Source organism: Pleurodeles waltl, chromosome 11 (assembly GCF_031143425.1).
Source record: "Pleurodeles waltl isolate 20211129_DDA chromosome 11, aPleWal1.hap1.20221129, whole genome shotgun sequence".
NCBI classification, from domain to species: domain Eukaryota; kingdom Metazoa; phylum Chordata; class Amphibia; order Caudata; family Salamandridae; genus Pleurodeles; species Pleurodeles waltl.
The window spans coordinates 561037878-561326235 of NC_090450.1; positions in this window are offsets into that span (position 1 = coordinate 561037878).

Consider the following 288358-nt stretch of genomic DNA (forward strand, 5'->3'; position numbering starts at 1 on the left):
ACGTGCGTCGAAGTTCCGGTCGCCCTGAAGGCATCGCGTCGATCAGCGTCGGTGTGCAGTGATTTTCTCGCTGCAGAGCAATCTCTGTGTCGAAACTTTCAGCGCACGAAGAGTCCAAATGAAAAGGAGAAGTCTTTTTGGTCCTGAGACTTCAGGGAACAGGAGGCAAGCTCTATCCAAGCCCTTGGAGAGCACTTCAGCAGCAAGGCAAGAGCTCAGCAAGGCAGCAGGGCAACAGCAAGGCAGCAGTCCTTTGTAGAAAGCAGACAGGTGAGTCCTTTAGGCAGCCAGGCAGTTCTTCTTGGCAGGATGCAGGTTCTGGTTCAGGTTTCTTCTCCAGCAAGTGTCTGATGAGGTAGGGCAGAGGCCCTGTTTTATACTAAATTGTGCCTTTGAAGTGGGGGTGACTTCAAAGAGTGGCTAAGAAATGTACCAGGTCCCCTTTCAGTTCAATCCTGTCTGCCAGGGTCCCAGTAGGGGTGTGGCAGTCCTTTGTGTGAGGGCAGGCCCTCCACCCTCCCAGCCCAGGAAGACCCATTCAAAATGCAGATGTATGCAAGTGAGGCTGAGTACCCTGTGTTTGGGGTGTGTCTGAGTGAATGCACAAGGAGCTGTCAACTAAACCTAGCCAGACGTGGATTGAAAGACACAGAAAGATTTAAGTGTAAAGAAATGTTCACTTTCTAAAAGTGGCATTTCTAGAATAGTAATATTAAATCCAACTTCAATAGTCAGCAGGATTTTGTATTACCATTCTGGCCATACTAAATATGACCTTCCTGCTTCTTTCAGATCAGCAGCTGCCACTTAAATAATGTATGAGGGCAGCCCCATTGTTAGCCTATGAAGAGAGCAGGCCTCACAGTAGTGGAAAAACGAATTTAGGAGTTTTATACTACCAGGACATATAAACTACACAGGTACATGTCCTGCCTTTTACCCACTCAGCACCCTGCTCTAGGGGTTACACATTAGGGGTGACTTATATGTAGAAAAATTGGAGTTTTAGGCTTGGCAAGTATTTTTAAATGCCAAGTCGAAGTGGCTGTGAAACTGCACACACAGGCCTTGCATTGGCAGGCCTGAGAGAAGGTTAAGGGGCTACTTAAGTGGGTGGCACAACCAGTGCTGCAGGCCCACTAGTATCATTTAATCTACAGGCCCTAGGCACATATAGTGCACTCTACTAGGGTCTTACAAGTAAATCAAATAGCCAATCATGGATAAGCCAATCAACAGTACAATTTACACAGAGAGAATATGCACTTTAGCACTGGTTAGCAGTGGTAAATTGCCCAGAGTTCAAAAGCCAACAACAACAGGTCAGAAAAAATAGGAGGAAGGAGGCAAAAATGTTGGGGATGACCCTGTCAAAAAGCCAGGTTCAACACTGCATTTACCACATAATTCATCATCTACAGCCTAATATGCAGATTTTACCAAAAAATGTTTCTAACTCGAAGCGGACTAAAGGTGCTAAAAAATGGCAACATGTGTTCTGGTGCGCTAGAATGCCCTCTGCAAAGGTTGACAGGTCATCTTTCAGTTGCTAATTGCTGTATTTTGGTGCTCAATTAGTATGAACAAGGTGAAATCTTTTCCCAGTGTCACCACTTGGAAAAATAAAATAATGAAGCAATCCTACCACAAAACCTGCTGTGTTACACTGCATAATTGGCCTTTTCTAGTCACATAATTTAGTCTACCCTGTTGCATAATTTAGTCCTCCTCTGCCACATAATTCCACTGGCCTTACTTGAATAAAAGTAGAGTCCCTCATTTGCATGAGGAAGGCCACCTGAAAATTAATAAACTCCATTTAATTTAGTGGGGGGCGCAACTCATGTAATTTGCTGTAGTGTAATTACGCAACAATACAGCAAAATTACATGACGTTACATGGAATTACGCTAGGAGCGTAATTTTGCATTTAACGGACCAGATAATTAATTATGCACTAAGAAAATAGTACTGAATTCTATAAATCACAAACAACTGTAGCCGCTCGCAAAGTTTGTGATTTCTGCGACCCTGTGGTAGGATTTTTATGCCAGATAACTCATAATAAAGCAAACAAAAGGACGACATTGCATAATTTTGAGCAATTTTGTATCAAAAGAGCAACACGAAATTATTCCAATACCCCTGCCTAATTTCGTCCAGGCCTGTCTTAAAAACAACGATGAAGGATGTGGGCCAGTTTATCCTGTGATACAGACCAGCTAGCAAGCCTGCTGCGGTGCAAACCAAATGTTTTGGGCTAATATGTTGTGCGTACACCTATGTGCTATTCCAGTACCTGTGGCCTGTAAGATTAAAAGTCACTAGGTCAACATTGGTGTTTATGTCGTATGTTGCATCTCTAGACAGCTCTCGCAATATCGCAAACGCACGGGAGCACCAATTGTGGATTTTGGTGGAACTGTAGTTAACTGACAGGACAGGTTTCTTGCTGACATCCCAACTGAAGTAGATCCAAGGCGTCTGAAAAGAGATTCACGGGCCCAATGTCCCATCACTGAAGCTTATTCCCTACCCAAGAGCTCTGTGTGCAGTCACTTCGGGTTTTAAGTTTACCGCCGGTTCACGTCTTGAAAAAGACCCTGAAAATTCTCTGGAGGCCCCAACGGGTTGCGTTCGTGACGTTGGTCCCGCACCTGTTCCCAGTGTTGATAGGCAAACATCTGTAAATAGATAACGAGTTCTCATATAATATTCGTTTATAAGAGCAAATATAATTCAGCGTGGACCTGGCGGTTGATAGACCAGTCATGGACGGAAATGTAAGGGCGTTTTGTGGTCACAATCCTGAGCCTTTCAGCACGCGCAGAAATATATTTTTCCCTTATTAAATAAAACTGGCCTGCCAGGCATGACTTCATTATTAACCTCGCTGAGTGGATATTAGTCACAGCTGCTTAAATGCAGCAGGCCACAGAATGCGCAAAGGAGCTAGCCATGGTTCTGAACAGCTGTCCACTCATGGAGGGACGTTTACAAGTATAATGTGCAGTCTCTTGTGAACTGCCCATGGTGCTGAAAGTTGGCAAGGGACGTTTGCAAAATTCTGTCGCACTTGATGTAAGGATGCGGTCAAGCCTTGTTATTGATAGACAAATTAAAACAAATGTAGAAAGAACCATGCAAATACAAAAGATAAGGCACACCAGGGCACACAAAATTGTTAATGGTAGCTGTTGGTGCCACCTGGGTCTTCCGATATGAAGTCCGTGGGAGAGAAAACAAAAAGGGCAGTTTGAAATGGTTGGTAGAATCAAACGTGGACTACCATTTACAATGTAATTGGTAAATACATAGATGCAATTTTACTGTAACAGTGCGGTCATTTTTATCCGATACTGTGCAATGGCAAGTAGAATGAGTGAGAATATCAGAATTCTGTGTGACTGATTTTTTCCAGTTGTAAATCCACGTGAAATTCACCTTTTCGTGGGCTTTTACTGCAAACACTCATAAACTGCTCTAAGCAGAGTTTAAATGAATGTAAGGGCCCGTGGTAGAGGTGGGAAATCAGGGGGTGATTGAGCAGGAAAGGGAAGGAAAATGTTTTCTGGAAGGGAGTCTCCCTGTCAGAAAAATAAACAGAAATACGACTTGACAGTGGGTGCAGCCAAAGTCTTAAGCAATTTGTTCGTACTGTTTTACAGACTGGAAAGATCTAGGCAGGTAAAGTGGAATTCCATGTGTTAATTCCTCTCTGCCTGACTCATATTCAGGTTCTTATTGGCTTACAGTAATAAAGGGCAAGATGGGTGTGAAAGAGAGTTAGCTCTATTTTATGCATGGGTCCGAGTAACCGAGATTATACGAGAAAATAGAGGGGAAGAGAATTCAAGAACTTGCAAAATTCCAGTCATAAATGCTCTACAGCTTGGTGGTAAAAATTGACTCTATATAGGGGAGAGTCTCACAAAAAACACTCAAACTTGTGTGCAATTCTCTGACTAGTATCTTGGTTGATAAGTAAATTCACGCAATACACTAACAGAAGACTGGTTTGAGGCTACAATCAACCTCTCTCTCTCTCTCTCACACACACACCCACACAGACAGTGTTACTGTTCCCTCAAGACATTTTCTGCTTGAATAAGTCTCATACAAGCCACAATAATGCAACATTTATCTCCTGCAACACATCACAAACGTTTCACTGGGTCAGGTTCTTTGCGGTGTTCTCATAAATGGAGCTCATACTCCAAAAGTGCCTCAGGACAACAAAATGATAGACGAAATGCATAATCCAAATGTCCAAAACATAACATACTCTGATAACACGTCATAACACAGAATGTGTGGGGGTACGTCCTACCCTGAAGGGATAGCAGGAACAAACGTCATAAAAAGAAGCGGAGGAAGGATCTCTTTGGAGGGTTTGCCAAAAGACAAGCAATAAAGGCACAGGCATGAGTGATAGCTCTTTATACACTTTAAATCAACACGGCCATGCAGGCACACGTGTGTTCGAGCTCTTTACAGACTTTAAATGAACACAAGCCATAGAGGCGCAGGAGTGAGCCAGAGCTCCTTGCAAAACTTAAGTTAATAAAAGTCATCAGGCATCCAAGTGGAGAGGTAGCTTCCTTGCCATAGAGCAAGCCACCCAGGCACAGAATCGACTCGTGAGTGTCTCTTAGCAGGAGCAGCTTCATTGTGCTTACATAAATATCAGTGAAAGATGCAGCCATAGGATGTTTCTGAAGAGCATCCCTGCATCCGTCGGCCCTCGGTCTGCCCTGGCAAGCATCAGAATGTGTTCCTGGGCCTCTGTGTATTTCCACGCAGCACTTGATGATAATTCTGCCAGCACGCCCGTGAGTGGCTTCCCGCTGTCACCATTATTACCGCCGCGGGCGCGAGACCGTTCTTCCGACGCTCCCGCCGACCTCCATCCACGCTGGCATTGCTTTTTGCGCCATTAAAGTGACCGCTCAAACAATCAGTTATTACTCTCCGCGCAAGGGGGCGGATCTGACTGCGCGCTTCCGCGCCAACATGCCGCAAAAGGCTTGTCCATGCCTCATCCTGTTCACCTATTTTTCTATAAAATAACCTCTTTTTGCAGAGCATTTCAGTATAACTCATAAAATATAGGAAAACGACAATACAGGGAAATGGGGATGAAATCCCTGTAGCAAATTAAATAAATAAGCAAAAGCCCTGCATAGAGTATATATGATATGTGCTCTGTAATGTTCTTGATTATGCTGCATATTCTCCGACAATAGACCTTTAGCTTGCATGAGTCGACTACAATGGATTGCTACCACTGCAGTATCAGGGCATTACGACAGTCGCTAGATCCTTGGTGGCATGGCCATGGTGAGTACACATAGGGATGAGTGGAGATGGGGTTAGGAGGTGTTGGGGAGAGACAAGTGAATACATGCGGACACCAGTCCAAAACACAATACATAATGACATTTCTACATAATGCAGAAGGGTAGTGTTCGGAAGGTCGTTTCTGTTGTGTACTTATTGTCTATAGTCAGATAAGAAGTGACCTTGTAACCCCTATTAGTAGTGGAAATGCACTGACAATGACAGTTTAAAAAACAGGGCAATGTGGAAATTGGCATGACAACGGTAGTTAACTACTTGTAGGGTTTGTAGGTCAATAGTGATTTTCATACTGCACAGGGTAAAAGTTGGCTTGACAAACATGGTTTTCATGCTGGTCATGGTCAGGTGATGAAAACAGCACCAAAATTCTGCTTTACATGGGTGTTGAGTAGCAAATATCCTTTAAATGGAAGTAAGTATTGGCTTGAGACTCATGATTTATCTTCTGAGTAGAAGTAGAACCCAAGGGCCTGCTTTAGAGATAGGAAGGTGCCCCATCATTTGTCAAAGGAGAGGAGAGCAGATTATCACCTACCATATTTAGAGATCTCCATTAGCCTGACCTAGATATTTATGCCTTTAGCAGAGTCGCTGCAATGAATATTTTCTCAGAGGCTGCCATGTTTCATTCGGCCGTCAACACAATTTTTTGATTTACAAAACAATCTTCCAAAGAGGGAGTTTTCTCCCAGAACATGGGCAGCCTGTTTTTCACTCGTGGCTCGAAAGAGAACAAAAGTATGGCAGCCCGTATAATCTATATAGTGTGGACAGTCTGATGTAATTACACTAAAGGCCCTAATCCATTGGGCCATCGGTGTAAAGTTTCCAGCAGTGGTGCTAACAAGACATCACCAGAAGAAACACGACCATCTGCTCAACTTATATAGAGTGGGCAAACTTTTGCCTAGATTTAGGAAGCTCTAGCACTATATGTCTTTTTTTTATGCTAATGTGTCATTAGGCTCCAAAAAATCGCGGCGCCAGATTTACAAAGTGGCGCAATGCATGCATTGCGCCACTTTGTAACCCCTTGCGCCACATTATGCCTGCACCAGGCATAAGGTATGCAAGGGGGGTGTTCCCCCATAAAGGGACCACAAAATGGCACAAAGAAATCTAAAAGATCTCTTTGTGCCATTTTTTGTGGCGTTTCTTAATGCCTGCTCTGAGCAGGCATTAAGAGCAAGTATTAAAAGGAGGCACAACATTTATTAAAATGAGGCTCTATGTACTTTGCAGGACTAGCGTCAACATTTTTGACGCTAATCCTGGAAAGCGCCAAAATAGCATCACAAATTTTTATCTTAGTTACCTAACTACTGCCATTGTGCGCCATATCTTAAATATGGCACACACATGGTGGCGTTAAGGGGGGCCCTGTTTTTCACTCGTGGCTCGAAAGAGAACAAAAGTATGGCAGCCCGTATAATCTATATAGTGTGGACAGTCTGATGTAATTACACTAAAGGCCCTAATCCATTGGGCCATCGGTGTAAAGTTTCCAGCAGTGGTGCTAACAAGACATCACCAGAAGAAACACGACCATCTGCTCAACTTATATAGAGTGGGCAAACTTTTGCCTAGATTTAGGAAGCTCTAGCACTATATGTCTTTTTTTTATGCTAATGTGTCACTAGGCTCCAAAAAATCGCGGCGCCAGATTTACAAAGTGGCGCAATGCATGCATTGCGCCACTTTGTAACCCCTTGCGCCACATTATGCCTGCACCAGGCATAAGGTATGCAAGGGGGGTGTTCCCCCATAAAGGGGCCACAAAATGGCACAAAGAAATCTAAAAGATCTCTTTGTGCCATTTTTTGTGGCGTTTCTTAATGCTTGCTCTGAGCAGGCATTAAGAGCAAGTATTAAAAGGAGGCACAACATTTATTAAAATGAGGCTCTATGTACTTTGCAGGACTAGCGTCAACATTTTTGACGCTAATCCTGGAAAGCGCCAAAATAGCATCACAAATTTTTATCTTAGTTACCTAACTACTGCCATTGTGCGCCATATCTTAAATATGGCACACACATGGTGGCGTTAAGGGGGGCTCACTTGTGCAGGAAAAGTGGCACAGCATTGGATGCAGTGCCACTTTTCTTAAATCTGCCCCTATTTTTTGTAGGCAGGATACTCTGATATGTTTGGGGTGAAGTACTCTTCACCAAGTGCTACTTTGGCCCCCAATATATTATTGATACCTTCTATACTAGTGGAGGATTGTGTGGAAATTGGTATGAGTGTGGAGGTACTTTACATAACAGGGAAGGTGGAAAATGGCATGAGAATGGTACCACTACTATTTTGTACTATTTAATGTCAAGGATATTGTGATACAAGAATGTCATGGTGTTAGACCTGACAGCCTTAGGGTGGTCACCCCTAACTTTTTGCCAGTCTCCCTCCACTTTTTGGACACTGTTTTTGCTGGTTTTTAGACTCTGCACAATTTACCACTGCTAACCAGTGCTAAAGTGCATATGCTCTCTCCCTTTAAACATGGTAACCTTGGATCACACCAAATTGGAGTATTTAATTTACTTGTAAGTCCCTAGTAGAGTACACTATGGGGCATATTTATACTCTCTTTGCGCCGAATGTGCGTCAAAATTTTTGACGCACAATCGGCGCAAACCCTGCGCTATATTTATACTTTGACGTCCGACCCCGCGGGCGTCAAAGTTCCAGCATGTGCCTCATTTTTTGGAAGGGGAAACCAGCCTTGCGTTAATTATATGCAAGGTAGGCGTTCCCTTCCAAAAAATGACTTTAAGGCCTGTGCGCCTTATTTATACTGTGACGTCATTTTGACGCACAGGAGGGGGCAGGCCTTAAAAAACGGCGCCAAGCCTGATGGGTGCCGTTTTTTAACGCCTGGGTCAGGGCAGGCGTTAAGGGACCTGTGGGCTCAGAAGGAGCCCATAGGTGCCCTCCCATGCCCCCAGGGACACCCCCTGCCACCCTTGCCCACCCCAGGAGGACACCCAAGGATGGAGGGACCCATCCCAGGGAAGAAAAGTTAAGTTCAGGTAAGAATTTTTTTTCCGTATTTTTTTGTGGCATAGGGGGGCCTGATTTGTGCCCCCCTACATGCCACTATGCCCAATGACCATGCCCAGGGGACATAAGTCCCCTGGGCATGGCCATTGGGCAAGGGGGCATGACTCCTGTCTTTGCTAAGACAGGAGTCATTTCAATGTGGGTTGGGCGTCAAAAAAAATGGCGCAAATCGGGTTGAGGCCTGAATTTTGCCTCAGACCTGACTTGCCCCATTTTTTGATGCCCAAGCTCCATTTTCCCCTACGCCGGCGCAGCCTGGTGTGAGTAATTTTTTTTGACGCACACCAGTCCGCTGCGCCGGCTAACGTCATTCAATAAATAAGGCGCCCGCATGGCGCTTTGGAATGGCGTTAGCCGGCGGTAATATTTTTGACGCACGACTGCGTTGGCGCAGTTGTGCGTCAAAAAGTATAAATATGGGCCTATATGTGCCCAGGGCCTGTAGATTAAATGCTACTACTGGGCCTGCAGCACTGGTTATGCCACCCACCTAAGTAGCCCCTCAACCTTGCCTCAGGACTGCCATTGCAAGGCCTGTGTGTGCAGTTTCACTGTCACTTCGACTTGGCATTTAAAAGCACTTGCCAAGCCTAAAACTCCCCTTTTTCTAAATATAAGTCACCCCTAAGGTGTGCCCTATGTAACATCTAGAGCAGGGTGCTGTGTGGGTAAAAGGCAGGACATGTACCTGTGTAGTTTACATGTCCTGGTAGTGTAAAACTCCTAAATTCGTTTTAACACTACTGTGAGGCCTGCTCTTTTCATAGGCTAGCATTGGGGCTGCCCTCATACATTGTTGAAGTGGTAGCTGCTGATCTGAAAGGAGTAGGAAGGTCAAATTTAGTATGGCCAGAATTGTAATACAAAATCCTGCTGACTGGTGAAGTTGGATTTAATATTACTATTTTAGAAATGCCACTTTTAGAAAGTATGCATTTCTCTGCACTTAAATCTTTCTGTGCCTTACAATCCACGTCTGGCTGGGTTTAGTTGATAGCTCCTTGTGCATTCACTCAGACACACCCCAAACACAGGGTACTCAGCCTTGCTTGCATACATCTGCATTTTTGAATGGGTCTTCCTGGGCTGGGAGGGTGGAGAGCCTGCTCTCACACAAAGGACTGCCACAGCCCCTACTGGGACCCTGGCAGACAGGATTGAACTGAAAGGGGACCTGGGGCACTTTTAAGCCACTCTTTGAAGTCTCCCCCACTTGAAAGGCACATTTGGGTATAAAAATAGGGCCTCTGCCCTACCACCTTAGACAATTCCTGGAGAAGAAACTTGAAACCAGAACCTGCATCCTGCCAAGAAGAACTGTCTGGCTGCCCAAAGGACTCACCTGACTGCTTTCTGTGAAGGACTGCTGCCTTGCTCTTGCCCTGCTGCCTTGAGGTTCCCTGGCTGAGGTGAAGAAGTGATCTGTAAGGGCTTGGATAGAGCTTGCTTCCTGTTCCCTGAAGTCTCAGGACCAAAAAGACTTCTCTCTTGCAACTGGACTCCTTGTGCAGTGAAAATTCGACGCACAGCTTACTAAAAACAACGCAAAGCCTGTTCCGCGGCGAAAAATTCACTGCACGCCGAACCGGGATGACGCTGCTCGACTTCGCAAGGAAAAGATCAACGCGGCGCCTGCGGTGCGACTGGAACTTCGATGCACGGCCCACCAGATCGACGCACAACCAACCTAGGACGACGACGCCCGACTTCCAGAGGGGAAATCGACGCAGTGCCTGCTGTGAGGGAGAAATTTCCCTGCATCGCCCACTGGAACGACGCAGAGCTGGTCACCAAGCCCAGGATTCCACGCACAGACCCCGGGGCATCTGAAAACCCCACAACCCGAAGAGGATCTATGACCGAGCTGTAAATCAACACCCAGCCATCCCTGCGTGGAAACTAAATGACGCATCGACTGTGTGCGGCCTGAGAAATCGACGCACACCCCTTTGTTTCCACACTTCTCCTCCTCTGTGGCCCTTTGCAGAGATTTTTCACTCAAACCAGGTACTTTGTGCTTGAAAGAGACTTTGTTTGCTTTTAAAAGACTTAAGACACTTTATATCACTTTCCAGTGATATCTTTACATTTTCTTATTGCATCTTTTATCATTTTGACCTGTAAATATCCAGATAAATATTATATATTTTTCTAAACACTGTGTGGTGTATTTTCGTGGTGCTATATTGTGTTACTGTATAATTTATTGCACAAATAGTTTACACATTGCCTTCTAAGTTAAGCCTGACTGTTCAGTGCCAAGCTACCAGAGGGTGGGCACTAGATAATGTGGATTGTGTGTGACTTACCCTGACTAGAGTGAGGGTCCTTGCTTGGACAGGGGGTATCCTGACTGCCAACCAAAGACCCCATTTCTAACATTGGTGATCAGCAGTGAGGATAGGACTTGTATTTGTGCAGTGGCATACAGTAGCTAAGTATTTCATTACCTACCCACAGTTGAAGGTCAACTTGATTTTTATCTCTTTTTGCAAATTCGTTTTTAATGACAATTTTCTAAACCTAAATCCTCACTCAACATGTCTCAGGCTGGGTCTCAAGCAGGAGATTTTAACCTAGCCCTGTTGGAGACATATACTGTCAAACAGCTAAAGGGGTTCTGCAAAGAGATGAGTGTACCCACCCAAGGGGCCTCCAGAAAGGAGGACTTTCAAGTGGCGCTGAGGGCCTGGGCAGAAGCCCATTTAGAGGAGGATGCTGAGGAGGAGGAGCCAGAAGATGGTCCCCCAGAGGATTTTTTGCCATCAGTTTGTGATGTTACCACTGCAATTGTGCCCCCTTCCAGACCAGGGAGCAGTGTCTCTGATCAAGGCCTGACCACAGAGGAAAGGAGAAAGGAGAGGGAGTTGCAATTGCAAATGGCAAGACTGAAAATTGAGGCTCAACAGGAAGAAAGAAGGGCAGAGAGAGTAGCACATGCAGCTGAGAGAGCCTTGGCTGAAAATAAACTTTTGTTGGCTCATGAACTGAGTCTCAAGGAGCTGGATCTTAAGGCAAAACAGTCTGAATCCAGCAGTAATGGTGGCAGCATACAGACAGGACCTGCTGGAGAAAAGAAGGTTTGTATACCCAAAAATGTGGTGCCCAGTTTTGTGGTGGGAGATGACATAGATAAATGGCTAGCTGCTTATGAAGTTGCACTGAGGGCTCCTGAGGTTCCTGAAGGGAAATGGTGTACAGCTATGTGGAGTTATGTGCCAACATTGGGGAGGGACACACTTCTCACATTAGACACAAAGGATCAAAACACCTACCCACTTCAGAAAGCCATTTTACTTGCCAAGTTTGGGCTGACCCCTGAGAAATACTGTCAGAGGTTCAGGGACAGCACCAAACTTTCCACACAAACATGGGTAGATTTCTTTGACTTTTCCAGTAAGGCACTAAATGGATGGGTGCGGGGCTGCAAAGTAGATTATTACACAGGATTGTATAATTTGATTCTGAGAGAGCATATGCTCAGTATTTGTTTTACTTTAGTTGCTCCAGCACCTAGTAGACAGTAAGCTGACTGATCCCAGGAAGCTTGCTGAGGAGGCGGACCTCTGGACTAGTACCAGAGTGTCCAGAAAGGTATCTGTGGGACACACCCATAAAGGTGGTCAGGGTTCCCATCAAAAGAAAGAGGGGGAGAAAAACTTAAAAACAAGGAGTTCTCAAAAGGCCCCCAAAAATAGTTCCCAAGGGAGTAGTGGTAACCAGTCCCAGTCTGATTCCAAAAGGAGGGGTTTTACTTACCATAAGTCAGGGAGGTTTGTACCCCAATGTGCAGAGTGCAATAAGTATGGGCACTCTGAGGGCGACTCCAAGTGTCCCAAGAGGGCACAGCCCCCCAGAGGAGGGCAGACACCTGGGTTGGCTAGCGTAGCGCTCGGAGAGGAGATGGTCCCAGTCAGTTTTGGGGAGCAGACAGAGGTAACCCTAGTGTCCCTGGGAGATGCAGAGATGGTGCTAAAAACCCACATGCCTGCCAATACTTCCAAGTATAGGCAGTGGGTCACCATCAATGGGCAAAGGGTGGAGGCTCTGCGTGACACAGGAGCCAGAATGACTACGGTCAACGGTCAGCTAGTGTCAGCAGAGCAGGTCATCCCAAATACATTCCACCAAGTCATAGTCGCCGACAATTGTGAGAGCCACCTACCGGTAGCTCTGGTTCCCTTTGAGTAGGGGGGGTCTCTGGTACTCTAAAAGTAGCTGTGAGTCCTGCCATGCCTGTAGATTGTCTGTTAAGCAATGACATTGAGCACACTACCTGGAAGGAGGTAGAGCTACGGTCTCACTTGGAGATGTTAGGATTGCCTGAGTGGGTCTGCATGACCACACGGTCCATGGCTGCCCGAGAGGGAAGTCAAGGGTGTCTGGAGCCTGAAACAATGGCCCAGACAACTGCCAAGAGGAGGGGCAAGGGGCACGGGAAACAGGTCCCAGAAGTTCCTTCAGTGGTTGACGGGGTTCCTGAGGAGGAGGCCCCCGAGCCAACTGGGGCAGACATTGCCGCCCTAGGTGACCTACCTGAGGTTGCTGGCTGGCAAGTTGAGGGTGGTCCCACCAGGGAGGAATTCTGCAAGGCGCAGAAGGAATGTCCCACTCAGGAGGGCATGAGGAAGCAAGCCTCAGCCCAGGCAGCAGGTGAAGCCGCTGGCGATCACCACATATATTGGGAGAATTATCTCCTCTACAGTGAGCCTAAGGTTCCGGCCATTGGGGCAGCGCATGCGCTGGTGGTCCCCCAGTGTTACTGGACCTTCCTACAGAGACTGGCTCACGACATTCCCCTGGCAGGACATTTGGGGCAAGACAAGAACTTTGCCAGGCTTGTCACCCACTTCTATTGGCCCAGAATGAGGACAAACTCAGATACGTTCTGTAGGTCCTGTCCTACCTGCCAGGCCAGTGGTAAAACAGGAAAAAGGGTTAAGGCCCCCCTGATTCCACTTCCTGTCGTTGGCACCCCCTTTGAAAGGGCGTGCATCGACATTGTTGGTCCATTGGACCACAAAACTGCCCTAGGCAACAGGTTCATCCTGGTTTTGGTGGACCATGCCACCCGTTACCCAGAGGCAATCCCTCTGAGGACCGTAACTGCACCGGTGGTGACCAGAACTCTGATGGGGATATTTACCCATGTGGGATTCCCAAAGGAGATAGTGTCTGACAGAGGCACTAACTTCATGTCTGCATACATGAAGTCTATGTGGGATGCGTGTGGTGTAACCTACAAGTTCACCACACCTTATCACCCCCAATCTAATGGTCTTGTGGTGAGATTCAACAAGACCTTGAAAGGCATGATCACAGACCTCCCTGAGGCCCTGAGGCGTAAGTGGGACGTCCTCCTAACATGCCTTCTCTTTGCTTACAGAGAGGTACCCTAGAAGGGGGTAGGGTTCAGTCCCTTTGAGCTCCTCTATGGGTACCCTGTCAGGGGACCCTTAAGCATTGTCAAGGAGGGGTTGGAGAAAGCTCCAAAGGCACCCCCTCAGGATGTGGTCAGCTACATGCTGGCCCTCCGCAACCAGATGCACCGCTTCTGGAAAGTGGCCAAAAGTAACCTTGAGGCCAGTCAAGAGATAATGAAACGCTGATATGACCAGATTGCCACCCTGGTAGAGTTTCAACCTGGAGACAAAGTGTGGGTAATGGAGCCAGTAGAGCCTAGAGCTCTCCAGGATCGCTGGTCTGGCCCATTTGAAGTGAAAGAGCGGAAAGGGGAGGCCACTTACCTAGTGGACCTCCAATCCCCTAGGAACCCCTTATGGGTGCTCTATGTCAACCGACTGAAGCCTCATTTTGAGAGGTATGAATTCAACATGCTTCTGGTGACAGATGAGGGGGCGTAGGAGGAGAGTGAACCTCTCCCCGACTTCCTCGCTGCCAAGGAAGGTGATGGGTCAGTGGAGGGTGTCATTCTCTCTGACTCCCTGACCCTAGACCAAAGAGGGGGCTGCTACCAGTTACTGGAACAGTACTCCTCCCTGTTTTCTCTCATCCCTGGACGCACACACTTGTGTGTCCATGATATTGACACAGGAGACAGTCCCCCTGTAAAGAACAAACATTTACAGGTTGTCAGACAAGGTGAAGGCCAGCATCAAAGAGGAAGTCTCCAAGATGTTGGCTCTTGGGGTTATTGAGAAGTCTAGCAGTCCCTGGGCCAGCCCTGTGGTGCTGGTACCCAAGGCTGCTGGCCCCGGTGCCAAGCCAGAACTTAGGTTCTGCGTGGACTACCAGGGTCTCAATTCAGTCACACGGATTGACGCTCACCCCATCCCCGAGCTGATGAGCTCGTAGACAGGCTAGGCACTGCCAAATTCCTCAGTACTTTTGATCTCACATCAGGGTACTGGCAGATCGCCTTGACTGAGGGGGCTAAAGAGAGATCTGCATTTTCCACACCTGAGGGCCATTACCAATTCCGGGTGATGCCCTTTGGGTTGAAAAATGCCCCCGCTACCTTCCAACAGTTGGTTAACAGGATCCTAGCTGGCAAGGATGCCTTCTGTGCAGCCTACCTGGATGACATTGTCGTCTACATTGACTGCTGGGAGGAACACCTGCTCCATCTCAAGGAGGTGCTTCAGGCCTTGCACCAGGCAGGCCTGACCATCAAGGTCAGTAAGTGCCAGATTGGGCAGGGTTCCGTGGTGTACTTGGGACACCTAGTAGGTGGTGGCAAGGTGCAGCCACTCCAGGCCAAGATTGAAACTATCAAGGCCTGGCAACCACCTAGAACACAAACAGAGGTGAGAGCCTTGTTAGGCCTCACCGGGTATTACCGCAGATTTGTCAAGGGCTATGGAACCATGGTGACACCCTTGAAAGAACTCACATCCAAAAAACAACCTAGGTTGGAGATTTGGACAGAGGCTTGTCAGAAAGCCTTTGACTCCCTGATGGAAGCCATGTGCACGGCCCCGTGCTCAAGGCCCCTGAATACTCCAAGGAATTTATTGTGCAGACAGACACTTCAGAGCATGGCATAGGGGCGGTCCTAGCACAGCTAAATGAGGAGTAGTCTTTATTAGCAAAAGACTATTACCATGGGAACAGAGGTGGAGTGCTATTGAAAGAGAAGCATTTGCTGTGGTCTGGGCACTGAAGAAGCTGAGACCATACCTGTTTGGGTCTCACTCCCGGGTTCAGACAGACCACAGGCCCCTCAGATGGCTCATGCAGATGAGGGGTGAGAATCCAAAGCTCTTGAGGTGGTCCATTTCTCTACAGGGGATGGACTTTACGGTGGAGCATCGCCCCGGTGGTTGACCACGCCAATGCTGATGGTCTCTCCAGATACTTCCGCCTTAGCGATGAGAGCTCCCAGGAGGTTGGGTAGCTCTCCCCATTTTCAGCTGGGGGGGACCCATGTTAGACCTGACAGCCTTACGGTGATCACCCATAACTTTTTGCCTGCCTCTCTCCACTTTTTGGACACTGTTTTTGGTGGTTTTTAGACTCTGCGCACTTTACCACTGCAAACCAGAGCTAAAGTGCATATGTTTTCTCCCTTTAAACATGGTAACCTTGGATCACACCAAATTGGACTATTTAATTTACTTATAAGTCCCTAGTAGAGTGCACTATATGTGCCCAGGGCCTGCAGATTAAATGCTACTAGTGGGCCTGCAGCAATGGTTGTGCCACCCACTTAAGTAGCCCCTCAACCTTGTCTCAGGCCTGCCTTTGCAAGGCCTGTGTGTGCAGTTTCACTGTCACTTCGACTTGGCATTTAAAAGTACTTGCCAAGCCTAAAACTCCCCTTTTTCTACATATAAGTCACCCCTAAGGTGTGCCCAAGGTAACCCCTAGAGCAGGGTGCTGTGTAGGTAAAAGGCAGGACATGTACCTGTGTAGTTTACATGTCCTGGTAGTGTAAAACTCCTAAATTCGTTTTTACACTACTGTGAGGCCTGCTCACTTCATAGGCTAACATTGGGGCTGCCCTCATACATTGTTTTGAGTGGTAGCTGCTGATCTGAAAGGAGTAGGAAGGTCATATTTAGTATGGCCAGAATGGTAATACAAAATCCTGCTGACTGGTGAAGTTGGATTTAATATTACTATTTTAGGAACGCCACTTTTAGAAAGTAAGCATTTCTCTGCACTTAAATCTTTCTGTGCCTTACAATCCACGTCTGGCAGGGTTAAGTTGACAGCTCCTTGTGCATTCACTCAGACACACCCCAAACAGAGGGTACTCAGCCTCACTTGCATACATCTGCATGTTTGAATGGGTCTTCCTGGGCTGGGAGGGTGGAGAGCCTGCTCTCACACAAAGGACTGCCACACACCCTACTGGGACCCGGGCAGACAGGATTGAACTGAAAGGGGACCCGGTGCACTTCTAAGCCACTCTTTGAAGTCTCCCCCACTTCAAAGGCAGATTTGGGTATAAAAATAGGGCCTCTGCCCTACCACCTCAGACACTTCCTGGAGAAGAAACTTGTAACCAGAACCTGCATCCTGCCAAGAAGAACTGCCTGGCTGCCCAAAGGACTCACCTGACTGCTTTCTGTGAAGTACTGCTGCGTTGCTGTTGCCCTGCTGCCTTGCTGTTCCCTGGCTGAGGTGAAGAAGTGCTCTACAAGGGCTTGGATAGAGCTTGCCTCCTGTTCCCTGAAGTCTCAGGACCAAAAAGACTTCTCTCTTGCAACTGGACTCCTTGTGCTGTGAAATTTCGAAGCACAGCATGCTAAAAACGACGCGCAGCCTGTTCCGCAGTGAAAAATTCACTGCATGCCAAACCGGGACGCCGCTCGACTTCGCAAGGAAAAGATCGACGCGGCGCCTGCGATGCGACCGGAACTTCGGCGCACGGCCCACCAGATCGACGCACAGCCAACCTAGGACGACGACGCCCAACTTCTAGAGGGGAAATCGACGCAGCGCCTGCCGCGAGTGAGAAATTTCCCAGCATCGCCCACCTGAATGACGCAGAGCTGGTCAACAAGCCCAGGATTCCACCACAGACCCCGGGGCGTCTGAAAACCCTGCAACCCGAAGGGGATCCACGACCGAGTGCCGGAAATCGACACCCAGCCATCCCAGCATGGAAACTAAATGACGCATCGACTGTGTGCGGCCTGAGAAATCGACGCACACCCCTTTGTTGCCACACTTCTCCTCCTCTGCAGCCCTTTGCGGAATTTTTTCACTCAAACCAGGTACCTTGTGCTTGAAAGAGACTTTGGGGGTCATTCTGACCCCGGCCGGCGGCGTAAGCCGCCGGCCTGGCTGGAACCGCCAGAATACCGCTGCGCGGTCAAAAGACCGCCGCGGGTATTCTGGGTTTCCCGCTGGGCTGGCGGGCGACCGCCAGAAGGCCGCCCGCCAGCCCAGCGGGAAACACCCTTCCATGAGGATGCCGGCTCCGAATGGAGCCGGCGGAGTGGAAGGGGTGCGACGGGTGCAGTTGCACCCTTCGCGATTTTCAGTGTCTGCATGGCAGACACTGAAAATCTTTGTGGGGCCCTGTTACGGGGGCCCCACGACACCCCATACTGCCATTCTGTTCCTGGCGGCCAAAACCGCAAGGAACAGGATGGCGGTATGGGGGTCGGAATCCCCATGGCGGCGCAGCCCCAGGGCAGCGGGAAACCGGCGGTACACCGCAGGTTTTCCGTTTCTGACCGCGGCTGTACCGCTGCGGTCATAATGCCCATGGGAGCACCGCCAGCCTGTTGGCGGTGCTTCCGCGGTCGTTGGCCCTGGCGGATTTTACCGCCAGGGTCAGAATGACCCCCTTTGTTTGCTTTTAAAAGACTTAAGACACTTCATATAACTTTCCAGTGATATCTTTACAATTTCTTACTGCGTCTTTTATCGTTTTGACCTGCAAATATCCAGATAAATAATATATATTTTTCTAAACACTGTGTGGTGTATTTTTGTGGTGCTATATTGTGTTATTGTATGATTTATTGCACAAATACTTTACACATTGCCTTCTAAGTTAAGCCTGACTGCTCAGTGCCAAGCTACCAGAGCGTGGGCACAGGATAATTTGGATTGTGTGTGACTTACCCTGACTAGAGTGAGGGTCCTTGCTTGGACAGGGGGTAACCTGACTGCCAACCAAAGACCCCTTTTCTAACACATGGACAATATATAAAAAACTAAAATATCAAAAGGTAAGTGCATATAAAGGAAGTATACTTTTCTAACTTCCTACTCCATATATATATATATATATATTGTCAAGGCACATATATTTGGAATTAGAGATGGAAAGTCTATACCTATTTAGCTTTCAAGTAACCACGATATTCTACCATCAGTATTAAGGGGGGAACACACCTCTTTATGCACTAGAAGAAACATTTCAGGGCAGCAACCTGCACAATCCTTAGCACCTTGATCAACTGCCCCAGCAACCTGAAGGGCCTCCTGACACAATATAGCACCCTCTCCAGGCTAGATAGCCCCGTCCTATTTATAAATAAGTGACCACTCCTCCTTGCCTGCTATTTTATTTAATGCAAAGTTCTGACAACGCTCAAGAGCACATTTGCAGGCTGACACATTGAGCATGACATCATGTAACCACAGAATTCACTCTGCGCACAGATTTCCTCACCTTTTTCCATCATCCTCACCACTTTTCCTTCTGTAGATTTTACCTGCTTTTCACTGACAAAATATGTCTGAGGAAAATCCGTGAAGTGCGTTTTTCCTGTAATACACATAATCCTCCTGCGCCTGGTAAACTCCGCAGCAACATAATGGAGATTTAGACAAGGCTCCTAATGAGGGCCTATATAAATATGTTTACTTCCTCATCCACTCTTTAAAATCTGCCCAGATCAAACGACAGTCTGTGATCACCATTTGTAAGTTTTTTACGAATGAAAATCAACTCCTCATGTTCATTTTAAGCTCCCAGAAATGCAATAAAATCTGTTTTGTTTCTTCAAAACCACAGACGATGGGCCGGGAGCCAAGAACTATAGCTAATTAATAGCTGCCACTGTTCTGATGAAATCCTACAGATCCGAGCCAAGGGCTCGCTACTGTGAAGTGAAAGAGCATGGCACTGCTCGGCTCTCAGGCGAGACCTGTCCTAGGCAATCAAGGAGCTAAGTCAAATGAAAGAAAGGAGCCGCTTTGAGATATTAGGACATTACCTTTAAAGTACGTCGAGGCTACAAACCAGTGTCTCTATACACCCAATTATATTGAGGTGAGCAACCAAGTCTTCGGGAGCTTCTGAAAATGATACTCGTACCTGATGGAACAAACAAGGAGTTCATTCCAAGCTTTAGCTACTAGGTAGGAAAATGTGACTCAAAAATCAATCAGGCCTATGACCCAATATATTTACGAGCTCTAAGTCATCTATCAGTACATCCACCAGATGCTGAAAAATGCCCAAATGCATTCACTAGACCATGAAGGGTGTGCATTACGGCCGCACAGCACTAAAGAAGCACCAATGCATCCAATAGACCCTGATAAACACCACAGTACATGCACCAGGATGTGAAGCATACCCCAATGCATCTATACAGCCAGGAAGAATGGATCAATCAGGCCTCAAAAAATGCATCAGCGTATCCACAGGTCCTGAAATATGCCCCAATGCATTCACTAGGCCATGAAGCATGTGCCTCTACATCCTCACAGCCCTAAACAAGCACTAATGCTTCCACTAGGTGCTGAAACATGTCCAAATGTATTCACTGGACTATGAAGAAAGTGGCATTACATCTTCAGTGTCCTAAACAAGCACCAGACAGTTCATGCACCAGGATGTAAAGCATACCCCCGATGCACCTGCACAGCCATTAAGAATGGATCAATCAGGTCTTAAAAAATGCATCAGCACATCCACAGTTCCTGAAAAATGCCCAAATGCATTCACTAGGCTATGAAGCCTGTGCCACTACATCCTCGCAGCCCTAAACAAGCACTAATGAGCCCACCAGGTGCTGAAACATGCCCAAATACTTTCACTGGACAATGAAGAAAGTGACATTACATCTGCACCAGACAGTACATGCACCAAGATGTAAGGCATGCCTCTATGTATCTACACAGCCATGAAAATGCATCAATCGGGCCCTTGGAATGCATCACTGCATCCACCAGGACCTGAAACATGCCCAAATGCATTCACTAGACCATGAAGTATGTGGCAGTACATCCGCAGAGCCCTGAACAAGCACAAATGCACTAATGCATCCAACAGACACTTAACACACCACAGTACATTCAACCAGGGTGTAAAACATTCAGCACTGCATCTACAGAACCATGAAGAATGCATCAATCAGGCCTTGAATAATTCATAAGTGCATTCAGAGGTCCTGAAACATGCCCAAATGCATTCACTAGACCGTGAAGCATGTTGTTGGACTTTTTTGCTTATGCAGGGTCATCCCCAATCTTTTTGCCTCCTGCCTCCTATTTTGTCTGACCTGTTGCTCTTGGCTTTTGAACTCTGAGCACTTTACCACTGCTAACCAGTGCTAAAGTGCATATGCTCTCTGTGTAAATTGTATGTAATTGGTTTATCCATGATTGGCATATTTGATTTACTAGTAAGTCCCTAATAAAGTGCACTAGAGGTGCCAGGGCCTGTAAATCAAATGCTACTAGTGGGCCTGCAGCACTGGTTGTGCCACCTACATAAGTAGCTCTGTAATCATGTCTCAGACCTGCTACTACAGTGTCTGTGTGTGCAGTTTTGACTGTAAATTCGACTTGGCAAGTGCACCCACTTGCCAGGCCTAAACCTTCCCTTTTCTTACATGTAAGGCACCCCTAAGGTAGGCCCTAGGTAGCCCCAAAGGCAGAGTGCAGTGTATGGTTAAGGTAGGACATATAGTAATGTATTTTATACAGTATGTCCTGACAGTGAAATATTGCTAAAATCGTTTTTCACTGTTGCAAGGCCTGTCCCTCTCGTAGGTTAACATGGGGGCTACCTCTAAATCTGATTATAGTGTAGATTCCCTTTGGGAGTGGATGGACATGTGGAGTTTTGGGTCTCTGAGCTCACAATTTAAAAATACATCTTTTAGTAAAGTTGATTTTAAGATTGTGTGTTTGAAAATGCCACTTTTAGAAAGCAAGCATTTTCTTGCTTACACCATTTCTGTGACTCTGCCTGTTTGTGGATTCCCTGTCTGGGTCAGTATGACAGTTGGGCTGGTTGCACCTCACACTAGACAGTGACACAAAGGGAGCTGGGGTGTAGTCTGCATTTCCTGATGAGCCATATGTGCTAGGAGGGAGAGGAGGAGTGGCCACTTACACCTGAAAGGGCTGTGCCTATCCTCACACAATGGCGTCTTTGACCCCCTGGTGAGTGTCTGGGGCCTAGCCTGGGAAAGGCAGGATCTCACATTCAAAAGAGACTTTACTTTGAAGTAGGCCTACTTCAAAGGAGAAATTGGGTATAAGAAGGGCACCCAAAACCACAGACTTTAGAACACTTCTGGAAACTAGAGTTTACCTCTGCCTGGAGAATAGCTGAAGAGCTGAGGAGAAGTGTTGCACTGCCTGTGACTGTGCTTTGTGGAGCTATCCTGCAGTTGCTGCTTCTGCCAGAGTAAGAGGGCAAAGACTGGATGTTGTGTGCCTTCCATCTTGTGAAGAAATCTCCAGGGGTTTGATTTAGATCTTGCCTCCTGTTGTTTAAGGTCTCAGGGACAGCAACAACTTCTCTCTGCCAGCACCTGGAGTCTCTGGAGAGACTCTTGCTCTGACAAGTGGTGCCCTACCCAGTCCCTGGGCCCTTGAAAGGAAATCTGGTGGAAATCCAAGGAAATCGACTTCGGACAACTTTGGACCGACGCCGCTGCTGAATCCAGAGCCGCCGCCTGCAACCGACTCCGTGATCTTCGCTGGAACGCGACGACCTTCGCAGGCCCGACGCCGCTGCAGCCCGGCTGAAGTCCGCGACTCCGTGGAAGTCGCCGCACCACATCGTGAACAACGCCGCTCGAAGTGCGCGGATTAAACGTTTCACACAGATGCCGCGATCCCTGACTTCGCGCTTCGACTTGTTTTCACTCTTCACCAAAGGTACTGTACTTGGGGGTCTACGCAACTCCGTGTCCGGTGCCGCTGGTGTCGGCTTGTTGGGAACAACTCTGTCACGACGCCGTGTTAACACCTCATCGAAGCATTTTGTGTTTCAATGCGCTATTTTTTAGTTTAATCTTTAATAAATTCATAACTTGAATTGTGTATGTCGGATTTTTGTCATTTTGGTCTTGTTTTGTTTAGATCAATATTTCCTATTTTCCTAAACGGGTGTTGTGCCATTTTTTAGTGTTTTCATTAAGTTACTGTGTGTGTTGGTACAAATACTTTACACCTAGCACTCTGAAGTTAAGCCTACTGCTCTGCCAAGCTACCAAGGGGGTAAGCAGGGGTTAGCTGAGGGTGATTCTCTTTTACCCTGACTAGAGTGAGGGTCCTTGCTTGAACAGTAGGTAACCTGACTGTCAACCAAAGACCCCATTTCTAACATTGGTGATAAGCGGTTGGGATTTGGACTTGTATTTGTACTTGACATACAGTGATTAAGTGTACACTACTGTTTTGATCTCAGACCACTACGTGACCACATACTACTTGTTTGGTGACCTTTCATTTTTCTCTTTGGGACTCCTTTTTGCTCTACTTCCATGATTTTGCTGATCCCCTGACTGATTCTTTTTACTCCATTGGGAACTTGTTTTCTGCTGTTGGAAATTTGCACTTGTTGCCATCATGTCTCAATCTGGAGATGCAACAACTGGAGCTGTGTTTGAATGAGGGAAACTGAAGAGGTACTCAGTTGCTCAATTGAAACAGTTCTGTGAAGATCTTGCCTGTCCCGTTAAGAGCTCCGCCAGGAAGGGGGAGCTGCAAGAGGTGTTGAGGGCCTGGGTGACAGCCAAGGAAGCTGGGGGGCAAACAGAAGATATGGATGGGAAAGTGCAGAATCTACACAGTGGTGTATTAGAGATACCTGTTACACCTGGGGGCAGGGTCTCCAGGAGTGGTAGCAGTAGGTCCTCTAAGGGTCTGACTCCTAAAGATGTGCAGGACAGACAGGCAGAAAGGGCTCGCCGGTTGGAGACAGAAAAGTTGAGGATGCAAAGGGAGTTCGACGAGTGGGAAAGGGACTTAGAGATAGAAACTATGATTTTGGCTTATGAACTAAAACTGGAAGAGCTGGCAGTCAGGAGGGATGAGTCCAGCTGGAATGGTGGCAGCAACAATTTTATATCCAGTACTGCTGAAGAAGTGCACATGCCCAGAGATGTGGTGCCCTACTTGAAGGAGGTAGTTAACACACGCCAGGAGGTTCAGGGGTATGAGGTAGCTCCAGTGATGCGCAGGGTCCCTGAGGTGGATTGGGGAACTGGCATGGGGAGTCATATTCCTACTGGTGGGAGGGACACTCTACTGACTCTAGGTGAGAGTGACAGGGAGAGGGGTTCTCCCGAGGTATAAGTCCTGGTTATGGAGTGTGAAGACATCCCAGAAGAGTTTGGGTTGAGTGTCAGGGACAGTCAGGTACTGTCTCACCAGTTTCAGGAGGGTGATGTGGGGTGCTTTTTCAAAGCAGAGTCACTGGATGGTTGGGTGAAGGGTACTTTGGTTAATTCATGTGAGGGGCTGATTGATTTAATTGCTGGAGAGCATATGTCTAGTCCTTATTTTCCAGAGCTACGCCAACACCAGGTGGAGTGTGAGTTCTCTGACCCCAGGGAACGTACACTGGAGGCAGACCTTTGGGTGAGTACCAGAGATTCTGAAGAGGCATTTGGGGGTGCTCCTGAGGGGAGTGGTCTAGGTATTTCCCAACCAGGTGAGGTAGGGAAGGATTGCAGTGTCCCAGGTAGGTCCCAGTGTAGTGGGATGGGTGAGGGACCCCATGTCCAGTCTCAAAGGAGAGGGAATGAGGATGGGCTAAGGCCCAAGGTGCCCGAGATCTGGTCCCAGGTCCTGGAGGGTTCCATGAGGGAACACCAGGAAGGGAGACTTGCCTGTACCGTGGGACTATCTGTAGAGGGAGATCCCACAGTGTCAGGAAAACTTTGGGGGGGCGGCTGTAGCCAGCGTCCCACCAGTTCTGGTGTTCGGCAGTACCACTCCTAGTGAGGGGGTGCAGAAGTCCAGACAAAGGGTTGAGAGGGGGTTGCGGACCCCAGTGTAGAATCTGGAGGGTCAGGTGTCGGCTCTGAGAGCAGAGCTCCCCAGGAATGACCTTGGTGAGATCATTTCTGGGTTGGGGGAATCCAGACTCTGTCAGATGGGCAGAGGTGAGGAGACCTGCGCTAGCCAGGCTCTTGTGTGGCTCTTGGGCTCGGTCTGTCCCTTCAGGGGGGTAAGTGTGCCCCCTGGAAGTCCTGGTGTGCCAGGCAATGGTTCAACCGCAAGGTGGTGACTCTGGGTTGAATGATCAGGTTCAGGTGGTAAACCCTGACCTGATGGGGGGTAGGTGTGCTCCCAAGGAAGTCCTGGTGCGCCAGGCAGTGGTTCAACCGCAGGGTGGTGACTCTGGGTTGGATGACCAGGTTCAGAGGGTAAACTCTGACCTGGTGGAGGGTAGGTATGCCCCCCAGGAAGTCCTGGGTTGCCAGGCAGTGGTCCAGTCTGTGGGTACGGACCCTGGACTGGAGGATCAGGTGCAGGGGGTAAACCCTGACCTGAAAGGGTGGGCGGTTTGCCCAATCAGCCCCCTGGTGTGATTTCAAGGGGTACTCCCTGAGGGCGGGGGTGCAGAACCCTGAGAGTAGGGGCAGGGGAGAGAGAGCGCCTCACCCCTGGCCCCAGTGCAATCTAACGGTACAGACCCTGGATTGGAAGGCCAGGTTCAGAGTGTCCCCCCTGACCTGGAGGAAGGGGCTGCTGCTAACATTGCCCCTACCATATTGTCTTCTGGGGGGGGGCACGCCTTGTTGGGGGGTTCAGGACCCCAGCAGGGAGGGCAGGGGGAGGGCAGGGGGAGAGAAGCCTCACCCCTAGCCCTGGTCCAACCTGAAGGTACAGACCCCAGGTTGGAGGACCAGTTGCAGGTTAACAGTCCTGCACTGGTGGTAGCATTGTGCAGGACTGCTTCTACAAGCATCCTGACAATTTTGGACTCTGGGGGTGCCACTCCTGCAGGGAGGGTACAGAGCCCTAGAGGGGAGGACCAGGGTCAAGTTGTCATCCCTGACCTGGTGGAAGAGAGAGTGGTCAAAGGGTGCCAGGCACCTGGGGCTACCGCCCCCCACTCTCCGCAGTCACAGTGGTTGGAGAGGCCTGAGGTCGGGCTCTCATCCCTGACAGTTGTCCGGGGCCACTGTGGCTTGCTGTCCTCGTGGACAGATTTGCCCCTGGGGGGGGGGGGAGACGAGAGTCACACCCCGGGGGTGGAGTGGGCAACACCACTGTGTTGGCCCTGGTGGTGCTATCTGCCCATTGGGATACATCTGTGAGCAAAGTAAAGTTAGGTGCTGCACAGATGGTATCTGCAGATGTGGAGAAGAGTTCCCCATGGGTTAGCTTGGGGGCCCTAAGAGTGTGGACAGAGGGATCTGACTGGAGTCAGGAGGCGTAGAACTGGAACATGCCCCTGTTGTTGTGGGCCTGGGTCCTTGTTCTATCGCCCTAATCAGGGAAGTACATCAAGGTATTGATTGTTCTCCCCTGGCTTTAGGCTGGTAGGGGGTTGTGTTGGACTTTTTTGCTTATGCAGGGTCATCCCCAATCTTTTTGCCCCCTGCCTCCTATTTTTTCTGACCTGTTGCTGTTGGCTTTTCAACTCTGAGAACTTTACCACCCACTGCTGACCAGTTCTAAAGTGCATATGCTCTCTATGTAAATTGTATGTAATTGGTTTATCCATGATTGGCATATTTGATTTACTAGTAAGTCCCTAGTAAAGTGCACTAGAGGTGTCAGTGTTGTAGTTTAGCAACGATTAGATTAAGCATTAGCAGAAGACATCTTGTATTTAGTAACTATTCTGAACATTTCGCGGAATCCATTTTGTATTCATGGCAGACATTTTCTCTGCCACATGCTGCCATGTGCTCACCATGTGCTCTGTCCTACCTTTCTGTTAACTACTCTTGAAAATCTGCCTAGTGACAAGTTATATTTAGCATCTCCCACTTTCGCACATGCTCAGTAAGGTCTGCAGCTGTTAGTCCTTGAAAACTGTTAGCCCCTCCTACCTGTCGACTGTGCGTTTATACATGACCTTATATGTATAGAAGTCTTGCTTCTATAATGGTACCACCTCCTTTTAGCCCCTGCGTGGGTATAAAAGGACCATGCTCTCGCAGTTCAGTGTGCTACTTCAAACATTACCGAAGGGTGCTGTTTGAACTGTAGTATCACCTCATGAGGTTTAATAAACTTTGGCTTTTATTTCAGTTTCTGTGCCAACTTCTTCCAATGTGGTCTGAGGACTTTGTGCAGAGAAGGATGAACCCCTTACACTAGTAGGCCGTGCTGAGGATTACTTCAACACCAGGGCCTGTAAATCAAATGCTACTAGTGGGCCTGCAGCACTGGTTGTGCCACCCACATAAGTAGCTCTGTAATCATGTATCAGCCCTGCCACTGCAGTGTCTGTGTGTGCAGTTTTGACTGTAAATTCGACTTGGCAAGTGTACCCACTTGCCAAGTCTAAACCTTCCCTTTTCTTACATGTAAAGCACCCCTAAGGTAGGCCCTAGGTAGCCTCATGGGCAGGGCGCAGTGTATTGTTAAGGTAAGACATATAATAATGTGTTGTATATGTCCTGACAGTGAAATATTGCTAAATTTGTTTTTCACTGTTGCAAGGCCTGTCCCTCTCATAGGTTAACATGGGGGCTACCTTTAAATCTGACTAAAGTGTAGATTCCCTTTGGGAGTGGATGGACATGTGGAGTTTAGGGTCTCTGAGCTCACAATTTAAAAATACATCTTTTAGTAAAGTTGATTTTAAGATTGTGTGTTTGAAAATGCCACTTTTAGAAAGTGAGCCTTTTCTTGCTTATACCATTTCTGTGACTCTGCCTGTTTGTGGATTCCCTGTCTGGGTCAGTTTGACAGTTGGACTGGTTGCACCTCACAGTAGACAGTGACACAAAGGGAGCTGGGGTGTAGTCTGCATTTCCTGATGAGCCATCTGTGCTAGGAGGGAGGGGAGGAGTGGTCAATTACACCTGAAAGGGCTGTGCCTATCCTCACACAATGCCGTCTTTGACCCACTGGTGAGTGTCTGGGGCCTGGCCTGGGAAAAGCAGGATTTCACATTCAAAAGAGACTTTACTTTGAAGTAGGCCTACTTCAAAGGAGAAATTGGGTATAAGAAGGGCACCCAAAACCACAGACTTTAGAACACTTCTGGAAACAAGAGGAACCTCTGCCTGGAGAAGAGCTGAAGAGCTGAGGAGAAGTGCTGCCCTGCCTGTGACTGTGCTTTGTGGAGCTATCCTGCAGTTGCTGCTTCTCCCAGAGTAAGAGGGCAAAGACTGGACTTTGTGTGCCTTCCAACTTGTGAAGAAATCTCTAGGGGCCTGACGTAGAGCTTGCCTCCTGTTGTTTGAAGACTCAGGGACAGCAAAGACTTCTTTCTGCCAGCACCTGGAGTCTCTGGAGAGACTCTTGCTCTTACAAGTGGTGCCCTATCCAGTCCCTGGGCCCTTGAAAGGAAAGCTAGTGGAAATCCAAGGAAATCGACTTCGGACGACTTCGGACCAACGGCGCTGCTGAATCTGGAGACGCCGCCTGCAACCGACTCCGTGATCTTCGCTGGAACACGACGACCTTCGCAGGCCTGACACTACTGCAGCCCGCTGAAGTCCGTGACTCCGTGGAAGTCGCCGCACCACGTCGTGACCGACGCTGCTCGAAGTGCGCAGATTCAAGGTTTCACACAGACACCGCGATCCCCGAGTTCACGCATCGACTTGTTTTCACTCTTCCCCAAAGGTACTGTACTTGGGGGTTTACGCAGCTCCATGCCTGGCGCCGCTAGTGTCGGCTTGTTGGGAACGACTCCGTCACAACGCCGTGTTAACACCTCATCGAAGCATTTTGTGTTTCTAAGCGCTATTTTTGAGTTTAATCTTTAAAAATTCATAACTTGACTTGTGTATGTCGGATTTTTGTCGTTTTGGTCTTGTTTTGTTTAGATAAATATTTCCTATTTTTCTAAACTGGTGTTGTGTCATTTTGTAGGGTTTTCATTAAGTTACTGTGTGTGTTCGTACAAATACTTTACACCTAGCACTCTGAGGTTAAGCCTACTGTTCTGCCAGCTACCAAGGGGGTAAGCAGGGGTTAGCTGAGGGTGATTCTCTTTTACCCTGACTAAATTGAGGGTCCTTGCTTGAACAGGGGGTAACCTGACTGTCAACCAAAGACCCCATTTCTAACACATGTGTTAGTACATCCACAAAGCCCCAAACAAGCATCCAATAGACCCTGAAAAATACCACAGTACTTACATCAGGGTTTAAATCATTCCTCAATGTATCGTCACACCCACGAGGAAAACAAAGAATCAGAAGCTGAAAAATGCATCACTGTATCCACCAGGTCCTGAGACATGCCCAGATTTATTCACCAGATCATGAAGCACGTGTCAGTACATTCGCAGAGTCCTAAACAAGCACTAATGCAATCAATAAACATGAAGAACACCACACTACATACACAAGGGTGTAAAGCATGCCATAAAGGATTTACACAGCCATGAAGAATGCATCAATCAGGCCCGGAGGAATGCATCAGTGCATCCACAGGGTCCTAAAACATACCCTGCATTCATTAGACCATGAAGCATGGGCCTGTACATCCGCAGAGCCCTATACAAGCACCAGCCAGTACATGCACCAGGGTGTAAAGCATGCCCCAGTGCATCTACAACCATGAAGAATGGATCAATCAGGCTTTTAAGAATGTTTCAATGCATTCACAGGTCCTGAAACATACCCTAATGCATTCACCGGCTCCTGAATTATTCATCGGTACAGGCACCAGATCTTTAAAAAAATGCCGCCCTGCCTCCACCAGGCCCTGAAGTAAGATCCTGAGGCACCTAGCATGCCATGAAACACGTGCCAATGCATGCAGCAGGGCCCTCAGCATGTTCTATGGCATCCAAAAGGACCTAATGGGAAAAATCTATGTGTTAGAATGAAGGTTATATACATGTTGGCAAAAAGGGGCCCTACCTTTCGTCCTTCTCAGCTGCCTTTGTCTCCTTAACCATGCACCTACCAGGAAGCGGGGAGATCAAATCCAGAATGTCCAACAGGGCTTAGGCAGAAAGAGTTATAAGCCAACCACGTTAATTCTGACTAATAGCGAACATTCTGGGCAAACATGCTCAATTCGCAAATAAACACCACGTTATCTAAAAGTGAAAACACGTCGTTAACCAAAGCAAGTGACGATTCAAAACGGACCCCACTGGATTCCGCCTTTCGTTTTCCCTCATGTCAAAATTGCTGATTCTAAACATACCTAAGCAGATTGCTGGTGGAGAGGACGGGGCTCAAGCTGTCGTGCCCTCTTACTGGAAATGCAAAGCCCTGCATTGTTCCTGTCGTATAGCGTCGAGCACGCCAGTGACGTATCGATTTGTGAAGCAAGGCTTGTTAGGGTCAAGTATGGAGCCCGCATGGTGACCATGTGCACCAGCAATCAACGTCGCTGTTTCTTGAGAAAGAGGTTACAGTATTTCGCCAAGACAGCAACGGGAAATGCCGACTGCAGGACTGCACGATCAGCATGGCTTGCAGCAGTGGCGTAACGAATCTTCAGCAACACCCCACCCCCCACCCCTGCAAAGTACCCGGAGGGGGTCCCTTTCCCGTGGACGCAGACAGGGACCTCTCCCTGTCGCCCTTGCACAGTGTACTGTGCCGAGGGAACCCCTTGGAGCCCACCCCGCAAAGGCTGTGAGGACGTTTGTTACGCCACTGGTTTGATGTAAAGAAGGAACAAATAAAGAAATGTCCTCTATAAGGCCAGCAGACGGGGAGGGGGGCGGAGAGCCAATCACAACGTGACTTAGAGCTTCCAACTTCATAACGAACAGAAAAGTGAGTCCCATGTCTGGCGAGCCTGCGTTATAAGGGTCATTAGGAGAGAGCAGTTCGGGCTGGACTGTTCCCATGGGGAACAGGGTCAAGACTGATTTGCATATGGCTGGGTCCAAACTGGAATGGCATGGGCAGCAAAAAAACGATGGATTAAACCCAGATCTGTGACTGGGGGTGAATGTTTGACAATGTTCAGCATTCCGTCCATCACTTGTTGTTTTTGCAGTGAGTTACGTGCTCCATCTTTAAAGGTGGGGGCTCCAGTTTCATCTAGCCACTGCAACACCATAAGCCCCCTCAACAGGATATCATTCACCTTTGTGCCCAAGGGCTTAAGATACTGTTTAACTGCAAGCAAATAACCAAGGTATCGCAGTTTGCCTTCAAATTTCCCTTGTCAAGTGTTTTAAACCTTATGGCCTCGGATATTGCTACAGTCTAAGCTAATGAATACATGTTTTGTTGCCTGCTGCTTTTGGTTACCCTTTACCTGCAAGACTATTTATGAATTTCTCAACCGCAATATTCCAATTCACATGTGCAATGCTGTGCCTTAATTTAAATAGACCACGCCTCTTTAGGACGTTTCCAAGACAATTCCTAGAGCACACCCCATCTGGATCTAATTCAAAACACAGGGAGTTAGTTGTACTGGTAATTAACAAGAGTGACAGGTGAGCTCAACTGTTTAAAACAGGCAGGATTGGGTTAAACGCCTCAGATGTCAGTGAACCAGCCTCTGAAGAACCAGTAGTGTGTGTCTGAGTCAGACATGTCACATCAACCTACACTGAAAGGCTGATGGGGTAGGAGGACCAGAGTGGTGAGTCTTCCTTTGAAATGTTAGTACTGTAGCTGTGTTAATGCCATGCCAGATTAGATTGCTTTTCAAAGGTATTGTAGATGGCATAATAAGCAACCTGTCTGGTTGTCATACTACTTAAATATCAGTAGGCCAGAGTGAGTAACATGTCAGATAAACCTTTCTTTGTCACAGATTCGGGCGGGTCTGATCAGGACTCTGGTTGGGACACCCCCTTTGAGGTCACAGGATATCGTAAAGAGGCAGTGTACTGGGGCAGAAGAGCAGCTAAAGGCATACACAGAAAGGACAGCTATGGACAGGCACAGGAAACAGGAAAGTAAAAGCAGAGCAACCCTCGTGTGAACAAACAGGAAACAGATTACTAATGGACAAACATGCTAGGGTTGTACACAGAGTAAGGCGCAGAACCTCCCAAAGTGACGGGCATGTCAATGCCTCTGTGCAGTTTGCTCTTACAGATAGTCACCCTGCCAGCCCCATAGAAAGGAGGCAGCAGAAGTGATTCTGTCTCTGGACCCTAGAGCACAAACAAGGATAGTACTTACATACACAAGACACGCTCTTGTGGGTCCAGCTGGAAACACAGTGGCGATTCCTGAGAATACAGCAATAGCCCACTGTCACTGTTAGGCACGAAAGACAACGTATAACACTAGACAAGGATGGGGGCTGGATTTGCCTCCTGGAAAGCAGGAGCCAACCCCAGTACAAAGGAGGACACTTATACACTGGTGAAGACTGATAGAACACTTACCAGAGACAAATAACCAAGAAGAAACGGAAACTGAAGGGAACAAACTAAGAGGCAGAGGCAGGAAATGGGAACAGGATCAGGCTGAAGCAAAGGCTGGACTAGGACTTGAAAACAGGGCGCAAACTTCTGGCTTGAACAAACAGAGATAGGACTGGGAAACTGAGAGCAGGCTCTGGCTAGAATTGAAAAGGACAGGGCTCGAATACAGGATGTAGAAATAAGTAGTAAACAGGACTGGGAAACAGAGAACAGGTTCAGGCTGAAACAAGGCAGGAGCAGGACTGAGAAACAGGGAGCAGGCTCTGGAAGAAACATACAGGTACAAGGCTAAGAGATAGGGAACAGACTCTGGCTGGAACAATCAGGAACAGGGCAGAGAAATAGGAAACAGGATCAAGCTGGAACAGAACAGGAACAAAACTGGAACACCATCCGATAAGGGGTATGTAATAGAAAGGAGCCAAACTCCAATGCACAACGGGGATCTTGAGGAAATGGCTGCTTATAAGCAGTTCCAAGCTGCAGAAAACCCCAGGTGGAATCACATGACTGGGCTGCACAGGAGAGGTCTCAGGTGTGAGTAGTTCCAGACACTTGCAAGTCCTGGAGGAGAGGATCCGTTGAAAAGGAGCAACTGGACTTCTCCCATAGAAAACAATGGGAAACAGAATCCAGGATTTCCTGACTACCAGGATGTGCATTATGGGATTTGTAGTCCCAGGAAGCAAATGTAGTACTTCACAAGTATACCATGGCGAAAAGAGAAACAAACAGGAGTAAGCAAGTGACTCTAGATAAGTGTTCAAGGTGATTCCCAGGCTACCGAGAGTCCCCTTATAGCGCCCCCTAGGAATGGGACGACAGAGTCGTAATAGTATACTCCCTCCCACCGGTCTGCTCAAGAAGAGAAGGCAATCCTTTGGCTGAAAAAAGTTGAAGAGGAAAAGCCACAGCTAGAAAATCCAACACCAACCTTGGTTGATAAGTTTACAGTCCTGCCATAGGTGAATCTTCCAATGAGCAAAGCATGTATTAACACCCATTTGGGCTCCAATGTCTTTCCTCTTTATTGTTCGATTGATATGGGAGGAGTCCATGGAGGTGGTTTCTGGTGAAGTGGATTCAGGAGCAAGGAGATCTGGAATGGCATTATGGGCGGTATTCTTTAAGACATTAGATTCCTTTTCAGTACTTTCTTCTTTGAAGGAGATAATTGGCGTATTAGTAATTGTCAGGTCTGTAACACCTTCAGACAAGCAGGATATGTCTGTTTCTGCAGCAGTATTTACATTGATTGTGGTCGTAGGCTTGCAAAGCATAGAGACTTGGGAGACATAGGTAACTGGTGTTCTCAAGGTAAACATGAAAAAGTCAGAATTTTCTTCAGATTTGGGTGACTTTGGAGTATCAAATTCAAGAGCAACATGAGTTTTCAAGTCTTTAGAAACTGGATTAACATCTGAGAATGTAAAAGTTCCACAAGCTAATTCTTTAGAGTGATTCTCAGACAAGACTGAGATTTCTTCATTGCAAGTGCTCTGTGGTGTATTCGTGGTGTCAGAGATGGTTTCTTTGCAAAGCGTTTCTACTACAGGTAGTTGATCTTCAACTCTGTTGACACTGAAAGATTGTTCTGTGGAAAGAAATGGAACTGGAATCTCTTCAGAAATCGCCTTTACATTGTTATCTACATTTTCAGCTCTAGCTTTTGAATTGATGATGGTGTCTTGCAATAAAACACTAAGGACAGTACTTATCAGATCTTCGAGTACAAGATTCAAGTTCATGTCTTTAATTTTGGTGGGAGACATTACTTTCTTCAATACTTCTGTTTCAGAGTTCTGGTTTTCAGGAGTCTTACATTTCAGAGACACAGCAGGTAGCATAGGTGTGGCTGGTTTTACATCAAGATCAGATATCAGTAGTTCAAAGATCTGTTCTTCACTAACCGTTGAGCTGGAAACAGGATACATAGTGGCAGGGTACAGCAAGTCAGGATCAGTGGTTGAGGCTGCAACTGTGTCCAGTTCTAGGAGAAGGCTATCATTTCTTATGACACGCTGTTTATTTTCAGATTGCTGGTTTTCTTCCTTGTCTGAAATCTCCACGGATTGCTTGGACACAGAAGAGATTTTTTGAGGCTTTCTGAGAAGTCCATTATATTCTTAGTAAGTGCGGGTATTTCTTCACGGTCAGAAAAATCCATTAATTCACTTGAAGCAGGAACTGTCTTTTCATTATCTGAAAATTCTATGATAGCGTTTGAAAAGGGAGGAGTAGCCCCACAATCTGAAAGTTCTGGTGTGTGCATCATTTGAACAGCACTATCTGCAGTTTTGTTCACCGCAGGGCAGGAACTACTGTCATCACTAGATTCAGATTATTCAACACTGTTGCACAACTTGCCCTTAATCTCAGTAAAGTCATATCTTGGTTTCTTATGGTGCAGCTATTGGAGTCTGCATCAGAACTCTCTTCTTCCTTTGGCTTTATTTGTTCTGATAGAGGGGCTGAGACACTTCCTTTTGAAGACTCTGATCCATCCTTTGAATCAAGAGGTGTCAAATCTCTCAGAGATGTCAGAGATTCAGTCAACTGTACAGGGATATTCTCTGGAGAACTACAAGCTGACAGAGAGTCTGAAGAAGAGGCTAATATATTTAGAACTGGAGCAGTCTTTTGACATTCATTAATAGAAGGGACAATCTGCTTTATAGTAGTCTTTGGAAAGGCACATGAAGTAGCATACTGTTCTTTAAGCCAAAGCTGGTGATCATTTTCTTTTTTCAGGTTTTCAAATTGCCTTGCAGTAGTTTCCATCAGCTGCTCTGTTCCTTCTTCTAACTTATAGATAGATAGAATGTCTTGTTCTGGCAACAGTGAAATATGCATCGATGAAAAGAGCCCACGTGTAAGATTTCTAGTGTATGTTACAACATATTCATCATAGAAGTCCAATATGTGCCTTTTAATCTGTCAGATCTGCTCTTTTAGTGTATGTCTGTATCATTATCAAACCCACTCAGAATAGAAAAGGGTTTAGCAGAGCTTTTAGGGATTGAGACTAGTGTATTATCATCCAGTCTGGGAAGAGCGCAAGCCTTTTGAGTTGAACTAAGGAATCCCACAGTGTTTACTGATCCCTTTGATACAGAGTCTATCCTGCTGACTTGAAAGCTCTGAGCGACTGGTAGGTCTTTATAAGAGTCAGCACTGCAATTTGAATTCTGAGAAACTTACCTAGATGGGCTATAGCACGCATCAGAAAACAAGGCCCTTCAGAAAACAAGACCCTTGACCCAAGGGTAGGTCGCTCCCCCTGCCGCTGCAGCTCCTCCAAGTTCCCGAGTTCCTGTGTTCCTGAGACCCACCTAACTGTAAGTACCCCCCTCCTCCCAGCCCCTCGCCCTGCCCCGCGCCACTCACCTTCTCTCCTGCTCCTGCTTCTTTTCCTCCTCTCTGTCTCTTCCTCCTCGCTCCCCATCTGCAATCTTCTTCTGTGTTCTTCTGTTCTTCTCTTCTGTTCTTCTGTTCTTCCCTTCTGTTCTTCTGTGTTCTTCCGGTCTTCTGTGTTCTTCTTCTCTGTTCTTCTCGGTGCTTCTGTGTTCTTCTTCTCGGTTCTTCTGTGTTCTTCTGTGTTCTTCTGTGTTCTTCTCCGTTCTTCTCTGTTCTTCTGTCTTCTGTTCTTCTGTTCTTCTGTTCTTCTGCTCTTCCGGTCTTCTGTTCTTCTGTCTTCTGTTCTTCTGTCTTCTGTTCTTCTGTCTTCTGTTCTCCTGTCTTCGGCTCTTCTACCTCCTCCGTCTTCTTCCCCCGAGCCTGCCCTCCTGCTCCTCCCTCATCCCCCTCCCTCACTCGCCTCCCCCTCTCTCACCCCTAGCTAACCCGTTCGCTATCTACCTCCCTCACTCCTCCTATCTTCCTATCTCTCTAGCTCCCTATCTCACTATCTAACTCCCCCACTCTCCACCTCCTCCTACCTACCTATCTGTCTATCTATCTATTTCCCTATCTATCGACTTCTCTATCTATTTTCTCTATCTATTTCTCTATCTCTCCCCCCCTCCCGCCACCCCCTCTACTACCTATCTCCCTATCCTCTCACTCTACCTCTCTCCCTCACCCACCTCTACAACCCCCCCTCCCCTATCTTCACAACCCTACTCCTATCTCTCTCCCTAATCTCCAAACCTCCTAACACTCACCCTCCTCCACCCTAAACCCCCTCCCCCAGCTCCTCTCACTCTACTTGTCCCCCCCCTCCCTCGCGCTTTCCCGCCGCGACCTCCTGCACGCCCCGCCCCCCAGCTTCCATTCGCCCCCAGCTGACCCCTCCCCCCCCCTCCTACCTCTTATGGCGGCCGCTGCGCGACAGTGGTAGCGACCCTTGACCCAAGGGTAGGTCGCTCCCCCTGCCGCTGCAGCTCCTCCAAGTTCCCGAGTTCCTGTGTTCCTGAGACCCACCTAACTGTAAGTACCCCCCTCCTCCCAGCCCCTCGCCCTGCCCCGCGCCACTCACCTTCTCTCCTGCTCCTGCTTCTTTTCCTCCTCTCTGTCTCTTCCTCCTCGCTCCCCCTCTGCAATCTTCTTCTGTGTTCTTCTGTTCTTCTCTTCTGTTCTTCTGTTCTTCCCTTCTGTTCTTCTGTGTTCTTCCGGTCTTCTGTGTTCTTCTTCTCTGTTCTTCTCGGTGCTTCTGTGTTCTTCTTCTCGGTTCTTCTGTGTTCTTCTGTGTTCTTCTGTGTTCTTCTCCGTTCTTCTCTGTTCTTCTGTCTTCTGTTCTTCTGTTCTTCTGTTCTTCTGCTCTTCCGGTCTTCTGTTCTTCTGTCTTCTGTTCTTCTGTCTTCTGTTCTTCTGTCTTCTGTTCTCCTGTCTTCGGCTCTTCTACCTCCTCCGTCTTCTTCCCCCGAGCCTGCCCTCCTGCTCCTTCCTCATCCCCCTCCCTCACTCGCCTCCCCCTCTCTCACCCCTAGCTAACCCGTTCGCTATCTACCTCCCTCACTCCTCCTATCGTCCTATCTCTCTAGCTCCCTATCTCACTATCTAACTCCCCCACTCTCCACCTCCTCCTACCTACCTATCTGTCTATCTATCTATTTCCCTATCTATCGACTTCTCTATCTATTTTCTCTATCTATTTCTCTATCTCTCCCCCCTCCCGCCACCCCCTCTACTACCTATCTCCCTATCCTCTCACTCTACCTCTCTCCCTCACCCACCTCTACAACCACCCCTCCCCTATCTTCACAACCCTACTCCTATCTCTCTCCCTAATCTCCAAACCTCCTAACACTCACCCTCCTCCACCCTAAACCCCCTCCCCCAGCTCCTCTCACTCTACCTGTCCCCCCCTCCCTCGCGCTTTCCCGCCGCGACCTCCTGCACGCCCCGCCCCCCAGCTTCCATTCGCCCCCAGCTGACCCCTCCCCCCCCCTCCTACCTCTTATGGCGGCCGCTGCGCGACAGTGGTAGCGACCCTTGACCCAAGGGTAGGTCGCTCCCCCTGCCGCTGCAGCTCCTCCAAGTTCCCGAGTTCCTGTGTTCCTGAGACCCACCTAACTGTAAGTACCCCCCTCCTCCCAGCCCCTCGCCCTGCCCCGCGCCACTCACCTTCTCTCCTGCTCCTGCTTCTTTTCCTCCTCTCTGTCTCTTCCTCCTCGCTCCCCCTCTGCAATCTTCTTCTGTGTTCTTCTGTTCTTCTCTTCTGTTCTTCTGTTCTTCCCTTCTGTTCTTCTGTGTTCTTCCGGTCTTCTGTGTTCTTCTTCTCTGTTCTTCTCGGTGCTTCTGTGTTCTTCTTCTCGGTTCTTCTGTGTTCTTCTGTGTTCTTCTCCGTTCTTCTCTGTTCTTCTGTCTTCTGTTCTTCTGTTCTTCTGTTCTTCTGCTCTTCCGGTCTTCTGTTCTTCTGTCTTCTGTTCTTCTGTCTTCTGTTCTTCTGTCTTCTGTTCTCCTGTCTTCGGCTCTTCTACCTCCTCCGTCTTCTTCCCCCGAGCCTGCCCTCCTGCTCCTTCCTCATCCCCCTCCCTCACTCGCCTCCCCCTCTCTCACCCCTAGCTAACCCGTTCGCTATCTACCTCCCTCACTCCTCCTATCTTCCTATCTCTATAGCTCCCTATCTCACTATCTAACTCCCCCACTCTCCACCTCCTCCTACCTACCTATCTGTCTATCTATCTATTTCCCTATCTATCGACTTCTCTATCTATTTTCTCTATCTATTTCTCTATCTCTCCCCCCCTCCCGCCACCCCCTCTACTACCTATCTCCCTATCCTCTCACTCTACCTCTCTCCCTCACCCACCTCTACAACCCCCCCTCCCCTATCTTCACAACCCTACTCCTATCTCTCTCCCTAATCTCCAAACCTCCTAACACTCACCCTCCTCCACCCTAAACCCCCTCCCCCAGCTCCTCTCACTCTACCTGTCCCCCCCCCTCCCTCGCGCTTTCCCGCCGCGACCTCCTGCACGCCCCCGCCCCCCAGCTCCCATTCGCCCCCAGCTGACCCCTCCCCCCCCTCCTACCTCTTATGGCGGCCGCTGCGCGACAGTGGTAGCGACCCTTGACCCAAGGGTAGGTCGCTCCCCCTGCCGCTGCAGCTCCTCCAAGTTCCCGAGTTCCTGTGTTCCTGAGACCCACCTAACTGTAAGTACCCCCCTCCTCCCAGCCCCTCGCCCTGCCCCGCGCCACTCACCTTCTCTCCTGCTCCTGCTTCTTTTCCTCCTCTCTGTCTCTTCCTCCTCGCTCCCCCTCTGCAATCTTCTTCTGTGTTCTTCTGTTCTTCTGTTCTTCCCTTCTGTTCTTCCCTTCTGTTCTTCTGTGTTCTTCCGGTCTTCTGTGTTCTTCTTCTCTGTTCTTCTCGGTGCTTCTGTGTTCTTCTTCTCGGTTCTTCTGTGTTCTTCTGTGTTCTTCTGTGTTCTTCTGTGTTCTTCTCTGTTCTTCTGTCTTCTGTTCTTCTGTTCTTCTGTTCTTCTGCTCTTCCGGTCTTCTGTTCTTCTGTCTTCTGTTCTTCTGTCTTCTGTTCTTCTGTCTTCTGTTCTCCTGTCTTCGGCTCTTCTACCTCCTCCGTCTTCTTCCCCCGAGCCTGCCCTCCTGCTCCTTCCTCATCCCCCTCCCTCACTCGCCTCCCCCTCTCTCACCCCTAGCTAACCCGTTCGCTATCTACCTCCCTCACTCCTCCTATCTTCCTATCTCTCTAGCTCCCTATCTCACTATCTAACTCCCCCACTCTCCACCTCCTCCTACCTACCTATCTGTCTATCTATCTATTTCCCTATCTATCGACTTCTCTATCTATTTTCTCTATCTATTTCTCTATCTCTCCCCCCCTCCCGCCACCCCCTCTACTACCTATCTCCCTATCCTCTCACTCTACCTCTCTCCCTCCCCCACCTCTACAACCCCCCCTCCCCTATCTTCACAACCCTACTCCTATCTCTCTCCCTAATCTCCAAACCTCCTAACACTCACCCTCCTCCACCCTAAACCCCCTCCCCCAGCTCCTCTCACTCTACCTGTCCCCCCCCCTCCCTCGCGCTTTCCCGCCGCGACCTCCTGCACGCCCCCGCCCCCCAGCTCCCATTCGCCCCCAGCTGACCCCTCCCCCCCCCTCCTACCTCTTATGGCGGCCGCTGCGCGACAGTGGTAGCGACCCTTGACCCAAGGGTAGGTCGCTCCCCCTGCCGCTGCAGCTCCTCCAAGTTCCCGAGTTCCTGTGTTCCTGAGACCCACCTAACTGTAAGTACCCCCCTCCTCCCAGCCCCTCGCCCTGCCCCGCGCCACTCACCTTCTCTCCTGCTCCTGCTTCTTTTCCTCCTCTCTGTCTCTTCCTCCTCGCTCCCCCTCTGCAATCTTCTTCTGTGTTCTTCTGTTCTTCTGTTCTTCCCTTCTGTTCTTCTGTGTTCTTCCGGTCTTCTGTGTTCTCCTTCTCTGTTCTTCTCGGTGCTTCTGTGTTCTTCTTCTCGGTTCTTCTGTGTTCTTCTGTGTTCTTCTGTGTTCTTCTCCGTTCTTCTCTGTTCTTCTGTCTTCTGTTCTTCTGTTCTTCTGTTCTTCTGCTCTTCCGGTCTTCTGTTCTTCTGTCTTCTGTTCTTCTGTCTTCTGTTCTTCTGTCTTCTGTTCTCCTGTCTTCGGCTCTTCTACCTCCTCCGTCTTCTTCCCCCGAGCCTGCCCTCCTGCTCCTTCCTCATCCCCCTCCCTCACTCGCCTCCCCCTCTCTCACCCCTAGCTAACCCGTTCGCTATCTACCTCCCTCACTCCTCCTATCTTCCTATCTCTCTAGCTCCCTATCTCACTATCTAACTCCCCCACTCTCCACCTCCTCCTACCTACCTATCTGTCTATCTATCTATTTCCCTATCTATCGACTTCTCTATCTATTTTCTCTATCTATTTCTCTATCTCTCCCCCCCTCCCGCCACCCCCTCTACTACCTATCTCCCTATCCTCTCACTCTACCTCTCTCCCTCACCCACCTCTACAACCCCCCCTCCCCTATCTTCACAACCCTACTCCTATCTCTCTCCCTAATCTCCAAACCTCCTAACACTCACCCTCCTCCACCCTAAACCCCCTCCCCCAGCTCCTCTCACTCTACCTGTCCCCCCCCCTCCCTCGCGCTTTCCCGCCGCGACCTCCTGCACGCCCCCGCCCCCCAGCTCCCATTCGCCCCCAGCTGACCCCTCCCCCCCCCTCCTACCTCTTATGGCGGCCGCTGGCGCGCCGGAGGCGCGCCAGAGGCAAGCCCGTCTGCGCCCGTCCGCGCCTGGCCCGCGCCCAGCGCCACGACCCCTGGTCCCCAGCTCCCCCAAGCCCCGCTGATCCGCTACGACCCCACCACCCTCCACGCCCTCAACCCAGGGCGCTCCAAAACCTGCTTCCTAGCTCACCCCAAACGCACCCATGGACCCTTCGCCTGCAACTCCTGCAAACGCATCTTCCACCACGCAACTACCACGACCACAAGCCCACGCGCCATCAACCACCTCAAGTGCATCCTGATCAACGCTCGTTCCGTCCACAAGCACGCCGTTGAACTTTGGGACCTCCTGGACTCCACAGCCCCGGACGTCGCCTTCATCACGGAGACATGGATGAACGCCTCCTCTGCTCCAGACATCGCTACCCGCCATCCCCGAAGGCTACAAGATCTCCAGAAAAGACCGCACCAACCAAGTAGGAGGAGGTGTCGCCATCATCTTCAAAGACTCCATCAGCGTCACCACCTCCACCGAAGACCCCCCCCTCGCCGCTGAACACCTGCATTTTCAGATTCGCACCGACCCAAGGACCACCCTCAGAGGATCCCTCATCTACCGTCCTCCCGGACCTCGCGCCTCTTTCAGCGACGCCATCGCCGACTTCATCTCCCCGCACGCCCTCGCCTCACCGGACTACATCCTCCTAGGCGACCTCAACTTCCATCTGGAACAAAACAACGACTCCAACACCACCACCCTGCTCGACAACCTCGCCAACCTCGGCCTCAAACAACTGGTGAACACCGCCACCCACATCGCCGGACACACGCTCAACCCTATCTTCTCCGCCAGCAAACACGTCTTCTTCAGCCACACCTCTGCCCTACACTGGACCGACCACAGCTGCGTCCACTTCACATTCCGACGCGAGACCTCCCACCTCCGCACTCAACCCATCCCTCGTCGACAGTGGAACAAGATCCCTGAAGAGCAACTCTTCTCCGCTCTCGCCACCAACCAACCCACCCTCACCACCGACCCCAACGACGCAGCTCTCAACCTCACAAACTGGATCTCCAACTGCGCTGACAACCTTGCTCCCCTCAAACGCACGCATCGACAGACCAACACCAAAAAACCTCTCTGGTTCTCTGACACCCTCAAAGAATCAAAGAAAACTTGTCATGCCCTTGAGAAGGCCTGGCGCAAGGACCACACCGCTGACAACATGACCGCCCTCAAGAACGCTACACGCGAACACCACCACCTGATCCGCACTGCCAAAAGGAACTTTTTCACCGACAGACAAGACAAAAACAGCCACAACAGCAGAGAACTCTTCAGCATCGTCAAAGAGTTCTCCAACCCCAGCGCCAGCGCCAACGCCGTCACGCCCTCACAGGATTTGTGCGAATCCCTCGCCACTTTCTTCCATCGCAAGATCAGCGACCTCCACGACAGCTTCGGACACCAGACCCAACCATACACCACTGATCCCGCTTCCCCGGACATCACCCTCAACAACTGGACCCACATCAACACGGAAGAAACCAAATCCATCATGAACTCTATCCACTCCGGCGCCCCTTCGGACCCCTGCCCGCACTTCATCTTTAACAAAGCCGACGACATCATCGCCCCGCACCTCCAGACCGTCATCAACTCTTCTTTTTCTTCTGCTACCTTCCCCGAATGCTGGAAGCACGCTGAAGTCAACGCCCTACTAAAGAAACCTACGGCTGACCCAAGCGACCTGAAAAACGTCCGCCCCATCTCTCTTCTACCTTTCCCAGCCAAGGTAATAGAAAAGACCGTCAACAAACAGCTGACCACCTTCCTGGAAGACAACAACCTGCTCGACCCTTCACAAACCGGATTCCGAACCAACCACAGCACGGAAACCGCCCTCATCTCAGTCACAGACGACATCAGAACCCTGATGGACAACGGTGAAACAGTCGCCCTCATTCTCCTCGACCTCTCGGCTGCCTTTGACACCGTCTGTCACCGCACCCTAATCACCCGCCTACGCTCCACCGGGATCCAAGGCCAGGCCCTGGACTGGATCGCCTCCTTCCTCGCTAACCGCTCCCAAAGAGTTTACCTCCCTCCGTTTCGCTCAGAACCCACCAAGATCATCTGCGGCGTACCTCAAGGCTCATCGCTCAGCCCGACACTCTTCAATGTCTACATGAGCCCCCTCGCCGACATCGTACGCAAGCACGACATCATCATCACCTCCTACGCCGACGACACCCAACTTGTACTCTCCATCACCAAGGACCCCGCCAGCGCCAAGACCAACCTACAAGAGGGTATGAAGGACGTCGCAGATTGGATGAGGCTCAGCCGCCTAAAGCTGAACTCTGAAAAAACGGAAGTCCTCATCCTCGGCAACACCCCGTCCGCCTGGGACGACTCCTGGTGGCCCACGGCCCTCGGCACCGCACCGACCCCCGCAGACCACGCCCGCAACCTCGGCTTCATCTTGGACCCTCTTCTCACCATGACCAAGCAAGTCAACGCCGTGTCCTCCGCCTGCTTCCTCACTCTCCGCATGCTCCGCAAGATCTTCCGCTGGATCCCCGCCGACACCAGAAAAACCGTGACCCACGCCCTTGTCACGAGTCGCCTGGACTACGGCAACACCCTCTACGCCGGGACCACCGCCAAACTCCAAAACCGCCTGCAACGCATCCAAAACGCCTCGGCCCGCCTCATCCTCGACGTACCCCGCAACAGCCACATCTCCGCACACCTGAGACACCTGCATTGGCTCCCAGTCAGCAAAAGGATCACCTTCCGTCTTCTCACCCACGCACACAAAGCCCTCCACAACAAGGGACCGGAATACCTCAACAGACGCCTCAGCTTCTACGTCCCCACCCGCCCCCTCCGCTCCGCTGGCCTCGCACTTGCTGCCGTCCCTCGCACCCGCCGATCCACGGCGGGTGGGAGATCTTTCTCCTTCCTGGCGGCCAAGACCTGGAACTCCCTCCCCACCAGCCTCAGGACCACCCAGGACCACTCCGCTTTCCAGAGACTCCTAAAGACTTGGCTGTTCGAGCAGCGATAACCCCCCCTTTCCCCCCTAGCGCCTTGAGACCCGCACGGGTGAGTAGCGCGCTTTATAAATGTTAATGATTTGATTTGATTTGATTTGAAGGGGATCCCTAGGGTGGCTTCTTGGACAGTGTCATGGTTCCTTGTTATAGCAGAGTCCTGGAAATGAACTTGAGATGCACTAGTCCGAGGTAAAGAATTAACCAGATGTTCTTGAGAGTAAGTGTCTTGTGCAGAGGTAGCAAAAGCACTTTCATTGTTAGGAACATTCTCCCCTGTTTGAGGTAATAAAATCTAAAAAAACTCATTATTTCTTTGTAATTCTTCTACAGACAGGGATTGAGGGTCATAATCACATATATGATAATAGTTGAACATTGATGGATCAGCAAGCCACGCAATGTAGTACTGAATGTGCAATCTTTGATTTTCTTTAACAAGTCTATCCTTTAAACTAAGGCATTTTTAGAGGACTTCAGCGAATGTATAGGTTTAGAATGGGGTGTCTTAACATAACAGGAAAGCATTTTAGGTCTGTGTGTGCCTTTGCTGCCTGGGGAACTTGACATTTTTGGGTCGTGCATTCTGTCACTGATTCGGGTGGGTCTGATCAGGACTCTGGTTGGGACACCCCTTGAGGTCACCGAATATCCTAAAGAGGTAATGTACTGGGGCAAAAGAGCAGCTAAAGGCATACACGGAAAGGACAGCTATGGACAGGCATAGGAGACAGAAAAGTAAAAGCAGAGCAACCCTTGTGTGAACAAACAGGAAACAGATTACTAATGGACAAACATGCTGGGGTTGTACACAGATTAAGGTTCAGAACCTCCCACAGTGACGGGGAATGTCAAAGCCTCTGTGCAGTTTGTTCTTACAGATAGTCACCCTGCCAGCCCCACAGAAAGGAGGCAGCAGAAGTGATTCCATCTCTGGACCCTAGAGCACAAACAAGGATAGTACTTACATACACAAGACACGCTCTTGTGGGTCCAGCTGGAAACACAGTGGCGATTCCTGACAAAACAGCAATAGCACACTGTCACTGTTAGGCACGAAAGACAAGGATGGGGGCTGGAATTGCCTCCTGGAAACCAGGAGCCAACCCCAGTACAAAGGAGGACACTTATACACTGGAGACTGATAGAACACTTACCAGACACAAATAACCAAGAAGAAACTGAAACAGAAGGGAACAAACTAAGAGGCAGAGGCAAGAACTGGGAACAGGATCAGGCTGAAGCAAAGGCAGGATTAGGACTTGAAAACAGGACGCAAACATCTGGCTGGAACAAACAGAGATAGGACTGGGAAACTGAGAGCAGGCTCTGGCTGGAATTGGAAAGGACAGGGCTGGAATACACGATGTAGAAATAAGCAGTAAACAGGACTGGGAAACAGAGAGCAGGTTCAGGCTAAAACAAGGCAGGAGCAGGACAGAGAAACAGGGAGCAGGCTCTGGAAGAAACAGACAGGTACAAGGCTAAGAGATAGGGAGCAGACTCTGGCTGGAACAATCAGGAACAGGGCAGAGAAACAGGAAACAGGATCAAGCTGGAACAGAACAGGAACAAAACTGGAAAACCATCCGATAAGGGGTCTGTAACACAAAGGAACCAAACTCCAATGCACAATGGGGATCTTGAGGAAATGGCTGCTTATAAGCAGTTCCAAGCTGCAGAGAACCCCAGGTGGAATCACATGACTGGGCTCCACAGGAGAGGTCTCAGGTGTGAGTAGTTCCAGACACTTGCAAGTCCTGAAGGAGAGGAACCGGTGAAAAGGAGCAACTGGACTTCTCCCATCAAAAACAATGGGAAACAGAATCCAGGCTTTCCTGACTACCAGGCTGTACATTATGGGATTTGCAGTCCCAGGAAGCAAATGTAGTACTACACAAGTATACCATGGTGAAAAGAGAAACAAACAGGAGTAATCAAGGGACTCTAGATAAGTGTTCAAGGTGATTCACAGGCTACCAAGAGTCCCCTTACAGCGCCCCCTACAAATGGGATGACAGAGTCATAACATCCTTTGATAGACCCGCAGGGCTGTGACAGAATCAATACCATGTTATATAATCCTGCTTTTGCAGGGCCGGTAGAGCTGACAAGTGGTGAGAGTTGACCATGTGAAGATAGTAGGGGTAAAGTCAATAGCTTTTCAGATAAACCAACTTTTGAAAGACAACTTCATCTGAATGATTTGAGTTAATAACAAGATCAACAAAATTGACAACATGAAAGTGAAACAGTCAGCAGAAATGAGGGAGACATAACTGTATTGTTAGAAATAGGGTTTTTTGTTGGCAGTCAGGTTACCCCCTGTCCAAGCAAGGACCCTCACTATAGTCAGGGTAAGTCACACACAATCCAAATTATCCTGTGACCACCCTCTGGTAGCTTGGCACTGAGCAGTCAGGCTTAACTTAGAAGGCAATGTGTAAAGTATATGTGCAATAAATCATACAATAACACAATATAGCACCACAAAAATACACCACACAGTGTTTAGAAAAATATATAATATTCATCTGGTTATTTGCAGGTCAAAACGCAGAGGAGGAGATGCATGGAAAAATGGTGTGTGCGTCGGTTTGGCCCATTCACACACGGACTTGCGTCGTTATTTTTCATGCGGGGAACGCGTGCGTCATTTTCCGGGAAAATGCTGTGTGTCGGTTTTGCCCCTTCACACACGGACTTGCATCATTATTTTTCACGCGGGGAAGACGTGTGTCGTTTTCCGGCGCGCGGGCAGGTCTCCTCTGTGGTTCGTGGAATTCCCAGAAGTCCCGGGGTCTGTGCGTGGAATCCTAGGCTTGTTATCTGGCTGCACGTTGTTCCGGTGGGCTGTGTGTGGAATTTTCTCCCTCACGGCAGGCATTGCGTCGATTTCCTCTCTGGAAGTCGGGCGGCGTTGTCCAGGCGGGCTGAGCGTCGAAGTTCCTGTCGCATCACAGGCGTCGTGTCAATCTTTTCCTTGCGGGGTCGAGCGGCGTCTTTCCAGATCGACGTGCAGTGAATTTTTCACCACGGAGCAAGCTGTGCGTCAAATTTTTCGGCGCACAAGGAGTCCAGTTGAAAAAGAGAAGTCTTTTTGGTCCTGAGACTTCAGGGAACAGGAGGCAAGCTCTATCCAAGCCTTTGGAGAGCACTTCTGCAGCAAGACAAGAGTTCAGCAAGGCAGCAGGCCAACAGCAAGGCAGCAGTCCTTTGTAGAAAGCAATCAGGTGAGTCCTTTGAGCAGCCAGGCAGTTCTTCTTGGCAGGATGCAGGTTCTGGTTCAGGTTTCTTCTCCAGCAAGTGTCTGAGGTGGTACGGCAGAGGCCCTGTTTTATACTAAAATGTGTCTTTGAAGTGGGGGAGACTTCAAAGAGGGGCCTAGAAGTGCACCAGGTCCCCTATCAGTTCAATCCTGTCTGCCAGGGGTCCCAGTGGTGTGGCAGTCCTTTGTGTGAGGGCAGGCCCTCCACCCTCCCAGCCCAGGAAGACCCATTCAAAATGCAGCCAGTGAGGCTGAGTACCCTGTGTTTAGGGTGTGTCTGAGTGAATGCACAAGGAGCTGTCAACTAAACCCAGCCAGACTTGGATTGTAAGGCACAGAAAGATTAAAGTGCAGAGAAATGCCCACTTTCTAAAAGTGGCATTTCTAAAATAGTAATATTAAATCCAACTTCACCAGTCAGCAGTATTTTGTATTCCTATTCTGGCCATACTAAATATGACCTTCCTACTCCTTTCAGATCAGCAGCTACCACTTCAACAATGTATGAGATCAGCCCCAATGTTAGCCTATGAAGGGAGCAGGCCTCACAGTAGTGTAAAAATGAATTTAGGAGTTTTACACTACCAGGACATATAAACAACACAGGTACATGTCCTGCCTTTTACCCACACAGCACCCTGCTCTAGGGGTTACCTAGGGTACACATTAGGGGTGACATATGTAGAAAAAGGGAAGTTTTAGGCTTGGCAAGTACTTTTAAATGCCAAGTCGAAGTGGCAGTGAAACTGCACACACAGGCAGGCCTGAGACAAGTTGAAGGGGCTACATAAGTGGGTGGCACAACCAGTGCTGCAGGCCCACTAGTAGCATTTAAGACACACTCAGCTTTCACCAAGACATTCTCATGTTCTGTCCCATCTTTCTGGAATCAATTTGGTCTTCGCCTATAACAACGTCTGGTATACATCTGTCTCTGCCTTCTGCTTAAAGCTCAAAATCTGCTGTTTACTCTGTCTCACTTCCTGTCACTGGCTTCCCCAGTTCACTGGGTACATCTTACTTTCTCGGGACACCTCAGTGTTTCTCCTCTTCTTTTGATGCTCCAGGTCATTGTTGCTCGTTAATTTTATTTTAATAAGTCCAGGTCACTACATGTGATCGGAGATATAGGAACAGATGTATAAAATATTTTTATGGTCGCAAACCATCCGATTCACAGAATCAGGCCATTTGTGACCACTAAAAAGCATTTCTGTACATACTAGACCTATTTGCGATTTGGTAACCTTTTATCGAATCACAAATAGGGATTGAGATTCGGTATTAGGAAGGGAAGTGTTAACGGTGTCCATTCCTAAGAGTGACTCGCAGTGAGATGTATGGATGTTTTGTGACCTAAATGTGGCTGCAACTTCAGGTTGGTAGTAACCCATTCACAAATGGGAAATGGTCCCCAGAGACCCGTTCCCCTTTGTGAATGTTGGGAAAAACATTTATGAAGAGCAGGCAGTGGTCCCTGGGACCACTGCCTACTCTTAAAAAATGAAGAAAAAACGTTTCATTTTTATTTTTGAAACATTCTGGTTTCCTTTAAGGAAAACGAGCTGCATTAAAATAAAAAATAAACTTTATTTAAAAAGCAATCACAGACATGGTGGTCTGCTGAGCCCAGGAGGCCACCATCCAAATTATATTTGGCCATTTCCAATGGGTCACCAATTCCAACCTACCTCATGAACATTGATGAGGTGGGTCCATTTGTGACTGACTGGGAATTACTAAATGTGCCAACGACACATTAGTACATCACTGTTTGCGATTTCCTAATTGCAAATCTCAAAAATTCACAATTAGGAAATCACAAACACATTTCTTCATACATCTGGCCCTAGATCTTTACGAGTTGGTCCATCTATAAAACTCACTAAACTGCCATTAGTAGAGTGTCACTGTATAAAAGTGTGAACTACATAAATAAATTACAATTAGAGAACAGTATATTCACTGTAAAGGAGACCCAGAATATTACCATTAACCCCTTCACTGCCAGGCCTTTTCCCCTCCTGTGCTGAGCCTTTTTATGGCTATTTGGGGCAGTTCGCTTAGGCCCTCATAACTTTTTCTCCACATAAGCTACCCACGCCAAATTTGTGTCCTTTTTTTCCAACATCCTAGGGATTCTAGAGGTACCCAGACTTTGTGGGTTCCCCTGAAGGAGACCAAGAAATTAGCCAAAATACAGTGAAAATATAGTTTTTTTTAAAAAAAATGGGAAAAAAAGGCTGCAGAAGAAGGTTTGTTTTTTTTTGGTCCTGAAAATGGCATCAACAAAGGGATTGCGGTGATAAAATCAGCATCTTCCCAGCTTTCAGGAACAGGCAGACAGACTTGAATTAGAAAACCCAATTTTCAACACAATTTTGACATTTTAGTGGGACATACCCCATTTTTACTATTTTTTATGCTTTCAGCCTCCTTCCAGTTAGTGACAGAAATGGGTGAGAAACCAATGCTAGATCCCAGAAAGCTAAACATTTCTGAAAAGTAGACAAAATTCTGAATTCAGCAAGGGATCATTTGTGTAGATCCTACAGGTGTTTCCTACAGAAAGTAACAGCTGAAATAAAAGAATATTGAAATTGAGGTAAAAAAACAGCCATTTTTCTCCACGTTTTACTCTGTAACTTTTTCCTACGATGTCAGATTTTTGAAAGTAATATACTGTTACGTCTGCTGGACTCTTCTGGTTGCAGGGATATATAGGGCTTGTAGGTTCATCAAGAACCCTAGGTAAAAGAGCCAATAAATGAGCTGCACCTTGCAATGGGTTTTCATTCTATACCGGGTATACAGCAATTAATTTGCTAAAATATTAAAAGTGAAAACCTTTGTATTTCCAAAATGGCCACAGGATAAGGTGTTGAGAAGCTGTTTTCATTTGCACATCTCTGAATTCTGGGGTGACCATACTAGCATGTGAATTACAGGGCATTCCTCAAATAGATGTCTTTTTTACACACTATCTTACATTTGGAAGAAAAAAATGTAGAGATAGACAAGGGGCAATAACACTTGTTTTATTATTTTGTGTTCCCCCAAGTCTCACGATAAAAATGGTACCTCACTTACGTGGGTAGGCCTAATGCTTGCGACAGGAAACACAAAATGGACACATCACATTTTTATATTGAAATCCGACATGTTCTTTGCAAAGTGCATAGCTGTAGATTTTGGCCTCTAGCTCAGCCGGCACCTAGTGAAACCTAGCAAACCTGTGCAGTTTAAAAAACTACAATTAATTTCTCTATGCGTTTTTCTCATGAGTAAACACACACAGACGTCATTAGAAATTTCATAATTAACATATCTGCTCCATCAAGCAGTTTTGAAAAAAACATTTTTAGTGCAGCAGAATTTTTATCGGTATAGATGAGACAATGGTGGATGGTAGGAATTTTGTGGATTCCTGCAGATTCCGGAAGGTTCCATCACAAAAATGTGGGAGAAATGTGTGATTTCCAGCAAAGTTGGAGGTTTGCAGGACATTGTGGGTGAGAAAATTGTGCGGGCTGCAAGTGAAACACACCACCCTGGAATCACCCAGATGTTTAGTTTTCAGATGTGTCTAGGTCTTGTGGATTTTTCTACATAGCAGCATCCCAAAGTCCATAAAGTGCAGCCCTCACCATTCCAAGTTAGATGATTTTGAGAGTTAGCCAAGCTCTCATGGCCCAAATGTAAAACCAAAACCCAAAATAATCAAATTTCCTTTTGCATGCCGTGAGATAAGATGTTTTAGTGTGCGGGGGAGAGCTGAAAGACTGTAAGCCCCTTCAGTTGGGGTGGGGGCAAAACCAGGCCCACACTGTTTGGTAGCCACGACCCCACTATTTTTTGTTTTTATTTTAATTCCCTGGCATTTAGTAGACTTTCTGACCCCCGGGGTGTGGATCAGGGGTAATTGCCCCATCTGCCCACTGGTGGGCAGAACAACTTTGGCCCCATTTAGTTGGGGTGGGGGTATGTCCATACCCCCACCCTCCTATTTTAGAAAAAAAAAACTTCCCTGGTCCCTGGTGGGCTTTCTGCCCCCCCCCCCCAAGGGGGGCAGATATGGCCAACAATAATGTGACCCCATGGGGGCTGCCCCCTAAAGAAAACACACACATCACACACACACACACACACCAATCCCTGGTGCCTAAGTGGTTTCTGCCCCCTCCCCCTGGGGCAGATCGGCCTAATAGAAATACGCTGATCTGCCCCCAAAGGGAGCAGAAATGGCCTAAAATAAATTTGCCCCCCCAAGGAAGGGAACCTTGCCTAAGGGGTCGCTCCCCTTGCGTGAATTCACCTTAAAAATAAAAACTCCCTGGTGTCTAGTGGTTACTGCCCCCCATTGGGGGCAGATCGGCCTCATAAAAATAGGCTGATCAGCCCCCAAGGGGGCAGAAATGGCCTAAATATAAATTGCCCCCTACGGGAGCGACCCTTGCCTAAGGGATCACTCCCCACCTCTAAAAAACAACAACACAAAAAAAAAGATCCCTGGCACTTAGAGGTTTCTGTCCCCCGGGGGCAGATCGGCCTAATAACAATAAGCCAATCTGCTCCCGGGGGAGGGGGCAAAAAAGGCCTTGAAAAAAATTGCCCCCCTGGGGAGCGACCCTTGCCAAAGGGTTCTCTCCCCTTATGCCAATTTTTCCAAAAGAAATCCCTGGTGTCTAGTGGGCATTCAAGAAGACGGATCGCTTCACGATCCGGCTTCTGAAATGCTATGAGAGACTTCAAAGGGAAGGAAATTCCTTTCCTTCCCTTTGAATCCTCTCAGGCCCCCATCACATGATCGGAAGAAAAATGCTTTGCATTTCTCTTCGGATCGCGCTGGAAGCTGAGCTTCCATCCCAATGGGGAAGTTGCCTCTGATGAGGTCAGCGCGAGAATGCGTGCTGATGTCATCAGACATCACTAGGGGGGGTCGGAGTGGAAGAGGAAGGGCTTCCCCGTCCATCCCTGCCTTGGGGGGGTGGGAGGGAAGCCCACGGAGGGAGTGCTAGCGCTCCCTCCGAACTCCAGGCCAAGGACGTAATGGTTACGTCCTCGGCACAGGAGCGCTGTGCCGGTGAAAGTAACCATTATGTCCCCGGCACAGAAGGGGTTAATAAGCAAAACAAATCCAAATGCCATCGCAATAAATTACATTAGAATGAAGGAGACAATGGGCCTGATTTAGATGTTGGCGGTTGGGATAGTCCTTCACAATGGTGAGGAATATCCCATCAGCTGAGATCGAAATCCCACAGGAAATAATGGGATTTAGATTTCAGTGGATGGGATATCCGTCACTGTTGTGATGGAGTAACTCATCCGCCAACATCTAAATCAGGCCCAATATCATCAGAGTGAAAAAGACAATGTTATAAAAATGTGCAAATGTCTAACAACAGCAGAGTCAATGTCTTTTCATATATTTTCCTTGGGTTTGTAAATACAAAAAAGAAAATATTTTGATTCACAAAGAGAGGCTTTCATAACATATAATAAAACAAAACAAAAAAAATAGAAGGATCAAATTCATACCGATTATTTCACAGAAATAGTGAATGTAGTACAAAGGAATTGGAATTTCCTATTCCCTTCCTGAAATTTACCAATACTGAGGTCCGATGGAAAAAAAAAACAAAAAAAAACTCTCAGGTTTCTTTCTACTAATCTGAAAAGTCTGGGATAATGTAGACTTCAAGTTCCTGACCACAATATATCTGCCAGTAATCGTCGAATATAGCACGAACATAGCGCTAACTTAGATGATGTTTGACCAAAAATAGGACGGGGTTCGACATAATACTTAGACCAAGCAACATATTGAGCTGATTAAAAATATTGCCCAAGTAGCTTTTAAGTGCACCTTGCAAATGAGATTGCCGCTCGGACATCTAGTCAATTTTTTATACCATTTAGATGTTTTGGCTGGAGTTATATATAAGTCATATATAGTTTTGTAATGGTATATAGTCTGTACTTAACTGGGGTGACAGAGGACAAGAGATATCGAAAACATGTAAATTAAGTATGTCTGTAGGTTTTTAAGACCACAATGTTTATTTTCCTTCCCATCGTTGCGGGTTGCCAGTTTTAAGGGAAATTAAAAATCATAGAAAAGTGCAAATAAGGGGAAGAATTTGGTGTAGACAAAGCTACGGATTTTTTTTTTTTTAATTAAGAAGTCCTTTATCTGACTACATTTATGAAAAATGTTTTGGTGCAGATTAGATTTTGCACAAATTTGATGAAATCCTTTCATGGTGGTACCCAAAACCAAGCATAGAACCAGTCAGTCAATATATGTTGTTCATTAAGAGATTAAGCCCATTAAACAGTTCATATGCAAAACGTATAACACCCTTACAAGTACAATTTTCATATTACCATAATACAAAGTTCGTATTATACAAGAATATATGTATATGTACAATCAACAAGGTAAAAATGACATAATTGTTTTTAAAAAACATTAATTAGAGCAAAATGTCCTCCTTTTGTGCTATGCAGATGTTAAGACCTAGCTACACTAAAATCAATTGGTCATCCTCTTTGTGTACTTACAATTCTGAGGGCAGTCCTATATTTTGTCACTTCAAGTTGCCAACAGATTGGAATGAATGGAATGATCCGTCTGCACAGCAAAAAATAACAGGTTAGTCATAGTCTCAGATTTGCACGCCAGGTATTTATCACTAATTACCGGAGCATTTGACCAATTGCTACACAAGTTTTTAACTGGCAAAATTCCCAACCTAAATGTAAAATAAAGCATACTGGTAATTACTTGAGGCCGCATTCTAGTCCATATTCTGCATGTAAATTTAAAATAAAGCTGTCTGGTAGTCGATTGAGATATAGGGCCTGATTACAACTTTGGAGGACGGTGTTAAACCGTCCCAAAAGTGGAGGATATACCACCTACCGTATTACAAGTCCATTATATCCTATGGAACTCGTAATACGGTAGGTGGTATATCCGCCACTTTTGGGACGGTTTAACACCGTCCTCCAAAGTTGTAATCAGGCCCATAATGTCTAATGCAAATGTTCAAAACTAATTGTGCATGTGACGTCTAAAAAAGCATTAGAGATCTATGTTTAGAATAAATGATGCCGTTAGTTCTTGCTCAATGAAATAAAACACATACTTTTCTCTTATGTGACCTTTAGAGACATGTATGGCCTCACTCGAATTATTCCACAAGTTTCTAATCATGAGGTACACAGCTGAGTTTGAAAATAATTCAGCCTTGGTATTCAGGAATGCGCATTATGACTCAAAACAACTTTGTTAGAGCTTGGGTTTCTGGTAAGCAGAGGTTTGCACCCTGTCCAAGCAGGAACCTCAATTCCTAGTCAGGGTAACTCAGATACACACTATTAATTAACTTGTGCTCACTCTCTGATAGCTTGGCACAGCGCATCAGGCTTAACTTAAGAGGCAATGTGTAAAGTGTTTGTGAAAACCTGGTTAGAAAAATAGAGCTTAATTTCATGAACAAAACAAGACTAAACCACTAAGAATCCTATAAGTAAAACTTGAGAAATGACATTTTAAAGAATAAACTGAAGGGTGTGTGTGTGACTATGCCTATGACCAAGATTGGTGCACAGCGTTAGAGCTCCGTCGGATTGGCCCCTTGAGCCTGCTGAACGAGGTGTTCCCAATCCACCTACCACAGCTGGGGATGTGTGACAAACATTAAAAACAACCTGACGGGCAGGGCAGTGTTTGAGAGTGGGCGGAGGCATTAAGACATTGCATGGAAAAGCAGCCTCACCCATTCAATCTACATGCCTTGGAGGCCTGCAGTGACAGGGGCTGCTGGTGAGCCTGAGGTACTTGGCAAGCGGGCCTTGTGGTGCGGCCAGACTTAGTCATAGATTCTGTGCCCTCCTTGCCTTTGGAATGGGACACAGCTTGCCATACCATTCCATGGAGGTAGTACATTCCGGCAGGGTCTCCTACTGGTGCGGGCAGTGCTTCAACCAGCTCATGGCCTCGGGCTTTCCAGGCCCTAAAAAATTTGCACAACCTCTCAGCTGGTGGAGGAACCCGTTCATGTTGTTTCCCAGAGCACACTTGGCAGAAATACGTTGATACCGCTCCCAATGCGGCCTGCACACACCCATGATCCTCCCTCTTAAAGCTACATGTATTAAACCTCTGGAATTCATGGGCCTGTTCCTGTACATCTACCAACTGGTCTGGGCCTAGCGGGCATAAGGCTGCTGTGTTAGTGCTTCATATGACAGCATAATTGCAAGTTGCATACCCTACTGCATGGAGACTCTCCCTTTCAGGGCCTCCACCACAAGTCACTTCTAGGCTCTGCTTAAAGCACTGTCCGGTTAACTACAGCTTCAGACTGCCCTATCACACACGGCAAACCCCAGCACTTTATCGTACTGTTGTGGGACTGCCCCCCTGCCTGAGAGGGGGGTGTTTCTTCTTGTCTCAATGGGTATTCTACATGGAGTAGGAGGTCCCCCTCCTCGAAGCACCCTCTTACTGCAGCCAATGCTCCTTGTTATTTAAGTGCCTCCACAACATCCACTAGATGCCTTCCCCCCTTTTTATCAACGATGGTACGAAGTGACCCCAAGCAATGTAAACTGCCATTTGAAAAGCCGAAGCAATCACCTGAACAGGAGACACCCTTGACCCTGGACCTGGGAGCCACCAGAGGCAACAAGATGGACCAGGGTACAAATGCCTCTACCATCATGTCTGAGCTCCATGTGGGATTTAGGGCAATAAATTCCCGTTTCAACACTATCGCCAGTTGCCTTGACCATATGAGGGAGAGTCTGGACAGACATGATACCAGGCTAGAATCTGCAACAGAATGAATATTGAACATTGAAGATCATGCTGCCAAAATGGATTAGAAGCTCAAAAAGCTGGAGTCAAGAATACGCACTGTTGCAATTAAAAATGAGGACCTTGAGGTCAGAGGATGGTGCAATCACATATGCATAACAGGCATTGCGGAGTCAACAGCCACAGGCCACACAGATCCTCTTTGTGGAGCTCTTTCTCTCAGAGCTATTTGACCGGTGTAACTTTAGTTCCACGTTTGTGGTGGTCACCCATAGATCATTTGGCCCACGTCCAGTCCTGGTAGCCCCACCAAGCCTGATTATTGTCCACCTCCTAAATTGTAGAGCATGACACAGCGCCTCAGCTGGCCAAGGAGAAGAGCCCACTTCAGTGTAAGGGCGAGGTGATTCCTTCTACCCTGACTTCACCATAGCGGTCCAGGAGGCAAAGCATAAATTCCAGGATCGATCTTTTCTCTCCAGACTGAGACACAATGCATGTGATTGTCACACTGAAAGATTAACCTTCGCTAGGTCCGGCTACATTTTCTGTTTACTTTTTTAACTGGACCCCCAGATCGCTCTTAGGAGAGTCTGGGCAGCCTGGTTCATAAATGACCAACATGCATACCTTGTTTATGTAATGCTTGCTATGATGTATTCATCAATAATGGGGACTAACCACCGTTGCATTGTCAGCCCTCCATGGTTGACACCACATTGCATATGGTTGGGGTTTTGTTATTATTTTGTTGCAAATCTTGTGATTCGCCAGTTGTGTTTTTGCTCAGTGTGGGTGGGTAGGTGGGGAAAGATCATCAATAGTATGATAATTTATTGTTTGCTGCACCTATTTGCTCATGTTCATGTGTGCCCACACAAGACACAAATTGCAGTTTATTTTGTGCACAGATGACTGAATCTGTTGACAGGAAGAGGTCGATACTGGATGCTGCATGCATTATTGTCCTGGAATATCAGGGGACTCAACAATCTCAGTAAAGGGAAGCAGGTCCTGCAATTCTTAAACAGATATTGCGCCCAAATAGTGTTTCTCCAGGAGACCCACCTTTCACCAGCACCCAAATACGCCTTTGCCAACCATTGGGACCAACTTCGCTCTTTCTCAAGCTACAGCTCATACTCGCATGGTGTCTGCACACTGATACATAAGAATGTACCATTTCACCCTCACCTCACCGTAGCTGGTGATCAGGGCAGGTATATGCTGGTAGCGGGCACTTTAGCAGGTCACAAACTATTATTGCTCAACATCTATCCCCCAAACATAGACAAACCAGAATATTTTCGAGCACTCTAGACCCACATTGATAGGGAGGATGCAGACCTTTGCCTTGATACCACTGCTTCTCACCCGATGCTTAAAACCTGCTCACTGCATGTGCTGTGTGACCTTTGTGACACCTACTCACTGCGGGACTCCTGGCGCATTCACCGTATTTCTACACTGGCATACACATTTTATTCCACTCCTCACAATACATGGTCCCGTATAGACTTCTGGCTTGCTTCTACATCTGCACTGCCATGGCTTGATTCTATTTCCCATCTGTCACGTACTCTATCCGACCATTCTCTGATTAAACTTACATTGCATATTCCATGTTCGGGGATCTTGGAGCACCCATGGCTCTTTCCCACTATGGTGCTCCTCGACAAGGTGTTTGTTCTGAGCTCCGCTCTGTGATAACAGAATCTTGTGATACAACAAAGACTCAATTAACTCACAGGCTATGCTGTGGGGGGCTTTTCAGTGGAATTAGCCCAGCCAAACACTCTGGGGTCCTTAGAGATGTCCGTTGGAACATCACTCAGGTTGAGGCAGCATTGACCAACCTTAACCAAGAGGATGTGCCACACCCCTCTGGGCCACACCTTCACGAAAGGGCCTCCCTCATGAAGAAGTTTTGGGATCTGGAGGAATACGCAGTGCATTTCCTCTACAAGTACGCCAAGGCATGTTGTTTTGGAGAATGCGACAGACCAGGTTATACATTAGCCTGCCTACACAGGCCATCTTGATTATCCTTCTTAAATTCCTGAATTGCAAAAACTAGATGGGACCATAGTCTCCACTACTTGGGAGATTCAAGCAAAACTCCTCCATTTTTACATGCAGCTTTATTCCACCTGGATGGATGGCTGCTCTCCTGAGCAGGCAAAGTACCTCAAAGATGTGGCCATGGTTTGGCTCAGTGGTACACAGCAGCAATATCTTAATGAATCTTTCACCACAGAGGAGATCATATTGGCTATTGATTCCCTAGCTTGACCCAAGGCATCCAGATCTCACATCTTTACCAGGATATTCTGTAAGACCTGTAAGCATATTCTGGCCCCCCACCTCTTAGATGTGTACAAGGAGGCTCTTGATCAGGGCATGCTTCCCCCTACATTGCGTGAAGCCGTTATCACTCTGCTACCAAAGCCGGGTAAAGATGCCTACCTATGTGGATTATATTGTCCACTGTCAATATTTAACTTTGATAACAAAAACCTGGCTAAACCTTTGGCCAACCGTTTTTCCATTTTAATGGACCAGATTATTTCCCCCACCCAGTCCGGCTTCGCTCCCCCACTGGTCCATATCTCTGAATCAGTGCACAGTTTTCACAGCCTTGCACAAGGTTGCTCCCTCTGCCCCTGCTGCAGTGGTCCACTTAGATTCTGAGAAGGTCTTTGACTCTCTAGAGTGGCCTTTCCTGGAAGTGACCCCCCACAAACTTGGTATGCAGCGTGGAACCACCTAACTGATCATACCACTTTATTCCCTAACAACTGCACAGATCAGAATCAATGGCACCTTAACATCTACATTCTCCATAACTAGAGGTACTAGGCCCAGCTGCCCCCTAGCACCTTTACTTTTTATTATTGCAATGGATCCCCTTGTGCATCATTTGCAGGAGAAACACATATATAGGGACCTGAAGTTCTGATCCAACCCGCTATTATTCTCCCTCAATGCAGATAATGTTCTGGTTTTTCTGTGACACCCGGTTGATAACTTGGCCCCGGTTCTGCAAGATATAAACCGCTTCAGTGGTTTCTTTGGGTTACATATCAACTGGGCTAAGTTGGAACTATTCCCCCTCATGGACACTACTACTCCATTGAACTATGAATTTCCCATTACTTGGTGAAATGACCAAGTTAAATACGTGGGAATAGATATCCATCAAGACACAGAACAAGTAATCAGATTGAACTAAGAACCCTTCATTGACAAATTGAACACTCAGATCGCCCGATGGACACGATCTCTATTTACATCACTGGCTGCAATGCCATTCTCAAAATGGTGGTCCTGTCGCATTTTTTATACTTATTTGTTCTCAACCCTTTAGAGTTTGCTGATGTGACTGGTATGGGTGGAGAGGCACTCAAGTATCAGCTGGGAAATGTTGATGCTCCTGTATGAGCATGGTGGGGCTCCTCATTTTCAACTCTTCTATTTGGCCCTCAGTGCCATTATGCATATCATTGGTAGCTTGCTGATGTCCACTTGTCATACCCTCCTTCGGGAGAAGGACTTAGCTACATTAACACTTCTTTGTGCGCTGCTCCTGTCTGGGCAGCCTATGGACCCAACAGACATACATACACTTTCCACAACTAGCTAGATCTGGTGCAGGCTAGCCTGCCTGCTGGTATGCAATCTGCTGTACTCTCCAGCAATCCCCCTGGCGACTCACCCTTGGCTTCCAATTAACCATGAGAAACTGGTTAAACTCACTCTTTACACTTTGAATCTCTACACTATAGGTGATCTTTTTCCTGATGACCATGTGTTTTCAAAGACAGAGGGTGAACGTTTCACCTCCTCCACTTACATAGACCATTTTATACTACGACATCTCCAGAATGCATTGTGTGTCCTGCTAGCCTCTTCCCCTCTTCCCCTCTAGCACCAGAAGAATTCCAACCCCTCACATTGATCATTCTAGAAACTAGTGGAGTTGGATTGATATCCAAACTATATCGCACATGTCTCGACCTCCTCCCGATCCATGATCAAAGATTGTGGGGGGCTTGGGAGATGGATTTGGGATATCCAATATCAGATAAGGTGTGGTGTGCGTGCTGTGCCTAAACACACTCAGTTTCCCTCAATCACTACCATAAATTAATACATTACTGTTAGAAATGGGGTCTCTGTTTGGCAGTCAGGTTACCCTCTGTCCAAGCAAGGAACCTCACTCTAGTCAGGGCAAAGGAGAAACACACCTGGTTAACCCCCACTCACCTCCTTGGTAGCTTGGCACGAGCAGGCAGGCTTAACTCAGAAGCAATGTGTAAAGTATTTGTATCAACACACACAGTAATACAGTGAAAACACTACAAAATAGACACCATACCAGTTTAGAAAAATAGGCATTATCTAAATCAAACAAAACCAAAACAACAAAAATCTAACATACACAAGTCAAAATATGAATTTTCAAAAGATTAAGTGGGTCATTTTGACCTAGGCTGTCGGTGACAATGTGGCAGTAGTACCGCCAACAGGCTGGCGGTACATACCGCCACATTATGAAACTTGCGAATATACCACACCGACCGCCGTGGTGGTAGCAGCTGCCGGGCTGGAGATAACAATCTCCAACCCAGCGGCTGCTACTGTACCGCGTGTGGCATTTTAACCCTGTCTACTTCCATGGTTTTTGTGGGTTCGTAATGCCATGAAAACCATGGCGGTAGGCCCTACCAGTGACAGGCAATTCCTTCCCTGTCACTGTTAGGAGGATTCACTCCTCAGATGTCCCCCACCCCCTTCCATTCACGCTCCCCCTTCTAATTCCACCCATACACGCACACTCGCTGGCACACACAATGCATTCACACACTCACTCACACAGGCATATACGGCATACACGCATCCATACACGCATACATCCATTCATTCACGCACACATCCATACACACATTTATACTGACACGCAGACACACATTCACATTTCCATTCATACACTCAGTCTCACACATGCACACACACAAACAAACAACACTACACACACATTTGCATTCACGCACTCACTCACACATTCATGCACACACACCCCCACACACACACAACACCCCCCACCCCTCTCCTCTGTCAGAAACCCAACTTACCTGCATCCAGGGGGTCTTCTAGCAGAGGATGGGATGGGGCGCTGCTACCTCCAGCAGCGCCGGCCAGCAGTACACCACCAGGCCATATTATTTGACATAATACGGCTGGCGGCTGTCTACTGGCATGAAGCTGCTGGTGGTAGCAGCGCCACCTTAACACCATGCGCCAGTATGGCCACAGCCGGATTTCCACCCTTCTAGTGCCAGAGATCCGGCTGTGGTCATATTTTGGCAGACGGATGTTAGCCACGGCAACGGTCTTTTGGTGGCTGTCACCGCGGCGGCAGGCGGCACTTACCACCAATGTTGAAATGAGAAAACAATGGAAATGTTGATTTTGCACAAAATACCTGGTTAGCATCAAATATAAAGCCACACGGGCGAGCGTGAGTCGGAAAAGGCAGCCATGCGTCGATTCCTTCCTCACAAGGGAGGCCGTGCATCATTTCTTCTCTGGTCGGGTTGGCGATGCGTCGTTTTTCTCCCTCGCAAGAGAGCGATGTGTCGATTTCTGAACGGGCACCTCGAATATGTGCACAGTTGGGTTGACTTTGACACCCAGGGAGGATGCGTGGAAAATCCTGTTGCATGGTGTTAGAAAACCGCGCTGCATGCGGTTTGCGTCAACAGAAGCAGCAAGCAGGCGTTACACATTATTTCTCCAGCCGTGATGTGTTGATCTCCCAGCCACAATGCAGGTGGAGCATCGATTTTAGCCGCAAAGCCACTGGAGCGTCGTTTATCAGGCGCATTGCAGATGGTGCATCGAAAATTTGCGTGGATTTTCAGCTCTTGTTCTGCCAACTTCACCTTTCAAGGGCCCAGGGACTGGATAGGACACCACTTGGCAGGGCAGGGGTCTCAGCAGAGAGTCCAGATGTTCTTTTTAATTTGGCCATCACCCTTTTTTGTCCATTAAAATTTGGTGTCCTATTGGTAGCCATTTCTTCTCTCTCCTTGCTTGTGTGGTGCCCGGAATTGGGCGTCAACCACTTCACCTTCTTTTTCGGCACAGTGCTACTGAGAAAAGATCTCCGGCAAAGAGCCCCCATTTAGAGGTGCCCGTCAGATATTGCAGCGCCGGTCTGACGAGGAGCTTGCCCGATGATGAAGCATGACATCCGATAGGATGTGTGAGGGCACCAGCTTCTAACCTAAGGGTTGCCCTGTGTTTTCTTTTCATCTTTCTCTATTAGGAACAGTGTATTCCTGTTTTGTGTCAGTAATTTTGGGAGAACATACACTGGACCTTTAACCTCCCTGTCCCTCCTTTTTGTTTATCTACTTTGGAAATACACTTAGACCTGCCCTTGAACAGTCAAGGGCCTTTCATAGGGGTGACATATGTATTAAAAAGGAAGGTTTGGGCCTGGCAAGAAGGTCAAATTGTCAGGTTGACATAATAGTTTAAAACTGCTCAATAGGCTCTGCAATGGCAGGCCTGAGACAATTTAAAGGGCTAATTAAGTGGGTGGTACAATCAGTGCGGCAGTAGCATTTAATTTATAGGCCCTGGTACCAGGCAGTGCACTTTAATAAGAATGTATAAATAAATTAAATATGCCAATTGTGGTAAGCCAAGTTACCAAGTTTTAAGCAGAGACCACATGTACCTTAGACAAGTTAGCAGTGATATAATGCTTAGAGTCCTAAATCCAATAAAAATAAATTCAGCAGAAAGGAAAGGATGAGGCAAAATGTTTGAGGATGACCCTGGAGAAAAGGCCAGGTCCAACACACTTCTAGAGCCATTTTAAATGTGGACAGTTCCTCTGTATGCCAGATTCATCTCCAATATAAGAATGCCCTTAGGTTAGCTCTGTGTGCAATGGGTTACTACTGATATTAAGGTAAAGGAGTAAAATTGGACTGCTCTGCACTAAATGTACCAATGACCCAGTGACCTCAAAGACTGCCTTTCACTTCTAGCCAATCTGGAGATATTTGAATAGCCCCACACCTCTCCATCATTTAAAGCTGTCCCCAGTGCCTCAACAGTAAGGCCCATATTTATACTTCAATTGCACTGAATTTGCGTCATTTTTTTAATGCATTTTTTGTGCAAACCTAACTCCATATTTATATTTTGGCATAAGACATATCTAGCGTCAACATGTAGGGTTTTGCACCATTTTTTGGATGTGTGCACCTACCTTGCGTCAATGAGATGCAAGGTAGGCTTTCCCATTTAAAAAATGGTGCTATCCCCATAGCCCCATATTTATCCCCACATGCTAAAATGGTGCATGGGTGGGAAGATGGGCTAAATGATGGTCCAAAGCTTGCTTTGCACCATTATTTAACGCCTGGATCAGACTTGGCGTTAAGGGTCTGTGAACCCATTTCCATGGTTAAACACAATGGAATGGGTCCACGGGTGCCCTCACCGAGCCCCAGGAACAGCCCCACACACCAGAGGGACACCAGATGACGAGAGACCCTATTCCAGGTGAGTAGAGTAACTATAGGTAAGTTTAAAAAAAATTAATAATTCAATGCCATCGGGGGCCCTAACTTGGCATGGCACAGGGTGCAATGGCCATGCCCAGGGGACACTTGTCCCCTGTGCTGGCCATTGAGGTGGTGGGCATGACTCCTGCCTTTACTAAGACAGGAGTCATGTTTTTTTAGTGGTTGTGCACCAGGAAATGGCGCTAGTCTGGTTAGAGGCATTTTGTTTTGCTTCTAACCAGGGTAGCGTCATTTTTTGATGCACAACCCCCTCCTTCTCTACCACCACCCCCACCCAACTAGCGTAAAAAAGACGCTATCCCAAGTTTAGTGCTGGCTTGAGCCATTCCTTTAACATGGCGCCCGGCTGGCACTGTGGAATGACACAAGCCGGTGCTATACCTTTTGCCGCAAAACTGTTTTTGCGCAGTTTTGCCGTAAAAAGTATAAATCTGGACCTAAATCTGTAGCACTGGAATAACCAATATAGACATAGTAAACTTTTCTGCTTCTCTAGTTTCTCTAGCTGCCTACCTCTTGACATGCTTTCTGTCAATTTCACACCTAGATATTCAAATGTCTTTACCCTCTCGAGCTTCATCCCTTCCAATTTTAATACAGCAATGTAAAACACTGGGTTATTTTGTGAGGGGGAGGAAGCCCTACTTAGGCAACAAATATAATCCTTGTCAGGGTGAACCACAAAAGTAACTAAATTAACTTGTGCTTAACCCTTAGACAGCTTGGCGCAAAGCACTCTGACTTAAATTAGAGGCAATGTGTAAATTATGTATGCAGCACACAAACAATAATAAAGTGAAAACAAAAGACAAGAAAAATCCCAAACCAATTTAGAAAAATGTAGTATATTCTAATAAAAAATTATGTCAGAACAACAAACATCAAATCACTAGAACTAGAAATAGGTCTAACAATAATGAAAAATTAGTTTAGGAGTTTTTCACTACCAAGACATGTAAAACCTAATAACACATGTTATACATTTTTAAATACAATGTCCCCTGCCCTATGATCCTTCAGTTCATTTAGGGTCTTCCTTAGGGGTGACCTATATGCAGCTAAAAGGAAGGTTTGGCCTGGCAAAACTTTTATTTCCTGAGTCAAAATTGTTTAAAACTGCAGGCTGCAATGGAAGCACCGAGACATGTTTTAAAAAGCTACCTTAGTGGGTGGCACAATGGGTGCTGCAGGCCCACTAAAGGCTTTCAGTTTACAGGTCATGGGTGCAAGTAGTACCATTTACTAGGGACCTAAAAGTATATTAAATGTGCCAATTAGGTGTGGGCTAATTTTACTATGTTTGAAAGAGAGAGCTCAATGACTTTAGCACTGGTTATCAACGGTAAAATGCACAGAGTCCAAAAGCCAAAAAAAACGAATTCAGTAAAACAGGAGGGGTGAAGGCAGAAGGATTAGGAGAATACCACTCCAAGGATGTCAGGTCTAAGAGCCACAATACCTCTTATGTGGATTGAGGGACATGAATTTTGTCTTATCCGGGTGACTTCTACCCCTGTTGCTCCCCCTTCTTTAAAAGAATGTGTTCTGTTAATTCGCCTAAAGGGACCCACCCCATTTGTGCAAAGGTATTTGCATGTAATCTTATTAAATTGGGGAAGATATTATCCATGACTTCATTTGCCTTAAGGACCAATCATAATTTGCTATGCAGAATTAAATCAAAGGAAAACTTAAAGTCCACAAATAGAACATAACATATAGATGTCCTTTTTCAATTATAACAGTTTTCATCAAATAAGGAAAAATCTAAAAGCCTGGCCAATTGTATTGACCCTTTTTAACCCACCTTGTATGTGGGAAAGAGCATTATATTAATTAATTCAATCGTGTAGTTTATCTGAAACCTGGTGACAGAATATATTTTGAAAACTATCAATAAGACTTATGGGCCGATAATTGCTAGAATTTTCATGCAAAACTTTTTAAAAAAAATATTAGAACTATCTCAGCTTTGGCTCAGTTGAAGGTAATTTGAATCCCATCAACATGGTATTAGTGATTTTATTAATATAAGAACCCCATATTTGAAGCTTTGAGCACAAAAGTCACTTGCCAACTTATCAAGACTTGGGGCCTTATTCAAGATTATGCCAGTAATAGCGTGTACAGTTTCAAATAATTATATTTCTAATGGTTCACTAGCAGCTGATATGTAAGCCATTTCCAGGGATCCATCATTATTGCTCAAATCATCAGTTGGACACATATTAGCAAAGTCGTCTAATCACACTTTTGGTTTGACAAAGTAATCCACACAGGCCTGCTTGTGGTGCCTATCATGAGCTATTATCTGCCAGAACAATTTAATGTCCTTTACTTTGGCTGCTTTAGTTAAGTCTGACCAATTGTTGTAATTCCTCTCTTTTGGTACAGCAATAAGTGACTTTGTTAGACTTTTCATCCTTGGCGTGGTCTCCCTTAACTTTTTGCCTCTGTTCCCCCGGTTGTTGATGTGTGCTGGACTCTGATTTTGTGAAGAAACCAGACTGCCCGCTTCAGGAGTCTCGCTCAGGAGAACCTAGAAGCAAGCCAGAAGGATATGAAACAGTGGTCCGACCGGAACGCCACTCTGGTAGAGTTCCAACCTGGTCAGAAAGTGTGGGTGATGGCGCCAGTGGAACTTAGGGCGCTCCAAGATAAGTGGACTGGGCCATTTGAGGTGGTGGAGCGCAAGAGCAAAGTCACCTACCTGGTGGACTTGCGGTCTCCAAGGAACCCTTTAAGGGTCCTGCATGTCAACCGCCTCAAGCCACACTTTGAGCGGACTGAGCTGTCAATGCTCCTTGCGACAGATGATGGGGTGGAGGAAGAGAGTGAGCCTCTTCCTGACCTCCTGTCTGCAGGAGAAAAAGATGGGCCAGTGGAGGGAGTGATCCTCTCCCCCTCCCTGACTGAGGAGCAGCAAGGTGACTGTCGCCACGTGTTGGGGCAGTTTTCCTCACTGTTTTCCCTGATCCCCGGAGTCACCTACTTGTGCACACATGATGTGACATGGGGACATTACACCTATTAAACAGAAAGTTTACAGGGTGACTGACAGGGTCAGGGCATGCATTAAGGATGAGGTGTCCAAAATGCTTACCCTAGGGGTTATTGAGCACTCCAGCAGTCCTTGGGCCAGCCAAGTGGTATTGGTCCCCAAAGCTGCACCTGGTGCCACTCCAGAACTCAGGTTCTGTGTGGACTACCGGGGACTCAATGCGGTCAGCAAGACTGACGCACACCCCATTCCCTGAGCTGATGAGCTCGTTGATCGGTTGGGAGCTGCCAAGTACCTCAGTACGTTTGATTTAACATCTGGGTACTGGCAGATTGCCTTGAATGAGGGGGGCAAGGAGAGGTCAGCATTCTCTACACCAGATGGACACTTTCAATTTAAAGTGATGCCATTTGGGATGAAGAATGCCCCTGCCACCCTTCAGAGGTTGGTCAACCAGGTGCTGGCAGGACTGGATGGGTTCAGTGCCGCCTACCTGGATGACATTGCTGTGTTTAGTTCTACATGAGAGGAACACCTGCAACACCTCTGGAGAGTGTTAGAGGCCCTGCAGAAGGCAGGCCTCACTATTAAGGCAGGGTTCGGTGGTGCACTTAGGACAGTTTGATACAATTCTGGCTTGGGAGCCTCCCAAGACTCAGACTGAAGTGGGCCCTCAGATGGTTAATGCAGATGAGGGGGGAGAATGCAAAACTGTTAAGGTGGTCCATTTCCCTACAGGGGATGGACTTTACGTGGAACACCGTCCTGGTACAGAGCACGCCGATGCTGATGGTCTGTCCAGGTTCTTCCGCCATAGCGATGAGAACTCCCATGAGGTTGGGTAGTGGCTCCCCACTTTCAGCTGGGGGGACACGTGTTAGACTTTTCATCCTTGGCGTGGTCTCCCTTAACTTTTTGCCTCTGTTCCCCAGGTTGTTGATGTGTGCTGGACTCTGATTTTGCTGTTTTTGTTACTCTGGGCACTTTACCACTGCTAAAGTGCAAGTGCTCCTTTACAAAATGTGTATGTAATTGGCTTATCCATCATTGACATATTTAGTTTACTAGTAAGTCCCTAGTAAAGTGCTCTGTAGGTGCCAGGGCCTGTAAATCAAATGCTACCAGTGGGCCTTCAGCACTGGTTGTGCCACCCACATGAGTAGCTCTGTAATCATGTCTCAGACCTGCCACTGCAGTGTCTGTGTGTGCAGTTTTAACTGTAAATTCGACTTGGCAAGTGTACCCACTTGCCAGGCCCAAACTTTCCGTTTTCTTACATGTAAGGCACCCCTAAGGTAGGCTCTATGTAGCCCCAACGGCAGGGTGCAGTGTATGGTTAAGGTAGGACATATAGGCCCTCATTCTGACCCTGGCGGTCGGCGGAGAGACGGCGGTCGGACCGCGAACAGACCGGCGGTATTAAAAATGGCATTCTGACCGCGGCGGTCCCCGCCGCGACCGACCGCTACTTCTCCACTCCGACCGCCGCGGCGGTCATGACCGCGGGGCTGGAGTTTGCGCACTCCGGCCCGGCGGTCGTCCCAAGACCGCCAAGGGTATTATGACCCTGCCTACCGCCGCGGTTTCTTGCGGGCGGGAACCGCCGTGCGAACCATGGCGGTAAGCACTATCGGGGCCAGGGAATTCCTTCCCTGGCACTGATAGGGGTCTCCCCCACCCCCCACTACCCACCCGAGTCCTCCCCCCACACCCTCCACCCCCCTGCCACCCCCCAGAGGTGGTACGAACCCCCTCCCCACCCCCACCCCGACATGCACATACATGTACCCCGACATGCACACACCCCCAACATGCACATATACACACCCCCTACACACACATACACAACGGGGACACATACCCGCACACATACATGCCGACATGCGCACCTGCCGAACAGCACACATTACCCATAGACACAGCAGCACCCCCCGCCCGCATACACGCACTCACACACCCCCTCTACACACTCACACGCACACCCCCATGCACGCCCACATCACACAACACCCCCCCACCCCCTCCCCTCACGGACGATCAACTTACCTTGTGCGTTGGTCCTCCGGGAGGCGACGGGAGCCATAGGGACGTGACCGCCAACAGAAGACCGCCAACAGAAGACCGCCACACAGAAATGTGGGTCGTAATTCTTTGGGCGGTGTTCTGCTGGCGTGGCGGTGGAGGTTGACCAGTCTCCACTTTCCCGCCGACCGCCAGTGTGGCTGCTGGCGGTTTTCCGGCGGAACGCTCCCAGCGGTCAGAATGCGCACAGCGGCACACCGCCGCGGTCGGCGGTCTTCACCGCGCCGGTAACTCAGCGGTCTTGCGAAAAGACCGCCAAGGTCAGAATGAGGGCCATAGTAATGTGTTTTATATGTCCTGACAGTGAAATATTGCTAAATTCGTTTTTCACTGTTGCAAGGCCTGTCCCTCTCATAGGTTAACATGGGGGCTACCTTTAAATCTGATTAAATGTAGATTCCCTTTGGGAGCAGATGGACATGTGGAGTTTGGAGTTTCTGAGCTCACAATTTTAAAATAAATCTTTCAGTAAAGTTGATTTTAAGATTGTGTGTTTGAAAATGCCACTTTTAGAAAGTGAGCATTTTCTTGCTTATACCATTTCTGTGACTCTGCCTGTTTGTGGATTCCCTGTCTGGGTCAGTTTGACAGTTGGGCTGGTTGCACCTCACACTAGACAGTGACACAAAGGAATCTGGGGTGTAGTCTGCATTTCCTGATGAGCCATCTGTGCTAGGAGGGAGGGGCGGAGTGGTCACTTACACCTGAAAGGGCTGTGCCTGTCCTCACACAATGCCATCTCCGACCCCCTGGTGAGTGTCTGGGTGCTGGCCTGGGAAAGGCAGGATTTCACATTCAATAGAGACTTTACTTTGAAGTAGGCCTACTTCAAAGGAGAAATTGGGTATAAGAAGGGCACCCAAAACCACAGACTTTAGATCACTTCTGGACATCAAGAGGAACCTCTGCCTGGAGAGGAGCTGAAGAGCTGAGGAGAAGTTCTGCCCTGCCTATGACTGTGCTTTGTGGAGCTATCCTGCAGATGCTGCTTCTGCCAGAGTAAGAAGGCAACGGCTGGACTTTGTGTGCCTTCCATCTTGTGAAGAAATCTCCAAGGGCTTGATTGAGAGCTTGCCTCCTGTTGTTTGAAGTCTCAGGGACAGCAAAGACTTCTTTCTGCAAGCACCTGGAGTCTCTGGAGAGACTCCTGCTCTGACAAGTGGTGCCCTATCCAGTCCCTAGGCCCTTGAAAGGAAAGCTGGTGGAAATCCAAGGAAATCGACTTCAGACAACTTCGGACCGACGCTGCTGCCAAATCCGGTGACACCGCCTGCAACCGACTCCGTGATCTTCGCTGGAATGGACGACCTTCTCAGGCCAGAGGCCGCTGCAGCCCCTCTGAAGTCCGCGACTCCATCTGCAGCACACATAGAAGTGCCAAATCGCCATTGTTGATTGTTAATGTGCAGGAAGGGATAACTTACTGCACATAAACAATCAATGCCCTCAATGCAGACAGCCTTGCACTGTGGTGCAAGGATGCCTGCGTTGGAGCAGGCTGCTTAATATAGCACCAGCGCTAGGGGAAACACAGGGGTGCACTGTATTCTTGTAAATATGGCGCATCCCTGCATTTCAAAACTGGCTCTGTTATTTTTTGGCGCAGCACCACGTTGCACCAGTTTCTTGTAGATCTGGCCCATAATCTTTAGTTATTACCCAAACCATAATCCTAAATGAATCGTAACTCTAACCCTTACCCAGACCCTCTCCATTACCCTAACTTCCAGCCACCCCAACATTATAACACTTAACATTTAGGCTGTACTGTTTGCGAGCCTCTCTCTCTTCTCGCAATTTGTTTTCTTCCTCATTGTTTTGTCAAACTTGTTCAAACTACATGCCATTTGAACCAAAAAAAAACCAATCTAGTTGCTGATCATCATTGGTAACTTCTGGTTTGCACTGTCGTTTCTAGCTTTTGCACCTCTCTCAAGCTCACTCTGTCTTAAAAACATGTTAATCACGACACTAATACTTTGACTATAAATTGAACTTTACTAAATATGAAAATAAACTAAGAGTGGGCTGTTCTGAGAAGAAAAAAAGTATTTTTCACCAAACTCATTAAGTATGAGACTGATAGAAGAAGCTCATTGTGGTCCTCTGGAATCAAAGAGCAAATCCACATTCAAGAGGGGACTACTGGTGAGCTAGTGCAGATTTAAATGTTGAAAGAAAGGTTTGAGAATGCCAGGAGTGTGAACACAGTGATACAAGTGTGACTGTGTGGAACTCCATTGTGACCGTATATGTTTTACAGCATGGATCACTGGAGAGAGTAGGGCTGGGGATCTTGGGGCTTTAATATGCAACTAAGGACAATCTCAAAATACGGTGAAGTTTTGGAATGTAATATGTTTAGAGATTGTTGAAAAGGAAGAAGGAGCAATTGCAATAGAAGCTGAAAGTAGAGGAGTCTTGCTTTACTAAAGGTTTAAAAAAATCTTATTTTGTCCCCATGTGGTGGGTGGACTTTGTGTATATTACAAAGTATCATTACACAATTCTGAATTCATCCGGACTCAAATGGAAATGTTCACTGTACACTTCTATCTCAAATTCATATTTTTTTTTAACTATGGCAGATTTGTCTACATTGAAAAAACATGGGTGAATGGGAAAACCAGGATCCAAACCCAGTTGTTGGAGACTCCCTAATCTACAGTGACTTTACATAGATGTCACCCTGGATTTAGAAGACTTAGAGTGACTGAAGCCACTTTCGTGAACGTAAGCAAGCAATCCCATTTGTCTGATCCCTATTGAGCAATCTGCAATCCTTTGAGTTCAATTCTTCATCGCCATGAGCCTTCCTTCTAAGCGACAAATGTTGACAGGTTGCCATGTGGAGAACAGCCCATGGACTTATATTCCTTCTAGAGACTTTAACTCAAGGATTGGTTTCCTTATAAATTCTAGTCTTATGGCCTTGCCATGTGTGCTTACTCAGCGTTCTCAACGATATCTTACCTCACTCTGTGCCCTAAAGACTACGACTTTCCAAAACGTAAAGGAAGTAACAGCTTGTAATCATGTTCTTACCTGTTCACATGGCGAAGGGTCATACGTGGCAACTATTTCTTGCCAAAACAGGCAAAAAGGGATTTGACTAATTCACTGATTCTTTGTACCAGGCGATAAAGAGTAGGCCTAATTACAATAAAGAAAAACTTTTTTTTATTTTTTAATGAAGTAGTAAAGGGAACACCTACTTTGGCGGGACAAAAAGCCAGCCTGCTCCTGTGTTGAATGCTGACTTCAGGTCGTTAGGACTGTGAGGAGGATGCAGCACGAGGTGGTACTGACTGCCAACATGGGAATTAAATACAGTTTTTAGTGATGCTTGATCAATCACCCACATGTGATGTGGGGGACCTCAGGGTCTGGTTTAGTTGATAAAAATAAGGTAGAGAGAATGTTAGAAAACACTCTCTGCTGATTCGGAGCTTCTGGGCCATAATTATAGATTCTTACTTTTAATAAGCAGCCAATTTAACTTCATTATCTGGTGGCTAAGAACGGTGAGTAGTTTGAGGCGTGCACAAAAAGCAGCCAGTTGCTTCAACCTAGAAAAGCTCTAAAATGCAGACTGGATTTAACAAAATGAACATTTTAAGGCCATACACTGGACAGACTACACCTGAGGATGAATCAGAGCTTATGTGAACATACCACATACAAGTCATACTAAACCCAGTGTATGCTTGTCTTAGAGCTGAAATCCACATATTACTTACTGCACCCGAAAATATAAGCAGTCGAATTATATGTCTTAAGAGTCTCTTAAGGGTAGGCAACTTTGATACCGTCTGTTGGTGAAGTAGATGGTAGCAGCTGTATAACAAACGTTCATCATTAGGACTGAGCATCATCGGTGCTTAACTCAGCTCTTCAAAGAAGCAGCTGGGAAGACTACTGAGTTCAAATTGCAACAAGTGGCAGTGGGAACGTCAGGAATGACCTACTCGTCACTGGCATTTTAGAGATTAATGTGACATCCATTATCATTCCGGTTAAAATGCAGACAATAGTTCAAGGTCCATATGTACAAAGGATAAATTCAGAAAAAGACTTCACAAATTGCGCACTGAAATTTTGTGACTCAATACTTTTTTTACAAACTGACCTATCTACTAATAGATTGATTTGCAAAATCACCATTTGTAGTGGGTCGCAGTTCGGCCTATCTTATCAATATTCATGTGGTAGGATACAAATTGTGACTCACTCTGAGTGTATGCTATCACAGGGAGGGTGGCCTGTTGCAGTGAGCAGACCACCATGTCTATGATCGTTTTTAAGTAAAGTACTTAAAAAAAATCCAATCCATTTTCTTTAAAGGAAAGATGTCTGCTTTTGAGAAAAAAGATGTAGGAGTCAGCTCACTGCCACTCCCCCAAAACCTTTTTTTTAATTCGAAGCAGTTCCCCTTGGTGAATGGTTTGCTACCTCCTTTGAGAAGTCAATAACCAATCAATGTTTTACAACCCAAACTTGCCACAATCCATTAATACATATTTGTTGGACCTGGCTTTTTGACAGGGACATCCCCAAACTTTTTGCCTCCTTCCTCCTATTTTTTCTGACCTGCTGTTGTTGGCTTTTGACCTCTGAGCACTTTACCACTGCTAACCAGTGCTAAAGTGCATATGCTCTCTGTGTAAATTGTACTATTGATTGGTTTATCCATGATTGACTATTTAATCTACCTGTAAGTCCCTATTAGAGTGCACTACATGTGCCTAGGGCCTGTAGATTAAATGCTACTAGTGGGCCTGCAGCACTGGTTGTGCCACCCACCTCAGTAGCCCCTTAACCTTGTCTCAGGCCTGCCATTGCAAGGCCTGTGTGTGCAGTTTCACTGCCACTTCGACTTGGCATTTAAAAGTACTTGCCAAGCCTAGAAATCCCCTTTTTCTACATATAAGTCATCCCTAATGTGTGCCCTAGGTAACCCCTAGAGCAGGGTGCTGTGTAGGTAAAAGGCAGGACATGTACCTGTGTAGTTATATGTCCGGGTAGTGTAAAACTCCTAAATTCGTTTTTACACTACTGTGAGGCCTGCTCCCTTCATAGGCTAACATTGGGGCTGCCCTCATACACTGTTGAAGTGGCAGCTGCTGATCTGAAAGGAGCAGGAAGGTCATATTTGGTATGGCCAGAATGGTAATATAAAATCCTGCTGACTGGTGAAGTCGGATTTAATATTACTATTCTAGAAATGCCACTTTTAGAAAGTGAGCATTTCTTTGCACTAAAAACTTGTTGTGCCCTTCAATCCACGTCTGGCTAGGTTTAGTTGACAGCTCCTTGTGCATTCACTCAGACACACCCCAAACACAGGGTACTCAGCCTCACTTGCATACATCTGCATTTTGAATGGGTCTTCCTGGGCTGGGAGGGTGGAGGGCCTGCCCTCACACAAAGGACTGCCACACCCCCTACTGGGACTCTGGCAGACAGGATTGAACTGAAAGGGAACTTGGTGCATTTCTTAGAGACTCTTTGAAGTCACCCCCACTTCAAAGGCACAACTTAGTATAAAACAGGGCCTCTGCCCTACCTCATCAGACACTTGCTGGAGAAGAAACCTGAACCAGAAACTACATCCTGCCAAGAAGAACTGCCTGGCTGCTCAAAGGACTCACCTGTCTGCTTTCTCCAAAGGACTGCTGTCTTGCTGTTGCCCTGCTGCCTTGCTGAACTCTTGTCTGGCTGTGAAAGTGCTCTCCAAGGGCTTGGATAGAGCTTGCCTCCTGTTCCTTGAAGTCTCAGGACCAAAAAGACTTCTTCCTTTCACGTGGACGCTCCGTGCGCCGAAAATTTCGACGCACAGCTTGTTTCGCGGCGAGAAAAACGCCGCACACCGACGCTGATCAACGCGACGCCCTCGGGACGATCGAGACTTCGACGCACAACCTCGCAAGGACAAAGCCGCCCGACTTCCAAGGAGAAATCGACGCGACGCCTACCGTGAGTGCGAAATTTTGACGCACGGCCTCGCAAGGACAACGCCGCCCGACTTCCAAGGAGAAATCGACGCGACGCCTGCCGTGAGACCAAAATTTCGACGCACGGCCTCGCAAGGACAACGCCGCCCGACTTCCAAGGAGAAATCGACGCGACGCCTACCGTGAGATCGAAACTTCGACGCGCAGCCCCGCAGAACGACGCGCAGCCGGAAAATAAGCAGGAGAATCCACGCACAGACCCGGGACATCTGGTAATCCTCGCGATCCACAAAAAGAGACTGTCTGCGCGCCGGAAAACGACGCCCGACTTCCCCGCGTGGAAAAGAACGACGCAAGTCTGTGTGTGCTGAGCGGAAAACGACGCACACACCCCTTTTTCCACGCATCTCTTCTCCTGTGGCCCTCTGAGGAGATTTCCCACCAGAAACCAGGTACTCTGTGCTTGAAAGACACTTTATTGCTTTTTAAAGACTTAAAGACTCTTAATATCACTTTTCAGTGATATCTTTACAAATTCGTATTGCAACTTTGATCGTTTTGACCTACAATTATCCAGATAAATATTCTATATTTTTCTAAAACACTGTGTGGTGTATTTTTGTGGTGTTATACTATGGTGTTGTATGATTTATTGCACAAATGCTTTACACATTGCCTTCTAAGTTAAGCCTGACTGCTCGTGCCAAGCTACCGGAGGGTGAGCACAGGCTGATTTTGGATTGTGTGTGACTTACCCTGACTAGAGTGAGGGTTCTTGCTTGGACAGAGGGCAACCTATCTGCCAACCAAAAACCCCATTTCTAACATTGGTGATCAGCGGTGAGGATAGGACTTGTGTTTGTGCAGTGACATACAGTAGCTAAGTATTTCACTACCTACCCACAGTTGAAGGTCAACTTGATTTTTCATCTTTTTTGGCTTTTTGTTCTCTGATGTCCTCCTGGATATAGTAGTGATATTTTGGACTTTGGATTTTGGTTTTTGCTGATAAGATCTTATCAGAATGGGATTGCTTACCAACTCATGCTTTGTTCGTACTGACCACCTCACTAAGGCTGACCTAAGGAAGCTTTGCAGACAATGGGGCCTTCCTGTAGCAAGGAGATCTACTAAAGCGGAGATGCTCCATCACTACATAGTCTGGGGGGAGGAAAGATGGGCAGAGAGAGAGGCAGCAAGAAACCAAATGACTAAGTACCCCTCAGATGAGGAGGAAGACTACTCAGATGAGGAGGAGGGCTACTCAGAGTTGGACAGTGACCCAGAAATAGATGAATGGCTCCGAAGTCAAAGGCGACAGGAGCAACAATTAGAGGAGTATCTTGCAGAGGTTGAGGCAAAAAGACTTTTAGCCCTGGAAGAAGAAAAGATTGCAGCTCAAGAGCTGAGCGGTAAAGAGCTGAAACTGGAGGCCGGAAGGGCTGAGTCCAGTTCAGATGGTGGCAGCAAAAATCTTGCATCTAGTACTGCTGAAGAAGGGCACAAGCCCAGAGATGTGGTGCCCAACTTGAAGAAGGGAGTTGACACACCCCAGGTAGTTCAAGGGTATGAGGTAGTTCCCGTTATGCACAGGGTCCCTGAGAAGGATTGGGGAACTGGCACAGGGAGTCATATTCCTACTGGGGGGAGGGACACTTTACTGACTCTAGCAGAGAGTGACAGAGAAAAGGGTTCCCCCCTGGTGGACGTCCTGGATATAGAGTGTAGAGACATCCCAGAAGAGTATGGGTTGAGTGTCAGGGACAGGCAGATACTGTCTCACCAGTCTCAAGAGGGTGACATAGAGTGCTTTTCCAAGGCTGAGTTACTGGGTGGTTGGGTGAAGGGTACTGTGGTTAATACATGTGAAGGGCAGAGTGATGTAATTGCTGGAGAGCATATGTCTAGTCCTTATTTTCCAGAGCTACGCCAACACCAGGTGGAGTGTGAGTTCTCTGACCCAAGGGAACTTACAGTGGAGGCAGACTTTTGGGTGAGTACCAGAGAGTCTGAAGAGGCATTTGGGGGTGCTCCTGAAGGGAGTGGTCTAGGTGGTTCCCGACCAAGTGAGGTGGGAGAGGATTGTAGTGTCCCAGGTAGGTCTCAGAGCCTAACCTGTACCGTAGGGCCACCTTTTGAGGGAAGCCCCGCAGTGTCAGAAGAACTTGGGGGGATGACTGTAGACAGCATCCCAACAGTTCTGGTGTCTGGCAGTACCACTCCTAGTGAGGGGGTGCAGAAGTCCAGACATAGGGTTGAGAGGGGGTGGCAGACCCCAGTGGAGGATCTTGAAAGTCAGGGGTCAGCTCTGAGAGCAGAGCCCCCCAGGAATGACCCAGGTGAGACCGTTTCTGGTTTGGGGGAAACCCAGACTCTGCCGGATGGGCAGAGGTCGGGAGACCTGCGCCAACCAGACTCTTGTGTGGCCCTTGGGGACAGCGTGTCCCTTGTGGGGGGTGAGAGTGCCCCCCAGGAAGTCCTGGCATGCCAGGCAAGGATTCAACCTCAGGGTGGTGACTCTGGGTTGGATAACCGGGTTCAGAGGTTAAACTTTGACCTGGTGGGGGGTAGATGTGCCCCCCAGAAAGTCCTGGAATGCCAGGCAATGGCTCAACCTCAGGGTGGTGACTCTGGGTTGGCTTACCAGGTGAAGAGGTCAAACTCTGACCTGGTGGGGGGTAGGTGTGCCCCCCAGAAAGTCCTGGCGTGCCAGGCAGTTGTCCAACCTCAGGGCGTCGACTCTGGGTTGGATGGCCAGGTTCAGAGGTTAAACTCTGACCTGGTGGGAGGTAGGTGTGCCTCCCAGAAAGTCCTGGGGTGCCAGGCAATTGCCCAACCTCAGGGTGGTGACTCTGGGTTGGCTAACCCGGTTCAGAGGTCAAACTCTGACCTGGTGGGGGGTAGGTGTGCCCCCCAGAAAGTCCTGGTATACCAGGCAATGGTTCAACCTCAGGGTGGTGACCCTGGGTTGGAGAACCAGGCTCAGAGGTTAAACTCTGACCTGGTGGGAGGTAGGTGTGCCTCCCTGAAAGTCCTGGCCTGCCAGGCAATGGTTCAACCTCAGGGTGGTGACTCTGGGTTGGATATCCAGGTTCAGAGGTTAACCTCTGACCTGGTGGGGGGTAGGTGTGCCCCCCAGAAAGCCCTGGTGTACCAGGCAGTTGTCCAACCTCAGGATGGTGACCCTAGGTTGGAGAACCAGGTTCAGAGGTTAAACTCTGACCTGGTGGAGGGTCAGTGTGCCCTCCAGGAAGTCCTGGCGTGCCAGGCGATTGTTCTACTTCAGGGTGGTAACTCTGAGTTGAATGGCCCAGTTCAGAGGTTAAACTCTGACCTGGTGGAGGGTCAGTGTGCCCTCCAGAAAGTCCTGGCGTGCCAGGCAATTGTTCAACCTCAGAGTGCTGACTCTGGGTTGGATACCCAGGTTCAGAGGTTAAACTCTGACCTGGTGGGAGGTAGGTGTGCCTCCCAAGAAGCCCTGCTGTGCCAGGCAATTGTCCAACCTCAGGGTGTTGACTCTGGGTTGGATGACCAGGTTCAGAGGTTAAACTCTGACCTGGTGGGGGGTAGGTGTGCCCCCCAGAAAGTCCTGGCGTGCCAGGCAATTGCCCAACCTCAGGGTGGTGACCCTGGGTTGGGGAACCAGGCTCAGAGGTTAAACTCTGACCTGGTGGGAGGTAGGTGTGCCTCCCAGAAAGTCCTGGTGCGCCAGGCAACTGTTCAACTTCAGGGTGGTGACTCTGAGTTGAATGGTCAGGTGCAGAGGTTAAACTCTGACCTGGTGGAGGGTCAGTGTGCCCTCCAGGAAGTCCTGGTGTGCCAGGCAATTGTTCAACTTCAGGGTGGTGACTCTGAGTTGAATGGTCAGGTGCAGAGGTTAAACTCTGACCTGGTGGAGGGTCAGTGTGCCCTCCAGGAAGTCCTGGTGTGCCAGGCAATTGTTCAACTTCAGGGTGGTGACTCTGAGTTGAATGGTCAGGTGCAGAGGTTAAACTCTGACCTGGTGGAGGGTCAGTGTGCCCTCCAGGAAGTCCTGGCGTGCCAGGCAATTGTTCAACTTCAGGGTGGTGACTCTGAGTTGAATGGGCAGGTGCAGAGGTTAAACTCTGACCTGGTGGGGGGTAGGTGTGCCTCCCAGGAAGTCCTGGTTTGCCAGGCGGTGATCCAGTCTGAGGGTACAGACCCTGGGCTGGAAGACCAGGTTCAGGGTGTCCCCCCGGACCTGGAGGGAGGGGCTACTGATAACAGTGCCCCTACCATGTTGTCTTCTGAGGAGGCCACTCCTAGTTGGAGGGTGCTGGACCCCAGAAGGGAGGGCAGGGGGAGGGAAGCCTCACCCCGGGCCCTAGTCCAACCTGAAGGTACAGACCCCAGGTTGGAGGGCCAGTGGCAGGTTAACAGCCCTGCACTGGTGGAGGGATGGTACAGGGCGACTTCTGTAAGCCCCCTGGCCATGTTGGACTCTGGGGGTACCGCTCCAGGAAGGAGGGTACAAAGCCCCAGAGGGGAGGACCAGGTTCAGGCTGTCATCCCTGACCTGGTGGAAGGGAGAGTGGTTAAAGGGTGCCCAGCACCTGGGGCTACCGCCCCCCACTCTCCACAGCCACAGTGGTTGGAGAGCTTTGAGAGGCCTGGGGCCTGGCTCTCATCCCTGGCAGCTGTCAGTAATCACTGTGGCTTGCTGTCCGGGTGGACAGAGTTATCCCTGGGGAGGGGACAAGTGTCACACCCGAGGGGTAGAGTGGGCAACACCACTATGTTGGTCATGGGGGTACTATCCTGCTCCTGGGATACATCTGTGAGCAAAGTAAGGTTAGGTGCTGCACAGATGGGATCCGCAGGAAAGGAGAAAGGTTCCCCATGGATGGGCTTAGTGGGCCCTGAGAGTATGGACAGAGGGATCCAATTGGAGTCAGGAAGGCGAAGAACTGGAGCATGCCCCTGCTGTTGTGGGCCTGGGTCCTTGTTCTGTCGCCTCAAACAGGGAAGTACATCAGGATAGTGATTGTTCTCCCCTGGCTTTAGGCTGGTGGGGGGTCATGTTGGACCTGGCTTTTTGACAGGGACATCCCCAAACTTTTTGCCTCCTTCCTCCTATTTTTTCTGACCTGCTGTTGTTGGCTTTTGACCTCTGAGCACTTTACCACTGCTAACCAGTGCTAAAGTGCATATGCTCTCTGTGTAAATTGTACTATTGATTGGTTTATCCATGATTGACTATTTAATCTACCTGTAAGTCCCTATTAGAGTGCACTACATGTGCCTAGGGCCTGTAGATTAAATGCTACTAGTGGGCCTGCAGCACTGGTTGTGCCACCCACCTCAGTAGCCCCTTAACCTTGTCTCAGGCCTGCCATTGCAAGGCCTGTGTGTGCAGTTTCACTGCCACTTCGACTTGGCATTTAAAAGTACTTGCCAAGCCTAGAAATCCCCTTTTTCTACATATAAGTCATCCCTAATGTGTGCCCTAGGTAACCCCTAGAGCAGGGTGCTGTGTAGGTAAAAGGCAGGACATGTACCTGTGTAGTTATATGTCCGGGTAGTGTAAAACTCCTAAATTCGTTTTTACACTACTGTGAGGCCTGCTCCCTTCATAGGCTAACATTGGGGCTGCCCTCATACACTGTTGAAGTGGCAGCTGCTGATCTGAAAGGAGCAGGAAGGTCATATTTGGTATGGCCAGAATGGTAATATAAAATCCTGCTGACTGGTGAAGTCGGATTTAATATTACTATTCTAGAAATGCCACTTTTAGAAAGTGAGCATTTCTTTGCACTAAAAACTTGTTGTGCCCTTCAATCCACGTCTGGCTAGGTTTAGTTGACAGCTCCTTGTGCATTCACTCAGACACACCCCAAACACAGGGTACTCAGCCTCACTTGCATACATCTGCATTTTGAATGGGTCTTCCTGGGCTGGGAGGGTGGAGGGCCTGCCCTCACACAAAGGACTGCCACACCCCCTACTGGGACTCTGGCAGACAGGATTGAACTGAAAGGGAACTTGGTGCATTTCTTAGAGACTCTTTGAAATCACCCCCACTTCAAAGGCACAACTTAGTATAAAACAGGGCCTCTGCCCTACCTCATCAGACACTTGCTGGAGAAGAAACCTGAACCAGAAACTACATCCTGCCAAGAAGAACTGCCTGGCTGCTCAAAGGACTCACCTGTCTGCTTTCTCCAAAGGACTGCTGTCTTGCTGTTGCCCTGCTGCCTTGCTGAACTCTTGTCTGGCTGTGAAAGTGCTCTCCAAGGGCTTGGATAGAGCTTGCCTCCTGTTCCTTGAAGTCTCAGGACCAAAAAGACTTCTTCCTTTCACGTGGACGCTCCGTGCGCCGAAAATTTCGACGCACAGCTTGTTTCGCGGCGAGAAAAACGCCGCACACCGACGCTGATCAACGCGACGCCCTCGGGACGATCGAGACTTCGACGCACAACCTCGCAAGGACAAAGCCGCCCGACTTCCAAGGAGAAATCGACGCGACGCCTACCGTGAGTGCGAAACTTTGACGCACGGCCTCGCAAGGACAACGCCGCCCGACTTCCAAGGAGAAATCGACGCGACGCCTGCCGTGAGACCAAAATTTCGACGCACGGCCTCGCAAGGACAACGCCGCCCGACTTCCAAGGAGAAATCGACGCGACGCCTACCGTGAGATCGAAACTTCGACGCGCAGCCCCGCAGAACGACGCGCAGCCGGAAAATAAGCAGGAGAATCCACGCACAGACCCGGGACATCTGGTAATCCTCGCGATCCACAAAAAGAGACTGTCTGCGCGCCGGAAAACGACGCCCGACTTCCCCGCGTGGAAAAGAACGACGCAAGTCTGTGTGTGCTGAGCGGAAAACGACGCACACACCCCTTTTTCCACGCATCTCTTCTCCTGTGGCCCTCTGAGGAGATTTCCCACCAGAAACCAGGTACTCTGTGCTTGAAAGACACTTTATTGCTTTTTAAAGACTTAAAGACTCTTAATATCACTTTTCAGTGATATCTTTACAAATTCGTATTGCAACTTTGATCGTTTTGACCTACAATTATCCAGATAAATATTCTATATTTTTCTAAAACACTGTGTGGTGTATTTTTGTGGTGTTATACTATGGTGTTGTATGATTTATTGCACAAATGCTTTACACATTGCCTTCTAAGTTAAGCCTGACTGCTCGTGCCAAGCTACCGGAGGGTGAGCACAGGCTGATTTTGGATTGTGTGTGACTTACCCTGACTAGAGTGAGGGTTCTTGCTTGGACAGAGGGCAACCTATCTGCCAACCAAAAACCCCATTTCTAACAATATTATTCTGAATTGCATTTTTAAGTGGGACGGCCTAAACACACATCTTCCAAATTACATTTTGGAATGCATTTCTAAACCTATTTTGCAATTTATTAAACACTTACTGAATCACAAAATAGATTTAATACATTAAAAAAAGTCATTTGGTGGTTGCCAACCCTGTAAATGGCTCTGTGCATCTGGCACATAGGGCCTTATTACGTGGCTGAAGGTCTTGAGAATGCCAGCCTTGCGGTGGCAGTTAGGACTGCCACATTATGACCCTGGTGGTTAGACCGTCAGGGTACTACCATGTCTGCCAGGATCGGTGAATCCAATGGGCTGACGGAGGCGGAGGTCGGAATCAGCCAGGACGGCCTAGTTCTCTGCCAGCCTTTTCATGGCGGTGAAAGACTGGTGGAGAACAGGTGCAGGAGGACACAGGGGGCCCTGCACTGCCCATGCACTTGGCATGGGCAGTGCAGGGGTCCCCCTTTCCAGGACCCCACAATGCTCACAATCTGCTGTGCAGACAGTGAGCATTGCGAGGGTGCTGGTGCACACTGCAGCAGCAGCATGGCCCCAGGCTCGATTACGAGCCAGCAGCAATGCTGCCAGCAATTTCCCTCTGGGCTGACGGGCAGAAGCCTTGTGTTTTCCGCCCATCAGCCCAGTGGGAAAGTCATAATGGGTCCGGCGGGGAGGTAGCCAGCATGGCGGCAACCTCCTCTTCGGAAGTTCGTTGGACGGGTTATCCCATCCGCTGAACTCATAATGAGGCCCAGAGTATCCAAAGCATTGGGGCCAGGTTCCTGGCCTGGTATCTTCTTACATGGTTAACTGTACTAGATGAAGAGGCTAAACGAACACAGTGACATAGAAATTCCTTTAGCCAATATTTGGCTAAACATTGAATAAATCTGGCATTTCTCACAATATGTATGTATCCCATGGTGCTAGAAACAGTACAAGCCCAGCCAGGCTATTTCCTCTGAGAAAAATGAGGTTGTGCACCCTTAAAGAACCGCAAATAATAGTAGTAGTTTGTAAACTCCAAGGTTAAATGTACGTGTGCTTTACATGGGAGGAATGCTTGCATTTGCAGAGGCAGAATATGCATTAAAGGGATAATTGTGTGTCCTATAGGAGCAGAATATATGCAATGGCTGCTGAGTACGTGACATAGAGCAGGAGTGGATAGAAGGGGATAAGACTGTATTGTAGCAAGAAAGAGACTATGATAAGCGGAAAGCAAGTTAAAAGTATGAATGCATGCTTTGGCAAAAGCGTGAAAATTTGCAAGAAGGAGAACAAAACTGTTTAGAAAACATGTCATGGGGTAAAAATTCAAGGTACGGGAGAAGAATGTCGGTGTTTTTTAGACCCAGGCTGTAATGTAAAAATGTCCACAAATGCAATCTGTGACCAGTTTTACAATTGCACCCATTAGAAAATGAACTGCCTATCCTGGTTTGAATGCTCGTTTACAACCGAGTCATACCTAGCTCGTGCTAGCCTGGGTCATGTTCATGCTAATGTGCATTCAAACAGTAATAGTGCGCACACAAATTGGCACAATTACTATTTTGCTTCATTATTTCCAATTCTATTACACCTGGGAGTAAATCAGGTGTAAATTCCACCTGCAGCCAAAGCTTTTATTGAACCCCATCTGTAAACAGGCCCATGCATGTCACAGCAAAGTGGTATGTTACATGATAAGAGAGCTCCATACAGGAAAAGGACTTCTTAAGCACCAATTGCAACTGATTAGGGCGAAATCCACAGCAGAATTCCGCTTTATTTGATTATTAGTGGGCTAGTGCTCATGTACTTTGACTTTCCAGGATGTGAAAACCGGACATAGGGCCATATGTACAAACATATTTTCCCATAGTCACAGAATGGATAAACCCCTTTGATACATCTGGCCCATAATTTTAACGGTTGGAATGTCCGGCCAGTAAAATCACCTTGGAAGCGGGATACATTGCAGCCCGACTACAACTTGACCACTTTCCAAGGCAATGATGGGACCATTTATGATACCCCTGCGGGCAAACATCTCCTCCTTCCCTCTTCGATCTTCTGCATCCTCGTACCCCCATCCCACCTCAGAATCTTGCACATAGTTACCACTTGCTCAGTGCAGTTCACTCTCAATGTAGTCACTCTAGGAATTATCTATTTTGTACTCTCCTGAAGTGCGTTACTCTGAAATTAGTCACACTTCCAGGTAGTAAAAATCCTTGCTTTTTTTTGCAGTTATCCAGTCTCATACAAATGGAAATCAATTCTAATTTTAAATTCTCGTTATTAGTATTCTGTTTCACATTCTTCTGCAAGTGCTCATTGCCTTACAAAATGCGAAAGCGTTACGTGCTTTCATGGCTGTTTAAATTGTCCTTGAGTTGCAGATTTAACACGACATTCCTCGATTTTTCCATCCTCCTACACACAACTGAACAAGTCCTTTGTTATTACCACATTGTGATTATTAATATACCATATATATGTATATAGCATTCACCTTTCAAACAAGGTTCTTTTGTAATTATTGTTTCTAAAGTGTTTGTGTATTACACTTCACAGCTTCAAGCTATATTTACTTAGTGAATTTATTCTCTTTTATGATTTCATTAATTTTCATATGTATCACTTCGATTGGTGACTGCTGTCCATAAGTACATGAATTTAACAAGGCTTCTTGTGCTCATGAAAGCTATATTCTCAGCTTTACTTTTTAGTTGTAGATTTTTTTAATTTACAATGGAGAGGAGGACGATGAAATCAGTAATGAAGTTGCAAAAGGTGGTTTGAGGTCCAGTGGATGGTATGTGAGCGGTTCTCTAATGGTAGATTTCTCATTCATTTGAATACTGAAGTTGAGGTGTTCCATTGTTGGGATGGTGTTGTTTGTGGCAGTGGTGCATTTGATGTAGTTTCTGTGGTTGATGGTGATTCCTCTGCCTGGCTTGTTCATGTGGTTGTGCTGGGTGATTCTGTATCCTGCTGGTATGGCTGTGGTGATGTCAGAGGCTGACGCAAGGTTGAGCCAGGTCTCGGTTAGGAAGACAATGTTGGGAGCGAGTATTGAGGTAAATGCGAGCTGGTGTTGCACATTTAGCGGGCTGGGTATTGGTGAGAGGTGTGGGGACACGTGTTTTGTTGCAGGTGATGTGGTAGAGGGTGCAGTTGAAAGATCCTACTGAGGAGTGGAGTGTGACGTGGCGGCAGTGTTTGTGCCAGCATCCATGGTTGAGGGCAGTAGAAGTATAGCTGTAGGTGGTGGTTAGACCAGAGTTTCAGGTGCTGGGTGCGGTCCAGACATGGACGGGTGCAGATGGGCTTACCTTTGGTGCACCTTTGGCTCACTAGTATTAAGTAGGTCCTAGAAGGTGAGAGGGCCACTAGGAGGCAGTGGGCGGGGCTGGCGAAAAGGCAGGAAGGCAAGGGGGAGGTGGATGGAGGTGGGACGAGGCAGAAAGAGTCAGGAAAAAGGAGTGGAAAAGTGCCAAAGCAGGCAGAAAAAAGCAAAAAGATAGCCAATAAGAATGAAGGAATAATGTGAGAACCAAGCAATCAGGAAAGATTGAATTGGAGAGTTAGAAAAATGGGAAGGAAATGGGGAAGAACAGCAGCACAAACGGTGGGAAAGGGAGCAGGAGCAGCTAAAGGGGCTCAAAAGAGAGCAGGAAAAGGCTCGAGAAGAGAGTGGCACAGAAGGAAGAGGAAAGAAGAATGCAGCAGAGAAGAGAGGGTCTGAAAAAACATAGATCATGGAGCTGGCCAAGGGCCAGCAGGGGTAGGTAGAGAGCTGAGTCGGCAGTAAAGTGTAGACTTACATGTCTCTTCCCCTGATAAAGGGGTTTGAGTTGAATTTACAAATAAGGAAAACTTAGAAAGTTTATTAAACTTGGAAAAAATTGTAGAAATATGTTTATGTTTAATATAAATGTATATTAATGTTATATTTTTAATGTTTACTGTAAAATTAAAAGGCTATAGCACTATTAACACAATCTTGAACTAAATAATAATTAATTACCACGTATTGATTAAAGAAAAAAATAATTTTCTGAAGTTTAACTTAAAATAACAATTCCCATGTAAAGTAAAAATACTATTAAAAGATATGTACAGAATTATTGAAAAGTAAATCAATTATATTTTATTAACATTTAATCTTACATTAGTTTTTAAATTAAAAATGGCATTAAAATATTTCGTGGTTAAATAATACAAATATTTTATTTTTTAATAGTTTTAAACATTAAACTGTATTTTTTATATATATATTTTTTAAATAATTGCATTTAATGTAACATTAATTCCTATGAACTTTCATTTTAAGTCCCTACCTCTATTACTTTTGGTGGGAGGGGTGATGCAGTACCAGTAGTACTTACCTCTGCTTTGGGCTGGAGTAATATGCTCCTGTTTTAGGTCCCGTTTTGGCTGTAATAACTCTAGAAATGCAGTTTGTGAATAGTTATGGATTTACTCTTTTGTGAGTGGGTGCGCATCCCTCCCTAAACCCATCCCTAACTCTTCCTTAATCCGTTCTTTCCTTTCTGGAATCTGATCTCCTTCAGTAGTAAGAACTCTCCATTTGCCAGCCATTCCACACCACCCCTTCCACATTTCCTACTAAAACATATACTTACACGTGCAGAGAATCTGCAATCAGGGTGGAGAACTGCATAGAAAAAGACAGAAGATAGAAAAATTCCCCATTTTCCAGCAACTTTGACTGTCCCTTCCACATTTCCTACTAAAACATATACTTACATGTGCAGAGAATCTGCAATCAGGGTGGAGATCTTGGCTTAGAAAACGATAGGAGACACGGAGGCGTAAACTCCACACTTAAATTTGTGAATAGCATTTTGTAATACATATGTAATACTACTTTAGTAGTACAAAACGTTCGACAAGATACAGTTTGTAATGGGCCCCTTGTTTTGTATTATTAAGTACAGGGAATCATGTTAGATTTACTGCATTGTAGCAAATATCTGGTGTTTCAGTGGATTTTGAAAACTGGTGGACAGCTTGTATTAAACATCATTGTGCTAAATCTTAATCAGAGGCACCAAGGTGATGGACAAAATGCTTGTAAAAATCGCATTCACTGGCAATTGCTCGACCAGCATTTCAGTGCAGCCAGAGACCATCCTTATGCAAATCGAGCCTTGTCATGCTCCAATAGAAAAGTCTTGCATGAACCATTGATAGAGCGGTCCGTATTAATAATTTACCTGTTTTCGGACGCTCTTAAGGCCGATGAATCTTTTGGCTAAGTGGGACTCTCCGTACTCTTAATCGGTCAATTGCATCAAATCAATAATCAATAACGAACATAAGCAATACCCTGATCAACATAACACTTGACAATTAATCCAGAATACATTTCGGCGAACCCTGACCTTTCAGTCAGGAATAACCACACCAGTTTATTCAAAGTTAGTGAATTTATTTCCCTATATTAACAAAGCTAGCACAATATAAATGTGTCTCAACACCAAATGATAAACGTAAATGAACATTAATAGCTGTCCATAGCGGCGAAACAAGTGCAATCTATGCAGCATTTGAATAACAAGGCATTCGATAATGGCAATGCAAATCACTAATACGATAATCTGTAATGAACTAATTGCATACATTTAGTCAGCATAACAAGGTCTCAAATTGCATCGTGCAACAGAAGGAATCCTCATCTATCCTCAAATTAGCATCGGCATGTGGGGCTTCATGCGAAAACAATTTAGCTACATTAATTTGGAAAAACTCCTAGCTAGTGATCTTATCAAAAATCAGCAGTTGGTTACCTAAGAGAAACACAATGCAATTTTACAATTTCCTTTCATATTTACCAATTACGATCAGCATTCAAGGAAGTCTTCGTCTCACAGGTACCGTTTCTTGATCAGCATTGGTACCGTTTCGACCGGCATGGGACGGGGCAAAGGGGCAAGGTGGACGGGGCAATTGCCTCACGGCGGCAAGATAAAACTACTACTTTATGCAAGGGATTAAATCAAAGTTAAAGTCTCTAGGGCAAGAATCATTTAGAATCTCTTTCTCTCGATTAGAGAAAGCATCAAAGTCTCTTTCAAAATGGCGTCGCAGCAAAGTGGGCCATAATAGCTGCAATGTCCTGCAAAATGGCGGGTATCGAGCTGGTAATGGCGGATAATAATCCCTTTTCTCTCGTGCACCTGAGTTTTATAGACAACAGTTCAAATCCAGTAGGGTCTTCCATTGGAGGGTTCATAGGTTAGCTTCAAATTGTCCAATCAAAAACGACAGTTCTCAAGCTTTTACTTAAGCATACATTATCCTTGGAGATGGGTACGCAAGTTGCAACATTTTATACCAATTAACTCACTTTCTGAGCTTCCATTGTCCGCACCTGCAGATTGACCTTGGAGTAAAGAGAAAATATGCCAGGCTGGCACGAAACCTTAAGATAAGCATGTGAACGGTCTCTGTGGAAAAGTACAGCTTCAAGCAGAAATACACGTTTATTAACACATTGGAAAAATACGAGCATCTAAACCGTGAGACCAGGCAACTAGGCCAAAGCCTCCACTAAAGTTATGCTAAGCTAAAACATTTCTAACGAGCAAATCGTGGCACACGTTTATGATTATGTCGGATTAGTGCAATTCTAATACATCACGTTATATAAAACACGCTTATAAATGTTGGCAAACTACTCTGAGGGCACATTTTGTCCCCGTACAATCTTTATTAGTTCGGTTAAAGTCACACATGATTATTGCAGCACTACGTTTATGCGTAAATATATCAAGACCTTCATTTTCTGCTTCATCAATCCCTCCTCTGATGACTACTTGTATTCACACCAAATCATGCCCACAAATTTTATTCCATTAAAATTCTGTCAGTTCTCTTTTCCTTTTAATTCCCCTAGTTTTCGCTTTGTATTCTTCTGCCATTCTTTTCATTATTTTCTCTTCCTTCCTCTAATTCTTTCCATAATCATTATTATTCCCCTTTTTATTCCCCAAATTCCAAATACGCAAATTATAACTATTAAAATTCCCTCTATTATTTTTAGCAATATCCCATTCCAAATTCCCCCAATCCAATGTCCCACTGAAGCAAGTCCTTTTCCAACCTTCTCCCACACTCCTGGTTCTTTCAGTTCCTTCAAATCTGCACTCTCTTTTGTTAGATTAGCAAGCATAGTTTTAATCTTCACACTATTGTCGGGAATATACGTACAACAGTGTCGTGCACCAAGCATTTTGCAAACGCCACCATCCTTTGCTAAAAGAATGTCTAAAGCAAGCCTGTTTTGAAGAGTCATGGCTCTTTCCGCTGCAAGTTCAGCATCTATCAGGATTATAGCACCTGAAAACTTTGTCAACATGTTATCCACTATAGTAGACAACTTTCTTATTTTGATGGAATTCAGCACAACTCCCAATGAAGGAATCATGGCTCCAAATATATCTCCTACCACAGCAGCTGCGGTCTCTCTTTTCTGGATACGATGGGATCCAGATGTCTTTTGAATCATCGATAGGTCATCCAGATGATAAACCTTTGGGAACACTATACTCAAATAACATCTCCCCCACCATCCCTTTGGAAGACGATAATAGGCATTATACCCACAAATGTAATATACACCTGGTATGACAGGGTCAAGTCCGTTCATCATGAATGTCCATTTGGCCTTAAAGATAAACGTATGTTTACACTCACTCGCTCCTACAAAAATATTGTCATAATAAGATTCACCTCGATATATACAAAATTTCCCTACATGCCAAGCATCTAAAGCTATTCTCCCTTGTGTCTTTATTGCGGCAAAATCATAATTATCTACTGAAGTTCTCTTATGTAGCTCTTTTTCTAATTTCGCATTCATTTGTGCCCTTCTATCATCTGTGCGATCTAAGAAGCTTATTTCTACTGCAGAGAGCGAGCAGGTAAGATTTTCCCTATGAGCGTGAGCCGTTTCAAAAGGTAGCATTGGCTCGAAAAATTCCCTCATTATTTTAGCATCCCAATCTTTAGCAATCTGGCTTAGCTGCGCTATTATAGGAACATATGCAAAGGTAACATCATAATTTGAGTAAAAATACTGTATGTTAGTTTGACCATAAAACCTAGACATTACTATACTACATGTAATCCCGTATGTAAGAGGCATGTGGTGATAAGTCACCCCTTCCTTTACTGATGTCGGTATCTGTGTACATACATAACAATCTTTCGCATCCATAGTCTCAACATATTCTGTTAGTAAGCGATAGAAAACATTATATGAAAGTTCTTTCTTATCATGCAAGAGTCTCTCATCTAATTCTAGTCTTTTCAATGCGGTTAGTTCAGTGACAGTAACAGGAGCAAAAGTAGAAGCATCAATTTTCTCATTCTCACCCTTTCCATGCATTCCAAGCACAATTGCCATTATTATTAGTACACATGCAATTATCACACCTATACACACGTATTTACAATATTTTCTTTCTACTGTTTTGCGTCATGATCTGTATAGAATCAGAGAGCTAGAAGCACCTATAAAATTATTTAGCAATTTAGTTACAAAGCTGAACGAGCGCAATGTTCACACAGTTTTCTTCAAGAGGCCAGTCACTTATCGGTTAGCAGCATTTGTCTCAATTCGGCAATAACTCAGTCTTTTATCAGTTCAGCAAGTGTCTCATCCGGTTTAGCAATGTCTCAGCTGGTTGTTTGTATCACATTAGATTGTAGCAAGCAATATCATTTATCACCCTTTCAATCAACAGAGTCCATAAAACTTTTCTTTTCTATTGGTATCTCTTCTTCTTCGTTCTCGAGGCTTAGAGATACAAATTCGTCAGTCCAATCGTAATTGGCTACATATGCCCATTCAGGACCGGAATATCTTCTGTTCGGTATTCTTTTCCTTTTCAATTTTGCTTCTCTTTTCGATTCTGCCTCACTGGTACTTTCCTCTTTGGCCAAGTCTTTTCCTTCACTTGAGGATGGTACCACGACAGTCACTTCTTTTCTTTTCTCTTTCACCTTTTGTCTTTCTCCGTCGTTCAAACTTTCTTTAGTCCTTTCTTTTATTGGTGATATACTTAGTCTTCTCTTTGCACCGTGTCCATTTGATGGACCTGCGATCTTTTCTGTGGAAGCTTGAACTTTTTCGTTCTGTTCTGCCTTGTCCCCTCCTTCTGGGGAATCAATCACGTTCTCTTTCCCTTTTTCTGTATCGTCTGCTTCTGGGAAAGCCCTCCTCTGATCAGGCTCTCCTGCTTTTTCACCTCTTTCGAGCCCTTCGTCACCTTTACTTTCGTCAGGCTCTCTATCACTTTCAGCTGCTTCAGGCTCCTTGTCACCTTCAGCTGCTTCAGGCTCTTTGCTACCCTCAGCTGCTTCAGGTTCTTTGTTGCCTTCGGCTGCTTCGTCGCTGTCTGAACTTTCTCCCTGGTCTTCCCCAAGTGAGTTGATCTCTTCGTCCTCAGAGAATATCTCTCTCTCTTCCGTTCCTGCCTGTTCACTTTCAGTTCGGTTTTGCTCTGTCTCAGCATTCAGCACTGTTTTATCAGGCACTGGCAGTTTCAGCGCTTCAACTTCCTCATCTGTGGGGCACAACACTTTCTTTGTGTGACTGGCGTGAATCCAGTTGGGAACTCACGCACACTTCACAGCGGTAGTTGTTGTCAGGATCACTTGGAAAGGGCCTTTCCAACGGGGTTCCAGACACGACTTTCTCACGTGCTTCTTTACCACGACCCAGTCACCTGCTTTCAGTGCGTGTCCTGGACCTTGGATCGGTGGTAAGGTGGTTGCTTCCACCTGGTGAGAGAAAGAGCGAACCACGTCAGCCAGACCTTTGCAGTAGTCTAACACCATATCATCTGTAATATTCAAAAGCGCATTTGCGGGAACTGCAGGAAGTCTCATAGCCCTGCCCATGAGAATTTCGTGCGGAGACAATCCAGTCTTTCTATCAGGGTGGTTTCTCATTGACATTAGCGCCAAGGGCAATGCGTCAGGCCATTTCAAATTTGTCGATGCACATATTTTCGCCATTCTTGATTTCAGTGTACCATTCATCTGCTCCACCAGTCCTGAGGCCTCAGGGCGATAGCTACAATGCAGTTTTTGCTCAATGTTCAGCGCTTCGCAAAGTAACTTTATCACCTCGTTATTGAAGTGACTTCCCCTATCTGATTCTAAAGAGATCGGGAATCCGAAACGTGGTATTAATTCCCTCAGCAATAGTTTTGCAACTGTAAGGCTGTCATTTCTACGTGTGGGGTATGCCTCAATCCAGTGACTAAAAATGCACACAATCACCAACACATACTTCAGACCTCCATACACAGGCATCTCAATGAAGTCCATCTGCATTCGGCTAAATGGGCCACTGGCCCTGCCAATGTGGCTCGCGTTCACAACTGTTCCCTTTCCTGGGTTCATCTGCTGGCAAGTGACACATTGATGGCAAACTGCTTCTGCAGCTTGACGAAATCTGGGGTTAAACCAATCAGTTTTGAACAATCATATCATGGCATCTCTCCCTAGGTGAGCTTGCCCATGATAGAACCGCGCAAGCTGTGATAAGAGACTGTTTGGCAAAACAAATTTTCCCTCATTTGAAACCCATAACTCATCTGGTCTCTTTATACACTGTGATTTAATCCAGGAATCTCTCTCATCCTCCCTGACGTTATTCTGCAATGCTTTTAGTTCATCTATTGTATCTACGACCTTCAAGGCAAATGCTTCAGCTGGTTCGAGCTCTGGCTCATTTATCGAATTCCATTCATCCCTGAGTAATATACAGTTCAAGGCACAAAATCTTGCGACTTGATCCGCATATGCATTTCCCAGAGAAACATAGTCCTGTCCTTTTGTATGAGCACTGCACTTTACCACTGCAACTTCAGCTGGCATTTGAATGGCGTGTAACAATTCCCTTATTCTCTCTCCGTTTTTCACTGGGGATCCTGAAGAAGTCAGGAAACCTCTCTGTGACCATAGTTGTCCAAAGTCATGCACAATCCCAAACCCGTACTGACTATCAGTGTAAATGGTGACTTTCATCAATGCAGACAGTTGACATGCTCTTGTAAGGGCTACAAGTTCTGCTACTTGTGCAGAATAGACTCCTTGAAGCCACCCCGCTTCCAAGACACCTGTTACAGTACATACAGCATATCCTGCTTTCAAAATCCCCATCCCATCTCTTAGACATGACCCATCAACGAAAACAATTTGGTCATTTTCATCGAGCTTAGTATCTTTAATGTCAGGTCGAGGTTTTGTGCAAAATTCAGTCACCTGAAGGCAGTCATGCTCGACGTCTTCAGCGTTCTCAATTTCAGCATTTTCTCCAGAAAGCAATGTTGCTGGATTCAACGTAGTGCACCTTTTCAGCTGCACATTCGGTGAGCCCAGAATTATCGTTTCATACCTTGTGAGTCTTGCTCCGGTCATGTGTTGCGTTCGGGAGCGAGTCAAAAGTATCTCAACTGAGTGAGGGACCATGACTGTTACTGGGTGTCCCATCACTATTCCTTCACTCTGAGTGAGGCTGATACCAACTGCTGCTACGGCGCGCAAACACCCTGGGAGTGCTGCTGCGACCGGATCCAAAGTAGCTGAAAAATACGCTACTGGTCTGTTTACGCCACCATGGGCTTGAGTCAAGACAGACAAAGAACATGCATCACGTTCATGACAAAACAATGTGAAAGGCTTCGTGTAATCAGGCATACCTAAAGCTGGAGCCCTGCACATGCACTCTTTCAATTCAACAAAAGCATCCATCTCATCTCCTTTCAGTTCAATTTGATCCAAGGCATCCTTCTGGGTCAGTTTCAGTAAAGGCTTTGCTAGAGTTGTGAAGTTGGGAATCCACTGGCGGCAGTAGCCCACCATTCCCAAAAACTTCCTCACCTCCCTCCTTGTCTTTGGTGGACTCATTTGAAGTACGCTTGTTATTCTTTCCTTCATTATTCTCCGTGACCCTTTCTCTATCTGGTGACCCAAGTATTTCACTTTCTTCTGACAGAACTGCAATTTGGAAGGAGACACCTTGTGTCCATTCCTTCCCAAATGGTTCAACAGAGCAATGGTATCTGCTGTGCAACCACTTTCTGTCTTTGATGCAACCAGTAAGTCATCAATGTACTGTACTAGGGTTGACTCGAATGGCAATTCTAATGCTTCCAAATCTTTCTTTAGAATCTGATTGAAGATTGACGGTGACTCAGAAAACCCTTGAGGAATTTGACACCAACTGTACACTCTGTCTAGGAATTTGAAACAAAAGAGGAATTGGCTGTCCTCATGAAGAGGCACAGAAAAGAATGCTTGTGACAAGTCGATGACTGAGAACCACTCGGCATCGCAAGGAACTTGAAACATTATCACAGCTGGATTTGGTACGACAGGGCAACACTTGACTATGATGTCGTTTATTTTCCTTAAGTCCTGCACGAGTCGGACCTTTCCACTCGGCTTTATTAGTCCCATGATTGGTGAATTGCATGGACTGCTTAACACTTCTTTCAGTACTCCCTGTTTTACAAATTCGTCAATAAGTTGGGCAACTTTCATGAGGGTGTCTTGTGCCATGTGGTATTGTGGGGTCTGGGGAAAGATCGCATTGGGCTTTACAGTCACTTTCACTGGTTCCACTCCTTTCATCAATCCCACCTCTTTCCCTGTCATATCCCACACTTCCTTTCCGACTGTCTCCCGTAATTCAGCTGGAATATCTTCTTCAGTTATCATCGGGAAAAGACAAATCAGAGGATAGTCTTCATCGACAGTTTCCATCTCATCCCCCTCTACACTGTCTTCTTCTTCCCCATCACTGCTCGTCTGAATTTTGATTCCCTCGTTCGAACACATAATCGAACAACCCAATTTGCACAACAGGTCTCTCCCTAACAGTGCTATCGGGCTTGAGTCACATACCACAAACTGATGTACCCCTTGATAGTTACCGATGCTGACTGGTACCGGATCTGTAATTTGGTTTGTCAGGTGCCTGTTTGCTACTCCCACCACTTGAACTGTCCTCCCTGAGAGTGGCAAATTTGGTACTTCACTGCTCTTAACAGTTGAACGTGTGGCTCCTGTGTCGACCAAGAATGAAATACGATGACCCATTACTCTTCCCTCTACGTACGGACCCTTTTGATCAACTTCCAAGGATGCTGCAAGCACACAATCTCCTTCCTCTCCTGAACTTTCACTCTCCCATATATTGTTTATTCCACTCTCACTGTGTAGTGGGAACTGTTGTACGGTGCCATTTGTACTCATTACCTGACCCGAGACCTGTGGAGGAACCATCACTTGCTGCTGACTCATTGGTGCCAAGGGTATTTGCATTTGCTGATTAGGTACCATGGGTAACTGCTGTTGCATTGGCTGCATTTGCGTCATCTGCATACGAGGCATCTGCATCTGCTGCGGCTGCATAGGTTGTAATCCCTGCAACTGATTTACGGTCTGAAAATTTGGGTTTGGACCTCTCATTTTCGGTCCCCTCATTGTCTGAAATGCATTGACATCATTGTTTTGCTGACCAACACCTGCACCTGCACCTGCACCTTCCTGCACCACCATCGGGCACTCGCGTTTCCAATGACCGACAATTCCGCACACGTGACACGGCATCACCTTCTTCATTGCCTGCACACCAGTCACAACAGTGTTCAAATCCGGACCGTTATTCGCAAAACCTCCTCTTCCTCTGCCTCTGGCCTGTGGCTGAAACGCCATATTTCCCTGCAACTGCGGCTGCGGTTGCGGTACCTGTTGTTGGAACCCTTGCAACCCTTGCAAACCTTGCAAACCTGTCTGAGCTGCCTTAAGCTGCATCATCATCACTTTCTCTTTCAACTTTTTCTGTCTCACCTCAATTTCGTCGCTACAGTATTTCGCGTAATTCAATACCTCATCAATCGGTTTCGACTGCCAGCAAATCAAATGCAACTTTATCATCTGACTTATTTCTGGTCTCAACCCTTCCACAAATCTAAACACAAAATGAAGCATGTCCTTCGCCTCTATTGTTTCCGTGCCACTGTAGTTCTTGAACGCCTTCAACAACCTCTCATAGTAACTATGAATCGACTCTTTAGTCTCTTGGGCAGTTCGATCGATCTTCTGCCAATCCACATTTTTCGCGGCCACCTTCGTCTTCAAATGCTCAATCACCTTGTAGTACAAGCTCATCACCATAGGTGATGGTGCACCCGTCTCCCTGTCTCTCTCTGGTTCACTTGTCGGCCAACCTACATCTCTTTTGCAATCCTCCCACAAATCTGCCGGAACCACAATCTCAAAGAGGGTGTTCAGGTCTTCCCAGAGACATTTTGCAAGCTTCACAAACCTGTCAGTCTGTTGATACCATTCAATCGGTTTCTCTCTCAATTTGGGAAAATCATCCGTAAAAGACTGAATGTCACTTCTGTGCCATGGTACATGTATTAATTTTCCCCCTGCTGTCTCCCTCATTGGTAACATAGTTACTGTATCACTACTCTGTGGTCTTTTCTCATTGTGCTCTGTAGCGCTGTCCCTCCTCTTTTCCTTTCTCTTTACCCACCTGCTTTCCCATTTGTCTAAGCACCTCCACACTTGTGCACTCTGCAGCAATTCTCTAAGGTGTGCCTTCATGCCTGCTGACCTCATGTGTTCAAAATCTGTGGCCCCAAAATCCAACCTGTAGCTCCTGCTCAAGTGTTTTGTCTTGTCTATGTCAACCCCGTTTTTGTCAGCTATTTCCTGCAAGCTTTTATGTACCTTGTTCACTTCCTTCGTAATCTTTGGACATAGGTACCTCAACTCTTCTTCCGAGTAGGACTCCAACCTATTCACACCCATAGTCCCTTCCACCAATTCTTGTGCTTCCATGTTCAACCTCATCCTATTCAGATAATCTTCTCCCTTCCCACTGTCTGAGCTTTGTGTGGAATTCAAACTGTTGAACCACTGTGTCAGCTGTTGCGAATTCAACCCCATCAGTGTAGCGTTCACATCGACTGCCATTGATGGTTGCGGCAGCTTTTCAGTGTTCGATGTTAGAGGTATTATCAGTGGGGGACTCGACCTCACCAGTGTCGACTGAGCACATATGGGGCTAAACTCCATCAAGGATCCGGGTCCATTTGGCTGAGCCGCTATCGGAGTTATCCCTGGAGTGTTTTCTATGCACCTCCTTTCGGTCCCATTCTGCAGCATTGATCCCTGACCGCTCATACCTATGTTAGGCTGGCTGTACAGAGGTACCGGTGGACCTACAGTAATGGGTAGTGATATCGCATCTGGGTTTTGTCCATTTCCCACGTTCTGAGGCACGTTCATTCCCACGCTATGGGTCATCATTGCCGGCATGCCCATCTGACTCCCCGTCATCTGAGCATGTGCGTTTCCCCCCTGCATCTGCTTTTGAGGCATCAAAAACTGTGTTGATTCGGCTTGTGCCAATGTCGGGTTGTGACCATTCTGTATTCCCATTACAGTCGGGTCTAGAACCATTCCCGTACTGTTGTCACTGCTGTAATATCTTGGGACCTGTGGCTGATAATTTTCTGTTGGTTTCAACATAGGCACATCTGGATATATTCTCCTAACCTGCGGTATCTGCGGGGTGAACAGTAAACTCGGGTCCTTAGACCCCGATGATGCTCCTGAACTCTGAGTTTCGCTGTTCTGTACCGGTGCCGGAGGGGCAGAACTGGTACTTGGACCTTGTCCACTCTCCGCATAAGGTGGTGGACGGTCGTTCAGCAATTGCATTATTAACTCCTCATCCTCTAACTCCTCTTCTCTTCTCAACTTTTCCTCGTCCTCTCTATCCTTGGAACACTTCCTGTTTGTCTTACAGGTAGCTTTCTTGCCTGTCTCCTCTTCTTCTTTAGTAATTGCGGGAAACAATTTTATCCCCTGCAATATATCTGACCTCCACACCTTCTGTGCATTATCCCACCTAGCGTCCGCTAGTGTCTTTTCTACCTTCCTCATCCTTGTTTCAAACTTATTTTTCTGTTGCTGTCTAGCCATTAGTTCCCAAATCGCTAGAGCCTCAAACTGGGCTGGCCTTGGAGGCATCTTCATGTCATACATCGTGAATCTCAAATTCTCCAGAATCCTTATATTGAATGTCCCGTGGATCGGGAATGCTACGCTCTCATGTTTCTCTGTCAACTTGTGCCATTGCTTTAGCCAAAGGCACGGAGCTACCCCCTTTTCCTCCATTACAATGTAAGCCGGTGTGCCTTCGGGCGGCGTCTCCTCTCCTACGCTCGCTTTAATGTAAGACTCCCCCTTCATCGCACTCCTGAATGCTTTAAAGAATTTCATTTTCTCGTCTTTTATTTCACAAAGTTTGTAATCAATAGGTGACTTTAATTCCCGGAATACTCTTCGCTTGCCTTTCCCCTTCCAATCGAGCCCCACGGACTGCGTCCAATCCGTGCGCGACCCTTCTTTGCAACCAACCTATCCCAGCGCGGCTCCTAGTGACGTCACACCCACACACACTGCGGCTGACAAAGCCTCGCGGCTAGTCCTCCTTCACTCAGCTCCTCTCGAAACAACTTCTTGCATGTATCGCGAGCTACCAAAAATAAAACAGATCTGTCGGTTTACTACAGGAAGGGTAACACAATCGCTTCAGGACCTTAGGGATTTTTCACTAGCCTCGGCAGTTATTCCATCTTTCTCGGTCCCCACGTTCGCAAGCAAATCTGACCCGCAGACCTACTCTCAACTTGTCAATGATCTATTCTAGTGCACTTAGAATTTTGTCAAAGCCCGAAGTCGAAGTTTCTTTCACACCCTAACACACGTACCGACTCGTTGACCACTCCCGATCAACCTACTAAACCGCCCAGACCACAACATAAAACAACATACTCCGGAGTCTCTTGACCTCGCAGGGCCCGTCTCAACAACAACAACCACGTGGACCTTTTTATGCACGAAGCGCCACATGCACATGAAGTTCGACGACTTCCCTACTCGCACACTCGGAGTCGCACCTCTGCTATTTTCTATGAAGTTCGACGACTTCTCTACTTCAACACTCGGAGTAGCACCTCCGCTATCCTCTAAAAAGAAAAAAATTCCTCGCAACGTTTTCACACACTCTGCGGCAATAAGCTGTGCAAGCGCAAAACCCTAATTTCTCTCATATCATCACTAGTACCGCCAACGCCGATTCCACACCTCCGTTCTCTCCATTTGCAAGCTCCGAGATCCCGGGAAAGTCACGGTGGACCTAGCCCATCATCATTCTGTCAATCTATTTTACCCAAGAAAAATCTAATTCAACTTCCCGAGTGGGGTCTCAAAATGCGTAACCGTTAATTCAACACCATGTACTTTAAGAGTACAGGGTCCCAAAAGGCGAAACCGTCCTCTGCTACCATCTACTGATAGAGCGGTCCGTATTAATAATTTACCTGTTTTCGGACGCTCTTAAGGCCGATTAATCTTTTGGCTAAGTGGGACTCTCCGTACTCTTAATCGGTCAATTGCATCAAATCAATAATCAATAACGAACATAAGCAATACCCTGATCAACATAACACTTGACAATTAATCCAGAATACATTTCGGCGAACCCTGACCTTTCAGTCAGGAATAACCACACCAGTTTATTCAAAGTTAGTGAATTTATTTCCCTATATTAACAAAGCTAGCACAATATAAATGTGTCTCAACACCAAATGATAAACGTAAATGAACATTAATAGCTGTCCATAGCGGCGAAACAAGTGCAATCTATGCAGCATTTGAATAACAAGGCATTCGATAATGGCAATGCAAATCACTAATACGATAATCTGTAATGAACTAATTGCATACATTTAGTCAGCATAACAAGGTCTCAAATTGCATCGTGCAACAGAAGGAATCCTCATCTATCCTCAAATTAGCATCGGCATGTGGGGCTTCATGCGAAAACAATTTAGCTACATTAATTTGGAAAAACTCCTAGCTAGGGATCTTATAAAAAATCAGCAGTTGGTTACCTAAGAGAAACACAATGCAATTTTACAATTTCCTTTCATATTTACCAATTACGATCAGCATTCAAGGAAGTCTTCGTCTCACAGGTACCGTTTCTTGATCAGCATTGGTACCGTTTCGACCGGCATGGGACGGGGCAAAGGGGCAAGGTGGACGGGGCAATTGCCTCACGGCAGCAAGATAAAACTACTACTTTATGCAAGGGATTAAATCAAAGTTAAAGTCTCTAGGGCAAGAATCATTTAGAATCTCTTTCTCTCGATTAGAGAAAGCATCAAAGTCTCTTTCAAAATGGCGTTGCAGCAAAGTGGGCCATAATAGCTGCAATGTCCTGCAAAATGTCGGGTATCGAGCTGGTAATGGCGGATAATAATCCCTTTTCTCTCGTGCACCTGGGTTTTATAGACAACAGTTCAAATCCAGTAGGGTCTTCCATTGGAGGGTTCATAGGTTAGCTTCAAATTGTCCAATCAAAAACGACAGTTCTCAAGCTTTTACTTAAGCATACATTATCCTTGGAGATGGGTACGCAAGTTGCAACATTTTATACCAATTAACTCACTTTCTGAGCTTCCATTGTCCGCACCTGCAGATTGACCTTGGAGTAAAGAGAAAATATGCCAGGCTGGCACGAAACCTTAAGATAAGCATGTGAACGGTCTCTGTGGAAAAGTACAGCTTCAAGCAGAAATACACGTTTATTAACACATTGGAAAAATACGAGCATCTAAACCGTGAGACCAGGCAACTAGGCCAAAGCCTCCACTAAAGTTATGCTAAGCTAAAACATTTCTAACGAGCAAATCGTAGCAGACGTTTATGATTATGTCGGATTAGTGCAATTCTAATACATCACGTTATATAAAACACGCTTATAAATGTTGGCAAACTACTCTGAGGGCACATTTTGTCCCCGTACAATCTTTATTAGTTCGGTTAAAGTCACACATGATTATTGCAGCACTACGTTTATGCGTAAATATATCAAGACCTTCATTTTCTGCTTCATCACCATTATGCCCGGTCCATTTTAGAAAGGAACACAAGCAAATACAGACTGGCCTCAGCCTTATTGGGCCTCATCAGGAAAGTGTAACCTGAATACTTTGTCACAGTGAGGATGAGACACAAGATTTTGTATACCCATCTTACTTAGGACATGACATTGAAACATAAAGTGAAAGGTGGAATGTTTGCAAGGGTCCTTGGCACTGGAAACTACTTGAGCAACATTCTAGCCTACATTTGATTACATTTATTTTGCCCATAATGCAATTGCACTCAGGGACCAATTATATGCTTTTTAAAATTGACCCTGCTTCAGTGGAATCAGATATGCCCAGACTGTCAAGCTAAGTTTCCTCCAAATGAGTAACACGAGCCTTGTTGAGACTAATCAGTAAGGTGCATCTTGTGTCCTGTGGCACAGCAAGCATGGGACCCAAATCTGGCAACACACGTCTCCCGGAGGGTGTCTTGTTGAAACACTCAGACAATGGGTGCAAAGTTTGCACAGTCTCAGCCACTGCCAATCACCGCTGTCCAGTGCATGTGTTTACGTCCATTGTCTCTCTATTCCCAGTCCAGCCGCATGCAAATCAGACTTGAATTTGTGATGATCACAGTCCATCCTCAAGTACCGAGCTAGTCCTATCTAGTCATGAAAACAAGCAACCTTAGACCAATTTCTTCTTGTTTTGGCTCATCTTTGAAGTCCAGCTGGAATCTTGTGGCGGAGTAACCACAGGACACACATTTGGGCATGCTCATCAGACTTTGGGCATCACACCGAGACAGAACACAAATATGATGGGAGGAAGATTGAGTTAATTTTATACACTAGTAATTCTAATCCATTATTCAGAGGCAACGCGACCTTCTATGCAGAATGAACCGTCCCATGTGTGATTGGAAGTAGACGGATTCGCATGTGATTAGCCCCAATACTTTGCTGCAATTATATAAGTGAGCTAAAAACAGTGTTCTCAAATGAGAACCACAGTGATTACCAGTGGTTGATATTAATTCAACTTTCCATTCATCACTTTTTTGTGTGCAATCTTTCTGTAGAGGTGTAAGTGATAACTGGTTAGTTTTCTATTGCTTGTGTCATTACATAACCGTTGTTAAGCAGCTTTAAAGTATTCACAATTTTTGTATTTTGTTGTGCATCTCTGGTAACCTCGACAGAACAGTACAGTACTTCTCATACTTCTGTTACGCAGATTAATTTCTTCTTGGTAGTTATGTTTTGCTTTTGGGTGCAATAAGCTTCTATGTATAGCGTTTGCTAGTACTTTTTTACTAACGCACTTTTCGTGGACCGTCAATGTTACACACCTAAAAACATCTCAAACACTGGCATCTAATATTCTGACTTGTTGCCCCAGAGAGTAGGTATGTGCTGGCTCCATGAACATCATTTAACGCTGAGATGCCATGCTTGTAATGATGCAAGTCACAAACATTTAGTATGCACAGGATGTGGGAGGTAAATGTTTTCCATCTCTTTTCTCGCGAGAGGACTTTGGTGGAGGCTATAAAGCAGCACCTTTTGAAGGCCTATCCATCAGTGAATGACATTCATCAGCTGGCAGGGATGTTGAGAGCGAGACACGTTTCAAGAGTTTTAAATAATATTTTTAGATCTTGTAGGTTTTATGTAAGAAGGCACCTTATTCATTTTACGTTTTTTCTTTTTTTTTTTAATTCATACTTTAAATGGGTGCAAGTTGTTTAGCGCATTGGCATCTGGGCACTTTACACGAAACAAGATTTTTTAGTGAACAAGACACTTTATCTATTAGACGTCGTAGGCTCCTGATATATATTTAAATGTTAATTTTGTGTGCATTGTTATGCAAAGTCTTTAACTAACTATGCAATAAAGATATACTTGATACTTAAGGAAGGCAGTACATTTTCTCAGCGATCATGAACTGACCTTTTGGGCTATGTCCCATAGTCCAATCTGAAAAGATAAACAACTTTTCAACTATGGTATCTTCATGGCTTGAGCAGCAAAGCTGTACTCTGGGTTAAAATGCATGCTGCGAGTGTGCCACAATTTACACAATTAATTGTACAGTGAAAGAAATATAGAGTTTCAAAGTTCAAACCAGCTTTAGGTAAAATATGTTTAACTATTATTCAGAAACAATAATTATGAGGATTGGATCAGAGGATCGAGAATTATTTATCCCAAATGGTTACCCTATACGAAATAACAGGCACAGATAGTCATGTGTTCAAATTATGTCCTTTTCAGACATAGTAATAACTATTTCACCTTCTCCAGCAATGGGGAAACTCACCTGTGAGTACCAAGACATTCCTCGCATGGCTAGCGTGCAATACACTACTTTCTGTCTGGTGAGGCTGTTTTACGTTGTCTCTAAATTGTATCTAGCACTTTTCAGTGGTCATCCCAATCTTTCTAATCAGAGCCATTTTCACTTAAGGTTAATACGCGTTTTAAGTCTCTAAAGCTGCAATATTAGAAGCGCGCTCCAAAAGTACCTCAAGAAACAACTGTCCATACATCTGTATCCCCATTAAAGCCATACATGTCTATTAGATGTTTAGGTACGATTACTCTCAGTTTTTACCTAATAAATGTGCCACTCACCACAGTATCTCAGCTGCTTAAGGAAATGGGTGCTAGAATATTTTATATTAATAACTTCTCCAAGGCTGGACATGACATTAGCTTATCGCTATTTCCTGATTGTGAAGATGGGACGATCTTCTGTGGTAACTACTTTTCCAGACAGCGATTAATAACATGAGGCTGGAGAGTGTCCCAGAAGAAAACCGCCAAAAAAGACGAAAAAACTATTGGCAGAAAAATACTCTTTTCATAATTATCAGCAACAAAATCACACAGAGGGTAGGAGGAAAACAGGCTAAACAAGAGCATGCAGCATTGCAAAACATGGCCGGTAGAAAACTGGAATACGATTAAACAAGCATTTGCAATGCAACGGATCGTGCATTTGTTCGACTTAGAGCTATTAGCGTTATAAACTCCTAACCGGACTTTTCTTGCCCCATAACTTGAGATTTAAAAGTAAAACAGGTTCACATAAGTCAAATCAAATCATTAACATTTATAAAGCGCGCTACTCACCCGTGCGGGTCTCAAGGCGCTCGGGGAAAAGGGGGGGGGTTACTGCTGCTCGAAAAGCCAGGTTTTTAGGAGTCTCCGGAAAGCGGAGTGGTCCTGGGTGGTCCTGAGGCTGGTGGGGAGGGAGTTCCAGGTCTTGGCCGCCAGGAAGGAGAAAGATCTCCCACCCGCCGTGGAGCGGCGGATGCGAGGGACGGCAGCGAGTGCGAGGCCAGAGGAACGGAGGAGGTGGGTGGGGACGTAGAAGCTGAGGCGTCGGTTGAGGTATTCCGGTCCCTTGTTGTGGAGGGCTTTGTGTGCGTGGGTGAGAAGTCGAAAGGTGATCCTTTTGCTGACTGGGAGCCAATGCAGGTGTCTCAGGTGTGCGGAGATGTGGCTGTTGCGGGGTACGTCGAGGATGAGGCGGGCCGAGGCGTTTTGAATGCGTTGAAGGTGATTTTGGAGTTTGGCTGTGGTCCCAGCATAGAGGGTGTTGCCGTAGTCCAGGCGGCTCGTGACGAGGGCGTGGGTCACAGTTTTTCTAGTGTCGGCGGGGATCCAGCGGAAGATCTTGCGGAGCATGTGGAGGGTGAGGAAGCAGGCGGAGGACACAGCGTTGACTTGCTTGGTCATGGTGAGAAGAGGGTCCAAGATGAAGCCGAGGTTGCGGGCGTGGTCTGTGGGGGTCGGTGCGGTGCCGAGGGCCGTGGGCCACCAGGAGTCGTCCCAGGCGGACAGGGTGTTGCCGAGGATGAGGACTTCCGTTTTTTCAGAGTTCAGCTTAAGGCGGCTGAGCCTCATCCAATCTGCGACGTCCTTCATACCCTCTTGTAGGTTGGTCTTGGCGCTGGCGGGGTCCTTGGTGAGGGAGAGTATAAGTTGGGTGTCGTCGGCGTAGGAGGTGATGATGATGTCGTGCTTGCGTACGATGTTGGCGAGGGGGCTCATGTAGACATTGAAGAGTGTCGGGCTGAGGCATGAGCCTTGAGGTACGCAGCAGATGATCTCGGTGGGTTCTGAGCGAAACGGAGGGAGGTAAACTCTTTGGGAACAGTTTGAGAGGAAGGAGGCGATCCAGTCCAGGGCCTGGCCTTGGATCCCGGTGGAGCGGAGGCGGATGATTAGGGTGCTGTGACAGACGGTGTCGAAGGCAGCCAAGAGGTCGAGGAGAATGAGGGCGACTGTTTCACCGTTGTCCATCAGGGTTCTGATGTCGTCTGTGACTGAGATGAGGGCGGTTTCCGTGCTGTGGTTGGTTCAGAATCCGGTTTGTGAAGGGTCGAGCAGGTTGTTGTTTTCCAGGAAGGTGGTCAGCTGTTTGTTGACGGTCTTCTCTATTACCTTGGCTGGGAAAGGCAGGAGAGAGATGGGGAGGAAGTTTTTCAGGTTGCTCGGGTCAGCCGTAGGTTTCTTTAGTAGGGCGTTGACTTCGGCGTGTTTCCAGCATTCGGGGAAGGTAGCAGAAGAAAAAGAAGAGTTGATGACGGCCTGGAGGTGCGGGGCGATGATGTCGTCGGCTTTGTTAAAGATGAAGTGAGGGCAGGGGTCCGAAGGGGCGCCAGAGTGGATAGAGTTCATGATGGATTTGGTTTCCTCAGTGTTGATGTGGGTCCAGTTGTTGAGGGTGATGGCCGGGGGTGCGGGTTCGGTGGTGTTTGGTTGGGTCTGGTGTCCGAAGCTGTCGTGGAGGTCGCTGATCTTGCGATGGAAAAAGGTGGCAAGGGATTCGCACAAATCCTGTGAGGGCGTGACGGCGTTGGCGTTGGGGTTGGAGAACTCCTTGACGATGCTGAAGAGTTCTCTGCTGTTGTGGCTGTTTTTGTCCAGTCTGTTGGTGAAAAAGTTCCTTTTAGCAGCGCGGATCAGGTGGTGGTGTTCGCGGGTAGCGTTCTTGAGGGCGGTCATGTTGTCAGCGGTGTGGTCCTTGCGCCAGGCCTTCTCGAGGGCGCGACAAGTTTTCTTTGATTCTTTGAGGGTGTCAGAGAATCAGAGAGGTTTTTTGGTGTTGGTCTGTCGATGCGTGCGTTTGAGGGGAGCAAGGTTGTCTGCGCAGTTGGAGATCCAGTTCGTGAGGCTGAGGGCTGCGTCGTTGGGGTCGGTGGTGAGGGTGGGTTGGTTGGTGGTGAGTGCGGAGAAGAGTTGCTCTTGGGGGATTTTGTTCCACTGTCGACGAGGGATGGGTTGAGTGTGGAGGTGGCGGGTCTCGCGTCGGAATGTGAAGTGGACACAGCGGTGGTCGGTCCAGTGTAGAGCGGAGGTGTGGCTGAAGAAGATGTGTTTGCTGGCGGAGAAGATCGGGTCGAGCGTGTGTCCGGCGATGTGGGTGCCGGTGTTCACCAGTTGTTTGAGGCCGAGGTTGGCGAGGTTGTCGAGCAGGGTGGTTGTGTTGGGGTCGTTGTTTTGTTCCAGATGGAAGTTGAGGTCGCCTAGGAGGATGTAGTCTGGTGAGGCGAGGGCGTGCGGGGAGATGAAGTCGGCGATGGCGTCGCTGAAAGGGGTGCGCGGTCCGGGAGGACGGTAGACGAGGGATCCTCTGAGGGTGGTCCTCGGGTCGGTGCAAATCTGAAAATGCAGGTGTTCAGCGGTGAGAGGGGTGTCTTCGGTGGAGGTGGTGACGCTGATGGAGTCTTTGAAGACGATGGCGATACCTCCTCCTACTTGGTTGGTGCGGTCTTTTCTGGAGATCTTGTAGCCTTCGGGGATGGCGGTGGCGAAGTCTGGAGCAGAGGAGGCGTTCATCCAGGTCTCCGTGATGAAGGCGACGTCCGGTGCTGTGGAGTCCAGGAGGTCCAAGAGTTCAACAGCGTGCTTGTGGATGGAACGAGCGTTGACCAGGATGCACTGGAGGTGGTTGATGGCACATGGGCTTGTGGTCGTGGTAGTTGCGTGGTGGAAGATGCGTTTGCAGGAGTTGCAGGCGAAGGGTCCATGGGTGCATTTGGGGTGAGCTTGGAAGCAGGTGTTGGAGCGCCCTGGGTTGAGGGCGTGGAGGGTGGTGGGGTCGTAGCGGATTGGCGGGGCTTGGGAGGGCTGGGGACCAGGGGTCGTGGCGCTGGGCGCGGGCCAGGCGCGGACGGGCGCAGACGGGCTTGCCTCTGGCGCGCCTCCGAAGTGAGCCGATTCACAGCTCCACAGCCGCCATGAGCATCAGCGTGAAGAGACACACAAAAGGAAAAAGAAGTTTGCTCGCTGTCAAACGTATCAGCAAAGGTGGAATTAGACGTGTACGCAGGGGCAATGGCCAAGGTGGTAACAAAACCTGCCCATGGAGGGACAAACACAAGCTATTTATCAATGTCATCAAAGGATTTTTGAAGGGCAAGCCCACGAATAAGTGGTATGTTGGGTGTGATGTGGGCGTTGTTAGAAGCCCGGATACATACCAACACGTCGGAAAAGCAGCGCATGCTCGCTGCTATGCTCAACCTAAAAAGGGGCAAGACTAATAGAAGAACAATAATGGGCAGTAATGCAAGAAGGCAGTAATTTAGATGATTAGAATCTGTGGGAGAATTGTGATGCACCAAGCACTAAATACGCAGTGCTTAGATACCTTAACACTATTTGGAAAGGAAACTTGCAATCCGAAAGTGATCACACCAACTTCCATTGGGTAAGATTCATATTGTAACCCCTACAACTGGGGTCATGTTGGATTTTCTTTAGTAAACAGGAAGTCCTGCTCCAAGCATGGCACTGCCTGACTTCCTGTGCACCAGAGACAATACACATCCCTTCTTACTTTCCCTAGAGACCTAGAATGGTCCCAAAACTGAGCTCTATCATGGAGCACCCCACATGCACACCAACCGAGCACAAACACATAAACACTTGGACCCTAGCATTTCATGCCCTGGTGACTGCCTTATGTAAATGTCCTCATGAATGTTCTCTGTGTACTGGGACAACTTCAAGCACATCATAATGTAATAACATTTATCAATACTTTTTCATCAAGGGCCACTTACAGCTGGAGGGTCTGCTCATGCCTTGTGTCCTTTGGCTAGCTGCTACAATTCTCCTTTATGGTGTTTTATCCACTATAGCTAATCTCATTAAAGCTGACATGCTCATATCCTCAATCTTCACAGAGGAATGAATGGGTGATATGTAAGGATGATGGGTGAGAAAAGTGAATGATCAGGAAATCCTCTTAGTGATCTTCTTTTCAAATTCAGGGACCCCCATAATTTGATAGGAGCCTATTTGGACTATTCCACCAATTGTCAGGCATTAAGGGACATATTTATACTCTGTTTGCACCGAATTAGCGTCATTGTTTTAACTCTAATTTGGTGCAAAACTAACTCCATATTTATACTTTGGCGCTAGACCCGTCTAGCGTCAAATTTATGGAGTTAAAGTCATTTTCTGGAAGTGGAGACCTACTTTGCCTTAATGAGATGCAAGGTAGGCGTTCCCATGCAAAAAATTACTCTATGGCAGTAACGCCATATTTAGGGGCATATTTATACTCTGTTTGCACCAAATTAGTGTCATTTTTTGACTCTAATTCGGTTAAAAACTAACTCCATATTTATACTTTGGTGCACAAGGCCCTGATTTATACTTTTTTTGCGCCGCATTAACGTCACTTTTTGATGCAAAAGTGGCGCAACCTTGCAAAATATTGGCGCTTATTTATACTTTTAGCTGCAAAACTGCACTAACTCAGTTTTGCACCAAAAAGTTTAGCACCGGCTTGCACCATTTCTGTGCACCAACCGGCCACCATATTTATGGAATGGTGCAAGCCGGTGCAAAGGGTAGGCTAGAGTAAAAAAAAATTACTTTAGTCGGGTGGGGCTGGCAGTATAGAAGAAGAGGGTTTAGCACCAAAAAATGACTTTAGGCAGGTTAGAGTAAAAAATAAAAAATAATGACTCTAACCTGATTAGCATCATTTTATGGTGCTAAACCTACCATGCCACATGCTTTAGAAAAGGCAGGAGTCACGTCCACCACCCAATGGCCAGCACAGAGGACAAGGGTCCCCTGGGCATGGCCATTGCACCCTGTGCCATGTATGGGGCCCATTTCAGGGCCCATATGGCACTTTCAAAAATAAAATGCAATCTTACCTGTACTTACCTGGGATGGGGTCCCACAACCTCTGCAGTCCCTCTGGTGTGGGTGGGGGTGCCCCTGGGGACTGGGGAGGGCACCTGTGGGCTTATTCCATGGTGTTCCACTATGGAAATAGGCCCACAGGTCCCCTAACGCCTGCCCTGACCCAAGCATTAAAAAATGGGGCAAAGCAAGCTTTGCCCCATTTTTTGACCCCTCCTCCCTCCCTTGCACCATTTGTGCATGGGAGTATAAATATGGAGTTAATGCCATAGAGTAATTTTTTGCACGGGAACGCCTACCTTGCATCTCATTAAGGCAAGGTAGGTTTCCACTTCCAAAAAATGACTTTAACTCCATAAATTTGGCGCTAAACACGTCTAGCACCAAAGTATAAATATGGAGTTAGTTTTGCACTGAATTAGAGTAAAAAAAAAGTTACGGTAATTCAGTGCAAACAGAGTATAAATATGCCCCTCAGCATAAAAAAATGACGCTAATCTGGCTAGTCATTTATTTTGACTCTAACCTGCCTAACGTCCTTTTTTTTTTATGCTAGCCTATTCTTTGCACCGGCTTGCACCATTCCATAAATATGGTGCCCAGCTGGTGCTAAAAAATGGTGCAAGCCGGTGCAAAACTTTTTGGTGCAAAACTGTGTTAGTGCAGTTTTGCACCAAAAAGTATAAATAAGGCCCTAAGGGTTTCCTCTAGTTTAGATTTTATCACTCTGTTGCCATGAATGAGACTTCTTTCCCTGCACAGCTCACAGGGAGCTATGGCCAGTAGGCCAAAAAAGAAAGACAGATATTGAAAAATAAAAAATGACAAAACTTTCACTAAAAGCGGTAAGGACCTTTATGCCTTTCCTGTGAGAGCTGTGACAATTATACCAGAAAAAAAGTGTAAGCTTCTTTCTGCTGGCCAGCATTTGACTGATAGGGTCTTCTGCGCTTTGTCCCAGAGTGGCGACCTGCAATTAAACGTTTTTTCCTGTAATGTGGCTTCAGCAGCATACTGCTCTATAGGGGAAAGTGTGTGTGGGACGAGGAGCAATGTTTACATAATAGTACAGTCAAAAGATAAAACGAACCCCAGGTCCCAATCAACTTTAGATAAAGGAGAACTATTTAATGATTATTCAGGATCAAAAATTACCAAAATTAGATAAGATAATCAAAGGCATTGATCAGATAATCCTAGTGGAACTAATGGGTGAAGCTGAAATGTTGAAAAAGGGGGAAGGTCAAATGAATACAAAAAGCAGTTAAAGACTAGTTACCTCGAATCCCCGCCAAACTCTCATTGAAACTGATAATTGTGCAAAGAGAGCCAAGCTCGAGCCAGGTGCTGAAGAGGAGGGTCTCAATGGATGAAGAAGGATATCTGATGGAAAGCAGCGTGTCGAATCAATCAGCTCTGCTTCTAACAGGCCCAAATTGTAAATGTATAACTTCCCTGAAAATTCAGTGTATGCAGTTTTAATCCCAGTGAAGTGTTCCTCTAGATGATGCTGATGGTTCATGCTCGATGGAAAGTTTCAAAAGAAATTTCAATTTAAAAATTATCATTCATGTCAGTTTCATAGGCACTTATGAATAATGGCTTCTCCATGATACTCAAGCTGCTAGTCTGTAACCCCCAGGCCAGCAGGAAAGTAGCTCAACAGGACAACAAGGATCTTAGGAGCAGACCACTTTTAAAGTATAATATGTTCCTGCCAGACATAAAAATATTTGACAAATCACAGTTTACATTGGGGCTGCAGACTCCTTTGACCCTGAACGCGTTTTCTGAGGGAGGGGAGTTGTTGAAGTTCTACGATGGTTCTGAGGAGCAGTGAAAAAAGGGTACTTGAACAGTGCAAACCTATACAATTGGTAAAAGTCTACTATCTAACCACTCTAAAATTCCCATGCAAGGTCTTGGCACTTTTACTTTTGGAGATGAATTTTCCTGCTCGTGTGAGTTAAAAATTCACAGAGCCCTTTGTGCTACTAATTCAAACATGACAGAGGAAAGAAACTGTTCTTCTGAGCTCATTCAAGATTTCATGCGCCCCCTTCCCCTTTTTTGCTTATCTATTTCTCTTTAACAACGAAGACAATGTTGTCGTCTTCTGCTAGCACCTATGGTATGCAAAGTGAGACTAAAATTCTTGGTTCGATCTCCAGCAAGCACAGGACAGGCAGAGGAAGAAGCATTCAGTGTTGTAGTAACCACAGTACCCTGGGATTATTCAGCTGTCTATAAAAGCATCTTTTATACACAATGGGGGTCATTACAACATTGGCGGTAAAAGGCGCTTACCGCTGTGCAGAAGACCGCCAATACACCGCCGTGGCAGCGGAATTCCGCCACAACTATTATGACCCACATCTCGGAATCCGCCGAAATTCAGACACCCACACAAGTCCGCCACACCAAAGGTCAGTGATAAACTGGCGAAAACAAAACCTCCAACGTCACACCAACAGAAACACGCCCATGCTATCACGACCCACAAATACACACACATCTCCAAAACACTGCCACATTGGACAATTCCAAATACACACACCTGATATACATACAAACACCACTCCCACACACCCAACACAATATAAAACACACACCCACATCACCCACAAACCCGTACGACCAAAAACTGAAGACGAAGGCGACAGACAGAGACTACAGCAATAGACAACCCCACCACAGAGAGGCACACAGCACCATCACCCATACAACATCCACGCTCAAAAGACCCCACACCACCACACATCACCACAATCATCAACACATACACCACCCCACACATTACCTTCACCACCCCATGTCACGGCAAAGACATCCCAGGTTTTCCGAAGAGGAGCTCAGGGTCATGGTGGAGGAAATCTTATGGGTAGAGCCACAGCTATCTGGAGCACAGGTGCAGCACACCTCCATAGCCAGGAAGATGGAGCTATGGCGAAGAATCGTCGACAGGGTCAACGCTGTGGGACAGCATCCAAGAAATCGGGAGGACATCAGGAAGAGGTGGAACAACCTACGGAGGAAGGTGCGTTCAGTGTTCTCCAGGCACAACATCGTGGTTCAGCAGACTGGGGGCGGACCCCCACCTCCTCCCCCACAACTAACAACATGGGAGGAGCAGGTCTTGCCCATCATGCATCCAGAGGGCCTCGGAGGAGTCGGTGGAGTAATGGACACTGGTAAGTCAAATCTTAACTATCATATCCCCCCACCCTACCTGCATGCTATCACACACCCCCACCCTCACCCCCTCCCCTATCACTACAACTCCTCACTAATGTACTAATAACACAAACCACACATCCCAACAACAAGCCCTTCATGACACAACTAAGCATAGACACCCATCACTAAAGCATGCCCACTGCACATACCCATAACAACCCTCCAACCATCATCACACAAGCCCCCACACAGGAATGCTTGCACTGGGGTACACACACACACACCCATTGCACACCATGACACACACACATGCAATAATCATGCTCTTATACCCCTGCAGGACCACTACGTAACGTCACCACACAGGAGGGTCCAGACATCTCCACTCCACCCACAGAAGAGGCCCACAGTGAAGACAGAAGCTCTGGCCAACTGGATCCAGATGACCAGCCCGGACCATTGTGGGCCTCGGGACAGTCGGTTCCCCTCGCACAGGCACAGCCCAACACTGACCTTCCACCCTCTGGTAACACCAGCACAGCACCCACCCAGCGGGCCCATACCTCCGTACCCAGGACACGTCAATCAGCTGTGTGTCCACCACTACAGGGAACCCAGGATAACCCACCACCCCAACAACAACAGGGACCTGGGGGCAGTGGTAGTGGGCACACGGTCCAGGGGACGGACACACAGGAACACAGGGGAACTGGGAGGGCTGCTTTGCGACAGGGGGCGGACAGGCCAAGGGAACCCACTCTCCACTAGGCCCTCTCCTCCATCCTGGGAGCCTACCACCACTCCCAGGAGACGATGGCTATGGTCCTGGCCAAGTTTCAGGAGACCCAGCGCCTGCAGGACGAACAGTATTTGGGGTTCAGGGAGGAGCTCAGAACCATCAGCTCCGCCCTGGGCACCATCGTAGGGGTGCTGAAGGACATACAAAAGACCATGAGGGACACCGTGGCACTCCAAGGGGCCCCTGACACTAGCCTAGATGATGAACTGCCCACCACCTCTGCGGGAGCTAGTGGACAGGACGCCCCGCCACAGGACCACCACACCAGCACCCCACCCCCTGCAGAGGGAGAACCACCCCGCAAGAGGTCCCTGAAATCCAGGAACAGGACAGAGCAAGATGGCAAGACCCCCGCCAGGAAATGAGACCACCCTGATTGTCATCCCACTGTCTCACTTTGTTACCCTGTCCAGATTGGAACTGCCCCAGCTCCACTTCCTATGCCCATATGGGCAGTGCACCTGTGAGACTAATAGACTGGACTCTGCCATGGACATTCCTCCTCCATCACCCATCACCATTTTGCCACCCCTCCAATAATTAGCACTTCAATAAACACCCTTGAACCACAAAACAATCTGGATTCAGTCTGTGATTTTGAAAATGTGTATTACCAATTACAGTGACAAAATGCGTTTTCAAATGTAATGCCAACATACCTATGTCACACATCACAAGTCCATAAAGGATGCAAGCAGATGACACACGTTGGTAACCACACCTGTGAAACCGTAATGGAAATGTACAACTCAGTTACCAAATACTGCTTTGAATTGACAGACAGGATAGAGGTAGAAGTGTGAAAGTGAATGTAATAGTAAAAAAAAAAATCTCACCTGTGTGTCACTGGAAATATTGCTGTATGACTGACTCCCTGTTGTCTATGTCTTCTTCCTCAGCTTCCTCCTCATCACTGTCCACAGGCTCCACTGCTGCCACAACACCGTCATATGGACCATCCTCCTGCAGAAAAGGCACCTGGCGTCGCAAAGCAAGATTGTGAAGCATCGAGCAGGCGATGATGATCTGGCACACCTTCCTTGGTGAGTAGAATAGGGAACCACCTTTCATATGGAGGCACCTGAACCTGGCCTTCAGGAGGCCGAAGGTGCGTTCGATCACCCTCCTAGTCCGCCCATGGGCCTCATTGTAGCGTTCCTCTGCCCCGGTCCTAGGTTTCCTCACTGGGGTCAATAGACATGACAGGTTGGGGTAACCAGAGTCCCCTAATAGCCACACACAGTGCCTCTGGAGTTGACCCATCACATAAGGGATGCTGCTATTCCGCAGGATGTAGGCATCATGCACAGAGCCAGGGAACATAGCATTGACCTGGGAGATGTACTGGTCTGCCAAACATACCATCTGTACATTCATCGAATGATAACTCTTCCGGTTCCTGTACACCTGTTCTCTCCTGCGTGGGGGGACCAGAGCAACATGGGTCCCATCAATGGCACCTATGATGTTGGGGATATGTCCCAGGGCATAGAAGTCACCTTTAACTGTAGCCAAATCCTTCACCTGAGGGAAAACGATGTAGCTCCTAACGTGTTTCAGCAGGGCAGACAACACTCTGGACAACACGTTGGAAAACATAGGCTGGGACATCCCTGATGCCATGGCCACTGTTGTTTGAAATGATCCACTTGCAAGGAAATGGAGCACTGATAGCACCTGCACTTTAGGGGGTATTCCTGTGGGATGGCGGATTGGTGAGATCAGGTCTGGCTCCAACTGGGTACACAGTTCCTGGATTGTGGCACGGTCAAACCTGTAGGTGATAATCAAATGTCGCTCCTCCATTGTTAACAGGTCCACCAGTGGTCGGTACACTGGAGGATTCCGCCATCTCCTCAAATGTCCCAGCTGATGGTGCCTAAGAAGGACAACAGAGAGCACAGAGTCAACAAATTCTCAGGTATGTACCCACAGCTACACAGAACACGACACCAAAGGCAAAACTCTTCCTGTATGTGTGTTGAGTGTAGGCCTAGGTATGTGTGACGCAGTAGTAAATTAAGCCATGTGGGCCCCTGAAATGGCGGCTGCCTGACCTCTAAACTGGGACAATGGTATGTGAGGTATCTGCGCTGGCGTTGTACACCGTCGCGGTAGGCAGTCGAAGACTGTGGCGCAATGCTGCATTGGTTAACATTGGACCCTATGGGTCCCAGGAGAGAATGATGAAGTGTGTCGGCGGTGATGATACGCACCGCCGCGGACGTCACCGCCGCGGACGTGACCGCCATTTTCTATCTGTTCAATCACTCGATACCTGATCTTCGACAGAAGAGGACCTACACTGCAAGTGCTGCTGTGACCTCGGTCTGGAAGAGACAATGGCTGCTGCGTCTGGGGAAAGGGCCCCTGCCTTCACTGCTCAGGAGTTGGAGAAGCTCGTGGACGGGGTCCTCCCCCAGTACACGCTACTCTACGGTCCTCCAGACCAACAGGTAAGTACACAGGGAGCACGTTGTATGGGCTATGCTGGGTGGAGAGGGCTGGATGTCAGTAGGAAGGGGGCAGAGTTCTGCGACCATGAAGGACTGGGAATGCATGTGCCACATGGCAAGTGTAGGGATGGGGGCCACTCACTTCGACGGTGCAGTTGCTAATGACTTCTCTTCTTCACCTGTACATGTCATGTAGGTCAGCGCCCACCAGAAGGACATTTGGCGTGCCATCGCCAAGGACGTACGGACCCTGGGGATCCACCAGAGACGGGACACCCACTGCCATAAAAGATGGGAGGAAATTCGCCGCTGGAGCAAGAAGATGGCGGAGGCTCAGCTGGAGATGGCCTCCCAACGTGGGAGGGGTGCCCGTTGCACCATGACCCCCCTGATGTTCCGGATCCTGGCGGTGGCCTACCCTGAGTTGGATGGGCGCTTGAGGGCATCACAGCAGACACAAGGGGGTGAGTACACTCTCATTCTCATGACTTTGCGCCCAGTGGAGGGGTCTGGGTGGGGGAGGAAGGCTGTGGGTTTCCCTAGGCCAGGGCGAGTTATGTAGGCTAGGCCCCTTCGTAAGGCATGGCCCTGTGGCCCTCCACCCCACCTCTGTAGAGTGCCAAGTACAGGTATACATACCCCTGTGTCATCTATGTGGACAGATGACACTCATAACCATGTAGGCCATATCCGAGGAATTGCATCTGTAGAGGCCAAGAACACGGCGTAGTGCAGGGGGCTGATATGTCTGTATTGTCCGCCAACGGTAGCGGTAAGCCATGCACTCAACCTGTCTTTCTTCTGTCGTCCCCCCCCTTTTTGTGCTCTCCCTGTTCGTTTGTGCATCAGCATCATCAGGCGGAGGTACAGTGGCACCGGAGCACGAGGGAGCTGCATCCCACATGGCCATGGAGGGCCACACCACAGACTCTGAATACACCAGTGGGACGGAGGGCGAGGGGAGCTTCACGTCGGTCACCGTATCAGCAAACAGCGACACAGACTCGTCCGCCGATGGGAGCTCCCTTGTAGTGGTGGCACCATCTGTGCCCCCCACTTCTACAGGTACAGCCGCCACCCCCCCCACCAGCACCGCCCTCCCAGCAGCCCCTCAGCCTTTGCTCTGTGCCCGCTCACCCAGGAGGGTGGGCATCACCTTCACCCCAGGCACCTCAGCTCCTGCCCCTGTAACCTCTGCTGCCCTCAGTAAGGAGGCCATAGACCTCCTCAGGTCACTCACTGTTTGGCAGTCTACCATTATGAATGCCATCCAGGGTGTAGAAAGGGAGTTGAAACACACTAATGCATTCCTGGAGGGCATTCATTCTGGTCAGGCTGCCCATCATCGAACCCTGCAATCTCTGCCCTCAGCACAGATGGCAGCCATTGTCCCTGTGTCTAGCCTCCCCCCTCCAACTTCCTCCACCCAGACCCAATCCCCTGGACCCCAGCCTATCCCAACCACACCATCAGACAAGCATGCACACAGCTCAACACACAAAAGTAGCTCAGGCAAATATAGGCACCACACATCCCACAGGCACTCACACAAGCATCACCCACATACAGACAAAGCAACATCCACTGCCTCCACTGTGTCCCCCTCCTCGTCGTCTCCCTCCTCCCTCCCAGTGTCGTCTACACTCTCACCTGCATGCACTACATCTACAGGCACTAGGACTCACACCAGAACACCCAGCACCACACCCCGCTTACCTGCACTCACCACTCCCACTACCATTTACACGTCCCCTGTGTCCACTCCCAGTGTGTCTGTGACACCCCCTCCCAAAGTACACAAACGCGGGCACCCACACACCCAACATCCATCCACCCACGACAGCCTCCAGTACCTGCACCTGCACCCAAATCACCTAAAGTTACACCTCCTACAACCACCTCCTCTTCCTCCACTCCCAGACCCCCTCCAGCTACCCGTCCCAGTGTTCGTCAGAAACTCTTCCTCAGCAACGTTGACCTCTTTCCCACCACCTCCACCCCTCCAATTCATAGGTCACGTAGTAGCACTTCAGCCAAAAAAAGTCTGGTACCAGTGGTGCGCGTTAAAGGTGTGTGGAGTGCACCGGCCACCAGGGCAGCCAGTGTGACACGGAACCAAAGCACTGCCAGTCCACCCCCAGTAAAGCACCTTAAGTTGGAAAGTGGCCGACGGGAGAGGGTGAAGACTCCTGCTGGCAAAACAGCTCACAAGGGTCCCGGGGGGAGTGCCGAGTCAGCTGTGACTCCTCTGAAGGTGGTGAAGGGGCAGAAGAAGTCTCCAAAGTCTGGTAAGAGCAGCACGGCGGAGAAGGCCGCCATCCTCCCCGCCGGCCGGGATGCCACCGCCAGCACTGTCGTCACTGGTCCGGAGACCACCGCCAGAGTCAATGCCCTGGAGGGCAGCAGTATCGTCACTGGTCCGGAGACCACCGCCAGAGTCAGTGCCCTGGAGGGCAGCACTGTCGTCACTGGTCCGGAGACCACCGCCAGAGTCAGTGACCTGGAGGGCCCCCGCAGCCACTGCCCCGCTGGGCACTGAGGGACCGTCATGCCACACACCGCTGCACAGGTCAGACACAGCAAAGGCAAGCACCGCTGAACAGGGCAAAGACCGCCATGGTGAAGACCGCTGAACAGGGCAAAGACCGCCATGGCAAAGCACCGCTAAACAGGGCAAAGACCGCCATGGTGAAGACCGCTGAACAGGGCAAAGACCGCCATGGTGAAGACCGCTGAACAGGGCAAAGACCGCCAAATCAAGCATCATTAGCCCATGTGCAGCTGGGACAGTGACGGAACTGGGACCGTCACGGGGAGCGTGATGCACTCTTGGCACCAGTCCCCCTCCAGAACCAGTGGAGACCTGCATCCACTCTGTCTGTCCCTCACAGGATGAAGCACTCTGGGCACCAGTCCCCCTCCAGAACCAGTGGAGACCTGCATCCACTCTGTCTGTCCTTCACAGGATGAAGCACTCTGGGCACCAGTCCCCCTCCAGAACCAGTGGAGACTGTTATCCACTTGAGAGACTGTGGCTTTGCACTCCCCAAGATGGTACAGTGGGCAACCCACCCCCTGTAGAGACTTGAGAGACTGTGGCTTTGCACTCCCCAAGATGGTACAGTGGGCAACCCACCCACTGTAGAGACTTGAGAGACTGTGGCTTTGCACTCCCCAGGATGGTACAGTGGGCAAGCCACCCACTGTAGAGACTTGAGAGACTGTGGCTTTGCACTCCCCAGGATGGTACAGTGGGCAACCCACCCACTGTAGAGACTTGAGAGACTGTGGCTTTGCACTCCCCAGGATGGTACAGTGGGCAACCCACCCACTGTAGAGACTTGAGAGACTGTGGCTTTACACTCCCCAGGATACATCAATGGGCATGGAGCCCCGTCGTGGATCTGGCGTGGTGCTGTAATCCGGCTGAGGTGGCCCCTCCTTCCCTTCCCCCTGAGGTGCCTGTTGTATTTCTATCTGATGCCCCTGCAGTGTTCTCTCCATTTGTGGACAGGTATCTAGTGTGGGCCTCGCCCATGCATTGTGGGCCCAGTGGTCCACGGACATTGATATGTGCATACCTGCAGTTCTAATCGTGATGTATAATTTTCGATTGTTTTTATATATCTGTATATATTGGGTTACTGTATTTTGATACATTACAATGGTTGAACTCATTTCCTTTTGTCTTTGCATTCTTCCGGGGGGGTTGGGGGTTGTTACTGTGCTGTTTGGAAATGCATTGGTGTGTGTGTTGTAGTGGGTGAGGGTCGGGGTGGGGGTGGGGGTGTTGCGTGTGTGTGTCCCTGACTTTTGCCTCCCCCCTCCCCTATGTCGTAGGTGCAGTACTCACCGTTGTCTTTGGCGCCTACGTTGCTGGTGTTCGTAGAGGTGCAGGAAGACAAGCGCAGGGAGTATTTGTAGTTCGGGCTCCATGGTGGCCTCCTTCCTCATGGAGTATGTTGAGGTGAGCGTTATCCTGTTGCAAAAGCTGTTTCCGCCGTGTTTTTATCCACGGTGAATCCGCCCCGGAAAAGGTGGCGGATTGTCGGGTTGTGATACTGATACTGTGTGTGGTACATTGTCTTCCGCCTGTCTGTTGGCGGTGACCTCCGCGCTGCTTGTCTGTACCGCCGTGGCGGTCGGAGTGTTAAAGTGGCTGTCTATGTTGGCGGTTTCCGCCACGGTCGTAATTCCCTTTTTTTGTCCGCCGACCTGTTTTCGGTATTACCGCAGCTTTAACACCGTCCGCCAGGGTTGTAATGACCACCAATATTTCGGAAGCAATTGATCCACTGCAAACTTTAGCGTTTTGTAATTGACGTTCCTTTTTACAAGAAGTGATGCAAATTCGCTTTAGTCCAACAAAATAAGATAATTATGACAGCTCTCATTATGTTTTATTAAAAATAGTTAATTGAATCTGATTACGAATTTAGACTTGCTTTGTGGAGAATCCTGTATGAATGCTAACCAAAATGCTCATTTGCAACCAAAATGCAATCAAAATGTTCTTTTTGAAAAGTGTCTTGATTCAAATTTTCAGACCTAAAGGGCTGGTTACATAGACACAAATGCAAGTTGTCCGATTGCAAGGGGCCACCCATAAGTACAGTTCAGACCTGGAGCCAAAATGTCCAGGTACAACTAGCCATTTGGGCTATCTACAATAGCACTAAAGACCTTTGTGTGTGCACACTGACTTTCCTCATGCACATTGGAGAATTGAAACAAACACAAAAGTGTTGGTAATAGTCAGGCGGCATTTCTGTCCAATGTATTTTCACCTCCATGCCATCTCACACAGGAACCCCAGCCCCTGTTAATTACATGGGGATTATTTTGCCTACCATCCCACCACATACAGGAACCAGCCATAAGCAAATTAGCTTTTTTCCTACTCCAGTAAGAACATTCCAGTTCGAAATGCCAAGCCAGCTCTGTTATGAACCATGTTATGTTACTGAGTTCCTTGAACTCCCCTAATATGGAGACCGTGGTGGCACTGAGTGCCTTCCGCTGCTGCCTGGCTTTCTGGTGGTATTCCCCTTGCAGCCTTTGTGTGTTCTGCAAAGTTGTGAGTATCTGGCCCATCTTGTTGTGGGTTTGATGGTAGGCTCTCAGAACTCTGGAGACAGTCTCTTGGTCAGTCGTGTCCTGTACCTGCCTCATCGCTTGGCCCACAATTGCCCTCCAACTAGCCCTTGCCCCCTGTGTCTGTGCCCCTGGAGCAGTGTGCCCCCTCCGACTGACAGCAGGGCTGTAACTGTCTTGTGTTTGCACCGTTGACTCCTGACAATGTCCTGTGGGGCACACTGATGATTGATGTGACCCTGGTACACAGGTATAGGAAGGTGGAATCTGTGGTGCACTGGCTGCCACAGGGGAGGTGGTTTGAGTTGTGGGCAGGGTGAGACTTGTGGTGGCGGACTGACCACTCATGCCTGATGGGCCAGGTTCATCATCCGAATCCAGATTTCCTTGGGAGTCCTCCCCTATTGGACCTGCTTCCAGGGCTGGGATTTCTGTCACTGGGCTCCTCTGCTGTATATCAGTAGTTGGGAGACCTGCGTAATCAGAGGTATTGTATCAGATGATGGTATTGTTGCAGTGACACACATGGTTGTATGCTGTCATTAACATTAACTGTATTTGCAGATCAGTAATGACATTGACAGTTACCAGTCCACTGCTTGTGTTACCATCAGTGGAAAGTTGCAATGGGCCTATTTTGGAGTACATTTATTATTTGTCTTGCTATTGTCATTGCCATAAACTGATGTGCATTCTTACTACTTCTTAGTGATGGGAAGTGACATGGTTTGATGTGCAATTGCAGAGAAGTGATCTAGATGTAGCATTCAGGCAAGGGTAGGGCGTGTTGCATTGTGGTAGTTGTGGTACTTGTTGCTGTATGAGGCATACATGCACTAGGTGGGACTGTGAGGAAATGGTGTCAGTGGGGAGATGTGGCATGCAGGGGTGGGTATGGGTCCATGGTGGGTTGGTGCACGCTAGGGTGATGTGGGGGGTGATAGGGTGGTAGGGATACATGCTGTGCATGGGGACATGTTGGCCGGTGATTACAGTGGACTTACCAGGGTCCAGTCCAGTAGCTATTCCCGTCAGCCCTTCCAAGTGTAGCATGGCCAGGACCATCTCCTCCAACAGTGACTTTTTTGGTGGAAGTGGTGGGGGTCCTCCACCAGTCCTCATGACGGCTACTTGAAGCCTGCAAACCATGGCCTGTACCTTTCCCCTAAAGTCCTTCCACCTCTTCCTTATGTCCTCCCTTGTGCATGGATTGTTCCCCACTGCATTCACCCTGTTGACTATCCTCTGCAATAAGTCGTTCTTCCGGGTTATGGATGTCTGCTTGACCTGTGCTCCAAACAGTTGCGGCTGCACTTTGACAATTTCTTCCACCATGACCCTGTGCTCCTCTTCTGTGATTTCTTTTTTTTGTGGTGCCTTGGTGGTTGTGTTGTGGGTGGGGGTGTATGTTGTGCAGGGATTCTGGGTGCGCTGTTTGTAGTTGTGAATTTGTGTGGTAGTATATGTGTGTGCTCTGTGGTGTTTGTGTGCAGAGGTGTGTTGTGTGATGTGTCCTCAGTATGATGGTGCCTGGGGTGTCTAGGTGCAGTGCCTCCTTTCAGTGTACCGTTCTCTCGCTCTGTCACAGTTTCTAGTTGCAATGGGTTCTAGGTATGTGTGGGGGCATGTTTTGTAGTGCTGTGGAAAGGTGTGTGTATGTGTCTCAGGTGTTGGGTATTGGTGTTGGGCGGTATATTCTCGGTGTGGCGGTGGTGCAGCAGCCTCCTTCACACTGCTGTTTGGGCTGACCTTGTCATTTTTTGGGTGTATTTATCTATCGCTGGTGGTGTTTCAGCTGCTCTTTACATGGCGGTCTTTAGTAATGACTGCCAAACTCGGAATGACCATCTTAGGATGCCCCTAGCTGACACTTTAGAAACAAGAGAGTTTTGCCTGTTTCTGAGGTGTCAGACGTTGCCTAGTTGACGATCAAGGTTGACCCTTAAGGAATCAAGAGACAAATAAGCCAGGGCTGTGAGGATTTCCTCTATCCTAGAATCACAGTGGAACAATTAGGCAGTGTGACAGAGCTCACCTTGTTTTGGGAAGGCACGCAGGTAAGTGCATTAGTTGACCACCTTCATGCAGCTGCGATTTCTCAAGTGAGTGTTGTCATCATATTGCACATATATTTCTACTGAGTGAAGTCCATCTACTCTTAGGTGTGTACCATGCATTGCTCATAAAAAACAGTTTATCTATTAGATTTAAGGTTGTTTGGGATTTAGGGGGCCAGTACCAGCTCACATTATTAATATGACTGCACTCCTCCATAGTTTAAAAAGCAGGTTTCCTCCAATCTCATGCACACCTATCTAACATGCAGATATAACAACAACAAGGTTGAAGTAGCAGACACAAAATGAAAAGTGACGTGTAGAGAACATTAATACTCTGAGGAGTGTTCTGGTGCTAAGCTAGTTGGTCTTCTACTAAGTGCAATTGGACTGTCTATTCTTGCTGAAAAAGCCAGGTACTCAGTAAAAAAAAAAAAAAAGAGAGATATCAATCACTGAGCACAGCCCAAAAGGCAATTTATTCCAAGCAGTGGGTCTGAGGTCCGAAAAAGCCTGATCTCCCGCTCTGGTAGGGAAAATCTCAGCGGTCCTTGCCAGAAGACTATTATCTGAGTTCAAGTTTCTAGCAGGGGTGTAAAAGCTGATTCTGGCCCTAAATTAGCCTCCTCCTGTACGATGAAGTGCCCTATAAACCAGAAATAATATTTTACAGAAAAATCTCTTCTTATTGGTAGTCATTGAAGGGCACGCGGGTGCGGGGACATGAGTGTTCTCGTGCTGATGCATTCTTACGCCATAAAGTCTGCCATACTGCTGGGGCTTATGTCCAATGAATAACATTTTGGTTTTATCTGCATTACATTTTAGTTGCTGGGTGGTCAGCCAATGAAAGAATGCAGTAAGGTAGAGTTTGATTGACTCTCTCACAATCTCTTCTCACTTCCCACAAGAGAACATCAGCTGAGTATCATCAGCATATGAAATCACTTTTGCTCCAAAGCGTCTGCTGGCTGGTCTAATGGGATGAGGTACACATTAAATAATGTAGGGCTCAAATCAGAGCCCTGTGGCACCCCCACTATCAACTTACATGATCTTGAGGAAAATAGGGAACCTCTACTTCTTGTCCTCTTCTCTCCAAAAAGGAGGTTAGCCACTTCAAAGCCTGTCAACCTATCCCAATGGATTTGAGACGTGGTAGGAGCTTGGAGTGGGGGACCGTATCGAAGGTGGCTAACAGGTCTAACATAATCATCATGGCTTTCCCTCCGACACCCAAGATGCTTCTAATATATTCAGTGACTTCCACCCGCACAGTCTCCATACTGAAGTTAGGTCTGAAGTAAGACTGGCTAGGATGGAGCAGATTTCAAGCAACTAGGAATTTTGTTCAGTTGCAAATTTTTCCAGCACCATAGACAGGGCCAGCAAAAGGGATATTGACCTATAGTGGGCCTGCATGCTGGGGTCCACCAAGGGTTTTTTGAGCAGGTTTTTTATCTGCTTCCATGACACAGGAACAATAGCTGAGTCCAGTGAGGCATTAAGCACCTGGTTAACCAAAGGATTAATGGTGGGTGCATGACTTGAGGGAGATCCTGATTTAAGGCCACAAAGAGCTGCCAATAATTTCCCCAAGGGAATAGACTGGAAACTAGAGAATGTAGCCTTTTGTGGACATAGTGGTATTCAAGCTTATTATATTCTGTAGGCTCTTCTCCATTTGAGAGCCAGTTGAAGGCTGACTTGGATGGTAACAATCTTATTTTGAAAATAGGAAGCCAGCTGACACACCATTCCGCTGAGGGTTGCTGGATTCTGGTGCAGCCCTCTTGGGACATAAAATATTTTACAACTTTTAACAATTCTCTTGATTTGTTATCTGCTGTATCTATCCAACCTTTGAAACATAATTTCTTGGATATTCTCACTTCAGCATAATATTTCTTTAGAGCTGTCTTACAAATGGCTTTGTCCTTTGCATTATAGTTTTTCTGCCACTGTCTCTCCAGGATCTTACATTGTTTCCCTCATTCCTGAGGCTGTCAGTGAATCAAGGAACAGATAGCTTATTTATACAACATAACTAAAAAGAGACTGGTGCAAGCTTATTAGATGTGTTACGTATCTAGAAATCAAACAGGTTGGCATCTTCCTCAACTGAGCCAGAGAGGGAAGGAATACTTTCTTCCAAAGACCTAATGGATTCCAAAAGTTGAACTTTATCAAATGCTCTGGAAGCATGTGAAACATTGACTGAAGAGGCTAGCATTTTAATAAGGACAGGCCAACTAAACTAAATCATAAAGTTGCCCATTCAATTTAATGGAATAGGCTCTTCTAATTGCAGTGTTATGTTAAAGAAAATGTGGTCCAATACATGACCAGCTTGATATATTGGGCTAAACACCTGTTGGATAAGTTCTAAAGAAGATATGGCGTCTAATAATCCAATCACCTCACTGTCTTTGACTTTATCCACATGTAAGATAAGGTCCCCTGTGATTATAAAATGAGTAGCTCTTAGTACCCAATGAGCAAGGGCATTACCCAACGACTTAAGGAAAGGTTCTGCTGGGCCCCAGGAGTCTGTAAATTAGTGCCCCAGCCACCAACTGATGGGGTGTTAGGGAGAAGTGAAAGCCCAGCACCTCAGCTCCTCTGGGGCCATCAAAAGGGATTGACATACAGTCATGCACTTCCTTGTATACAACAGATATCCCTCTTCCTCTTCTGCTTTGGCAATCCTGTTTACGTGTTTTATAGCCATTAAGAATAGCTGTTGCAGTTGTGGAGTTAGATGACTCCGATAGCCATGTTTCACTCATGAACCAAATATCTAGATTTCTTCACTCAAGAAGTCAAAAATGTAGTTGGCATGTTTTTGCAATGAATGAACACTAATCAAAGCTGCAGTGCATGACATTCCTTTTCTGGGCTTCAGAGAAGGAGGTAGTAACAATAGCCCTTGAAAAGGATTTCACTTGCCAGTCACAATAAGGACAAGAATACTTGTCCTGCAGAGCAGAAGGAAAACACAGAGGAGCACATCTCTGTGTAGGGGCTAAGCTAAGCAGTAAATCCCTGAGGTCATTGCTACCCCTCCAGGCCAGCTCCCTGTGGGGCTGCACCATCTCACAGCCCTAAAGCTATCCCTGCAGATAGGTTAATGTTCTCCTCTTAAAACATCTCACTATGGGCTTCAGTGAATGTGTGACATACCTCTTGGGGGGCCATTGGGAGAGTGGCTGTCATTGGCTGATTCCAGGACGCTGACACGTGCAGACATGATTGTCTTTGGCATGCCTTTGGCATGCCAGTGGTACAACCACTGCTCGCATCCAGGCAGTGTCTCTCCTTTAAAGTACATATGGCCCAAAGAAAGCTATAATGTGCACTGACCAAAAATGGCCCCTCTTGCTGTCTCGAAGTCGGAAAATGCCCATCTTTGTTTAAAAGAATTGTTAGCTGCTCCCAACCTCTGTTAGATGTGCAAGAATAGCAATTGTACTTTTAAGAAACAGGCTTTAAACCAGCATTTAAAAACAACTAAAAACAGTCTTTGTGCAACTCACAGAAGCCTTATATCTGGTGAATGAAATGATGAATGACAATTTAACAAAAAAACTCAGCAACCAACAAAGACCTCCTCAGAACCCACGTAGAGCTTGGTCTTAAAACACCTCTGAGTGAAGAATCATTTTCAATAATTTCAGGGACACATTTATACAATTTTTGTTTTGCCCTTCCCCCCACACAAGGTAAAGCAAGAGCAACGCAAAACCTAGATCAGATTTACCAAGCCACGCAAGGCCACCTTGGCCCTGTGGTGCTTGGTAAATCTGGAGAAATAGAAGGCAGCACAACTCTCTGCCTTGCATAACTCTGCCCCATGGAGGCATGGGTGGAGTGTGGGTGTTCCCATGCATCCCCCTGGATTTTGGCATATTCCCTTATTTACACTGAGTGAGAGACCTGGGGATGTGTCAAAATGCTGTGGCTTCCCACAGGAGGTGTAACAAAAGAAATATTTTTATTTCCAATTCTTTTTCCCTATATTTTGATAGGAATGGCACATACCTAATTGTTTCCTTTCACGCAGTGCAGCAAGGTATCTTTCTGCACTGGGTTGCATGAAAAACTGATAAATATGGCTCTTAATGTGTAGAAGGACATTCTCAACTTTGATCCACAAATATAAGGCACTGTACAACTTCGGACCAGCATACGTCAACCACCACCTGACCTTCTACACCCCCATCAAGCAGCTCCGATCCTCCAAACTCGCTGTCATCCCCAGAATCAGGATGCGCACAGCTGGAGGCAGATCCTTCTCTTACATCACTGCCCGGAAAGGAAACACGCTCCCACTCAACCTCAGACAGGCCGCCTCACTGAAGCAGTTCAGGAAGGATCTCAAGACCTGGCTCTTTGAGTGAGCAGCACACCCACAACAGCGCCTTGAGACCCCACGGGTGATAAGCCACACTTTACAAGTCCCTGATTGATAGCCTGATTAGGGTTCTGGAAGCAGCGGGGCTATGATAATCTCAAGCTCCAGTTTAAAACAAACATGTAAACCTATAATAGTATTTACTATAGGACAATTAAGAGTGAAAGTCAATCACACCCATTGGCCATGATGAATTCATTTCAAAAGCTGAACGCTAATCATGATTCAACATAATCAGATTTCTAACTTTTATATTCAAGTGCAGTAAAGTGGTTGTGAAATTATACCTATGTCCACGCAAGTGTCATGGAATTTGCATGTCATTATTTCAAGGTTATTAATATCAACATCGGTTTGGACTACACTGTTGCGGTAAATATATATTTACTATTCCTAACTCCACATAGAAGTACATATTTACTATTTTAACTCCATTTACATCTCAATTACATCGTCGAAGTAGGTATATATTTACAATTATTACCTCCACATCTACTTACCTTGTTGATGTACTGCCAGTCAATGCAGTGGATGAAATATTTCTGTTGCGGAATATATTCCATGCAATACTGTGAAACCCCCCAAAACATCATGGAACTTAACAGCCATTTAAAGACGGTCCTTTATAGCAGTCGATACATACATCGTACATGCAGTGGCACCCAGGTCTTTCACTGTGCCCTGATGATATGCAGAGCAGGAATAGGTGGTGTATTTAAAGCATATTCTTTCAAGCACTTCCCTTCCTGATGAGAAACTTTTGTAGTTCTTCAACCTTATTTCCACTTAACATGCATTAAAGGCCTGATGGGAACCACTACAAAATCCATCCCTGATCATCATTCTAAGCGGTCTCTTAATTGCGATGAGATTGGTAACGATAGTTACAAAGGTCTATTACAGCAGATATAAAAGCATCACAAAGGGCAGTAGTAATAACATAGTCACTGCCTCTGAAGTACACATTACTTAACCCATAGTGAGATGTTTATCCAGGTGAATCTTAACCTATGTGCAGGGCCGTCTTTAGGGCGATGTGATGGAGCGGTCGCACAGGGCGCTGACCCGAAAAGCGGGGTGGTGGCACTTACCTTGTGGGGGTGGTGCTGTGTTTAGCAAAAGCTTAGCGTTGAAAAGCACCTTCTGCAGAGTTCCATCTGCAGCTTTCAGGCAGAAGTAAAAATGTCAAGATTACTTTTGTGATTAATGTTCATGATAGAGAGAGAGAGGTCCGAGTTTTGTCTAGTGGCAGTTTTGACTCACCATAGAGTAGTGTAGAGGGTTAGTATGCCGGCTGCAAAGAACAAATCTGTAGTTTATGTGGATAGCTGAGTGGATTAGTAAAGCTAAATTTTACATGTGCTTTAAAACAAATGAAATATAGGTGACAGAGAGGATATGGAGAGATGAGGGGCACTTTTGACTTGTGGTAGTGGGGGAATCTAAGGAGGTGGGGGAGGCACAAAAAATTATTGCCACACTGGACGCCACAAGTGCTAAAGCCTGCCCTGCTAAAAAATCTGCTGATCCCACAAGTAAACCACTACTAAGCTTACAGATCATTTACAGAACTGTTAAAAGATGCTGATGCTGCCCTTAGCACTCAACATAAGGCTTGCCTCTTTTATATGGATGATGAAGGTTTACACAATGTGACAGCTCTGGAATAAAATATTAGCTTTATCTAAAAAATACAAGATGAGGCTGCCACCACGTATTCGATTTGTTTGGCTGAGTACTCAACATTATGTTCTTCAAGACTACTTTAAAAAAAATTTAATTGATTACAAGCCCAAGTTTGCTTAAAACACCAATGACTGCTTTCTAATGGACAAGGATACTATAAAGGGCAAGGTACTTAGGGCCATATGTACGAAAGCTTTTTCCCTTAGACACAGAATGGGTAAAATCCTTTGGTACATATGGCCCTTAGCCTTTCAATACGAGTTTGGCGGTCCCACCACAGGACTACCAAACTCCCAGAGAGGACACCATTGCCATGTCCCCCCAGAGCATATTACAATGTTCCCACAGGACTGACCAGTGAGAACATTGCAATATGCGTTCCTGCAGATCAGTCCCTTAAGGGAGCCGAGTGCTAAATCGTAGCAAAGAGGGGGCCATCCAGCACTGTCGGAATGAGCACTACCTGCAAAGCAAACAGTGCACATTCTAACGGTGCAGGGCAGGAGGGCTCCTGCACTGCCCATGCCATGGGCAGTCAGTGGCCTTCCTGTGGTGCCCTGCACTTGTTCTCCGCCAGCCTTTTCATGGTGAGGAAACTGCTGTGAAAAGGCTGGTGGAAAACAAGGTTGTAATCAGCCAGGCGGCACTGACTACAACCAAGACCACTGTGAGCCCATCAGTAACAATGTTCCCAGTGGGGACCATGGTACCCTGGCAGGTCTGCCCGCAAGGTTTGTAATTGCTCGGTCGGACCACTCGGACTGCTGTGGTCCATCTGTCAATGCGAGTGTGGTGGTCCTTGGACTGGCACACTCATATTGAGGCCCCTAATCTGGAAAAGAGAGAGTTCCTGTGCCTGAAGCACTACTTGGAGGCCAGAGTTCAGTGCAATTAAATGTCAGCACACTGAAAACCAAGGCTGGTATTACAGGAATGGCCGACAAGGCACCTTTTGGTGGGCTGGCAGGGTGGGGGCCTGTTTCACTGCCGAGGGTGCTGGTTTTGTTGCTGGAAACCTGTTGGTCACATTCCTATTTGCAGCTTTTCTAAATAAACAATGCAAAAACAATGGTTGTGAGGTACACTTAATGCACAGTTTTAAACTATTTGTTTTTGCATTGCTTATTTAGAAGTGCTGCAAGTAGGACCGTGGCTGGCAGGTCTGCTCTAAAGACTAGTAGTCTTAAATTCACTTCATGCTTATTTAATCCAGTTCCAGACACTTCTTCCCCTTTTATCTCATTCTTGCAGAATCCTCATTTCTCCCTTTGTGGCAGATGTCTGTCAGTTTCTTCCTCTGTCTTTCGGATTTTTGTGTCTTTCTATTGTTTAGTCTTGGTAAATATCTGTTGTTGTCAAATAAGTGCCAGTCTCAAAAAATAAGTGCTGGTGTCCCACTCACAGGACATGAAATGTGTCTAAATATATCCGAGTGTCGTTTTAACTCAGTGAGGTTGCCCTACATATAAAAACCCTTGCAGGCCTATATTATTAGGGGGCTGGATTATGGGGAGGTATTTACCGAGGGATATATTAAGTACCTCCAATTCCAAGTTTTCCTCATGTATCGTAATTTACCACAACTTTTCAACTGATGCATTTTTGGAGATTTAACCTACTGAAATCTAGCAGGGCAAGACTGCAGTAGAGGAATGGGGCATTTACTGTCCATCACATGATTCAGATCACTGTACAGCAGGGATGTGCACAGTTATTTAAATTGAAAGGCCCACTCGGAGTCGGGACCCAAGAGTTCTATAGACGTAAACTTTTCGACCAAAAGATGGGAATCCACATCAACACAAAGGATAATTTATTCTTCGGTTAAACGCCTCAACTGGTTGTCTTCTAATTTGTGGAAAATGCTGATTTTTGCAGCTTTACATTCACAACCCTTTTATCTTCAGAGACAACAGAGTGAGGTAGATGGTTGTTTATAACAATGGCTTGCTGTTGCCTTCCTGATCTCTGGCATCACCTTCAATGTTATTTATTGCGGAAGGGAATAGCAGGGTCTTGTTACTGTGGCTGTTTAAAAACTTGGGGGCATATTTAGAAGCCCCTAGTGCCACCGGAGCATCACTTTTCGTGACACTCCAGTTGCACTATGCCCTGCACCGTATTTACAAGATGGTGTTAAGCCACTTTTTGTGGCTTTATGCCACCTTGTAAATATGGCCCCTTCACACCCAGCACTTGTGTGGAAGGGATGTGCAATTGGTGTTGCTGTGGGTGTGTCACAGCAACACTCATTACATTTAGACGCTGCCTCAGATTTATGAGTATTCATAAATCTGAGGCAGCCCCAAAATCTAACGCTACCCCAGGGACATTTTGCAGCACACATAGAATGAGCAAATTGCCTTATAAAATTGTTTTTGTGCAAGATGGTGTTCCTTCCTGCACAAAAACAATCTCCCCCTCAACGCAGCAATCCTTGCACTAGAGTGCAAGGGTGGCTGTGTTGGCACATTGCAGCAAATTTAGTGCTGGCGCAGGGGGAACATAGGGATGCGCTGTATTCTAGTAAGTACAGCTCATCCCTACATTTTGAAAATGACGGTGCATGACGCTACCAATTTTGGCACAGCACCATGCACCGTCATTTTCCATTAAATCTGCCCTTGATGAGTGTGACATTTTTGGAAATTGTGAAGAATAAGAGAAACTAAACTTTGTTTTTAACTGTTGAATGGTGCCCGATATGGAAAGATGGAGATTTGCTTGTGAAAATAGATAACCAGACTAACTCAAAAATATAACTACGGCTCCATGTTGTTTTTTGACAATTAGATTAAGGGAAACAGAGTAACCAAATTATTGTTTGAATATATCAATATATTCAATACAGGAGTGTGACACAGGCCCATCCAGCTCATGCAGCACAGGGGGGCTCCAACCTTTGGGAGCCCCCAAACTTTCAAGTGGCCCCCATTCAACCCACAACTAATGAATATATGTGAGACATGCGAGCTCGGTGTTCTACAGGGTGCCCCGTCATTTTGCATTACCCACTGCAGTAACATTTCAGGATTGTGCTACCACAGTTTCTTATGATCTTTGTAGGAAATCGGGCTATTGTTTGATGGGGGTGATACCCTACTCAAGCAGCTACCACAATCCTTGTAAGGTGAGGCATAAGCAAACATCAAATTAACCTGTGCTCAACCCACTGGTAGCTTGATACAGAACAGAAAGGCTTAACTTAGAGGCAATGTGTAAAGTATTTATGAAGCACTTCAAACAGTAAGAGAGTAACTAAACAACATGGGAAAAATCCCACACCATTTTAGAAAATCTAAATACATTTTAATAAATAAAACAACAGTGGAATGGAAAAAATACAACTAGTAGAGATGGAGGTAAGCATGTTTAAAAAATTCTGTTAAAATAGCTTCAAAAAGTACAATGCATCAAAAAGCACAAAATGCCAACTGTGGATATCTGATCTCACCGGACCATGACAAAGTCACAAATTCAGGCTGGCCACAATCAAACATGGGCGGCTACAGAGACCCAACTAGCTCAGCTGAACAAGAGTACCTTAAATCAAGGTTGCAGAGCATTGCAGGTCCCCCGTCAAGAATGGGTCATGAAGCGGAGGCGATGCATCGGTTTCCAGTAGATGTGGGGCTGAAATGTGAAATTCTGCATCATCATCAAGGATCCTGTCGACAAGCGCTTGTGATGCAAAGTCTAGCATCAAGGAAGTGTTGCACAGTGGAGGCAATGTGTCAGTTGTGAGAAGCTGTGAGGATGGAATGAGGGACCTTAAGTCATTGGTGTTGAGACATTTGCGATGCAAAGACCTGCGCCTGGAAGATATCGCCCAGCAGTGGTTCTGATGCAGGCTGCAAGGTTGATGCAGAGTCCGTGCTCTGGGAGAAGCCTTGTAGAAGGGGCGATGTGTCAGCTTTGCTCAGAGTTGTGCTAAGTCAACAGATGGGCTGGCAGGGCACATTCAGAGCCTGTTGGACCTGGCCCTTTTACAGGGTAATTCCCCAGACTTTTGCCTTTTTCTTCCTTATTTTTCTGACCCTTGATGGCTAACGTTATGACTCTGAGCACCTTTTAACTGCTAATCAGTGCTAAAGTGCAGGTGTTCTCCCATCTAAAGTTGGTATGATTAGCATATACCTAATTGGCATTTACCTATAAGTCCCTTGTGTAGTGGTATCTCTATACCCAGGGCCTGTAAATTAAATGTTACTAGTGGGCCTGCAGCACTGCATGCACTTGAAGTAGCCTTTCAAACCTGTCTCAGGCCTGCTAGCGCAGGGTCTGTGTGCACATTTCTCTGCCACAGGGACCTGGCATCTAAATTTACTTGCCAGACCCAGAACTCTCCTTTTAGTACATGTAAGTCACCCCTAAGGTAGGCCCTAGCTAGCCATATGGGCAGGGTGCTATGTATGTCAAAGGCAGGACATGTGCCAGGTAGCGTGGCCTGTCCTGGTAGTGACAAACAGTCTAACTTGGTGTCTCACTGCTGTGAGTGCTGCCTTCTCATAGGATTGCATTAGAAATGCCCTACGTTATATGTAGGGGGTATTGTCTGATTTATGAGGGGTAGCGTAGGCATATTTGTTATGGTTGTAATGGTGGTAAGAAATGTGCTGGCCTGTTGGTGTGGCCTGCTAGCCCTGTGATTCTCTCCCCACTTTTCTGTCTCCAGGGGCAGGATGCCGTTGCCCCTCACCCCTGTAAACTATCCAGAGCATGAGGAGTGCTCCGGCTTCCTTGTTTTGGGTCATACGCTGAAGGCAGTGCTTTATCTGAGGGCGCCCCCTAGCGCCTCGTGCGCGCTTTATGGGGCCCCTGGCACTCATAGCGCTTTCTGGTAGGAGTGCCCGATCTCACTGCTGCGACCCGGGCTTGCTTTCTGCTCGAAATCTAAGCGCATCGGAGACGCTCTATAGCCGTGCCCCCGGGGCACAAGGGAGCGCTGAGCAGGAGATGTTGGATTTTTCTAAAGTCCCCCCGGGGTGGAGCGCGCTGAAGGAGGTGCCCCCGGGGGACAAGCAGGCACCAACTGTGGTGCAGTATCACTGGCGCAGCCTGTGAAAGGGCTGGAGAAGACCCCCGCGCCGCATCGGCTGTGTAAAAGCAGGGTGGGAGCCTCCCTGGAGTCCCCCTTCTGCCGAGGAGCGCCGCTAGTTGGGAGAGGTGTCGGCCTCTCCCCCCCTTTCTTCTGGCAGCTGCACCGGGGATGAGGGCGGCTGCCTTCGGCCTTGCAGAGCACTGGGTGGAAAGGGAGTTCCTTTCCCCCCAGCCACTGCCTTAGAGGCGTGGATGACCGGGGGACCCTAGGCATTTGTTTTTTAGTGCCCTCCCCCAGAGGAGGGTCAGCGTGAACTGTGGGGGGGCCACAGATCGCATCAGCACTGTTGAGGCGCGGGCCCGACACCCAAAATCAGAGGGGGTGTGTACCATCCCCCTCCCCCAGAATCAACTTGTGGCCCCCTTTGTGTGCCAGAGCGCTGAGGGCCCCCTCCTTGATCCCCGTGCACAGGAGGTGCCTTAATACTTCAACAAGTACTATCCTAAGACTATCTACCCTTTTCTAATGTTCCTGCAAGGGGCATTATAGGCCTTGGGATGTAACCTGTGGATTTTATGATGTGCCATATACTTTCTAATGTTCCTCCAATGGGCATGCAAAGTATTATCCTGATAAGTGCATTTATTTCTTTCGACTGTGTTGGACTTTTTTGCTTATGCAGGGTCATCCTCAATCTTTTTGCCTCCTGCCTCCTATTTTTTCTGACCTGTTGCTGTTGGCTTTTGAACTCTGAGCACTTTACCACTGCTAACCAGTGCTAAAGTGCATATGCTCTCTGTGTAAATTGTATGTGATTGGTTTTTCCATGATTGGCATATTTGATTTACTAGTAAGTCCCTAGTAAAGTGCACTAGAGGTGCCAGGGCATGTAAATCAAATGCTACTAGTGGGCCTGAAGCACTGGTTGTTCCACCCACATGAGTAGCTCTGTAATCATGTCTCAGACCTGCCACTGCAGCATCTGTGTGTGCAGTTTTAACTGTAAATTCAACTTGGCAAGTGTACCCACGTGCCAGGCCGGAACCTTCCCTTTTCTTACATGTAAGGCTTCCCTAAGGTAGGCCCTAGGTAGCCCCAAGGGCAGGGTGCAGTGTATGGTTAAGGTAGGACATATAGGCCCTCATTCTGACCCTGGCGGTCTTTGACCGCCAGGGCGGAGGACCGCGGGAGCACCGCCGACAAGCCGGCGGTGCTTCAATGGGGATTCCGACCGCGGCGGTAAAGCCGCGGTCGGACCGGCACCACTGGCGGGGTCCCGCCAGTGTACCGCGGCCCCATTGAATCCTCCGCGGCGGCGCAGCTTGCTGCACCGCCGCGGGGATTCTGACCCCCCCTACCGCCATCCAGATCCCGGCGGTCGGACCGCCGAGATCCGGATGGCGGTAGGGGGGGTCGCGGGGCCCCTGGGGGCCCCTGCAGTGCCCATGCCACTGGCATGGGCATTGCAGGGGCCCCCGTAAGAGGGCCCCTACATGTATTTCACTGTCTGCTGCGCAGACAGTGAAATACGCGACGGGTGCAACTGCACCCGTCGCACAGCTTCCACTCCGCCGGCTCGATTCCGAGCCGGCTTCATCGTGGAGGCCTCTTTCCCGCTGGGCTGGCTGGCGGTCTGAACGAGACCGCCCGCCAGCCCAGCGGGAAAGTCAGAATTACCGCCGCGGTCTTTCGACCGCGGAACGGTAACCTGACGGCGGGACTTTGGCGGGCGGCCTCCGCCGCCCGCCAAGGTCAGAATGAGGGCCATAGTAATGTGTTTTACATGTCCTGACAGTGAAATATTGCTAAATTCGTTTTTCACTGTTGCAAGGCCTGTCCCTCTCATAGGTTAACATAGGGGTTACCTTTAAATCAGATTAAAGTGTAGATTCCCTTTGGGAGCAGATGGACATGTGGAGTTTGGGGTCTCTGAGCTCACAATTTAAAACTACTTATTTTAGTAAAGTTGATTTTAAGATTGTGTGTTTGAAAATTCCACTTTTGGAAAGTGAGCATTTTCTTGCCAATACCTTTCTGTGACTCTGCCTGTTTGTGGATTCCCTGTCTGGGTCAGTTTGACAGTTGGGCTGGTTGCACCTCTCACTAGACAATGACACAAAGGGAGCTGGGGTGTAGTCTGCATTTCCTGATGAGCCATCTGTACTAGGAGGGAGGGGAGGAGTGGTCACTTACACCTGAAAGGGCTGTGCCTGTCCTCACACAATGCGGTCTCCGACCCCCTGGAGAGTGCCTGGGGCCTGGCCTGGGCAAGGCAGGATTTCACATTCAAAAGAGACTTTACTTTGAAGCAGGCCTACTTCAAAGGAGAAGTTGGGTATAAGAAGGGCACCCAAAACCACAGACTTTAGAACACTTCTGAAAACAAGAGGAACCTCTGCCTGGAGAAGAGCTGAAGAGCTGAGGAGAAGTGCTGCCCTGCCTGTGACTGTGCTTTGTGGAGCTAGCCTTCAGTTGCTGCTTCTGCCAGAGTAAGAGGGCAAAGACTGGACTTTGTGCGCCTTCCATCTTGTGAAGAAATCTCCAAGGGCTTGATTTAGAGCTTGCCTCCTGTTGTTTGAAGTTTCAGGGACAGCAAAGACTTCTCTCTGCCAGAGCAACGTGCGGGGAAAAGATAACTGCAACTGCGATCTGTGGCTGAAGAAACGACGTGCTGCCGGCAAGTGGTGTCCTATGCAGTCCCTGGGCCATTGAAAGGAAAGCTGGTGGAAATCCAAGGAAATCGACTTCAGACGACTTCGGTCTGACGCTGCTGCTGAATCTGGTAACGTCGCCTGCAACCGACTCCGTGATCTTCGCTGGAACGCGACGACTTCCGCAGGCTCGACACCGCTGCAGCCCCGCTGAAGTCCGCAACTCCGTGAAAGTCGCTGCACCACGTCGTGAACGATGCCACTCAAAGTGCGCAGATTCAATGTTTTGCACAGATGCCACGATCCCCGACTTCGTGCATCGACTTGTTTTCACTCTTCACCAAAGGTAGTGTACTTGGGGGTCTACGCGACTCCGTGTCCGGAGCCGTTGGTGTCAGCTCGTTGGGAACGACTCCGTCACGATGCCGTGTTCACACCTCATTGAAGCATTTTGTGTTTGTCAGCGCTATTTTTGAGTTTAATCTTTAAAAATTCATAATTTGACTTGTGTATGTCGGATTTTTGTCATTTTGTTTTTGTTTTGTTTAGATAAATATTTCCTATTTGTCTAAACTAGTGTTGTGTCATTTTGTAGTGTTTTCATTGAGTTACTGTGTGTGTTGATACAAATACTTTACACCTAGCACTCTGAAGTTAAGCCTACTGCTCTGCCAAGCTACCAAGGGGGTAAGCAGGGGTTAGCTGAGGGTGATTCTCTTTTACCCTGACTAGAGTGAGGGTTCTTGCTTGAACAGGGGGTAACTTGACTGTCAACCAAAGACCCCATTTCTAACATACTGTGCTTCCTGACTATTGCTTAAGTTGCAGAATCCTGAGCACTTACATGTTCTAATGTGACACCTGCTTATTCTTGCAGAGTATTAGTAACTTGTGTAACATTCTGACAACTGCTAAGGTAGCAGGGTACTACTGACATGTAATGTTTGGTCTAATAATGTTTTGTGCAATACAGTTTATTTTTACATAGCTCCGTGTTGTGTTTACTTTGTGGTGTACATATTGCCTCACGTGTGTTGTGTGTGTTGTGCAAACGCTTTACACATTGCCTCCGTGTTAGGCCTGACTGCTCATGCCAAGCTACCAATGAGGTGAGCAGGGGTTTTCTTGGACGTGTAACTCCCTTGCCCTGACTAGAGTGGGTAGGGTCTGCCTGGCTTAGGTGCATACCCTAGCCAACCAGAAATCTCATTTCTAACAGTGCTACTTCCAAGAGTCTTGAACCATGGTGGCACTACTTGGCGGGGTAAGACTCATAGATGGAAGAGTCCAGGTGCTGTGTTCAAGGTGCTTGGAGCCTTCTGTCCCTGCGGCTCCAGGAGGGAGGCATGCCAATTAGCCACTGGAGTCACTCTCGGGTCATGGGTTTAACAGTTGCACGTTCTGTCCTTCTCACCCACGCAAGAGGGCAGCAGGCAGTAGGTCAGCACAGCAGACCAACAGACCAACAGAGTGGCAGTCCTTTCAGCAGCAGAGCAGCCCCTCTTCCTGGCAGAGTCTCCGCCAGTCCAGATGTGTACTGAAGAGTTGGTGTTTGAGGACCAACATTAATACCCAAGCCTTCTTTTGAGGCGGGAGAAGCTTCTAGAGCTTTCCCATTGAATTGTACAGGATCCCTGCCTCCTCTGCCCTGCCTCCAGGCTAATTACAGGGGGTATGCAGCCCTTTGTGTGGAAGCAGGACACAACCTATTCAAGTGTACTTAGCATTGTGCCCAGCTTCGTCCTCCCATCTTGCCAGTGATGGCCCATCCAGACACACCTAAGCTCTCTATTGTGTGTGGCTATCTAGGAGGAATACACAAAGCCCAACTGTCGGCTACACATAGTCATATGTACCAGAGACAGGCTGCAGGCACTAAATGGCTAAGGTAGGAAAATGCCAATTTTCTAAAAGAGGCATTTTCAAAATTGTAATTTAATATCCAACTCCCTCATAAGAGAGGGTGTTTCATTACAATTCCAAAACAAAATATGAGTTGATTACCTGTTCCCATTTGGAAGTCACAACTGTTTAAATGTAATAAGGTAGCTCCAATGGTATCCTGTAGGAGAGGTAGGCCTTCCAGTAGTAAAAAATGAATTTAGACTTTTTAATACCAGAACATGTAAAGCTTAAAAATACATGTCCAACTTTTATACACTTTATCCTGCCATCTAAGCTACCAGGGACTACACTAGGGTCTACTTATATGTATTAAAAGAAAGATTTGGGTCTGGCAAAAGGTTTACTTTGCCAGGTCAACATGGCAGTTAAAAACTACACACACAAGCTGCAGTGGTAAAGGTCAGACAAGAGCTACTTAAGTGGGTGGCACAATCAGTACTGCAGGCCCACTAGTAGCGTGTAATTTACAGGCTATGGGCACAGTTAGCGCCACATTATTAGGGACAAGTCAATGAAATATGCCATTGGGTGTAAGCCAATTTTACCACATTTTAAACAGAGAGTACAAGCACTTTAACACTCGTTAGGTGTGCAAGTACTAAGGCCAGCAAAAAGGAAAGTTGAAGGTAAAAGGTTATGAGGACAACTACGCCAAGGATGCCAGGTCTAACAATATCTCCTTCAGAACAACTTTCCTGATATCTGACTGATACAGAACCTGAAGTGCCTAACATCAACATCGAACCATTTGACAAACCCACGAGCACTGGCTTTCTATTTGTTGAAATGGAAACTGGCAGAATTCTTTGGCAGCTACTGCATACTACCTGAATATTACCCTATCTATGTTCTGGCATTAATAATCATAATCCCTAGGAGCTATATGCCACTCCTTTCATCCACAACAGAACCGTGGAAGGCTTGTAGTCCTATCTATGGAAAGATTTTAGGTGGAATAAAGTTAACTATACTTAAATTGAATTCCACAGATGGTAGTTGGAATAATCTATGGTCTGAAGCTGTGTGCGGCAGGAAACCTTTTATCAAATTTTGCACATTTCTTTTACAGCGTAGGATTGACTTGAGCAGAAAATGTATTGCTGGAACACTGTGAGGTGTTCCTTCACATTAATTTTCACATGAACCAATACCTTGAAATTATTTTGTGACATTTCACATTATTTTCTGTAATTCTTGCAGTCACAAAAGTTTGCAAATAAATTTAATTTTGAACACCCCTAATCACAAAAATCACATATAACCTTTTACTGGCTGCCATGGGTGGAATGTCTTTGCAGTCTGATCTAATGTTTCAATCAGAAACATTCACACATTATTTTGCCAGGGGCGTAGCTTCAGAGGGGATGTTTGGGTAGCTACACCCCATCAATAAATCCATTTTCTGAAGAATAGGTGGGTACAGGTGCTCTCAGTTGGGAATGGTAAGGTGTTTGTCGGTTTTCACATTGGTTTTTTGCTTGCACACACTGTCAAAAAAACACACTCTCTCGTCCACTCATCTCGGTTTTGAAAGTCCTAAAAAAAAATATTTTACAAAATATTGTGTTTCTCTCACTTAGTACTCCTACCAATATGTGTTCCTTTCCCTTTCCACTGCCCCTTAAGGCCCTCTCAGACACTCTGCTTGAGGTAGAAAATACTTTAACATAATACGCCATTGTGATTGTCAGGAAATCTGAAGCTTACACCCCCCCAAGCTTAATGACCAAGCTACACTCCTGTATTTTGATCATGTACATGGTATCAAATGTATGCCTTGTGTCTTCTTATTGCATTTACTACAAAGAACAAGGTTTAAGGTGTAAATGTTTTAACAATTAGACCAGCGCTGGCAGGCCTTAACAGCACATTCTAGCCTATTTTTAATACTTCAGCCTGCATGTCCAGGTATTATTTTTCAGTATATAACTTTCACTCTACTTCTGCTTTGTGGGCAACATGTTTGTGTACGGCCACTGCATCTTTCTACAACAAGAGAAATATATTTGTTCCACCCTGGACTGTAGTTAATTGCATCAGCATAATGCAGCTGCAAGATGATAAGTATTTGTGGCCAGACGTATGACCTTGAGGGTTTGTGATTACCTAATAGCGAATATTAGCAGTTCACTATCAAGAAATCATAAACATTAATGTACAACAGTGTGTTTGACACTGTTTGCGATTCCCAGTGAGTCGCAAATTGACATGCCTCATCAGTATTCATGAGGCACGTTGCAATTTCTGACTCATTTTGAATGGCCAAAATCACAGGGATGGTGGCCTGTTGTGGTTAGCAGACCTCCGTGTCTGTGATTGCTTTTTAAATAAAGCATTGTTTTTTAAATGCAGCCTATTGTCCTTAATGGAATTTTTTGCCTGCTCTTAAAAAATATTTTCACCCACATTCACAAAGAGGAAGGGGTCTCGTGTGGACCCCTTCCCATTTGCGAATGGGTTACCACCCCTTCAAGGAGTCAGTAAAATGTGAATGTTTTGCAAACCTAATTCGGTTGCAAAGCATTCCCACTTACCAGTGAGATTTGGTGTTAGGAAGAGATGCCCTAAACACGCACCCTTCTTAATACTGAGTTACAAAAGCAAAATGTGATACGGTAACAAGTTACCAAGTCGCATTTTGCCTTTGGTACATTGGAAAAATCATTGTACATCTGGCCCTTGGTTATTCTTTTATTGCGCATACCAGGCCTCAAATAAAAGTTTAAAACGACATTCTGACTGTATATTCTGAATATGTTCTCAGAAGGATGGGAACATGCGAAGGCATGGCTCAGAAATCCTCTAGAAGAGTAGAGGGCAGTAGAAAATGAGTAGGCGCTGGTTGGGCCTTGTTTCTGCTGTGATATAAGAGGTAGAGAACGGGCACCTTAGAAATAAAGCACTTGCAGGTTTCTAACTCTTGGCATGTTCTGGAAGCACTTTGGCACTTTACCAGCAGCCCTTTTACATCTTAGGCAATGAAAACATATGTCTCTCTTGCAACTAAATCAATAATGGCTCACATCATTGACTGTAGAAGAGGACACATTCCTCTGCTCCCTTAGACCATAAGAAGGGTGGTAGGTATTTGGATTACTGACCACAAAATCCCTAGTTTGGCAGGTGGATCACGAGGAAAGACAGTGAGAACACTTTGGGCCATATTTATACTTTTTGACGCAAAACTGCGCTAACGCAGTTTTGCGTCAAAAAAATTAGCGCCGGCTAACGCCATTCTGAAGCACCATGCGGGTGCCGTATTTAATCAATGACGTTAGCTGGCGTTAGCCGCCGGCGCTGCCTGGTGTGCGTGGAAAAAACGACGTACACCAGGCAGCGCCGGCGTAGGGGGATATGGAGCTTGGGCGTCAAAAAATGGGGCAAGTCAGGCTGAGGCAAAGTTTCGCCTCAACCCGATTTGCGCCATTTTTTTCGACTCCCAACCCCCATAGAAATGACTCCTGTCTTAGCAAAGACAGGAGTCATGCCCCCTTGCCCAATGGCCATGCCCAGGGGACTTCTGTCCCCTGGGCATGGTCATTGGGCATAGTGGCATGTAGGGGGGCACAAATCAGGCCCCCCTATGCCACAAATTTTTTTAAAAAAAATACTTACCTGAACTTACCTTAATGTCCCTGGGATGGGTCCCTCCAGCCTTGGGTGTCCTCCTGGGGTGGGCAAGGGTGACATGGGGTGTCCCTGGGGGCATGGGAAGGCACCTCTGGGCTCCTTCCGAGCCCACAGGTCCCTTAACGCCTGCCTTGTCCAGGCGCTAAAAAACGGCGCAAAAGCGGGCGTACGTCATTTTTTTTGACCCGCCCACTCCCGGGCGTGAATTTTGCCCGGGAGTGTAAATACGGCGCACATGCCTCGGAGTCAATTTTTTAGACGGGAACGCCTACCTTGCATCTCATTAACGCAAAGTAGGTGTCCACGCTAAAAAATGACGCAAACTCCATGGACTTTGGCGCTAGACGCGTCTAACGCCAAAGTATAAATATGGAGTTCGTTTTGCTTCAGAATTGCGTAAAAAAAAAAGACGCAATTCTGGCGCAAACAGAGTATAAATATGCCCCTTTGTCTCTCTCATCAGCACACTTAAAGCATGAGACAAGGGACAAGTCCCTTGGTATGCACACCAATATCGAGGAAATTATGCTATTTTAATTAACCTCTGCAAAAGTATTGCCTTACATATGTTCCACTCAATATCAGTTGTGCACAACACACATTTCCTAATAGGATGTACTTCCATGCTGCCACAGACTGGCAGAAAAATGCACACCAGAAACAGGATGTGGACTCCTCAGTGTGGTTTAGATTGCATGTGGACTGTATGAAAATAAAATGGAATGCAGCGAGGCTTTATCAAAATGTCAGCAATGTGTCTTAAACAGTTGAAGCAGAAGCTTTGGTACTGTCCCAATATACCTAGAGGTAAATACATATTTATCACTGAAACTTAAAAGGATTGTGTTGCTTATGTTTGGCAATGTAGCAGCATTTGCTGACATCTGTGAAGTATTTACAATTACAGAGAACAACAGAACACAGTCACAAAAGACAAAGTAAAATGAAACAGTCAAAACAGAATGCAACACAACAACCAAATTCAATGAAAACATGCAATAATGCAAAATAAAAACACAGCATCACATAAGGCACACAACACATCACCAGCCATGCAAAATGCAATACAACAAATATGCACAAATATTCTTGTTGTACATGACCACCTCCCCATATCTCCTTTTATAATACAGTCCTACAAGGTGTTCAGACCAAGTGCTGCCTACTTACCACCGAGACATGTAATAGATCCAGCCAAAAATGTTTTGGGATCAAGTGCATGGTGTCTGCCACATTTATGGGCTGACAGATCTAAAAAAAAAGTTGAAGAGCTGGAGCAGCAGTAATTTTCCACCTTAGACAGTGGTAAATAGGTGTTTGTCAATTGAACTTTAAATGGAATGTGAACCTTTTGGTAGGAAATTATCAGTATTTGGTGGCATCTTTATGGTAATTGTAGAACAAAGCAAACATAAATCAAAATAGCAAGACCACAAAAACATAAGAGGGAACAACATAACTGTATATGAACATCGTGTCATATGCCGATGACACACAACTCATCATTTCCCTCACCGAAGACCCAGTCACGGCCAAAAGGAACTTCCACTCAAGAATGGAAGCCATCACCACCTGGATGAGAGAAAGCTGCCTCGAGCTCAGCTCTGACAAGACTGAGCTCATCATCTTTGGAAACGGCACCACAGCCTGGGATGACTTCTGGTGGCCCACATCACTGAGCGCTCCCCCTAAACCGACTGAGCACAACCGCCACCTAGGCATCATCCTCGACTCCTCCCTTTCCATGACCCGCCAGGTAAGCTCAGTCACCTCCTCCTGCTGGCACACACTCCACAAACTTCGGAAGATATTCAGATGGATCCCAGCAGACTGTCGCAGGACAGTCACTCACGCCTTATTCATAAGCAAGCTTGACCTCGGCAACGCCCTCTACGTCGACACCTCAACTAGAAACATCAAAAAACTACAAGTCATCCAGAACGCCACTGCGAGACTCATTCTGGACCGCCCACACCGAGAACACATCTCCAAGCACTTGATGACCCTCCACTGGCTCCCGATCAAATAAACAAATCACTTTCAAGCTACTCACCCACACGTACAAGGCCATACACAATGAAGGACCAGCCTACCTGAACCACTGCATCTCCTTCCACACACCGGACAGATCCCTCTAACCTGCCCAGATGGCCCTGGCCACTATCTCTTGCCGCCGGAGGACGATCCTTCACCTACATTGCAGCAAAGAGCTGGAGCAACCTTCCCCTGCACTTCAGACAAAGCCCGTCACTCACTATATTCAGGAACAACCTCAAGACATGGCGTTTTGGATAAGGCCCCTGTACCCCCACCCCTCACACCTGGAGACCCTCACAGGTGAGTAGACGCGCTATACAAAAACTGGCTGATTGATTGAATGAAACACTCTAAATAGAATGCAACACAACACACAATACAATATGATAAAAACACAATGCAGTAGCGCAGCACAAACAGATTACACCACAAAAAGCACACAATAGGTCATCACAACAACTAAATGTAGCACACTAAATATGCACAGATCCCTGTCACATATTACTACTTACACTTATCTTCTTTCATGAGCATTATTTTAATTAACGTGTAATATCACCAGCCAAAAATGTTTAGTGATCCAGCCTACTATTGGTATGAATGTAAAGGGTGGGTTAGTCGTCACCTCATACAAAAATGTACCTGCTTTTACTCACTCCCACAGTGAAACTAGACGCGTGTGACCTCTTTTTCATACAGTTCAAGTGTCACATTAGATCTTTCAATTTTCCATTCATTCATTATCATTATCGCCATTCATGAGATGTGTATTTCACTTTTCTTTGATCTTTCAGTGAATGATTTATGTGAAGTCTGTGACTATTTATCCTAAATCTTAAGTACTTTTTAATGCTGCATTAACATTGCTGTTAAGTGTGTGCTTTTTAATTGTCAGATCAAAGAACAGACACTTTGGTGCTCTGTAAAACTTTAAGTGATACACAAACGGAGACATTCCTATCTGTCAGGGAATCTTAGTAAAATTGTCACAGCGAGGAGCAGAATGGCCGCCACTTTAGCTCTGAACTTGTAATCAGAGTACTAGTGTTGCATGTGCAATTTCCATCAAGCAGGACACACAAATTGCGTGTGAGCATTATTTTAGTTCATTTTGTATTTGTTACAAAGGCTTCGATTATAATTTCTGGTCCACATTTTGATACCTGTGCAAATGGAACTGCTAGTTGTGAGATTATTGGCACACCCTGGCAGTTTTCCCATTATAGATTCCAGTAGGTCACAAACTATAAAAACTAATAAAAGGTAAAGGCCCATGAAAAATGCAAAACGTGTAATTTGGTGCGTTAAATTCTGATGCTGCTCACTGTGTCTCATTTCCATCTTGAAATTCAGAATTGAAAACATTTACCAAAGCCCGTAAATTATATCCTCTAGTTTTAAATAACCCTTGCTGCTCTGCATAACTGGTAATCAGGGTCAAAGTAGAAAAAGACAAAAACAACATTTGTGTCCAGTTATTCACTTTGTGCTCAGTTCAGAATCAGGCCGTAATGTGGCAACAGTGAAGCTGCATAGGTATATGTGATCAAGAACTACTCTAAAAAATAACTAAATATGGTTGATCACGAATAGAGGGGCATCTTGCTCATCTCCATCCATTTGTGCAGCACAACTCCTTAGTTCTAATGCCTTCAGGGTATGGAATAAATACAATGACCATCAAGCGCCCAGCTTAATGTGTACGGACTGTCCCTGTTCAGCTGGCATTCCCGCGACACGTGTATTCCCTGGAGCCATGGTTTAAGTTTGCATACGGGATTTTTTTAATTTTAATATTCCTTCTGCACAAGCGTTCCCAGCTCTTTGAAATGAAACATCATTTGAACTTTGAATTACATTAGGATGACATTTCTCTCATAAATTACCCGGCTGCATTGCTCGCTGCCTGAAAGGACGCTGACTGCTTTCAACTCTGTGGGTTGCTAGACTTGATAAGAGGCTGGGTGCGTGTGCGCAAGGAACACAAGAGGAGAAGGAAAGGAGGAGAGAAGATGTGGGTGGTGTAAAAAAAATTGCGGATTCGTTGTGCTTTTAAACGAAGCAGTGACTGATCGGTAGTGGAGGCATAAGACCTGCAGGCAGAGTATGTACTATTCAGGATCAGTTTGTCAACTTACAGGCACATCCAAACTTGTCCCTAGAGCATAAAAAATGAAGAGGTATGAGTGAAAATTGCTGTTGGCATCAAGCTCCTGGCACCCCCGCACTGGGCACATCAAAGGCCCGGAAAATAGCAGTCTGTCCCTGGAGGAAGACCACCAACACACAGATACCAGGGTACACAGGTGTCGCTCCTAGGTCTAGGTGTTGAGAAGAGCCCACCTTCCGATTTCGGCGTGGTCAAGAGACTCCACCCATACTCCAAGCAATTAAATGGAGTCGGCGAGGATATTTAAGCTCTTGCCATCCTAGATTCACTGTCTTCTGGAAAGATGTCCTGCAATGGATTGCAGTGAGGATTTGGCATTCATATGTCCTTTTGTGACACGAGTCTTCTCGGTGCGAGTTGCCCAGAGGGATACTATGAGGGCACAATGTTGTGAATAGAACATGCACTGGAAAAGGATGGCCCTGTTCCTCTGCCCAGACTTCCTGTTGCAGGCACAAACTTTGCATACTGAAATTGAAGAATGCAGAAATTGAATGATGGTGGCGCCAGCAACCTCATGGGCAATTCATCTATCTTATGCGGTTTGCTAGGAGGCCTAGCTTAAGCCCACTCCAAATGCCCCCTTCATCTTCCCACCACCAGCAAAGTCCATGGCCCCATTCCCTCTCTATCTCACTGCCTTTCAGGGAGCTATGTGCAAACTGTATGAGGTGGTGCATGGTGGGGCATTGCTGTTGAGCCACTAGCAAGGCTTGGCGTATCTTATAAGCTGATCAACTACAGCTGGAAGTCAGCTGGAAGTCAGCTGGCAGCCCGGGTGGGAGCCTGGTGACATTGAGGAAAACACATATATGCAATAAATCATGGGGTTAAACCAGAAATGATGAAGGGGGGATCAATTTTGCCAGTGAAATTTGAGCTGCAAAGGCATGTGTGGATAGGGGGTGGTATGACCACATGATGCCCCTGGTTGAGGTGAGGTGACTGAATACTGAAGCACGGACAGTGGAAGTGGATGTTCACCGAGAGTGTCTGACTGAATGAGGCATGGCTACCAGATGTGAAAAGCCACCTGTTACATCTGAATAACTGAAGGTAATACCAATAAACTTTAATCAGGTGGGGAAAGGATCTAAAATGTCACTTTGAATGTAGTGAAGCAATGCCAAATCGCTTATCAGTGAAAGCCGCCAGTAAACCGATGCCTTTGCCCTTCCAAACAAATAAGTGTGATTTCCGCCATTAGAATTTGGGGTTGGTGGCAGGATAGGGATACCATCGCTATGCCATCTATGTCTAACACTCTACTTCTACCCGCTAACTGTACTGAAGCAGAAGAACAGTGGTTTCTATGGAAGGGTAATGGTGAAGACAAGTATTATTTATTTGAATTATTTGACAGTATTATTTAGTGTTCGTGCACCACAGCATATAAGTGTGCATTGCAGGTACCTCAATTGATCTCAGTGGAACACTTTATGGGCCAGATGTAACAAACATTTTTGAGATTGCAAACGCCCCAACTTTGCAATCGCAGAACTGCATTTTGGTATGTATCAAATCCAATTTGCGATTCAGTAACTTGTTGGGTTGGGTTTGCAACTACATACCGATTCGGTAATAGGAAGGGCGTGTCAAGGGCGTCCCTTCCTAATACCGAATCGCAGAGGTATGTATGATTGTTTTGTGACCGTGAATGCGGTTGCAAAACAATCGCTACAGGGAATAATGATACATCTGGCCCTACATATCTTATTTGACCAATCTGTAAAGGATGATGACACTGGTGTGTAACTGAAGATCTTGACATAAGCATGGAAACTAAAACTACTTGTCTAGCTTTCTGGGATCGGTCTGCTATTTGTAAAGTGCCACCCAGCAAAGTTATTAAAAGGCAAGGTTCAGCATGCAAATGCGAACAAGTCTGAGAAGCTCCAGACAAAATCCCACTAATCTCCATTGCTTTCATTCTGGCATTTAGGACAACAGGGAGTGCTAAAGTCTTCCTGGATACTCTGATGCATCTTTATCTAGACTCCACCCATCTATGTTGATAATGTAGCTGGCATCTACCTTATTACCTCTTCATTTGTTATCTCCTTAACTGCTCCTGTCATCTCCCCCACCTCTCCAACCAAAAGCGACTACTGCGTGAACACCTTCTCCAATGTGACTTTACTTCCTCTCCAGTTTTACACCACTCCCAGTTATGCTGATGCTTTACTTACCCACCCTCGTTCCACCTCCTTTCCATGAATTGGTCCTGTTGGTTCGTATTGTGCAACTGCTAGCAGCTGTACTTTAGCTTCTCTGCCTCACATGTACACTTTCTCCATCTAGAGTGATAAAGTAACTATTAAAACGCTAGTTATCTCTCCCCTTACATGGCCTTGAAGGCTACCTTTCTCATCTCCCCTACCCCTTGAACAAACTATTAATGTGCACACAGCCACCCTGATCACCTCCACTACAACCTTATCTTAAATTTGAATGACCTGCTGTGTATGTATTATAACTGTATTTACCTTTAGTGACCTGCTTATAATTACATATAAGTTCCTCGGACAACGTGTGTCTATGTTACTTCCATTATCTTAGACCTATCCAAGTCAACTCATACTGCATTGCCTTTTGTAGATATATAATAAGTCTGCTCTGGTGGGTGGATAATGACTTGAAAATGACAACCAAGTATGGCTTTCACTGCTAAATTCCCCACGTCTTGAATGAAACATCACTGAAGCTCCTTGCATCAGAAGCCCTTCATTCAGAGAAGACTAATGTCTCTGACGAAATAAGGTTATTCCTCACTTGCGGCAAGCGTCTAATGTTCATCTACAAAATTACTCCTCTACAAAATTACTCCTCATAGCTCAGACAGGATATCTACTTCCGACTTAAGTTTCAAGAAATTGCATTGAGCAGTGGAGATGAGTCTTTAACGGCTCACATAAAGGACGATATTGTGGTCTTCATTACCAAAAATAAGGACTTAGAGCCAGATGTACAAAGCTTTTTTCTGTTTGCAAATGGCCCGTTTCCCAAACAGAAAAAAGCATTTTGAATGCACGAAACCCTATTTTGTGATTTGGTAACCTACTAGAGAATCGCAAAATGGGTAGCGATTCGGTATGGGAAGGGGTGCCAAGGGCGTCCCTTCCTAATAGCAAGTCACACTGATATGTAGGAATGTTTTGCAACCGGGAATGTGGTCACAAAACATTTGCAGTTGCCACCAACTTTAAGTTAGTGGTAAGTGATTTACAAACAGGAAGGAGCCCCCAAGGGACCACTTCCCCTCTGTGAATGCGGGTGCAGACATTTTTTATAGAATAAGCTTAGAAAAAAAAGATTACTTTACTGAAAAAGCAATCACAGACATGGTGGTCTGCTGAGCTACATAAACATAAAAAGGTCTTCTGGGCTAAGCAGCCCACCATCCCTGTGATTGTAGGCATTCACAATGGGTTACAAGTTGTGACCTGCCTCATGAATATGGAGGAGGAAGGTCCATGTGTGAGTCACTGTAAATCTCTAACAGTGTCAAATACACTGTTGTACATCGCAGTTTGTGACTTGCTAGCGACAAATCGCTAAAATTCACTATTAGGAAATCTGGCCCTAGAAGACCTAATTTAAAGCATAATGACTGCACCAGTTGTGAGTTGACTGCTGTATTAAATAGCTGTAGAGCTGGTGTAGAGCTGGTGAAGTGGCATGATATATGGTTGATTGTCACCGGAAAGCGCTGCTTTTAGCTGGACTTGCCTCAGGATTTATCAATGTTCCAAATTAACAACAAAGTCCAACAATAACATAACACAAAAACAAAATAACAACACAACAGAAAAACAGTTGCTCATAATATAACATAACACCGCATAACAATTACATTGTATGCCGTACAACAACATATTGCAATAATGCAATCAAGCACAACAGAAAAATAAAACACATTACCACCAAAACAAAATGCAACACAAAAATACATAACAATAAACTACCCCAAGATCAAAGAATCACAAATTAAAACACAATACAAAAATACAACACAGCAAGTCAGCACAAAAATGCAATGACACAAAATAAGACACAGTACAACCTTTAAACAACAGAATAACAATCTAGGGACACAAAAATAGAGCTGCATAATGCAATCTACCTCTCTAGGTCAATAACACAGTTACACAATTGCACAACAATGTGCCACAAAGCAAGCCAAATCAAAACAAAAGAGAACAAAAGCACACCCACAGTACTACACAACACCACACAGAACACAAGAACAGAAAACAAACGGGCAAAGAGCATTTGCAAATTTTTGATGTTGTATTCCATTGCGTTGTTGTATTACTGTGTTATGCATTGTGTGCATACTGTGTTATATTGGTGAGTTTTATTGTTCTGTTGTGAGTTTGTGTTGTCTCAGTCGTGTTTTAAAGTATTTCGTTGGTGCCTTGTGTTTGTTGTCTGTTGGTGTGTTATTGTTGGGTTGTTAGGTTGTGCTATTTTGTTGTTATTGTGATGTGCTATTGTGTTATGGAATGGAGTTACTGTGGTGTTGCTGTACCTCAACTGCAGTCTGTCTACTTAACTTTGCCCAAAATATTTTTGTCTTAAATTAGCACCTCCACAAATATGCTCTCATAACTTACCAAGGAGATGCACTGGTGTCAACCAAAAGTGGTTTATGATCTGTAACTATAAGGTAAGTTAGTGCCTTTATTTTCAGGGAGACTTCTCATTGTGCTCCAGGCTGCATAGCACAGGAAAATTCTAGGCATCGGTCATTGATTACTTTTAAGTGGGTGAAGTAATTAGGGGACAAATTATGGAAACTGTCAACAACATCAACACTTAATCAAAGCAGCACAAAAGTAATCCCACATCTGCTGATAAACGTATGTCAATTGTGCATGATTAGTGATAGAGGCTGCTATTTGTCTGATTCTCCTGGCAGTTCGTTTGATACCCCCTAGCCATGAAGGCAGAAACAGAAAGGAAACATGGCTATAGTACTCATGGATGTCAATTCACCAAAATGCCTGGGGTAGCAGAAGTGACATCATACAACATTCCATCTTTACTTTAAATCACACTCACACATGCTTGCACATACACACACATTCACTCATACACACACTTTCTCACATAAACACACTCTCACCCGCAAGCACACAACATACATTTAAAAGAGATTTTTACTTACCTCAGCTACCACGAGGTTCATATTCCCTGATAACTGTACTCCATTTTTTACTACACTAATAATGACTAATATATTATTCACTATTACTGTGATAAAAAAACTGATTGAAAGCAAGGAAGTGGGACCCCAAGCACTGTCCATGAGGATGAGATGCTCCTGTTTTTCTGCCACTGGTTTTACGACCTCTGAGGCCAGGCGTTGCAGAGGGAGTGCCAGGGGTCACAAGGGTCAAGTGGGGAGTCATCTGTGACCCCTGGCGACCCCTAAATGACGTCCATGAAAGTACTTCTTGAAGTTTCCACTCACTGCTCTTTCCCGAGCCCCTTACCCCTTAGTTAAATGTGGGACCATAATTTAATACTGGGAGTCAAAGTGTATTTTATGTAGGGTGACCAGAATTTTAAAGCCAAAACCGGCACAAATCACACACATAGAAGAAGGACTGCAACGTTTTCTTTAACCGACCTCACAGAATGACAGCGCTCATCAGCATAGAATTACAGCAGAGGCACAAAGAACAGAAACAAAATGCTTTTTTGCTGGTGAAAAACCAGGACGGTCCTGGAAAATCCTGGAGACCGGGTCACCCTAATGTGGTCACTTCTGCCACCAATGGCATTTTAGTAAGTCATGTTCTATGCTGAGGGTATACGCTGCGAGGTGAAGTGTGCTGAAGCTGCACAACTAATGGCATGCAGTAATTACAGGTTCTACAATGTCAATGTCGTAGCTGGTCGATTCCACAAGCCTGCATCAGTCTGACACTCAGCATGGGGTAGCTGCCATCATAAGAGATATAACTGAGGCACAAACAGTTCCCTGCTTCTACCAGTGTACCTGCAAGAAAGAGCAGACGGTATTGGCAGTCGACTGATCAGGTGTGTTAGAAATGGGGTCTTTGGTTTGCAGTCAGGTTACCTCCTGTCCAAGCAAGGACCCTCACTCTAGTCAGGGTAAGTTACACACAATCCAAATTATCCTGTGCCCACCCTCTGGTAGCTTGGCACTGAGCAGTCAGGCTTAACTTAGAAGGCAATGTGTAAAGTATCTGTGCAATAAATCATACAATAACACCATATAGTCATACCAAAAACACACCACACAGTGTTTGTAAAAATATAGAATCTTTATCTGAATAATTGTAGGTCAAAAAAGATTAGAATGCAATAAGTATACGTTGAAATATTACTGGAAAATTGTAACTTTACTGCAAAAGCAATATAAAGGGCCTGATTACAACTTTGGAGGAGGTGTTAATCCGTCCCAAAAGTGACAGATATACCACCAGCCGTATTACGAGTTCCATAGGATATAATGGACTCGTAATACGGCTGGTGGTATATCCGTCACTTTTGGGATTGATTAACACCTTCCTCCAAAGTTGTAATCAGGCCCAAAGTGTCTTAAAGTCTTCTAGAAACAACAAGTGTCTCTTGCAGGGCAAAGTAACTGGTTTGCACTGAAAAATCCTCGCAAGGGGCCGCAGAGGAGGAGATGCGTGGAAAACAGGTAGGTGTGCATCGGTTTCGCCCCTTCGCACACGGACTTGCGTCTATATTTTCCACGCGGGAACCCGTGCGTCGATTTTCGGTGCGCGGACTCGGATCCTCTTCGGGTTACGGGGTTTTCGGACGCCCCGGGGTCGATGCGTTGAAAATCCTGGGCTTGCGTCGAAGTCACAAGCGCTGCATTGATTCTAGTGGGCGATGCGTGGAAATTTCTCCCGCACGGCAGGCGAGGCGTCGATTCCTCTCTGGAAGTCAGGCTATGTCGTTCCGGGACGGCTGTGCGTCGATCCATTGGGCCGTGCATCGAAGTTCCGGTCGCGTCGCAGGTGCTGCGTCGATCTTCCTGTTGCAGAGTCGTTCCGGATTCGGCGTGCGGTGATTTTTCACCGTGGTGCAGGCTGTGCGTCGTTTTTGCAGGCTGTGCATCGTTTTTCTTGCAGAGATGAAGTCTTTTCTGGCCCTGAGACTTCAGGGAACAGGAGGCAAGCTCAATCCAAGCCCTTGGAGAGCACTTCTGCAGCACAGCAAGAGAGCAGCAAGACAGCAGGGCAACAGCAAGGCAGCAGCGCTTCACAGAAAGCAGTCAGGTGAGTCCTTTGGGCAGCCAGGCAGTTCTTGGCAAGATGCAGGTTCTGGTTCAGGTTTATTCTCCAGGGAGCGTCTGTCTTGGTAGGGCAGGGCCCTGTTTTTATACCCAAAAGTGCCTTTGAAGTGGGGGAGACTATAAATAGTGGCTCAGAAGTGCACTAGTTCCCCTTTCAGTTCAATCCTGTCTGCCAGGGTCCCAATAGGGTGTGTGGCAGTCCTTTGTGTGAGGGCAGGCTACTGTCCATTGTTATGTAAGTGTCAGGCCCTCCACCCTCCCAGCCCAGGAAGACCCATTCAAAATGCAGATGTATGCAAGTGAGGCTGAATATCCTGTGTTTGGGGTGTGTCTGAGTGAATGCACAAGGAGCTGTAAACTAAACCCAGCCAGACGTGGATTGTAAGGCACAGAAAGATTTAAGTGCAGAGAAATGCTCACTTTCTAAAAGCGGCATTTCTAAAATAGTAATATTAAATCCAACTTAACCAGTCTGCAGGATTTTCTATTACCATTCTGGCCATACTAAATATGACCATCCTACCCCTTTCAGATCAGCAGCTACCACTCAAACACTGTATGAGCGTTTCCCCAATGCTAGCCTATGAAGGGAGCAGGCCTCACAGCAGTGTAAAAACACATTCAGGAGTTTTACACTACCAGGACATGTAAACTACACAGGTACATGTCCTGCCTTTTGCCTACACAGCACCCTGCCCTATGGGTTACCTAGGGCATACTTTAGGGGTGTCTTATATGTAGAAAAAGGGGAGTTTTAGACTTGGCAAGTACTTTTAAATATCAAGTCGAATTAGCAGTGAAACTGCACACACAGGCCTTGCAATGGCAGGCCGGAGACAAGGTTGAGGGGCTATTTAAGTGGGTGGCACAATCCGTGCTGCAGCCCACTAGTAGCATTTAACCTACAGGCCCTGGGCACCTATAGTCCACTTTACTAGGGACTTATAAGTAAATTAAATAGTCCAATTGGGTATGATCCCATGTTACCATGTTTAAAGGGAGAGAGCATATGCACTTCAGCACTGGTTAGCAGTGGTAAAGAGTGCAGAGTCTAAAAACCAGCAAAAACAGTGTCTAAAAAGTGGAGGGAGGCAGGCAAAAAGTTAGGGGTGACCACCCTAAGGCTGTCAGGTCTAACAAGGTGCCATTTAGAAATGTTTCTTACTAGCTGCTGCTAAAGTCATGTTAATCAATCCACTCCTGTGGCTTCTCAGCGATACTAGACCATCAATACAGCATAAGGGGCCAAATGTATGTATGTTAGAAATTGCGATTCCATGCAAACCACAATTAAGAAAACACAAATTCAAATGTACGAAACGCTATTGAGTTTAATTTCCGATTCTTATTCATTTTCATGAGGTCATTCTCACTCTGCGACCCAACTGGGGATAGCAAAACTCTCAGGGATGGTGACTTGCTCGGGTCAGCAGACCACCATGTCTGTGATTGCTTTTAAATAAAGTAATACTTTAAAAAAACAATATCAGTCAGTTTTCCTTAAAGGAAAATGGGATGCATTTAAAAAAGAAAATGATAAAGTTTTCTTTTCATTTTTTAGGACTAGGCAGTGATCTGAGGGACAACTGCCTGCTCTTAAAAAATGCTTTTTCAAACTTTCACAAAGGGGGAGGGTCCAAAGGGGAAGGGGTCCTTAAGGGACCCCTTCCTCTTTGTTAATGGGTTACCACCAATTTGAAATTAGTGGTAACCTGCAAATGTTTTGTGACTGCATTTCAGTTGCAAAACATTCAAACACACCACTGCACTTCGGCACTGGGAGGGGACACCCTAAACATACACATTCCTAATACCAAATCGCGAAGCCAAATTGTGATTCCGTAACAGGTTACTGAATCACAATTTTGGATTGGTACCTACCAAAAAGCTTTTTAGCAGCCACCAATGGCCCGATTCCTAATACCAAATCGTGAAGCCAAATTGTGATTCCGTAACAGGTTACTGAATCACAATTCTGGATTGGTACATACCAAAACGCTTTTTTGCAGCCACCAACAGCCTGATTCAGACTATCTGCGACTGCTAAAAAGCTTTGTACATCTGGCCCCTTATCACAGACATCCTAGGGAGAATAGGAGGTCATCTTATGAAAGTATGGGAATGAGATTGGGTTTGAGAGACTGGGGAGGAGGGAGGAGAGGGCAGGATTGTAACTCAGGCCCCTGCAGCTCCTACGATGCACAGGCCCTCCAACCCTGTAAGGGGCCCCCACTACTCCAGATGCCCAGCATTGAGCCTAAGACCAATGAATACCTGTGGAATATGGGAGACTCAGGGACCCTTCATTGTATCCTGTAGGGGTAGTCCATCATTATTTACTACACCACTAGGAGGGAACGGGAGAATTGAACCACAAACTTCAAAATGTGTGATTTAAAATGCTGTTGCTCACTAGTCTGTCATTGTGTGTCAGTCACATTACCACAAAACTCACTTTAGTAAACTGGCATAATTCACCAATACAGTGCTAGTTTATCTGTTGCCACCACCCCATCCCCCTCCTCCTCAACCACCCAATGAGCACCTCAGCAAGCTTAATAAGTGATTCATGCAGAGATCATGAGCTGGGGGTCGTTGCCCATCAAGGACTTGCGAAGAGAAGGGAGTGGAAGGGAAAACACTGCAATGGGGTTTGGCAGCATTGTCGATAAGCATAGTTGGGCGATTGTTGACACCATTATATGTTTGCATTTGAGGTCTTTCTGGTTGTTGCTTGGGTTCATGTGTATCTGTGTAGATGCATGAAAATATTTTAATGCACCTGATGGCATGAGTTATCTGAATGTCTGTGGAAGTTCTGATACTACCAGGCCACTTCCAGGTATGTTGTGACCAGGTGTAAATGTTGGAGCCAGGATTGGACTGGTCTACAGGTCAATCTGTCAGTGCCCAAAAAGCTACTCTTGACAGGTCAGTGTATGGGCTGTTGTTTGGCTTTTTGTGGGATTGTTGTATGGTCTGGAGGGAAGGTTTTTACTGCTGATTTCTCTGGTATTATCACAAACGATGCCTGCACCAACCAGAAATGCATGCAGTCTCCAAAACCTTGCAAAGCACCTAAACGGCTTGTCTTTACAGTTTATAACTGTCCTGATTTTCAAATATGGGCCACTGTTTTTAGCACTCTTATTCATTTTAATGGGGGGCATTTTTAAGTTTGGGCCTATTTTCTGTCCCAGTCCGACACTGGTTGAACCCCAAAACTGTGGAATTAGCAGGGTGTTTTGTAATTGTAGGTGTGGAGAGCAGTATTATACTGAGTTTTGAGCTTGTTTGCTTCTCTGTTTATTGGGAGAACACTGCTTCTGGTCGTTGTCACTAATGTTGCAAACATATGTCTGGGTGTGTTGTTTGAGACAAGGAACGTAATAAACGATGGGATGCTCACACTTCTTGAATAGCACAAAAGTCCAACAATTTGCTTGGACAGGCTTAGACTAAGGGCTTTAATTAAAGATTAGCAGATGGGATACTTTGTCACAAACATGATGGATACACCGTCCGCCATAATACAAGTACATTACAGCTTATGTCGCTTGTAATACAGCAGACAGGATATCTATCATGTACCAAATAATGATTTTGGTACCCTTTTCAGGGCCAATAAATGCTATCCCTGCTTAACTTTGTGATTGGTAGCTTGTAAGTAGCACAAATAAATATTTTTGGTACAGTTAGGCCATTCTCACTTGCTGCTCAATCAAACAGCCAGGAAGAACTACAGTTGTTAGACAGTGATGCACCACTAAGAATGGTGGAATTTGCTATATATGTCAATTTTTAGACAGTACATTTTTGTACATGATACCTCTATAACCCCTTCGCTGCTAGGCCTTCTACCCGTGCTAAGCCTTTTTTGGGGTATTTGGGTATTTGGGATAGTTCGTGCTTAAGCCCCCATAACCTTTAGTCCACATAAGCTATCCACACCAAATTTGTGTCCTTTTTACCAACATCCTGAGGATTCTAATGGTACCCACGGTTTGTGGATTGAGAAAATAGCCAAAATATAGCTACATTTTCAGTTTATTGGGAAAATGTGCTGCAGAAGAAAACATATTTTTTCCATGCAAATAGCATCAACAAAGGGTTTGTGATGCTAAAATCACCATCTTCCCAGCTTTCAGGAACAGGCAAACTTGAATCAGAAAACCAAATTTTTCAACACAGTTTTGGCTTTTTATTGAGATATATCCCATTTTCTCTGTTTTTGTGCTTTCAACCTTCTTTCAGTTTGTGGTAGAAATGGGTATCAAACCAATGGTGGATCCTTGAAAGCTGTATATTTCTGAAGCTTAGATACAATTCTGAATTTAGCAATGGGTCATTTGTGTAGATCCTTCAAGGTTTTTCTATAGGAAGTAATAGTTGAAGTATAAAACATATTGAAATTGAGTTGAAAAATAACAGCCATTTGGGTCTATGTTTTCATCTGTAACTTTTTCTAACTAAGCCAGATTTTCAAGAGCAACATACTGTTACATTTGCTGGACGATTATGGTTGTGGGAATATATAGGGCTTGTAGGTTCAACATGAACCCAAGGTACCCTGAGCCAATAGCTGAGCTGTACCTTGCACTGTTTTTTCATTGTGTACTGGGTGTACAAAAATTAATTTAGTAAAATATAAAGAGCGAAAATTAGGTATCAAGGAAACCTATGTATTTCTGAAATTGGCATGACATATGAAGTTTAGAATCCGTGGTTATTTGCACATCTTTGAATTTGTGGGTACCCATAAGGCATTCTCAAAATTACTGCTTTCCTACACACTCTTACATTTGGAACTCACAAATGTAGAGAAAGACTATTGGTAATACTTGTTCCACAATTCTGTATTCCCCCAAGTCTCCCAATAAAAAAGGAACCTCACTTGTGTGGGCAGGCCTAGCGCCCGCAACAGGAAATGGCCCAAAACGCAACATGGGCACATAACATTTTCCACTGAAAACTGACCCTTTTTTTTAAATGTGTCTAGCTGTGAATTTTGGGCCCTAGCTCAGCCAACACCTAGGGAAACCTAGCACAACTGTACATTTTTGAAAACTAGACACCCAGGAAATCCAGGATGAGGTGACTTGTTGGCTCTCACCAGGTTCTGTCACTCAGAATCCCTTGCAAACCTCAAAATGTGCCTAAAAACACATTTTCCTCACAGTTCTGAGGTGGAAAGTTCTGGAATCTGAGGGGAGCCACAATCTTCACTCCACCTAGCATTCCCCCAAGTATCCCGATAAAAATGGTACCTCACTTGGGTGGGTAGGCCTAGTGCCGATGACAGGAAACAGCCCAAAACATAACATGGACACATTACATTTTTCTCCTGAAAGCTGACCCTTTTTTGCAATGTGCCTATCTTTGGATTTTGGACCCTAGCTCAGCCGGCACCAAGGGAAACCTAGAAAACCTGTACATGTTTGAAAACTAGACACCTAAGGGAATGCAGAAAGAGGTGACTTGTGTGGCTCTTACCACATTCTGTCACACAAAATCCCTTGCAAACCTCAAAGCATGTCCAAGAAAACACATTTTCCTCACATTTCTGTGGTGGAACATTGTGGAATATGAGGGGAGACACACATTTCCTACCACTCAGTGTTCCCCTTGGTGACTGAATAAAAATGATACCTTGCTTGTGTGGGTGGGCCAAGTGCCTGCGACAGGGAAGGAACAAACACATGTAGAGTTGGAGGGGGAACCAAAGCTAGTCCAAAAGCACATTTTTTTATTACATTTTTGGGATGACTCTGCTTTGGGCACCCACACAAGTGAGGTATCAGTTTTATTGGGAGACTGGGGGGGTGGAATGCTGATTGGTAGGATATTTGGGGTTTATCATTGTTTCTGAAAGAATATAGAACAAAGTGCAAGGAAATGTGTGATTTTAGTCACATTTTGAGTTTTGCAGGGCATTGTGAGTAGGAAAACTTGTTGTAATCCAGAAGAGGCACACCACCCTGTACTCAACTGGGTGTCTAGTTTTCAAACATATCTAGATTTGGTAGATTTTCTCTAGACAAGAAGCGAGCACTCCACCAAGTCTCTTACTTCTGTGATGTCCCAAACACTCAAATTGTGAGAAAAAAAATCTTCGATTTTGTTAAAAAGACCCCTCACCCATTAACCTAGTTGGTGGCATGCTTCTTCATTGGGGTCCCACCCGAAAATGTGCTCAGCATGACAGGGGAGTGCTTTGATGCCTGATTACAGCAGAGCGGGGTTCTTCATGATTTGAATTCCCAACTGATAGGAGAAGTGCAATACAATTGTCTTGTGGTTACCCACCAATATGGCATGTTTTTAATCATGGTAATCTTGGACAAAGATTAAAAGCAGTGAATTTGAGTGTTTGGGACATCAAAGAAGTAAGAGACTTGGCAGCATGCTTGCTTCTTGTGGTTGTTGATAGCAATTTGGGAAGATGAGCAAGCTTTCTCTTCCCATTCTCTTTATTGGTACAGACACATCATGGTTGGATTTGGCACGAAGGTGAGTGACGGTTCAGAAGGTAAAAGTTGAATACCAAGAGATTTCACAAAAATGTAATGTACTGTTAATAATTGAAAGGTCAAAAAACTGAACCATTGACTCACAGCTTGTGAATTATAAAGCCACGACAAGGCACCAACCAATTTACAGGCCATTCACACACATTTCATACATGACACACACAAGACCATTCACACTGCCAGCCATGGGTCCAGCACATATAACACTCACTTCAAGAGACAATGTAGAAACAATGTCCACCCTGGCAGAGAAAGACAGAAAAGACAATTATTACTGCACAAACATCTATTCATCAAGTACACACACATACTGGTTGAACTTGGCACGAGGGTGAGTCATGGTTCAATACATAACATTTTATTAACAAGAGATTTTACAAAAATGAAATACACTGTTAATAATTAAAAGGTTAAAATATTGAACCAATGACTCACAGCTTGTGAACTGTAAAACCGCATCAAGGCACCAACCGCTTTACAGTCCATTCACACACCTTTCATACGTGACACACACAAGGTCATTCACTACACCAGCTGTAGGCCCATCACATTACAACACTCACAACAACAGCCAGAGCCATTCAAGGGCCCATCACTTTCATACTCCCACATGCCTGACACAGCAATCACACCGGCTGATGGAATGTGTGGACAGGGATTTGGCTAGCAGTGTGTGTAGTGACCAGGAGCAAGTCACTGCTCGCACTCTGCCAGACAAATGCCAGCTCACACACACAGCCAGCCAAATGCCAGCTCACACATACCTCCAGCTAAGTTCCAGCTCACACACACCGCTAGCCAAGTGCCAGTCCATGCACACCCCTGCCAAGCACCAATCTATGCACACCATCAGCTAAGCACCAGTCTACGCACACTGCCAGCCAAGCGGCAGTCCACATTCACCACCAGCCAAGCACCAGTCCACACACACAGCCAGCCAAGCACCAGTCCATGTACACCGCTATCACATTTAACAAAAAAGAAAGCACCTGACAATTGTAAGTAAATACAAAACTACAAACACAACAGAATTACCTAAACACATCACGCCAATGCCAACTGTGAAACTGAACAAAAAATATAAAACGATATAGACCAGGAAGTTCACTTTTACTCTCACAGTTTCTTCAAAAAGCTCTTATGCATGTAGTACAATCTAAAACATGAGGGCACACAAAGCCCAGGTTTAGAAAGAGACTCAGGGCAGTGCATATGACTCTCCTTCCACACGCCTATTTGCAGACTCTACATCTCTTACAGGGATTTTTTGGGGATGTGGGAGTAATGTAATCAGCAAAGTGGTGATCTTTCACTCTAGCCACATCTTCCAACACACCAACTCTAAGAACATTTGGCTGTTTCACTACAAAAAAGCTACTTATCACAGACTCCTGAAACTGAGCATTTATCATCTTTGACTCTGGAGATCAATCCTTAAACACAACAAAGGCATTAAAGGTTGCTAACTGGAACAAATGAATAGCCAACGTCTTTTACCAAATGTAAGCCTTACAAACAGCAGTGTATGGTTCCAACTCCTGATCTACTCAATTTACACCACCCATGTGCTAATTGTAGTCTAAAATGCACACAGGTTTGCACACTTCTGTAACATAACCCCGAACAGTCACAGGTGAAGTACTTTCACCATGGATGGTAGTAAACATGTAGAGTTCCTTCCTGCCTGCAAATATCACACCTAGCTGTTCTTCAATACGCAAGATGCTGTATTGTCCCCTCTCAAGTTTTTTACAAGCAAGCTCCTTTGGATAATCTTTATGGTTAGAGTGGACTGTGCCACAAGCATCAGTGTCCACTTTGAACAATTACCTGAACAATTGCACACAAGTGTAGAAGTTATCCACTAATAAATGGTGACCTATGTTAAAAGGTCCTCTACCAAGTTCCCACTCAATATCCTCACTAACTCCAAAAGTGGTCAAAGAACCAGGGGGTAGAGGGGTCAATAATGGAATCCCTACCAGTGTACACCCATAAATTATAGACATATTCTGTACTACTCTCAGACTGCATATACATCTCAATTCCATAATATGCCCTCTTGCTAGGAATGTACTGTCTAAATAACAAACAGCTCTTGAATAGGACCAAAGATTTATCCACATCTATTTCTTTTCCTGGAACATACATCTCTGAAAATCGATCTACAAAGGGATCAAGGACAGGTTGAATCTTAAAAAGATGATCACAGTCAGGTTGATCTCATGGTAACGCTGAAGCATTATCAACAAAATACAGCATCAGAAGCAGAAGCAACTACCGATCATGACTCATGATTGCAGGAAATATGCTTGTTGCCATCAAGGGATGGTAGACCAGTATGAAAACAGTGACAGCTTCCTTGTCAGGCCAATCAAAAAATTTAAAACCAAGAACTTTTTCAACTCATCCAGATTTGTGGGGGTCCACTGGGTAACTCTAGAGTGGGGCTTAAGTTTGGCACTGTGGTCCCTCAAATACTGTTCAGCATACCAATTATTCTTCTCAACAATGTCACCCAAAAATACATTGTCCTTTAACAACTGAAAGAAATTAATAGGCAAAATGTTTTCAGTATTCACTCTACACCTTGCAACAGCAGTAAAGGCAAGCAACGCCGGCTGCACCATGCTTGGGGAAAACCAGAGTTTAGCTCTTCCAACGGGAGGCATTTCATCCCCAGGCTGCAATCCAGATGCCTCTTGCTGCGCTATCGGCACATCAGTGTCCTCCTCTAAAACAGGCACTTCCTCCACACTGAGAGTGGCTTCATCATCAGATGATTCCCGATGGACAGAAAATTCACTGCCAGAATCTTGCCCGTTTCCTCTGTCTTAGATGCACAGTCAGTCTCATAAACATGGTTGGAGGAAGATTCAAAAAGCATACCAACAACCTGCTGAGTGGTAATCCTGCAGCTAGCCATACTACATAATAATAAAAGTAACTTGTCAAATAAGTCAACAACAACCAACACTTGTGTAAAATAAGTAATAAGCAAAGTATGGCTTTTTCACAAAGACCTATATACTCAAAAACAATACCATTCACTTGCCAGGGACAGTTAAACTCACCAGCGCCTACTCTGCATAGACATCGCGAGCACCAACGATATCCTACTTAAAAGGAAAAACAAAATAAAATTACATATAAGACAATATAATACACATCCTGCACAGATCCAAAGAGATTTTCACACAAAATAAAACATAAGCTAAATATGGTGCTATTATTACATCATTTACAAAAAACTCATCCATGCATGGCAATGATACTCATTTGGAGTGAACATTGCAAAAAACATGTTTCTTACCAAACACATGCAACTATGCAAACTGCAGATCTACCACTGCTGAAACTGCAAGCAGGAGTCACAGCAAGGGAATAAAAAGCTTTTCACTAAAATATAAAGGAGAAATAAAATATTATGATTGCAAATGATGCGCAAGAACAAACATACCCTGCTCGGCAGGCACCACTCTTCGCACACAGCCGGGCAATCACCAGTCCATGCACACTGCCAGGCAAGAACTAGTCCATGCACTGCCAGCCCAGGCAAGTTCACACACAATTGTGTGCAGTGTTTTTTTTGCCCTCCCACCGGGCCAGATGGGCCTAAAAAAGGCTGATCTGCCCTAAGGGGGGCAAAAACTGCCAAAATAATTGTCCCCTAAAAGGGAGCTACCCTTTCCCAAGGGTACCACTCCCCAAAATGTCCAAAGTTAAAATCCCTGGTGGCCTAGTGGTTTTCTGCCCCTTGGGGACAGATGGGCCTAAACAATTGGCCGATCTGCCCTCAATGGGGGCCAGAAACAGCCAAAATAATAAAAAATCACCAAAATGATAATCCCTGGCGGCCTAGTGGTTTCTGTCCTCTTGGGCCAGATTGGCCTGAAAAATGGCTGATCGGCCCCCAAGCGGGGCAGAAATGGACAAAATGCTTGTCCCCCCCAAGGGGAGTGATCCTTGCCCAAGGGGTCACTTCCCATGCACCAAAACACAAAGCAAAACATGCACATAGAAATCCCTGGTGGCCCAGAAGGTATTCCTGCTGCACGAATGCAACCTCATACACAATCGTGCAGCAGGAATACATTTCAAAGAAATACCCCGACCTGCTCTGATGAGACCTGCGAGTGACATGCATGATGATGTCATCATATCTCTGGGGGAGGGTGCAGGAATGGCAGCACAAGCACTTCTGCTCCATCATTGGTGGGGGGAGTGTAGAGCAGCAGCCGATGGGGGGTGAAAGCACTTCCCCTGTGGGTGCTAGGAGGGCCGGAGGTGTCCAACGCACATGCCCACCATGGAATTGGTTGGCTCCCAGATGTCCAATACATGCAAGGGGATAAGGTATGTGTAATTGTGGGCCATTCAAAGCATATTTGATCAATTTTCTACATACCCCTGAAGCTACCTCAGATTCTAGGTGAAGGTATGCCTTTTCTTCACCATGACAGCTGAACTTTACAGAGGATAGGTATAATATACCAAATAATAATCTTTTGCAGCTCTCTTTAAGTTTTTTTGCATTTTATGTTTTTGTTATGATTTTATTTATTTATCTTTTTTTGCAACTTTGGTTGCAAATGGTCACCTGGAAACATTTTAACTTCTTCTTTACTGATTAAATTCAGAATAATGATCTTCTATCAATTTGTTCCCAAACCTGGGATTCTTCTCCCCACACTAGAAGTATCTCTTGCACTGCATGGAACACAGTGCCAAGATACTCAAGTGGGGATTGTGTTCTCTGCTTCCAGCAATACTTTTTGTGACACCTTCTGGAATCTATCCAATTCCTGGCTCTCTGTTTCATTTCCCTTTTTGCCCCTTAAGGAACCTCCTGTACGGTACTGCTTGCCATTCTTCAAATTGACAAATACATCCAACCCTAATATATCTTTGTAGTGGGAAGCCTCAATTTCAATAGAGTATTCAGAATACACAGAAATCACAGCTCACATAAATTAATTATCTTATGCAATCTATCATTTGCATCTCAAAATCCACAGTACAAAAATAAATTGCATTTAAATAATGTCTCAAATGTGCTGACTCCATGTCTAAGCTTCACTCTCAAATAACAATAGGCAATGTGTTTTGCAGTACTGAAGTTCCACTTCTTCAGGGTTCTGAAATATTATTGATTCTTTACATGTCTACAAACAGTTTCATGTTTCAGGGTGTTCTGATATTTTTTGTTTACAAGCCGATGATAGGGCCTCCTGCTTGCTAATTGAACAGCGGTCCCCTTGAGTTACAAATTATTCCATCAAGGTTCTAAAAACCACATTAAACATTGCTAAAGATCTGAGGATATGAATAAATCTGTTCCAGCAAAAGTGAGATAACTGGGAATGATTTGTGGCATCCCAAGTAAACCAAGCCAGATGTTACCAAACAAGAACTCTCCAATAACAATCAATCATCTACACTTCATTCAGGGGCTCCAGGCAATCCATCATGACTATGTAAATGTGTGGAATCGCATTTAGGTTCTTCACCAATTTGGGCCTAATGGGCCCTGTGATACACAATGACAATTGGGCATATCTCTGTGGGACAATGTACAACTGACACAAGCTATGCTTACTGAGATGTTTCTGATATTGCCTGAAACACACTATATTGCAAGGCTTGCCATTAGAACAGCCACCATGAAATATCATTGTAATTGCATGCTAGCTGACGCAGTCTTCCTTCTTGAAGATACCATTTGTGTACGTGCTGTTCTCAGTTCTGTCATATTATGTATCACGCGATATTAGACAGGTAGGACATATTAGGTAACTTCCTTGTCTGTGCATCACTTTACTATATATGGTGCATTATGAAGAATTGACTGTAGCACCTTTGGCAATAGTGAAGAAATTATCAAACGTCAATGTCAAGGACCAATGAAATGCTCGATTCTGTTTGTGGTTTCATATTATAAAAGACCATGTATTGCTTCCTTATGCAGACTGTTCGAGCTACATTTATGCTGCTGAGTCTCCATGTACATGTATTTGTTGTTTCTAAATAAACTTTTTTGTCTACTAGGAAGAGCTGGCCAACGGTTGTTTGTATCCTGAGATGGATATCTAAGATTTTGCTTCTACATTTGGTGAAGAATGTGGCGCTCATCCTTCAGATAGCTCTCTTCAGCCCAGCTCCTGCCACTGCGCAGCAGGGGGGTGACGGCATGCTGTGACGGCATCCTTGTTTGTATCCTGAGATGGGTATCTAAGATTGTGCTTCTACAAATGACTCTACTTTAAGAACCTACTCCTAGTAATGGACCATAAGGAATCCAAAATGCATTAACAAGAACACTGCTAGGGCTTAATGTGTATGACCACATTACACCTAGCCACCAACCGTTTCAACAATCACCGATGAATAGACCCACAGACACTCAGCCTTTAAAGCACTCAGCATAGCCCACAGGACCATCAGCACCAAAGGCTCATCCTTCATCCAAGTAAACCTGAAATATATTCACCAAGAAGAAACCTTAAGAATGTCACCACAGCTATCATCTCCATTCTGCAGACAGAGACCAATGTTCTCTCCCAGCAAAGGTAAGAAACAATCAAATCAACTAGCATTCAGAAATGTAGTAAAAGTGTGATTCATCCTAGAGATGGTCAAGGCACTGTAAGCGCGAACCAGGACCAGGCTTCTTGGGTCTTTGAGCCCAAAACAAGAAGAGCTTTCATGTGGCTTCTACCTGCCATCCAAGCTCTAACCCAGGGTCGGGTTGGCTTACAGGACAATCATGCATTCCTTGATTAGCCTTGGCCCCTTGACATACCTTCATAAACAAATTAATGTTGAGAGGTTTTCATTTTTGATTTGCATTTTTGTATCATTAGAAAAGTAATTTAGCTTGGGTAGACATTGCTAATTCAGACCAATTTTTTCTGGACATCTTTTTTAAAAATGGTGGATGTGTTGCAGTGATGATGTAATATTTTGGGAACCAGAGCAACCCTCCACCATTTTCTAAAAAGGCAGCTCTATAATGATGTGTTTTAGCATAATTTGTTTTAATATTGTTTTTGTTTCAGGTATCCCATTAACTCAAATTCATAAACATGAGTGAAGCAGGTGGTAGCATACGATCTTACCTCCGGAGAGAGTGTTGCTACCTACAAAATCTGAGAACTTCTTCAACAAAGAAAAATGTATCATATGCCAAACTAATCTGAAAAAAAGCTAACGTCAATTGTGGCTAGACAGAAGAGAGTTCAAAATGCTGCCAAAACAAACGCAAGATGAAGTTTATAAAAGATTGAAACTGCTGGGTGAAGAGGATCAAATATTTTGTTGTTGTCACAATCAGTGCTACAAGTTGTATACAATGGAAAACAGCCTGGCTTGAAAGAAATTGGCAAAAAGTAGCAGAAACCAGTGAATCACAACAAGAATCCAAGTCTTCTGAGAAAGTGATGACAACCAAACCCAATGCCCATCCACTTAGAAGACCGATGGCTACCCCTTGTCCACCTTCAACAACTGATCAGAAAGCAAGGGATCTTCAATGTGTTATCCGTGGTTTTGCCAGAACAGAGGCCAAAGGGATTAACTAATATGTCACAAAGGGCAAATATATTTTCATCTGCAGCTAGTTTCTTCCAAGATTACAGTTTCAGCCACGTAGGTGATCTAAACAGCGAGGTGAATGTATTTGCAGTGGATTTGTATGCCCACCCGAACTGCATGTGTACATACATTTGAAAATATTAATGTACAATGAGCTCCAGCATCAGCATAACTGCCAGCCTTCAGTTAAGTTTGCACTATTTGAAAAAAAATTAAAGCCACTATTGAGTGCTGGCTACGGGTTCACACTCAGTGAGATCAGAGAAATAATGATCAATATTGATGAAACTGTATTGATCCATAATTATGAAATTAAGATTTGTTTGGTGAGGGTATACAAAGACCGAATTTGTTTTTGTCAGTCTAACAAAATGAATGAGACACTTATGGTGTTCTCAGCTAATTTGACTCCTGAAGTTCTTGCTGCCAAAATAAGATCACAGGATGCAGTAAAATCATCAGGAACCATTTTAAGAAATGTCCTGAAAGATTTAGAATTTGGACTTAATGCCACATTTTGTGATGCCCCAGAGCTCCGCAAATCATGGGAGTCAACACAAATGCCTGATGTTGTCTTAAATTTTTTTACATCATTGTTTAATATCAGCAAAGCAAAACTATTACAAACTAAAGTTCTTGAGTTCAGAAGAGAAGCCCACAACATTGATGATGGCTTTGAAGATATTAGCGAAGAAGTGGAAGACAATCCCATGACCCAACAGGCTTATCGTGTGCAAATGTACTGTATTTTCCAAATCATGTTTCATGAACTACATCACAGCAATATGAAAACTCCACTACACATGTTTACTGTTCATGCAATCCATGACAAGTTCAAAAGAAGAGAGCTAATCACTTCAATGAATAGGATTGGTGTGTCAACAAGTTATAATGACAGTACGGAGCAGGAACCTATTAGCAGCTCATGCTGTAAAATCTTGTGAATCTGACAGCACGTCACTTCTAAGTCAGTTTACCCAGAAATGATTTACAATTGCTGCTCTTAATACTTTTGATCTTGAAGCCAGCTCTTTTTTGTCTGAAACATCCAGCACACAGGATACTGCCTAGGTGCTCTTTCAAGACAGTACCAGTGAAGTAGCTGTTGGAAAAAAAACTGTGTCAGCTGTAGGCATGAACAAATGAAGCTGCAAACTTATAACCCAACTGCTTTGCTAACGTGTGCAAAATCACTACACACCATCAGCAGGTCCCAGTCTACCAGAGCGTTTCAAAGGTGCTGGGGATGTGGATTTTCTTCTACCTGATGCTACAGTCTCCAAAGCTGATTTAACTGAATTTACCATATCGCTTATTTGGTGCGGACAAAAGGATGAAGAAAAGCCAATTCCTCAGTGGGCTGGAATTCATGCTCTGATCTCCCACAATACCGTCCAACTGAAGGAGGTTGGTTTTTTTACCGAGAATGCCATCTCTACTCACAAACTATGCAACAGTATACACAGCTATAAAAAAATTGTAAAAATGTATGTGCTCGGCTTGAAGACCAGCCTATCCTGCCATTTGTCTGCAATGAAGGTGTTTTCCATATTGTAGCTGACATTTTTATAAGCAATACAGTAGAATTTGGTGATCTTTATCCAATAATGGGCATTTTACACATGACAAAAGTAGTGTTTTGCAATGTGCAGTAAGTTATCTCAGCAGATGTGGCATAAACGATTCACTTATTGAGGCAGAAATCTTTGAAAGAAGAACTGTCCAGTCAGTATTGGGCAGAACTCATTATGTTTGTTCATTACAAGGTATGCTCATCATATCTGAGGTTATAGAAGCATTGCGTTGGAATGGTTTATGGAACAAGAATGACAAATTGGGTTTTGCATCTCGCTCTGTGCCATTATTTAAGGTCCCCATCCCCCCATGCATGATTTTAACATGGGAGGATAAATATGGTGCAAGGGCCATAGTGTCAGTTTCTGCACAGGCACATCTACCTTGCATCTCATTGACACAAGGTAGGTTTCCACGTCCAGAAAATGACGTTAACTCCATAACTTTGGAGCTAGATGTGTCTAGCACCAAAGTATAAATATGGAGTTAGGTTTGCACTGAATTAGCATTAAAAGATTTAAGCTACTTCGTTGCAAACCGAGTATAAATATGTCCCTAAGTTTATAAAAATTTGCAAGTTCTGAGGAAATGTTTTACACAATAGCTCTAGTGAAAAACTTGGTACATGCTGATCTGGAAGGTGAAAGGTGATTGGGAGCTACACGTGAAGACTGTGGAGTCACTGATTATTGTGTTTCAAAAATTTGATTGCATAAACTACATGAGATATAAGTCCTGGTATTAGGAAAGAGTGAAGAAGCTAAAGGTGGTAAAACCATACCTCTACAGAAAATTAATCCAAAGACATTTTGTGGTGAAAAACAGAGAGGGAAGGTTCAATACCATGGCTCTAGATATGAAACTGGAACAGACGATACAGAGATCACAGAAGAGCTCCAAGGGAATTGTTGGTCAGACAAATAAAAGTCAATACGTTGCCAATGGCAACTAGTTTACCATGATGTCCTTTTTATTTGGAATGTTTTCTGAGAGATGACAAATTCAAAATTATTGGGCCATTGTGAGAATGTTCCTCACCATGAACTTGTGGGAAAGAGAGGAGAACGCTTTAATAAATATGTTGAAAGCCTTCTTTCAACTAGCAGCAGCAAGGAAACCCTTTTTAAATGACTGAGCCTGTGTGACAACACAATTGAATGACCAAACGATATGTGGATAGTGGTATTAGGACATGTTTCCTAGATGTCCTGGAACATGGATCAAAACTATACACAGAACTGAAGCAGAAGAGATTTACATTGAAAGAGAAAGAGCTGTTTGACATAATCACTAAAGCTGAACTTCCATACTTTAATTGCCATAACGCAAGGGCTTCGTCCAACTAAGGGTTTCATCCAAACAGCTACTACAAAACATGTTACAAAAAAACAATTTTCACAAGCACATAGAGAGATGGATGTAGCAAAAGAAAGAGGTGAATTTCCAACAAACGCATTATTTGATGGACATGCTGCAACCACACCAGTGAAGCGCAAACTCGTACAAGAGCTTGAAAAAACATCTCACTGGATGACTTTTGAAATGAAAAGATGTCCTTGTTGAAAAGTGCTGTTGTGGTGGACTATATGTCACAATTGTGAATGGTCAAGATTTCATTCATGCAAAACATCGGGGAGGTCATTGAGACTGTTCTACAGATATCCAAGTCAGAGTGCACCTTGTAGGACCTGCATATTGTCTTTGACATTTATCTTGAACTAACTGTCAAAAAATGTGAGAGAATCAGATGAATGTCTACAAGTGGAACAATTGACTTGCCTGCATTAAACATTAAACACCTATACCTGTGCAACTTGATAAATTCTGGTCATCAACATCGAATAAGATAAACTTAGAGATGTTAACTCGCCAAAACATTGCTGGTGCTTCATTGAGCCCTGAATTTCCAATTATTGCAAGTGTGATGATTGTTCTTGAGGAGTTGTTGCCTCCAGAGATATATTCAAAAGATATGGGCCATATTGTTCAAGAACTTAACAGAAAATTGGAGGCAGCTGACCTTTGTGTTGTGCCACATGTTGAGTGGGCTGTTCAAAATGGCTCCAATCGAGTAACTGTACTGTCAAATGACACAGATGTTATTATTGTGCTACTTAGATTTGTTGCAATGCTCGTAAGTCAAGGATTGTCAGTTATGGCTACGCTATGAAACAGATGAGAAAAGACACTTAGGGCCGGATGTAGGAAAGGTTTTACGCCTTGCAAACAGCGAAAATCGCTGTTTGCAAGGCACAAAACCCACATCGCGATTCCCATTCCCATTTTGTGAGTCGGTAACCTGGTTACCGACTCGCAAAATGGGACTGCGAGTCGCAAATAGGAAGGGGTGTTCCCCTTCCTATTTGCAAGTCACAGCGCAATGTAAGATTGCTTTGTGAACGCGGTCACAAAGCAATCGCAGTTACGACCAGTGTCACACTGGTGGTAACCCATTCGCAAATGGGAAGGGGTCCCCATGGGACCCCTTCCCCTTTGTGAATGGACTTGAAAACACATTTTCAGAGCAGGCAGTGGTCCTCTGGAAAACTGCTCTGAAAAAATGAAACTGAAACGTTTAATTTTTCATTTTGTAATGCATCTCGTTTTCCTTTAAGGAAAACGGGCTGCATTACAAAAAAAAAAAATCTGCTTTATTTAAAAAGCAGTCACAGTCATGGTGGTCTGCTGTCTCCAGCAGGCCACCATCCCTGTGAGTGCTGCGACTCGCAAGGGGGTCGCAAATTGTGACCCACCTAATTATTATTAGTGAGATGGGCCTTTGCGACTCGCAGATGGTGTCAGGGACACCATCTTGCATCCGGCATTGCGACTCGCAAATTGTGAGTCGCTCAGACTCGCAATTTGCGGGTTGCAATGCCGGAATTTCGTACATCTGATCCCACTTCATATTCTGTACAAGAACCTTGACCCAAAGATTCCTAATGTTCTTATCAATGCACAAATTCTTACAGATGATGATACTATGAGTAAAATTGGAACAAAGCTTGGAGCTTTGCTGCTGTCTACAAGGATTCGCTGGGACAGAAGAAGAATGCAACTTTAAAGACCTAGAAAAATATTGTGTGCGTGTGTGGAAAATGAGTTCTGATTGTCACACATTTGACAGTCTTTGGTACAGTGAGTTGAAGAGATCAGTCCAGCTAAGTGACCTTCCACCGATGTCATATTCTGTGCATGGGCATATTAAAAGAGTGTTCTACTTGATCAGAAGATGTGTCAATGTTTCAAGTCATGCATATATAGATAAAGATCTGTGTGAATTTGGTGGGGAAGACATTGATGGGGAACTAAAACCTAAAAAAATTCTAAAGCCTCTACCCACAGGACTTACACCTACATGTACTTGCAAAACCGGTGCTACAATAAAGATGTCCTTGTCGATATGCTCTTCTCAAATGTTCAACATTCTGCAAATGTACCACAAGCAACTGCCTAAATAAAGAGAACTATTAAAATGTGTCTGAAACAGGCGTGATGAACATTATTTTCTTTTCATATTCAGATCATAAACATTGTTTAGTGTATATATGAAAGGATTAAAAACCATCATTATTTGTTTCATTTCTATATAAGTCTCCTCTACCCCTACTATAGCCGGCTTTTTGGAAAATGGTGGAAGGGTTGTTCTGAAGAGTTATTTTCTGTCTTTATGAGACTACTTGGCCCCCAAAAACCTATGTTTTGACACCAAAATGAAGTATATAGGTCTCATGGTTCCTGAAATATTACATCATCACTGTAATATATCAGCCATTTTTAAAAATGTTGTCTGGAAAAATTAGGCCCGATTCAGCAATGTCCACCCAAGTTAAATTACTTCTCTAATGATCCAAAAACACAAATCAAAAATGAAAATCTCTGGACAATTTTTTTTTTACAGAGGTATATCAGGTGCCCAGGATTATGATGGATTGGTCCGACAGACCAGTATGTGGGTCAGTTTTTTATCAGTTTATGAGCCTGTTTTATGACCAGAAGGGATGGTTTTTACAGTTTATTTCCTTGATATAGACACAAACATTGTCTGCAGCATACACAAATGTTTATACTCAAACAGACCTTACAAAGTACGCATACAATAGTGTTGGAAATGACCCTAGTCCCTAGCAAAGTGCACTATGTGTGCCCAAGGCCTATAATTCAAATGCTACTAGTGTGCCTGCAACCCTGATTGTGCCACCCACATGAGTAACCCTGTAAACAAGTCTCAAACCTGCCACTGCAGTGTCTGAGTGTGCAGTTTTAAACTGCCTTTTCGACCTGGCAAGTGCACCCACTTCCCTTTTACCACCTGTAAGTCACCCCTAAAGTAGGTCAAAGGCAGCCCCCTGGGCAGGGTGCAGCACATTCAAAAGGTAGGACAGGTATTGGTGTGTTTTACATGTTCTGGTAGTGAAATACTGATAAATTTGTTTTCCAATTTTGCGAGGCCGATCTGTCTCATAGAGTAACAAGGGGATTGCCTTGAAATATCTTTTAAGTGTAAGTCCCCATTGGGAACAGATAGAGGCAAGAAGTTTGGGGTCTGTGAACTCACAATTTTAAAATACATCTTTTGGTGAAGTTGGTCTTTGAACTGTGAGTTTGAAAATGCCACTTTTAAAAAGAAAAAAGAACAGATGTTGGACAGAATGCATAACAAATCAAACATTCACCCCAGTCACAGATCAGGATTTAATCCAACAGTATTTTTGCTTGCCATGCCATTCCAGTTTGGACCGAGCCATATGCAAATCAGTTTTGAGCCTGCTCCTGATGGGAACAGTCCAGCCCGAACTGCCAGGCCAGGTCCTTTCTGGACTAGAAATAAGCATCCTGGAAACGGTTTTGGGGTATAACCCACCACCAGCCAGGCTAGCTTGAATCTGGTGGCAAAGTGATCGTGGGACCCACGTCTGGACATATCAGTCCCACCTAGGGTGACAAATGCAAAAAGAACAGATGATGGACATAATGCAGAACAAATCAAACATTCACCCCTAGTCATAGATCTGGGTTTAATCCATCAGTTGTTTTGCTCACCATGCCGTTCCAGTTTGGACCCAGCCCTCTGCAAATCAGTCTTGACCCTGCTCCCCATGGGAAAAGTCCAGCCCGAACTGCTAGGCCGGGTCCTCCTTGGACCAAAAACAAGCATCGTAGAGTTGGCTTAGGGGTATCACCCCTCATGCGCCAGGCTAGCTTGAATTTGGTGAAATTGCGAACTCAGGACTTACTTCTGGGCATACTCTTCCTACCTAGTGCACCAAATGCAAAAAGAACAGATGATGGACAGAATTTGGAACAAATCAAACATTCACCCCAATCACAGATCTGGGTTAAATCCATCAGTTGTTTTGCTCGCCACGCCACTCCAGTTTTGACCCAGCCAATGTAAATCAGTTTTGATCCTGCTCCCCATGGGATCAGTCCAACTCGAACTGCAAGGTCAGGTGCTCCCTTGACCTGAAACAAGCATTCTGGGACTGGTTTCAGGGTATCACCTCTCCTCAGCCAGGCTAGCTTGAATCTGGTGGCATAGCGAGCACAGGACCCACATCTGGGCATACCCTTCCCACTTAGGGTGACAAATGCAAAAAGAACAGATGATGGACGGAATGCGGAACAAAGAAAACATTCACCCCAGTCACAGAGCTAGGTTTAATCCATCCGTTTTTTTGCCTGCCATTCCAGTTTGGGCCCAACCATATGCAAATCCGTCTTGACCCTGCTCCTCGTGGGAACAGTCCAGCCCGAACTGGCAGGCCAGGTTCTCCCTGGGCCAGAAACAAGCATCAAGGGACCAGTTTCAGGGTATTACTCCTCATCAGCCAGGCTAACTTGAATCTGGTGGCATAACAAACACCAGACCAAGATCTGGGCACACCATTTGCGTGTTACCTTTAGAACATGGGCATTTTCTTGCTGAACCATTCTGTGTCTCTGCCCCTCTGTTGAATATTTGTCTGGTCAGGATAACAGCTGGGCTGCTTGTGCATTCACTCTAGACAGTCACACAAAGGGAGCGAGGTGTGCCCTACACATCCTGATGGCCTATCACCAGGCTGATGGGTCTTTCTGAGCTACTGATTTGACTTTTTTCTCTTTGCAGCTTTTGAGTTTTATTCACAATTGTGTCTCAGCCTGGTGAGTCATCAGTTGGAGCTGCAGATTTGGTGTTTGAGCAAGAGAGGTTCCAGACCTATTCAGTATCTCAGTTCCAAAAGTTCTGCAAGGAGCTCAAACAATAACATTCTCCTCCTCTGTGTACTCACCAACATCCTTTGCTGCCAACTGGACCCTCAGAGCCTTTTGCAGCTCCTCATTCCTAGTTAGGCCCTTAATAGGCCACTGCTCACCAATGCTAAATGGCTTGGTGATTGGCTTATCCATGATTTGTATATTTGATTTACTAGTAAGTCTCTAGTAAAGAGCACTAGAGGTGCCCAGGGCCTGTAAATCAAATGCTACCAGAGGGCCTGCAGCACTGACTGGGCCATCCACATGAGTAGGCCTGTAATCTGCCACTGCAGTGTCTGTGTGTGAAGTTTTAAACTGCAGTTTTAACCTGGTAAGTGCTCCCACTTGCCAAGCTCAAACCACCCCTTTTACCACATGTTTGTCACCCCTAAAGTAGGCCCAATGCAGCCCCCTGAGCAGGGTGCAGTTTAAAAAAAAGGTAGGGCAGGTACTGGTGTGTTTTACAAGTCCTGATAGTGAAATACTGTTGGCGCATCAGACCTTAATAAGTAAACTTATAAGGGGACGCAAATAGGTCGATGGACCTTTTGACTAGCATTTAAGATGTTGCCACCATATATCTGGTACATGTAGATCAATAATCAATAACCAATCAATAACATGAATAATCAATGATAATAGCATTAGTAATCAATTAGAGGTAGTAATTATCACACACCATGCCCTTTCAGTCATGATTAGCCACACCGTTTAGTAAAAGTTAGAATATTTATTTCCCTATATTAACAATGCTAATGTCACGTAAAATAATCTCAATATCAAATGATAGACATATAGAAACAACACTGGCTGTCCAAAGCGGCAAAAGAAGCGTAATCTAATCAAGGCTTGAGCCACTACACATTCCAAAGTTACAGTGCAAATTAATAGCACGAACAACTGCGCAAACGATATCAGACACATTTAGATTCAGCAAAGAAAAGACAGCGATTGTTACTCCGTATAGCGAACTTTCATTAGTGAAGATCCTAGCAAACATCAGATTAGAACTAGCATGTTGGGCTTCATGCAAAACAATTCAGTTAACACAAATTTAGAAAAACATCTAACTATGGCTCTATCCAAATAGCGCGGTTGGTACCTAGAAATAAAAGCAAACAGACATAGCAAACAATCTCATAGTTAATATACCTATCCTCAGTATGGATCAGCAAGCTGTGACAGTTTTCGTCATCAGAACATCCGTTCGGTCAGCAAAGCATCAGGATTCAGCATCAAAGCTCAGAAAACGCAAAGTCTTTGAGCAGTTCGAAAGAATAATGGGGAGAATGGTGCATCTCCTCTTGGTGCTGTCAGGCTAAGTTAGATTTCCTAAAACCACTTCCCAAGTCCCTATTGGTCAAGGGATCGCATGTTCACACTTTGTCCAATAAAACTAAAACTTCAAATCTACAGTTTATACCAGTACAAGGTTCACATGTCGATGAGTGACTACTCTTGCCCCGTTCTCATCATCCAGCTTGTCAGGTAATAATATTGCTGCAGCTTCTACTCCGGTCAGTATGGTCATTGTTCTCTCCTGAGAAAGTCAGTCTTACACACATTACATTTACAATGTTGCAGTCGCAAGAACAGCATCTTCTAGCAAGCAGTTCTCATGAGAAAGACTTTTAGCTACGAGCACATTTGGACAGCACAGTGGAAAATCACAATTTAATTCTCAAGCAGATATTTATTAAACACCTAAGAAATACAGCTTGACATGAGGCTGTGCAAGCAGGCCAATACCTCTGCTAAGTTAAGGTCTTCAAATAGGAAAGCTAAGACATAATGCATAACCCTTAACATGACATATTGCTACATTAATCAAACATATGCTCCATATTTCATATTAATAAGCCATTAATAAGTATACTTCGTGAACATTGGGGGCCACTAACATGGTCATACTTTCAAATGCGTGCATTATTTTTCGCTAGATTAATACATTTTCTATGCAAATCCATTACTCAGAATACATGACAATTCATTAATAATTTGTATTAAAACACCTGCGCTGGCAGTACTGACAATTTAGGTTTTACTATTGCAGGGGCTATCTCTCCCATAGGTTAACAAGGGAGTTGCCTTGAAATATCTTTTACGTGTAATTTTTCATTGGGAATAAATAGAGACATGGAGTTTGTGAACTCACAATTTAAAAATACATCATTTGGTGAGGTTGGTTTTCGAACTGTTTGAAAATGCCACTTTTAGAAAGTGGGCATTTTCTTGCTTAACCATGCTGTTTCTGCCTGTCTGCTGAGTACACAGGTCTAGGTCAGGATGACAGTTGGGCGGTTTGTGCATTCACTCTAGACAGTCACACAAAGGGAGCTGAGGTGTGCCCTGCACATCCTGATGGCTCATCCTGTGCTAGAGTGGTGGGAGGAGTGGACACTTGCACCTGAATAGGGCTGTGCCTGTCCGCACACAAAGTGGTCTCCAACCCCCTGGATGGTGTCCGGGGCGAGGGCAGGCAAAGGCAGGGTCTTGTGCACTACAAAAGCCTCCTTTTAAAGTTTGCCAATTTCAAAGACAGAAATTTGTATAAGTACTGGACCTCTGACCCCACAAAGTTAGAATCCTTCTGGACTGAGGAAAGTCTGCCAGAAAGAAGAGTAGGAGGGACTGACACTTTTCATGTTGCTTTGTTGTGCTGGCCTGCTGCTTGCTGCTTCTGTCTTAGGAGTGAAAGGACTGGACTTGACTTTCTACATCCTGCTTTCAAAGGTTCTTTAAGGGCTTGGACTGAGCTTCCCTTCTATTAAGAAGTCTCAGGGACATCAATGACTTAATCTACCAGTGCCTGGGCTCTTCTGCTGAGAGCCCTGCCTACCAAGAGGTGCTAACTCCAGTCCCTGAGCCCTTGGAATTGCAAGCTGGTGATCTGAAGAAGAAAATACACGCATCACTAAGCCGCGCCAGAAGAATCGATGCAGCACGTCTTGTGGCTGGAGAACTGGCACAGCGCCTTCCCAATGGCTGGAGAACTGGAGAATTGATGCAGCGTGTGTCTTGCGGCTCCAGAATTGATGCAGCACCTGTTTCAACACAGTCCCATCTATGCAGTGCATCTGGATTTTCCACGCAACATCCCTGGATGACAATGTTTCACTGACACCACACCGCAGTAAGGAACCGAGGCCGTGTGTCAGAAATCAACTCATTGTCTCACCTGTGAAGAAAGAATTAATGCATAACCTCCCCTGTGCAGTTAGAAACCAACGCATCACTTTGCTTTTCCGGGGCCTCTCCTTTCCTGTGACCCCCTTATTTGTTTGTTTTTTATGCATCCCAGGTAATTTGTGCTAAAGAGATAATCCATTCATTCATATGGATACAGACTTCGTTAAAGTTTCAAAAAGTTATATCTTGTCTTGAGCAGGTTGGATTTTCGCCATTTTGATCTTGTTTTACTCAGATAAATATTGCATATTTGTCTAAACTCGTGTGGAGTCCTTTTGTAGTGTTTTCACAGTGTTCCTGTGTGCAGGCGTACAAATACTTTACACGTTGCTTAAGATTTAAGCCTGACTGCTTGAACCAGGCTACCAAGGGGGTGAGCAGGGGTTATCTTAGCTGTGTGGCTCCCTTACCCTGACTAGAGTGAGGGTCGCAACTTGGACAGGGTGCCAACCACTGCCAACTAGAGACCCCATTTCTAACAAATATGTCTTGAAATGTTCAAAACTGGTCTGGTTTGCAAATGTGAACCTTTTTTTAGCTATTTGGTTTGCCAATGGGGGCCAACTTTATATTGGTGCCAAGGCCTATATTTTGTCCCAGTTCGGCCCTGCTCTAACCTCATGCACCAAGAGGTAAATCAAAGCAGCAACGTCTGATGTCAAATGGGCATGAGGAAGAGATACTCATCTGGTTTCTGAACTGCAAAATGTGAAACAAGAAAATCAAAAGACAATTCCATCTTCCCTACTTGACCGGATTGTGTGTTGCCAGTCAAATATTTTATTTTGAGTCTCCCATTTCTTTGTTATGAGATATGAGACCCGTTCAAACAAGTGAGCACTGGATGTATGCTACACAAAGACCTCAACTTTGACTTACTAGACTCTAAAGATGTTCCATCTGTAATAAGAATCTAAGCCACATATAGGGTGCACATGACAGCTGACTTGCCTCTTAGTTGAGTAATGGCATTACATCAGGGCAGCTGCTGTGGGAGGAGTAGCAATGTTTTTATGTTTATGTTTAAAAATGATCACTTTTAATAAATACCTCTTGAAACAGTGATATAATCTGATGTACTAAGACGAAATGATTTTGCATGTTAAAAAAAATCACTTAAAAAAAAAATGTTGGACCTGACTTGGAGCCCGGCAGAAGGGCTACTCCATCAAGTGCTATAGGATATAATGCACGTGTAATAGGGAAAATAGGATGTCTGTTACTTTTATAATGGAGTATCCCATCTGCTGAAATCTAAATGAGGCCTTATGTTGTATTCGTACATGATGTTTGTTGTGTAATTAACTTGTTAAACATTTTTGGGGCTTAGCTCGTGCACGAGCTCCTACAGCCAAGCCAGACCATTGGCTAGGCTCTGGCTTGGCTCTCACTGTTAATTTGTTGGCTCACACTCTTCTAATTAATCCCCAACTGATGATAGGTCACACATTATGGTGAAAACAAAATTCACTACAGCTTTGAGGGTATGGATGACATAAACATCTGCATATTAATACACACAAGAAATTGGATTAAATAATCAGAGCCATGGAAGACACATCCACAAAGCATCTGTCTCTCACTTTCCTTTACTCTCCTTCATTCATGAGCACAGTGACGTGTACGCAGCACCACAACATGAGCAACCCCTCCCACACTCAATAGTAAAAACACTTCCCATGGAGGACACACTCTCCACAAGTGCTCAGAACTAAAATCTTCCCACAAATGACACACTGCAGTCACACACAGCTTTCCTTCCATGCACAAGTGATTTTTATTTTAAGTATTGCAACCTTTTCCTTGTCATTTCGGTTGAAATCACATGAAGATGCAATAAGGATTGAACTTGGGCAAGAAATAAGCCTGGGCATCAAACTAAAAGTTACCGTCATTAGCAAATGAGATGAATAAAAAAAGTAGCTTACATTTAGCAAATCAAAGTAGTTTTCAACTTGTAAAGACATGTTGTGTCTTTACCTCAGCCAGGCTCATCTTGGCAATCCCCCCCACGACCACATCTCTGGTCACTTGAGAGACCTTCACTGGCTCCTCATCAACAAATGAATCACCTTCAAGCTCCTCATGCATGCATACAAGGCCCTCCACAACATCGGACCCACATACCTCAACCACCGCCTGACCTTCCACACCCCCACCAGGCACCTCAGTTCCACCCAATAGGCCCTCACCACAACCCCAAGGATACGCAAGAACTCAGTGGGAGGAAGATCCTTCTCTTACCTCGCTGCAAACCCTGGAGCGCTCTCCTGCTACACATCAGACAACCACCCTCACTATCTCAGGTCAAGAAGAACCTCAAGACCTGGCTCTTCAACTGAACTCCTACAAGCCCCAAGAGCCTTGAGACCCTCAAGGGTGATTAGCTGCGCTTCACAAGAATACTGATTGATTGATTGATTGATTGGCTGTATAGGTGTTTCGCAAGATATGGAAGACTGCAAGCATTTGAGTTCCTGCACGCAATTTTAGTGGTAATAGCTGGGAAATCGACAGTACAATCCGCCCACCTACCTTAAAACAGGCCTACACACAGGCAAAAAAACACCTCTCAGAGCAGTCCTACTTGCACTGCCAGATTGACCTACAGGCAAAGTAGACACTGCAGCTGCTAACTACAGGAAAAAAACACGCTGCTCATCACGAACATTGTAACCACTCCAACATAGGCCACACGGAATACTTATACAACGTTTAAAAAAAGACACGCCCACAGAATACCATTCTACTGGTCTGCAAATGCACATAGGGATGTCGTCCGGGCTAAGGAGCGCAATATAAATGCATTCATCCACGTTATAATGCAATTATTTTATATTTGTATATTGCCACTTGCTGCCCATAGATCTTGAACGCCATTCTGACTAGCCTGGCGTTCAGAATTCTTTCTCAACTGCTCAATTTATGTCATTTCTACCCTTGTGGAAGCGCCTTCATAAAACAGCAACTCCGGCAGGCCTCGCAGACACCTGAGGAGGCTGTTTGAAAGCTAAGTGGTTTCTGACTCGCCAGACAGAACAGAATATTCATTCACAAATAGCAACACCACCATCTAGTGACATAAATGAAATAATGCGTGTCGCAGCCCTTGATGCAACAAGACGATGCAGCTGAATACCAAAGGGGCTGGTATTTAGGCAAACCCATGTGTTTCAAAAATCGCTTTATGACACTTCTAATTCGCAGATTTCATTGCTCTTTTCAGATCACAACATCTTTATATCTCTGATAAACAGCTGAGAACTGGGAGTACACCCGCACTGAGATTTTGCACTAGATACAACATGAAAGGTAAGAGCAAAGTGGGCGTGAAAGCCTAACATTTTGTGGGAGGACATTTTTAAAATGAACCACTGTACAGCCCTGTCAAGTGCAACGCATCTGGTGTTGGGTTAACTTATTTGCCGTGATATGCCCGAATTACTGTAACGACTAAGAGCCAGATTTACAAGGTCCTAGTTCCTCCTTGCTCCACACTAGCATCATTTTTTTACGCTAATGTAGCTCAAAGAGGTATTTTTCACCATGCCATATTTACAAAATGGTGCATTGCAATGCAAGCATTGCACCACTTTGCGACCCCTTGCACCACATTATGCCTGCATCAGGCATAATGTATACAAGGAGGGCTTTACGAGGCCCGCAAAAATGGTGCAGTGAATCTACAAGATTTCACTGCGCCGTTACTTATGTCATTTTTAATGCCTCAAAGCAGGCATTAAAGCGACGCACCCGTAGTAATCAATGGGCCTCCTTGCACTTTGCTGCACTCGTGTCAGAATTTTTGACGCTAGTGCAGCAAAGTGGCACCATAGCGTCCAAATTTTTTATGCTATTAGCCTAACGTGTGCCTTGGTGCACCGTATTGTTAATACGGTGCACACATAGGCCCACATTTATACTTTTTTAGCGTCACATTTGCATCATTTTTTTACACAAAAGCGGTGCAAACTTGCAAAATACAATTGTATTTTGTAGGTTTGCACTGTTTTTGTGTCAAAAAGTGGCGCAAATGCAGCACTAAAAAAGTATAAATATGGGCCATAGTGTCGTTAGTTGGGGCAGCGGTGACGCATGAAAACTGGCGCATCAGCACTGATGCACCAGTTTCTTGTAAATATGCCCCCTTGCGCCACATTGTGCCACATTAGCATTATTTTTTTTATGCTGTGGCAAAAACGCTGTGCTTTACTTACAAAGTGGAGCAATGCATGCATTGACGTTAGGGGGCACAAGAAAAGTGGCGCAACATGACATGATGCACCTCTTTTCATAAATGTGAGCCTAAGATTGCCACACATTTTACATTTGGAAAGAAGGCCTCACACACCTAATATTGTTAAATCCCAGAACCACGTGTCATTATTTTGACAACTGACTTCTGACCACGATTGTAAGTTTTGCTTTGTTGTCTGGGTGTTTTTTACGGGCAAATGATATAATTCAACTACTCATTCAGCCAAAATAAACACGATCCGCAACATGTGATTCTTTATACTTTCAAATTTGCAACATAATTCCATGATGGAAAATGCATACAAAATTCATGAATGCAAATCCAAATTTTGCTGAGATTTTATAAATGTAAAAGCCCTGCAGAATGATTGATAGCTGTTCTCTTTAAACGGTGTTCTAATGAAACATTTTTAAGTCACGATTTTCACCTGGATGGCTCTGAATGAAAACATTTGCAAACTATGCAGAATTGTGAGGTTGTCCATAGACCTTCACAAAGGCTATACAAATAAACCCTGAAGTTTTCCAAAGATCTTCCTAAATAATGTTTAAAAAACGCTTTTTCTATCCCTATCTAATAGTTGAATGTAGTATCATCGTACAAGCTGGAATGCTGCCCTGAATATAAACCATACATAGATGGACTCCATGCAAATAGTTCCAACCCACATAGAAAATATGAACAAATCCGAAAATAGAATTTGACTCGCCTTCTTACAAGCGGTAACATTCAGAGGTCAAGGGCACCATGTCAAAAAAACACCATCTTGTAATTACAAAATTATAGTGCGGGAATAACATATACAGCAAGAATGTAAGAGGCTGCTGTTTGCAGCAATTGCATTAATTTGCACTGTTTTAACATTGACTGCATCCTCATGTCAAAAACATACACAAGTACGCAGTTCAAGCTAAAATATTGCACTAAATGACAGATTTGCACTGCACGTAAATACATTTAATTCTGAGAATTTTCCCTGGAATTTTGTATCATTATATCAAATTAATTTGTACAAATTTTGAACACGCCCAATAAGAGTGTATTTTCTGAGAATGACTGATGTATACATGAGTAATAGAAGTAGCCAATGCTGATGGCTCTTCATTCCATGTTTGCCCCACAGCACGGGCTGCCATGATTATAAAGGATAGACACACACACTGCTGTCTCCAATATCTCAGTGTCTGTCCACATGAGCTGCTTACGCCTTTTCCAGTCCTCACAAGGCCACTGCAGAAAGGTTGGTCTGAATCTGTTACTGATTCACAAAACTATCAATGGAAGAGGGAGGAATATTCTGCACTTAGAACACTGGTGCAGACTAGTTGGGGCTGATCAGTCTACGGTCGGGAAGGAAACATCACCTGTGATAACACTGTGACCAAGGGCAAGGGCACAACATTTGAATGAAGATAATGTGCTGAATCCCCATGTAGAAGCTCATTCTTCAGCAGCGACATAGAGAAGTAGCGCACAACATTAGGTATCTGATTGGTTGAATGACTGTCTGAGTTGAATCCACTAACCATGTGATAATTAGGGATCACTAAAATCACAATTGTGCCCAAACTGCAAGAACATTATTCTTGGTGTTTTGGAGTCTGAATTCAGGAATAAGCAAGAGGTAATTGTCTCAAAATGGATGCTTCAACATTTCAAGTGATGCAACAGTTCTGAGTGGCTCATACGGTGATCCATCTGTCACTTTCCATAACTTGAGACTGTGAGTGAGGACAAGTGCACAACTTTACTTTTAATGGTAGTCTTGGCCCTGGTAGAGAAGGATTGCACCAGAGATTAAATGATTGGCTTTTCTCTCATCATGAGTTAGGGCCAGACTTGAAGGACTTTGATTAAGCCTGCTTTGTCGGAAAAAGAAGGTAGTAGACAACAATGTAGTCTAACTGCCTTACCAGCCCTAGGTGCTTCTGTGCCTACAGTGAAGATGACTGCTCAAAGCAAGGAGTGCTGCCAACACAATTGACTTGTGCTGCTGGTCTTTGTGGACTGCAGCATGGGACTTCCTGGCAACTACTATTTGGTGACCAGGAAGCTTATTGCTTACCACAATGATCTCATCACACCCTTGCCGTCTATAGATGCCTTTTGCACCACTCTCATTCCTCCAGGCTGAGCAGCATTTGATCAGTAGATGCTCTGTCATGGAGAAAATTGACTGTGGGATTGCCAAACAAGAATGGTCAGCACTCCACTAATGGCAGTCCCACTGCACTTTGTCCACCTCTCAATGCTGACAAGTTCTGAGAATTTGCAGTTGAAGGACTGGAGAAATATGACTGCATGCACAGGAGGGTAACTGAAAGACTTCATCTGCAACCATATGTCCACCAAAAGACAAGCTAGAAACATAATGATTGCCACCTAAGACCGCTCTGGTTTTGCCCTGCTAATATGACACTGCATCTGTGTACTAGCTAACATCTGCCTTCACAGTTAGTATCAAAACATGTAAAGCTCCCTTCTAACCTCAGAAAGCCATATTGTCCAGCATTGAAACAGCCTACAGTTAGACTTAGAAGAAATGTAATTTCACCGCTGTATTGAACCTCTAGCCATGTAAAAATCTTTTTTTTTCTAAATTCATAACAGAGCACTCTCTCTCACACACTGGTCTCCTGCTTGTTTTTGTTTGTTTCCTTGTTTTCTTCTTGCATTCTTCACCTGTGTTTGGTCTTCGAACCTTCTGTCATTGCTGCAAGTTTACTGTCTTTTCACTCTATTTCCTTCCTTTTTTGCTGCCTTTTTCTATATTTTGCCTCCTTTCTCACAGCCTTGTCTCTTGATTTGCCTCCTTTCTTGCTGCCTTTCCATCACCTGTTTTACTCCATTCCAACCCTGTGAATCCCTGTTGCTGCTCCCACCGCCATCTCTGTCTTCCCCCCTTGCACCCTACCTCTCACCCCTCCTCCCGCATCTTCCCTTTCCTTACCTGCTCTTCCTCCTCCTCTTCCTGCCTATTCCCACCCTGCCCACTGCCCTCTGTGACCCTCCCTCCTCCCAGGAGGCAAGCCCACTTGCTCCCATCTGCATCTGGACCATGCCCAGTGCTACAAACCTTAGTCCCACTGCCTCCGCAGCTACTCCTCTGCTGCACTCTGCCTTGACCACGACCGCTGCTGCCATGCCACAATTCACATTACAGTAGGACTTTTCACCTGCCACTTCACCTGCAGCTGGACACACACACTGACTGGCCACACACAGACCAGACCAGACACAGCACCCGCACCACAACAATCAGTTGCATGCATGCTTCTCATGTTTCTCTGGGACCTCATCGAAACCCACACAGTGGACCTCCTCTTCCTCACAGAAATATGGCCCAACCCAGCATTAGCACTCAACAATGCCACAACCAGCCCCATGGGGTACAAGATCCCATCTCAGTAGGGTACAAGATCGCACACTAAGACCAACTCCACATGCCAGGCAAGAGGACTTACCATCATCCACAAGGACACCATCAAGTGCACCATGTTCATGGACCTCAAAATACTACTGTTCCAAGCCAAAAACATGGAGAACACAATCAACAACAATCCTCCAGCCTCCTCAGACTTCCCCAACCCCTGGACAGCTCACAGTCAGGTTTCCACAGCAACCACAGCACCGAAACAGCCCTCATCAGATCCATAGTTATCATTCAGACCACCGTTGACCAAGAAGAAACCACAGCACTCATCCTTCTTCACCTCTCTGTGGCTTTTGACCCAGTTTTCCACCACACACTCATCACTAGACTTCAAAACACAAGGATAGAAGGACAAGGCCTTAAATGGATAACTTCATTCCTCACAGGAAAAAACATTTGAGTATGACTCCCACCCTACGCCTCTAAACCTACAGAACTCACCTACAAACTCCCGCAAGGATTCTCACTCCACCCAACACCATTCAACATTTACATGACACCATTTGGCAAAATCATCAAGTTACACACAATCTACATCATCTCTTATGTCGACCACACACAGATCATGCTATCCATGATAGATGACACTACCACCACCAGGAACAACTTTACAAACTGTATGATTAGCATAGCAAACTGGATGAAAGAGAACTGCCTAAAGCTCAACACCGACAAAACAGAAGTGCTGATATTTGAGAACACGAGCTCTCCCTGGGACTCCTGCTGGTGGCCTAAGAGCTAGGTTCCATACCAAAACCCATGGACCATTACAGAAACCTAGGACTCGCCCTGGACAAAAGCCTCATCATTGCATCACAGGTCAACATCATCACCTCCTCCTGCTTGCACATCCCACGAATGCTGCAGAAGATCTTCAAGTGGCTCCCCTTGAACAGCAGACGCACCATCACTCAAGCTCTCCTCAAAAACAGAGTGGACTATGGAGACACACTCTACGCAGGAATCTCAACCCCCCTTCTCCACAGAATCCAGACCATCCAGCACACTGCTGCCAACTCATCCTCGACCTCTCACGCCACACTTACATAACACCTCACTTCAGAGAGCTGCACTAGCTCCCCATCCAGAAACCTTGCCAATGCAAATTTCTCACTCCATGCATTCAAAGTACTGCACAATATATGACCTGCATATTTCAATCACCATCTACACTCCCCCCCCAAATCACCAGACAGCTATGCTTAGCATCACTTTCACTCACACACACACTGTCAGAAATGGGGTTTCTGGTTGGCTAGGGTATGCACCTAAGCTAGGCAGAACCCACCCACTCTAGTCAGGACAAGGGAGTTACACGTCCAAGATAACCCCTGCTCACCCCCTTGGTAGCTTGGTACGAGCAGTCAGGCCTATCCCAGAGGCAATGTGTAAAGCGTTTGCACAACACACACAACACACGTTTGTCAGCGAGACCGGATCCTCGGGTTTTGCGCCTGTTCCCAATATGTCCACCTCTTGGCAGCTCCAAACTCTACTAGCTATCATAGCACAGAGTTAAAGAATGGCCAAGCAGGGGATGGGGTTTAGGTTGGGAACAGCGGGGAAGGAGACCTGTGGAAGCAAGAGTTAAGAACACAATAGCAAGGTCATTCACATTAACCTTCATGAACTTTGTTTTAATTGTTTATGCTCTAATAACATGAGAGATCAAGAACTTTTCAATAACGTGACCTTTTTATAATCATATAATCTGCACATTGAACTCTCTCAAGTTAATTCTTAGAATAGCAATTACATCACTACAACAGTCAATGAGTACATTCATTCCCCAAGAATTAGCTGCTATTGGATTCATGATTGCAGCCACAGATGACATCAGGACCATGTTCGACGAAGGAGAAACCACAGCGCTCATCCTTCCGGACCTCTCCGCAGCCTTTGACACCAACTGTCACAACACCCTTCAAACACGCCCCCACAATGCTGGGATCCGCGGTAAGGACCTTGACTGGATCTCTTCTTTCCTCTCTGGCAGAACCGGAGAGTCCGCCTTCCGCCCTACCTGTCCGAATCCTCCAAAACCATCTGCGGTGTCCCCCAGGGATCCTCCCTCAGCCCAACACTCTTCAACATTTACATGACTCCTCTCACCAACATCGCACGATCCCACCACATCAACATAGTATCCTATGCAGATGACACCCAGCTGCTCATCTCCCTCACGAGAGACCCCACAACCGCAAGAAACAACCTCCAGAATGGACTTCACGCCATCGCCAACTGGATGGAATCAAGCCGCCTCAAGCTAAACACAGACAAAACAGAGATCCTCGTCCTCAGTCGCAACCCCTCCGCCTGGAACGACTCCTGGTGGCCTACCTCCCTTGGAGTCGCGCCCACTCCCACCACCCAAGTACGGAACCTGGGAATCATCCTGGACTCAGCATGATGCAGCAGGTGAACACAGTCTCCTCTTCCTGTTACAACACCCTCAACGTGCTCCGCAAGATCTTCAGGTGGATTCCCGTCGAAACCAGAAAGACAGTCACCCATGCCCTAGTCAGCAGCTGACTGGACTTTGGCAACGCACTCTATGCAGGAACCACTGCCAAACTACAAAAGAAAATGCAACGTATCCAAAACGCCTCCGCCCTACTCATCCTCAATGTCCCAAGCCGCAACCACATCTCTGCCCACCTCATAGACCTACACTGGCTACCCGTATCGAAGAGGATTATCTTCAAACTACTCACCCACGCACACAAAGCCCTCCACAACACAGGTCCGGCCTACCTCAACGACAGACTCACCTTCCACACCCCCGTCCGCCAGCTCTGCTCCACCAGCCTTGCCCTCGCCTCTGTCCCCCGCATTCGCCGCACCACCGCCGGAGGAAGATCCTTCTCTCACTTTGCCGCCAAGACCTGGAACTCCCTACCACTCCACCTCCACCAGACCCAGGACCTCCTGTCTTTCAGGAAACGCCTCAAGACATGACTGTTCGACCAGTAGCTCCCCCCAGCGCCTTGAGACCCTGACGGGTGAGAAGCGCGCTTTATAAATTACGTGATTGATTGATTGATTGAATGATACTGTAGAATTGGCAAACTTACTAAACTTGTTTTGTCTAGAAAGATCACACTCTGTTTGATCTAAGTTACAAGATTCAATTGCCCAGACGTTATTGTGCAGCTCATTGCCAGACTTCGCATCAATACTCAAGTACCTGGAATGATCGCGCGCTCTGCTGATCTGAACTGCAAGGGTTAATTGCCAAGAATGAATTGCGTACACTGTTGCCGATTCAACCATCAAGATTCAAATGCCTCGATATGATCGTGCACTCTGCCGATCCGAACTGCAAGGGTTAATTGCCAAGAATGAATCGTGCTCACTGTTGCTGATTCAACCATCAAGATTCAAATGCCTTGAAATGATTGCGCACTCTAAATCACAAAGCCAAAAACTCAAATGTTTCTGGAAAACGGAGTCGAGGGCCTACCCCGACCTCCGTCTTACCGCCCTGCTTGAACATCAGCAAGATAATGAGGACAGGGCCAGGAAATGTCCAAGAAGACCTCCAGAACAGGAGCCCAGGAAAATGCTGCTGCTCTGCACCGGGACCTCTGAATAGTGAGCATGTGGAGCTGGGCTGGGTTCCTTAAATAGACCCATGCCCTGCCCACATGCCACACCCAGCCAGGCTGCAGGAAAGGCTTGAAAATGAACAATACATTATAAACAGCTTTAATGACATTTCCAGATAAATACCTGCAATGCAAAAAGTTAATATGCAATATCAGCACACAATGCGTGAATTATTACATTGCATAAGGTTTGCCATTTTGCATTATGTTGCCCGTAGAGCGCGCACTGTCCTGGTGTTGACACGTGATGCACTATCCCCACCACAAAGGAAACACAACACCAGGTTATATGAAAACATACTGTATTGTACACAATGCAATTATTAGACCAAACATCACATATCAGTAATATACTGCTACCTTTGCAGTTGTCAGAACATTACACATTAGTTACTCTGCAAAACTAGCATTAGTCACACATACCACACAGGTAACTTAGTATTCTACAACATAAGCAGTAGTCAGGAAACATGTTATTACACCAAAGCACTAGTCATAAGAATATCACAAACACCCATATTAGGAACATTATAAAATGTATGGCAAGTCAGAAGAACATATTAGCATGTTATGCCCATAAAAGGAACATTTGCATACACCTATGAAACATCATAAAAACAGGTAGGCAACATATACATCAATAAAGTCTCTAGAAAGAACTTATATCATATACATTGTCTCTGAGTAGTACCTGGTTTCCATGATGAGGCACCTCCAGTGCCAGTGGAACAAAAATGGGGCCCCCGGTGCTCCTCTGCGCCAAACGGGGTACTCCCAGGAGTTCCAAGGAGAGGGGGGCAGCACGCACCCCTGCTACATTAATGATGGGCCCCTCCCAGGGCCCGAGATCACTGGGGCCCCCTCGGGCTTCAACCGGCCCTCACAAGGGGGGGCTAAAGTCAGCAAATAATTCAGAAAGGACGGGGGGCACCATGCACCCCCTCTGCTTTATTAACAGGCCCCTCCTGGTGCCTGCGATCTCTGAGGGCCCCCCGGGCCTTCACCGGCCCTCCAAAGGGGGGTGCAACACAAGGGCACAAGCCCACAAGGGCCACCAAAATGGAACCGGAGGTGCAGGGGGCCTCTGGCGAGGCTTCCGCCCCGCCCACATTCTCCAAAAATATCCATAGCGCCACGGAAGTGATCACGCTCCTAGCGCAGGGAATAGGGGGGAGGGATTCCCCCTCACTCCTGTGTCCTGTTTCCATGGCGGCCCTGGGATCCAAAGGGAGACCTCCGATGAGGTCTTCCTTTCTCCTGGGGCCACCTGCATGCACTCGCCTGCACCCGGTCTGGTGTGCGAGTATCCCCGTTCCTTCTCCCGGCTTGCAGCGGTGTTGGGCCCAAGCAAGGGCCTTCTGGTGCCCCGGGGGCACTCCTCGGAGCAAACCTCGTCCCAGGGGCACCGCTAAGAGAACGCTTGCTTCAAGTTCCTTTGTCTTCAGTTTTCTCATGTCCCGGGGGCACAAAGAGCAGCGCGACTCCGACGCTACACCGATCCCTGCCCAGGTCATGGTGGTGATTTCTGTAAAGGCAGCAGCGCTTCATGCAACGCTTTTACTTCCTTAATGAGCACGGGCTGCGGCAGTGTTTCTGGGCTGCAAGGAGCACTTTCATAGCTCTTGAAGAACAAAAGGAGAATCGCTTTCCCAAACGCAAATTCTGTCAAGTATCGAAGCACTTCTCGTGCTTCGCAAGGTTGCAGGGACCAGGGGCCACAGCACCCTGCCCCTGGGGAGCAGAGTTTAAGGAAAAGGCCCACAGGTGAAGGGGCCCAGCAACAGGCCAGCACAAAGAGGATGCAAGCAAGTGGCAGTTCCTTACAGTGGACAAGCAGGTCACAGGTCAGCATAGCAGCAGAAGTCCATGGCGGTTCCTGGTGAGTCCTTCCAGCCTTCTGTGTCCAGTTCCTAAATGTCTCCAAGAGTCTCCAAATTGTGAGGAAAACTCCCCTGTACTTATACTCAGTTTCAGTTTTTAAAGTGTTTTTCAATGGGAGGGGAGAGGAGGTTCCAACCAGTTACAACTGGTTCTGGGAGAGCCCCCTCTCTCCTCCAGCGCAGGCTCCAAACATCAGTTGGGGGTAAACAACCCTATTCTGTGAGGCCAGGGCACAGCCTTTACAAATGTAGGTGTGCCCCGCCTCTCCCTTCTCTCCCCCCAGGAAGACTATTCAGAAAGCAGATACATCTCTGTGACACCTCCACCCTCCCTGTGTACAGGCTGTCTGAGAAGTGTGCACAAAGCCCAACTGTCACTCTGCCCAGACGTGGATTGGAGTCAAGCTGCAAAACACCAGAGTCATAAGCACAGAAAAATGCTCACTTTCTAGAAGTTGCATTTCTGTATTAGTAATAAAAAATACACTTACACCAGTAAGCAGCATTTCTTATCACCATCACAACCACAACAAACATTCCTACACTACCCCTCATAAATCAGACAATACCCCCTACATATACAGCAGGGCATTTCTAATACAATCCTATGAGAAAGCAGCACTCACAGCAATGAGACACCAAGTTAGGCTTTTTGTCTCTACCAGGACAGGCCACCAACCTGGCACATGTCCTGCCTTCTACATACACGGCACCCTGCCCATAGGGCTAGCTAGAGCCTACCTTAGGGGTGACTTACATGTAGTAAAAAGGGAGTTCCTGGCCTGGCAAGTAAATTTAGATGCCAGGTCCCTCTGGCAGAAAACTGTGCACACATGCCCTGCGCTAGCGACCTGAGACTGGTTTGAAGGGCTACTTCAGTGGATGGCGCAAGCAGCGCTGCAGGCCCACTAGTAGCATTTAATTTACAGGCCCTGAGTATAGAGATACCACTGTATAAGGGACTTACAGGTAAATTAAATATGCCAATGAGGTACAAGCCAATCATACCAACTTTAGATAGGAGAGCACTTGCACTTTACCACTGATCAGCAGTGATAAAGTACTCAGAGTCCTAGAGCCAACAGCGAGAGGTCAGAAAAAATAGGAGGAATCAGGCAAAAAATCAGGGGGTGAACCTGCCACAAGGGCCATGTCCAACACACACCTTTATCCACAGAAGCAGAAATGGAGGTTGTCCATTCTCCTACACAGCAGCCAAAGCATGGAACAACCTCCCCAAAACATCAGGCCTTTTTCTCGCTTCCTAAATTCCACAAGAAGATGAAGACCTGGATTTTCCATAACTATGCAGGGCCACAGAGACAGCCTGTAAGCAGACTCTGTCTCATCCATACACCCTGCTCAGCACCTGGGTACCCTAAGGGGTGACAAGTCACGCTCTACAAATCCACATAACATAACATCTGTTTCCTAAAATGGTGAGCCATTGGGTTAGTCCTGATAGATACGAGGATGTTGTTCAGGAGCCAGGGTGCATAGAAGGAAAAGGTCTGCTATGTTGTTTTTTTCTTTTTTACACTTCTTAGTCTGCAGTCTGATGGAGTCCTGGCTGCTGGTGTGCCGAGATCCACCAGCAATGGTGTGCTTGTCGACCAGATAAGTGAGGCTTCCGGTCATGATAGTTTTGTAAATGATGCATCTGTTTTTGAAGATGGTTTCAGTCAGAATCTTTACATTTGCTTGGGGGACAATTCAAAGCTCAGAGTCATGTATTAACAGGCTTTTTCATGACTGGAGCCACTGTCAAGCTAGGTTCACCATTTTTTGGCAGAGATGCATGATGGGAGCAAACAACAAGAAAAGGCATGGGCATAACACAAACTCAAGCGGACACATGAATACAAATAGTCACTCGGTTACCGAGTGATGAAAAAAATTTAGAAATGGCCTGATCCACAAGCTCATGTGAGGAGATCCCAAAGGGACCCTCACATATGAAAATTTAAAATAAGTATTTTTTGTCACTGGCACACTGGCCCCTGCAGATGGATATGTGGTACACAGAGAGGATCACGTATGGTATGAGAGTCAGTCCCGTTCCATGGTTCGCAGGGAGGTTTCCGTGTGGTACTGTGAGTCCACTCTGGTACCACTGTTACAAAAATAAATTAAAAGAAAAATTAGAAAGGTTTAGTTTTGACCAGACCTTATTGGCCAACATAAATGTGAAGTTTGTAATTCATAAGCCAAGGTTAAGGGCCAGTCTGCCCAACTGCTCACGACTGAAGGCCAAGCACAGCGGAGCAGGTTGGCCATGCACAGCGGCGGTTGGCTTCTCATTGGGGTTGGGTGCTGGACCTGGCCAGAACCACCAACTGTAGTTGGCCGAAAGTCATGTGCAAGGGTGCATGGTCACCTGTGGTGTGTTGGCTGCTCTTGGGGGGTTGCCGGTTCATGAGGGCTGGGGTGCTGGTCACCCATTGTGGTTGGGCAGAGGTTCTGGACAGAGGCAAGCCCACCCTATGAGCAGAGTGGGTCAGACTGGCCACATACCGGCTGATGGCCACAGGTTACCCAAGGGGACTGAGTGAACGCTCAACTTTAAAAATGCTTTTAAAAAAACAAGGAAATTGCCTGAAAAAAGCAAAGGTTAAAGTGATGTTATAGTTAGATATAGCAATAAGATCTAAATAGGTGCATGCCCAATTTAGTATATGAAAAAACACAGATTTACTGAAAAAAACAAAGGGTGGAGTATTGTTATAGTTAGCTATATAATAAGATTTTAACATATGCTAAAAACTCAAAGAGGTACACTGAAAAAAACAAAATCAAAGGCATGTTGTAGTTACGTGTTGAAATGAGATAAGGTCTTACATTTAAAAAAAACTGCTGAAACACCCTAGTTGTACTTTAAGGAACTAGGCACCACATTTGTGTCAATTTTTGATGCAAAAGTGGCGCAAACTTACAAACTTCAACTATATTTTGTAAGTTTGTGCCACTATTGCATCAAAAAATTATGCAAATGCGGCCTAAAAAAGTATAAATTCGGCCCTAAATATAAATTGCACCCCATCATGCACTGATTTGACCTCACTTTTTACAGCACTCTCAACATGTTAATTGACATCATTGATGACATCACTGATGACGTCTCAAATCACACCATTGATGACACTAGTCCTCATTCAATATCCATCATGCTAGGTTGATAAATGAACAGTTCTTCAGCGGACAGTGGCAGGGAGAGAAGGAAAACTTAAAAAGTTACATTACGTGGCTGCTTCAACTGTATCTAGCTCCGATGTATAGCAAGTCTCTAGATCAATAATGTATCTCAATTGTGCAACTACAGATCCCAGCCACCACCCTTTGGTGTGAATCAACCCTGCTGATTCCACACTATTGGCCAGATTTATATCTTGAGAGATAGGGAACTCTGTTGGATCGGCAAAGGAGTTTCCTCCCTAGCAAGATTATGGTCTGCCCACCTGATTTAAATACGGTGGACCATAGTTTGAAGATGGCAGTGACTACTCCATCTCCTCTGTGGTCATACATTTCAAACGCTATTATGGAGTAGGGCCTTTGAGGGTTTTGCTATATATCTACCCACCTAATATAGATGGGCGGACATATAGCTGTTTCAATGGCCATCTCCACCAGAAAAAGACTGGCAGAAAGGGACATTAAGCAGCACATTGTTTATTTTAATTTAAAAAAAAGTTCTGCTTTAGGATTTTTTTCTAAGTAAAAAAATATTGCAACTTTGATGTGTGGCTCCAGCAGGTTTTACAGAGCTGCCCTGCAAAATTACAATGCAGTGGCAAGAACTGGCCTGAGGGCAGTTCCTGTCAATGTTTAAAATATCCACTGGACTGGTGAACATTTCAAAATTTAAAGAGCAGCACTTCCATCAGGGTGATGGAGCAATTGACTCAGTCGCTCTGGTGGAGTAGTCATCTGCCCAAAAATAAAACTTTCCCTCAGTTAATAGGTTAGAATAAATCTGAGGTTGATCTGCAAAGAGACTGGTTACTGGGTTTGATTCATTTTTATTGGTGATTGCACTGCAATGTTCCAATATCCTTTTCTTCATTACATGTACTGTGCTATGCATTGTCATTGTAAAATGTATACCACATAACAAGTGGTGCAGGTGATACATTTGGTAATATGCTTTTTGAGGCTGTTACCTGGTCAATATAACTTGACATGCCATTGTTGTTTTTGCATGCCTTGCAGCTGTGGCACCTGTGATAGCTCATTGATTGTTGCATGTCTTGTGGGGACGCAACCTTACCCAGTAACTTTTGACTAACTTATTGCTAACATCAGACAGGGCTGAGGGACTTGGTTCGAACATCCTGGAGATATTTCCTTAAGATAGAACAATGACAGTCAGTTCTGGAGTTCCTCAGGGATCATCTCTTAGTCCTACCCTTTTTAATTTGTATGTGACTCCTCTGGCTAAATTAGTATGATCCTTCAATTTTCAGGTGTCCTTGTATGCTGATGACACCCAAATTATTGTCTCCTTTCAATACAATGTGCATATTACAGCTGATAGGTTTCAAACCTGTATGGGAGAAGTCAGCAACTGAATTATCCAAACTGGCTGAAAATGAATGGGGACAAAACTGAGGTGATTATCTTTGGGGTAAATACCTCCATTTGGAATCATAAGGGGTGGCCTGAGATATGTGGGACCCTAACCACTCCCATCTTTGCGGCCAAGAACCTCTGGATAATATGTGACTGAGCTTTAACCTTTGATGAACAGGTAAACAGAGTTACTAATACCTATCTATTGATGGGGAGAATTCTAAAAAAAGAAATCTGCCATTTATACCACAAGAATTAAGGGTGACAGTGGTGCTGGCCCTTATCATATCTAGATTGGACTATTGTAATGCTTTATATTTAAACATAAACCAATCACCTCTGAATAAGTTGCTTGTTTATTCAAAATACAGCCACCCAGCTGGTTCAAGAACAACCTAAGTTTACCTTTATCAAGGAAAGCATGAGGGAATTGCACTTCCTATGTATTAGGATCAGGATATTTGCAAGCAGCTATTAACTGATACATTCCCAGTCAGCGTTTAAGATCGGCTGATCTTAGGTTGACATGAACCTTGAGGAGCAAAAGAGTGAAATTGGGAGACAGGGCCTTTTCTGTGGCTGCTGCCAAGTTAAGGAACTTGCTGGCAATCAAAATTAGGGGTATTTCACGCCTTCTGCTATTTTGAAAGCAACTGCAAACCTGGTTGTTTTCACTGTAGTTTTCTGATTCGTATTAGTCTCTTTTACCTGTTTAGCGTTTCAATACTACTCGTCTGAATGCGCTTTATAATTAACACAAATAAAAAAATACACATAAGTAGCCTGTTTTCCCAAAATTACTGCACAGTAATTTGCCTATGTCCTCTTTTAATGAAGTTTCTGAATTGGAATACTCAAATTTCCTTGCATTATGAATCTCGTTTGGGGTGGTTGTCCACTGAATGTGATAATGAACCTAATGACGTTAGTGTCAGCCACTGTAGTGTTGTGGGCTAACTCGTTCTCATCTTTCACCCCTCTAATCTTGTCATTAACTTTTTGTAAAGCATGTTCAGATTAGCGCCACTCCTTGAAACTGTTAGCACGTCTGACCTTAATAAGTAAACTTACAAGGGGATGCGAATATGTCGATGAAACTTTTGACTCGCATTTAAGGTGTTCCCATCATATATCCTGTACATTCAGATCAATAATCAATAACCAATCAATAACATCAATAAACAATGATAATCAATAGCATTAATAATCAATTGGAGTCAGTAATTATCACACATCATGACCTTTCAGTCATGAATAACCACACCTTTAGGTAAGGTTAGAATATTTATTTCCCTATATTAACAATGCTAATGTCGCATAAAATAATCTCAATATTAAATGATAAACATACAGGAACATCACTGGCTATCCAAATCTGTGAAAGAAATGTAATCTATTCAAAGCTTGAACAATTACACATCCTAAGGTTACGGTGCAAATTAATAACAAGGACAATTGCCCAAAAATATCACATACATTTAAATTCAGCAAAAGAAAGACATCTAGGCCCATATTTATACTTTTTGACGCAAAACTGCGCTAACGCAGTTTTGCGTCAAAAAAATTAGCGCCGGCTAACGCCATTCTGAAGCGCCATGTGGGCGCCGTATTTATTGAATGACGTTAGCCCGCGTTAGCCGCCGGCGCAGTCTGGTGTGCGTTAAAAAAAACGACGTACACCAGGCAGCGCCGGCGTAGGGGAAAATGGAGCTTGGGCATCAAGAAATGGGGCAAGTCAGGTTGAGGCAATTTTTTTGCCTCAACCCGATTTGCGTCATTTTTTTTCACTCCCAACCCCCATAGAAATGACTCCTGTCTTAGCAAAGACAGGAGTCATGCCCCCTTGCCCAATGGCCATGCCCAGGGGACTTCTGTCCCCTGGGCATGGTCATTGGGCATAGTGGCATGTAGGGGGGCACAAATCAGGCCCCCCTATGCCACAAAAAATAAATAAAAAAACACTTACCTGAACTTACCTTAATGTCCCTGGGATGGGTCCCTCCAGCCTTGGGTGTCCTCCTGGGGTGGGCAAGGGTGACAGGGGGTGTCCCTGGGGGCATGGGAGGGCACCTCTGGGCTCCTTCAGAGCCCACAGGTCCCTTAACGCCTGCCTTTTGCAGGTGCAAAAAAAAGGCGCAAAAGCGGCCGTATGTCATTTTTTTTGACCCGCCCACTCCCGGGCGTGAATTTTGCCCGGGAGTATAAATCCGACGCACATGCCTCGGAGTCTATTTTTTAGACGTGAACGCCTACCTTGCATCTCATTAACGCAAAGTAGGTGTCCACGCAAAAAAATTACGCAAACTCCATGGACTTTGGCGCTAGATGCGTCTAACGCCAAAGTATAAATATGGAGTTAGTTTTGCGTCGAAATTGCGTCAAAAAAAATGACGCAATCCAGCGCAAACGGAGTATAAATATGCCCCCTAATGTTACTTCATTGGTAAGGATCCTTATCTAACAACAGATTAGCATCAGCATGTTGGGCTTCACGCAAAACAATTTAGTCAACACAAATTTAGAAAACATCTAACTATGGCTCTATCAAAATAGCTTGGTTGGTACCTAAAAAGAAAAAGCAAATAGGCATAGCAAAACACATGCGTAACAGTATACCTCTCCTCAAGTGGATCATCAAGCTAAGACAGTCTTCGTCATCAGGACATCAGTTTGGTCAGCAAGGCATCAGGATTCAGCATCAAAGTTCAGGAAACGCAAAGTCTTTAAGCAATTCAAAAGAATAGACGTAAACCCTCAAGAAGAATGGGGAGAATGGAGCATCTCCTCTTGGTGCAGTCCAGCTAAGTTAGATTTCCTAAAACTGCTTCCCAAGTCCCTATTGGTCAAGGGATCGCATGTTCACACTTTGTCCAATAAAACTAAAACATCAAATCTACAGTTTCTACTAGTACATGGTTCACATGTCGCTGATTGGCTTCTCTTGTAATATTCTCATTATCTGGCTTACAATATTGTTGCAGCTTATACGCCGGTCAGTGTCTCTATTGTTCTCCTGCTGAGAAGGTCACTCTTACACATTACACTTATAATGATACATTTAGCAAGAAAAGCATCTTCTAGCAAGCGGTTCTCATGAGAAAGATCTTTAGCTACGAGCACATTTGGTCAGCACAGTGGAAAATTATAATTTAGTTCTCTAAGCAGGCATTTTATTAATCTGTTTTAGAAATACAGCTTGACATGAGGCCGTGCAACTAGGCCAAGACCTCCGCTAAGTAAAGGCCTACATAATGTATATGACATATTACCACATTAATCAAACAAAAGCTCCATATTTCAGATTAATAATCCAATAATAAGTACACTTCGTGAACATTGACAGCCACTCACGTGGACACATTTTCAAATGTGTGCATTATTTTTCTCTATATTAATACATTTTCTATGCACATCCATTACTCAGAATACATGAACATTCACTAACATTTTATTAGAACACCTGCTCTAGCAATCCCTCCTCTGATGACTTAGGCCCGCATTACAACTTTGGCAGGCGGCAACCGCCTCCCGCCAAGTTGTAACCGCTGCGCGGCCGCCAATGCGGCTGCACTCCTGCGGTGGCCATTTCAACATCCCCGCTGGGCCGGCCGGTGGAAACCGAGTTTCCACCCGTCGGCCCAGCGGGGATGACGGCCGCAACATGGGAGCCAGCTCCAAATGGAGCCGTCGGTGTTGCGGCAGTGCGGCGGGTGCAGTTGCACTCCTCGCGCTTTTCACTGTCTGCATGGGGCTGTGCCAGGGGGCCCCGCGACTCCCTTTCCGCCATCTTTTCCATGGCGGTTCCTACCGCCATTAAAAGGCTGGTGGGAAGGGGACTCGTAATCCCCTGGGCAGCGCTGGATTAAATCTGCTTCCGCCGCGGTAGTAATACCCGAGATTGCACCGCCAGCCTGTCGGCAGTGCAGCCTCAAAAACAGCCCTGGCGGTATTTGATCGCCAGGGTTGTAATGAGGGCCTTAATGTGACATCACACTAAACCATCACTCACAAATTTTTGCATCAGCTAAAATCCTGTCATTTGAATTGCTTAAAATCTTTGTTCCCTTTTCAAATTTTACCCCCAAAATCTTTCCCTTTTCTTTTCTTCCATCCTCTGATTATTTTTTGTCTTTTTCAATGTTATTCTTTTACACACTTTACATATTCCACATATTCCAATTAGGCAAATTATGATAATTAACATCCCCTGTATAATTTTCAATAGGATTCCTTTCCCAAAGTTGCTGAGCCAATTTTCCACTGAAGCAAAATCTTTACCAACTTTCTCCCAAACACCTTGTTCTTTCAATTCTTTTAAATTAGCACTTTCATTTGTCAGATTAGTAAGTAAGCTCCTAATTTCTCTACTATTATCAAGAATGAACGAGCACCAATGCCTAGATTTAAACATTCTTCAAACTCCGACATCCTTTGCTAAAGAAATGTTTAAAGCAAGGCACATTTTGAAGAGTCATAGCTCTTTCAGCAGCTAATTCAGTATCTATCAGGAGTATGGCTGCTGAAATGTTTGTCAGCATGTTATCTACAATAGTAGACAACTTTCAAATTTTTATCAAATTCAGAACAACTCCCACTTACAGGATTATTGCTCCAAATATGTCTCCCAATCTCTCCTCTGTCTCATATGATGTAATTCAGTAATTTTCAGAAATTTCTTAAAGTCATCCATTTGAAAAATCTTCAGGAAAACTATTCCCAAATAACATGTCCCATACCATCCTTTTGGAAGACGGTAATAAGCATTAGGACCACAGATGTAATATATCCCAGCAATTGCTGGATCCTGTTGACTCAACATAAATGTCTATTTACTTTGAAACAAAAACACATGTCTACATTCACTTGTTCCCACAAGTAAAGCGTCAGTGAGTGATTTAGGCCTATATATACAAAGCTTCCCTACGTGTTGTGCATCTAGAGCTAATTTCCCTTGTGTTTTAATTGCACTATAAGCATAGTCATTCTTGTAAGTCATTTTTTCTAAGCCTTTTTCTAACATCTCCTTCAACGCCTTTATCATGTCATCTGTGTGATCTAAGAAGCTCTTCTCTAAAGGTGTAAGCAAGCATGTCAAATTGTTGCAGTGTACATAAGTCATGCCAAATGTTGATCTATGTTCAAATAAACCTAAGCTATCATTAGCTACTCTACTCAAATACCTAATTATAGGGACAAACAAAAACACCATGTCGTGGTTGGAGTAAAAGTATTGGATGTACTCTTGGTTAAAGAATCTTGTTAGTAACAGACTACAACTTATCCTATAAGTGAGAGGCAAACTGTGATAAGTAACTCTTTCTTCAACTGATAAAGAAGTCTGCGTACACAGATAACAATTCTTCGCATCCATTATCTCAACATACTCACTCAATAAGCAATAGAAAACATTACAAGAAAGTTCTTCTTGTGCATTAGTAGCCTTGTGCAAATACTTCTCACCTAATCTAAACTTCTCTATTGCTGTTAATGTAGTAGTTGTCTCAAAAATGGAAGTATGGTTGGCTTTGCTCTTATCAAGAACAGTCATTCCCACAATGAAAACCACAAACAATATCCCACATACAATCGCCAAACCAATACTCATGTATTTACAGCACCCCTGCTGGCTAATGTTACTCATGATCTGCAAAGAATCAGAAAGCAGAGGAGAAATTTAGAAAAACTACAGCAAAATAAATAAAAAAATCTTCTTTAAGCAGTTATTTTCAGCTTTCAGTCTTTCTTCCACAATCCCTTGTCAAAAATCAGTAAAGAGTTTCTAAAAATTAGGTTTCAAAGTCAAATCAGATTATCAAAGTCTTTTCATATATTTTCAACAGTCTCTTTCTCAAAAACATTTCTCAGATTGTTTCAACGGTTCAGTTCATCAGCTTTCTTCAAGTGCCAAAATATTGACCTGAAATGTCTCGATCAAAACAAAAACACAAAAATTATTTCTGCCATTCACTTGTAGTGGCATACGCCCATTCAGGACCTGCGTATCTTTGACTTGCAATTCTCTTTCTTTTCAACTTTCAATCACCATTCAATTCTCCTTCACTTAGATCTTCTCTCCTTGTTGTACATACTTCTTCTTTGATTGTTCTTTCAACAACTACTTCCTTTCTCTTTGCTTGTGACTCCGGCCACTTATCTCCTTTCAGTGGACCCTTGGTCAATGTTCTTTTCAGTGTTGAACTTGAAATTCCTCATTGTTCTATGGTGTCTTCTCTTGACGGACCTGCACCTGGTTCAGGAGTCAGATCACAGTGACTTTGATCAGCCTCAACTCCTTCCCCCTCGGGGTCTGGCAATTGCTCTGTCTGTCTCTCAAAATCATCTGCTTCTGGGAAAGCCCTCCTTTGACTAGGCTCTCCAGCTGCCTCAATTGAGGTAGGCTCACCATCACCCTCCTGGATGTCTTCTTCTTGGTCTGTCACGGGAGTGACTGAACCGTCCTCAATGGGCTGAGATCCGGTCTCAGTTCCTCTTTCTTCTCCTTCCGGCCCTGAGACTTGTTTTGCTGTTGCTACTTTCGACAACTCTGCTTCTTCATCAGTCGGGCACATCACTTTCTTCGTGTGACTGTCATGGATCCAGTTTGGAACTCCAGTGCACTTCACAGCTGTGTGTAGTTGTCAGAACTACCTGAAAAGGACCCTTCTAATGAGGGTCCAAACATGTTTTCCTCACCCACACATTTTCCTCACCGGACCACAACCCAGTAACCGGCCCTCAGATTGTGCCCGGGGCCATGGATCGGTGGCAGCGTTGTGGCTTCTACCTGCTGAAAGAGTGACCCACATCAGCTAGACCTTTGCAGTAGTCCAACACCATATCATGTGTAATGTTGACAAGTTCATTTGCAGACACCGCTGGCAACCTCATGGCTCCGCCCATAAGGATCTCAAGCGGCAATAATCCTGTCTTCCTGTCGGTGTGTTTCTCAATGTCATCAAAATTAAAGGCAATGTGTTGGGCCATTTCAGATTCGTGGACGCACATATCTTTGCAACTCTTGACTTCAAGGTACCATTCATTTGTTCCACTAGTCCTGATGCTTCCAGGCGGTAACTACAATGCAACTTCTGCTCAATTTGCAATGCTGCACACAGTAATTTAATTACTTCTTTGTTGAAGTGACTTCCTCTATCTGATTCTAAAGAGATCGGAAACCCAAAACCTGGTATCAGTTCCCTATGCAGTAGTTTCGCTACTGTGAGACTGTCATTTCTCCATGTAGGATATGCTTCAATCCAGTGACTAAAGATGCACACAATCACAAACACATATCTCAGACCTCCACACAAAGGCATCTCAATAAAATCCATCTGCATTCTGCTGAATGGACTTCCTGCTCTTCCACTGTGGCTCAAATTAACCACTGTCCCTTTCCCCGTGTTCATTTGTTGGCAAATGACACACTGATGGCAAATTGCTTAAGCAATTTGCCTAATCCTTGGATTGAACCAATCATGCTTGAACAACCGAATCATGGCATCCCTCCCAACATGTGCTTGACCATGATAATATCTAGCCATTTGGGACAACAGACTATTAGGCAAATCTAATTGACCCTTGTTGGTAATGGCCTTTCTGCAGTGTCACTCCCAAACTTTTTGGCTTCCTCCTTCTCTTCTCCTGATCTCATTTGTGCTGGCTTTAAGATTCTGCTCACTTTACCACTGCTAATCATTGCTAAAGTGCATATGATCTTGCCTTAAAACATGGTGACATTTGTTCATACCCAATTGGCTTATTTAATTTACTTGTAAGTCCCCAGTAAAGTGCACCACATGTGCCCAGAGCCTGTAAATTAAATACTACTAGTGGGCCTGCAGCACTGTTTGTGCCACCCACATAGGTAGCCCTTAACTATGTCTCGGGCTTGCCACTGCAAGGCCTGTGTGCAGTTTCACTGCCACTTTGACTTGGCATTTAAAAGTACTTGCCAAGCCTTAAAGTCCGCTTTTTCTACATATAACATCCCTAAGGTAGGCCCTAGGTAATCCATAGGGGAGGGTGATATGTAGATAACAGACAGGACATGAACATGCGTGTTCTATATGTCCTGGTAGTGTAAAACTCCTAAATTCATTTTCTACTGCTGTGAGGCCTGATCCTTCCATAGGATAGCAATAGGGCTACCCTCATATACTGTTTGAGTGGTAGATTTTGGTCTCAAAGGAGTAACAAGGTCATATTTAGTATGGACAGAATGGTAATAGAAAATCCTGCTTATTGGTGAAGCTGGAATTAATACTACTGTTCTAGAAATGCCACTTTTAGAAAGTGAGCATTTCTCTACACTTGAATCCTTGGGACATTGCAATCCACATCTGGCTGGGTTAATTGACAGCTCCCTTGTACATTTAACTCACACAACCCCAAACACAGGATGCTCAGTCACACCTGCACACATCTGCATACTAAATGGGTCTTCCTGGGCTGGGAGGGTAGAGGGCCTGACACTTACATGTCAAAGAATAGTAGCCTGCCCTCACACAAAGGACTGCCACACCCCCTACTGGGACCCTATCAGACAGGATTGAACTGAAAGGGGATCTGGTGCACTTCTAAGCCACTCTTTGAAGTCTCTCCCACTTCAAAGGCACATTTGGGTATAAAACAGGGCCTCTGCCCTACCACCTCAGACACTTGCTGGAGAAGAAACCTGAACCAGAACCTGCATCCTGCCAAGAAGAACTGCATGGCTGCTCAAAGGACTTACCTGACTGCTTTCTACAAAGGACTGCTGCCTTGCTGTTGGCCTGCTGCCTTGCTGAACTCTTGTCTTGCTACAAAAGTGCTCTCCGAGGGATTGGATAGAGCTTGCCTCCTGTTCCCTGAAGTCTCAGGACCAAAAAGACTTCTCTTTTTCAGCTGGACTCCTTGTGCCCAGAAAAATTTGACGCACAGCTTGCTCCGTGGTGAAAAATTCATTGCACGCCGATCCGTAAAGACGGCACTCGACGCGAAGCCTGTGGTGCGACTGGAACTTCGACGCACGGCCCACCTGGACAACGCCACCCGACTTCCAGAGAGGAAATCGACACGACGCCTGCCGTGAGGAAGAAAATTCCACGCACAGCCCACCGGAACGACGCGCAGCCGGATAACAAGCCTAGGATTCCACGCACAGATCCTGGGGCATCTGGTAATCCCGCGACCCACAGAAGGAGACAGTCCGCGTGCCGGAAAACGACGCACATCTTCCCTGAGTGAAAAATAACGACACAAGTCCGTGTGTGAAGGGGCGAAACCGACGCACACACCATTTTTCTTCCTGTAGAACGATGCACGTCTCCCCGCATGGAAAATAACGATGCAAGTCTGTGTGTGAAGGGGCGAAACCAACACACACACCATTTTTCCACGCATCTCCTCCTCTGCGGCCCTCTGTGGAGATTTTCTACACCAAACCAGGTACTTTGTGCTTGAAAGAGACTTTGTTTGATTTTTAAAGACTTAAGACACTTTATATCACTTTTCAGTGATATCTCTACAATTTCATATTGCATCTTTTATTGTTTTGACCTGCAAATACCCAGATAAATATTATATATTTCTCTAAACACTGTGTGGTGTATTTTTGTGGTGCTATATTGTGTTATTGTATGATTTATTGCACAAATACTTTACACATTGCCTTCTAAGTTAAGCCTGACTGCTCAGTGCCAAGCTACCAGAGGGTGGGCACAGTGGAATTTGGATTGTGTGTGACTTACCCTGACTAGGCTGAGGGTTCTTGCTTGGGCAGAGGGTAACCTGACTGCCAACCAAAAACCCCATTTCTAATATAAGAGCTACCAGTTCCTCTACTTGGGGAGAATACACTCTTCAAAGCCAAGAATCTTCCAGGATACAAGTAATTGTGCACCCGGCATATCCTGCTCTCAGTGTCCCTGTACTGTCTCTTAGACAAGAGCCATCAACAAAGATAATTTGGTAATTTTCTTCCAATCGGGTATCTCTGATATCAGGTCTCTTTTTTTTTTGCACAAATCAGTTACTTCAAGACAATCATACTCAATGTCTTCCAATTTTTCAATTTCAACATTTTAATTTGAAAGTAAGGTTGCTGGGTTCAGCACCTTACATCTTTTCAATGACACATTTGCTGACCCTAGAATACTCATTTCATATCTGGTCAACTTTGCACCTGTTAAATATTTGTTTTTTGTCTTTGTAAGTAGGATCTCAATGGAGTGAGGGACCATTATAGCCAAGGGATATTCCTGGTAAGGCTGCTGCAACTGGGTCCAAAGTAGCTGAAAAATATTCTCCTGAGCGGTTTACACCTCCATGGACCTATGTCAAGACAAACAAAGAACATGCATCACGCTCATGACAAAACAATGTGAAAGGTTTTGTGTAGTCATGCATACCCAAAGCGGGAGCCTTGCACATACTCTCTCTCAATTCAGTAAAAGCTTTCATTCCAGTCTGGTCAAATCGGTGACTTCCTTATGAGTCAGCTTCTGCAATGGTCTTGAAATAACTGAACAATTGGGGATCCATTGACGGCAGTAGCCTACCATCCCTAAAAACGTCATGACATCTCTCTGTGTGGCCGGGGGATTCTTTGCAATAGGGTTGTGACCCTTTCTCTGGATATCTTTCTTGACCCCTTTTCAATCTAGAGACCCAAGTACTTAATTTCTTTCTGACAGTATTGGAATTTAAGTGGAGACACTTTATGACCATTCTTTCCCAAATGGTTTAGGAAAGCAATCGTGTCATACTTGCACTCGTCCCTTGTTTTGGATGCAATCAGCAAGTCATCAATGTACTGTACCAAGGTTGATTGGAAAGGCAATTCCAAATGACTCCAAACTATTTTTCAAGATTTGATTGACTATGGATGGTGACTCTGAAAACACTTGAGGACTTCAGTACCAACAGTAAACTCAGTCCAAACATTTGAAACAAAAGAGAAATTGTCTGCCCCTCATGAAGAGGCACAGAAAAGAAGGCTTGCGACAAGTCAATGACAGTGAACCACTCAGCATCACATGGAATTTGAAACATTATCACAGCTGGGTTTGGCACCACGGGGCAACACTTGATCACAACGTTGTTTATTTTTCTCAAATCCTGGACAATTCATATTTTCCCACAGGGCTTTTTCAAACCCAATATCGGTGAATTACATGGGCTTCTCAAGACTTCCTTCAGAACTCCTTGTTTCACAAACTCTGCAATTATTTGGGCGACCTTCATAAGGGCATCTTGTGGCATATGGTACTGGGGAATTTGAGGAAAAATAGCATTCGGCTTTACGGGAACTTTAACTGGATAAGCTCCCTTTATCAGACTTATCTCTTTTCCTGTCATAATCCACACCTTCTCCTTAAGCATTCCCTGTAAATCAGGATGAAGCTCCTTCACTGTGAACACTGGGAAAAACTCAATCAGAGGGTATTCCTCATTTATGGACTCACATTTTGTCTCTGGGGCTTGGTTTTCTTCATCATTGCTATTCACTTGAATCTCTATTTCATCATTTGAACAAGTAATCAAGCATCTTGATTTACACAGCAAGTCTCTCCCCAGTAGGGATACTGGACTTGAATCACAGACTACGAATTTGTGCAATCCCTGGAAGTTGCCAATTTTAACCTGAACTGGTTCTGTAATCGGGTTGGTCAAATACTGATTCGCTACCCCCACAAGCTGAACTGTTTTACCTGAAAGAGGCACGTTTGGAACTTTAACTGATATTACTGTAGAGTGTGTAGCTTCTGTGCAACAAAGAATGAAACTCTGTGACCCATGACCTTTACCTTCACATAGGGACCTCTCTGATCTACTTCTTAAGAGGTTGCAAGCATACTTGGCTCCTCATCCGAACTCTCGCTCACCCAATCATCATTTATTCCATTTTCACTGTAGAATGGGAATTGATGTACTGTGTTATTATTTTGGCTAAGCCTCTGACCTGTGACCTGTTGAGAAAGCATAACTTGCTGCTGTTCCATTGGGGTTTGAGGTATTTGAATTTTCTGTCTAGGTACCATGGGAACCTTTTGCTGCATTGGTTGCAACTGTGTCATTTGTACATGTGGCATTTGCATCTGAGGCAAAGGTTGAACATTTTGCATTTCATTCACATTATTTTGAAAATTTGGATAAGGACCTCTCATTCTCGGTCCTCTCACGTTCTGGAACAAATTGATGTAATTAGTTTCCTGAAAAACACCCTCCTGCGCCAAAATTGGTCACTCCTGTTTCCAATGTTCGACGGCTCTGCAAGAGTGACAAGGCAACAATTTCTTCATTCCATGCACATCATTCCGATTTACTAAAGTACCCAAGTCTGGTCCGTGATTCACATTACCTCTGCAACCTCTACCTCTCATCTGGGGCTGAAACACCATGCTTCCCTGCTGCTGCTGTGGTAGCTGTTTTTCTAAATATCCCTGTATGCCTGCCTGTGCAGCTTTAATCTGCAGCTCTATAGCCTTTTCTTTCAGCTTTCTCTGTTTCAACTCAATATCGTCACTACAGTACTTTGCATGCTGCAACACCTCATCAATCGGCCTTGCTTGCCAGCAAATCAAATGACTCTTAATCATCTGGCTAATTTCAGGTCTCAGTCCTTCTACAAATCTGAACATGAAATGAATCATGTCCTTCGCCTCAATTGTCTCTGTACCATTGTAATGCTTGAACTTCTGTAACAATCTCCCATAATACGCATGTATTGACTCCTTTTATTCCTGGGCTGTCCTGTCAATTCAATGCCATTCAATCTTCTTGGGCGAAATTCTCGTTTTCAAAAATTCAGTCACCTTAAAGTAATATTTCATTACCTCGGGAGACAGTGAGTCTCTAATTCTATCTCTCTCTGGTTCTCTTGTTGGCCAATCTATATTCCTCTTACACTATAACCACAGATCAGCTCGGACCACTATCTCTAATAAAGTGTTCAAATCCTCCCACAGACACTTCGCAAGTTTTACAAACCTATCTGTCTGCTGGTACCATTCTACTGGCTTCTCTCTCAATTTTCGATGATCATTTGTAAATGATAGAATATCACTGCTGCTCCAAAGGATATGAACAAAATTCCCTCCTGGAATCTCTCTCATTGGCAACATTTTGACTGGATCTTGGCTTTGCTGCACATTTGCAGTCAGCTCCACAGAATCCCTTTTCCTTTTGTCTCTTTTCTTTACCCATCTGCCTTCCCATTTGTCTAAGGCTCCCCAAGTCTGAGCACTTTGAAGTAATTCCCTAAGGTGCGCCCTCATTCGAGCAGATCTCATGTGTTTAAAGTCTTTAGTCTCAAAATCTAATCTGTAACTCCTTTTCAAATGCTCAATTTTCTCAATTTCTATGTCGTACTTCTCTGGCAGGTCTGCTAGCTTCTGATGCACATTGCTCACTTCTTTTGTAATCTTCGGGCACAGACATCTCAACTCTGCTTCTGTGTAGAATTCTAGCCTGTTCACACCCATAGTTCCCTCAGTGAGCTCACCCTATTCCATGCTTAGTCTAGTGTAATTCAAATACTCCTCTCCCTTTGGAGCACTCTGCGGTGTATTCAGCTTGTCTAACCATTCAGGCTACGGCTGGGCTGTCAATCCCTGCAACAAAATGTTGCTAGCCTGTACCAGTGGCAACTGCTGTGCAACTGCATTTGGGGTCTGCAGTGTCAGCAATTTCAAGCTCTGGCTAATGTTTGACCCTATCATAGTATCTGGAAGTACTCCGAAGGGACTAAGGATCCATCAGTGATCTTGGTCCATCAAATGTCTGTCCCACAGGAAAGACTACTCTAGTGTTCTCATTATACCCTCTCCCCATTGCATTCTGTGTTATGATGCCCTGTTCATGTACACTGGGTTTCTTTTGTGCAAATACGGGTATGGCCGGACCAACAGTAACAAGTGGAGCTATAGCATCTGGGGTTGGTCTGGTACTTAAGTTCTGTGGGAGAGTAGCTCCCATGTTCTGATTCATCATTGAAGGCATAACTGGCTGTGTCCCTGTTATTGGAGTGAATCTCGGCATGGCTTGTGGCTGCACTCGGGGCAGTAAAAGTAGAGTTGGTTCTATCTGAACTAACATCGGTCTCGGGAAAACCTGTTCTGTAGGCACCATTAAGTATGTAGCCATTTCCAAGATGGGTACATCAGGGTAAATTCTCTGGACCTGTGGCGGTTGCACCTGATTTCGTACCACTGGGGTAGTAGAGGCGTTAAGACTACTCTGCATCAGACTCTGGCTCAGGCTAGTATTAACCTACACCAGACTTGCTGTCCCCTTAACCTGTGTCGGAGCTGAATTATCAGCACTGGTGCTCTGACCACTGTCAAGTGCTGCATATGGTGGTGGGTGATTTCTCAATAACTGTAAAATAAATTCATTATCATCTAATTCTTCCTCCACTGTTGAAGACTTCCTAGCCTCTCTACATTTGGACAGGGTTCTGTTAGTCTTTCTAGTAGCTTTCCTTCCTTCCTTCTCACTGTCCTGCGTAATCGCTGAAAACAACTTAATTCCATGCAATGTCTCATTTCTCCAAAGTCTCTGAACACTGTTGCACTTAGCCTCTGTTAATGTATTTTCTGCTTTTCTCATTCTTCTTTCAAATTTGTGTTGCTGTCTGGCTACTAGCTCCCAGATCGCTAATGCCTCAAACTATGGTGGTCTCGGAAAGGGCTTTGATCCATATAGAACCATCCTTAAATGCTCTAAAACCCTCAAGTGGAACGTTCCAATTGTAGGAAATGCTACGTTTCCATCTTTCTCTGTCACTTTGCACCATTGCTTTACCCAAAGACATGGCGCGACACCCTTCTCTTCCATTACAATATAAGCTGGTGTACCTTCTGGCAGTGTAGCATCTCCTATGCTCATTGTAATGTACGTATCTCCCCTTAAAGCACTCTTTAAAGCTTTGAAAAATTTCATCTTTTCGACCTTTGTGTGATTAAAAATCAGATCAGGAAATGACTTTTAATCCCAGAATTCTCTTCACCCACTTTCTTAACCAATTGCGCCTCATTTACGGCGGCCAATCTGTGCGTGATCCTTCTCACTAACCAACCTATCTCAGCGCGGCTCCAGTGACATCACAGTCACATGTACTGCGGCTGACAAAGTCTTGCAGCTGTCCTCCCAAATTCCGATTCATATGAAACTATTGCAAAATATTGCGAACACTAACCAAAATCAAAACCAAATTTGACAATTTCCTACAGGTAAGGTAACACAATTGCTTCAGAAACTTTACAGATTTTTCACTGATGGCGTTTCGCTCTTGCAGCTACTCCTTCTTTCTCGGTCTCCTGATTCTCAAGCAAAATTCGACCTGCAAATTTTACTCACAACTGATCAGTGAGTCTGTCCTGATGCACATAGGACTCACCAGATCTCAGTTGAAATTTCCTTTCATTCACTTTGACTCACACTCTGACTTGTCGACCACGCCCGATCGACCTACTAAACCAGACAAATTACAACATAAACCAAGTGTCTCATACACTTTTCAATATACTCCGGAGTCTTGGACCACGCAGGGCCATACAACAACAACCATGTGGACAATATTTTAGCACAAAGCGCCACACACATGTGAAGTTCGACGACTTCTCTATTTGCACACTGTGGAGTACGCACATTCCTTCTACAATTTTATTTGGAGTACGCAAACTCCCTAAACACTCACAAACATCACAATTCACCTGCAATATGCATAAGCTGAGAATGCGCAAAACCTACCTCATTCACACCATCACTAGAACGCTGAGAATATCCTCAAACAACCATTGGCAGGCTCCAAGATTCTGGGAAAGTTATTTCAGGACTTAGGGGCACATTTTCTCTCCAATTTGTATCACTGAAAAATAAATCCAAATCTCAGTAATGATGAACTCTCAAAAGACAAGATCATCAAGCTACTACCATTTCTGGGGACACCTTTTATTTCTCGCTTACAATCTCTTCCGGACCAAATATTCTGCTACCTCTCTCTGGGCACCGCTGATGGGATCTTAAGGCGACAAACCATCAAGCTGTCACTACCTCTGTAAATACCTGTTATGTCTCAGTACCATGTACCGGGCTTCTACGATGGGCTCTCAAGGAGCCTAACCATCCTATGCTACCATCTCTGTTAGCACATCTGACCTTAATAAGTAAACGCAAATAGGTTGATTAACCTTTTGACTCGCATTTAAGATGCTCCCACCATATATCCGGTGCATTCAGATCAATAATAAATAAGCAATCAGTAACATCAATAATCAATGATAATCAATAGCATTAGTAATCGATTGAAGTCAGAAATTATCACACACCATGACCTTTCAGTCATGAATAACTACACCTTTAGGTAAGGTTAGAATATTTATTTCCCTATATTAACAATGCTAATGTCACGTAAAATAATCTCAATTTCAAATGATAAACATACAGGAACATCACTGGCTGTCCAAATCTGCAAAGGAAACGTAATCTAATCAAAGCTTGAACAATTACACATTCTATGGTTATGGTGTAAATTAATAACAAGAACAATTGCACAAACAAGATCACATACATTTAAATTCAGCAAAGGAAAGACATTGAATGTTACTTCATGTAGCAAACTTTCATTAGTGAGGATTCTTATCTAACACCAGATTAGCTATAGCATGTTGGGCTTCATGCAAAACAATTTAGTCAACACAAATTTAGAAAACATCTAACTAGGGCTCTATCAAAATAGTGCGGTTGGTACCTAGAAAGAAAAAGCAAATAGGCATAGCGAAACACATGAGTAACAGTATACCTCTCCTCAAGTGGATCAGCAAGCTAAGATAGTCTTCGTCATCAGGACATAATTTTGGTCAACAAGGCATCAGGATTCAGCATCAAAGTTCAGGAAACGCAAAGTCTTTAAGCAATTCAAAAGAATAGGGGTAAACCCTCAAGAAGAATGGACAGAATGGCACATCTCCTCTTGGTGCAGTCCGGCTAAGTTAGATTTAAAAAAACTACTTCACAAGTCCCTATTGGTCGAGGGATCACATGTTCACACTTTGTCCAATAAAACTAAAACATCAAATCTACAGTTTCTACAGGTACATGGTTCACATGTCGCTGATTGGCTTCTTTTGCAATAGCCTCATCATCTGGCTCGCCAAATAACAATATTGTTGCAGCTTAAACTCAAGTCAATGTCTCTATTGTTCTCCTCCTGAGAAGGCCAGTCTTACACAAATTACACATATAATGTTACATTTAGCAAGAACAGCATCTTCTAGCAAGCGGTTCTCATGAGAAAGACCTTTAGCTATGACCAAATTTGGTCAGCACAGTGGAAAATTACAATGTAATTCTCTAAGTAGACTTTTTATTAATCGGTTTTAGAAATACACATTCACATGAGGCCGTGCAACTAGGCCAAACCCCCGCTAAGTTAAGGCCTACAATTAATAAAGCTAATACATAATGTATAACCTTTAACATGACATATTACTACATTAATCAAATAAAATCTCCATATTTCATATTAATAATCCATTAATAAGTACACTTCGTGAAGATGTGCGGCCACTCACGTGGACACATTTTCAAATGTGTACATTATTTTTATCTATATTGGAACATTTTCTCCGCCCATCCATTACTCAGAATACAATAATATTCATTAATATTTTTATTAGAACACCTGGTCTAGCAATACCCAGAGGCATCCTTTTATCTTCTTGAGCATAGCTGCCATCAGTACTGCAATTCCTAAAGGCTTTAAAGAGTTCACCATAAGGATACTCTATTGAAGCTTTGTGAGAAGGTTAATCACCAAATCATCCTCTTCTACAAATATTGTTATATCCGAGTATTGAACCTGCTTATTTAAGATCATAGCTGAATATAAAATAAAATTAATTTTGGTTCAGTTCATTCAGAAGTTGTAAAGCCTTATGTTTACCAACTTTCCAGACCACAAACAGGTCATGTATATACTGCAGCCATAAAACAACATTAGAGAAACCCACTTGCTCCTTTCACTGTTCCCTGTTTCTGGCAGTATGCAGTGACCTGGAACAGAGAAGAAACTATTGAAAAGACAGATCTAAAGCATTTCAAGAACCATGCTGGTGCGTTCTATTAGGTGCATGGTTATGGACCTCAGAAAGTATTTGTATACTTTGGACCATGTGAGTGTGGGATACATATATAAATTGAAGTAACAGCAGCCGTTATCATAAGATAATCATGTTGCCAGGGTTTGTTGCTGATTTTAGACAAAACATTTTTTGTGTCTCTCACATTCAAGGATAAGCTGCATATATGAGATGCTAAAAAGTAATCAGTGTATTGAGAGGTAGCCTATATCAGGCTAATATTTAATGAACTAATAGACCTGTCAAGAGGGTACCTCGCATACCTAAAATAAATGGCTTGCATGGTGGGATACCTACTTCTCTAACATTGGAGGTCTTCTGATTTTGTTAGATCTTTACATTTACAATCCTTTAAATTCTCATGATATTCATGTATCCTGTATTTGTAATCAGCTCAGGTAACCTGATCATCTCAGATAGCCTAATAACAATAATTACAATCACCTAGTTGTGACATTGCTTTATTTACATGTGTATCTTTATCCATGATCACCACATTACCTCCTTTATCAATGGGCTTGATTATTATATATTGGCGTTGTTGTAACAAATCGATTGTCATTTTCTCAGTGTTATCTTGTGTTCCTTTTGTACAACCTTCTCAAGTTGTGCAGTTCATCTACTACAACATTTTGAAAAGTACCAGTTGCATTCATGAGTGTACGTGGAATAAAAGTAGATTTGTATCAAAGACCACTGTCTGCATGCATGCCAGTTTTTGAGGTCAAGTTCATGAATTAAATAAATTTCACTATGTTCCTTGTTGGTGTCCAGCCATACTTGTACTCCAAATCCTTGAGCAGATGATGGGCCAAAGAGAACCAGTAGAGCTGACATTTGCCAAATTACAATCTTCACAAATCAGATGGCATTGGAACAGATACCCATTGTTTTAATCCCACTTTTTACTTTGGGCCCAGTAGAGACATCCCCTATTCCTGCCCTTGTGCAAGGCTGGGAAATGGCAGGTGCCACAAAATCCTATCAAAATATCACACGTGCCAAAGGCCAAGGTAGAGGTCTGTGGTCTAATGAGTGCTAAAGTGCATATGCTCTCTGTCTAAATTGTAGTGGTGATTAGTTTATATATGATTGGCATATCTGAGTTACTGGTATGTCTCTAGTAAATCAAATCAAATCATTAACATTTATAAAGCGCGCTACTCACCCGTGCGGGTCTCAAGGCGCTAGGGGGGAAAGGGGGGGTTATCGCTGCTCGAACAGCCAAGTCTTTAGGAGTCTCCGGAAAGCGGAGTGGTCCTGGGTGGTCCTGAGGCTGGTGGGGAGGGAGTTCCAGGTCTTGGCCGCCAGGAAGGAGAAAGATCTCCCACCCGCCGTGGAGCAGCGGGTGCGAGGGACGGCAGCAAGAGCGAGGCCAGCGGAGCGGAGGGGGCGGGTGGGGACGTAGAAGCTGAGGCGTCTGTTGAGGTATTCCGGTCCCTTGTTGTGGAGGGCTTTGTGTGCGTGGGTGAGAAGACGGAAGGTGATCCTTTTGCTGACTGGGAGCCAATGCAGGTGTCTCAGGTGTGCGGAGATGTGGCTGTTGCGGGGTACGTCGAGGATGAGGCGGGCCGAGGCGTTTTGGATGCGTTGCAGGCGGTTTTGGAGTTTGGCGGTGGTCCCGGCGTAGAGGGTGTTGCCGTAGTCCAGGCGACTCGTGACAAGGGCGTGGGTCACGGTTTTTCTGGTGTCGGCGGGGATCCAGCGGAAGATCTTGCGGAGCATGCGGAGAGTGAGGAAGCAGGCGGAGGACACGGCGTTGACTTGCTTGGTCATGGTGAGAAGAGGGTCCAAGATGAAGCCGAGGTTGCGGGCGTGGTCTGCGGGGGTCGGTGCGGTGCCGAGGGCCACCAGGAGTCGTCCCAGGCGGACGGGGTGTTGCCGAGGATGAGGACTTCAGTTTTTTCAGAGTTCAGCTTTAGGCGGCTGAGCCTCATCCAATCTGCGACGTCCTTCATACCCTCTTGTAGGTTGGTCTTGGCGCTGGCGGGGTCCTTGGTGAGGGAGAGTACAAGTTGGGTGTCGTCGGCGTAGGAGGTGATGATGATGTCGTGCTTGCGTACGATGTCGGCGAGGGGGCTCATGTAGACATTGAAGAGTGTCGGGCTGAGCGATGAGCCTTGAGGTACGCCGCAGATGATCTTGGTGGGTTCTGAGCGAAACGGAGGGAGGTAAACTCTTTGGGAGCGGTTAGCGAGGAAGGAGGCGATCCAGTCCAGGGCCTGGCCTTGGATCCCGGTGGAGCGTAGGCGGGTGATTAGGGTGCGGTGACAGACGGTGTCAAAGGCAGCCGAGAGGTCGAGGAGAATGAGGGCGACTGTTTCACCGTTGTCCATCAGGGTTCTGATGTCGTCTGTGACTGAGATGAGGGCGGTTTCCGTGCTGTGGTTGGTTCGGAATCCGGTTTGTGAAGGGTCGAGCAGGTTGTTGTCTTCCAGGAAGGTGGTCAGCTGTTTGTTGACGGTCTTTTCTATTACCTTGGCTGGGAAAGGTAGAAGAGAGATGGGGCGGAAGTTTTTCAGGTCGCTTGGGTCAGCCGTAGGTTTCTTTAGTAGGGCGTTGACTTCAGCGTGCTTCCAGCATTCGGGGAAGGTAGCAGAAGAAAAAGAAGAGTTGATGACGGTCTGGAGGTGCGGGGCGATGATGTCGTCGGCTTTGTTAAAGATGAAGTGCGGGCAGGGGTCCGAAGGGGCGCTGGAGTGGATAGAGTTCATGATGGATTTGGTTTCTTCCGTGTTGATGTGGGTCCAGTTGTTGAGGGTGATGTCCGGGGAAGCGGGTTCAGTGGTGTATGGTTGGGTCTGGTGTCCGAAGCTGTCGTGGAGGTCGCTGATCTTGCGATGGAAGAAAGTGGCGAGGGATTCGCACAAATCCTGTGAGGGCGTGACGGCGTTGGCGCTGGCGCTGGGGTTGGAGAACTCTTTGACGATGCTGATGTTGAAGTGCACTATGTGTGCCTAGGGCCTGGAAATCAAATGCTACTAGTGGGCCTGCAGCACTGATTGTGCCACCCACATGAGTAGCCCTGTAAACATGTCTCAGACCTGTCACTGAAGCACCTGTGTGTGCATTTTTAAACTGCCAGTTCGACCTGGTAAGTGTACCCACTTCCCAGGCCCAAACTTTCCGTTTTACTGCATATAAACCACCCCTAAGGTAGGCTCTAAATAGCCCCATGGGCAGGGTGCAGTGTATTTAAAAGTTACAAAATGTACTGATGCGTTCTACTTGTTCTGGTAGTGAAATACTGCCAAATCCGTTTTTCACTATTGCAAGGCCTATCTCTCCCATAGGTTAACATGGGGATTACTTTTAAATATCTTTTAAGTGTAGTTTCCCATTGGGAGCAGATGGAGATGTGGAGTTTGGAGTCTCTGAACTCACAATTTAAAAATACATCTTTTGGTAGAGTTGTTTTTTAGATTATCTGTTTAAAAGTTCTACTTTTAGAAAGTGGGCATTTTCTTTCTTACCCATACTGTGCCGCCTCTGCCTGCCTGTGGAATCCATTCCTGGGTCAGACTGACAGTTGGGCTGTTTATGAATTCCCTCTAGTCAGTGAGACAAAGGGAGCTGAGGAGTGTCCTGCATCCTGATGAGCCTGCTGGGCTAAAGTGGGGAGGGAGGAGCTGACACTTACACCTGAAAGGCATATGTCTGTCCTCACACAATGCTGACTCCAACCCCCTGGTGTGTGTCTGGGGCCATGCACATCACCTGTTCTCAAGGCATATTCTTCACACATTTTGTCGGAATTTTCCACCCATTGACCATGGATGCCAAAATTTCAACATCACCGCACAGACCGACCTGAGGCTGCGTGTCTAGATTTCAAAGCATCCCTTCCCTGCAAGGAGAGAATCGAAGCATTGCTTATCTGGTGGAGAAAGAATCGATGCACGGCCTCACTTGCGAGTAAGGACTCGACGAATTGCTTGCTTTTCCGATGCATGCTCACCTGTGCTGCTTTATTTTTTACGCATACCAGGTACTTTGTGCTAAAACTACGCATCCATTGATTTTTATGGATTAAGACTCTTTACTTTAAAAATGTATATCTTTGCTTGTGTATGTTGGAATTTTGTCATTTTGGACTTGTTTGATTTAGATAAATATCGGCTATTTTTCTAAACTGATGTGGAGTCCTTTTGTGGTGTTTTCACTGTGTTACTATGTGTGGTTGTACAAATACATTATACATTACCTCTGAGATAAGCCTGACTGCTTCTGCCAAGCTACCAAGGGGATGAGCAGGGGTTATCTAAGCTGTGTATCTCCCTTAGTGTGACTAGAGTGAGGGTCCCTACTTGAACAGGGTGCAAACTGACTGCCAACTAGAGACCTAATTTCTAACAATGGCCTTTTCCCCTTTCTATGTGCACTGCAGAATGCAGCACACATAGAAAGAGCAAAAAAGAGTAGAAATTAAAGCATTTCTCTTTTTTGCGCCATGCAAATGCGACTACTCAGGTGGTGTTAGATTTTGACTCTGTCTCAGGTGTACGAAAATTCATAAATCTAGAGCAGATTCAAAATGCATTGGGTGTTGCTGTAGCACACCCATAGTAACACCCATTGCACGCCCCAACCACGCAAAGTGCTCTGTGTGAAGGGGCCATATTTATAAGGTTGTGTTAAGCCACAAAAAGTGGCTCAATGCCAGCTTGTAAATATGGCACAATGCATAGTGCCACTAAGGTGATTCTTCCATGGTGATCGCGACTTGTAAATCGTGCCCTAAGGGACAAATTTACAAGAAACTGGCACAGCGCGGTGCTGTGCCAAAATCAGCAGTGCCGCTCTGCGCCAGTTTTGAAACACAGTGCTGCGCAGTATTCTCAAGAATACGAACCAGCCTGCATTTCTCCCTGTACCGGTGCTAAATTAAGCTCCCTGCGCCAATGCAGGCATTCTTGCATCATAGTGCAATGGTGTCTGCATTGAGGGGAGTGATTATTTATGTGCAGGAAGGTACCCCTTCCAGCACATAAACAATCTACAATGGCGATTTGGCAATTCTATATGTGCTGCAGAATGCAGCACACATAGAAGTACCGCAGTGTCATTTTTGAATGATTGTTTATGTGCAGGAAGGGAAACCTTCCTGCACATAAACAATCATCCATGGCATTTTGCTTCTACCATGTTTGCTGCAGAATCCAAAAAGCAAAAAACAAGGAGGAATAAAATAATTCCTCCTCGTTTTGCCATGCTAACGCCACCCCTGTGGTGGTGTTAGTTTTGTGGCGTTAGTTTTGGTGCTGCCACAGATTTACAATTTCTCATAAACCTGGGGTAGCGTCAAAAGCAATGGATGTTGTGGAACGCCTACTGGAACACCCATTGCACACCCCTATGAAGCAGAAAACATAATCGGTGGGCCCATATTTACAAGGAGGCATAACGCCACAAAACGTGGCATTACACTACCTTCTAAATATGGAGCAGTGGTTAGCATCACCAGAGCATCGCAAAAAGTGACGCTCCAGTGGCGATTGGACCTTGTAAATCTGGCCCTAAGTCTGTTAACAACAGTCGGTCTAACTTCATCCATCACAGGCAGACACACAAGTCAACTGCTTCGTATACATTTTCATACTGAATTTAGGATGCAGCAACACCAAATAAATTTATTCCAGTGTTTACGCGTCCCTTTATGTCAACTTATACACATTAGGACTCGTTTTAGGGTGATGAATCTTTTGACCCAGTGGTGAGACACCATAGAACGAGATAACTGATCAATATGTCAAGCAGTATGTCAATGATGTTGTCAACATATATCACCACAATATACTTTACTTTAGACATTGATTAAACTGTTGACGCAACCATGACCTTTCTGTCACCTTTATTGGAAGTTTTGTGAATTTTATTCCCTATTGATTACAATCTAATAATAAGAGTATCAATCTCAAAACCAAGAAGCAAAAGAGCATAGTCACGATATAGCAACTGTGACGAGATTTTGATAATGCAAAGATCACAAACATAAGACACCAATGTGAGATATGCACAGATCAGAGTGCATAGAACAACATATACATCTTAATTCAGCATGGTACAATGTCAGTCACGTCTATTTGCGTCAGTCAAAGTGATTACCTAACCTAACCACTAATTAACATCAGCATGTTGGGCTTCATGCAAAATAATTTTGAACACCAATTTGGAAAACATCTAGTTAAGGTCTCTATCCAAAAATACAGCAGTTGGTACCTAGAAAGGAAAAGCAGATAGACAAATTACGATAGCAATTGTCATAATTACCCTCCTCGGAATGAGTCAGCATACAGGAACAGTCTTCGTCTTCAGGACATCAATTAGATCGCAGTCAATCTGCTTCGTCTAAGGGACGGGGGACACTTCCCTCATAAGGAGCAAGAGTGTAATGGGGCAGTCTATAGATGAGGATGGTTTTAAGTCTCAAATCACCAAACAGAGTGACAGAGTTTCTGGATGCAATCGATATCATTCCCTACCTAGTTCACCGAGTCTTCTGTATCATGGGTTTTTATCCCTTTTTCGCAATACCTTCCCCCAAAATTCTATTGGATAATCGCTATACCCCACTATCTTTAGCCTATCAAATTATACATTAGGTAATACAATTGTCACCCACGATAATTTATAACACTTGGATTGGTCTTCATAATTGACGTTTTCCGTAGGTGGCACATCCGGGGTTACTTCATTCTCTGGCACGTTCTTCAGGTCAAAAGTTCTCTTTTCCATGGTCGATTGTCCTTGAAAGTTTCCATATTTGTTGCGAAACGTATAAAACTTATACTAAAACAGCTAGCATGCGGGTGAGAATGGAGCATGACTTGCAACATAAAACAAAGAAAAGAACACATACTGGGTCATGGCATTTTGCGAGTCAGCACACTGAAGAAACAGAAAAATATGGTTTAATGTGAGAGCTAAACGACTAAGTTTTCAACTCACGCTAAATTAAGACTTATGGATTCTAATAAACGTAATCCTCATAGGTGTTAACATATTCAATTAATCATAATGCAAGCAATTATTTCTTATAGTCGACATTAGTATATATGTACAATAGCAGCTTCACACTTATAATTGCGTTAAGAATACATCCAAGCGAATAATATTTTGTGATCATTTTGTATGCAGCATCGTTAGGTATAAGCATTTCACATCTAATATATAATATTTAAACTACGCTCTCTCAGTCCCTCCTCTGATGACGCTCGTCATCACACAAATTTCTCTTTGATCTTAATTTTTCACCTTGCGCATAATACGCATTTCAACATCTTGCCCTTTATGTGAGCTTTCCCATATCTCATTGAACATTTTCTCTCTTTCACTCTCTTCATTTCTTCTGGTTCTTTTAGTCCAATTTCTTTTTATTTTGTCATTAATTTTACATGCTCCCCATAATCCTAATAGACAAACCAAAACAATGAATAAACCCATCAGAATTTTTGCAAGTACCCTGTTCCAAATGTTGGTAAACCAGCTTCCAACTCAGGCAATTCCCTTTCCAAATTTCTCCCAAACTCCAAGTTCTTTCAAATCCTTCAAATCTGTGCTATCTCTAGTAAGGTTAGTAAGCATGCTTCTAATTTTCTTACTGTTATTCGGGATAAATGAGCAACAATGACGCTCATTAAGCATCTTGCAGACTTCTACACTTTTAGCTAAAAGAATGTCTAAAGCAAGCCGATTTTGAAGAGTCATAGCTCTTTCTGCAGCAAGTCCAGTATCCATCAGGAGTATAGCCCCCGTAAAATTTGTCAAATTGTTATCCACTTTTGTAGACAACTTTTGATTTTTCATGGAATTTAAGATAACCCCTACTGATGGGATTATAGCTCCAAATATATCACCAATGACAGCCGCCACTGATTCTCATTTCTGTCTGGGATGTTGTAATTCAGACGTCTTAGGTATTTGTTTTAAGTCATCAATTTGGTATATTTTTGGGAATACTATCCCCAAATAACATGTTCCATACCATCCCTTAGGGAGACAGTAATAAGCATTTAGCCCACAGATGTAATAGATTCCAGGAATCGCTGGATCTTGTCCATTCAGCATAAAGGTCCACTTGCTCTGAAACAAAAACACTTGTCTGCATTCACTCGTTCCCACAAACAAATTATCCTGATCAGATTTTGGCCTATATATACAAAGCCTTCCTACATGTAATGTATCTATAGCTAATTTGCCTTGCGTCTTGATTGCAGTGTAAGCATAATCATTTGCATATGTGCGTTTCTCTAATCCTTTTTCTAATCTTTCTTTTAATGCTTTGCGTCTATCTTCTGTGTGATCTAAGAAGCTCTTCTCTACAGGCGATAATAAGCAAGTCAAATTATTGCGGTGTGCATAGGCAGTTCCAAATGTAAGTGTTGGCTCAAAGAATCCTCTCACTATCTTTATATCATGCTCTTTAGCTAATTTATTTAAGAATTCAATCACAGGCACAAAAGAAAACACAACATCCAGATTTGAATAAAAGTACTGCACATGCTCTTGATAATAGAATCTTGTTAGTAGCAAGCTGCAACTAATTCCATAAGCAAGAGGGAGGCTATGATAAGTAACCCCCTCCTGCACAGATGAAGGAATTTTGGTACATACGTAACAATCCTTTGCATTCATAGTTTCCACATACTCGTTTAGTAAGCGATAGAAGACATTAGTAGAGAGTTCCCTTTTTGCATTAGTTCCCTCATGCATGTGTCTTGCGTCTTGCTCAAATCTCTCCCACGGTGTTAGTGTGGTAGTTTCAGGTTTTGAAGTAGCGTTAATAGTTTCTTTCTCTATCCATGGCATCCCTACAGTCACTCCCACAATTATTACTGCACACACAACACCTACTATAAGACCTAACCAACCACACACCTTACTTCCCTTGCTACTATTTCTATTGTAAGCCATGTTTATATAGAATCGGACAGTAGATCAACAATCAACTTGAGGATAAACTCTCTCTTTTTTTTTTTTTTCCTTTTCTGCGTATTTTACAGCGTCTTCACTCACTCCAGGACCTCTTTTGTCAATTCAGGTTAGCAGCTTGTCGTAATCAGGTTTAAAGTCAATCCAGTTTCAGTGTCACTTCCGGTAGTTTATAATGTCTCTTTTTAGTTTCAAAATTTTTCAAGACTTAACCAGGCTTTCCTCGGATTTGTTCAGGTACCGTAGTATTGGCCTGGTACTTCTCGATCAAAACAGAATGCTAGGAATTCTTGTTGCCATTCAGAGGTTGTAGCGTATGCCCATTCAGGACCTGTATATCTTCTATTTGCGATTCTTTTTCTTTTTAACCTTCGTTCACCTTGTTGTTTTCCTTCACTCAGATCATCTGCTTGAGAAGTATCACTCTCTTCTATTATTGTGCCATTTGATATCTCCCTTATTTTAAGGAGTTGCTTGTCTGGCCAATTGTCGCCTCTATGTGTCTTTTCTCGACGTTTTCCTTCAGGACGTTGGACAGCACCCTCCTCTGGTGATATGGTGTTTTCTCTTGACGGACCTGCAACTGGTTCTGGAGATTCTGACACGTTTTGACTTCTCTCTACAATTTCTCCTTCTCTTTCTTCTTCTGGTTCTAAGTTGGGTTCAGGCTCTAACCCGTATCCGTCTACTTCTGGGAGAACCTCTCCTTGACTTAGTTCTCCTGCTGCCTCTACTGAGATAGGCACTCTGTCACCTCTCTCAAACTCATTGACTGTTTGAGGGACAAGGCTGTTCTCAGTGGGCCCTCCGGTAGTCTCAGTTCCTTCTTGACTGTTCTCTGACCCTGAGACCTCTCCCTCCAAAGTTGCTGTGCCGGAAACTTCAAGTTCCTCTTCAACAGGACACGTTACCCTTTTCGTGTGACTGGCATGTATCCAGTGGGGAACCCCAGCACACTTTACAGCGGTAGTAGTCGTTAATATTACTTGATATGGCCCTTTCCAACGTGGTTCTAGACACGATTTTCTCACGTGCTTCTTGACAACCACCCAATCACCGGCTTGTAGAGAGTGGCCTAGATCGCCACTCGGCGGCAACGTGTTAGCTTCCACCTGGTGAGAAAAAGAGCGAATCATGTCAGCCAGACCTTTGCAGTAATCCAACACCATATCATCTGTAATATTCACTAGTGCATTTGCAGGTACTGCTGGCAATCTCATAGCTCTGCCCATGAGGATTTCATGGGGGGAGAATCCCGTTTTCTTGTCTGGGGTGTTTCTCATTGACATCAACACTAGAGGTAAGGCATCTGGCCACTTCATATTAGTTGCTGCACACATTTTTGCCATCCTTGATTTCAAAGTACCATTCATCTGCTGTACTAGTCCTGATGCTTCAGGGCGATAGCTACAATGCAGCTTTTGTTCAATGTTGAGTGCGGCACACAGGAGTTTAATCACCTCATTGTCGAAGTGTCTACCTCTATCCGATTCTATAGAAACCGGAAACCCGAATCTTGGTATCAGTTCCCTAAGTAGTAGTTTTGCAACTGTAAGACTGTCATTTCTACGTGTGGGATATGCCTCAATCCAATGACTGAAAACACACACAATCACCAACACGTACTTCAATCCTCCACAAACAGGCATTTCAATAAAATCCATTTGCATTTTGTTGAACGGACCTCCAGCTCTCTCAATATGACTCAATGTTACCACAGTTCCTTTTCCAGCGTTCATCTGTTGACAGATGACGCACCTGTGGCAAGTGATTTCCGCGGCATGTCTGAATTTTGGGTTAAACCAATCAATTTTAAAGGATCTGATCATGGCATCTCTTCCCAGATGTGCCTGCCCATGATAAAGCCGGGCAAACTGTGACAAAAGGCTGTTTGGCAAGACTAATTTTCCCTCGTCTGAAACCCATAGATCATCAGCTCTTTGTACACATTGCATTCTTTGCCAAGAGCGTTTTTCTTCTTTGCTGGCACGACTTTGTAATGTTTTTAGTTCATCTAATGTGTCAACTACCTGCAATGCTAGGTTTAAACATGTGTCATTCTCAGTTTGTGGTAACAATTCCCATTGCTCCTTGAACGATATACAGTTCATTGCACAAAATCTTGTGACTTGATCTGCATAGCCGTTGCCCATAGACACAAAATCTTGTGATCTGATGTGAGCACTGCATTTCACCACGGCAATTTCGAGAGGTAACTGAATCGCGTGTAACAAATCTCTTATTTGTTCACCATTCTTTACAGGAGAACCAGAGGAGGTCATAAAACCTCTCTGTGACCAAAGTTGGCCAAAATCATGTACAATTCCGAATCCGTATCTGCTGTCAGTATAGATAGTGACCTTCAAATTTACAGCTGCGTGGCATGCTTTTGTAAGAGCAATCAATTCTGCCACTTGCGCAGAAAACACTTTTTCGAGCCAGGAGGCTTCGACAATGCCAGTTATAGTGCATACTGCATAACCAGCTCTCAGTGTTCCTGCAGAATCTCTTAGACAGGACCCATCAACAAACATAATGCAGTCATTTTCTTTCAATTGAGTGTCCTGAATATCTAGACAAGGCTTGGTGCACAACTCAGTCACCTCAAGACAATCATGTTCAAATTCTTCGCCATCTTTAATTTCTGTATTTTCATTTGGAAGCAAAGTTGCCGGGTTCAGTACAGTGCATCTTCTAAGAGTGACATTAGGTGACCCCAGTATGATCGTCTCATACTTAGTGAGACATGCATTTGTCATGTGCTGCGTCTTAGTTCGTGTCAACAGAATTTCAACTGAATGTGGAACCATTACTGTCAGAGGATATCCCATGACTATGCCTTCACATTGTAAAAGGCTTTGACCAACTGCTGCAACTGCACCCAAACAACCCGGTAAGGCTGCTGCGACAGGGTCCAAGGTAGCTGAAAAATATGCTACAGTGCGATTTGCATCTCCGTGGACCTGTGTTAAGACAGACAAAGAACAAGCATCACGTTCATGACAAAACAACAGAAAAGGTTTCTCGTAGTTTGGCATTCCCAATGCTGGTGCCCTGCACATGCATTCTCTTAATTCCAAAAATGACTCAAGTTCTTCTTTTGATAGGGTTATAGTATATGGCTCATCCTTGATTTCCTTTACTGTCAGTTTTATTAATGGCTTTGAAATGATTGAGAAGTTGGGTATCCACTGGCGACAGTAGCCCACCCTTCCCAAAAACATCCTGACATCTCTTTTTGTTGTTGGGGGATTCATTTGCAAAACAGCTGTTATCCTTTCTTTTGATATTCTTCTGGACCCTTTCTCAATCAAATGTCCCAAGTATTTTACTTCTTTCTGACAATATTGTAATTTTCTGGGTGACACTTTATGCCCATTCTTTCCCAGATGATTTAGTAATGCAATGGTATCGTATTTGCAATTGTCTCTTGTTTTGGACGCAATTAGCAAATCATCAATGTACTGCACAAGAGTTGAATTAAAAGGCAGCACAAGAGGTTCCAAATCCTTTTTTATAACTGATTGAAGATGGATGGTGATTCAGAAAACCCTTGAGGAATTCTGCACCAACTGTACACCTTGTCCAGGAATTTGAAACTGAACAAAAATTGGCTGTCCTCATGAAGAGGTATCGAAAAGAAGGCTTGTGATAGGTCTACTACGGTAAACCATTCAGCATCACAGGGAACCTGGAACATTATTACTGCTGAGTTGGGTACCACAGGGCAAAATTTTATCACAATTTCATTTATTTTTCTCAGATCCTGCACAATTCGAACTTTTCCACAGGGCTTTTTTAATCCCATTATGGGCGAGTTACATGGACTGCTCAAAACCTCTTTCAGGACTCCCTGTCTGAGAAAGTCTGTAATTATTTGTGACACCTCGATGAGAACGTCTTGGGTCATGTGATATTGTGGCACCTGTGGGAACACTGCATTCGGTTTTATCTGAACTTTTACTGGTTCTACTCCCTTTATCAATCCTACTTCTTTCCCGGTCAAATCCCACATGTTAGAAATGGGGTTTTTGGTTGGCAGTCAGGTTACCCCCTGTCCAAGCAAAAGCCCTCACTCTAGTCAGGGTAAGTCACACACAATCCAAAATCAGCCTGTGCTCACCCTCCGGTAGCTTGGCACGAGCAGTCAGGCTTAACTTAGAAGGCAATGTGTAAAGCATTTGTGCAATAAATCATACAACACCATAGTATAACACCACAAAAATACACCACACAGTGTTTAGAAAAATATAGAATATTTATCTGGATAATTGTAGGTCAAAACGATCAAAGTTGCAATACGAATTTGTAAAGATATCACTGAAAAGTGATATTAAGAGTCTTTAAGTCTTTAAAAAGCAATAAAGTGTCTTTCAAGCACAGGGTACCTGGTTTCTGGTGGGAAATCTCCTCAGAGGGCCACAGGAGAAGAGATGCGTGGAAAAAGGGGTGGGTGCGTCGTTTTCCGCTCAGCACACACAGACTTGCGTCGTTCTTTTCCACGTGGGGAAGTCGGGCGTCGTTTTCCGGCGCGCAGACAGTCTCTTTTTGTGGATCGCGAGGATTACCAGATGTCCCGGGTCTGTGCGTGGATTCTCCTGCTTATTTTCCGGCTGCGCGTCGTTCTGCGGGGCTGCGCGTCGAAGTTTCGATCTCACGGTAGGCGTCGCGTCGATTTCTCCTTGGAAGTCGGGCGGCGTTGACCTTGCGAGGCCGTGCGTCGAAATTTTGGTCTCACGGCAGGCGTCGCGTCGATTTCTCCTTGGAAGTCGGGCGGCGTTGTCCTTGCGAGGCCGTGCGTCAAAGTTTCGCACTCACGGTAGGCGTCGCGTCGATTTCTCCTTGGAAGTCGGGCGGCTTTGTCCTTGCGAGGTTGTGCGTCGAAGTCTCGATCGTCCCGAGGGCGGCGCGTTGATCAGCGTCGGTGTGCGGCGTTTTTCTTGCCGCGAAACAAGCTGTGCGTCGAAATTTTCGGCGCACGGCGCGTCCACGTGAAAGGAAGAAGTCTTTTTGGTCCTGAGACTTCAAGGAACAGGAGGCAAGCTCTATCCAAGCCCTTGGAGAGCACTTTCACAGCCAGACAAGAGTTCAGCAAGGCAGCAGGGCAACAGCAAGACAGCAGTCCTTTGGAGAAAGCAGACAGGTGAGTCCTTTGAGCAGCCAGGCAGTTCTTCTTGGCAGGATGTAGTTTCTGGTTCAGGTTTCTTCTCCAGCAAGTGTCTGATGAGGTAGGGCAGAGGCCCTGTTTTATACTAAGTTGTGCCTTTGAAGTGGGGGTGACTTCAAAGAGTCTCTAAGAAATGCACCAAGTTCCCTTTCAGTTCAATCCTGTCTGCCAGAGTCCCAGTAGGGGGTGTGGCAGTCCTTTGTGTGAGGGCAGGCCCTCCACCCTCCCAGCCCAGGAAGACCCATTCAAAATGCAGATGTATGCAAGTGAGGCTGAGTACCCTGTGTTTGGGGTGTGTCTGAGTGAATGCACAAGGAGCTGTCAACTAAACCTAGCCAGACGTGGATTGAAGGGCACAACAAGTTTTTAGTGCAAAGAAATGCTCACTTTCTAAAAGTGGCATTTCTAGAATAGTAATATTAAATCCGACTTCACCAGTCAGCAGGATTTTATATTACCATTCTGGCCATACCAAATATGACCTTCCTGCTCCTTTCAGATCAGCAGCTGCCACTTCAACAGTGTATGAGGGCAGCCCCAATGTTAGCCTATGAAGGGAGCAGGCCTCACAGTAGTGTAAAAACGAATTTAGGAGTTTTACACTACCAGGACATATAACTACACAGGTACATGTCCTGCCTTTTACCTACACAGCACCCTGCTCTAGGGGTTACCTAGGGCACACATTAGGGATGACTTATATGTAGAAAAAGGGGAGTTCTAGGCTTGGCAAGTACTTTTAAATGCCAAGTCGAAGTGGCAGTGAAACTGCACACACAGGCCTGGCAATGGCAGGCCTGAGACATGGTTAAGGGGCTACTGAGGTGGGTGGCACAACCAGTGCTGCAGGCCCACTAGTAGCATTTAATCTACATGCCCTAGGCACATGTAGTGCACTCTAATAGGGACTTACAGGTAAATTAAATAGTCAATCATGGATAAACCAATCAATAGTACAATTTACACAGAGAGCATATGCACTTTAGCAGTGGTTAGCAGTGGTAAAGTGCTCAGAGGTCAAAAGCCAACAACAACAGGTCAGAAAAAATAGGAGGAAGGAGGCAAAAAGTTTGGGGATGTCCCTGTCAAAAAGCCAGGTCCAACATGACCCCCCACCAGCCTAAAGCCAGGGGAGAACAATCACTATCCTGATGTACTTCCCTGTTTGAGGCGACAGAACAAGGACCCAGGCCCACAACAGCAGGGGCATGCTCCAGTTCTTCGCCTTCCTGACTCCAATTGGATCCCTCTGTCCATACTCTCAGGGCCCACTAAGCCCATCCATGGGGAACCTTTCTCCTTTCCTGCGGATCCCATCTGTGCAGCACCTAACCTTACATTGCTCACAGATGTATCCCAGGAGCAGGATAGTACCACCAGGACCAACACAGTGGTGTTGCCCATTCTATCCCCGGGGTGGGACACTTGTCCCCTCCCCAGGGATAACTCTGTCCACCCGGACAGCAAGCCACTGTGGTTACTGACAGTTGTCAGGGATGAGAGCCAGGCCCCAGGCCTCTCAAAGCTCTCCCACCACTGTGGCTGTGGAGAGTGGGGGGCGGTAGCCCCAGGTGCTGGGCACCCTTTAACCACTCTCCCTTCCACCAGGTCAGGGATGACAGCCTGAACCTGGTCCTCCCCTCTGGGGCTCTGTACCCTCCCTCCTGGAGCGGTACCCCCAGAGTCCACCATGGTCAGGGTGCTTATAGAAGTCGCCCTGTACCATTCCTCCACCAGTGCAGGGCTGTTAACCTGCAACTGGCCCTCCAACCTGGGGTCTGTACCTTCAGGTTGGACTAGGGCCCGGGGTGAGGCTTCCCTCCCCCTGCCCTCTCTTCTGGGGTCCAGCACTCTCCAACTAGGAGTGGCCTCCTCAGAAGACAATAGGGTAGGGGCACTGTTATCAGTAGCCCCTCTCTCCAGGTCCGGGGGGACACCCTGAACCTGGTCTTCCAGCCCAGGGTCTGTACCCTCAGACTGGATCACTGCCTGGCAAACCAGGACTTTCTGGGAGGCACACCTACCCCCCACCAGGTCAGAGTTTAACCTCTGCACCTGACCATTCAACTCAGAGTCGCCACCCTGAAGTTGAACAATTGCCTGGCACGCCAGGACTTCCTGGAGGGCACACTGACCCTCCACCAGGTCAGAGTTTAACCTCTGAACTGGGCCATTCAACTCAGAGTCACCACCCTGAAGTTGAACAATTGCCTGGCGCACCAGGGCTTTCTGGGAGGCACACCTACCTCCCACCAGGTCAGAGTTTAACCTCTGAGCCTGGTTCTCCAACCCAGGGTCACCACCCTGAGGTTGGGCAATTGCCTGGCACGCCAGGACTTTCTGGGGGGCACACCTACCCCCCACCAGGTCAGAGTTTAACCTCTGAACCTGGTCATCCAACCCAGAGTCAACACCCTGAGGTTGGACAATTGCCTGGCACAGCAGGGCTTCTTGGGAGGCACACCTACCCCCCACCAGGTCAGAGTTTAACCTCTGAACCTGGGTATCCAACCCAGAGTCACCACCCTGAGGTTGAACAATTGCCTGGCACGCCAGGACTTTCTGGGGGGCACACCTACCCCCCACCAGGTCAGAGTTTAACCTCTGAACCTGGATATCCAACCCAGAGTCACCACCCTGAGGTTGAACCATTGCCTGGCAGGCCAGGACTTTCAGGGAGGCACACCTACCTCCCACCAGGTCAGAGTTTAACCTCTGAGCCTGGTTCTCCAACCCAGGGTCACCACCCTGAGGTTGAACCATTGCCTGGTATACCAGGACTTTCTGGGGGGCAAACCTACCCCCCACCAGGTCAGAGTTTGACCTCTGAACTGGGTTAGCCAACCCAGAGTCACCACCCTGAGGTTGGGCAATTGCCTGGCATCCCAGGACTTTCTGGGAGGCACACCTACCTCCCACCAGGTCAGAGTTTAACCTCTGAACCTGGCCATCCAACCCAGAGTCGACACCCTGAGGTTGGACAACTGCCTGGCACGCCAGGACTTTCTGGGGGGCACACCTACCCCCCACCAGGTCAGAGTTTGACCTCTTCACCTGGTAAGCCAACCCAGAGTCACCACCCTGAGGTTGAGCCATTGCCTGGCATTCCAGGACTTTCTGGGGGGCACATCTACCCCCCACCAGGTCAAAGTTTAACCTCTGAACCCGGTTATCCAACCCAGAGTCACCACCCTGAGGTTGAATCTTTGCCTGGCATGCCAGGACTTCCTGGGGGGCACTCTCACCCCCCACAAGGGACACGCCGTCCCCAAGGGCCACACAAGAGTCTGGTTGGCGCAGGTCTCCCGACCTCTGCCCATCCGGCAGAGTCTGGGTTTCCCCCAAACCAGAAACGGTCTCACCTGGGTCATTCCTGGGGGGCTCTGCTCTCAGAGCTGACCCCTGACTTTCAAGATCCTCCACTGGGGTCTGCCACCCCCTCTCAACCCTATGTCTGGACTTCTGCACCCCCTCACTAGGAGTGGTACTGCCAGACACCAGAACTGTTGGGATGCTGTCTACAGTCATCCCCCCAAGTTCTTCTGACACTGCGGGGCTTCCCTCAAAAGGTGGCCCTACGGTACAGGTTAGGCTCTGAGACCTACCTGGGACACTACAATCCTCTCCCACCACACTTGGTCGGCAACCACCTAGACCACTCCCTTCAGGAGCACCCCCAAATGCCTCTTCAGACTCTCTGGTACTCACCCAAAAGTCTGCCTCCACTGTAAGTTCCCTTGGGTCAGAGAACTCACACTCCACCTGGTGTTGGCGTAGCTCTGGAAAATAAGGACTAGACATATGCTCTCCAGCAATTACCTCACTCTGCCCTTCACATGTATTAACCACAGTACCCTTCACCCAACCACCCAGTAACTCAGCCTTGGAAAAGCACTCTATGTCACCCTCTTGAGACTGGTGAGACAGTATCTGCCTGTCCCTGACACTCAACCCATACTCTTCTGGGATGTCTCTACACTCTATATCCAGGACGTCCACCAGGGGGGAACCCTTTTCTCTGTCACTCTCTGCTAGAGTCAGTAAAGTGTCCCTCCCCCCAGTAGGAATATGACTCCCTGTGCCAGTTCCCCAATCCTTCTCAGGGACCCTGTGCATAACGGGAACTACCTCATACCCTTGAACTACCTGGGGTGTGTCAACTCCCTTCTTCAAGTTGGGCACCACATCTCTGGGCTTGTGCCCTTCTTCAGCAGTACTAGATGCAAGATTTTTGCTGCCACCATCTGAACTGGACTCAGCCCTTCCGGCCTCCAGTTTCAGCTCTTTACCGCTCAGCTCTTGAGCTGCAATCTTTTCTTCTTCCAGGGCTAAAAGTCTTTTTGCCTCAACCTCTGCAAGATACTCCTCTAATTGTTGCTCCTGTCGCCTTTGACTTCGGAGCCATTCATCTATTTCTGGGTCACTGTCCAACTCTGAGTAGCCCTCCTCCTCATCTGAGTAGTCTTCCTCCTCATCTGAGGGGTACTTAGTCATTTGGTTTCTTGCTGCCTCTCTCTCTGCCCATCTTTCCTCCCCCCAGACTATGTAGTGATGGAGCATCTCCGCTTTAGTAGATCTCCTTGCTACAGGAAGGCCCCATTGTCTGCAAAGCTTCCTTAGGTCAGCCTTAGTGAGGTGGTCAGTACGAACAAAGCATGAGTTGGTAAGCAATCCCATTCTGATAAGATCTTACTAGCAAAAACCAAAATCCAAAGTCCAAAATATCAATAGTATATCCAGGAGGACATCAGAGAACCAAAGCCAAAAAAGATGAAAAATCAAGTTGACCTTCAACTGTGGGTAGGTAGTGAAATACTTAGCTACTGTATGTCACTGCACAAACACAAGTCCTATCCTCACCGCTGATCACCAATGTTAGAAATGGGGTTTTTGGTTGGCAGTCAGGTTACCCCCTGTCCAAGCAAAAGCCCTCACTCTAGTCAGGGTAAGTCACACACAATCCAAAATCAGCCTGTGCTCACCCTCCGGTAGCTTGGCACGAGCAGTCAGGCTTAACTTAGAAGGCAATGTGTAAAGCATTTGTGCAATAAATCATACAACACCATAGTATAACACCACAAAAATACACCACACAGTGTTTAGAAAAATATAGAATATTTATCTGGATAATTGTAGGTCAAAACGATCAAAGTTGCAATACGAATTTGTAAAGATATCACTGAAAAGTGATATTAAGAGTCTTTAAGTCTTTAAAAAGCAATAAAGTGTCTTTCAAGCACAGGGTACCTGGTTTCTGGTGGGAAATCTCCTCAGAGGGCCACAGGAGAAGAGATGCGTGGAAAAAGGGGTGGGTGCGTCGTTTTCCGCTCAGCACACACAGACTTGCGTCGTTCTTTTCCACGTGGGGAAGTCGGGCGTCGTTTTCCGGCGCGCAGACAGTCTCTTTTTGTGGATCGCGAGGATTACCAGATGTCCCGGGTCTGTGCGTGGATTCTCCTGCTTATTTTCCGGCTGCGCGTCGTTCTGCGGGGCTGCGCGTCGAAGTTTCGATCTCACGGTAGGCGTCGCGTCGATTTCTCCTTGGAAGTCGGGCGGCGTTGACCTTGCGAGGCCGTGCGTCGAAATTTTGGTCTCACGGCAGGCGTCGCGTCGATTTCTCCTTGGAAGTCGGGCGGCGTTGTCCTTGCGAGGCCGTGCGTCAAAGTTTCGCACTCACGGTAGGCGTCGCGTCGATTTCTCCTTGGAAGTCGGGCGGCTTTGTCCTTGCGAGGTTGTGCGTCGAAGTCTCGATCGTCCCGAGGGCGTCGCGTTGATCAGCGTCGGTGTGCGGCGTTTTTCTTGCCGCAAAACAAGCTGTGCGTCGAAATTTTCGGCGCACGGCGCGTCCACGTGAAAGGAAGAAGTCTTTTTGGTCCTGAGACTTCAAGGAACAGGAGGCAAGCTCTATCCAAGCCCTTGGAGAGCACTTTCACAGCCAGACAAGAGTTCAGCAAGGCAGCAGGGCAACAGCAAGACAGCAGTCCTTTGGAGAAAGCAGACAGGTGAGTCCTTTGAGCAGCCAGGCAGTTCTTCTTGGCAGGATGTAGATTCTGGTTCAGGTTTCTTCTCCAGCAAGTGTCTGATGAGGTAGGGCAGAGGCCCTGTTTTATACTAAGTTGTGCCTTTGAAGTGGGGGTGACTTCAAAGAGTCTCTAAGAAATGCACCAAGTTCCCTTTCAGTTCAATCCTGTCTGCCAGAGTCCCAGTAGGGGGTGTGGCAGTCCTTTGTGTGAGGGCAGGCCCTCCACCCTCCCAGCCCAGGAAGACCCATTCAAAATGCAGATGTATGCAAGTGAGGCTGAGTACCCTGTGTTTGGGGTGTGTCTGAGTGAATGCACAAGGAGCTGTCAACTAAACCTAGCCAGACGTGGATTGAAGGGCACAACAAGTTTTTAGTGCAAAGAAATGCTCACTTTCTAAAAGTGGCATTTCTAGAATAGTAATATTAAATCCGACTTCACCAGTCAGCAGGATTTTATATTACCATTCTGGCCATACCAAATATGACCTTCCTGCTCCTTTCAGATCAGCAGCTGCCACTTCAACAGTGTATGAGGGCAGCCCCAATGTTAGCCTATGAAGGGAGCAGGCCTCACAGTAGTGTAAAAACGAATTTAGGAGTTTTACACTACCAGGACATATAACTACACAGGTACATGTCCTGCCTTTTACCTACACAGCACCCTGCTCTAGGGGTTACCTAGGGCACACATTAGGGATGACTTATATGTAGAAAAAGGGGAGTTCTAGGCTTGGCAAGTACTTTTAAATGCCAAGTCGAAGTGGCAGTGAAACTGCACACACAGGCCTGGCAATGGCAGGCCTGAGACATGGTTAAGGGGCTACTGAGGTGGGTGGCACAACCAGTGCTGCAGGCCCACTAGTAGCATTTAATCTACATGCCCTAGGCACATGTAGTGCACTCTAATAGGGACTTACAGGTAAATTAAATAGTCAATCATGGATAAACCAATCAATAGTACAATTTACACAGAGAGCATATGCACTTTAGCACTGGTTAGCAGTGGTAAAGTGCTCAGAGGTCAAAAGCCAACAACAACAGGTCAGAAAAAATAGGAGGAAGGAGGCAAAAAGTTTGGGGATGTCCCTGTCAAAAAGCCAGGTCCAACACCACACTTTCTTTGTTACCGTTCCTTGCAGTTCAACAGGCAGATCAATCAAAGTATGCATTGGGAATAAAGTAATCAAAGGGTAATCTTCATTTGTCCCTGTTTCTTCCTCTAAAAATTGACTTTCGTCTCCCTCATCGTCACTATTTGTCTGCACCTCAATTCCGTCATTGGAACAGGTAATTGAACACTTTGTCTTGCACAGTAAGTCCCTTCCCAGTAGGGATACCAGACTTGAGTCACACACTACAAACCTATGTAGTCCCTGGAAATTTCCAATCTCAACCTGTACTGGATCTGTAATCGGGTTAGTCAGATACTGATTTGCTACTCCAACCACTCGTATAGTACGCCCTGACAGTGGTAATCTCGGAACTTCTGCACTTCTGACTGTAGAGCATGTGGCTCCTGTGTCAACCAGAAATGAAACCTTATAGCCCATCACCTTCCCTTTGACGTATGGGCCTCTCTGATCCACCTCTAGGGATGCTGCAAGCCTACACTCTTCACTATCAGAACTATCATCTGACCAATCCTCATTCATCCCTTTTTCACCTCGTAGTGGGAACTGTTGTACAGTGTTGTTTTGATTTGTTACCTGGGCTGTGACCTGCTGAGGAAGCGTCACCTGTTGCTGTCCAATCGGAGCCATTGGTAATTGCATTTGCTGTCTAGGCACCATAGGAATCTGCTGTTGTACTGGTTGCATTTGTATTGACTGGAAACGTGGCATTTGCATCTGCTGCATGGGCTGTACCCCTTGCATTTGTACCAAATTATTCAGAAAATTTGGGTTTTGATGTCTCATTTTCGGACCTTGTGAGTTTTGTAAGGTACCAACATTAGTACTTTGCTGAACTGCTCCATCCTGCACCATATTCGGACACTCCCGCTTCCAGTGCCCCACGCCCCCGCACGCGGGACATGGTGACATCTTCTTCGCTCATTGAACATCGTTTTGAATAACAACATTATTCATGTCTGAACCACGGTTCACAAACCCTCGACCTCGGCCCCTCGGTTGGGACTGAAACACACCATTCATTTGCGGTTGGAGCTGTATCATCTGTTGAGCTCCATTTCCCTGTATTCCAGCCTGTGCAGCTCTTATCTGCATCACCATCACCTTTTCCTTCAACTTTTTCTGCTTTAACTCAATCTCATCACTACAGTACTTTGCATACTGCAACACCTCATCAATCGGTTTAGCTTGCCAACAAATCAAATGATTCTTAATCATTTGGCTAGCCTCTGGTCTCAATCCTTCGACGAATCTAAACAAAAGGTGGTTCATGTCTTTCGGTTCAATAGTCTCAGTACCACTGTAATGCTTAAATGCTTTTAACAATCTCTCATAATAAGCATGTATTGACTCTTTAACCTCTTGAGAGGTCCGGTCGATTTTCTGCCAATCAGTCACTTTCGGCGACACCTTTTGTTTCAAAAACTCAATCACTTTATGATAATATTTCATCACCTCTTCTGAAGGTGCTCCGGTCACCTTATCTTTCGCCGGCTCCTTCGTCGGCCAATCTACCCCTCTTTTGCACTCGAGCCACAAATCAGGTGGAACAATAATCTCAAACAAAGTATTCAGGTCCTCCCAAAGGCACTTTGCAAGTTTCACAAACCTGTCCGTTTATTGATACCACTCGATCGGTTTCTCTCTCAATCTGGGATAATCATTAGTAAAGGATAGAATATCTCCTCTAGTCCACGGCACGTGTACTAAAACACCACCGGCTGTCTCTCTCATAGGTGATATTTTTACCGATTCCAAATCAGGTGAGGTTCTAGCTTGATTAGGTCCTGGGCTATCACCCTTTCCCTTATCTCTTTTCTTTGACCATTGGCCTTCCCATTTCTCCAATGCACCCCAAATTTGTGCACTCTGCAACAGTTCTCTCAGATGTGCTTTCATGCCTGCAGACCTCATATGTTAAAAATATTTTGAGTCAAAATCTAGTCTGTAACTCCTTTTCAAATGCTTAGTGTTTCTGATATCGATATTGTATTTGTCTGCTAGGTTCGCTAATCTCTGATGTACTTTGCCTACTTCCTTGGTAATCTTGGGACACAAGTATCTTAGTTCTGCCTCTGTGTATGACTCCAATCTATTTACTTCCATTGTTCCTTCCACTAACTCGGCAGCTTCTGCCCCTAGTCGTACAAAGTTCAGGTATTCATCTTGCTTTTCTTTCTCAGATTCAACTGTAGTCACTGCAGTCTTCTGTGAAGTATAAGTTTTTTCTAACCATTCATTTAACTGTTGAACTGTAAAACCTTGCAGTGAAATGTTCCCTGCATGTATCATTGGATAATGTGAGGTATTCGTACTCATGGTTTGCGGAGTTAGAACTCCCAACCCTGCTTGACGCATTGCTTCGAGAGGTGCCCCCACTGGACTAAGGTCCATTAAGGGTCTTGGTGGTTCATTTACTTGCTCTCCAGGGGCCATTATCTGTGGAGTTCCCATAGACCCTCCTCTTATCGCCTCCTGAGTCATCACTCTCTGGTCACACATCCCTGCTTTACCTTGTGCATATAATGGAACTGGGGGACCAACAGTAATGGGTAACGATATTGCGGCAGGTGTCTGACCTGAACCCAGACCATTTGGAGCCTCAACAACATAGGTCTGTTCCAATGTACCCGGAACAGGTACTAACGGTGGTCCCACTACAGGGTTATACCCTGGTATCAGCTGTGGTGGTGGTTGAGACATTGATTTCGGAGTCGATTCAATCTGTATTAGCTTTGGCTTTGTATATATCGGATCTGGCGGCACAATCAGATTCGTAGTAGTCTCAAGTACTGGAACATCAGGGTAGATTCTCTTTATCTGCGGTGGAGGCTGTAACTGTATCAGCATGTCTGGTGCAGTGGGTAGACTGACACCATTCTGTATCAAAGCTGTATCGCTAGTCTGTACCGTATCAGTAACTCCCTTTTCCTGCGTCTGGTTCCCAGGATCCAAGCTAGTACTTGGAGCACTGTCACTCACCGCATATGGTGGCGGACGATCATGTAACAATCTATCCATAAATACCTCATCATCTGAATCATCTTCCTCTTCCCAGGATCTTTTATTCTCTTTAGATTTGCCTGAGTCTTTGTCGGTTTTACAGGAGGCTTTCTTTCCCTGCGTTTCTTCTCCTTGTGTTATCGCTGGGAATAACTTCAACCCGTCTACAATTCCCTGTCTCCACATTTTGCTCTCATTATCCCACCTAGCCTCTGCATATGATTTTTCTGCCCTTCTCAGTCTTCTCTGAAACCTTTCTTGTCTATGTTTAAGAGCCATCAAGTCCCAAATCGCCAAAGCCTCATATTGTGCCGGTCTTGGAGGTGGTTTCGGCGTACTTAACATCCACCTCAAATTTTCTAGCACCTTTGGGTTAAACGTCCCATGTTCTGGAAACGCTAGACACCCCTTCTTCTCTGTTAATTTGTGCCACTGTTTCATCCATAAACAAGGTGCAATACCTTTCTCTTCCATAACTGTATAGGCTGGAGTACCCTCAGGTGGTGTAGGTTCCCCATCAGTTTCAACAATATATACATCTCCCTTTAGAGCGCTCTTGAATGCTTTGACAAAATTCATTTTTGCAATTCTCTTATTTCGTATTTAATCAGAAATGGCTTAGTTCTCAGGACACTCTTCACCTGCCTTTCTCAACCTATTGCCTCTCACGGACGGCAGCCAATCCGTGCGCGACCCCTCTCAACATCTGACCTATCTCCGCGCGGCACCACTGACGTCACACCCACACACACTGCAGCTGACAAAGTCTTGCGGCTTGTCCGCTCCTCACTAAACCCCTATAACTCACACAAACTAATGCAAATTATTGCGAGCACCTTAAAATGACAACACAAATCTGTCGGTTTACTACAGGAAGGGTAACACATTCGCCTCAGAACTTTACAAAGATTTCACTTGAAGCCTCAGCCGCTACTCTCTCCTTATCAGGTCCTGCATACGCATGGAGAATTCGACCCGCAAATTCTACTCTCGACTTGTCAATGACTCCTTCTAGTGCACTTTAGAATTTGTCAAATCTCCATCGAAGATTTCATACACACATTATAGCTCAAACTCGACTTATCAACCACGCCCGATTGACCTATTAAACCGCACAGATTACAACATAAACCACATTTATCTTCATACTCCGGAGTCTTAGACCTCAACAGGTCCGTACACAAAGACCAACCACGTGGATAATTTTGAGCATCAAGCGCTACATTTACATGAAGTACGCCGACTTCCCTACTCTCATACTGTGGAGTACACCCACTCCTACTAAATAACACTAAATTTGGCCTAAATACTCACAAATTTTCACAATCACCTGCAAAATGCGTAAGCTTAGGCAAGCGCAAAGACCCTAACCACACACTCTATGGTGCCGAGAACATTCCCAACTCATTTAGGCAGGCTCCGAGATCCCGGGAAAGCCATGGTGAACTTAGAAACCCATCATACCTCCAAATTGCATTATCACAGAAAAACAAATTAAACAATGGATCTCCGTCCTAGGGCCCCCAAGGGCCAAACCGTCACTCTGCTACCAAACTGTTAACGCGCCCTTTTATGTCAACTTATACACATTAGGACTCGTTTTAGGCTGATGAATCTTTTGACCCAGTGGTGAGAAACCGTAGAATGAGATAACTGATCAATATGTCAAGCAGTATGTCAATGATGTTGTCAACATATATCACCACAATATACTTTACTTTAGACATTGATTAAACTGTCGACGCAACCATGACCTTTCAGTCATGAATAACCACACCTTTATTTGAAGTTTTGTGAATTTTATTCCCTATTGATTACAATCTAATAATAAGAGTATCAATCTCAAAACCAAGAAGCAAAAGAGCATAGTCACGATATAGCAACTGTGACGAGATTTTGATAATGCAAAGATCACAAACATAAGACACCAATGTGAGATATGCACAGATCAGAGTTCATAGAACAACATATACATCTTAATTCAGCATGGTACAATGTCAGTCATGTATTTTTGAGTCAGTCAAAGTGATTACCTAACCTAACCACTAATTAACATCAGCATGTTGGGCTTCATGCAAAATAATTTTGAACACCAATTTGGAAAACATCTAGCTAAGGTCTCTATCCAAAAATACAGCAGTTGGTACCTAGAAAGGAAAAGCAGATAGACAAATTATGATAGCAATTGTCATAATTACCCTCCTCGGAATGAGTCAGCATACAGGATCAGTCTTCGTCTTCAGGACATCAATTAGATCGCAGTCAATCTGCTTCGTCTAAGGGACGGGGGACACTTCCCTCATAAGGAGGAAAAGTGTAATGGGGCAGTCTATAGATGAGGATGGTTTTAAGTCTCAAATCACCAAACAGAGTGACAGAGTTTCTGGATGCAATCGAAATCATTCCCTACATAGTTCACCGAGTCATCTGTATCATTGGTTTTATCCCTTTTTCGCAATACCTTCCCCCAAAATTCTATTGGATAATCGCTATACCCCACTATCTTTAGCCTATCAAATTATACATTAGGTAATACAATTGTCACCCACGATAATTTATAACACTTTGATTGGTCTTCATAATTGATGTTTTCCGTAGGTGGCACATCCGGGGTTACTTCATTCTCTGGCACGTTCTTCAGGTCAAAAGTTCTTTTTTCCATGGTCGATTGTCCTTGAAAGTTTCCATATTTGTTGCAAAACGTATAAAACTTATACTAAAACAGCTAGCATGCGGGTGAGAACGGAGCATGACTTGCAACATAAAACAAAGAAAAGAACACATACTGGGTCATGGCCTTTTGCGAGTCAGCACACTGAAGAAACAGAATAATATGCTTTAATATGAGAGCTACACCACTAAGTTTTCAACTCACGCTAACTTAAGACTTATGGATTCTAATAAACGTAATCCTCGTAGGTGTTAACATATTCAATTAATCATAATGCAAGCAATTTTTTCTTATAGTCGACATTAGTATATGTGTACAATAGCAGCTTCACCCTTATAATTGCGTTAAGAATACATCCAAGCGAATAATATTTTGTGATCATTTTGTATGCAGCATTGTTAGGTATAAGCATTTCACATCTAATATATAATATTTAAACTACGCTCTCTCACAGTATTCTAAGTGCTGTGATTGGCTGAGCCAATTCCCATTCCATACAGGCTGTTAAAATTTAATTTATTTGAAAGAGACGCTTGCATTTGCCATCTCAGTCAGATATTACATTATAGTTTCATGGAATGGGCACAGATCATATTAGGATATTTGAATGTTCTCTAGGTAGCAGAAAATGCTACCAGTCGTGCTGAAGTACAATCATAACTTCATAAAGAAAGACTTGTCTTAAGTCTTAGGCTGAATAAAACGCGATTTCAGTGGTGCAAATGAAAAATGTAATGCATGCCAAAGCTTTGCCGCCAAAACCAAGATGTTTCCAAAATGTACCACAGAATTGTCCCTAAAAATGAAAATTGGTATGTTTATTAAGAGTCTTAGAAATTGCATTTTCAACTATTGGCTGCATCTACTCTCAGAAGAGCTCAGGAGAGATTTTTCGCCATAGATTTGCAATCATTAGCAGTCGAGTAGCAGCAGTTTGAAAGCTTTGAAGATGCCTGACAAGAACGGCATGAACAATTAGGTAATGATTGTTACCAAAAACATTGAACTTTTCATAGGAAAAAGGTTATGCATTAAGAAATCTTTTTGCATAAATATCTTTTCTAAAACAGTAGGGGGATAAGGAGGAGTTGGAAGTGCAGGCGAGATTGAGAGTCCAAGAAGAGAGAATAAATTAGTCAAAGAATACATTAATGTCAGGTATGAAACCTGTGAATGGAGTAATTATACCGTCAAAAACTGAAGCTTTTTTGCAGCTCGAATTCAATTAACGACAAAAAGGGCCGCTCAATGGTGCTAGGAGATGATGCACTAGTAGCATTTTAGATTTGTGGCCTGACTTAGCAGAATAGGTATGGATGAGTGGGTGAATGAATAGACGAAAGAGTGAGTGGATGGGACGCAGTCGCTAAGTTGGTTCCTTCGGCAATTGGATTGTGGCAAACTCCACTCAAGGCCGTGCTCTGCTGAGTCTGGTCTTTGTTGGCATCAGAATGTGGTAGCTAGGATTGGTCATGTTTAGTGTGTACTATGAATAGGGAAATACACAGTGTAGGGGACCCCCTGTGACCATAAGTCCTCCTTTGAATGTGCAAATTGATTATCTCCTCCTTTTTCCTTTATAACTCATATGGATATAGAAGCAGGTGCTCTTTCTATACAGGGTAGGCTGCCATTTTAATATGGAATTACTTGGTTGCAATAAAATGTCTCTTATTATTTCTTGTGTTTTTTATGATCCTGTACCCTGGTATCAGCCTATTGCAATGCATTTAAAACCTCATCAGGGCAATTCAGTGGATCTAAAAATCAAGTAAACAATTGAAGTAACATCGCTGCAGATTTCTGATTCATTGTATCATCAAACTGCACGCTTATAACAAAAACAGAAACTTAAAGAACGACAAAAGAGGGAGAAAATCTCCGGCTGTTAATGAAGTAGTTTCAATAAATATCTAAATAAACTTCGGCATGAAACAGATTATGGATTGATTATGGGTCACTGCAGTTGTCCGAAATGTGCTGCCAATGTTGCTGGAGATATACAGTAATACTTTTTGAACCTAAAATGCTATTTCCCCTTACCCACAATCCTGTCACTCATTCTGAAGGGGACATCTTGGAAATTGTTCTAATCAGTAGTCTACGAGGCTAGCATGGTAAACAGGTATCGGGGAAGAAGGAGAAATTTGGGTATGTCCTGTATCAGAGAGCCCACAGAGAGAAAGGGTGGAAGGCGTAATGGATTAAGGGCGTACAAGAAAATTGTGAAGCTTGGAAACGCATGAGCAATTGCTAATACTTAAGGAAACGTTATGCCAGGCACTGCAAGATGACAACTTTCTTTGTGCAAAAACGTGTGCCCTGGTCTGTGGGATCATCTGGCTGAAAGGGGAGTTGAGTCTTTGTTAAGCAAAAGAGAGTCTGGAGCGCAAGTCGAACAACAGCAAAGAATGTGCCACTTCTGCTGTATGTTGAGAAGAGTGATTATAGAACATAATCAAATTTGTTGTATCAGGTGAAAAAAAACACAATATAGTTTCCTATATGTTCTGAATGTATACATATATTTACATTCCTTTATATCAGGGAGCACAGATGTGAAGAACTAAAACACTGTTATTCTCAATAGAGAACTGACATGCTGCAAATCCAAATAGAAGTATGAACCTTCATCAGTGATTACAAACAGAATGAAAAAATGAAAAACGCATATTCAATGAGTTGGATTTGTTCACCTTCCTTTTTAGGTAGCACATATTTGTGTGCTTGTGACTTACTTCTAGGATAAGGGAACACATAAAACACCAATCCAATTTTAAAACATCAATGAGGATATGGTTTAATTACCTTCATGAAAGTGTCTTTAAACCATATTGAGAATTCCTTATGTCAAAGGTATATTCCATATTAGTCCTCTGGCCAATCCTTGTGGTTTAACAGGATTGGAACTCCAAACACATAATTTAAATCGTTTTAGGGTTCATTTGTCTTGAGGTAATATGTTGGAGCATTTCGACCCTTTTCATTTGTAGCATCTCCTCAGGACGAGAAGTTGTTGTAGTGGATTTCAACATTACCATGCAAAAAAAAAACGACAGGTCTCTAGGAGTCTTTATTCGGTGGGAATTATGACACAAGGCCTGCTGCTGAAAGCTGTACAAATATCTGGTTTCAACTAATGCATTTGGGGTTAAGTGGTACAATGTGTAGTTTGAGGTCTCTTGTCTTTATAGTAAATAACAGTGATTTGGTTAGACAGGAATGCGTTAAATGTCCCTTGAGGAAGCATACCTCACACAGTTGCCTTTTTTGTTCCCATAATTTCAACCAGTGTTGTCAGGTCAGTGGGATCTGCTCCTTTTACAAGTGCTTGTGAATTTAGTACTGTTTTCTCTTTGCCCACATGTTAATGTGCAGAACCAGGACACCTTGACCACAACCCAATTGACCAAGACCTCTGTACTACTCCATGTATTCAAACAGATGGAATATTTTGTTCATGAGGGCATACTTTTCTTACAATCCCTTTTATTGATTTTATGAAGTATAACTACTACAGGTTTAACAATCAACATCACATTTTTCCCAAAATTTCGATGTTTAGCATGACAAATATTTTGTTACTAAATGCAGGTTGGTCATAATCTCCGTATGTCATAGGCTAAAATCTCAGAAAGGATATGCTACAAATTGAGAATAATCCCAGCAATTATCTATATCTTGGTTTGGTCATTTTGCTTGTGCAGGAAATTGGTAGTAAAGAAAAAGAGCAACCCAAGTATTCCTTTTGCGAGCATGTGTAAACACTTTGGACCTCATTTACGAGGAAATGGCGCCGAGTGGTGCCTCAAGCAATTTAGCTGCACCGAGCTGCATCACTTCCAAAATGCAAGGATGCACTGTATTTACCAGAATACGGTGCATCCCTGTGTTTTCCCCTGCACCAGTGCTAAATGAGCGGCCTAGCGCCAACGCAGGCACCGTTACACTATGGTGAAAGGATGCCTGTGTTACAGGGTGATTGTTTTTGTGCAGGAAGAGATACCTTCCTGCACAAAAACAATAATGAATAGCGTTCTGCTCCTTCTATGTGAGCTGCAGAATGCAATACACATAAAAAGAGCAAATAATGAGGAGAAATAAAAGTATTTCTCCTCGTTGCACCACTCTAATGCCACCCCTGGGGAGGCGTACGTTTTTGGTGCTGCCCCAGGTTTATGTTTCCTTTTAAATCTCGGGCAGTGTCAAAAAACAATTAACCTGTGCTTAACCCTCTGGTAATTAGGCACAGAGCAGTGAGGCTTAACTTAGAGGCAATGTGTAAAGTATTGATACAGCACTTTAAACAGTAATTAAGTAACAAAACAACACAACACAAATATCACACCAAGTTAGAAATATAGAGCAAAATGTAATAAATTATGGGAGATCAATATAGCAAAAATCTAATTTGTGAAACTGGAGATATGTAATTATAAAGATTTAGGTAGAAATAGTGCTTAAAAGTGCAAAGCAGCAGCAGTGGCTATCTGGTCGCGCCGAACTGGGACAGAGTCACAAGCTCAGGTGGACCATGACGGAGCACAGGCCGAGCACAGGACCGTACTTTATATCCTTGGTGCACAATTTGCACGGCGTTGTTTTATAAGGTTTTGTATCGCCAAGGTGTCAGTTCTGATTAAGCTGGGTAGTGAAGCTTTGTGGGGCTTTGCATCACTCTACATTGGTTCTGGTGAGCTGTTTGTCAAAGCTTGGCAGGGCTTTCCGTCGCTCTGGGTCAGTACTGATGAAGCTGGCAGCTGTGTGGCGAGGCTTTTAGCCAAACGTAACCACTGTAAAAGTGCCTATGCTCTGTCCCTTAAACATGGTAAAATTGGCTAACACCCAATTGGCACAATTAATTTACTTGTAAGTCCCTAGTAAATTTGTACTGCAGATACTCAGTGTTGGACCTGGCCTTTTTACGGTGTCATCCCCAAACATTTTGCATCCTTCCTCCAATTTTTTCTGACCTGTTTTTGTTGGCTTTTGAACTTAGGGCACTTTACCACTACTAACCAGTGCTAAAGTGCATATGCTCTCTGTGTAAATTGTACTGTTGATTGGTTTATCCATGATTGGCTATTTGATTTACTTGTAAGACCCTAGTAGAGTGCACTATATGTGCCTAGGGCCTGTATGTTAAATGCTGCTAGTGGGCCTGCAGCACTGGTTGCGCCACCCACTTAAGTAGCCCCTTTACCTTGTCTCAGGCCTGCCATTGCAAGGCCTGTGTGTGCAGTTTTACTGCCACTTCGACTTGGCATTTAAAAGTACTTGTCAAGCCTAAAACTCCCCTTTTTCTATATATAAGTAACCCCTTCAGCAGGGTGCTGTGTGGGTAAAAGGCAGGATGTGTACCTGTGTAGTTTACATGCCCTGGTAGTGTAAAACTCCTAAATTCGTTTTTACACTACTGTGAGGCCTGCTCCCTTCATAGGCTAACATTGGGGCTGCCCTCATACATTGTTGAAGTGGTAGCTGCTGATCTGAAACGAGCAGGAAGGTCATATTTAGTATGGCCAGAATGGTAATACAAAATCCTGCTGACTGGTGAAGTTGGATTTAATATTACTATTCTAGAAATGCCACTTTTAGAAAGTGAGAATTTCTTTGCGCTTAAATCTTTCTGTGCCTTACAATCCACGTCTGGCTAGGTTTAGTTGACAGCTCCTTGTGCATTCACTCAGACACACCCCAAGCACAGGGTACTCAGCCTCACTTGCATACATCTGCATTTTGAATGGGTCTTCCTGGGCTGGGAGGGTGGAGGGCCTGCTCTCACACAAAGGACTGCCACACCCCCTACTGGGACCCTGGCAGACAAGATTGAACCGAAAGGGGACCTGGTATACTTCTAGGCCACTCTTTGACGTTTCCCCCACTTCAAAGGCACATTTTAGTATAAAACAGGGCCTCTGCCCTACCACCTCAGACAATTGCTGGAGAAGAAACCTGAACCAGAACCTGCACCCTGACAAGAAGAACTGCCTGGCTGCCTAAAGGACTCACCTGACTGCTTTCTACAGAGGACTGCTGCCTTGCTGTTGCCCTTCTGCCTTGCTGAATTCTTACCCTGCTGCAGAAGTTCTCTCCAAGGGCTTGGATAGAGCTTGCCTTCTGTTCTCTGAAGTCTCAGGAACAAAAAGACTTCTCTCTTTCAACTGGACTCCTTGTGCGGTGAAAAATTAGACGCACAGCTTGCTCCACGGTGAAAAATTCACTGCACGCCGACCCGGGCCGCCGCCGCTCGACTTCGCAAGGAAAAGATCGACGCGGCGCCGGCGGTGCGACCGGAACTTTGACGCACAGCCCGCCTGGACAACGCCGCCCAACTTTCAGAGAGGAAATCGACGCAGCGCCTGCCGTGAAGGAGAAAATTTCACGCACAGCCCACCGGAACGACACGCAGCCGGACAACAAGCCCAGGATTCCACGCACAGACCCCGAGGCGTCTGAAAACCCCGCGACCCACATAGGAGACTGTCCGCGCGCCGGAAATCGACGCAATGTCTTCCCCGCGTGAAAAATAATGACGCAAGTCCGTATGTGAAGGGGCGAAACCGACGCACACACCATTTTCCACGCATCTCCTCCTCTGTGGCCCTTTGCGGAGATTTTTCACTCCAAACCAGGTACTTTGGGGGTCATTCTGACCTCGGCGGTAAAAGGCCCTTACCGCCGGTCAGAAGTCTGCCATTCTACCGCTGCGGCCGCGGTAAACCGCCACGGTCATTCTGACCACCAACTGTGAAACCGCCAACAATCCGACATCCAAGGAAGGCCGCCTCACCAGCGGGCCGCGGAAAACTGGAGATGACCAAACCTCCACCGTCACGCCAACACAAACACGCCCATGCCATTCTGACCCACGAATCCACGCGGCGGTCTTTCCACCGTGGTATTCCATTGGCGGTACACACCGCCGCGCTCAAAATACACACATTGGACAATTTGAAATACACACACCTGAGACACATACAAACAACACTCCCACACATCCAATCAACTATAAAACACACACCCACATCACCCACAAACCCCCACTAGTTGGAAATCGGAGAGAAGGCGAGAGAGATAGAGATAGAGAGAGTGAGCACAGCAATAGAAAACCCCAACACACACAGGAACCCAACTTCATCACCCACACCACATCTACGCACACATCACCACATATCACCACGCACATCACCACAAACACCACCCCACACCTCATCCACACCACCCCATGGCACCCCAAAGACACCCCAGGTTCTCGGACCAAGAACTCAGGGTCATGGTGGAGGAAATTATAAGGGTTGAGCCCCAGCTCTTCGGCACACAGGTGCAGCACACCACTATAGCAAGGAAGGCTGAGCTATGGCAAAGGATCGTAGACAGGGTCAACGCTGTGGGACAGCATCCCAGAAATCGGGAAGATATCAGAAAGCGATGGAACGACCTACGGGGGAAGGTGCGCTCGATGGTGTCGCGACACAACATCGCTGTGCAGAAGACTGGCGGCGGACCCCCACCCACTCCACCCCAATTCACAGCATGGGAGCAAGAGGTGGTAAACATCCTGCATCCTGATGGCCTCGCTGGAGTACACAGAGGAATGGACTCTGGTAAGTCGAATCTCAACTACTTCACCCCCCCCAACCACCAGCATGCCAACCCCCCCCCCCTCACCCCCAATCTCAACCCCCCAGCACACAACCTCCCTGCCAATGTCTCACCAGCACAACCCACCATAAACAACACCAACCCTGAATGCCAACACAAACCATAGACAGCCTCCACCAAAGCATGACCATTGCACATACCCATACACCCCCCCCCCCACCACCCTCACAACACCTCCCACAAGGGAATGCCAGCACTGGGGGAAAAGGGCACTCAAAATGCACGCCATGGCACACACCGAAACAATAACCATACTCCTTTACCCCTGCAGGGCCCGAACGCCAACACACCGCCACAGAGGGTCCAGATTTGTCCATCCCACCCCCAGAACAGGCCCCCAGCGTGGACAGCAGCTCTGTCGACCTAGAACCTGATGACCAGCCCAGACCATCGGGGACCTCTGGATATTCGGTTCCCCACACACAGACACAGGCCACAGCAGACCCAACCCCCTCTGGGAACACAAGCACAGCTCCCACCCAGCGGGCCCATGCCTCTGTCTCGCGGACGCGTCAATCAGCGGTGTGTCCGGCACTACAGGGCACCCAGGCTGACCCAACACCCCAACAGCAACAGGGACCTGGGGGCAGTGGTAGTGGGCACACCGTCCAGGGGACAGAGGCCATGGGAAATAGGGCAACTGGGAGGGCTGCTGTGCGACAGGGGGGGAGGACAGGCCCAGGGAACCGACTCTCCAAGAGGCCCTCACCACCATCATGGGAGCATGCCATCACTCCCAGGAGACGATGGCGACGGTACTGGCCAGGTTCACCGAGATCCAGGCACAGCAGGAGGAACGGTACATGGGGTTCAGCAATGAACTCAGGAACATCGCTACCGCTATGGGGACCAAAGTCCAGGCCCTCAACCGGATAGAAACCACATTGCGGGACCATGTGGCACCACAAAGGGCCCCTGTCACTAGCCAGGAACAGCCTACCACCTCCGCCGGCGCTAGTGGTCAGGAGGCCCCCACAGAACGACGGCCCACCAGAACCCCACCTCCTGCTGAAGAACAACCACCCGCAAGAGGAACCTGAGATCTCAAAGGAAGACAGAGTAGGATGCCCAGCCGCCGCCAGCCTAATATCCCCCCGGATGTCATTCCACTGTCCCACAGTGTCACCCTGTCCAACCTTGAACTGCCCCTGCTCCATCCTTCCACAGGCATATGGACAATGCACCTGTGCGACCGAGAACTGGACTCTGCCATGGACATAACTCCACCCTCACCCATCACCGTTTTAATATCATGTACCAATATCTAGCACTAAAAATAAATCACTCATTGCACTGAAATCATTCTGGAGTCAGCCTGTATTATTTACAAATGTATAACACATAACTGATCAATAATGTTCTGTTATTTTTGTGATGACAACATACTGATGTCAATAAGCATTAGTCCATGGGCTAACCAAGCAGAAGTCACGCAGTGGGTCATACAGCACTGAAAAGGGAAGGGAAAATCAAACATCAGTTTAAAAGAACTGGGGGGAAATACACAAAGTAAAGATGCAGGGGGCTTTCTGTAAATGTTAAATGGCGTGGGTGATTCTTACCTGTGTGCTACTGAAAATACTGTTGGATAACTCTGTCCCTGTTGTCTGGGTCGTCCTCTTCGTCTTCCTCCTCTTCACTCTCCGCAGGCTCCACAGCTGCTTCAACACCACCATCTGGACCATCCTCCTGCAGGAAAGGCACCTGACGTCGCAATGCCAGATTGTGAAGCATACAGCAGGCCACGATGATCTGGCACACCTTCTTTGGTGAGTACATCAGGGATCCCCCTGTCATATGCAGGCACCTAAACCTGGCCTTCAGGAGGCCAGGTTTAGGTCCTCCTAGTTCGCCCATGGGCCTCATTGTACCGTTCCTCTGCCCTGGTCCGGGGATTCCTCACTGGGGTCAATAGCCAAGGCAGGTTGGGGTAACCAGAGTCACCAATTAGCCACACACGTTGTCTCTGTAGCTGTTCCATCACATAAGGGATGCTGCTATTTCGCATCACATACACGTCATGCACTGACCCAGGGAACTTGGCATTCACATGGGAGATGTACTGGTCAGCCAAACAGACCACCTGGACGTTCATAGAATGGTAACTTTTCCTGTTTCTGTACACCTGCTCATCGTCTTTTGGGGGTACTAAAGCCACATGGGTCCCATCAATGGCACCATTTATGTTGGGGATATGTCCAAGGGCATAAAAATCACCCTTCACAGTGGCCAAATCAACCTCCTCAGGGAATACAATGTAGCGCCGCATGTGTTTCGTCAGGGCAGACAACACTCTAGACAAGATTTTTGAAAACATAGGCTGAGACATTCCAGATGACATGGCCACTGTTGTCTGGAATGAGCCACTTGCCAAAAAATGGAGGACTGACAGAACATGCACTAGAGGGGGAATTCCTGTGGGTTGGCGGATGGGGGACATCAGGGCTGGCTCCAGCTGGGCACACAGTTCATGTATAGTGACTCGGTCAAGTCGGTATCGTAGTATGATATGGCGTTCTTCCATTGTCGACAGGTCCACCAGCGGTCGGTACACGCGAGGATTCATCCTTCTCCTCGCAAGTCCCAGCGGACGGTGCCTAGGAAGGACAACATGGAGCACAGAGTCAAGCAAATCACAGGTACGTTCACCACTGCATGCATAGCACACGATTATCTATGTATTGAAAGGCGTGTATGTGTGGCAATGCAAGGCCTAGGCCTGTGTGACGCAGTACAAATAATGCCATGTGGGCCCTTGAAATGGCAGCTGCCTGACCTGTGAAGTGGGACAATGGGATGTGAGGTCAATGCGCTGGCGTGGCACACCGTGGCGGTAGGCGGTCGAAGACCGCTATACGAAGCCGCATTGGCTAACATTGAAGCCTATGGGTTTCAGGAGCCAATGACGAGGTGCGCCGGCGGTCGCGGTACGCACCGCCGCGGTACGCACCGCCACGGGCGTGACCGCCATTTTCTATCTGCTTAATCACTCGAGACCTGATCATCCACAGGAGAGGACCTATACTGCAAGTGCTGCTGTGACCTTGGTCTGGAAGTGACAATGGCTGCTGCGACTGGGGAAAGGGCCCCTGCCTTCACGTCTGAGGAGTTGGAGAAACTTGTGGATGGGGTCCTCCCCCAGTATGCGTTACTCTACGGTCCTCCAGACCAACAGGTAAGTACACTGGGTGCACATTGAATGGGCTATGCCTGTGTGGAGTGGGGTGGATGTAAGTTGGTGGGGTGGGGGGCGAATGAGGAGTGCAACGCACGACAGATGAGAGCATGTGCCATATGGCAAGGTTGGGGAGGGGGGGCCAATCGCATCTAACATGCAGAAAATTGATGATTTTTCCTTCCCACCCTGTACATGTCAAATAGGTCAGCGCCCATCAGAAAGTGGACATTTGGCGTGCCATCGCCAAGGAAGTCCGGGCCCTGGGGGTCCACGTCAGACGGGGCACCCACTGCTGCAAGAGGTGGGAGGACATCTGCCGCGGGACCAGGAAGACCGCTGAGTCACTGCTGGGGATGGCCTCCCAACCTAGGAGGGGTGCCAGTCGTACCCTGACCCCCCTGATGTCCCGGATCCTGGCGGTGGCCTACCCTGATTTGGATGGGCGCTTGAGGACATCACAGCAGACACAAGGGGGTGAGTATCAGCACATTCTGCTATCTCTCTGCGCAGTGGAGGCGTCTGGGTGGGGGAGGAGGGTTGTGGGTGACATTAGGCCAGGGCGCTTTCTGTAGTGTAGTCCTCTCCTTTAGGCATGGCCCTGTGCTCCCGGCCCCCACCTCTGTAGGGTGACAAGTACAGCTATCGATGGTCCAGCATCACACATGTGCGCCTTTGTCGTCTCTAGACCTGTTGTCCTAGTCAGAAGTACTGAGTAGTGTACCCCGAATGCGCGGCTTAGTGCATGAGGCTCCTGTGTCTGTCCTCTCCGCCAACGGTGTTGACATTGCATGCACTCAACCTGGTCTTCGTTTTTCTCCCCCCACCCTTCTTCTTCATCTTCTTGTGCATGTGTGCATTAGCATCATCAGGCGGAGGAGAATTGGCATCGGAGCACGAGGGAGCTGCAAGTCACAAGGCCCCGGTGGGACCAGGACCAGACACCGAGGGCACCAGTGATCCGGAGGGCGAGGGGAGCACCACAACGGGGACCGGTGGTGACACCAGCGACAGCGACACGTCCTCGGATGGGAGCTCCCTAGCGGTGGCGGCAACATCCGGGCCCCCCGCCTCTACAGGTACAGCCGCCACCCAGCGCACCAGCCCCGCCCTCCCAGCAGCCCCTCAGCCTACGCTCCGTGCCCGCTCGCCCAGGAAGGCGGGCGTCTCCTTCGCCCCAGGCACCTCAGCCCCTGCCCCTGTTACCCCTGCTGCCCTCAGTGAGGAGGTCATTGACCTCCTTCAGACCATCATTGTTGGGCAGACTACCCTTTTGAATGCCATCCAGGGGGTAGAGAGGGAGGTGCATCAAAGCAATGCCTACCTGGAGGGCATTCATTCGGGTCAGGCTGCCCATCAACGATCGTTCAATGCTCTGGCCTCAGCACTGACGGCAGCCATTGTCCCTGTTTCCAGCCTCCCTCTTCTGACTGCCTCCAGCCTGTCTCTGTCTCCTGTTCCTCAGCCTATCCCATCCACACCATCAGACCAGCCTGCACACACCTCAACACCCAAGGGCAGCTCATCCAGACACAAGCACCACAGAACCCACAAGCATTCACGCAAGCAACACCCAGATGCAGACATTCCAACAGTCACTACCACCTCTGTGTCCCCCTCATCCTCGTCTCCCTCCTCCCTCCCTGTGATGTCTACACTCACACCTGCATGCACACCACCATCAGCCAGTGCTTCCATCACCAGCACACCCTCCAGTCCAGTCCGCACACGTGCAGTCACCACCCCACTACCATTTACACGTCCCCTGTGTCCTCTCCCACTGTGTCTGTCACCCCTTCTTCCAAGACACACAAACGCAGGCAGACACCCACCCAACAGCCATCCACCTCACGACAGCCTCCAGCACAAGCACCTGCACCCAAAGACAGCACACCTGACTCTGCTACAACCACATCCTCTTCCTCCACTCCCATCACCACTTCTCCTACCTTTTACCTTGGTCCTAAGAAAGTTTTCCTCGCTAATCTTGACCTCTTTCCCTCCACTGACCCACCCCCTCCATCTGCAAAGAGTCCCAAGAGCACCTAAGCCACCACCAGCCCAGCTTCGAGTGTCACTGTGGTGCATGGGTTCTGGAGTCCACCCTTTGCCAGCAGTGACACTTCAATCAGCAGCAAGGGGACAGCCAGCCCCCCCCAGGCAAGAGGACCCGGAAACTAAAGGGCCGCCGTGAGAGGACTGACACGGCTGCCCCCAAGGAGCCAAGTTCGCCCACTTCACCAGCCACAACAGCTAGGGGAGGCAAGGGCCCGAGAGCCCCATCTAAGGAGCGAAAGGGCAGCAGGGCGGAGAAGTCAGCCAGCAGGAGCGCGGAGCAGGAGGGGCCCACAAGCCCCATCCCAGGTGTTAGGGTGAACACCAAAGGGCCCAGGACTCCGTCACCAAAGGGTCCAGCAACAGCACGGTCGGAGGGCGACTGAGCAGGGAGTCCAGGCCAGGTCTGGCTCCCTTGACTTACTGGATGAGCACCGCTGAAGAGTGCCCCGCCGTGCAGAAGAGCACTGCTGAACAGGGCCCGCCGCGCAGAAGAGCACCGCTGAACAGGGCCCCGCCGTGCAGAAGAGCACCGCTGAACAGGGCCCCGCCGTGCAGAAGAGCACCGCTGAAGAGGGCCCCGCCGTGCAGAAGAGCACCGCTGAAGAGGGCCCTGCCGTGCAGAAGAGCACCGCTGAACAGGGCCCCGCCGTGCAGAAGAGCACCGCTGAACAGGGCCCCGCCGTGCAGAAGAGCACCGCTGAACAGGGCCCCGCCGTGCAGAAGAGCACCGCTGAAGAGGGCCCCGCCGTGCAGAAGAGCACCGCTGAACAGGGCCCCGCCGTGCAGAAGAGCACCGCTGAACAGGGCCCCGCCGTGCAGAAGAGCACCGCTGAACAGGGCCCTGCCGTGCAGAAGAGCACCGCTGAACAGGGCCCCGCCGTCTCAAGCACCGCTCCGCTGGGCCCCGCCGTCTCAAGCACTGCTCCGATGGGCCCTTCCTGTCAAGCACCGCTCCGCTGGGCCCTTCCTGTCAAGCACCGCTCCGCTGGGCCCCGCCGTCTCAAGCACCGCTCCGCTGGGCCCCGCCGTCTTAAGCACCGCTCCGCTGGGCCCCGCCGTCTAAAGCACCGCTCCGCTGGGCCCTTCCTGTTAAGCACCGCTCCGCTGGGCCCTTCCTGTCAAGCACCGCTCCGCTGGGCCCCGCCGTCTCAAGCACCGCTCCGCTGGGCCCTTCCTGTCAAGCACCGCTCCGCTGGGCCCTTCCTGTCAAGCACTGCTCTGCTGGGCCCCGCCGTATCAAGCACCGCTCCGCTGGGCCCCGCCGTCTCAAGCACCGCTCCGCTGGGCCCGCCGTCTAAAGCACCGCTCCGCTGGGCCCTTCCTGTCAAGCACCGCTCCGCTGGGCCCCACCGTCTCAAGCACCGCTCCGCTGGGCCCTTCCTGTCAAGCACCGCTCCGCTGGGCCCCGCCGTCTCAAGCACCGCTCCGCTGGGTCCCGCCGTCTCAAGCACCGCTCCGCTGGGCCCCGCCGTCTCAAGCACCGCTCCGCTGGGCCCTTCCTGTCAAGCACCGCTCCGCTGGGCCCTTCCTGTCAAGCACCGCTCCGCTGGGCCCCGCCGTCTCAAGCACCGCTCCGCTGGGCCCTTCCTGTCAAGCACCGCTCCGCTGGGCCCCGCCGTCTCAAGCACCGCTCCGCTGGGCCCTTCCTGTCAAGCACCGCTCCGCTGGGCCCTTCCTGTCAAGCACTGCTCCGCTGGGCCCCGCCGTCTCAAGCACCGCTCCGCTGGGCCCTGCCGTCTCAAGCACCGCTCCGCTGGGCCCTTCCTGTCAAGCACCGCTCCACTGGGCCCTTCCTGTCAAGCACCGCTCCGCTGGGCCCTACCTGTCAAGCACCGCTCCGCTGGGCCCTTCCTGTCAAGCACCGCTCCGCTGGGCCCCGCCGTCTCAAGCACCGCTCCGCTGGGCCCTTCCTGCATGCACTGTTAACGGTTCACTGTGCCCACCATGCCTCCTCCTTGACCAGTGGAGACTGTAATCCACCTGATGGACTGTGGCTTTGCACTCCCCAGGATGGCACAGTGGGCAACCCACCCACTTGTGAGACTTGAGAGACTGTGGCTTTGCACTCCCCAGGATGGCACAGTGGGCAACCCACCCACTTGTGAGACTTGAGAGACTGTGGCTTTGCACTCCCCAGGATGGCACAGTGGGCAACCCACCCACTTGTGAGACTTGAGAGACTGTGGCTTTGCACTCCCCGGGATGGCACAGTGGGCAACCCACCTACTGTAGAGACTTGAGAGACTGTGGCTTTGCACTCCCCAGGATGGCACAGTGGGCAACCCACCCACTTGTGAGACTTGAGAGACTGTGGCTTTGCACTCCCCAGGATGGAACAGTGGGCAACCCACCTACTGTAGAGACTTGAGAGACTGTGGCTTTGCACTCCCCAGGATGGCACAGTAGGCATGGTGGCCCCTTCGTGGTTCTGGTGTCGTGGACTCATGTGGCTGTGGTGCCCCCCCCTTCCCTTCCCCCTGAGGTGCCTGTAGTTTTTTCATCAGATGCCCCTGCAGTGTTCTCTCCAGAGGACTCAGGTCTCCTGTGTGGGCTTTGCCCTTGTGTTGTTACACTTTGGCCCACGGACACTTCGATTTTCTTTTGATGTGCAGGACTAATTGCCTCGGTAATCCATTGCACTGTATATAGACTTATTTTGATATTGATTTTTTGGCTAGTTGACCATAACTTTTCAGAGCCTATTTTGTACATAAATTTTTATTCACAATTTAATTATGTCTTTGCATTTATCAGGGGGGTTTGGGTGGTGTCACTGTGACTTGTTGCTCTGCATTGGTTTGTACATAGTTTGGGGGGGTGGGGGTCGCATATGTGTGTGCCGTAAGCTTTCCTCCTCCCCCCTCCCGTGTGTCGTAGGTGCAGTACTCACCGTTGTCGTCTGCGCCGGCGTTCGTACTCGTGGTAGATGAGCAGGTAGACGAGAGCAGGTAGTATGTTTAATTCGGGTTCCATGCTGTCCTCCTTCCTCGTGGAGTGCGTAGAGGTGAGCGTTTTCCCGTTCGTAGTCTGTTTCCGCCGTGTTTTTATCGGTGGGGCTCTCGCCCCGGAAAAGGTGGCGGATTGGTGAGTTATGATACTGTGGGCGGTACATTGTCTGCCGCCTGCCTGTTGGCGGTGACCGCCGCGCTGTTTGTCTGTACCGCCGCGGCGGGTGGAGTGTTAATGTGGCGGACTGTGTTGGCGGTTCCCGCCAGGGTCAGAATTCCATTTTTTGGACCGCCAGCCTGTTGGCGGGTTGGCCGCCGCTTTATCACCGACCGCCAGGGTTAGAATCACCCCCTTTGTGTTTGAAAGAGACTTTGTTTGCTTTTTAAAGACTTAAGACACTTCATATCATTTTTCAGTGATATCCCTACAATTTCTTATTGCATCTTTTATCGTTTTGACCTGCAAATATCCAGATAAATATTATATATTTTCTAAACACTGTGTGGTGTATTTTTGTGGTGCTATATTGTGTGATTGTATGATTTATTGCACAAATACTTTACACATTGCCTTCTAAGTTAAGCCTGACTGCTCAGTGCCAAGCTACCAGAGGGTGGGCACAGGATAATTTGGATTGTGTGTGACTTACCATGACTAGAGAGAGGGTCTTGCTTGGACAAAGGGTAACCTGACTGCCAACCAAAGACCCCATTTCTAACATTGGTGATCAGAGATGAGGATAGGGCTTGTATTTGTGCAGTGACATATAGTAGCTAAGTATTTCACTACCTACCCACAGTTGAAGGTCAACTTGATCTTTTCATCTTTTTGCTTTTGGTTCTCTGATGTCCTCCTGGATATATTATTGATATTTTGGACTTTGGTTTTTGGTTTTGCCTGTGATACTTTGCCAAATTGGAAATGGATACCAGCTTCCCAGAAGACTACGATATGTCAAACAGTGTACCTGTTGAATCCCTCACCAAGGCTGAGCTTAGGGTGCTTTGCAGGGAAAGGGGACTTCCATTGTCAAGGAGATCCACTAAGATGGAACTGATGTATATCTTTGTAGACTAGGGGAAGCACAATGGGCAGAGGAACAGGCAGCAAAGAACCAAAGGAATCATAGCCCTGAGAATGATTATGAGGAGGAGGACTACTCAGATGATCAAAGAGAACCAGTGAGAGATGAATGGCTCCTAGCTCAAGAGCGGTTGATGGAACAGCTAGATGAGCAGGTTGAGAGGGCTGAGGCAGTGAGAGCCTTAGCCCAGGAAAAAGAAAGGATTGCAGCTCAGGAGCTGAGCTGTGAAGAGATGAAACTGGAAGCTAGAAGGGCTGAGTCCAGTTCAGATGGTGGCAGCAAAAATCTTGCGTCCAGTGCTGCTGAAGAAGTGCACAGGCCCAGAGATGTGGTGCCCGACTTGAAGAAGGGAGTTGACACACACCAGGCAGCTCAGGAGTATGAGGTAGTTCCCGTTATGCACAGTGTCCCTGAGGAGGATTCGGGAACTGGCACAGGGAGTCATATTCCTACTGGGGGGAGGGACACTTTACTGGCTCTAGAAGAGAGTGACAGGGAAGAGGGTTCCCCCCGGTGGACGTCCTGGGTATAGAGTGTGGAGACATCCCAGAAGAGTGTGGGTTGAGTGACAGGGACAGTCAGATATTGTCTCACTAGTCTCAGGAGCGTGATGAAGAGTGCTTTTTCAAGGCTGAGATACTGGATGGTTGGGTGAAGGGTACTTTGGTTAATACATGCGAGGGGCTGAATGATGTAATTACTGGAGAGCATATGTCTGGTCCTTATTTTCCAGAGCTACGCCAAAACCAGGTGGAGTGTGAGTTCTCTGACCCCAGGGAGCTTACCATGAAGGCAGACTTCTGGGTGAGTACCAGAGAGTCTGAAGGGCATTTGGGGGTGCTCCGAAGGGAGTGGTCTAAGTGTTTCCCATCCAAGTGAGGTTGGAAAGGATTGCAGTGTCCCAGGTAGGTCCCAGAGTAGTGGGATGGGTGAGGGACCCCAGGTCCAGTCTCAGAAGAGAGGGAATGAGGATGGGCTGAGGCCCAGGGTGCCCGAGATCCGGTCCCAGATCCTGGAGGGTTCCATGAGGGAACACCAGAAGGGAAGCCTAGCCTGTACCGTAGGGCCACCTGTTGAAGGAGACCCGCAGTGTCAGAAGAACTTGGTGGGGGTGACTGTAGCCAGCATCCCACCAGTTCTGGTGTCTGGCAGTACCACTCCTAGTGAGGGGGTGCAGAAGTCCAGGCAGATGGTTGAGAGAGGGCTGCGGACCCCAGGGGAGGTCCTGGAGAGTCAGGGGACAGCTCTGAGAGCAGAGCCCCCCAGGAATGACCCAGGTGAAACCATTTCTGGTTTTGGGGGGATCTAGACTCTGCCAGATGGACAGCGGTCAGGAGACCTGCGCCAGCCACACTCTTGTGTGGCCCTTGGGGACGGTGTGTCCCTTGTGCGGGGTGAGTGTGCCCCCCAGGAAGTCCTGGCGTGCCAGGCAATTGTTCAACCTCAGGGTGGTGACTCTGGGTTGGATGACCAGGTTCAGGGGGTAAACTTTGGCCTGGTGAGGGGTCAGTGCGCCCCCCAAGAAGTCCTGGTGTGGCAGGCAATGGTTCAACCTCAGTGTAGTGACTCTGGGTTGAGGTACCAGGTTCAGAGGGTAAACTCTGACCTGATGGGGGGTAGGTGTGCCCCCCAGAAAGTCCTGGTTTGCCAGGCATTGATCCAGTCTGAGGGTACAGACCCTGGATTGGAAGTGCAGGTTCAGGGTGTCCCCCCTGACCTGGAGGAAGGGGCTACTCATAACAGTGCCCCACCATGTTGTCTTCTGAGGGGCCACTCTTAATTGGGGGGTGCTGGACCCCAGAAGGGAGGGCAAGGGGAGGGAAGCCTCACCCCGGGCCCTAGTCCAACCTGAAGGTACAGACCCCAGTTTGGAAGAACAGGTGCAGGTTAACAGCCCTGCACTGGTGAAAGAATGGTGCAGGGCTGCTTCTATAAGCACCCTGACCAGGTTGGACTCTGGGGGTGCCGCTCCAGGAGGGAGGGTACAGAGCCCCAGAGGGGAGGACCAGGTTCAGGCTGTCATCCCTGACCTGATGGAAGGTAGAGTTGTCAAAGGGTACCCAGCCCCTGGGGCTACCGCCCCCCACTCTCCACAGCCACGGTGGTTAGGGAGCTTTGAGTGGCCTGGGGCCTGGCTCTCATCCCTGACAGCTGTCAGTGGCCATTGTGGCTTGCTGTCGGAATGGACAGAGTTACCCCTGGGGAGGGGACAAGAGTCACAACCCGGGGGTAGAGTGGGAAACACCACTGTGTTGGCCCTGGTGGTACTATCCGGCCCCTGGGATACATCTGTGAGCAAAGTAAGGTTAGGTGCTGCACAGAAGGTATCCGCAGGTGAGGAGAAAGGTTCCCCATGGGTTGGCTTAGTGGACCCTGAGAGTATGGACATAGGAATCCAATTGGAGTCAGGAAGGCGAAGAACTGGAACATGCCCCTGCTGTTTTGAGCCTGGGTCCTTGTTCTATCGCCTCAAACAGGGAAGTACATCAGGATAGTGATTATTCTCCCCTGGCTTTAGGCTGGTGCGGGTCATGTTGGACCTGGCCTTTTTACAGGGTCATCCCCAAACATTTTGCCCCCTTCCTCCTATTTTTTCTGACCTGTTGTTGTTGGCTTTTGAACTCTGGGCACTTTACCACTGCTAACCAATGCTAAAGTGCATATGCTCTCTGTGTAAATTGTACTGTTGATTGGTTTATCCATGATTGGCTATTTGATTTACTTGTAAGACCCTAGTAGAGTGCAGTATATGTGCCTAGGGCCTGTAGATTAAATGCTACTAGTGGGCCTGCAGCACTGGTTGTGCCACCCACTTAAGTAGCCCCTTAACCTTGTCTCAGGCCTGCCATTGCAAGGCCTGTGTGTGCAGTTTCACTGCCACTTCGACTTGGCATTTAAAAGTACTTGCCAAGCATAAAACTCCCCTTTTTCTACATACAAGTCACCCCTAAGGTGTGCTCTAGGTAACCACTAGAGCAGGGTGCTGTGTGGGTAAAAGGCAGGACATGTACCTGTGTAGTTTATATGTCCTGGTAGTGTAAAACTCCTAAATTCGTTTTTACACTACTGTGAGGCCTGCTCCCTTCATAGGCTAACATTGGGGCTGCCCTCATACATTGTTGAAGTGGTAGCTGCTGATCTGAAAGGAGTAGGAAGGTCATATTTAGTAAGGCCAGAATGGTAATACAAAATCTTGCTGACTGGTGAAGTTGGATTTAACATTACTATTCTAGAAATGCCACTTTTAGAAAGTGAGCATTTCTTTGCGCTTAAGTCTTTCTGTGCCTTACAATCCACGTCTGGCTAGGTTTAGTTGACAGCTCCTTGTGCATTCACTCAGACACACCACAAACACAGGGTACTCAGCCTCACTTGCATACATCTGCATTTTGAATGGGTCTTCCTGGGCTGGGAGGGTGGAGGGCCTGCTCTCACACAAAGGACTGCCACAACCCCTACTGGGACCCTGGCAGACAGGATTGAACTGAAAGGGGACCTTGTGCACTTCTAGGCCACTCTTTGAAGTCTCCCCCACTTCAATGGCACATTTTAGTATAAAACAGGGCCTCTGCCCTACCACCTCAGACACTTGCTGGAGAAGAAACCTGAACGAGAACCCTGACAAGAAGAACTGCCTGGCTGCCTAAAGGACTCACCTGACTGCTTTCTACAGACGACTGCTGCCTCGCTGTTGCCCTGCTGCCTTGCTGAACTATTGCCCTGCTGCAGAAGTGCTCTCCAAGGGCTTGGATAGAGCTTGTCTCCTGTTCCCTGAAGTCTCAGGACCAAAAAGACTTCTCTCTTTCAATTGGACTCCTTGTGTGGCGAAAAATCTGACGCACAGCTTGCTCCGCAGTGAAAAATTCGCTGCACGCCGACCCAGGCCGCCGCCGCTCGACTTCCCAAGGAAAAGATCGACGCGGCGCCTGCGGTGCGACCGGAACTTTGATGCACGCCCCGTCTGGACAACGCCACCCGACTTCCAGAGAGGAAATTAATGCAGCGTCTGCCGTGAGGGAGAAAATTCCACGCACAGCCCACCGGAACGACGCGCAGCCGGACAACAAGCCCAGTATTCCACGCACAGTCCACGGGGCATCTGAAAACTCCACGACCCACATAGGAGACTGTCCGCCCGCCGGAAATCGACGCAACGTCTTCCCCGCGTAAAAAATAACTACGCAAGTCCATGTGTGAAGGGGCAAAACCGACGCACACACCATTTTCCACGCACCTCCTCCTCTGCGGCCATTTTTCACTCCAAACCAGGTACTTTGTGCTTGAAAGAGACTTTGTTTGCTTTTTAAAGACTTAAGACACTTCATATCACTTTTCAGTGATATCTCTACAATTTCCTATTGCATCTTTTATCGTTTTGACCTGCAAATATCCAGATAAATATTATATATTTTTCTAAACACTGTGTGGTGTATTTTTGTGGTGCTATATTGCGTTATTGTATGATTTATTGCACAAATACTTTACACATTGCCTTCTAAGTTAAGCCTGACTGCTCAGTGCCAAGCTACCAGAGGGTGGGCACAGGATAATTTGGATTGTGTGTGACTTACCCTGACTAGAGTGAAGGTCCTTGCTTGGACAGAGGGTAACCTGACTGCCAACCAAAGACCCCATTTCTAACACTCAGGGCCTGTAAATCAAATGCTACTAGTGGGCCTGCAGCACTTATTGAGTCACCCACTTAAGTACCATTTTTAAACATGTCCCAGATATGCCACTGCAGCCTGTGTGTATGCAGTTTTTTACTGCCATTTTGGCCTGGCAAAATAAACCATTTGCTAGGCCTAAAACTCCCTTTCCCTTTTTAATACATATGTCACCGCTGGGTATGCCCTAAACAGGTCTATAGGGCTGCGTGCAGTGTGCTTAAAAAGTTGGACATGTACTTTAAAGTTTTTCACCACTGAAAGGTTTATATCTCCCATACAGTACCATTTGATAACCTTATTACATTTAATAAACGTGAACTTTCAATTGGGAGCAGGTAGGAATGTCGCATTTCGTCTCCAAAGAATTGTAATTTAAAATCTTCTTTAACTCTTTAAGTCAGATTTTAACTCACAATTCCGAAAATTCCACTTCAGAAAGTTGACATTTTCTTTTAGTAACCATTTTTGCTCTCTGCCAGTATCCTGCATGCTCTGCTGTTGGCCCAGACAGTGACACAAGGGCGACTAGGTATGGGCAGGATAGACCAGGCTGGGGGCGGAACTGTACCCTTTCCCACTAGCACTTTAACAGGCTTGCATCCAGAACCAAATGTCAGGATAGGACAAGATGTTCCCCTCACAAAACGGCTAGCACCAGGTATAAATGTTGGACCCTCAGAATGACTTTTAAGTAAAGTGGTGGACCGGAGGAAGGTTTCAGAAGAGCTGTGCTGCCACCAGAGAGTTGCCCAGGTGCTACTAGCCACCTTTCCTGCTGCTTGAAGGACTAGAAGGACTACTTTGCTGCTTGAAGGAGAATTGGACCATCTCCTTGATTCCAGGACCACTATAAGTGACTCAAAGGGCTAGTTGGCTTGCCTTCTATTTGAGCTACAGGGACATTGCAAGCTCCTAAGGCCTATGCTGGAGTGAGTTTTACACCCCCACCCCAAGTGCTGCCCCAAGGTCCTGGACCCTTGGGAGTAGTGCTGGAGCTTCTCCAAAAGCTGGAACTCAGAAAATGTTTCAACCAAAACTTCCTTGTGAACCGAGAGAAGACTGTGATACACCTGCCAGCTAATCCACCCAAAGTGCATTGCAGTCAGCCAGATTTAGCAGTTTCCCCTAAACCAACAACCCAATTTCTTACAATGCAGTTCTGAAGGGCTGAACCAATATGTGACCTGCACTGCGTCTGGTGAATAAATTAAGTGGGGTTATCCAAATCCCATTTTTAGAACCAAGATCATGCATTATTTCTGAGAAAACACGATGCTGGTGAGACAGGTAAAATGGTCTTTTGGCCAGATTTAAAACACACGGAACTAGATAAAGCACAGGCCACAAAAGATAAGTGGGTCCATGTGTCTCACACATAAGACATACAGCAAAAGCAATTCAACATTTCTGAAAAAGACATGGAACAAATGTGGTGCTTCAGGGTCAGTGCAAGTTTCGTTCAAAGACATGGAACAAGTGTGCTACTGCAGGCCTGTCTGCGCAAGCTTCCTTCAAAGACATGGAACAAATGTGATACTGCAAGGCCAGTGCAAGCTTCATTTAAAGACATGGAACAAGTGAGGCAAGGCAGGGTCGGTGCAAGCCTCCTTCAAAGACATGAAGCAAGTGTGTCACTTGAGGGCCAGCCAGTGCAAGCTGCCTTCAAAGAAATGGAACAAGTGTGGTACTGCAGGGCTACTGCAAGCTTCCATCAAACACATGGCACTGGGCAGCACCATTTAATGCATCCCTTTGATACAAAAAATGAGGAGCATTTTAGACAATCTGTACAAGTGTAAGGAACAGATCTGTGGTATAGAAGTGCACATTTGACTCACAAACAGCAAGATTTCCACACACAAAACAGTTAAGGTACCGGTCTGGAGTACATGCATCCCTCACACCCATAAAACATGCTGATCTGACCAGAAACAATGTATGTTTCCTTCCCATGAACAGAACATGGATAGCATCTGCAGCAGTATTCCAAGCCTGTGTGTAGGCACACATAACAATGTCCAGCAGTATATGTTCCCCTCACACACAGCGCAGGTATAAGATGGTCTTCAGCTGTGCAAACTAAGATATCCTCACATACAAAACAGTTATCACAATGGTAGCAACATACATGAATATTTCAGGCATAGAATACCCAGAGTAAAGTATAGTGGTGGTTGAGCACTTGAAGGCTCGAACAAGATACCAGACTCCAGTTCAGATCGAGGTCCTTTTGAGCCCTTGAGCCCAATATGAGATTAACTTTCATGTACTTCTGCCTACTACTTATGCTCTAACATCATTAACCAAGAAGGAAAGACAAAGCATTAAACTATGATGTCAAACAGGAGCAATAAATGGATGCCAGTCTGGTGGGTGAACAACCAGAAAACCTGGGATTAATCACAGTTTGGCTACTTGACTAAATTGTGTGACCCTAGGCAATTATTTCAGCTTATAGTGCCTTTTATGTTTTTCATTATTGCACATGAGAAATCCCTGAAATATGAGAGCATGTGTGATGTATAAAACTCACTCTGTGTAAAATAAAAATGTAGCCCACCTATAGCGAGCACATGAAAGATGACTTGCCTCTTAGTTCACAAATGATACATTATTATATATATATATATATATATATATATATACGCAAAAAAGAAGAGAGAACTCTGGGCAGTTCCCAAGTTTAGGTGGAGAGCAGCTCCAGTAAGAAGCACCATGTAAAGAGCACAGTGCTATTCACGCTGAGCTAGATAGGGACAAAGGGGCATATTTATAATGCCCTAGTGCCACCTTGCGCCACATTACCGTCATTATTTGTTATGTTAATGTGGTCCAACGAGGCCAAAATCCCTGCGCCGTATTTACAGAATGGCGAAATGCATGCATTGCACTCCTCTGTAACACTTTCCTCTACATTATGCCTGTGCCAGGCATAATGTACACAAAGGGGCGTTCTCCTGTTAGGGAAGCCCGGAAAAATGGTGTAAGGAAATCTATGAGATTTCCTTGCGCCATTTTTTACAGCACTTTTAACACCTGCTCAAGAACAGGTGTTAAAAGGGAGCTTTGATTCTTTGGAATGGGGTCCTATGTGCTCTGCAGGAGTAGCTCCGATATGTTGACGTACTCCTGCGGAGTACGTCAATAGCGTCATGAGAAATGATGCTATTGCCCCCTACCCTGTGCCATGGTGGCAGCAGGTGGGTGCAAAGTGGAGCAGGGAAAGTGGCGCTGAACTTGGTGCAGCTCCACTTTCCATAAAAGTGCCCCAAAGTCTTTTGACACGTGTCTGGGGTTGCTTTTACTCATTCCAGGTTGGCTTGGAAGGTATTTTACCAGTCCAAAGCTGTAATACCGTGCCTGGAGTCATAAATGACTTTGATCATTTTACAGCTCGGCAAAGGTGAGACTGTGTAAATCCCATGCTAAAAGAGTTTGCTGTACGAATGGCAAAAGACATTGTCCCTATCTAGCTTGACGTGGATAGCACTGTGCTGATCCCAAGTTAAAAAACTTTGCTAGATAAACAGACATTTGAGATTAGCAAAACTAGAGTGTCACTGGTATTGCAGGGTGCTCCTTACTGGAGCTGCTCTCCACCTAAGCTTGGGAACTACCCAGAGTTCTCTCTTCTTTTTGCATAATTTATGCATCACTCTAACACCAAAAGGTATTTGTTTTGACTTATACTGGGTGCTCCCTTGTGCCTGGACAAAGCTAAACCCCTCTGAAGAGCTCTAATGAGAGCTAAACATGTGTTATGGGTTCCTTTGACGCATTCCAGTTTGGCTTAGATGGTATTTTACCAGTCCAAAGCTGTAATACTGTGCTTGGTGGTAAATGGTTTTTGTCATTTTACAGTTCAGCAAGGATGACACTGTGTCAATTCTATGCTAAAAGACTTTGTCCCTGTCTAGCTCGGCGTGGATAGCACTGTGCTGATCCAATGCTTAAAAACTTTGTTAGATAAACAGACATTTGAGATGAGCAAATCTAGAGTGGCGCTGGTGTTGCAGGGTGCTCTTTACTGGAGCTGCTCTCCACCTAGACTTGGGAACTAAACAGAGTTCTCTCTTCTTTTTTTGTATAATTTATGAGTCACTCTACCCTTGAAAGGGATTTGTTTTGACTTATACTGGGTGCTCCCTTGTGTCTGGACCAAGCCAAGCTAAACTTCTCTGTATAGCTCTAAGGAGAGTGAAACACATTTTGGGGGTTGCTTTTACTCAATCCAGATTGCCTTGAATGGTATTTTACCAGTCCAAAGCTGTAATACTGTGCCTGGAGTGGTAAATGTCTGAATGGTATTTTACCAGTCCAAAGCTGTAATACTATGCCTGGAGTGGTAAATGGCATTGTGCCTTGTCGTAAGGCAAAATGACTCTAACCCATTTTACAACACGTAAACATGTCGCAAAATGGAAATGCACCATTTTTACCCACATTAGTGTCAAATACAGATGCTAACAGAGAAAACAATGCAAAGGAGAGGCAAAATGGAGCCAGAAAGCCAGGAAAGTCCCCAGGGGGATGCCAATCAACCAGGAACCTGCCAGGAGGACACAGGCAAGACCCAGGGGAGGAAGAAGAAAAATAAAGTGTTGTTCAGAGCAGAGGAGCATGAAATACTGGTGAGAGAGGTGATGGAGCATCAACATCAACTCTTCATCACCTTAAAATTGCCAATGGGCAGGAGAGAGGCGATTTGGCAGCAGACTGTAGACAAGATTAACAGTGTGGCAGAGGTGAGGAGAACCATAACAGAGTGAAAGAAACGCTGGCATGATTGTAAGTGAAGAACAAAGGAAACAATGGCAAGGAACAGGAAGGCAGCAATGCAAACTGGAGGTGGTAGTCCAGCACCACAAGAGGACTTGGACGAGATGGAGGAGATGGTTGCAGCGGTCATCCCGGAGAAACTGGTCACTGGAATCGCAGGACAGCGCAGACTACCAGGAACACCACAAATGCAGGGTAAGTTGCATGGGGGAAATTAATGTCAAATTGTCAAGTGCTATAAGGGGGAGGCACATAGACCTCACACAATTCATATCAAAGGAGCGCAGAGGGACACATTACACATTAAGTATGTTGCATCATGCTGACGTAAGCTTGGTAGTACCATGCACCATAACACATACACAACCTGGACATATGTAAATCACCAGGCCTAAATAACTACATGTACATATGCAGCACATGGGATGGATGGCATGCATAATGACTGTCCCTTCAGTTGCGTCATCACAACATCCCTTGCATATAGTCACATTGACCCTACCAATATGACCTTGCACTTTGACAACACATCCACATAAGGCAGCCACCACTCCATCATGCAGTGAGGATGCTCCCTGGGTGCAGGGAACAATAATCTGAGCAGGCACTGGGAGAATAGCAGGGTGGTCCTGTATCACTGGAAACATGCCACCTCCCAGACCAACTAAACTGGTGTAGTGTGGAACCACACATCTTGATGCTGAACAGTAATGTGACAACAGTTACAGACTGAGCCCACAACTACTCTGACACAACCACGTGAGACACATAGGAATGGGGAAATAAACACACACATATCACACATGGAGTATAACTGTGAACATAATGGTGTATAATTCCACATTGACTAGTGGGGGATGGTGCACACTTAAGTCTGGTGTTGGTTAGGCTGCCAGTGTAGTGTACCCTTTGCGGTTGGGATGGCGAGTGGAAATCTGTCTGCTCATTGTGGCTCCGTGGGGCACTTAGCAGAAAATTGTTGATGGATCAATTAGAGTCAGTGACAGTCTTGGGGTGCATTCGGTGTGACAGGACATGCTGCACTTAGCCCTGCAAATCAGGCAGTGGAAAAGGCAAAGGGGCAAGGCAGGGCATGGGACCCCCTGCACTGCCTATGCCAGGTGCATGGGCTCTGCAGTGGCACCCATGGGCACACCACACCACAACACCAACAATCATTGCATGGGCGTTTCACCCATGCAAAGGCCGGTGGAAATGCGGGAACAGACCTGGAGTGTAGCACTGAATGTTATACTGGTATGGTGTCACAAGACAGGTTCCATTTTTAGTCTGTAAGATGCTGGAAACCTGCCAGGCCATTAGCCCATGGGGCATTCCCCATTGAAAACAGTTGCCACTACCACCTGCGCTGTTGGGGTTGGTCATATAGACAATGACAGTCAGGTGGTCATAGGACTGCCGCACTTGAAATGAGGGACCAGTATCACTACTTGCAGAATCACCATCAAACTAGCTTGAGGTCCTGACCTAAGTTCAACTCCAGTTAACTGGCCATGTCCATAAACTCATTTACCATCAGGCACTGTCACATACATGATGAAGTACACAGCAAATATATTATACCCATGGTGGCCATCCCTGGGTCTACCCCTGTGCCTGTGTCAAAGTAGCTGCACTGCCACCATGCTGCATCTCATGTATCATGTTGCAAGGATGGCTGCATTGAGGGGGAGATAATAGGTGTGTAGGAAGGCACACCTACCTGCACAGACAGAAGATGAAATTTAACTCTGCCTAGGCCCATGTGTTCTGTGCAATGTGGCACACATACATCATACTGAGGAGCTATCAATGGTAGCAAGAGCATAGTGTTGTGGCAATGCCAACCCTGGGGTGGTGCAAGGCTACAGTGCAGCATGGGTGTAAGTGAAACATGTAAGACTGGGACAGCGGCATATTGACATGTAGTGCTGAGGCTTGAGTACTGCAACATCCATTGCAAGGCCCTACAATGAAAATGGATGCATAGGAAGGGTTGACAATGATAAGATGGTGTCAAGTCACAGAAAGAATATACATCACACCTAGTAGAAATGACACAGCCAATTGCCCCACCTGAGCTTCCCCTTATGTGACACTCAGGTGGGGCAAAGGGCTGATAGACTGCAACCATGATGTACAGGAACAATGTTTGGGAAGTAAGATAACAATGAGCCTACAATAGCAAGTCAGTGACGTGACATATCAACTGCCACAACACAGAAAGATTGATTTTTTCTCAACCTCATTGCAGAGGATGATGTATCTCCTGCTGATCTGCCTGTCCTGGAGTACCCCGTTAACCTGGATGACCAGCTGACAAACATCAGCCAAGAGCCCGTCCAAGAAGTCCTTGTATCCCTCCAGACACCATCTCCAGTCGCAAGGAAGACATATGATGTAGCAGTAATCCCAGATGCCCCACCCAACACCCCTATAGTACGGCCTGCCAGCACGGACACAGTAAAAGACTCTGAGGACCAGCTTTGACAGGACAGTGGTAGGAGTCCAGCGGGAGCTGGCCAAGGAGGTGCGGGTGGGAATGGAGACTGTTACGGCCTTGTTACTGACAATGAAAAGACTGCAGCCAAACGAGGCACACAATCCCCAATGCATGGAGTCCAGCAGTGTCTGAGGGGCATAGCTGCTGCCATGAGCGAGAGGCCACAACAACTGCCCTCCCAAACTTGCAGTAGCATGATTGAGAACAAGCTGGACTCCATGCACCCAGGAAGTGGCCTCCCTCATGGCAGACATGGCTGCCTACCTCAAAAATAAGCAGTTCCTCCTTGCTGCAGTGATGCCATACATTGTTCCACAGATGGCAGCTGCCGGGAATTGGGAGTCCACATCTCTAACCACTGAAGTGTGTGTGGCCCTCTCTATCTCCCCACTACCATCATCAAGGGCAGAGGAGACACCATGCACATCAGAGGATGAAGGTATGGAACAGATCATCTTCACTCATAAGAGTTCCCGGAAGTACCAGTCCATGACACATGGGCAGTGTTCTCCTTTGTCCTGTGCTTGAGATCATGCCAGTGTTAGCACAGTTGGATATGTGCACTCTTCACTGACACACTGTTGACCTGTCTGCTATGGATTGTCATTGTCTCTCACTTATCAATTGGCAATTCATGTTCCTACGCACTCAACAACACTTCCCCCAAGCTTGTCCCATGACATGTCCCTCAACCCTGCACTTGTGTTGTGTCACAATTGTATGGATTTCACAAATGTGGTCACTGACCTGGACACTGTCAATATTGCACTTCAACACTTGTAAATAAACACCTCCTACACAAACAGCATGTCTTTGTGTATTGTGACACATCTACTACGCTTGGGAATTGTGATGTGTGTAACCATGTCATTAGTTACAGAGTGTCAGTACAAGAGTGCAGAAATATGGGGGCTCAAATCTGCACATAAGGTTCCAACATGAGAAATGCCAATGTTGGCCTCATCCCCTACAAGCAATTCACTGGGTATGTCAAAAATGAAGAACACATGTATGCTTCACTCACTACATACAGCAGGAATGGCTGTGAAACAGTTCTCGGGCAATATAACCAGCTGGGAGTATCAGTACAACACACTGGTGTGAAACAGAGTTACCTAACCTCATTAGTGATTGCCACAGGTCACTTTTGCAGTATAGAGTTCAAATGTAGGCTATTGTCAGATGTGCCACAGTCCCCAACATTCCTACACAGGATCACAACACTGACAGCTGAATTACAACACCTACCTGCCCAATACAAAGTCAACATAGTCTCCTTGTGTGGTGGGTACACTGGATGGCAGATGCATGGATAAGTAGATGTGTTGTTGCTGTCAGTGTGACAGCTCAGTTGTCAATAGGTGATGCACATGTCAAGAGAGGGATTCGGAGGCAGGACGGAATCCCTAAGCTAACACACAATTTGCACTGTGCATTCATGGGAAGACCCTGAGACACTAGCATATAACACAGAATGTACAGGAGTATGCAACATTTCTTTTTAAGTATTAAACGTAGCTAAAAAAAATAATAAAATCTACCCTATCCTAAACTAACCTATTCTAACCATACTTAACCACGAACTAAAGCTAACTACCCTATGCTAAACTTACCTAACACATTTAACACTACACTCTAAACATTGACCCCCCCCCAACCCTCTTAAGTTACAGGACACATGCAGGATAACACATACTAATACTACACAAATACTAACTAAATCTAAACAAATCTATATGTTTTGTATTTTTTAAGAACATTTCTATATTTTTTTGTTGAACATATAGATACCCCAACATGACCCCCCATTGACCCACCCACCAATTAACACGTAATAAGTAAATAACCCACCCCCCCAAATCCACTTATACTAACTAAACTACATACCTACACTAACCTAACACTATCCTGCTAAAACCCACAATAAAACGTAACTTTAAAGCAGAAAGGAGGGGACAGAACTTGGAGGTGGCAGTTCAGATTAACTCAGGCCTTCTTCACTTTTTTTTAATGTACTTTAGCCTCTTGGTGTTGGCGGCCACCTCCTTCTCCAAACTGTCCGAACATTTCAGGATCAGGGAAACGTCCCTCTTCAGATCCTTCAGCAATTGCGTGTCCATGGCAGCAGGTGTTGTGGGCTGTTGCACTGTTGTAGTTGAAGTTGTTGCAGTCGAGGTAGTGGGAGTAGTGCCAGATATGCCCCCCTTCACTGTTGAGGAGACATGTGTCTGTGGTGCATTTTTTTCCACTGTGGGGACGCCTTGTGGGAATGCCCGCCTTTCCCTGTTGTCCTTTCAGCATGATAGCAGTGAGCCCTTTTACGGAAGCCAGATTCCACTGCCAGGATATGGCAGTACCTTACTGCCCTCTTTTGGAATGTGTGTAGCTCATCATTGCTTATGTTGGCAGCTGTGAAATGGAGACAGGCAACCATCAGTGTTAGCACTGTGTCGAGTCTGTACAGATTAGTAGCTTACACTGCTACATCTAACTACACATGCACGCCAACTCACATTCCAGAAAAGACAATGGCCCTGATAAATGTAATGACAACGCTGCCTTAGCATCATTTTATTGACACTAAGGTGATGCAACACGCGAAAATGAACCAAACATATGGAAGTGTGCACTGCTTTTGCATTATAAAGAATAATGCAAAGGCAGTGCAAACTTGACATAGATCAGGCCCAAACTTCCTCATCATCTGTGTCTATTTACAACCATACATCATGGCAAAGTTGTCTAATGGTATCAAATGCCCCATAAACATTGCCCCCTAAGGCGGGTAAGCCCCGTTTGCTATCATTATGGCAGGGGAAGGGGTCATGTGTGTTAAATGATGACAAAGTTGTGCTAAACCTGCATTGCCCAACTTTGTTGTCACAATCCAGGGAAAATATGGTAGGCTGACGGTGCCTCAACATTTCATACATGACATTATGCCGGGGCGCAGGTGTTGCCATGGCCTCTGAAATGTGTGCCTAGGTGATGGTTGTGCAGGACTCACCAGACATATGACCTGCATTGGTGTCATGGTTGGACATGTGAACTCCAGTCCTTGGCTGGCGCAGATACACTTCATTCTGGTTACATACAACCTGTCCACAAGCATTGCATGCAGCACTCCAACTCATCTGCTGCTGTCATTCAAGAGCAGTGACCAGTAAATGTATGCCAATGGGAGACTCAACACCAAGGTGATCAAGCAAATCCTGCTCCCTGGCCACCGGATCTGCCCAGTGATGCTTGAACTGGTTCTCATTCCTGCTGATCCTGTACACTTTCTTCAGGTGGTGGAGCACCTTGCCCCACCGCAGTTGCCTGGCCTCAGTCCGCCAACCCTGAATGACCCAGCCACCTATCTCCAGCATCATAGGTATGTAGTGGCTTACCAGACACACAAATCCCCCTAACTCATGCTCTGACATCCTCGTCAACCTCCCCCTGCCAGACATGTTGTAAATGGTCAAAGTTGACCCAAAATACCAAGACAAAATATAAATAAACAGAAACTTAACCCCACTAACTAATCCCAACTAGCCCAAATGCTAAACTAGCCTGGACAGACACCCCACAGTACAAATACAAATGTAGACAATAAACACACAAAATCACAACCACTGGGACAAAATGCACACAATAAATGACAAGACACGACAGGAGGGACACCAAAAACTTCAATCAACAACCAAGACACAACCACCAGCTCCAAAACACAACCACACAGTCAGAAAGGCACAGACTGTAAAGAGAAAGTGAAACTACACCCACAGTACCATGCTTGTAGTCAGGATTTCCTATTATATCACTTTCTGTCCCTGTGCATCACGCTTTTCTGTTATGCTTGCATTTATTTGACATATTTGACATTTGCGTAGGTTTTTTTAAACGCATATGCACGTTTCGTTTATATAGACGCATGACGTTTACGTGTTGATTTCACTGAAGGCAGCATTGAGAGGTGTGCGAAGGTGGAATTCACGCTAAGGGCCCATGTGTCATTTACTTTGCGTTTGCGGATGTTTTAGACGCATTTGCATCATATTCATATACTCAATTTCGGATTGCGTGTTTTTTTGCATTGTCAGTAGATGCACCCTGAATCAACATATATATGACATGGACTGTGCTGCAGTGTGGCATTTTGGGTATGGCCACATGTGGTAGTCCATGCAACAATGTGAAATGGGTGTGATTGGTCTTTTCCACCAATGTGTGTGTTACAGACTCAACAGCATGCAAATTGTTGCATGTCATGCATATATATGCATGTGTGACAACAGAGCATCCACATATATTTGGCATTTAGTTCAATGCAATAGTTCTGATTTGTGACTGTGTATTGTGTTTTTGACTGTGATGTGTGATGTTGTCATACAGAGCATAATATTTAAAGCTACATACACAGGTCAGGCATTGTTGATGATAGGTGAAACATTGCTACTTAGGAATTATTAACCGACAACTGTCTCTGTAGGTAGATTTTGAGTTTATGGAGACTTGTGTGAAGTCTGCATATTTGTGTGCATCCTTGGTACATAGTGTATATGACACACTCTGCCTACATTCCACCCTGAATATGTTTTGATCACAAATGTTTGATTGAACTCATTGCAATTACCAATGGTTTTTGGTTTTGTGTGGTGGACCTCTAACCCTAGCTGCATATAGTCTCATCCACACTGATGTGCATTCCACCAACGTGTCCGTTCAACTTGTGAGGCCATGTGTACCCTGTGTCAGGATTGCGCCCCATGGCAATGGCAGGACAGATTACCATGGATATTCTGCACAGTCCCAAGTATTACCATTGGTTGTTATACCTGGGCAAATCATAATAACCATTATTATTAATGGTGCCCCCCCCCTTCTCACACATGTTCCATGCAGCCATTGCAACTCTCACACTGAGTTGTGACAGTGTTCAGTTCCAACATGACTTAATTTCTATTTTTTGACATCCATTACCTCATGTGTGGGGCCCCTTGCATACATCGTATTTGGACATGATGTAGTTGTTTCTGATGACCTATTGACTAAAACGTTTGCAACGTGGATGTACAAATTGTGTAGTGGTCCATAGATTGTATCCTTCAGTTGTCACTTACCAGTGATGAGGCTGTTAGTGATGTGTGTGATGGTGGCAGTACAAACGTACACATCACAAATAACGTTGCAACAGTACTTGTCAGATTCCTATTTGTAACATGATTCCTGACCTTTGACACACATACCTATGTTATGTGTAGTGGAAATTGAAAAGATCAAAGCAGGATTGGTTGCATTAGTGAAGTGTTTATTTACAAAATTGACAAGGTGAATTCAGTGGTTCTTAAGAGTAAATGTTGTCAACTATGTGCTGTCTCCGGCGTACCCCAGCATCTGTGTTGTGCTGTTCCTCCTTCATATCATTTCCGCCATCCTCCTCCTCCTTAGGCAGGACACCTACCGGGTTATGCATCGGAACGTTCATCCACACACTTATGCTGTGCAGGATAGCACATGTCAGGATGATTCTGCATACAATGTGTGGGGCATATAGAAGGCTGCCTCCTGTGAGGTCCAGGCACCTGAATCTTGTTTTCAGTATGTCCAATGTCCTTTCCACAATATTGCGTGTCTTACGGTGTCCCTCATTGTATGCACTCTCTGCTTCTGTGCTTGTTTATGCAAATGGGGTCATCATCCACGGCTGTATGCCATGACCCTGATCCCCTGCAAAAGATAAAAGGTGTAAGTTGTTGTCTAGGCTTGCAACAGGTTTGTCATGTTGCATGGCAGTTGTGATTTTGATTTGGTTGTGTCTCATACATGTTTGTGGTATAGTGTGAGTTCCTGCCCTTGTGCACTTAGCACAGTGTTGTTGAACATGACAATCTTGCGTATTGGCTCAAGGACTTGGGACATATATTTTGAAATCCAAACTGATTCTCAGTATGTATGTACCATGTGTTGTGTAGTGCACCTTTGTATCAGTGTGCTAACACTAGAGGGCACATGACGTATCCTCACAACACAATGGGGTGAGATGTGGTGGTAACATGGTAGCCCTACTGAGCCTGGACATCCCAGCCATTTTGACATGTGTCATTGCAGATGAAGTGCAACACTTAGGCCCATTTTAATGAGTAAGTGACAATGCACAACACAGCGCCAACATTGGCAGCACTGTGCTACAAATTTTGACTATGCAGGAATGCACCATGTGTGACATTTTACTAGGCACCCCTTTGTTGTCCCTTGCACCGGCGCCTAATATGCTGCCATGCATCAAGACCACCAACCTTATACCAGGGTGCTTGGCTAGCTGCCCTGTGGAGGTGGATGTTTCTATGCAGGAAGGGACACCTTCCTATACATATACATTTTTGATGGCTAATTGACTCTTTCTGTGTGTTCAGCAGTATGCAGCATGCATAGGTGGCACATTCATATGAGGTCAAATCACAGTTTATTTCATTATTGCATCCTGCAAACAGCACCCCTGTGGTGGTGTTTGATGTTGGCACTGCCTCAGGTTTTAGGTGACACCTACATCTGTATCTTGTGGTGACAGACCTGCAGATACACACATTGCAAGTCCCTTCCACGCTAAGTGCTACGTGGGAGGGTGGCCAATTTCCAATGTGGCTTCAAGTCACAAAAGAGTGGTCATCTGCAAACTTGTACATTCAGTGCAGGCCATGACAATGGCACTCAGGCCGCTTAGTGATCCTGAGTGGCAGTGGATGTTTGTGCCAGCCATCAGGTATCCAAGGGTGTGTATCCCATTGTTTCAGGATGATCAACACCACTTCCAATATCTCTCCTATATTCCAAAACATGAAACAGCATTTTTACTGTCCACACATGCACATTGCAGGCTATGGGATGGAGTTCAGTTACGTAGCAAATGTGTCCCTTAGCACAGTGCATGTAATGTCAGTGATGTTCTAATTACTTCTACATGGTCCCACTATGGCATTAATGATCTGCATTGTCTAACCGTGCCTCTGCCCCGTGGTGGGCCATTTACTGTTTACAGTAGAGCCACTTGCCAACATGTGCAGGACAGCTAGCAGCTTTCTCACAGGTGGTATATTATGTGGACTCTGCAGGCTGGCTGTGATCTGTGGTTCAATGTGGTGCAGCAGGTGTAGTAAAGCTTGACGGTTGAGTCTGTATGTCCTTATAATGTCTTGTTCCCTGAGGCCAGGGAGAGTTGTCCTGTTTCGGAATATTCTCTTCTGCTTTCTGCATTGCATTTGTGGGCCCCGTTGTGGTGGTGGTGGTTGCAGTTGTTGTTGCTGTTCTCTGCATTGTCTCGCAAGCTGGAGCAGTATCAGTTCCATGTTGTCCTGTGGGTTGGTAAAGTTGTTTCTGTGTGTTTTCCTTAAGTAGTGATGTGTGGGCCTTACTTCAACGCCTTGTCTGACACAGGCATAAAATGTTGACGCAAATCTGAGTAAACGTCATTTTTTGGGTCCGCCTCCCACCCGTGCGTCATTTTGCCCGGGTGGATAAATATGACACTAGGGGCTTAGAGTCATTTATGGACGGGAATGCCTCTCTGGCATCTCATTGACACAAAGTGGTTTCACACATCTCAAAAATCACATTAAATCCAATATTTTTAAGCTAAACGGGTCTAGAATCAGAATATAAATATGAAGTTACATTTGCGCTGAATTAGCAATAAAAAAGTACACTAATTCAGCGCAAAGCAAGTATAAATCTGGGCCTAAATGTTTTACGTTTTACCAGTTTGATTCAATTAAGATGACTTCAGGTGTGCCACACTTTTGTCATATGTAAGACTTTTAGCACTCAAGAATTAAGATGACTTCAGGTGTGCCACGCTTTTGTCATAAGTAAGACTTTTAGCACTCTAGTTGGTCTTTAAAACACTCTGGAAGGCTGCAGTAGAGCATAAGGGAATCAAATGACAGGCTGCTGCTGTTGGAAGTACATGTTTTACTGAGACTATCTGACTTCATTCCCATATAGCTGAGAAAGATAGTGTGAATGTACAGAAAATATGCTCTCATTTTAGCTTCTGGTGAACCTTCTATAACCTCTGAGGGAAAATCATGAGAAAACAGTTTTCTCTCAAACATGATTCATGTAATCCCAGAAGAAGGCTATTTTCACAGGGTAAAATCACCTTAGAACACACCACAATTTCTAAACTTTGCTTGCTACCATCAATAAGTTATTTAAATTGTAACTAAAATCAGTTATCACCCTTTATAGATTCTCCTTTTTGTGACTCTCAAAACCTGCCATTCATTACAATGCATTTCAAAGGGACTCCATCGTGTATGTTGGTTCCATGATAGCTGCCAGCACTTCCTGGTTGCAGTGCTGACAGCCAATCAGATCACACCATTAGATCGGTGGTTAATCTCCACCTAGACCCCCAAATGTATTTTTCCTTTAATGGTTCAAAAACTACTGAATGGTTTGACACCAAATCACAAAAAGGACGATTTCTGGACCTAAAGCTATCTTTCTGCCAAATGTGGTGTCATTCTGTTTAGCAGTTCGGTTGTAGTTGTGTCTAAAAGTCCATATGGAAATCGCATTGCGAAAAAGTGTTTTGGGACCCCCTCCCCTTTTTTTTTGCCCCCGTTTGATAGATCACTACAAAACATTTAGAGCAACAGCTAAAGTGAGTGGCAAACTAGTTTTGAAAATGTCATCATGATCTGTCAAACGGTGCCAATGTTATTGGCAAAATAAAAATGGTTTTTCCTACGGAATCTAGGTCCTAACTCTAATTACCTAGTGGTGAACACCAGTAGGTAATAGGTGTGTATATATGTTATAAATGTGTGTACACATATATACATATTTATCTTTTTTTCACCAAAAAATAGCTATCTCAAGTAAATATAACTCATGCCCTAAGGTAACTATTATTCACTATGCACAGTTTTCTCATCAGTAAATTTACAACAAATGTTGCACCAATATTATCAATGATGTCATAGAAGATGTCATGAGTGATGTAATATGTGGGGAATTAGCAGCACATGGCGAAGGCACGAGTTTTAGTTACTTGAGATAACTGTACGTATAACTGCTGAATTTCTCTAGTTTTGTGCAAGTAAAATGTGCACCTAGATATAAAGTTTACTATTACTTTTGTATTTCTAGTGAGTTTCTAAGGTTTTCAAAATGTTATTTCCTATCTATAATGACCCTGTAACATTTGCTTTTTTCAGTGAAATTCTATGTTTTTTTACGTAACGTAATATTTATTCACCATACATTAAACCCAACGTCCTCTGCACTCGGCTTACAGCCATGCGTGGCTGGGCGTTGGCCACCAAGCCTAATCTTCGGCAGGGCCCTGTTGCAGAGCATGCAGCCCCCCTCATTGGGCTGATTTTGGACCCTATCCCCCATGGCCTACCACTTGTTTATAGGGGAGAGGGGTATGAGGCCCCATCCCAATCCATATGTGCAGCCACTGACTCATCATCTGGGGCCCATCACTTAAATCATGCAGACCCCCTCTGAGGCTGATTTTGACCCTGGGGACTTCCTCTTCTAGGGGGCTAGCCTTTTTATAAAGGGGGGCTATGGAGCTCCCCTCCCAGAGCCATAATTGACCCAAGGGACTTCATTCTCCAGGGCCCACCCAGTAAATGGTGGGTGCCCTAGAGCCCAACCAGGACACCCACTTCATATTTATAAGTGAGAGGGGAGCATGTCTCCTCCCCTCTCCCTGGGACGATTTTGGCCCTAGGGACCTCATCTCATGGGCCCAGCCTTATTCTTAAGGTGGAAGGGGCATGCAGCCCCCCTCAACTGGACAATATTGGCCCCAAACACTCCGTTTCCTGGGGCCTGGCCAGCATCTAAACGGAGGAGGGCATGCAGCCCCACTCCACCGGACAATATTGGCCCCAAGGACCCCATCTCCAGGTCCTCGTCAGTAAATCTTAGGTGCCCTGGCACCCCTCAGGGCACCCAATTTCTCGTTGTTGAGGGCCACGTGGGGACCCTCAATGTCCCTCCAGTCCCTGGCAGATCCCTACCTCCAGCAGGAGCTGGCATTGCTCCCTCAAATAGGGAGCAGCAAAGAAATGCTGCTCGTTGTGTGCTGGAGCAATTGTTTCATCTTTTTCCCTTCCCGCTTCACAGCAGGCAGGGAAACAGGTGAAAACTGAGCTCCAAGTGGGCTGGAGCACTTTTCCTGCTCCTGTGTGCCTGGAGCAGAATTATTGTTTGCTCTCACTTGGTGGGAGCTTTAAATTGCTCCTACCAAGAAACAGCAAACAGAGGTTTATCTGCCCACGCTAGTGCACCCTAGGACCTGAGAAATGGGGTCCCCTGAGCCAATAATGGCTACAGGAGAGGTACCGCATGGCCTTCCTCCATTTTAAAGTCATGGCCATACACCGGAGGTTGGAGTCTACAGGGCCGAAAGAGGCCCCGGAGGAGGGCTGCAAGGTCCCCCCCCCTATTTGTACATGGATGGGCCGTGGAGTTGGTGGTCCCCAGGACCGCATAAGGCCTGGGGAGGGGGTGCTCACAGTCCTCCTCTCCCTATTTGTGTTTGTTGGACCAAAATCAGCCTGGGGGGGTCACGCGACCCCTCTCTCCCTATTATTTAATGGCTGGGCCCTGGGGAGTGGCTGAAATCAGCCTGGAGGGGGCGCACAGGCCCACATTTTTTTTTAATCCTCGAAAATCATGCTAGGGGATGCAAATTCTTACTCATACTCGTGAACTTACAGTTGGCAAGCCACATGTGAGAAAAAACTCCAGCACAGGTTTTGCCAGAGCTCCATGCTCCAAGCAGAGCTCATAATGAGCAAAACTCTGTGAACTCCACTGGTGGCTGAAATTTTTTACCCACCTCTACCTGGCAACCGCTATTAGGTTATATATATTTATACATATATAGAGAAAAGATAGATCTTTCCCGTTGGAATTTTAGACAAGAATACAGGCCGAACCACTTTCCTAAGACAGGAGTCATGTTTTTGGTGGTTGTGCACCAGAAAACGGAGCTGGTCTGGTTAGAGACATTTGCCAAAGGGAGGGGAGCCATGTACCCTTACCCTAACATAACACTCCAGACACCAGGGAATGGGGCCAAAATCAGCCTGGGGGGGCATATGAGCACTCTTCCCCACAAATTGTTCCAGACCCCGTAGGATGGGGTCTCTGGGGCCAACATCGGGCTGGGGAGAGGGGCTGTGTGCCCCATTTCCCATTAAATATGGGATGTGTCCAAAAGTGGATAGGGAGGCGACCTGCTGATTGGCTGCCTTTCAGGTTGGCTACAGGGCCTGGTCACAAGTCAGGCCCTGCAGCCATACCACCTCCGTGCACAACCATAGGCCACCTCTTCCGCTACACACCACCAAAGGCCCTGTACGATGACAGTTGGGTATAATAATTAAATATTACTTTACATTAAAAAATCCTAAAAATTAACTGTAAACGTTTCTGGCCCCCAGACGAGGTCCCTCTGGGACCCCACAACCGGGCCTAGCGGGTCAGGGTATTCCTACCCTCCATCCTTGTGATGTGATGACAGCTAATTAGATGTTACTTTGAGATCTGTCGGCTTCATGGATCCTCTGCAGCATGAAGTATACCATTTTTTTTTAACTTCAATTTCTCCAAACTGCTGGAAGAATTTACATCAAAACACAAACAGCACCTTTTCTGGACCACGATTTAGCTTTTGTTAATTTTGGTGTAAATCCATTCAGCAGTTAGGGCTGTTACCGGTGACTGAAGTTCCCATGGAAAACTGAATGGGGAAAATGTGTTTTGGAACCCTACTTTTTCTCAGCCCCTACCTGATGGATCACCCCGAAACTTTCTATGTGCAAATTAGTCAGAAAGAAGCACTTTAAAAAAAAGTTCTGTGGAGATTTGTAAATGAGGCCAAAGTTATTAGCAACACATAAAACACATTTCCTACTGACACGCTGACCTAGCTATAACTACTACCCAGTGGTGACTGTCATTGGGTTATAGATATATATATTACTTATGACATATTTGTAGGAAGCTGGCATGTTGTGTAGTGGACACCTATGGTGTTAGTGCCTTATATCACATCCAGGTAACACCTATTAGTGAATGTAGGCACTGTCGAGGAATCCATGGCTCTCTAGAGGTAGCTGTGGATGAGCAGCCAAAACTTACCTAGGAGACATGCAAAGCTTTTGCAATACCACAATAGTCACACAGCAACATGTCACACATGAAAGAACCATGCAGTGTTACAAAAATAAAGGTACTTTATTATAGTAACACAACACTAGATTACTTATAGGCAGTCCCCCAAACTGGAGGTAAGTACACACAACATATATACACAATAATAATTAGGAATTGGCACAAGAAACAAAAACCATTGGCAAGAATAAGTGAAAAATTGTTAGGACCCTAGGGGTGGACCAAACAATATACTAAAATAGTAGAATGCAAAGTGAAGTCCCCCACCCAAGGACATTGAGTCATTATAGGGGAGCTGGATGAACTAGGAACTACAAAAGGTGAGTACCTGAGTGACCCCCAGTGACCAGGAGAGCAGAGGTAAGTACAGGGCCCAGATTTATACTCTGTTTGTGATAAAAAAAAATAAGCTAATTCAGCGCAAACCTAACTCTATATTTATATTTTGACGCTAGACTAGTCTAATGTCAGAATATTGGAGTTAAAGCCTTTTTTTGCTAGTGGGAAACTACCTTGCGTCAATGAGATGCAAGGTAGGCGTTCCCGGGCAAAAAATGACTCTAAGGCCCTAGCGTCTTATTTATTCTCCCATGCAAAAATGGTGCACCGGAGGGAGGCGGGCCTAAATAATGACCATAAGGTTGCTTAGGGCCATTATTTAACGCCTGGCTCAGGGCAGGTTTTAGGGGACCTGTGGGCCTATTTCCATGGTGGAAACCATGGAATAAGCCCACAGGTGTCCTCCCCTGGCCCCAGGGACACCCCCACCCACACCAAAGGGACAGCGGAGGATGGGGGACCCCATCCCAGGTAAGTATAGGTAAATGGAGGTAAGTATTTGATTTCATTTTTAAAAGTGCCATTAGGGGCCCTGAAATGGGCCCCCTACATGGCACTGGGTGCAATGGCCGTGCCCTGGGGACCCTTGTCCCCTGTGTTTGCCATTGGGATGGTGGGCATGACTTCTGTCTTTTATAAGACAGGAATCCTGTGGTATGGATGGTTTTGCGTTGAGAAATGACGCTAGGCTGGTTAGAGTCATTTTTCTTTACTCTAACCAGCATACTGTCATTTTTCTGTGCAAAAACCTCTTCCCCCTTACTGCCACTCACACCAGGCTAATGTCATTTTCCTTGATGTAAGCCCACCCTTAGTGTCGGCTTGTGCCATTCCTTAAATATGGTGCTCAGCTGGCACTCTGGAAGGGCGCAAGCCGGTGCTATACTTTTTGACGCAAAACTGTGTTAACGCAGCTTTGCGTCAAAAAGCATAAATTTGGCCCTGGTCCTCCAAAGGACTGACAGGGAGACTTAGAAAAAGGAGTGTGCAAGAACAGGACCAGTCTAGAAGAAACCAAAGGTGGATTCCAGAAGGAGAGGACCTGTAAAAGAAGGGGGTTGAGTCCAGTCCACGATGGAGTGCCCAGTGGGGGCAGGAGATACTACCCACCCTTCTGTGGGTGAAGAACCAGGTTGATGGGGGAAGAAGAAGACCAGCTGTGGAGCCCATGAGCTGAAGAGGAGTCCTTGGAATAGTGCAGATGGTGTCCCATAACAGTCGGTAGTTAGGAGAACCAACCACCAACAAGCCTTGGCAAATGCACGAAGAAGCAAAAAAAGAGTTGCAAGGCTGAAGAAGACCAGCAAGGTCCAGGGGAATCAACCCTTTGAGGGGAGTCCGGGCTAAACCTGAGAAGCTGGGAGAGCCAAAAGAAGCAGTCACAGCCCCCACAGACCCACTGGCAGCAGGCACAGTAAGTCGCAATGAGGCCCAGTCATCACACCAAAATGGAGACCCACGTCACTGGAGCAGCAGAGAGGAGACTCTGCTTCGCAGGATGACGTGCTGGGGGCTGGGACTACAGGGAGCCTTAAGATCCCTTGGAGCAGGAGACAACAGGTCTTGGCTGCTACAAGAGTTATTGTGCACAGGAATATTGTCCTGCAAGGAAAGGCAAGGGCTCCCCATCTCTTAAGTTGGACCCCTGGCAGAGAGGAACAAGGTGACCACTCCAGACTACCAACTGTCATGCAGGATCCATGTGGTTTGAGAGGAGAGCAGATCCATGCAGCTGGACGTTGTTCCTGTAGATGCCTACAGATCCAGGGGAGTGACTCCTTCACTCCAAGGGAGATTCCTTCTTGCTTCTGGTTGCAGGCTGAAGCCTTGCTGACCCCAGAAGATGTACAGCCAGGGAAATGTTGCAGTTGCTGGAAGGAGCCGGAGAAACAATGTTACAAAGCGAGGTCATTGCTGGAGTCGTGTCAGTTCTTGAAGAGTCCAGTTTTAGTTCCAGTGGCCAGAAGTAGAAGTAAACTATGCAGAGGAGTGCTGGTGGAGGTTTGCACATTGACTCTGAGGCCCTTCCTGCAAGGGAGTCCCTAAATAGCCCTAAAAGTGGGATTGGTCACCTAGCAAGGTGACCACCTATTAGGAGGGGTCTGTAACATCACCTGCCTGATCTGGCCACTCAGATGCTCCCAGTGGCCTCTGCACATCTCTTTTTTTCAAGGTAGCAGAATCAGGTGGCCACCTAGAGGTGCTCTGGGCACCACCACTGGGGGAGGGGGGTGATGGACAAGGGAGTAGTCAATCCCCTTTTCTTTGTCCAGTTTTGTGCCAGAGCAGGGAGTGTGGGTCCCTGGGATGGTGCAAACTGGTTTATGCAAGAAGGGCACCAAATGTGCCTTTCAAAGGAAACTGGTGGCTTGGTGAGGCTACCCCATTCAAGCCTTGCAACACATATTTCCAAGGGAGAGGATGTTGCCTCTCCCTTCCACAGAAACTCCTTTGTTCTGCCTTCCCCTGCTTGAGCTGGTCAATCAGCAGGAGGGCATAAACCTGTCTGAGGGGTGGCAGCAGTGCAGACTGCCTGGAAAACACTAGGAGGATGCTAGGAGCAATACTGGGGGTCCTCTAAGGAGCCCCCAGAGTGCATAGAATCATACAACTAATACTGGCAACAGTATTGGGGTATGATTTCAACATGTTTGATACCAAACATTCCCAGGTTCAGAGTTACCATTTTGTAGCTGAAGTCCAGTACATGGGTAAAATGGCTTCCCCGCACCTACGAAGTCCAGTGTAATGGAACTGAAGTTCTCAGGGGCACCTATGCTAATGCAGGGGTGCCCTAACACACATGGACTTGCACCCTGCCCTCTGGCTAGGAGGGCCTACCATAGGGGTGACTGACAGTGACCCAGTGCAGTGACATTTAGTGAAAGAGTGCAGGCATTTTATCACCCAGGCTGCAATGGCAGGCCTGCAGACACATTTTGCATGGTCTCCCATGGGTGGCACCATACATGCTTCAGCCCATAGGGAACCCCTGGTGCCATAAATGCCCTTGGTACCTAAGTACCATATACTAGAGACTTCTAAGGGGGCACCAGTATGCCAACTGTGGAGTGAACACAGTCCTAGGCAACCACATTTAGAGGGAGAGAGCACAATCACTGAGGTCCTGGTTAGAACGATCCCAGATTAAAACTGTCTAAGCATATTGATAGCAGGTAAAAAGTGGGGGCAACTATGCCAGAAAGAGGGTACTTTCCTACAATATTACATCAATCATTACATGTTAAATAGTATCATTGATCACATCACTGATAGGATATCAAATGACATCACTAATGGCGTCACTAATCACAACATGCACTGATTGTGTCAGAGTCCTATGGGGCATATTTAAGAAACGTGGCGTGGCACACAGTGCTACACCACTTTTCTTGCGCCCTTTAGCATCCCCCTACTGCCACCATGTGTGCAACCGTATTTAAAATATGGCACACCATGGTGCACGGTAGGGAGCAATAGCGTCATTATTTTTGATTACTCTGCAGTAGTGCTAAAAAAAAATGTCTACTCCTGCAGAGTACATAGGGGCACATTGTATTCAATGACATGCTCCTTTTTAATGCTTGCTCTGAGCAAGCGTTAAAAGTACTGAAAAAAATGACGCAAGAAAATCTGTTAGATTTTCTTGTGCCGTTTTTTCGGCCCCCCTAATGGGAGAATGTCCCCTTTGCATACATTATGCCTAGCCCAGGCAAAATGTAGCGCAAAGTGTTACAAAGTGGCGCAACACATGCATTGCACCACTTTGTAAATAGGGTGCAGCTTTTTTGGCCTTCTAACAATACATTAACATTAAAAAATTACACTAATGTGGCATTAGAATGGTGCTAGGGGCTCCTAAATATGTCCCATAATGTTTGATGGCTGCACAATGGAGATTGTTCTAATTTTTTTTATGTTTTTGGTATGGCGGTACGAGTACTGTTAGCACAATACCTCTCTGTGGGCCTTACTGGATAGTGCGGTATTTGGTGCTGGAGTCGGTGTTTCGGGGCTGGACAGGCAGTCTGGCCTCCTACCAGGCTCTGCTTTTATCACACAATGGGTGCTCAACCCCATGTTGATGCCCAGCCTCCAACGCCTGTGCCATCTCTGTTCAGGCTTACAACCTTCTGCTACACATGGCTTTAGGTAGTGTGCAGTGAAGGGTTGGCGGCAGAACCTGGCCTCTTGGCAAGGTCTGTGACCAACAACAGAATGTCAGGGCACTCATGTTTATCAGTTCATACATCCATGTGTTTATGGCTTCAGTGTCTTGTTCCAAACTGTCATGAAAAAGCCGGACCAGGATAACTGGCAATAGTTCAATTTATTCTTGAAACAAAGTATCCATTAGACCAACAAAAACCAGCATCAAAACAGCCAACACGTGTTTCGTCATGTGCGATAAATAGTCTCAAAGACTTCATCAGGGCTGTAAGAAATACAAGTTGTGACCATGATTAAAATCAGAATCACTCATAATGGAAAACCAGCACCAACACCCATGTGACTTTCGTCAAAGACTTTAACTCCAAAGGTGAACATTTCGTGAGCAATAACGGTAACAATAATACATTGGACATGAAGCCACCATTGGAAAAATTAGCTGCTCAGCAAAAGAGCCATGCTTGGTGTTCATAAAGTAAAACGTTAACATAGAGGGTAGTATTATAATGCCAAAGGATAACATGATGAAACTCATGACACCCACGTGAATATCCTGAAATTAAACCATGACTACATTAAACCATCCAATAGATGAAGAACAGCAGTGATTTACAAGAACCCAAAAAAATGCCATAAAAGTCACATCAGCCAAATGTGACAGAGAAATAACATAATAAAAGAAGAGATATCACTCCTAAGAAAATGAGAAGGCATACCTTAAATAGCACTTGAAAAGGGGCATAAATCCATAATTGTTTAGATGGCTATCCTGAAGTCCCAAATGAAGTGTACATCTATAAGTATAGAATTCCATGGTACCCAAATAACATTGTTGTGTCCCCAAATTGTCAAAATTAAGTGACTAAAATGGTAATAATAATGTCATCAAGAAGTCCACCTACCCCATAAGACAGAGTCCAAAACGCAGTGTATAAACACATATCGATGTGTGTGTACATCTATAGATAACCGAAAGCAAACATGTATAAATGTTTAGAAGTTACTCCAAAATAATTCTTAAACTCTAAGTCAATGCCATTGATTGGACTCCCTCACTCACCTCCGTAAGTAACACGGAATGTAGATCCGCGTTCATTGTGTTCTGCGGCGCTCCCGTTTGCTGAAAAGGAGCGCTGACAGTAAGAGACTCTCTCCCTTATAGTAAATCAAACGCTATTGGAACGCACAAAAGTAAAAGAGGACTAAACGTCCCCTCCGCGGGCGCCATCTTTAAGAAAGCACCGTACGATTCGAGTTTCCAATGATTAACTCAAAATCAAAGAAGGACTACCAGCACGGCAAACGGGCGCCATATTGTGTATATAACGTATCCATCATAACAGTGAAACCTCATAGAAACGACAGGGAAAAAATGAAAAAGAAAAAGAAAGATGTAGCCCCCCCGGC